General features: G+C 47.3%; 3 protein-coding genes, 3 non-coding genes and 1 pseudogene across 22 annotated transcripts; 4 read left to right on the top strand and 3 right to left on the bottom strand.

The window, feature by feature from the left end:
• Nucleotides 1-26,792: 26,792 nt before the first annotated feature.
• On the bottom strand, nucleotides 26,793-49,487 carry TMEM130 (transmembrane protein 130). Of its 4 annotated transcripts, none has more exons than XM_055292401.2 (8): nucleotides 49,191-49,487; nucleotides 43,669-43,974; nucleotides 40,667-40,826; nucleotides 36,253-36,419; nucleotides 35,476-35,560; nucleotides 31,654-31,856; nucleotides 28,854-28,966; nucleotides 26,793-28,515 (listed from the first exon to the last, which is right to left on the bottom strand). In XM_055292401.2, exons 1-8 carry the CDS (start codon nucleotides 49,273-49,275, stop codon nucleotides 28,327-28,329), a joined length of 1,308 nt encoding a protein of 435 aa, XP_055148376.1. In that variant the 5' UTR covers nucleotides 49,276-49,487; the 3' UTR covers nucleotides 26,793-28,326. The 4 variants fall into 4 exon arrangements, with proteins under 4 accessions (XP_055148376.1, XP_055148377.1, XP_055148378.1 ...); XM_055292402.2 differs by having other exon boundaries at nucleotides 26,793-28,479; nucleotides 49,191-49,442; XM_055292403.2 differs by lacking the exon at nucleotides 49,191-49,487 and adding an exon at nucleotides 44,153-44,589.
• Nucleotides 49,274-50,358, top strand: LOC129490665 (basic proline-rich protein-like). The gene is made up of 2 exons (XM_063609950.1): nucleotides 49,274-49,944; nucleotides 50,081-50,358. The coding sequence occupies exons 1-2, from the start codon at nucleotides 49,274-49,276 to the stop codon at nucleotides 50,088-50,090; spliced, it is 681 nt and encodes a 226-aa protein (XP_063466020.1). The 3' UTR covers nucleotides 50,091-50,358.
• Nucleotides 50,359-57,625: 7,267 nt separating this feature from the next.
• On the top strand, nucleotides 57,626-192,810 carry TRRAP (transformation/transcription domain associated protein). Of its 14 annotated transcripts, none has more exons than XM_063646109.1 (74): nucleotides 57,626-57,762; nucleotides 60,193-60,353; nucleotides 61,087-61,136; nucleotides 69,201-69,311; nucleotides 71,309-71,413; nucleotides 72,673-72,756; nucleotides 74,964-75,020; nucleotides 76,945-77,070; nucleotides 78,606-78,683; nucleotides 78,863-78,951; nucleotides 79,812-79,908; nucleotides 82,908-83,046; nucleotides 85,681-85,759; nucleotides 88,277-88,511; nucleotides 89,605-89,968; nucleotides 90,057-90,154; nucleotides 90,585-90,779; nucleotides 91,508-91,699; nucleotides 95,170-95,335; nucleotides 96,850-97,106; nucleotides 101,175-101,375; nucleotides 104,493-104,644; nucleotides 106,559-106,758; nucleotides 109,377-109,594; nucleotides 110,005-110,202; nucleotides 110,780-111,040; nucleotides 112,603-112,764; nucleotides 114,939-115,035; nucleotides 116,527-116,648; nucleotides 117,017-117,187; nucleotides 122,665-122,733; nucleotides 125,443-125,496; nucleotides 125,626-125,646; nucleotides 127,782-127,901; nucleotides 128,133-128,252; nucleotides 128,985-129,149; nucleotides 129,228-129,409; nucleotides 129,632-129,830; nucleotides 130,449-130,577; nucleotides 132,693-132,959; nucleotides 134,688-134,894; nucleotides 135,741-135,899; nucleotides 135,994-136,128; nucleotides 137,587-137,697; nucleotides 138,948-139,094; nucleotides 140,836-141,049; nucleotides 141,878-142,003; nucleotides 144,201-144,347; nucleotides 145,263-145,462; nucleotides 146,591-146,712; nucleotides 147,035-147,248; nucleotides 149,664-149,843; nucleotides 151,397-151,543; nucleotides 155,733-155,852; nucleotides 156,072-156,359; nucleotides 156,532-156,669; nucleotides 157,795-157,907; nucleotides 158,352-158,487; nucleotides 161,356-161,547; nucleotides 162,847-163,075; nucleotides 163,669-163,934; nucleotides 164,515-164,615; nucleotides 168,326-168,527; nucleotides 170,012-170,176; nucleotides 171,685-171,775; nucleotides 173,094-173,293; nucleotides 174,144-174,405; nucleotides 178,452-178,598; nucleotides 183,797-184,022; nucleotides 184,703-184,920; nucleotides 188,014-188,198; nucleotides 190,638-190,841; nucleotides 190,927-191,121; nucleotides 191,660-192,810. In XM_063646109.1, exons 2-74 carry the CDS (start codon nucleotides 60,254-60,256, stop codon nucleotides 191,942-191,944), a joined length of 11,802 nt encoding a protein of 3,933 aa, XP_063502179.1. In that variant the 5' UTR covers nucleotides 57,626-57,762; nucleotides 60,193-60,253; the 3' UTR covers nucleotides 191,945-192,810. The 14 variants fall into 14 exon arrangements, with proteins under 14 accessions (XP_063502179.1, XP_063502180.1, XP_063502182.1 ...); XM_063646110.1 differs by having other exon boundaries at nucleotides 162,847-163,042; XM_063646112.1 differs by having other exon boundaries at nucleotides 162,847-163,042; nucleotides 173,148-173,293.
• On the top strand, nucleotides 60,805-61,000 carry LOC129490942 (small nucleolar RNA ZL1). Its single transcript, XR_008660403.1, has one exon. It is a non-coding gene; the product is annotated as a small nucleolar RNA ZL1 (small nucleolar RNA).
• LOC129490923 (small nucleolar RNA U13) lies at nucleotides 64,109-64,212 on the bottom strand. The gene has a single exon (XR_008660392.1). It is a non-coding gene; the product is annotated as a small nucleolar RNA U13 (small nucleolar RNA).
• LOC129489582 (E3 ubiquitin-protein ligase RNF14-like) lies at nucleotides 178,132-179,501 on the bottom strand (annotated as a pseudogene).
• On the top strand, nucleotides 179,551-179,734 carry LOC129490952 (U2 spliceosomal RNA). The gene has a single exon (XR_008660408.1). It is a non-coding gene; the product is annotated as a U2 spliceosomal RNA (small nuclear RNA).
• Nucleotides 192,811-209,534: the final 16,724 nt, after the last annotated feature.

Below are 209,534 nucleotides of genomic sequence, written 5' to 3' on the forward strand. Positions count from 1 at the left end.
TGGTGATCATTGGATCTTCCACTTCCTCTTCCTGTTTCCTGAAACGTCTCCCCATAGGCACCTGTGGACCCGCTGGTCTTCTTCCAGCTTGGTTCCCTCCCACCTCCTCATTCCAGCCTTCCCATCTCCGTTGATGGCAACTCCACTCTTCTGGTGTCTAAGGCCAAACCTCTGGGAGACCTTGGACCTCTCTCATGTTTTCTCAAACCTCACCTTCAGTCTATTGACAAATCCTATTGGCAACCTTCACTTTGTTTTTTTGTTGTTGTTGTTGTTGTTTTTTGAGACAGAGTCTTGCTCTGTCACCCAGGCTGGAATGCAGTGGCACAGTCTGGGCTCACTACAACCTCCACCTCCCGGGCTCAAGCAATTCTTGGGATTAAAGGCACATGCCACCACACCTGGCTAATTTTTGTATTGTTAGTAGAGACGGGGTTCTGCCATGTTGGCCAGGCTGGTCTTGAACTTCTGACCTCAGGTGATCTGCCCACCTCAGCCTCCCAAAGTGCTGGGATTACAGGCATGAGCCACCATGCCCGGCCAGGCATGGACTTTGAGGGTGGGTTGTGGAGGACTGGTCCTCTTGGCTACGGGTCCACTAGAAAGCCCTCCCTGAAGATGCGATAGAGCAGAGGCCCTATTAGGGGCCTGGTGGGCACCCTCCCCTTCCAAGCATGGAAATAAAGGAAAATCTTGAGTTCCTTCAAGGGAAAGTGCAGGCACCAAGCTAGTCCTGAGCAGTAAATGAGCAACTTGATAACCAAAAAGTAATCGTAGCTTAAAGCAATAGCCAAGGAAGCTATAGTCACAAGATGTTTAGTTCCTGATGGAAACTAAAGATGCCCTTGAGTTTTTCAGAAACCTGGTCTCCTGCCAAATGGACCTGCTGGCGGGTAGACCTCAGATAAGGGGGAACTGAGCACTGAACTCTGACAGTTCTTTGTTCTAAATTTCTTCCTGAGGGGCCTAGAGGAGGTCATACCTACCGGCCAGAGCTAACACTCTTTTCTACTCTCCCCAATTTTCTTTTTTGTTGTTGTTGTTGAGATGGAGTCTCGCTCTGTCATCCAGGCTGGAGTACAATGGCGTGATCTCGGCTCACTGCAACCTCTGCCTCCTGGGTTCAAGCAATTCTCCTGCCTCAGCCTCCCGAGTAGTTGGGATTACAGGCACGTGCCACTATGCCCGGCTAATTTTTGTATTTTTAGTAGAGACGGGGTTTCACCACATTGGCTAGGCTGGTCTTGAATTCCTGATCTCAAGTGATCTGCCTGCCTCGGCCTCCCAAAGTGCTGGGATTACGGACATGAGCCACCATGTCAGGCCTTGTCCACAATTTTTTAGACAAAGCCTTGCCTCCTTAACCAATCACAAATAGAAAAACTTTGAATCCTGCTGGGCAAGCTGGCTTACGCCTGTAATCCCAGCACTTTGGGAGGCTGAGGCAGGTGAAGCACCTGAGGTCAGGAGTTCGAGACCAGCCTGGCCAATGTGGCAAAATCCTGTCTCTACTAAAAACACAAAAATTAGCCGGGCGTGGTGGCACATGCCTGTAATCCCAGCTACTCAGGAGGCTGAGGCAGGAGAATCACTTGAACCCGAGAGGCGGAGGTTGCAGTGAGCTGAGATCATGCCACGGCACTCCAGCCTGGGTGACAGAGTGAGACTCCGTCTAGAAAAAAAAAAAAAAAAAAAAAATCCATGCCTGCCAGCACATTTCTCAAGGTAGAAAAAGGAAAAACCAGCTTCGGAGAGGAGCTCAGAGCTGACTTCTCACTGCCAGCAGATGACACAGCCCTGGACTTGTCCCCTAAAAGGCACAGTTGACAGCTGGTCCCACTGCCTTCTCCTTGACGGGGCCCTGACTGTGGCACGGCACCTCTCAGCCCTCAGCCTGCTCAGTCATTCTGCACAAAGTTTATTTCTCCCAGTAAAGCCAGAATTCCTCTCACTTCAGAAATAAAATGTATACATCTGCCAGTGGCCTCACATCCCTTCTCTGCATTCTCAGCATGAGGCTCAGGCTTTTTATAATTCATCAAAAAGGCCACACATAATGAGCTGAGTTCTTACTCTGCAGCTGGGACGTCAGCTCACCTTTTAAGAACCCCACACCCAGCCAAGGCCCCTTAGATCTTGTCCTAAAGCTGGGGATGAGTCACCTGTGAGTCAGGCAGCAGGCTGAGCCAGCACTGCTCTCCGGAGGCGTCCTTCCCTTCCAGAGGACTAGCCCTGTGCAAGGGGCCAGGCTGGGGGCTTCCCTGCCTTCCTTCATTCGTTCATTGAACAGGAGTTTATTGACCGGGTGCGGTGGCTCACGCCTGTAATCCCAGCACTTTGGGAGGCCGAGGCGGGCAGATCACCTTCGGTCAGGAGTTCAAGACCAGCCTGGCCAACATCACAAAAACATGTCTCTACTAAAAATAGAAAAATAAGCCAGGTGTGTTGGTGGGCGCCTGTGATCCCAGCTAGTCAAGAGGCTGAGGCATGAGAATCACTTGAACCCGGGAGGCAGAGGTTGCAGTGAGCCGAGATTACACCACTGCACCCCTGCCTGGGTGACGGAATGAGACACCGTCAAAAAAAACAGTGTATTGAGTGCCTGCTGTATGGTAGGCCCTGGACTGGAAACTTTCCTAGATGTCCTTTTGCATAATCCCCCTCCTGACAATACTAGAAGGAAGGTGCTTGCATGCCCATTTTGCAGATGTGGACACTGAGGTGCTGAGAGGTTTTAGTATCTTGTTTGAGGTCCCTTGGTTTGTGTGTAGTAAAGAATTAACCTTATCCTAGGCCAGGTGCAGTGGCTTATGCCTGTAATTTCAGCACTTTGGGAGGCCAAAGTGGGAGGATTACTTGTGGCCAGGAGTTTGAGAACAGCCTAGGCAACATAGCAAGACATTATCACTACAAAAAAATTTAAAAATCAGTCGGACGAGCCGGGCATGGTGGCTCACACCTGTAATCGCAGCACTTTGGGAGGCCGAGGCGGGTGGATCACGAGGTCAGGAGATCGAGACCATCCTGGCTAACACGGTGAAACCCCGTCTCTACTAAAAACACAAAAAAATTAGCCGGGCGTGGTGGCGGGTGCCTGTAGTCCCAGCTACTCTGGAGGCTGGGGCAGGAGAATGGCGTGAACCCGGGAGGAGGATCTTGCAGTGAGCCGAGACCGAGCCACTGCACTTCAGCCTGGGTGACAGAGCGAGACTCCATCTCAAAAACAAAAAAAAAAAAAAAAAAAAATTCAGTCAGACATGGTAGTGGGCCTGTGGTCCCAGCTACCTAGGAGGCTGAGGCAGGAGGATTGCTTGAGCCCAGGAGTTGGAGGCTGCAGTGAGCTCTGATCACACCACTGTACTCCAGCCTGGGCGACACAGCGAGACTCCATCTCGAAAAATAAATAAATACTTAATTTAAAAATAAAAATAAAAGATGGCCAGGCACGGTGGCTCACGCCTGTAATCCCAGCATTTTGGGAGGCCGAGTCGGGCGGATCACTTGAGGCCAGGAGTTCGAGACCAGCCTGGTCAACAGGGTGAAACCCTGTCTGTACTAAAAATACAAAGATTAGCCGGGCGTGGTCATGGGTGCCTGTAATCCCAGCTACTCAGGAGACTGAGGTGGGAGGATTGCTTGAGCCTGGGAGGTGGAGGCTGCAGTGAGCCAGGACTGCACCACTGCACTCCAACCTGGGTGACAGAGCGAGACTCTGTGTCAAAAATTAATTAATTAATTAAAATAAAAAGTAAAAATAAAAAAAGAATTAACTTTCTCCAAAGAGTGGTATGGCTTTTCCCACCAGCTCCTGGGAGGTGAGCTCTCAGCCCTTAGAATGTCCTGTCTGGTAAGAATGTCTTTGTTTACCTGGGGGCCTGGGGCCGTGCAATCTAACTACGTACATGACTTAATGGTGGAGGCTTTGGGCTACACAGCATCAGCTTGACCTCCAGAGGGGCTGGGGATTGTCAGCCACATGGGGCGTCAGCCATGTCTATATGACCAAGCCCCAGTAAAAACTTGACACCAAGGCTCAGGTGAGCTGCCCTGGTTAGCAATACTCCGTGCACATCGTCACACATCATTGTTGGGAATGCTAGCCATGACTCCAAAGGAGGGGACAACTGGAAACTCCATGTGTGGAATCCTCCTGGACTCTGCCCCCTGCATCCTTTCCCTGGGCTTTTTTTTTTTTTTTTTTTTTTGAGACGGAGTCTCGCTCTGTCCCCCAGGCTGGAGTGCAGTGGCACAATCTCGGCTCACTGCAAGCTCCGCCTCCCGGGTTCATACCATTCTCCTGCCTCAGCCTCCTGAGTAGCTGAGACTACAGGTGCCCGCCACCACGCCCGGCTAATTTTGTTTTTTTGTATTTTTAGTAGAGACGGGATTTCACCGTGTTAGCCAGGATGGTCTCGATCTCCTGACCTGGTGATCCACCCGCCTCGGCCTCCCAAAGTGCTGGGATTACAGGCATGAGCCACCTTGCCTGGCCTGTTTTTAAATTTATTTTATTTTATTTTTTGAGATGGAGTCTCGCTCTGATGTCCAGGCTGGAGTGCAATCTTGGTGTAATCTTGGCTCACTGCAACCTCCGCCTCCCAGGTTCCAGCGATTCTCCTGCCTCAGCCTCCCGAGTAGCTGGGACTACAGGCATGTGCCACCACCATGCCTGGCTGTCTCTTCTAGCTTCTAGTGACTGCTGGCAAATCCTTGGTGTTCCTTGGCTTGTTGACCCATTGCTCCAATCCCTGTCTGTCTTGTCACATGGCTTTGTTCTCTGTGCATGTCAGTGTTCTAGCCTCTTCTTCTAAGGACACCTGTCATTGGTCTTAGAGTCTTCCCTAAATCCAAGATAATTTCACCTTGAGATTCTTAACTAATTATACTTGCACAGACACTTGATATAGTTTGGACGTTTGTCGCCTCCAAATCTCATGTTGAAACATGATTCCCTGTGTTGAAGGTGGGGCCTGGTGGGAGGTGTTTGGGTTGTGGGAGTGGGTTCCTCATGAATGACTTGGTGCCCACCCCATGGTCATGAGTGAATTCTTGCTCTATTAATTACTGAGGAATCTGATTGGTAAAAAGAGCCTGGCACCTCCTCCTCACTCTCTTGCTCCCCCTCTCGCCATGTGACCTGGCTGCTCCCACCTTGCCTTCCACCATGATTGGAGGCTTCCTGAGGTTCTTACGAGAAGCAGACGCCAGTGCTGTGCTTGTGCAACCCACAGAACCGTGAGCCAAATAAACCTCTTTTCTTCATAAATGACCCAGCCTCAAGTATTCCCATATAGCGACACAAAACAGACTAATACAGGCCAGGCGTGGTGGCTCATGCCTGTAATCCCAGCACTTTGGGAGGCCAAGGTGGGTGGATCACGAGGTCAGGAGTTCAAGACCAGCCTGGCCAAGATGATGAAATCCTGTCTCTACTAAAAATACAAAAAACTAGCTGGGAGTGGTGGGGGTGCCTGTAGTCCCAGCTACTTGGGAGGCTGAGGCAGGGAATTGCTTGAACCCAGGAGGCGGGGCTTGCAGTGAGCCGAGATGGCACCATTGCACTCCAGCCTGGGTGACAGAGCAAGACTCTGTCTCAAAAAAAAAAAAAAGGAAAAAAAATGGATTAATACAACCCTGTTTCCAAATAGTTACATTCTGAGGTCTGGGTGAACATAAACCTTTGAAAAGGACACTATTTAATTCACTAAATAGGTGATTCCCCAAATAAAATCCCTCTTGACTTCTGATTGCAAAGGACCTGAATTAACACAACCTGGTGGGCCAGGTTCATTGCTAGGCACTGGAGCTACAAAGGTGGAGCACCCAGTCATGGCCCCTGCCCCCACAGGACAGAAGACATGGGAGTCAGGCAGGTGCTAAGGGCCGGATCTGGGAGGGAGGTGTGCTCCCCTCCACCCAGCTTCCCTGCCTCCCAGCGAGGGGCTCTTGTCCCACCGCTCTTTGGAGCCAGGCCCTGGCTTCCAGGGTGTATGTGCTCAGGAGGCTGCCGTGTTGATGAAAATATCACGGAGACGTCTGCAGGGTTCTTCCTCTTGCTGCTTCTCCTGTGCCCGAAATAAATGGAAAAGAGATGTTCCTGGCAGGGTCTACGGAGAAGCTTCATGGCAGGAATGAAAATCGGCCGCAGCATCCAAGAAATCCTCGAACAGCAAAGGGATTTCTAGGACAACACACCTCTAGGAACAGAGGATGTCGGTGGTGAGAGCTGGAGGGGGAGGCAGGCCTGCCGCCGCAGGTGTCTGCGTGTCTGCGTGTCTGCGGTCGCACCATGGTGTGCACACCTACACAGGTGTGCGTACCTGCTGGCCATGTGCAAGTGCGGGGGCGAGTTTGGGGAACCCAGCTGAAATCACAGCACAGACTTTCTCCCACCATTGGCCCATCTGCCAGCCTCTTCCATCATCCTCAAGCCCGCCGGCCATCTGGGGTCACCTTGTCCTGCCACGTTTCAACAACACTGGGCTTGGTGCCTGTCGGCTCCCCGGGGATTCTCAGCAGGCTGACACGGCTCCAGGCCCGTCTGGCACTCAGTTCTGGCTCTCGCTGAATTCTCCATCTGCCCTGCTACAGGGAGTGCCCTGTGCCAGCCGTCCTTCTCGGCCAGACGTCACATCCACAGAGCTTCAGGGACTCAACGCTGCCTGTAGGCGGCTTTTTCTGGGCTCCAGCACAGCCCTGGACACCTTTAAACTGAAACAAGGCCACCTGGCCCTGGACGTCCCTCAGCCAATCCTGCTTCTGAGAGCTGTCCCTGACCCCCTCTCCTACCCCCTCAGGACCTGGTCTTAAGACTCCACTTTTCATCAGAATGGCCCATCAGGGGGTTGCTAACCCCCTCCCCCACTCCCCACCCTCATCTCTAATGGACTCTGCCCCATCAGCAAGGACTATGCCCCCTTCCAGCCCTGCTCCAGGCGGCCCTCAACTGCCTCCCCCAGGACACTGGATCCCTGCATCCTTCCAGAAACAACCCAGAGGGCCTGGCATAATGGCTCATGCCTATAATCCCAGTGCTTTGGGAGGCCAAGGCAGAAGGATCATTTGAGGCCAAGAGTTCGAGACCAGCCTGGGCAACATAGTGAGACCCTCCCCGACCCATCTCTACAAAAAATAAAAATAAATGTAGCCAGACATGGTTGCATGCACCTGTAGTCCTAGCTACTTGGGAGGCTAAGGCAGGAGGATCCCTTGAGGCTGGAAGTTCAAGGCTGCAGTGAGGTCCTGTCTCTAAAAAAATAAACACACACAACCTGGAGAGACCTGCTGGTGTTTGCCTGTGTGCAAGCCCTGACCCTGAGCCGTAGTGGTGGAAATCCAGGAATCGATGAGCTGGGCATGCTGATCTGAAACTTCTGGTTTTACAGAGGGGAAACTGAGGTCAGAAAGAGAATCGGCTTGCCTAAGCCATGTCGTGGTCCTGGGGAACAGGAGCTCAGGTCTCCTGAGGTCTTCATTCAAGCCCATGAGTACAGTCCCTCTCAGGCACAAGCACAGGGGTCCTTAACACCCCAGAATCCTCCAAAGACAGCTCTCTGTTACAGCTGGGGTTACAGAGAGGGCCTGTTGCCTCCCCTGCCTCCCTCTCCTCCTCTCCAGGAGTACCAGACCTTGGTGAGCAGACCTTAGCACCTTTTTTCTTTTAGAGACAGCGTCTTACTCTGTAGCCCAGGCTGCAGTGCACTGGTGTGATCATAGCTTACTACAGCCTGGAACTCCTGGACTCCAGCGATCCTCCCACCTCAGCCCCCTGAGTAGGTGGGACTACAGGTGCATGCCACTATGCCCGGCTTTTTTTTTTTTTTTTTTTTAGACGGAGTCTTGCTCTGTCGCCAGGCTGGAGTGCAGTGGCACGACGCTTTCGGCAACCTCTGCCTCCTAGTTCAAGCGGTTCTCCTGCCTCAGCCTCCCGAGTAGCTGGGACTACAGGCATGCGCCACCATGACCAGCTAATTTTTGTATTTTTAGTAGAGACCAGGTTTCACCATGTTGGCCAGGATGGTCTCGATCTCTTGACCTCGTGATCCACCCACTTTGGCCTCCCAAAGTGCTGGGATTACAGGTGTGAGCCTGTCCTCGGCTTATTTTTAAACTTTTTGTAGACATGGGGTCTGATTATGTTGCCCAGGCTGGTCTCAGATTCCTTGCTTGAAGCGATCCTCCTACCTCAGCCTCCGAAAGTGCTGGGATTACAGGTATGAGCCACCATGCATGGCCAAACCCTAGCACCTTTCTGTCTGTCCTCTTCACTCCAGCCCTATAAGTACCCGATGTCCCCATCTTCCTCCCCACTGAGGGAGGACATCTTTGCTAAAACTGGTACAGACCGTTATAAGCTGAATGTTTGTGTCCAGACATTCAGTATGTTGAATTCATATGTTGAAGCCCGACCCCCAGTGTGGCTGTATTCGGAGATGAGACCTATAAGGAGGTAATTCAGGTAAATGAGGTCACGAGTGTGGGGTCCTGATCTGATAGGATTGGTGTCCTTATAAAAGGAAGAGGACGCCAGGGTGCCTCTGCACACAGAAAAGTCATGTGAGGACATAGCGAGAAGCGGCCCTTGAGCTTGGGAAGTTGAGGCTGCAGTAGGCTATGATTGTGCCTCTGCACTCCAGCCTGGGCGACAGAGCAAGACCCTGTCTCTTAAAAGAAGGGAGAAAGGGAAGGGGAGGGGAGGGAAGGGGAGGAGGAAGTGGGGAAGGGAAAGAAAAATCAACCCTAGCAGGGCTGGGCTCGGTGGCTCATGCCTGTAATCCCAGCACTTTGGGGAGGGCCAAGGTGGATGGATCACTTGAGGTCAGGAGTTCAAGACCAGCCTGGCCAACATGGCAAAACCCCATTTCTACTAAAAATACAAAAAGCCAGGCATGGTGGCAGGTGCCTGTAATCCCAGCTACTCAGGAGGCTAAGGCAGGAGAATCACTTGAACCCAGGAGGCAGAGGTTGCAGTGAGCCAAGATGGTGCCACTGAACTCCAGCCTGGGCAACAAGAACAAGACTCCATCTCAAAAAAAAAAAAAAGAAAAAAGAAAAAAGAAATCAGTCTTAGCAGAACCTTGATCTTGGACATCCAGCCTCCAGAACTGTGAGAAGATAAGTGTTTGCCTTTTTTTTTTTTTTTTTTGAGATGGAGTCTATTTCTGTCACCCAGGCTGGAGTGCAGTGGTGCAATCTCAGCTCACGGCAACCTCCGCCTCCCAGTTCAAGCAATTCTCCTGCCTCAGCCTCCTGCATAGCTGGGATTGCAGGCGCCCACCACCCCATCCAGCTGATTTTTGTATTTTTAGTAGAGATGAGTTTTCACTGTGTTGGTCAGGCTGGTCTCAAACTTCTGAACTTGTGATCTGCCCGCCTTGGCCTACCAAAGTGCTGGGATTATAAGCATGAGCCACTGCACTTAGCCAAGTGTTTGCCTTTTAAGCTGCCCAGTCTATGGTATTTTGTTACGGCAGCTCCTGCACACTAAGACAAGGATTGAAACATTTACAGATTCAATGATATCAAGTCTGGGAGATGCTGCAAAACTCACAGGTGGGGAAGTGTGCAGGGTTAGCAAGAAACAGGACTGACCACAAGCTGAAAATTGGCAGGGCAAGTTGGCTCACCCCTGTAATCCTAACACTTTGGGAGGCTGAGTCGGGCAGATCACTTGCGGTCAGGAGTTTGAGACCAGCCTAGCCAACATGGTGAAACCCCATCTCTACTAAAAATACAAAAATCAGCCAAGCATGGTGGTGCACACCTGTAATCCCAGCTACTTGGGAGGCTGAGGCAGGAGAATCGCTTGAACCCAGGAGGCGGAGGTTGCAGTGAGCTGAGATCGCACCTTTGCACTCCAGCCTGGGTGACAGAGCAAGACTCCATCTCAGAAAACAAACAAAAAACAAAAACAGGCTGAAAATTGCTGGTGAGTGATGAAGTCACGTGGGAGGAGGCCTCTATTTTCCCTCCACATTTGTGTGTTTGAAACGTTCTCTACTAGAAGGTTTGTAAAAATAGTATAGCGGAATGGGTCATGAAATCACTTTGGTGGGGTCAGAACCAGCATCTTCTTAAATGAGATAGAATAAAATAGAACCATCTAAGTCAGGTGTGGTGACTCATGCCTGTTATCCCAGAACTTTGGGAGGCCAAGGCAGGAGGATCATTTGAGGCCAGAAGTTTGAGACCTGCGTGGGCAACATAGCAAGACCCCCCCATCTCTACAAACAATTTTAAAGATTAGTCGATCATGGTGGCGTGCACCTATAGTCCCAGCTACTCAGGAGGCTGAGGTGGGAGGATGGCTTAAGCCGAGGAGGTTGGGGCTGCAGTGAGCTGTGACCACACCACTGCACTCCAGCCTGGGCCACACAGTGAGATCCCATCTTAAATTTTTTTTTTTTAAAAGAACAGTCTAGAATAGAACACACCAGGATTCTTTCCATGTGATAATGTAAGCAATACTTTACAAACTTTTTTTCAGGCATGGGTGGGGAGGTAATGTGCTGAATGTAAAATGTACTTCTTACTGTATGATCCAAAGAGCTGGAAAATCACTTCTTGTAGTTGGTTTGACCATGGCCTCTGGAGCCAGGTTGCCTGGCTCTGGTTCTGTCGATTATTGAGTGTGTGACCTTGAACAAGTTACTAAACCTCTCTGTGCCTCAGCTCCTTCACCTTTAAAATGCCGTTAATAATCCTACCCTCATTACAGGATTGACATGGGGATGAAATAAGCTAATGGACATCAAGTGTTCTAAACATTGCTCCTAGCACATTCTAAGTGCTCCGTAAATAGCAGCTATCACTATAGTGTTGGGAATTTGATGGCCTGAAAAGGGAGGAAGAAGAGAAAGAAGAGAAATGCAATGCTCAACCACAAAGAGCACTGTCTCACAGCGGGGTCCCAGGCAGTGTGGCACTTCATTCATTCATGAATATTCATTCATTCACATTCATTCATTCACATTCATTCATTCATTCATGATTATTCATTTCTTCATGGATATTCATTTGATCATTCATGAATATGTATTTGTTCATGAATATTCATTTGTCCATTCATGACTATTCACTCATTCATTCATTCAATAAGTCTTCAAGAATGCCCACTATGTACTCCTCCCAAAACACTGGAGAGACAGTGATAAATAAGATGGCCTTGGTCTGTGCCCTCACAGAGCTCACCCTCTACCTGAGAAGATAAACAATTTATTATAATAAACATGTAATTATTGGAATGGGGAACCACAGAGGCAAGCTAGGCCATCCCCTAACAGCTAATTGATGTTTGCGACTCAGCTAAGAGAAAGACTAAGGCGAGGTTCGAATGTTTCTGGCAGAGGCGAGAGGGCCGCTACACGTGTGGGGAATGCCAGAAGCTCAGTATGACAAGGCCTGCTCTCTCCAGTAGGGGGCGCCACTGACCAGATGTGGCTATTTAAGCTGATTTTCATTTTATTTCATTTCATTTCTTTCTTTCTTTTCAGAGGCAGGATCTTGTTCTGTTGCCCAGGCTAGAGTGCAGTGGTGCAATCACAACTCACTGCAGCCTCAACTTCCTGGGCTCAAACAATCCTCCTGCCTCAGCCTCCCGAGTAGCGGGGACTACAGGCGCCCGCCACCACAACCAGCTAAGTTGGTTTTGTTGTTGTTGTTGTTATCGTTGTTGTTGTTGTTGTTGTTTTGTAGAGACAGGGTCTCGCTGTGTTCCCCAGGCTGGTCTCAAACTCCTGGGCTCAGGCTATCCTCCCATCTAGGCCTTGCAAAGTGCCAGGATTAAAGGCATGAGCTACCATACCGAGCCTAAATTTAAATCAGTGAAAAGTAAACAGAATTAAAAATTAAGTTCCTCGGTGCTCAAAAGCCACACTGCATTGCGCGATGCAAACACAGAACACTTTCATCATTGAGGAAAGGTAAGCGTGGTCAGTGCTGGTCAAGATGCCGAGCTGAGCCATCCAATGCCACAGCCACCAGGCACAGGTGGCTGCTGGGCACTTGAAATATGGCTAGTGCCACCAAGGAGCTGAATTTTAAATTTTATTTTATTTTAATTAGTTAAAATTAAAATTTTAACACGGATCTTTAATTCAGTCACTGGAAGACTTTTAATTATGTTTGGTACAACTCGAATATGTATATCTATTTTTTAAACTGTACATTTTACAAAATCTAAACACAGATCATGTTGAAATGCTCTATAAAAGGAAAGTACGCACACCAGACGGTGAAGACGTAGAACGAAAAAAAAGTAGGTAAAATGTTATTACTAAATGTTATATTGATTGCATAGTGAGATGATAATATTTTAGAAGGAGTGTACTAAAAATACATTATTAAAATGTGGGGCCTGGCGTGGTGGCTCACGCCTGTAATCCCAGCACTTTGGGAGGCCAAGGCAGGCAGATCACTTGAGGTCAAGAGGTCGAGACCAGCCTGGCCAACATGGTGAAAGTCCGTCTCTACTAAAAGTACAAAATTAGCTGGATATGATGATGCATGCCTGTAATCCCAGCTTCTCAGGAGGCTGAGGCAGGAAAATCGCTAGAGCCCAGGAGCTGGAGGTTGCAGTGAGCCGAGATCACACCACTGCACTCCAGACTGGGCAACAGAGTGAAGCTCCATCTCAAAAAAAAAAAATTACGTATGTGGTTCACATTATATTTCTATGGAACAGTATGGGGCTAGGGCTTAGATGGGGAGGAAGAGGGCAGAAAGGGAGCTGGAGAGGTCTGGAATTCTCATAAGCTCAATGGGGAGCTTGAACTTCTTCCTGGGTAATGGGGAGCCATAGCAGGTGTTGGAGCACGGCAATGACAGGGTCAGACACTTATGCCTGGAAAGTATTTATGCCTGGATACTTATGCCTGGAAAGTCAGATACTTATGCCTCTGGCAGCTTTGGGGAGGATGGAGGGAGGAGGGAAGCCAGTTGGGAAACCATTGTCATCAAGCTCACCAGACATGAGAGGGGCTTGGGTTAGGATGGTGGCCCCAACATCATTATCATCATTATTATTAAAGACAGGGTCTCACTCTGTTGTCAGGCTGGAGTACAGTGGTGCGACCGTATCTCACTGTAGCCCCCAACTCCTGGGTTCAAGCAGTCTTCCTGCCTCAGCCTCAAGTAGCTGGCCCTACAGGTGCCAGGGATGGAAAAAGCTGCCTGTCTCTCTTTTAAGGAAATTTCATAGAAATTTCACCCAAAAGTTCTGCTTTAATCTCATCAGCCACCCCTAGCCATATGGGGGACTGGAAAATATAGTTTAGTTGGGTCCATGGCTTTCCAGGACAAAATTAGGACCCTATCCTAGGGAGAGTGAATGAGTAAGCTCAGGCATGGCACAGTGGGTTCTGGGTAGGTAGCTCTGAGTCTTGGAGGGACCCACAGCCAAGACATGGACAGGTGCCACCTCAGAGGGCTGCGCTGTGGAGGTGAGAGTTGGCCGCAACTCTCCTGAGCTGCTTACTGGCAAGGTGACCTCCTGGAGAGGGTGAGATCCTTCAGGGACAGGTGACACAGCAGGGTTCCCAGCACTGAGCCCTGATATACAACATTAGAGAGGAAGTCAGGAAAAAGGAGGGAAACCCCGGCTGGCAGGCAGAAGGGAAACCAGGAGAACACAGGGTTTTGTGGGGAAGGGCTGGGGCCCAGGACCTAGCACCCCTCCAAGCTCCAGGCAGCATGAGGCTGGAAGCTGCCTAGGAACAGCCTGGGCAATATAGCGAGACCCCCGTCTCTACAAAAAAGTTTTTGTAGCGATCACTCCCTGGCTCACAGGAGGCGATCAACACGTATGTATTTTCTTTTCTTTTTTTTCTTTTTTTCTTTTTTGATATGGAGTCTCGCTCTGTCACCCAGGCTGGAATGCAATGGCACGATCCCGGCTCACTGCAACCTCTGCCTCCTGGGTTCAAATGATTCTCCTGCCTCAGCCTCCCGAGTAGCTGGGATTACAGGCGCCCGCCACCATGCCCAGCTGATTTTTGTATTTTTAGTAGAGATGGGGTTTCATCATGTTGGCCAGGCTGATCTCAAACTCCTGACCTCAAGTAATCCACCTGCCTCGGCCTCCCAAAATGCTGGGATTCCAGGCGTGAGCCACTGCGCCTGGCCTATTTCTTGAATAAGGTGGATTTGGCCACGTGAACATTCTCGATATCTTTGTTAAGAGCAATTTCCGAGGAGACAGGAGTGAGGAAGCCAGGTCCCATTGAGCAGTGGGCAGACAGGAAGGATCATTCTTTCCAGAAGTTTGCCTGGGGAGGCGAGGGGAAGTGGAAGGAGGAACAGTGCCCTACTCAGCTCTGAATTCCAGCACCCAACGTCATCATCATCATCATCATTATTAGAGACGGGGTCTCCCTCTGTCACCCAGGCTGGAGTGCAGTGGTGCGATCGTAGCTCACTGTAGCCTCCAACTCCTGGACTCAAGTGGTCCTCCTGCCTCAGCCTCCCAAGTAGCTGGCACTACAGGTGTGTGTCACCATACCTGGCTAATTTTTCTTTAAATTTTTTGTAGAGATGGGGGTCTCGCTATGTTGCCCAGGCTGGTCTTGACCTCCTGGGCTCAAGCGATCCTCCTGCCTCAGCTTCCCAAAGTGCTGGGATAACAACCGTCACGCACCTGGCCCCTATCATCATCATCATCATTATCCCCAACATACAGATGAGAAAACTGAGGCCCAAAGAGGTAGAATGATTGTCCCAGATTTGCAGAAGGGACTGGAAGTTTGCGTCTGAGTCTGGCCCTCCAGCCACAGCCCAGCCCAGCCCAGCCCAGCTCCAACACCGTCCCCACCCCTACCCTCTCTTCCTCCTTCCCATCATCCTATTTTTCTTTAATGAGCCATCTCTTTGATAACTGCAGTGTGTTTTTTAGGAACTAAACACACTGAAGCTGCAGGGTATTCTTTCTCTTTTTTTTTTATAACAAAAGAGCTCATTGAATAAGCAATGGGTTTTTCTGCAACTATTTTTAAAGATGGAGCTGCAGGCTAGGCTGTGAGGAAAATCACAGAGAGTGCTCTCCTCAAGGTCAGGGCATTGAGGGAAAAATCCATTGTTGGTGAGGTGCCCCGCAGACAAATATTCTGCTGTCAGAAGACCCAGGCAGTGGAGAAGGCTCCTGGGACAAGCTCTCCTTCCCTGGCTACCCCAGGACACTCAGGACAATGGTGTCCCTCCATCCTCTGCAGTGGCCCTCGCCCGGGCCCTTAGATGGAGACATTTTGTGATCCCTAAGCCTTGGTCCCCTCGTCCCTGTTATCCTCACCGGGACACGGTTGGCCACCGACCCTGCCCTCAAGGGGTTCCAAATTGGGGCCAATGTTCCTGGAAACAAAGCATTTCCACAACATCCCCACATCTAATTTCCAACCACTTCCAAGCATTATCTCTGGGGGAAACTGAGGCTCAGAGAGGTCAGTGTGGCTGCCTGTGGCCAAGCTGGGGCTCAGACCTGGGGCTCAGACCTAGGGCTCTCTCTGTCCCCGTGGTGGTCCCAGCATTATCCACTGCAGGAAGCTACCTATTCCAATAAAAATCTATGTTACAGCTGGGCGCAATGACTCATGCCTGTAATCCCAGCACTTTGGGAGGCAGAGGCAGGTGGATCACTTGAGGCCAGGAGGTCGAGACCAGCCTGGCCAACATGGTGAAACCCCGTCTCTACTAGAAACACAAAAATTAGCCAGGTGTGGTAGCACATGCCTGTAATCCCAGGTACACAGGAGGCTGAGGCACGGGAATCACTTGAACCCAGGAGGTTGAGGTTGCAATGAGCCGAGATCATGCCACTGCACTCCAGCCTGAACAACAGAACAGTCTCTGTCTCAAAACACAAAAACAACAACAAAAATAAAGATCTCTGTTCCAGGGGCACTGGAAGATTCTGGAACCTCGTGCGAAGGCATGCCTGAGCCATGCTGCCAACTTCATTTTTTTTTGAGACGGAGTCTTGCACTGTCTCCCAGGCTGAAGTGCAGTGGCACGCTCTCGGCTCACTGCAGCCTCCACCTCCCAGGTTCAAGCGATTCTCCTGCCTCAGCCTCCCGAGTAGCTGGGATTACAGGTGCACTTCACCATGTCGGCTAATTTTTTGTATTTTTAGTAGAGACAGAGTTTCACCATGTTGGCCAGGCTGATCTTGAACTCCTGGCCTCAAGTGATCTGCCTGCCTTGGCCTCCCAAAGTGCTGGGATTACAGGCATGAGCCACCACACCCAGCCTCAACTGGATTTTTATTAAGAACTGGGTGGGGCCAGGCGCGGTGGCTCACGCTTGTAATCCCAGCACTTTGGGAGGCCGAGGCGGGCGGATCACAAGGTCAGGAGATCGAGACCACGGTGAAACCCCGTCTCTACTAAAAAAAATACAAAAAATTAGCCGGGCGTGGTGGTGGGTGCCTGTAGTCCCAGCTACTCGGAGAGGCTGAGGCAGGAGACTGGCGTGAACCCGGGAGGTGGAGCTTGCAGTGAGCCGAGATTGCGCCACTGCACTCCAGCCTGGGCGACAGAGCGAGACTCCGTCTCAAAAAAAAAAAAATAAAAAGAACTGGGTGGGGACATTTGTCTAGTTTTTATATGCAAGTAACCCCAGCTCTCTGGGCTCCAATTTCTCAGCTGTAGATTGGGGTTGACAGTGGTCGTGTAGTTAATATTTTCTTTCTTTCTTTTTTTTTGGGGGGGGGCGGGGGACAGAATCTCACTGTCGCCCAGGCTGAAGTGCATTGGCGCGATCTCGGCTCACTGCAAGCTCCACCTCCCAGGTTCACATCATTCTCCTGCCTCAGCCTCCCGAGTAGCTGGGACTACAGGCGCCTGCTACCACGCCTGGCTAATTTTTTGTATTTTTAGTAGAGATGGGGTTTCACCGTGTTAGCCAGGATGGTCTCAATCTCGTGACCTCGTGATCCGCCCACCTCGGCCTCCCAGTGTGCTGGGATTACAGGTGTGAGCCACTGTGCCCGGCCCCTGTAGTTAATATTTTCTAAGTCCTCCCTATGCAGCACATGGCACAGGGTTCCCTAGGTGGGTGCTATTATTTCCCTCAATGGAGACAAGGAAAATGAGACTCGGAAAAGCCAGCTTATTTCTTCTGCTTATTTCTATCAAGCAGCTTGCAAGGATTTGAGCCAGACAGGGTCTTGAACCCTCTGAGTTGGGCCCTAAACCCTCCTGTTCCTCTAGGGTGTGGGCGCCCCCTGGTGGTCACAGCAACTCCTGCGGCTCAGCTCTCATCTTCCTGGTCCAACCTTCACCTGGTCACTCCGGGATACGTGGGCCTCGGGCAGGTCGGCCGTCAGAAAGCCTAAGAAGCACCTGCTGAGATGCCCAGGAGGGTGGCGATCCATCCAGCAGCCCAGGACCTCAAATCCCAGTTCTGCGGCCCCCAGCTCTGTGACCTCGGTGAGGTGCTCAGGTAGGAGGAATCACTGAGAGATTAATTTCTGTTTTGTTCTTGGTGCATTTTCCCCTTCCTGGTTCCAAGAAGAGATCAGGTCTCCAGGTCTTTGCGTGAGATCATCTTTTGTTTCCTGGCTTTTACTGTGAATGCTGAACTAGTGGGGGATGACGCTGGGCTGTGTGGGAAGAGGGTGGCTGGGGGAGTCTAACCCTGTCTGTGTGTTGTAATAGACTTGGGGCTAAAATTGTGTGGTTTTGCTCCTTCACACATGAAAGCATTTTCCCCGCCAATTGTGGGGCCCTGTTTAGAGCCTCCGGTAGGGCCCGCACATCCCAGGGAACAGGAAGGCAGGCTTCCTGCTGAGTCTCCAGGAACTCGAGCCCAGTCACTAACAACCACCTCTCAAGAGTGTCAAATAAAAATAAATCCAGGCTTAGTAAGGAGAGACTTTCTTCAAAAGGGCTATTGCAAAGGAGGAAAAGGTGCCGGGCATGGTGGCTCATGCCTGTAATCCCAGTAATTTGGGAGGCCAAGACAGGAAGACCCCTTGAGCCCAAGAGTTCAAGACCAGCCTGGGCAACATAGGGCGACCCCCATCTCTACCAAAAAAAAAAAAAAAAAAGTTTAATTAGCCAGGTGCAGTGGCACACGCCTGTAGTCCTAGCTACTTGGAAGGCTGAAGCAGGAGGATCCCTTGAACCTAAGAAGTCGAGGCTATACTGGGCTATGATTGTGCCACTGTACTCCAGCCTGGTGACAGAGCAAGACCCCATCTCAAAAAAAAAAAAAGGAGGGAAGCATTTATTGCAAGAGAGACAACACTCTGCACTCTGACCTTAAAGTCTGCAAGCTGCTCAATAGTTGGGCAAAAGGCAAAAAAAAAAAAAAATTTTTTTTTTTTTTTTTTTTTTTTTTTTTTTGAGACGGAGTCTCGCTCTGTTGCCCAGGCTGGAGTGCAGTGGTGTAATCTCAGCTCACTGCAAGCTCCACCTCCTGGGTTCATGCCATTCTCCTGCCTCAGCCTCCCGAGTAGCTGGGACTACAGGCACCTGCCACCATGCCCAGTTAATTTTTTGTATTTTTAGTAGAGACGAGGTTTCACTGTGTTAGCCAGGATGGTCTCGATCTCCTGACCTCGTGATCCGCCCGCCTCGGCCTCCCAAAATGCTGGGATTACAGGCGTGAGCCACTGCGCCCAGCAAAAAAAAAAAAAAAATTGTTTTAATAGAAAGGAATAAACAAAGGCAGAAGTGGGGGACCAGATGCCACTGTTGCTCATGCCTGTGAGCCCAGCACTTTGGGAGGCCAAGGCAGGAGGATGACTTGAGGCCAGGAGTTTGAGATCAGCCTGGGCAATGTAGTGAGACCTCATCTCGACAGAAAATTTTTAAACTAGCTGGGGGTGGTGGTGCACGCCTGTGGTCCCAGCTACTTGGGAGGCTGAGGTGGGAAGATCGCTTGAGTCCAGAAGTTGGGGGCTGCAGTGAGCCATGATCATGCCACTGCACTCCAGCCTGGGCAACAAAGCTAGATCTTGTCTCAAAAACAAAAACAAAACAAACAAACAAGCAAAGTATGAAAGATGTAGCAAACGAGCTGGAGGGCAGCAGCTGGGATGATAATCCTTAAGCGTTTGGACCTGGGGCTCAATGTTATGGGGAATCTCTGAGGGTTTGGAGTGGGAGAGTGAGCTGACCCAGCAGCAGTTTGGAAAATAATGCTCCAGTCTGTGGCCCAGAGACACAAGCTGTGGTCTCCGCTTGAGAGAAGCAGTTCCTGCTACACACCCCCAGTCTCCCCCAGGACCAAGCCTGCAGCAGCCCAGTGCCAGGTCAAATGCCCTTTGGGGACCTAGGAGTTGAGGACCTCGTTTCAGCAGGACAACCTTGTCTTAAAGGGAAGCCTGGCCATTGGGCCCTTGCTCCCTGAGGCTTCCTCTCAGAAAAGCTTATAGCATCGCCCCCCGCCCCCCGCCCCCAACACCCAGTGCTTGTTCCTAGGAGCACAAAGGGGCTTTGGGGACAGCTGGAAAAAAATTAAAAGGCGGCAAAAGCCAAACCCCACCAGATAGGGTGTCTGCACTGAGGACTGTTTGCTGATCACGGTCTCCGAAATGTTAACACACACTCTCTCATGACTTTAAAATGCACCCAGCATTGAGCCAGGCACGGTGGCTCACACCTGTGATCCCAGCACTTTAGGAGGCTGTGGTTGGGGGTATCGTTTGATTTCAGGAGTTTGAGGCCAGGCTGGGCAGGGCAGTGAGACTCTGTCTCTACAAAAAAATGCAAAAATGGGCCGGGCACGGTGGCTCATGCCTGTAATCCCAGCATTTTGGGAGGCCAAGGCAGGTGGATCACGAGGTCAGGAGATGGAGACCATCCTGGCTAACACGGTGAAACCCCGTCTCTACTAAAAATACAAAAAATTAGCCGGGCGTGGTGGCGGGCACCTGTAGTCCCAGCTACTCGGGAGGCTGAGGCAGAAGAATGGCGTGAACCCAGGGGGTGGAGCTTGCAGTGAGCCGAGATCGCGCCACTGCACTCCAGCCTGTGCAACAGAGCAAGACTCCGTCTCAAAAAAAAAAAAAAAAAAATACAAAAATGAGCCTGGTGTGGTGGCTCATGCCTATAATCCCAGTATTTTGGGAGGCTGCGGTGGGGAGATTGCTTGGTTTCAGGAGTTTGAGACCAGCCTTGGCAACACAGAGAGACCCTATCTCTATGAAAATACAAAAATTAGCCAGCATGGTCATGCATGCCTATAGTCCCAGCTACTGCAGAGGCTGAGGCGGGAGGATCCCTTGAGCCCATGGGGTTGAGGCTGCAGTGAGCCATGTTGGTGCTACTGCACTCTAATCTGGTCAACAGTGAGACTCTGTCTCAGGAAAAGGAAGAAAGGAAGGAAAGTACCTATCATTCAGATGCCCCCACACATGTACACACACTCATGCACACACGCATGATGCATACATGCACAGTGTGCAATTTACAGAGAAGAGCAGACACAGGGGGATACTAGAAGTGGGAGAAACAGGTGGACTGATCACGCTGTCACGGTGGTGGCAGCCCCAGAATCAGCAGCCGTCCAGAGCCGAGGTGGCGACAGTGGCACCAAGTGGTTAGTGCACCCTGGATCCCCAAAGGCCTCCCTGCTCTCCCCAGGGTCTTGTGCAGGGGGTCCAGCTGGTGGCTTCTGCTCCCTCCCTCCTTCATCTCCCCACCACAGCCCTGCTCTGGGGCCCTGAGACAGCTGATCCCCATCATCTGATGGAAGGGAGTGGCAGCCAGGGCTTGCACGCCTCTGAGCCAGTGTCCCCAACACCCAGGGACAGGTCAGAAAGGTGCCCGTAGAGGGAGGAGTTCGCTTAGGAGCTTCCCCTCCCCAGTGAGAAACTCAGCTCAGGAGACTATAGGGCAAGGGTTGCTGTGGGTCACACGTAGAGCCAGTGAGAAGCTGGAAAATACAGCACAGTCTGGAGAGAGGGTCAGGGAGGAGGTGGGCAGCTCCTTCAGTCTCTCTTCACACTTATTCCTATAGAATCTTCCATTCCCAGTCGACAACAGCCCTCAGAGGTGTGAAGTGTTGTCTCATTGTGGTTTGGATTTGCGTTTCCTTAATGACCAAAGACATCGTGCATCTTTTCATGGGCTTTTTGGCCATTTGTATATTTTCTCTGGCTAGATGTCTATTCAAGTCCTTTGCCCATTTTTTTTTAAATTGGGTTATCTTTCAATTGCTGAGTTTTGTGATTCACTATGGTCAACAAGCTGGGAAAAAATGCGCAGGTATCTAGGCTCTGCTGGTTCCCTGGGGCAGTGAGCTGTGGATGTCTCCACAATGTTTTCTGAATGAATGCCTAGAAAAACACACCAACACACCCATTCCCTCTTTTTTTCTCTCACTCTCTTTTTTTTTTTTTTTTTTTAAGACACAGGGTCTTGCTCTGCCACCTAGGCTAGGGTGCGGTGGCATGATCCTAGGTCACGGCAGCCTCCAACTCCTGGGCTCAAGCAATCCTCCTACCTCATCCTCCATAGTAGCTGCAACTACAGACACCCACCATCATGCCCAGCTAATTTTTTTAATTTTATTTTTTGTAGAGATGGTGTCTCACTGTGCTGCCCAAGCTGGTCTCAAATTCCTGGCCTCAAACGATCCTCCCACTTTGGCCTCTCAAAGTGCCGAGATTACAGTGAGTTCCCTCTTTATCCACGTTGTACAACATGAAAAACCAAAAGCTTGGAGAGATTCAGTGGCTGGCCCAAGGTCACAGAGCCAGGCTGGAACACAGATCTCCATTTCCTCAGCCCACAGTCAAACTATCTTGTGGCTGTAGCTGTTGACTCGTGCCGACCTGTAGATGCCTCGGAAAAGCTACTGGGCAGGAAAAAGAAGAGGCAGAACAAAAGTGACCTCCTCTTCTGAAAAGATTTCTCAAGGGCCAGAGTCCCAGGAATGCCTTCTGTCCTGGAAGGGGCTGAAGGTTCTAGAAGTTGGTTGCCAGCTTGGCTGTTTCACCGATGTGAATGTGAGTGTGTGTGTGTGCATACAGTGTACCTGTGTGCTCATGCAGGTGTGTCGGCAGGTGCTGCAATGCCAGGACCCTGCCCATCCATGCCCCTTTGCCCGCCATGCCCCCCGGTGCACCTGGCAGAGGCTGGGAGACTGCAGAAAGCATAGCCGGGCAGACACTGCCACCTGCTGGACACACTGGGCACAGCATGCAGATGGCTTAGGGCCTGGCGCTTCATCTCTTAGATCTTCTAAGGCCCCCAGAAAGTAGTGTCCTCCATCACCCCTCATTGCCTATGTGGGCCTCTCTAGAAAACACCTACAGGGTGTGATCTCAGCACTTTGGGAGGCCTGTAATCCCAGCACTTTGGGAGGCCAAGGTGGGCGGATGACCCTGAGCTCAGGAGTTTAAGACCAGCCTGGCTAGGTGAAACCCTGTCTCTACTAAAAATATAAAAATTAGCCGGGCGTGGGGCCGGGCGCGGTGGCTCACGCCTGTAATCCCAGCACTTTGGGAGGCCGAGGCGGGTGGATCACGAGGTCAGGAGACCATCCTGGCTAACACAGTGAAACCCCGTCTCTACTAAAAATACAAAAAATTAGCCGGGCGCGGTGGCGGGCGCCTGTAGTCCCAGCTACTCGGGAGGCTGAGGCAGGAGAATGGCGTGAACCCGGGAGGCGGAGCTTGCAGTGAGCCGAAATCTCGCCACTGTGCCCCAGCCTGGGTGACTGAGCAACTCTGTCTCAATAAATAAATAAATAAATAAATAAAATAAATATATAAAAAGGAAAACACCTACTGATGAAATTTTTGGCACCATGAACCCCTTTAAGTCTAGCCAAGCCCTCTTCTCAGAATAATGTTTTCAAAAGCATAATATAAAATAGTGCTGGACACACTGGCTCACACCTGTAATCCCAGCACTTCAGGAGGCTGAGGCGAGAGGATCACCTGAGGCCAGGAGTTTGAGACAAGCCTGGGCAACACAGCAAGACCCCATCTCTACAAAAAAAATTTTTTTTTAATTAGCCAGGTGTGGTGGCTTATACCTGTAATCCTAGCACTTTGGGAGGCCAAGGCAGGAGGATCACTTGAGGCCAGGAGTTCAAGACCAGTCTGGGCAACACAGCAAGACCCCTATCTCTACAAAAACTTTCTTAAAAAATTAGCCAGGTGCGGTGGCTCACACCTATAATCTCAGCACTTTGAGAGGCCAGGGCAGGAGGATTGCTTGAGGCCAAGAGTTTGAGACCAACCTGGGCAACATAGCAAGACCCAGTCTCGACAGAAAATTTAAAAGTCAGCTGGGTGTGGTGATGCACACCTGTAGTACCAGCTATTTGGGAGGCTGAGGTGGGAGGATCACTTGAGCCCAGGAGTTCGAGGCTGCAGTGAGCTATGATCCCACTACTGCACTCCAGCCTGGGGGACAGAGCAAGACCCTGTCTCTAAACAAATACATAAATAAAGATGTAATTTCTCCCATCCAAGTACCTCAGTGCTCTCCATGGATCCCTTGGGGATTAGGGTAGCTCAGTTTAAGAGACACTGACCCATTCCCTGCCTGATGACCCTGGAACCTCCTCAGCCCGTTGGCCCACTACCACATAGGACCCAGCTTAGCTCGCTCCCTCAGCCCCTGCCGCACTGTCCACAGCCCACCTGCTCTCCCAGCCTCCAGCCTCTGACCTTCCCTCCTCAACACAGAACAAGGCACCACCCTCAGAAGCCAGGCCAGTGGCTTTCTGCTCCAAGGACAGATAATTGCCCAATCTGATGTCCGAGAGGCTGCCATGCCGGAAGGGGCCCACACCATAGTCCCTCTCTCCAGGATTCAGGGAGGGAGGCCCCTGCCTCCTGACGCCCGGACATCACCACGTCTCACACCAGGGCTTCTGGGCCATTTGTCCTGACCTATGGGGTCTTCTGGACAGTCTGGACAGACATTGAGTTTGTTCCTTAGAGTCTTGTGTTCCCTCCCCTAATTCCAGTCATTGTGATGTTACAACACAAGTGTGAGGAAGTAACCCTTTCTCCCTTCCTCACGTCATCCCTCTTTCCTTTCAACGATATTTAATGAATACCTACTATGTGCTGGGTAGTATTCTGGGTGTTAGAAGTAGAAATAGTGAACAAAATAGGCAAAATCCTTTCTCTCTTCAAGTTTATATACCATGTAAGGCTCAGATTAAACAAGTTAAGGCCAGCTGCAGTGGGTCATGCCTGTAATCCCAGCACTTTGGGAGGCCGAGGTAGGAGGATCCCTGGAGACCAAGGGTTCCAGACTAGCCTCAGCAACATAGCAAGACCTCATCTCTACGAAAAATTTTTGAAAATTACCTGGGCATTGGGATGTGCTCCTGTGGTCTCAGCTACTTGGGAGGCTGAGATGGGAGAATTGCTTGAGCCAGGGAGGCTGGGGCTGCAGTGAGCTATGATTGCACCACTGCACTCCAGCCTGGGTGACAGAGTAAGACTCTGTCTCTATAAAAAAAAAAAAAAAAGTACAAATAAATTTTAAAATTAATTAATTAATAGTATATTAGGCAAAGCATGGTGGCTCATGCCTGTAATCCCAGCACTTTAGGAGGCCGAGGCGGGCAGATCACTTGAGACCAGCCTGGCCAACATGGCGAAACCCTTTCTCTACTAAAATTACAAAAAAATTAGCCAGGCCTGGTGGTGGGTGCCTGTAATTCCAGCCACTTGGGAGGCTGAGACAGGAGAATCACTTGACTCTAAGAGGCAGAGTTTACAGTGAGTCAAGATCGCACCAATGCACTCCAGCCTGGGCGACAGAGCAAGACTCCATCTCAAAAAAAAAAAAAAAGTGTGTTAGAAGGTGACATATGCCATGGGTATAAGGGCAGGTAGGAAAGGAGAGTGCCAAGGTGACCTCACAGTTGAAGGTGATGTTTGAACAGCCCTGAAGGAGCAGACAGGGAACCCCACACACGTCCAGGAAACAGCGTCCTGCCCGGCAAAGGGAACAACTTGGGAAAGACCCAGCTGGACAAGCAGCAGAGGCTGGGGGTGACAAGGTCACAGGCCAGGTTGGACAGGGACTTGGGGGGCCACCGGAAGGATTTGGGGTTTGCTCTGAGAAGGGAGACACTGAAGGGTTTAGGGCAGAGGAAGATGTGGTCTTGGAGCAGTTTGTGGACAAACTTCTGGCGCAGTGAGGGGTGGGCAGGAGCCGCCAGGCATTGTGAGAGCCCTGCCAGGGACCAGGGTGGTGGCAGCAGGGGAGGAGGGAGCAGCCGCCAGATTCTGGATCTCAGCTGAAGGATTTCCTGTAGGATGGATATGAAATGTGAGAGACGGAGCTGCTGAGAATGACGTGGGGAAGTCTGTTTCCTGGGCCTGCTGAAACAAAGTACCACAAACCAGGTGGCTTAAAACAACAGAAACTGGACCAGGCACGGTGGTTCACATCTGTAATCCCAGCACTTTGGGAGGCCGAGGCGGGTGGATCACGTGAGGTCAGGAGTTCGAGATCAGCCTTGCCAACATGGTGAAACCCCATCTCTACTAAAAATACAAAAATTGGCCAGGTGTGGTGGCGGGTGTCTGTAGTCCCAGCTACTCAAGAGGCTGAGGCAGGAGAATCACTTGAACCCGGGAGGCAGAGGTTGTAGTGAGCCGAGATCGTGCCACTGCACTCCAGCCTGGGAGCAAGACTCTGTCTCAAAAAAACAAAAACTCAGGGCTGGGCACGGTGGCTCATGCCTGTAACTCCAACACTTTGGGAGGCCAAGGCAGGAGGATCACTTGACCTCAGGAGTTCGAGACCAGCCTGGGCAAGATAGTTGAACCTCATTTCTACAAAAAATAAACAGAAAATTAGCCAGGGATGGTGGCATGCACCTATAGTCCCAGCTACTCAGGAGGCTGACGTGGGAGAATCACTTGAGCCCAGGAGGTCAAGGCTACAGTGAGATATGATCGTGCCACTGCACTCCAGCCTGGATGACAGAGAGAGATTCTGTCTAAAATAAATAAATAAATAAATAAATAAATAAATAAATAAATAAAAATAAGTAAGGCCAGGTGCGGTGGCTCACGCCTGTAATCCCAGCACTTTGGGAGGCCGAGGCGGGTGGATCATGAGGTCAGGAGATCAAGACCATCCTGGCCAAAGATGGTGAAACCCTGTCTCTACTAAACATACAAAAATTAGCAGGGCATGGTGGCGCGTGCCTGTAATCCCAGCTACTTGCGAGGCTGAGGCAGGAGAATTGCTTGAACCAGGGAGTCGGAGGTTGCAGTGAGCTGAGATCACACCACTGCACTCCAGCCTGGTGACAGAGTGAGGCTCCATCTCAAAAATAAAATAAAATAAAATAAAATAAAATAAAATAAAATAAAATAAAATAAAATAATTTTAAAAAGAAACGCAGAATCCAGGCCCCACTCCAGACCTCCAAAATGAAAATTCTTGTTTACCAAGATCTCTAGCAATTCTCATGAACTTCAAAGTTTAAGAAGCCTGCTAGAGACTAGTGGTTCTCACACCTGATATGCACCAGAATCACAGAGCGCTTGTGAAAACAGGTGGCTGCCCCCCTCCCCAGGCACTGCTTCAGGTATCAGGTCGAGCCCAAGGGTCTGCATTTCCAACACGTCCCCAGGTGTCGCCCACGTTCCCCCTCTGACTCTAGAATCCCCCTGAGGTTTCAGACTGGGATGCATGTCCAAGTCACCCGGGGACAGCTCTCCCCACCTCCAGGGACCTGAACTGGATCCCTTCAGTTGTCTTCACCACAGAGGACAAGTGGGATGTCCTGCTGCGTCACAGCACTGCCGTTGCTGTCTGCAAGGTTAAAAGGTCCATGCACAAAAGAGAGACTCTGGCCACACCGTCTATGCTTGGCTATATTCAGAGCACACAAGCTTTATTTAGCAACAATGGCAGTATTTCATGAGAATGAGCTGCACAATAGCGTAAATGCCATTTTCCGCACACAGCCTGGGAGCAGATGGTTACAGCGACAGAGCCCAGACCCCACAGTCCTCCCCTGCCCTTCCCAACAGGCTCCGGCTACTTCTGGCCTCATTATTGTCTCTCTCAGCCACAGCCCAGGTCGCTGGGCCAGAGGGGAGGGTGCAGGCTGGTTCCACTGCTCAGGCTCTGTCATCCTGCTTCTTCCTTCTCAAGGCGACCTTGGGAGCAGCTGGCCGGCAAGAATGCCCCCCTCACACACAGGAAACCCAAGTCCCTACTGACTCAACCTCTTTTTTTTTTTTTTTTTGAGACAGAGTCTCACTCTGTCACCCAGGCTGGAGTGCAGTGGCGCCATCTCGGCTCACTGCAAGCTCCGCCTCCTGAGTTCGTGCCATTCTCCTGCCTCAGCCTCCCGAGTAGCTGGGACTACAGGCTCCCACCACCACGCCCGGCTAATTTTTTGTGTTTTTTTAGTAGAGACGGGGTTTCATTGTGTTAGCCAGGATGGTCTCGATCTCCTGACCTCGTGATCCACCCGCCTCGGCCTCCCAAAGTACTGGGATTACAGGCATGAGCCACCGCGCCCGGCCCTGATTCAACCTCTTCTACCGCTGCAATGCCTTTTCCTCAATGAAAGTTTCACATATGGGTTTCAATAAAATACGGTGATATTTACAAAGCACTCTGCACTCACTCAGTGTTAGTCCTGCCCCCCATCCAGCCCCCTGCCAGCAAGCAGGGACTAGGATGGCCTTATAAAGGGCGCAGGAACTGCAGAGACAAAGCACAAAGGGAGGGCCCGGGCCCAGGACCTGTCGGGGCTGCTTGGAGGTCAAATTTCCTTTCAGCTCTAGTGCAGGGCACATCCCAGCAACCCACTTAACCAGATACAGAGCTGATCATCTGAAATGCCCATGTGACACGTGTGTTTATATTTCTCTGTGTGTGTGTGTGTATAATGCACGCTTGTCTCTGTGAGTGTGCCCATCTATGGGTCCAACCTTTAGTTATGGATTTTTAACCCTTGTGACCTTCTTTCTAGCTCTCTGGCACAGGCAGGGCTGTCTGGGGGAGGAAACTGAGAACCCCCAATGGTCAGCAGATGTGCCAATATGAGAGGAATGGGCAGTAGGCAGCCAGGCCCACCTGGGAGTGAACACGGAACACCCCAAGCGTCAAAGTCCACACGAAGCCTCTTCAAAGGTAGGGGTCAAGGGGGTGGTAACCGAGTGGGGCTTACATCAGTGGCTGGACTGTACAGATGGGTGAATGGCTGGGGGCGGGGTGACAGAGAGGGAGGGGCTTGTGGCAGTGGCTGAACTGTACAGATGGATGATCCAGGCCAACAGCCCCACGCAAATGAACCCCTCCTGATCAGTGGTGCGTACCACCCTGCCGGAAACTCCAAGTCAGCAGTCAGTTAACACTGAAATGGGGTGGGGAGGGGCAGTGCTCACACAGTGTAAGTTTTGACAGACTTATAGAGGGGCGGGAGCAGCCCGTGGTTCTCACGAACAATTTCCAGGTACTCAGATGAAGTCTCCAGCAAGAAGGGCCCACAGCACATCTGGCAGCAGCACCTGACCCCAGAGGGTGGCTCCGGGTTCTTGTCAGACATGGGGGAAAAGTCAAAATCAGCCACCTATGATGAACAAAATCCCACGGGTCAATCACCCACCCACCAGGAGCCCCATCAGGTGGCCTTATGAGCTCAGCTGCCTGGCGGCAGAGTGCACAGAAACACCCTTCTGGCACCACACAGATGCAAGAGATGGACATAGGAGATAAATCAGATGGGACACCAACTTAGCAATTTTTCCTGGTCTACAGATGCCTCTTGGGCACATCACCCCAAGTCCCAGAGCCTCGCTGTAATATCAAGACCCCCTCCAGGCATCCTGGCCTGGCCCCCATACCCTCTCTAAACATCCTCTCTAGGCAAGGCCCAGTAGTCCAACCCCTACCCCACTGAGTACCCACCTCCACCATGTCCTTTTGCTGAGTGGCATTCCGCAGGGTCATGTACATGATGAAGGCCAACATCACAGTGATAAGCGTAGCACATGGGAAAGCAAAGACAGCCGGCTGGATTCCTGGGAATGAAAGAAGTAACATTACAGGACTGGGTAGCTGGTGCTACAGTGATGGTTCTTAGGAAGCAAGCACAACAAAGGAGGGAATGGTCAAGCCCCACCAGTGATTTTTTTACCCTCATGTACATGCATCCCAACTGGGCAACCCCAATAGGTAAATCCAGGACTTCACAAAAAATCAACTGGGGTCTGGGCGGGGGGCTTTCAGCATACATCCACAAGTTACTTGGTAGCAACTTCCACGAGGGGCAGCTAAATTCCTCACGCCTTGAGTGAGGGCTGGAGTCAGTGACCAGCTCCTAGTGTACAGCAGATGAAAGGAGCGACAGTGCATGACTCCTGAGTCTAAGCCATAAAGACACCACAGCTCCCTCTTTGCTCTCTTAGATTACACACTTTTGGTAAGGGCAGCCATGTTGTGAGGTCACCCAATCAGCACTGTGTCCTCTTCTTCAGCTTCCCATGCTCTGGCAACTCCAGGCTCACCCACTAAACCTGTTGCTATGAAGTGGTATGGTAGAAAGAGTCCAGTGTCTGAAGTTGAACAGTCCTGGGTTCAAATCCTAGCTCTGAACAGGCTACCTCATGCTAATGCTGACCTGCAACACTGCTAAGGAGATGCAACAAGAGGGGTGTTGATGTGTGTGGCATGTGGTAGGTGATCAGGAAGTGTGGGTTCCCTCTCCCTTTTCCCTCACCCTCTGCCATGAGGGTCTGTTTCCCAAGAAAAGCTGTCATTGATTACCTGTGCTGCTGTCTTCTCTGCAGAATTCAGGGGGTTCCTGATTGGAACTTGGTCCCCAGAGGGTTCTGAGAGACGCAGGGTTCAAGTGACCTGATGATGCCCACAAAGTAAGCCAGGGCCCAGATGGAGTGTAGCATCCTCTCAGGGGCTCAGAGTGGGACTGAGGAGACTGGAGGGGACAGTGACAGCTTCAGGTGCATCCATAGGACCAACCTTGAAGACAAGTGCAGCTGGCAGGGTTTGGCATGAGCTTGGGAGCACTGGGAAGAACTAACTCCTACCCCAGGACTAGGAATCTGAAACCCTGGCTCAGGCTCAGGCTGACCTCCAGTCCTGTTGCCTCCCTGTGCCTTAGTTTCCCCTTTTGTAGCATCAAAGGTAGGAGTAGGTTGGGCATCTGAAAGACGGTGCCTTCAGGACCTGAGATCCTACTCTATGTAAGGAAGTACTTTAAAAATGAAGTGTAGAACCCAATGCTGTCATCAGCAAAGCCCGCAACTGTAAGCCAGGGGCTGGGCCTGATGATGGTTTTGGAAGGGTATTTCGAGATAGAAGGTTGGGCATCCTTTTCTCTGTTTTATTTTTTATTTATTTATTTTTCTGTAGATAGGGTCTCACTCTGTTGCTCAGGCTGGAGTGCCGTGGTGCGATCTTGGCTCACTGCAGCCTCAACCTCCTGGGCTCAAGTGATCCTACCACATCAGCTTCCCGAGTAGCGTAGCAGAGACCTACAGGCACACGCCACTCTCTCTCTCTATCTCTCTCTCTCTCTCTCATATATATATATTTTTTTTTTTTTTTTTTTTTTTTTTTTTGAGACAAGAGCCCCTCTGTGGCCCAGGCTGGAGTGAAGCTGCGCAATCTCAGCTCACTGCAACCTCCACCTCCCAGGTTCAAGGGATTCTTGTGCCTCTGCCTCCTGTGTAGCTGGGATTACAGACGTACACCACCACACCCAGCTAATTTTTTGGTATTTTTAGTAGAGACAGGGTTTCGCCATGTTGGCCAGGCTGGTCTCAAACTCCTGGCCTCAAGTAATCCACCCGCCTTGGCCTCTCAAAGTGCTGGGATTACAGGCACGAGCCATCGCACCTGTCCTATTTTTATATTTTTTGTAGAGACAGAGTTTTGCCATGTTGCCCAGGCTGGTCTCAGACTCCTGGGTTCAATCAATCCACCCGCCTCAGTCTCCCAGAGTCCTGGGAGCCACCATGCCTAGCCCAGGCATCCTTATTAATGATATGCAATGGCTTCTCCCTGGAAGACTCACTACAACACTGTGAGTTGAGTAGAGTTATTGTTGGGGATGCTGGTTTTAGCGGTGGCAACTGCTGGGGCAGGGGTGATGCTGATGAGGGAGGGAACATTGTAATCATGGTAGCTCATTTGGTGCAAAAGTGTTTGCACTGGGGACATGCATGGTCTTGGAAATATGTGGGAGAAGACATTGGCATGGTTGCTTTTGGTCCATGAAGCTGGCATTGGGGCAGGTGGTGGCATGGGCTTATAGATGTGGGTAGGGTCGGGGTCATTGAGGTGACTTGGTGAGAATGCTGATAGAGTCGTTAGTGGTGGCAATGGTGGTCCTGGAAGAGTTGTCAAGACAGCATATGGTAATGGTGGTGGCTGAGTTGGTTACAGTTGTTAGTGGTGCCGGTGTTGATGGTGGTGCTGGTAGAATCGATGGGTGCTGTATTTGGGTTGGCAGAGTTGGTTGCTGGTGGGATTGGAGAGTTTGGTGGTGGTGGTATTGGCAGTTGGCCAATGCTGATGTTGGCGGTCACTGGAGTCAGTGGGGTTATGGATGGTGCTGATGCTGGTGGGCTTCATTGCTGAGGACCTTGGTAAGGCTGGCTGGTAGGAGCGTATTGGTGGTGGTGGCAGGGTGGACAGGCTTGTGCTGCCCATGTGGCACTGGAGCAGAAGGCGAGGTGTCACTTACTGGAGGGCCACACCTGGATCCTGTGGTACTGATGCGTCTTGCTGATGACATTCTCGGCCCGGATGCTGAAGCAGTAGTCCCCAGGGTCCCTGAAGGTGTGGGTCAGGTTGTACGCTGTGCTGGCCACGGACACAGGGTGGCACTCCCCTTCCTCCAACGGGAGGCACTCAGGCTTGAGATGCCAGCACACGGTCAGAGGAGGGCTGCAGGGAAATGGGGGTGGTTTTTAAGAAAAGGCTCAGCAAAGCGTGTCAGCACAGACCAAGTCCAAGACAGGCCGGGTGGGCAGGAACTTCAGTGTCCTTTCCAGGACAGGACATCAAGCTGTCCTGGACTCAGCTTCATGCATTCCAGACCAGGGGACACTATGGTGCGAAAGAGATGGTCCTGGACCCCCAAGAGAATTCCAAGTGAATAAGGCAAACAGAGATACGCACAGACTGCTCACTGGAGGCAGAATGAGGGGTCCGATGGCACACATGGTGTACCATAGAAGCCCAGCGGAATAATAAACACATCCCATTTTTTGTTTTTTGCATTTTATAAGACGGGGACTCACTCTATCACCCAGGCTAAAGTGCAGTGGCTCAATCATAGCTCACTGAAGCCTCCAACCCCTGAGCTCAAGCAATCTTCCTGCCTCAGCCTCCCAAGTAGCTGGGGCTACAGGCACCAGCCACCATGCCCAACTAATTTTTTAATTTAATTTAATTTAATTTTTTATTAATTATTTATTTAGAGATGGAGTCTCACTCTGTTGCCCAGGCTGGAGTACAATGGTGCGATCTTGGCTCACTGCAACCTTCACCTCCCAGGTTCGAGCCTCAGCCTCCCAAGTAACTGGGACTACAGGCACGCACAACCATGCCTGGCTAATTTTTGTATTTTTAGTAAAGACAGGGTTTCACCATGTTGGCCAGGCTGGTCTCAAACTCCTGACCTCAGGTGACCCACCCGCCTTGGCCTCCCAAAGTGCTGGTATTACAGGTGTGAGCCACTGCGCCTGGCCAATTTTTTAATTTTTTTATAGCGATGGAAATATATTGCCCAGGGTGGTCTCCAACGCCTAGCCTCGAGTATTCTCCTGCCCCAGCCTCCCGAAGTGCTGGGATTACAGGCATGAGCCACTGCAACCAGCATGAGAGAGTTGTTTTTGGTTTGTTTGCTGGTTTTGTTTTTGTTTTTGTGGGGTTTTTTTGACAGAGTCTCACTCTGTCACCCAGCCTGGAGTGCAGTGGTGTGATCTCAGCTCATTGCAGCCTTTGCCTCCTGGGTTCAAGTGATTCTTCCACCTCAGCCTCCCAAGTAGCTGGGATTACAGGCATGCACCACCATGCCTGGCTAATTTTTGTATTTTTTGGTAAAGACAGGGTTTCACCATGTTGGCCAGGCTAATCTTGAACTCCTGACCTCAAGTGATCCTCCCACCTCAGCCTCTAAAAGTGCTGGGATTGCAGACATGAGCTACCATCCCTGACCATGAGAGCATTCTTAATGAGGTAGCCAGAGAAGGCTTCCTGGAGGAGGTGGCATTTGAGCAGATCTGAAAGGATAAATGAACCTTTGATGGGTGAGAAAGGATAAGGGCATTCCAAGTTACCCACATTCCACAAGCATAGGCGCAGAAGCTGGAAAATGCAGGTCCATCCAAGGAATGTGAAATGAGCATTCCAATTCCACAAAACACTAGGCCCGCAGGAAAAGCCACGCACTCATGCCACCTCAAAGATCAGGGCTTCTAAACCCACGGGGCTTCCCATTCTCCCCACGCTAAGCTCCTGCCTCCAAAGCCCGTAAAAACTACCTCCAACCCCTAAATTATTCATAGCTCATCTTCCTCTTCCCTTGACCTCCGTTGCTCACTCTGTCTGGCCTAGCATCCCTCTCATGTGCCTCTGTGTGTGGACAAGAGTCCTTCAAGGGTGGGCGGGGCATGGTGGCTCACATCTGTAATCCTAGCACTTTGGGAGGCCAAGGTCGGCGGATCACTTGAGGTCAGGAGTTTGAAACCAGCCTAGCCAACATGATGAAACCCTGTCTTTACAAAAAATACAAAAATTAGCCCGGCATGATGGCATGCACCTGTAATCCCAGCTACTCGGGAGGCTAAGGCAGGAGAATCGCTTGAACCCAAGAGGCAGAGGTTGCAGTGAGCTGAGACTGTGCCACTGCACTCCAGCCTGGGCAACAAAGAGAATCTCTGTCTAAAACAAAAAAAAAAAAAAAAAAAAAGAGTCCTTTAAGGCCTGGGCCCTGACCACTGACGTCTGCCACTCTATCCATCCCAGTGGCCCCAGGGAGGGGCACCCTCATGGACAGAATGCACTCAGCATCTGTGTCTCCTCACTTACTAAAAACTCAGCCTGATGCTGTTCTTGCCAGGAGCCTGGGCCAGGCTGCCCTGATTAGACTGACTGATGAGAATCTCCTGGGATGATCTGCTTCCGTGTCATGCGGGGTGCCCCACCCTGCACACAGAACCCTTGGAAGTCTTGTCTACTCTGGTCTAGAAGCTTCCAGAATAGCACCTTGTCCAAAGCAGATGCTCAACCAACTTTTGCCTGCTGGTGCAAGCTCCCCTGTGCAGGCTGGAGGGCAGAATAGATTTGGTGTTTGTTTGTTTGTTTGTTTTTGGACAGAGTCTTGCTGTGTTGCCCAGGCTGGACTGCAATGGTGGGATCTCAGCTCACTGCAATCTCCATCTCCCAGGTTCAAGCAATTCCCCTGCCTCAGCCTCCCGAGTAGCTGGGATTACAGGCATGAGTCACAGCACCCGGCCTCAGAAAAGGCTTTTGAAGGCAGGCATTCCAAGGGGCTTAGAAGAATAAGAAACATCTGGACATGTAATGGGAGCGAAGAAAACCCTGAAAGACCGCATGGGCAAAGGTCTGGGGGCTGGAAAATAGGCCACGTCATACACAGAGGGGGCTTCTCAACAGGAGGGATCCCTCCCAACCTTTGTTGCCATGCCCATGGTGAATACAGCCCCAAAAGGCAGGTCCTCCCTCCCTGGGACCTCAAGAATTGAGCTGAGGGCTAGGTGTGGTGGCTCACACCTGTAATCCCAGCACTTCGGGAGGCCCAGCTGGGAGGATCGCTTGAGCTCAGGAGACTGAGACCAGCCTGGGCAACATAGTGAGACCCCCATCTCTACAAAAATTAAAAATTGGCCAGGCATGGTGGTGCCCACCTGTAGTTCCAGCCACCCAGGAGGCTGAGGCAGGAGAATCATTTAAGCCTGTGAGGTCAAGGCTGCAGTGAGCTGTGATGGTGCCACTGCACTCCAACCTGGGTGACAGGGCGAAACTCTGTCTCTAAAAAATACAAATAAAGGCGGGATGCAGTGGCTCACGCCTGTAATCTCAGCACTTTAGGAGGCCAAGGCGGGTGGATCACTTGAGGTCAGGAGTTGGAGACCAGCCTGGGCAACATGGTGAAACCCCATCTCTACTAAAAATACAAAAATTAGCCGGGCATCATGGAGTGCACCTGTAATCCCAGCTAGCTGGGAGGCTGAGGCAGGAGAATTGCTTGAACCAGGGAGGCAGAGGTTGCAGTGAGCCAAGATTGCGCCACTGCACCCCAGCCTGGGCGAAAGAGCGAGACTCTGTCTCAGATAAATAAATAAATAAAATAAAATAAAATAAAGACTGGAGCTGAGCCCATGCTCCCCCATGGCCCAGCCTCAAGACAGAGTGGCACTGCCCTTCCACGAGGTCCCAGACCTGGTGCTGTCACAGAGTAGAACAGACTTGGGGTCACTGTGAAAGTGGATGTGCAGTGCCCACGGGGCACCCACAGTGCACTCTGGAGCTCACTTACCTCCCCAGGAAGTTCAAGGTCACGGTCATCTTTTGGAACGTCTGAATTAGGGTGGGCCCCAAGACTTGGATGCCTCGAAGGGTTTCTGTAAGGCAGAGAGAACCCCGTTAGACCTGGTGGCTAAGGATTGCTATCAAGGCTCCCAGGGCACAGGGTGGTGTGACCGCCACCCTGTCCTCCCCTCTGTCCCTCTCCTAAGAGCAGGTCACAGGTCTGTGCGGGGTTCCTCTGGGTCCTGCCCTCCCCTGTCAGTGGCAGGTGCTGAAGCCGGCTCAGAGGGAGGAATGGGAAAAAGGCAGGCAAACAGACGACCGTCCCACCCATTGCCAAGTCATCGTCCATGTCATACAGGAGAGCACCATCCCGACAGCAAGAACCAAGACATCTTCTGCAGCTGCCCAAGGGCTCCCTCTCACCAAAGCCAGGGAGAGATGGAGACCATCCCACCCCGGGGTGAGCCTCGGTGGGAGGCCGATGGGGCCAGGGAACAAGGAATGGCATGGACTGGTCAATTCACAGCAGACACCTGGTCATTGGCTCAGGCTCTGGGAGCAGGCAGCCTGGGGCACAAGGGCCGCTCAGCCACTGCACAGCCACATGATCCCATCCGTGGCCTGCAGCGCCCTGTCTGAAGCAGGGGTAATGATAGACGCTCCTCAGAGGTCTGTGGGGCTCCAGAAGACAGGGTGTGAGTCCAGCCCAGAGCCACTGTGATCTGTGCGTACGGCGACCCCACTCTGGAACGCCCAGACTGCATCACCCTGCCTGGACACCCACCCTGCAGCTTCAGCGAGGCGGAGAAGTCCCCGGTCTTCTGCATCACAGCCTTTGTGGCATCCGGCTTCACCTCTTCCCACTCTGCCACCACTTTGAGCTTCACGGTGAAGGTCCCGATGATGGAATAGTTATAATAGACCACGGAGTCTTCAGTCACCATCTGGGTCCTGTTAGGAGACAGGGAGGAGAGAGGAGGAAGACAGCAGACGGTTGCTTCCCCTTCCTGTAACTCGGAAGTGATTCGTGGGACTTGCCAGAGTCAGGGGAGGCTGTTCAGTGATACTCCCAGCTACCAGTGAGCGCACCTGTCATCACAGCCTAGAGCCAGCCAGGGCTCCAGGTCAGCTGGCCCATTTCCCACATGAGCAAACCGAGGCCAGAGAGGGCCTAAAATTCAGGGAAATTACAAATTTCTCACAGTAGCCAAAGTTCAAGGGCTCAACAGCTCCACGTGGTGAAGACAGAAGAATTTTTTGTCAAAAATGTTTTGTTTTTGTTTTTTGAGACAGGGTCTCACTCTGTCACCCAGTGGCACAATCATGGCTCACTGCAGCCTTGAATTCCTGGGCTTCAGCAGTCCACCCATGTCAGCCTCCCAAGTAGCAGGGATCACAGGCGTGTACCACTGTGCCCGGCTAATATATGATTTTTTGTAGAGACAAGGTCTCACTATGTTGCCCAGGCTGGTCTTGAACTCCTGTGTTCAAGAGATCCTCTGACCTCAGCCTCCCAAAGTGCTGGGATTACAGGCATGAGCCACTGTGCCCAGCCAAGCCGAGGGTTCTTTTGGACAAAGCTGCCATCCAAATTTTTCAAGTAAATGGTCTTTTCTGCAAATTGTCTGCTTTCCAATATTTATACTGTACTTTTTTATCTCTCTCTCTTTTTTTTTTTTTTTCCTTTTTAGAGATAAAGTTCTGCTCTGTTGCCCTGGCTGGAGTGCTGTGGTGCAATCATAGCTCACTGCAGTCTCTGAACTCTTAGGCTCGAGCAGTCCTCCCACCTCAGCCTCCCGAGTAGCTGGGACTACAGGCACGTGCCACCATCCCTGGCTAATTTTTGTATTCTTTGTAGAGACGAGGTCTCACTATGTTACCCACCCTAGTCTCAAATTCCTGGGCTCAAGCTTTCCCCCACCCTCTTGGCCTCTCAAAGCACTGGAATGACAGGTGTGAGCCACCATAGGCCTGTACTTATTTTCTTGACTTTCCTGAGTAAGTTAGAACTTCCAGGATAATATTGATGGACCCTGATAAGGAGCACCCTTGTCTTATTCCTACATCTAGAGCCAGGTTCCCCCAGCATCTCAATGCAATGATTCCCCAAAGGTATTTGACCACAGGTCACTTTTGTCGCCAAGTTAGAGAATCCACATTCCACATTTTACCAGGCACGATGGCTCACCCCTGTAATACCAACACTTTGGGAAGCCAAGGTGGGAGAACTGCTTGAGCCTAGAAGTTTGAGACCAGCCTGCGCAACTTGGCAAAACCCTGTCTCTACAAAAAATACAAAAATTAGCCAGCTGTAATGTTACAGGCCTGTGGTCCCAGCTATTCAAGAGGCTGAGGTGGGAGGATCACTTGAGGCCAGGAGGCGGAGTTGCAGTGAGCTGTGATCACACTACTGCACTCCAGCCTGGGCAACAGAGCGAGACCCTGTCTCAAAAACAAAAACAAAAACACACCTTTTTTTTTTTTTTTTTTTTTTGAGAGAGAGAGTCTTGCTCTGTCACCCAGGCTGAAGTGCAGTGGCATGACCTCGGCTCACTGCAACCTCTTCCCCAGTTCAAACGATTCTCCTGCCTCAGCCTCCCAAGTAGCTGGGAATACAGGCGTGCACCACCATGCCCAGCTAATTTTTTTTTTTTTTTTGTATTTTTAGTAGAGATGGGGTTTTGCCATGTTGGCCAGGCTGGTCTCAAACTCCTGACCTGAAGTGATCCGTCCACCTCAGCCTCCCAAAGTGCTGGGATTACAGAAGTGAGCTACTGCGCCCGGCCAAAAACAAAAACATATTCTAAGCTCTCCACTCAGTATAATGTTAGTTGTTAGTTCCAGCAACTTCTTTTTCTAGTTTATTGATATTACATTGAATGTTTATTTCTGTTCATACTAACACTTTTTTGGCATCTAAAGAGATGATCTGGCCAGGCACGGTGGCTCACACCTGTCATCCCAGTGCTTTGGGATGCTGAGGCGGGAGGATGGCTTGAGGCCAGGAGCTCGAGACCAGCCTGGCCAACATAGCGAGACCCCATCTCTACAAAACATTTAAAAAAATAGTCAGGTATGAGGCTGGGTGCGGTGGCTCATGCCTGTAATCCCAGCACTTCGGGAGGCCGAGGCGGGTGGATCACGAGGTCAGGAGATCGAGACCATCCTGGCTAGCATGGTGAAACCCCATCTCTACTAAAAATACAAAAAATTAGCCACGCACAGTGGCGGGCGCCTGTAGTCCCAGCTACTTGGGAGGCTGAGGCAGGAGAATGGCGAGAACCTGGGAGGTGGAGCTTGCAGTGAGCGGAAATCACGCCACTGCACTCCAGCCTGGGCGACAGAGCCAGACTCCGTCTAAAAAAAAAAAAAAAAAAAAGTCAGTTGTGGTGGTACATGCCTGTGGTCCCAGCTACTCGAGAGGTCGAGGCAAGAGGATTCCTTGAACACAGGAGATTGAGGCTGCAGTGAGTCAGGTTTGTGCCACTGCACTCTAGCCTGGGTGACAGAGCAAGACCTTGTCTCTAAAAAAGGAAGGAGGCGGGAGGAAAGCCAAGCACAGTGGCTCACACCTGTAATCCCAATGCTTTGAGAAGCTGAGATGGGAGGATCTCTTGAACTCAGGAGTTTGAGACCAGCCTGGGCAACATAGTAAGACCCTGTCTCTACAAAAAAAATTTAAAATTAGTTAGGCATAGTGGTACATGCCTGTAATCCCAGCCACTCAAGAGGCAGAGATGGGATGATTGCTTGAGGCTGGAAGGTCAAGGCGGCAGTGATCTATAATCACACCACTGTACTCTAGCCTGAGTGTTTGACCACAGGTTGCTTTTGTCACCAAGAGTTAGGAAATCCACATTCTGAGTTTTGCTGGGCACAGTGGCTCACCCCTGTAATCCCAACACTTTGGGAGGAGGAAGGAAGGAAGGGAGGGAGGGAGAGAAGGAGGGAGGGAGGGAGGGAAGGGGAGGGGAGAGGAGGAAGGAAGAGAGGGAGGGAGAGAGGGAGGGAGGGGAGAGGAGAAGAAGGAGAGGAAGGAAGGAAGGAAGGAAGAAGGAAGGGAGGGAGGGAGGAAGGAAGGGAAAAAGAAGAAAGAAAAAAGAAAAAGGAAAGGAAAGAAAGGAAAGGAAGAAGAAGAAAGGAAGGGAGGGCGGGAAGGAAGGGAGGGCGGGAAGGAAGGGAGGGAGGGAGGAAGGGAGTAGGGCCAAGCACGGTGGAGGCAGCACTCAGGGAGGCAGGGGCAGGAGGATCACTTGAGCCCAGGAGTTCAAGACCAGCCTCAGCAACATAGCAAGACTCTGTTCTCCTCCACCAAAAAGGGGAAAAAAGACAACAAGTTGAAAAGCAGGAATAAAGAGAAATGAAGCCAGAGCACCCGGGTTCTACCTCGTATCTACCAAGGGTTGGCTGGGTACCCTTCGAGGTCAAATGGGAAAAAATCCCATGTACCTTTACCTTCCTTAAATGGCTGTTTTGGGCATCAATGGCCTCCTCTATTAGGTGAAGACACCACAAAGGCAGGGCTGGTGACTGATTCACCGGTGTTCCCCAGGACCCCCCCAGGCGTGGCAGAGAGGAGGTGCTTGAAGGATGTTTGAAGGGAGACAGAGTGAGCAAGGAAAGGAGAGGAGCTTCAGGTGGGTGTAGTCGTTCACACCTGTAATCCCAGCATTTGGGAGGCCAAGGTGGGCGGATCACTTGAGGTCAGGAGTTCGAGACCAGCCTGGCCAAGATGGTGAAACCCCATCTCTACTAAAATAAAAATAATAAAATAAAATAAAGTACAAAAATTAGCTGGGCATGGTGGCTCACACCTGTAATCCCAGCACTTTGAGAGGCCAAGACATCACTTGAGGCCAGGAGTTTGAGACTAGCCTGGCCAACATGGTGAAACCCCATCTCTACTAAAAAAAAAATAAAAATAAAAAAATACAAAAATTAGCCAGGTGTGGTGCAAGCCTGAGGTTCCAGCTACTGGGGAGGCTGAGGCAGGAGAATCACTTGAACCCAGGAGGCAGAGGTTGCAGTGAGCCAAGATGGCGCTACTGCACTCCATCCTGGATGAGAGAGCAAGACTGCATCTCAAAAAAAAAAAAAAATTAAAAGAAAGGTGGGGAGATTCAGAGCACCCTGCACAGTGCGCGGGACAGTGGGGCACCAGTGACAGCCGTAGGGCCTGCAGAGGGGTAAGGACCTACCCGTCCCCGAAGTCCCAGCTGTAGAGAAACAAGGCGGTCTTGAGGAAGTTGCTCGGGTCGTGGAGGAGGAAGGAGACTTTCAGGACGGTCTTAGTGAGATAGGAGCTGGGCCAGGGCAGGGAAGTGTTCTGGGTGACAACAAGGTCCCCCAAGAGGAACTCTGGGAGAGAGAGAGACACGGGAGGGTGAGTCTTGGAGATTCAGGGATCAGGGAACCAGGTAGAGACTTCATGGGTAGCTGTCAAAGCCACCGCTTCCCTGCCCAGACCTTCTGGCTGTCAGAGCTAGGCAGGGAGAGGGGACCCCCCCCCAATCCCCAAAGACCCCCGAACACAGAGGCATCCACACCCTCCCCCCGCTGCATGAACACTGCTGAACACTGGAGGACTCTGTCACATTCACTGTTTTCTCTCCTGTCCCCTCTCACCAGGACCCTGAACTTTCTGGCACGAAAGATGCCCAAGGTCAGAAGGAAATGCATGGCCGGGTGCAGTGGCTCATGCCTGTAATCCCAGCACTTTGGGAGGCTGAGGTGGGTGGATCACAAGGTCAGGAGTTCAAGACCAGCCTGGCCAAGATGGTGAAACCCCCGTCTCTACTAAAAATACAAAAATTAGCCAGGTGTGGTGGCACACACCTGTAGTCACAGCTATTCAGGAGGCTGAGGGAGGAGAATCGCTTGAACCTGGGAGGCGGAGGTTGCAGTGAGCCAAGATCGTGCCACTGCACTCCAGCCTGGGCGACAGAGCGAGACTCTGTCTCGGAAAAAAAAAAAAAAAAAAAAAAAAAAAGAAGGAAATGCATAAGCTTTGAAAGGAACTTTTGAGAAATATTTCAGAATGTCAGGTGACCCTAGAAAAATTAGCAGTTCCAATGGCCAGGCATGGTGGCTCACACCTGTAATCCCAACACTTTGGGAGGCCAAGGAGGGCAGATCACGAGGTCAGGAGATCAAGACCAACCTGACTAACACGGTGAAACCCTGTCTCTATTAAAAATACAAAAACAAAATTAGCCGGGCATGGTGGCGGGCACCTGTAGTCCCAGCTACTTGGGAGGCTGAGGTGGGAGAATGGCGTGAACCCGGGAGGCAGAGCTTGCAGTGAGTCGAGATCGCGCCACTGCACTCCAGCCTGGGTGAGAGAGCAAGACTCCGTCTCAAAAAAAAAAAAAAAAAAAAAAAAGAAACAAGAAAAATTAGCAGTTCCACTGATCACAGCTTCACACGCTGGGACCACTGTCCTGTGTCTACTTCTCTAAAAAGAAAAAAAAATTGGTGGGGCACGGTGGCTCACACCTGTAATCCCAGCACTTTGGGAGACCGAGGTGGGCAGATCACTTGAGGAGTTTGAGACCAGCCTGGCAAACATGGCGAAACCCTGTCTCTACTAAAAATACAAAAATTAGCCGGGTGTGGTGGCCAGCACCTGTAGTCCCAGTTACTTGGGAGGCTGAGGCACGAGAATCGCTTGAACCAGGAGGTGGAAGTTGCAGTGAGCCAAGATCACACCACCACTCCAGCCTGGGCAACAGAAGGAGACTCTGACTCAAAAATAATAATAATAAATTAATTAAAATTAGTAAAAGTGGAAAGGAAGGCATGCTCAATAGAGCTCATTTGGAAAATGTTCAAACATAAGAAGAAAAGAAGCTAACTATCCTTCAACTCAACCCCTGTTGCCATTTTGAAGTATGACAAAGTATTTGCTTGTGTGTTTAATATACACATACATTAAATACAGATTATTGGGTTAGTTAGACAATTCTGTGCTTTGCTTTTTTAATATGTAATTTTACATGCATGTGTATTTACCCATGGCCTTACAAACTCATTGTAAGGGTCACTGTTAATAGTGGTATAAATGATTTCATTATATTTAGCCAGTCTCCTCACGGTTGCTCACTTAGCTTGTTTATCTCTTCTTTTGCTATTATAAACACTATTGCAATGAACATCTTAATGCATAAGGCATGACCCAAATGCAGGTTTATTTCCTGAAGATAAATTCATTATTAGACTGGAAAGTCTAAAGGGGCAAAGGGGCATCTTCTCTTGGAATGAGAGAGAGAGAGAGAGAGACAAAGAGACATAGAGACAGAGATAAAGAGACAGACAGAGACAAAGAGACAGAGACAGAAAGAGACACAGATAGAGAGAGACAAAGACAGAGAACAGAAAGAGCAAGACAAAAAGGGAAAACAGAGAGAAGAGACAGAGAGACAGAGACAGAGACAGAGAGAGAACAGAGAGAAGGACAGAGAGAGACAGAGACAGAAAAGAAAGGTGAGAAAGAGGGGAGAAAGAACCAGTGAATGATTGGCCCCAAGACTACAATAATTTTTTTTTTTTTTTTTTTGAGATGCAGTCTTACCCTGTCCCCCAGGCTGGAGTGCAGTGGCACGTTCTTGGCTCACTGCAACCTCTGCCCCCCAGGTTCAAGCGATTCTCCTGCTTCAGCCTCCTATATAGCTGGGATTATAGGTGCCCACCACCATGCGCCCACTAATTTTTGTATTTTTAGTGGAGACGGGGTTTTGTCATGCTGGCCAGACTGCTCTCAAACTCCTGATCTCAGACGATCCACCTGCCTCGGCCTCCCAAAGTGCTGGGATTACAGGCGTGAGCCACCGCGCCCAGCAAGACTACAATTTCTAACCAACGGTACCTACTGACCAGCCGCTCTCCACAGGGTTGTATTAATGTATACCCCCAGCAGCAATAGGCATCCATTTTAGCACAATACCTGCTGGAGGGAATCACTGACATTTTCAGATCCTTTCTAACTTGAGTGACCCAGGGAAGGAACCTATGGGCCTAATCTGCATTGATCTGATTCCTAGCGAAGCTGGATGTTTTTCTCTGCACCAAGGGTTTGAAGGCAAACTAGCAAATGGGAGCGACCCTCACCTATGATGGGAAGGACCACGAAGCCCCTGGAGCTGGATGTTTTTCTCTGCACCAAGGGTTTGAAGGCAAACTAGCAAATGGGAGCGACCCTCACCTGTGATGGGAAGGACCACGAAGCCCCTGGCCACGGGCTGGCACATCCAGCAGTCAGCGGCAGTGACCCAGACGGAGACCGGGAAGTCCCCAGGCACATGGCCGACAACACGGATGGTGGAGCTGAGATCCTTCTCCGTCTTGCCAGTGAGCACCAGCGGGGTGTGGATCCAGTGGAAGCGGTAGAGGTGGGCGTCGGCGGGCAGGGCCAGGCTGCCATTGTCCTTGGCCACCAGGCTGGCCGAGATAGTCACCTCCGCTCCTGTGGTGGCAGGGCTATCGGTGGTGAGATTGAGTTCATACAGGCCTAGGAGCCCAGAAACAAAGACTGTGTTTCAGAATGGTATGTGGCAAGGAGCCCCACAGCCACCTCTGGGCTGGCATCAACTATTCTATTTCCCAGGTGGAGAAACTGAGGCTCAGGCAGCTCAAGTGACTTGCCCAAGGGTCACTCAGCCAATTCGACATCAAACTGAGGTTCAAACCTGGGTCCCACCACTCGTGGTAGTGCATGACTGTAATCCCATCTACTCAGGAGGCTGAGGCAGGGGAATCGCTGGAACCCAAGAGGCAGAGATTGCAATGAGCCGAGATCGAGCCACTGCATTCCAGCCTGGGCAACAGAGTGAGACTCCGTCTCACAAACAAAAGAAAACAAACAATAAAAACACTTCCCTGTACCTCTCATCCCCTCAGCTCTCTCCCAACAGCCTGAGTCCACTGTTGTCACAACTCCATGTGGGAATGAAGGTTTCTTTGCCTCTCCTGCTATGCTACAAACTCCTTTAGAGCAGGGGTCACTTCCGTCGTCCCTGTGACCAGCACAACGCTTGGCACACAGCAGGTGTTTGGTACTGCTGTTGCCAAGGGGCACCCGGAGAGCAGGTGCAGCAGAGGGACCAGCCCACCTGGCCCTGCCCCAGGAGACTGTTCACCCAGGTGGCACCGACTGAGTCCCTTCCATGGACCTCATCCCCACCGTGTTGGGAGGACCCAGAAATGCAGAACATGCCCCTCCCCCGAGGGACCTCACAGGAGACTGGCTGGGCTTTCAGGCTGGCCAGGTGCGGTGGCTCACACCTGTAATTCCAGCACTTTGGGAGGCCGAGGCGGGCGGATCACCTGAGGTCAGGAGTTCGAGATCAGCCTGACCAACATGGAGAAACCCCGTTTCTACTAAAAATACAAAATTAGCCAGGTGTGGTGGCATGCATCTATAATCACAGCTACTCGGGAGACTGAGGCAGGAGAATTGCTTGAACCCAGAAGGCAGAGGTTGTAGTGAGCCAAGATCGCGCCACTGCACTCCAGCCTGGAGGACAAGAGCGAAACTGTCTCAAAAAAATTAAAAAAAAAAAAAGGCCAACTATTTGACCTTGTAGTTTTCAACTATTTCAACTATTTTACCTTGTTTTTCTTTCACAAATTTTCATTAGATCCCTTACCCTCTCTCTGCCACTCTATTATGAGGGGGGAGGGGGATGAAAACTGTTGGGTAATATTCAACCCCGTTAGCTGCCCACGTCCCACCTGTCCCTCGACAAGTCTCCAATCTGGGTCCTTTTATGGTTCCCAAAATGTGGCAGAAAGGTGGGTGCTGGCCTTCTGGTGATGGCGATGTGGGGACAGTAGATGCACAACCGAGTGGGCACAAGGTCCCCCCACAAGTACCCCCAGGAACCTGTCAGCTTCAGGTCCATTTTGGGAAATCACTCCCGGAAGAAATAGCAGCCTGGCCTCCTGGGCTCTAAAACTGCATCTCGGTCAGGCACGGTGGCTCATGCCTGTAATTCCAGCACTTTGGGAGGCCAAGGTGGGCAGACCACCTGAGGTCAGGAGTTCTCCTGGACAACATGGCGAAACCCCGTTTCTACTAAAAATACAAAATTAGCCGGGCATGGTGGCGAGCGCCTGTAATCCCAGCTACTCGGGAGTCTGAGGCAGGAGAATTACTTGAACCGGGGAGATGGTGGTTGCCCTGAGCTGAGATCGAGCCACTGCACTCCAGACTAGGCAAAAAGAGCGAAACTCCGTCTCAAATAAATAAATAAATACATAAATACATAAATCAAGTAAAATCACATCTCCCCAAGGCCAGCACCAACAGGGTGGAAAACCCTTCTAGATGAGGCAACATTTTAAAGTAAAAATGCTGCCCATTCTATGTTCCCTGGGGGCTGGGGGTTGTGGCGCAATGACTGACCCTGATACATCCCCACCTCCCTGCCTCATCCTCCCCTCCCTTAGCAGGTACATGGCCCCGAGACATCCAACGGATGCACGGGCCACCCTCATGTGGTTTCCAGGGCAGGGCCAACCCAGGGAGTAGAAGCAGGAATCCAGGGGGCAAGGGGAGCCCCTTCTAGTGCCCAGGCAACTCTGAGATTATATTTTTCAGCTGCATCTCATTCACTTCAAAGCAACATCACCTGTCCCCGCGGGGGACTCCAGCTCCAACCTTTCCTCAGGCCCACCTCACACGTTCGCTGCTTTGGCCCACATCACACATTTCCTTGTTTTTTCAGGGCCATTTCTTAAATTATAAAGGCATTTGAGGCCGGGCCCAGTCAGCTCACACCTGTAATCCCAGCACTTTGAGGCCGGAGGGTCACTTGAGCCCAGGAGTTTGAGATCAGCCTGAGCAACACAGTGACACCCATTCTCTACAAAAAAATAATTTTAAAAATTAGCCAGGCATGGTAGCGTGCACCTGTTGCCCCAGCTACTTGGAAGGCTGAGGCAGGAGGATCTCTTGAGCCCAGGAGTTTGAAGTTGCAGTGAGCTATGATGGCACCCCTGCCCTTCAGCCTGGGCAACAAAGTGAGAGACCCTTTCTACAAAAATAAATAAATAAAAATCAAGTCATTTGAGTTAAGATGCCGAGAGCTGGTCACTTCTGAGGGAATGCTGGCATTGAAAAGGGGATCTGCAATGTCTTAACCCCAAAGAGGGAATTCCAGAAGCTGTGGTGGGAGCTTTTCCACGCAAATAGTGTGGGTATATGATATTGAGGGACCTGAAGCTCGCATGGGCCACTGCTGCTGCCTGAGGCCACCCAACCAGTCTGTACCACCCTGGTTGGACTTTGCTGTCCCTCCCCCCTTTGGCTGGGAGGCAGCATTTGGCCAGGCTGTGGACAGAGAAGTGCATGGATGAGAGACCACCTCCTCCCTTATCCCCCTAACTCCTGGCACCCCTCTCCTCCCCATCCCCTCCCTGCCACCCCAGCTGAGGAGCGTGGGCCTGAGCGAGGTTGGCAGGTGGCAGGGACATTCGGCTGCATGCTAATGGCCAAACAGCATCTGCAGTGAGACAGGCGCATGTTATCACGCAGATCGGTTGCCAGGGGAATGGATCAGGAGGGCAGCCGGCTGGGACTGGGAGGGGGATGGGGGGGCGGGGAGGAGCTGTGTCTGCTGCAGACGTTGCTGCAGACACTGGCCCAGCTCATGGGAGCCCGCCGACCCCCCCACCACCTGCCGGCTCCAAGGACACTTTTTCTCAGTCTGTTTTTTCAAAATCAGGTGTGTCACAGCCCCTGGGTGATGCTGCCCCTGTTCCTCAGGGGTCTCAGGGATGGCCAGGACATCCAGGGTGGAAATGGACCAGGAAGCCTTTGCCAAATGTGGCTGAAGGAACCAATCACAGGGCCTGGTGCTCTACCCATCAAATTCATCTTTCCAGGCTGGCGTGGTGGCTCACGCCTGTAATCCCAGCACTTTGGGAGGCTGAGGCGGGTGGATCACCTGAGGCCAGAGGTTCGAGACCAGCCTGGCCAACATGGCGAAGCCCCATCTCTACTACAAATACAAAAATTAGCCAGGTGTGGTGGCAGCGCCTGTAATCCCAGCTACTTGGGAGGCTGAGGCAGGAGAATTGCTTGAACCCAGAAGGTGGAGGTTGCAGTGAGCCAAGATTGTGCCACTGCACTCCAGCCTGGGTGACAGAGCAAGACTGCGTCTCAAACAAACAAACAAAAAAATTCATCTTTCCATGTTTGGGAGTCCAGGTGACATGGACGTGGGGTATGGAGCAGCCAAGGCAGAGGTTTAGGGGACTCCACGGGCCCCCCAAGTCACCCAGAGCTGAAGGGGCAAAAGCAAAAAGAGATGGGGCAATCACCCCGAAGCTTGGCCCATGGAGGAAACACCTACCTTTTCCAGCAACACAGCATATGCAGCCCTGAACATTCTAGAAAATGGCTACACCAGTCCTTTCACACAGAATATGCAGACTACCCAAAACACTTCCAAAGAGTACCTCTAAAGTCTGGATAACACAACCCAGAATTAATTAATAGTCCAGTACATGAACTTCTGACTTACAAATCCCTGATTCATGGACTCCAGAAAGGGGAAGGGTAGAAAAGTCTCCCCCACGGGTGAAGGAGAAGATGTGTTTCCCAACTCCACTCCCAGCCACTGTGATTTTGACCACATCAAGTGTGCAATTGGCTAGAATGGGAACCACACATGATTTCCAAATAATTAATTCACTTTTGTTATTTTCTTTTTTTCTTTTTCTTTTGCAATTTAGGACACATTGAAAATCTCTGACACGAGTAGACGTGATGGACAAGAGACCCCTTTTCTGTATTTCCAGGAGGAAATAGGTAATCTTGTCCAAATGCAATTCCCATAAAATTCGTCTAATTCATCCCTGAGTTGCAGGTTTTCTTTTACCTCGTGGTTTTTCTTTCACAAATTTTCATTAGATCCCTCGCTCTCTCTCTACCGCTCTTTTATGAGGGGGGAGGGGGGTGAAAAGTGTTGGATAGTATTCAACCCTCTTAGCTGCCCACGTCCCACCTGTCCCTCGAATAGTTTTCAGTCTGGGTCCTTTTATGGCTCCCAAAATGTGGCAGAGAGGTGGGCGCTGGCCTTCTGGCGGTGGGGAAGTGGGGGCAGTAGACACACGACCCTGCCCCACCCAGCCCCCACCCCCCTACACACCTCAGGAACCTGTCAGCTCCGGGTCCATTTTGGAAATCACCACCAGAGACGAAATGGCAGCCTGGCCTCCTGGGCTCTAAAATCACATCTCCCCAAAGCCAGCACCAACGGGGTGGAAAACCCCTCTAGATGAGGCGACATTTTAAGGCAAAAACGTTGCCCATCCCGTGCTCCCTGGGGAACTGAGGGATTGTGGCGCGATGACGGACCCTGGCGCATCCCCGCCTCCCTGCCTCGTCCTCCCCTCCCTTAGCGGATGCATGGTCCCCAGGCATCGACGGATGCGCCGGCCACCCCCGCGCGGTTTCCAGGCCAGGGCCAGCCTGGGGACTGGAAGCAGGAATCCAGGGGGTGCGGGGAGCCCCCTCCAGTGCCCAGGCGACTTTGGGGAACAAGGGTGAAAAGAGAGGGGAGAGGGCGCTGCAGTGGCCTCAGCCGAGGAGGGAGATGCGCTCAGGGCGCACGGTGCCACCTCCGCAATCCCCGCTCCCGGGCCCACCCGCCCGCGGAGACGGTTCCAGGCCCCGGGCGGGCTGGGGCTGCAGGGAGGCCGGGTTGCCCAGCGCCTTACCTGCGGCCACCCCTGCCGGGGCCCAGGGCAGGAGGCAGGAGAGCCAGAGGATGCGGCCGATGAGCGACCACACTGCCTGGGCCATGGCGGGGCCCGGAGCGGGAGAAGCGTGGGGCGGACGCGGAGGGAATGCAGCTCGAGCTCGAGAACCGCAGCGGCCACTCCTCGGGGCGAGCAGCGCGGGCGGTGCGGGGAGGGGCGGGCGCCGTGCTCGCTCGTCCTCGCCGGGGGACGCTCTGTCGCTGCGCGCCGCCGCCGCCCACAGCCGGCTGCGCGACCCCGGCCCACGTCAGCCGCGCCGCGCGCCCTCCTCCTCCTCCCGCCGCCCCTTGCCCCCGCGTCCCTCCCCACGGCCGCGTCCTCCCTCCCCGCGTCTCTTCCCACGGCCGCGCCCCCTGCCCTCCTGGAGTCCACGATCGCCCCTCCCAGCTTGCCTCCCCTCTAGGGGTTCCAGAGCTCCCTTCCTGCGCCCTGGCTCCTCCCCGCATCCGTCCCCACCCCAAATCCACCCCCGGCCGCATCCTTCCCCTCCACTCCCCGAAACCACGTCCCCTGCACCCGCATTTTTCCCTTCCTCCGAGCCCCTCCCGGCCCTGGATCCGATGCCGCTGGCTCTGACTCAGCGTCCCCAGGGGCATGCGCTGCGCTGCAAGCCGCCTGCAGGTCCCTTGGGGCTCTCCTCCAGGTGCCTTCTGTCTGCACGCTCGTGGCTGCGAGATGCTGCTCCTCATTCAAGAACTGTTGAGAGCTTAAGGTGCGCCAGGCCCCGGGCAAAAGGCCTCGAAATTCCTCTTGCTGCTGCTGCTTCCTCTTTTCTCTTTTCCTTTCTTTTCTTTTTCTTTCTTTCTTTCTTTTTTTTTTAATCTTGAGACAGTCTGGCTCTGTCCCAGGATGGCGTGATCTCGACTCACTGCAACCTCCACCTCCCGGGTTCAAGCGATTCTCCTGCCTCAGCCTCCCGAGTAAGCTGGCATTTTTGTATTTTTAGTAGAGAGGGGGTTTCACCATGTTGGCCAGGTTGGTCTCCAACTCCTGGCGTCAAGTGATCCTCTAGCCTCAGCCTCCCAAAATGTTGGGATTACAGGCGTGAGCCACTGTGCCCAGCCTCTTACCCCTTCTTGAAAGAGGGTCCTGAGCGCCTGGCCCCTGCGCTGGACTTGATGTCATCCCCCGGTTTACCCTCTCACAGCTGCTGTAAGATGGGGCTCCTGCTCGTATCTGGGCCCAGGGCCACTTCTTTGTCACTGAGGGCCTTGTGGGAGTCAGGCAACTGCAGTGAGGGGTGACTGGCCTACATAGTTACTGCCATTTGCCTTAGAGGAGCAGGGCTGGGCTCTCCTAGAAGCTGGAGGGGCCTGGCTGGCCTTAAAGGCTGGAAGCCCGGTGGGTTCTGGTCCCAGCTATGCTTCTCCTTTGCTAAGTACCTGGGTGAGGGATCCTCCCACACAGTGAGGGCCTTTGACCTCCTCTGTGGCCCGTGGGGCACTGATGGACCATCACTGCACCACCCAGTGCATTGACATCAAGGTGTCTAAAGCAGGGGTCTCCAAGTCCCTGGCCGCCAGTACCAGTCCGTAGCCTGTTAGGAACTGGCTGCACAGCAGGAGGTGAGCAGGGCCTGTGAGCCACGCTGAGCTCCACCTCCTGGCAGATCAGTAGGGCATTAGATTCTCATAGGAGCGCAAACCCTACTGTGAACTGCTCACGTGAGGGATCAAGGTTGTGTGCTCCTTATGAGAATCTAATGCCTGATGTTCTGTCACTGTTTCCCATCATCCCCAGATGGGACCGTCTAGTTGCAGGAAAACAAGCTCAGGGCTCCCACTGATTCTACATGATGGTGAGTATGTAGTCATAATAGAAATGAAGTATACAATAAAAGTAATGCACTTGAATCATGCCGAAATCATCCCTCCAACCCCTCATTTGTGGAAACATCGTCTTTGGTGCCAAAAAGGTTGGGGACTACTGGTCTAAAGGGCCCCTGGCTCTGGGACAGCTGTGAGTTTCCCTAAGAATGGGCCCCACTGGCCCCACTGCTATGTTCAGGGAATGGAGGGAGAATAGATTTGAGTGAGCTCCTATGAAAAGTTAAAAGGGCTAGACAGGGCCAGGCATGGTGACTCACACCTGTAATCCCAGCACTTTGGGAGGCCGAGGCGGGTGGATTACGAGGTCAGGAGTTCGAGACCAGCCTAACGAAGATGGTGAAACCCCGTCTCCACTAAAAATACACAAATTAGCTGGACGCAGTGGCAGGTGCCTGTAATCCCAGCTACTTGGGAGGCTGAGGAAAGAGAATCGCTTGAACCCGGAGGCAGAGTTTGCAGTGAGCCAAGATTGCACCACTGTACTCCAGCCTGGGTGACAGAGCAAGACTCCGTCTCAAAAAAAAAAAAAAAAAATGGGGGGGGGGGCGTTGGTTGCGGTGGCTCATGCCTGTAATCCCAGCACTTTGGGAGGCCAAGGCGGGCAGATCAAGAGGTCAGGAGACAGACCATCCTGGCTAACACGGTGAAACCCCATCTCTACTTAAAAAAAAAATACAAAAAATTAGCAGGGCATGGTGGTGGGCACCTGTAGTCCCAGCTACTCGGGAGGCTAAGGCAGGAGAATGGCATGAACCCGGGAGGCAGAGCTTGCAGTGAGCCGAGATCGCGCCACTGCACTCCAGCCTGGGCGACAGAACGAGACTCCATCTCAAAAAAAAAAAAAAAAAGTGCTAGACAGATGTCACCCCCTAGTGGTATCGACTGCCACAGTGGTGATAAACACCAGGCCTAGGAACAACGGGACTTTGGGTTCTCCCTGAGAGTTACAGGACCCTGGAGAAGCCACTTTCCTCTCTGCTAATTTTTTAAAAATTATTTACAAAGATTGCTAGGTTGCTCAGATTGGTCTCAAACTCCTGAGCTCAAGCGATCCTCCTGCTTCAGCCTCCAGAGTAGCTGGGACTACAGGCATGAGCCACCATGTCAGGCCCCCTTTTTCTTTAAAATGGGCATAATAATAGTCCCAACACCATGAGATTATTATAAGGATAAAAGGAATTAACAAGTAGAACAGAGCTTTGGACATAATAAAGGGTTCAATCAGTGTTGGGTGTCAAATGGGAATTGCTGAAGGACTTGGGAGAAATTAGCTTGTTCAGCAGGACTTTGAAGCGCTTGAGAAGAAAATAGTCAAGGTTGCAGAGTTGCAAATCTTTAAGATGGTTTAACATAATTGGAAGGTCAGGTTGTTCCTGCTTTTTAAAATGTACCAAATAGAATAAGATGTATTGTTTCTAAAATGTGTAATTTATTTCACTGAGTAATAATTTTACAGTAGTCACAGTGTTATGGAAGCCACCTTCAAAGCCACCCTGAAATTGATGCTGATGCCACCCTTTGGCTAATTCCTGTTTGCCACTCAGGATTTTCTTTTCTTTTTTTTTTTTTTTAGACGGAGTCTTGCTCTGTCACTCAGGCTAGAGTGCAATGGTGTGATCTCGGCTCACTGCAACCTCTGGCTCCCAGGTTCAAGCACTTCTTCTGCCTCAGACTCCCAAGCAGCTGGGATTACACACGCCTGCCACCACGCCTGGCGAATTTTTTGTATATATATATATATATATATTTTTTTTTTTTTTTAGTAGGGATGGGGTTTCACCTCATGGCCAAGCTGGTCTTGAACTCCAGACCTCAGGTGATCCACCCGCCTCGGCCTCTCAAAGTGCTGGGATTACAGGCATGAGCCACCGCGTCCAGTCAGGATTTTCCATAGGCATTACTCTTACCCCATCACCACCATCACCACCCTCACGGTACCCATCTCTGCTCCATCCCATAACAGGCTGGGAAGCTTCACTCTTCCAGGGAGTATCCGATAAGGGAGGGGCAGGAAATCCTCTCAGAAGGCTAGGTTTCCTTTTTTTTTCTTTTTATTTTTTGAGATGGAGTCTAGCTCTGTTGCCCAGGCTGGAGTGCAGTGGCGTGATCATGGCTCACTGCAACCTCCGCCTCCTGGATTCAAGTGACTCTCCTGCCTCAGCCTCCTGAGTAGCTGGGATTACAGGCACACGCCACCATGCCCAGCTAATTTTTGTATTTCTTAGTAGAGACGGGGTTTCACCATGTTGGCCAGGCTGGTCTCGAACTCCTGGCCTCAAGTGATCTGCCTGCCTCTGCCTCCCAAAGTGCTAGGATTACAGGTGTGAGCCACCGTGCCCAGTCCAGAGAGCTGTCTTTTCTTTTCTTTTTTCTTTTCTTTCAGAGAGGGGTTTCTTCATGTTGCCCAGGTTAGTCTCTGACTCCTGACCACAAGCGATCCTCCCACCTTGGCCTCCAGAGTAGCAAGGATTACAGGTGTGCACCACCAAGTGGAGCTTGGCTTTCCTAAATTAATGTTGTTGGCTAGAAACAGAATTGGAGCCAGGTATGTAATTTTAAATTTTCAAGTAGCCACAATTCAAAAAAGAAATAAGTGAAATCAATTTTAATGCTGTTACAAAACTCAACATATTCAAAATATCATCTCAACATATAATCAATGTAAAAGTAATCAATAACCCGGGAGCAGTGGCTCACGCCTATAATCTCAACACTGTGAGAGGCTGAGGCAGGGGATCTCTTGACGCCAGGAGTTTGAGATCTGCCTGGCCAACATGGGGAAACCCAGTGGCAGGTGCTGTAATCCCAGCTACTCTGGAGGCTGAGGTACAGGAATCTCTTCAACCTGAGGAGCAGAGGTTTCAGTGAGCCAAGATCGCACCACTGCATTCTAGCCCTTTTTTTTTTTTTTTTTTTGGTCGTAAGGGTTCACCATCTTGTGTGCATTTACGCTGCAATTTCATCTCCATTCAGATGGGCCACACTGCACATGGGGCTAGTGGCTACTGAAGTGGAAAGCACAGCACTAAGTTGTCTGGGTACAAATGTGTCTGACCATCCCAAGAGTCTTCTTGGTCATCTTCCTTTTTTTTTTTTTTGAGACAGGTTCTCTCCCTGTTGCCCAGTCTGGAGTGCAGTAGCACAATTGTGACTCATAGGTCACTGCACCCTCTAACTCTTGGGCTCAAGTGATCCTCCCACCTCAGCCTCCCAAGTAGCTGGGACTACAGGCATGCACTACCATGCCCAGCTAATTTTTGAGATTTTTGGTAGGGATGGGGGTCTCACTATGTTGCCCAGGCTGGTCTTGAGCTCCCAGTCTCAAGTGATCCTCCCGCCTCAGCCTCCCAAAGTACTGGGACTACAGGCATAAGCCTGTGCTGGGCCCCAAGAGTCATTTTTTTTTTTTTTTCCACAAATTCTCCCAGTCTAGCCTATGGGGCCACAAGTACCTCTTACCAGGGTCACTTTGACCCTCCTCCCAGCATCCTTGCCTATGCCATGTGTCTGCGTGCCTGGTACTTAGCATGCAGTTTGGTGCAAAGTAGATGCTTATGGAATGGCTGAAAGAATAAGATGTGGCCTCCCTTTGATAACGCCCCCAAAGCCTTGAACATGACTCGGTGTTGGAAACCATTTGTCCGTGCCTCCTCCGGACTGACCTTGGACTGCTTTTGCAGACACCATCTCATATGATCACAAGGCAGCACAGAGGGGACATTCTCTCCCCTGGCGAGGTGAGCATCGGTCAGAACAGACAACGAGGGCAGCCTTAACAGGGGATGCCTGGGGCCAAACATCCAGAATGGCAGCCACGGGTAAGGGCCGGACCTGGGGACAGATCAGACCCTCATTCGCCTGGCTCTGGGGTGGGGTGGGGGGGCGCGGTGCGGGGGGGGGCGCGGTGGGGGAGGGACAGTGGCCTGTTTTGGTTAAATTTTTCTGGGTAATGGAAAGTTCACACTTCTTTGGTGTCAATTCTTGTTGATGAAAGTCTTTCTAAGGCAAGTTAGTGTTAGTTGGTCTGTTGGCCCTAGCAAGGTGGTATAATCAAATCTTTGATCATTCGAGGGCAGCAGCCTTAGGGTCCGTATCCCTACCACACATCCTCGTTGTCCTGCGTTGGAAATTAACTATGAGAGGTGGGGGGCCACTGGGCAGGTAACAATGACTTGGAATCAGCTCCTGGGAGATGCATTTGGGATTTGGGGCTAAATCCTGGAGTAGCTTGGGGGCGGCAAAATGACTTCAGGGATATCCTTTTTTTTTTTTTTTTTTTCTTTTTTGAGATGGAGTCTTGCTCTGTCGCCCAGTCTGGAATGCAGTGGTGCCATCTTGGCTCACTGCAACCTCTGTCTCCTGGATTCAAGCGATTCTCCTGCCTCAGCCTCCGAAATAGCTGGGATTACAGGCACCCACCACCACGCCTGGCTAATTTTTGTATTTTTAGTAGAGATGGAGTCTCACCATATTGGCCAGGCTGGTCTCAAACTCCTGGCCTCAAGTGATCCGCCTGCCTCAGCCTCCCAAAGTGTTGGGATTACAGGTGTGAGCCACCGCTCCCAGCCTATTCCTTTGCTTTTTAGAGATAGGGCCTCTCTCTGTTGCCTAGGCTGGAGTGCAGTGGCGTGATCATAGCTCACTGCAGACTTGAACTCCTGGGCTTAAGCAATCCTCCTGCCGTAGCCTCCCAAGTAGCTGGGACTTCAGGTGCATGCCACCATGCCCTGCTAATTTTTAAAATATTTTTTAGAGATGGGGTCTCACTATGTTGCCCAAGCTGGTCTCGAATTCCTTGCCTAAAGCAGTCCTCCCACCTCAGCCTCCTGAATAGCTGGGATTCCGAAAAAGTCTCCAAAAATCCTGAAGGATTTTAAGCAGAGGAGTGAATGTGATCTAATTTACCTTATCGGGATGAAGTTGACACTGTCCCTCACGTCTAATTCAGGAGACAGACGAGAAAATGGGCAAAAATCATGAAAGTGTGAATGACTACTTTGATAGACGCTTAGGCCACCTGAAAGTGCAAGGATTTTGCCCATGTTAGTGCCAGGCTTGACTGTAGGTCTTTATCATATGCAATTGAGCCAAAACTTATTTAAAAAAAGCTTCTACAGCTGTTTTCCTAACTCCCCTCAAAAAACAGTATTAAACAATCGTTTAGCACACTAATTTCAGCCCTCAAATATTTCAGTCTTCAACTTTGGACCTCTTATTATTTTTTAATTTTTATTTTCTGAGACAAAGTCTCGCTCCCACCTCAGCCTCCCCAGTAGCTGGGACCACAGGTGCCTGCCACTAAGCCCGACGAATTTTTGTATTTTTTGCAAAGACAAGGTCTCGCTATGTTGCCCAGGCTGGTCATGAACTCCTGAACTCAAACAGTCCTCCCACCTTGGCCTCCTGAAATGCTGGGATTACAGGCATGAGCCACTACAGCCGGCTTGGACCTCCCACTTTTTTGAGGGCAGTGGAGGTAAGACAATAGCAGACTTTGCTTGCAAACAGGCAACCTCTTCCGTGATGGAAGGGCTATTCTGAGCCATTTTGTTTCTCCTGGGGCAGAATTAACTGGTACTAAAAACATCCATTCACAATCCCAACATTTCAGCTGTGGCCTTGTTCTCCAGTGGCAACATTAAACGAGCAAGGAGCTTGTTTCAGAAAAGAGCACCTCCCCTCCAGGGTATCCACGGGCACTGAAACATTTATTTATTGCAGGGTGTGAAATGTGTCTAGGAAGGGAACATAATGATCTTGGTGGGTTAGTGATAAATGGGGTGAGAATGGGGGGTAGGTGAAGGAAGGTGTAGGAGGTGGAACCAGAGCCTGGAGGTGGCCAAGTTCACGTCACGCTTCCACACTTTGTCCCTGTAACATGGTAACCATGGCGCCCGACTGTACCTTTCCCTTGGAGACACACCTTTTGGTCCGGCCCATGCCACCTCCCCTGGCTCCATCCCCACTCTATCCCTTCATTGCTCTGGCCTAGCCTGAAGCCTCTCTCCATCCAGTTTTGATGGAGGTAACTCTGCCTGCCAGGTGGATCCAGCCTCGGAGGTAAAGCAGCTGCAGAACCAATCGAGCCTTTCTGCACCTGGGTGGCCACTTCCAGAAAGCCCACCCGGACTTTCTTTTACGAACAGGGTCTCGGTCCATCTCCAGCCTTCACCTTCCCAAAGACCCTCCTGGCCTCCTCTCCATTATGCGGGCCGAGAAGAACCCCAGGAGGGCAGCGGGGACCGGGAGCGAGGAGTAGGGGTGGCAAACCCTACCCTGCCTGCCACCTTCAGTCCAGTGGTGGACAATACCTGGTCCCCATCGCTGCCAACTCGGGAAGCCCCCCTGTCCCCCAGGTGCCCACCGCCCCCAGAGTCCCCGAGCAATCCCCGCGGCCTGGCTCCTGGGAGGAGACTCAGGGGAAAAGGATCCTCTAGAACCTGGGCGCCGGCCCGGCCCCGTCACCGCCGTCGGGGGTTTAAAGGGCCAGGGCCCACCCGGACGGCGGACGCCCCTCCCAGTGCCCGCGCAGGCCGCACCCACTTGGGGGCGGCGCGCCGGGGCCTGGTGCTCGGTCGGCGGGCGCTGCCGCTTTAAGCGGGGGCGGGACTGCGCGCGGCTGAGCGGCTGCGACGAGGGCTCGGCTGGGGGTCGCAGGGGTCGCGGGCCGGGCCTGCAGGAGCCGGGCCGCCGAGGTCGCGGTAAGTTGGTGGGCGGGCGTCCGAACGGCCCCGGGAGGTGCGCGCGACCCCCAGGCGCGGGGAGGCCTCTGCGGCGCGGCGGCTCCGCGGAGGGATGGAGCGGGGGGCTCCGAGCGACCTGGGATCCCCTAGGCCCCAGCCAGAGCCCACCCGGGGCTGCGGGGCCGACGGCGTTTGCGGCCGAGCTGAGAGGAAGCTGTGGGAGGCGCAGCGCTCGCGGGCGCGGGAATTGGCGCTCGGCGCTTGCCGTAGCTCGGCCTGGGACGCGGTCGCGGAGCGCCCGGGACGGCGACAAAAGGAGGGAACCGGAGGGCTGTTTGTGAGCTGAGAGGTCGGGTGGGACATTGGGGTCCTGTCCCTCCGGAGGCGCCCGCCGGCCAACCTGGCACCTCCAGGCCTCTACGCAGGCACTGGACTCGTTAGGCCCGGCGCGGGGAGCGAAGGTAGCGGCGACCACAGCGCCCCCTCTGGCCCGGCGGCGCCGCCTCAGGCAGGGCTCGGCGGGGTCTGGGGGCGGCGGGGCCGTTTGTCCCCGGGAGTGGGAGCGGGCGCGGCGCCAGCCCGGCCTGGGCCTTCGGCGTCCGGGGTGGTGAAGTTGCTTTCCCTCAGACACGCTGAATGGGGGCGTTTCCCCCCGGCCAGGGCCCCCAGGCTCCGCAGGACCCCGGGAAATGGAAGAGTTGACGACTTCCACGGGAAGGGGGAAGTTTGGACAGGACTAGGGAGGTTTTTAGGCAGGGAGAGGCCGTGACCCCGAGTCTTGGGTCCCCTCGGATGGGGATGGGCAGGGAGAGGCCGTGACTCCTGAGTCTTGGGTATCCTGGGATGGGGATGGGCAAGGAGAGACCGTAAGTAACCCCGAGTCTTGGGTCCCCTCGGATGGGGATGGGTAGGGAGAGACCGTGATCCCGAGTCCTGGGTCCCCTCGGATGGGGATGGGCAGGGAGAGGCCGTGACCCCCATGCCTTGGGCCGATGGAGATGGGGAAGGGGGTGTCACCTGAAACAGGCGGTTGCCAGGTCTCCAAGCAGGGCATGACAGACTGCCCCGCCTTGGTTTCCTTCGTGGCTTTTCCTACCCGGAGCCAGAGGGCTGGGGCTTCTGGTGGGCTTGTTGTGGGACACCTGTGGGCATGCTCGCTGCATGGAAGAAGGGTTTTTGGTGTCTAGGAGAGAGTGGCCGGAAGGAGCTCTCTAGTGTCACCTGTGTCAGCTGCAAAGCAGTGTATCCGGTAGGCCTGCAAAGGAGGTCCTGGTGTGTCTGTTGAAAGAAAAGGAAGCCGTGAAACCACCTGTTAGTGCAGAGCAGGATTATGCAAGGAGGAGGGGTAAAAGCAACTTATTTCACCAGCTTCTCGGGATACTTTGTGACACCTGTTAAAATAGAAACCTAGTCTTCATCTGTGTGTCAGCTGGGAGCAGCCGTTGAGTGCCTACTGCCTGGCAGCTACAAACAGAAATTATAGTTTCCCGTGCCCCTCACGTAACCACAGTCTGGAGGGGTGCTGCTTAGGAGCCCACCTTTGGCACTTGGGGATTTTGGATGCCCGCTGAAGTTTGGGAACCCGTCACACATACGACCAAGGTTGCCCCAATGCAGCCTGCTGCCTGCGTTTTCTTTTTTTTTCCGAGACTGAATCTTGCTCTATTGCCCAGGCTGGAGTGCAGTGGCACAATCTTGGCTCACTGCAATCTCCACCTCCCGGGTTCAAGTGATTCTTCTGCTTCAGCCTCCCGAGTAGCTGGGATTACAGGTGCCCGCTACCACGCCTGGCTAATTTTTGTATTTTTAGTAGAGACGGGGTTTCATCATGTTGGCCAGGCTGGTCTGGAGCTCCTGACCTCGTGATCTCCCTGCCTTCGCCTCCCAAAGTGCTGGGATTCCAGGTGTGAGCCACTGCGCCCGGCCTGCTGTATATTTTTATACTGCCCATGAACTAAAAATGGTTTTATATTTTTAAATGGCTGGGGAAAAGAGGAAGGATATTTCATGGTAAATGAGAGTTATATGAAATTCAGATTTCAGTGTCCATAAATAAAGTTTTATTGGAACACAGCCTCACTCATTTATTTACATGTAGTCTGTCTGTGACTACTTTCTGGTTATAGCAGAGCTGAGTAGTGACAGACTGCGTGGCCACAAAGATTAAAATATCTACTATGTGGTTCTTTACAGAAAATGTTTGCCAACCCCTGACTCAGAGAAAGAGAAAATACCATAGGAAAGAACAGTGTCTGCGTACAGAAATCCTGTTTCAAAATTAATAGACAAAATGGAGTTGGGTAAACTTCATATTAAAAAAACCAGAAGGAATAGTGTTAGATTCTGGATTAAGATGAAAGCATATTATAGGCATTTAGGTAAGATTTTCACAGAGATTGTGATCCTGTGCCCTCCGTAAGTTGACTAACTCTATGCTTCTTTTCGTAGGCTGGTTGAACTCATGGACCTGATACTTTTCTCTTGAGAAGCAAACCAGCCCAAAAGAAAAATGGCGTTTGTTGCAACACAGGGGGCCACGGTGGTTGACCAGACCACTTTGATGAAAAAGTACCTTCAGTTCGTGGCAGCTCTCACAGATGTGAATACACGTGAGTTGATCCTTTTTGTCATTAAGAAATGCATAAATAAGGCCAGACGCGGTGGCTTACATCTGTAATCCCAGCACTTTGGGAGGCCGAGGCGGGTGGATCACCTGATGTCAGGAGTTTGAGACTAGCCTGGCCAATGTGGTGAAACCATGTCTCTATTAAAATACAAAAATTAGCCAGGCGTGATGGCTCACGCCTGTAGTCCCAGCTACTTGGGAGGCTGAGGCAGGAGGATCGCTTGAACCTGGGAGGCAGAGGTTGCAGTGAGCCGAGATCGCACCACTGCACTCCAGCCTGGGTGACAGAGTGAGACTCTCTCTCAAAAAAAAAAAAAAAAAAAAAAAGAAGAAAATGCATAAATATGACACATCTGTCTCAGCTCAAATGTTGTGCACTTTGAGATTAATCGGAACATTAACTTTTATTCTCGTTTTCCTTTTCTCTACCTTGTAGAGAAGCAAAGTGATGAGTAATACTGGCTGGAGCCCCAAAGAGGCACGTGTGTGTGTTTGTGTGTGTGTGTATATGCTTGTCAGTGCATGCACGTGTATGTCTGGGAGTACAAATGTGTGCGACTGGTTATAGGGAACTAGCTATGTGCCTTCTACTAGGCCATGACAGTCAAACTGATAAGATCTGATTGCTTCTCTTAAATTACTAAATCCAAGTTTTGCATTAACATAATTTCCTTAACATAATTTCAATTACCTGATGCTTGTTTTGCCCTTCACAGCTGATGAAACAAAGTTGAAAATGATGCAAGAAGTTAGTGAAAATTTTGAGGTATGAGCATTATATTTTGTATTTTTCATCTTGAGGTCAATATTCTTACGCACTTTCCTGTTCCTGCTTTGTCAGTCTTTTTACTAGCAACTCAAAGATCATTGTCTTTGTTCAAGTAATTTATTATATTTCAAAACTGAAATCTGAAACTTTGTACACAGTGTTTTCCATCTTCACGCTAGTGATAGCAAACCACATACCATGTTGAGGATTGTCAGTTTTGTTTTGGTTGGTTTAACAACATTTTTTCATTTTAAAATACGGTAGGTCTTATAGGCTACCATGCCTGTTGGGATGCACTCAGATTTATTCTTGTATTTTTCTTTCTTTCTTTTTTTTTTTTTGAGATGGAGTTTCGCTCTTGTCGCCCAGGCTGGGGTGCAATGGCGTGATCTTGGCTCACTGCAACCTCTGCCTTCCGGGTTCAAGTGATTCTCCTGACTCAGTCTCCAGAGTAGCTGAGATTATAGGTGCCTGCCACCACGCCTGGGTAATTTTTGTATTTTTAGTGGAGACGGGGTTTCACCATGTTGGTCAGGCTGGCCTTGAACTCCTGACCTCAGGTGATCTGCCTGCCTCAGCCTCTCAAGGTGCTGGCATTACAGGCGTGGGCCACCTCACCTGGCCTGTTTATTGTCTTTTTTGAGGCGGAGTCTGGCTGTGTCGCCCAGGTTGGAGTGCAGTGGCGTGATCTTGGCTCACTGCAACCTCCACCTCCCGGGTTCAAGCGATTCTCCTGCCTTAGCCTCCCAAGTAGTTGGGATTACAGGTGTGTATCACGCCCGGCTGATTTTTGCATTTTTAGTAGAGACGGGGTTTTACCATGTTGGCCAGGCTGGCCTTGAACTCCTGACCTCAGGTGATCCTCCTGTCTTGGCCTCCCAAAGTGCTGGGATTACAGGCATGAGCCACTGTGCCCAGCCGAGATGCACTCAGATTTATGTTGTGAATTTGTTATGTTCAGGTAATTCAATGGTGTATTCTTATGCAATGAGATCTGGATGTCATTTCTGGTTCTGCTAATTAGAGCATCTGTGACCTTGATCAAGAAAGAACTTTCTCTCTTGTGGACCTCACATCCTGCAATTTTATATTGTCCTGCATGCCCCTCAGACACTTTTCGTTTTTCTTCAGTCTTTTTTCTTTTTGTCCTTTAGATTGGATAATTTCTGATTTTCTGAGAATTTTTTTGTTATCTCCACCCTGCTGGGTTTTTCTTAGAATTTCAGTTTATTTTTTGTATTTTTAAAAATTTTAGTTATTGTGGTTTCAGTTCTAGAATTTCCATTTGGTTCTTCATAGATTTCGTTTATCTGCAGATTCCCCATCTTCGTTTATTAAGACCATATTCTTTTATGTTTTGAACATATTTACTGTATGAGGGCTGCTTTAAAGTCTTCAAGTATTAAAGCCAATATTTGGGCTATATGAAGGTCAATTTCTATTGTCCGTGGGCCACGTTATCCTGTTTCTTTGTCTAGTAATTTATATATTTATATATTTGGAGACAAGGTCTTACTGTCACCCAGACTGGAGTGCGGTGGTACAATTTCGGCTCACAGCAACCTCAACCTCTTGGGCTTGGGTGAGCCTCCCACTCAGCCTCTTAAGTAGCTGGGACTACAGGCATGCGCTACCACGCCTGGCTAATTTTTGTATATTTTGTAGAGATGAGGTTTCACCATGTTGCCCAGGCTGGTCTCAAACTCCTGGACTCAAACGATCCACCTGCCTCAGCCTCCCAAAGTTCTGGGATTATGGATGTGAGCCACTGTGCCCAACCGTATAGTAATTTTTTTACTGTGTGGTGGACATTACTTGTGAGACATCGTAGGCTCTCTAGATCCTGTTATCTCCCTCTGAAGAATGTCGACGTTTTGTCGTAGTAGGCAGTTCAGTTACCAGTTGATCCCACTGAATTTGAGTAGGCTTGGTTTTATGCTTTGGGGAGGATCTGTGGATAGCCCAAGGTCTTTCCCAGGTCTCTAACTTGGTGGGATTCAATCTCCAAATTCTGCCTGTGGATCTCATCAGAGGTTGATTTTAGGCTTTGTTGGGGTTGGTCTAGAATAGGCCTTATTCTAGGACATGGTCTAGCTAGATGTGTGAGGTCTGGGATGTTATTAAGATGTTAAGTAGGTCCTTGCGCTCTGGCTAGGCTTGAAATCCAGCATCCTCTAACATTGCTAGATGTATGGTATCTTCATTCATCTTGCAATCTTTTTTTGTTTTTTTTTCTGTTTGTTTTTAAGATAGGGTCTCCTTCTGTTGCCCAGGCTGGAGTACAGTGGTGTGGTCACAGCTCACTGCAGTCTCAACTTCCTGGGCCCACTCAGCCTCTGGAGTAGCTGGGACCACAGATGTGCACCACCATGCCCCACTAATTTTTGTATTTTTAGTAGGGATAAGGTTTCACCATGTTGTCCAGGCTAGTCACGAATTCCTGACCTCCAGTGATCCACCCACCTCAGCCTCCCAAAGTGCTAGGATTACAAACGTGAGCCACAATGCCCGGCCACATCTCTCAGTCTTAAAGCAGGTACACTGTGGTGAGCTTCAGGCAGTGTCACCCTGTGTGTGTGCAGTCCAGCCCTCAGCTGGCCTCACTGGAGACACTCCCCATTCCCCTGCTCTGTGGTTTGCTTTTCTCTGGTGCTGTGCCCTGCAGATTCTAGCCACTTTAGCGCTCCTGAACACTGAGGATTTTACTCCTCAGCTCAGCAGGCCCTGACCCCTGCTTGGACCCAGCTGGCTGAACCCCAGCTGGAAAATTGTACCTGGGCAGAGAGCCATGGTGGTCATGGGGCTCAGCATATAAATTTCCCTTCTCCTTGGAGTCATGCTCCAGTACTGGCCCTAATCCAACACCTGAAAAAAGTTATCTCGTATTTTGCCCAACTTTTTGGTTCATCTGAGTACCAGTTAGTCTCATAGACAGATGAGAAAGTCACATTTGTTACTTATTTTTTTCACATCAGATGAGTAATGTGCTGACATCATAACAAGGTTTGAGGGAGGCACGTCCCACACATGAGCTTGAAATCCCAATCATCATACTTACAAACGACAAAAGGATCATGTTTCCGATTTTTATTGTTTATTTGATTAAAAAAATTTTTAAGAGACAGGGTCTTGCTGTACAGTGGTGCAGTCACAGCTCACTGCAGCCTTGAACTCCTGGGCTTAAGTGGTCCTCCTGAGTAGCTGGGACTACAGGTACGAGACACTATGCTTGGCTAATTTTTCTTTTTCTTTTTTTTTTTTTGAGACAGGGTCTCGCTATGTTGCCCAGTCTGGTCGAGCTCTGGGCTCAAGTGATCCTCCTGCTTTGGCTTCCCAAGGTGCTAGTATTACAGGTGTAACCCACTGCATCCAGCCAACATTTCTGTTTTTTAATAATAATCTAAGAACAATAGAGAAAATATTCCCTATCTTCTGTAAGGTCTTTTGTATTAATAAACATTAAATACATGCTAGTGGGGTTGAATCAAATACCCTACTATCTGTAGTAATGGATAGTATTTTAGCTTTTTTTTAATAGACATTTTTAAGGACTTGTTGCCTTGAGCTGAGCTAGACAAAAAATGAGATATTTAGAGATCTAGCTAAAGAGCTTTCTCTTCTGCCCAAGCTGCTGAAAGAAGCTGTTTAAAATATATATATATATAAAGAGGTGAGAGGCAGAAGAGGATATGCCTGCATTCTGCATTTTATTGGAAGAACTGATCTGAGAGAACCATAGTCCCGGCAGGTTTGTTGGAGAGGCTGAAATCATAGTCTGTGAACTTACAGGAACAAGCCTGTGAGTTAGGGTGCCGAGTGTGGACATACGGCTATCTGGATTAAATATCTGTAAATATCTGACCCTTTTGAGGTTCTGAGACTTTATTCTCCTTTTTAGTATTTGCAATTAGCAGGTTACCTCCTTCCTGGCTTTTGGTCTCAGATGCATTGATTAACAACTAAAAGTTAGTGGGGTAAGTCTGGGTGTGGTGGCTGACGCCTGTAATCCCAGCACTTTGGGAGGCCGAGGCGGGTGGATCACTTGAGGCCAGGAGTTCGAGACCAACCTGGCCAACATGGTGAAACTCTTGTTTCTACTCCAAATACAAAAATCTAGCCGAGCATGGTGGCACATGCCTGGCCTGTAGTCCCAGCTACTCGGAAGGCTGAGGCAGAGAATCACTTGAACCTGGGAGGCAGAGGTTGCGGTGAGTGGAGATCATGCCACTGCACTCCAGCCTGGGCAACAATATATATATATCTATATGTATCTATGCGAGGCAGTATAGTTAGGGCTTTTCCACGTAATGACTCTCACAGTCTGTGTATCAACATTTACCTTAAATGAAATTCAGATGACTGAATTCTTCAAAGAATTAAATACTAGAATGACCATCAAGAAGCAGTTCTCTAAATTACTACCACCCAGAAAAATGTTTAAATGAAGTGAGTGAAATTTAAAAACTTCCAGTGATTTCAGTGGTCTTACAGATTCATTATTAAATGGGCCATCTTTCAAGACAAAAACCCTCAGGTTAGGAGTCACATGAACAATTTATCTGGATCAAAAAGCTGGTGGCTGAGTTGAGATACTTGCAGAATAACCAGGCAGCTTGTTGAATGAATCTTTTTTTAATTATAAAAAAATTTTTTTAGAGACAGGGTCTTGCTATGGAGTATAGTTCCTATTCACAGGTGCCATCATAGCACACCACAGCATTGAACTCCTGGGCTCAAATGATCTTCCTGCTTCAGCCCCCGAGTAGCAGGGACTACAGGCGTGCACCACCATGCCCAGCTTGAGTGAATCTTTTTAACTGGAGAAATTCTTTTTTTTTTTAGACATGGTCTTGCTATGTTGCCCCAGCTGGTCTTGAACTCCTGGGCCCAAGCAATAGTCCCACCTCGTCCTCCTAAATAAAGTGCTAGGATGACAGGCTTGAGTCACTGTGCCCAGCCCTACTGGAGACATTTGAAATGCAGATATTTGAAAGCAGTTAATATGGACTTACATGCAAATATGTTTGACTTCTTGATAACCTGGCAGTTCAGTGTTCCAGCATGAATCTTCTCCCTCTTTTCCTTGAATCCTTGATTGTGGGTGTTTCATAAAAAGTCTTAACCTTTGGGGGGTGAAAGGTGCCAAACACAGTTCTTCTGCACGACAAATTCACTGTCTGCTTGGAGAGAAGCTATTTGATTCCTGCACAGCTCCTGGGGCCGCCTCCCATACAGTGTTCTGTGTGAGTGGAGGTCCCAGAAACCTGCACCGAGTTGACCCAGGAGACAGGTGCTCAGGTGTGTGAGCCGGGCGTGGTGGTAGGCTCTGTAATCCCAGCTACTCCGGAGGCTGAGGCAGGAGAATCACTTGAACCTGGAGGCGGAGGTTGCAGTGAGCCGAGATTGTGCCATCGCACTCCAGCCTGGCAACAAGAGTGAAACTCCGTCTCAAAACAACAACAACAAAAAACAAAAACTGCAGTGGTTTTCTTTCCTTGCTCCATACTGCTTTCTGATTTTTGACTGTTTCACTGTCCTTCCTTTACAGACCCCTCTTCTGAAATTACATTATATGATAGACAACTCCAGATCTTTCTCTTTAGCCCCACATTTAACTGCCCAAGTGTCTGGTCTCACCAGCTTGTCAGACTCCTGACAGTAAAAGTTGAACTCCAGGACAGGCGGGGTGGCTCATGCCTGTAATCCCAGCACTTTGGGAGGCTGAGGCGGGCGGATCATGAGGTCAGGAGATTGAGACCATCCTGGCTAACACCATGAAACCCCGTCTCTATCAAAAATACAAAAAATTAGCTGGGCATGGTGGCGGGTGCCTGTAGTCCCAGCTACTCAGGAGGCTGAGGCAGGAGAATCGCGTGAATGCTGGAGGCAGAGCTTGTAGTGAGCTGAGATTGCGCCACTGCACTCCAGCCTGGGCGACAGAGCGAGACTCCGTCTCAAAAAAAAAAAAAAAAAAAGTTGAACTCTAGGCCAGGTGTGGTGGCTCATGCCTGTAATTCCAGCACTTTGGGAGGCCAAGGCAGGTGGATCACCTGAGATCAGGAGTTCGAGACCAGCCTGACCAACATGGTGAAACCCTATCTCCACTTAAAAAAAAAAAAAAAGTTAGCCAGGTGTGGTGTTGCATGCCTGTAGTCCCAGCTACTCGAGAGGCTGAGGCAGGAGAATCGCTTGGATCCTGGAGGCAGAGATTGCAGTGAGCCAAGATCACGCCATTGCACTCCAGCCTGGGCGACAGAGTGAGACTCTGTCTCAAAAAAAACTTAAAAGTTGAACTCCTTTCTCTTATGCTTCCTTCTCCATCATGCTGAACTCTGTTTATGCGTTTTACACTCGTGCTTTCTCTTGATTTTGTGCCTTTGCATATGCTTTTCTTAGAATCTTCTTTTCTACCTTTTCATGGGTAGCTCCTACTTGCCTTTCAAGTTTTGGTGTAAATGTCACGTCTTCAGGAAGGTGTCCTCCGCCCTTGGTTACATTTAGTAAATGATGTCTCACAGTTATGTGTTCCCTTAGTTGTTGGCATATCACCCCTCATGGTTCTGTATCTTTAGTCTTTTTGTTTGATATCTGTCTTCCTTCTGCTGCTGCCTCCCCCATCTCTGAGGGCATAAATATTATGTGTTCTGTTCATTATTTTATCCCTTTTGAGCACGTGATAGGCGTTCAGTAAATATTTGTTGAATGAATAAGTGAAGCATTAAACAAGAGAAAGGATTTGGGTGTTAGACATACTTGATTTGAATCCACTTCCAAAACTTTACCTTTTCTTTTTTTTTGATGTCTTGCTATATTGCCCAGGCTGGCCTCGAATTCCTGGGCTCCAGTGATCCTCCCACTTCAGCCTCCTGAGTAGCTAGGACTACAGACCAGCCAGTGTGCCCATTTTCAAAACTTTACCTCTTAGATCCTCTTTCCTTATCTGTGAAATGAAGATAATACCTATCTTAGAGATAATACCCATCTCAGACTAAATGAGAAAGACTAAAAGGCACACAACACAGTATTTGACACATAAGTGCTCTGTAAATAACAACACAACACTTCCAAGCATTTCTCGTAGGCAGTGTGAGAAACTTCATAAACTTTGCATATATTAACTCATGCAGTCTTCATAATAGTCCTATAAGGAAGGCGGAAAATAATATCCTCAGAGTTTAGGTAACTGTCCAAAGTTTCTACTTCCTGAGTGGGATCCAGAAACTGCCCTAGTATCTTCATGCTATAGTTTTATTTCCTATTCTCCTTTTTTTTTTTTTTTTAAACAGAGACAGGATCTCATGCTGTTGCCCAGGCTGGAGTGCAGTGGCACCATCATAGCTTACTGCTGCCTTGAACTCCCAGTCTGAAGTGATCCTTTTACTTCAGCCCTCTGAGTAACTAAGACCACAGCACAGGCACGTGCCACAATGCCCAGCTTTTTTAAAAAAAATTTTTGTAGAGATGGAGTCTTGCTATGTTGCCCAGGCTGGTCTTGAACTTCTGGGCTCAAGTGATCCTCCTGCCTCGTCCTCCCAAAGTGGTGGGATTACATGCATGAGCTACAGTGCCCAGCCCTTCCTGTTCTCCTTTTAAAATCAGTACTAGGTTCAATAATGGATTAGATTAGATTATAATGTAATTAGTATACATCTAATTAGTACATAATGAATATACATCTAACTGATACGTTAGTTTGCCCAGGCTCTTCGTTTTCCAGATCAAGAAACTGAGACCTAGAAGCTAAATAACTTCGTAGAGCTTTCATACTTAGATCGTGGCAGAGCCAAGCTAGAACGGGTTCCAGGTTCAGCATTTCCCAAAGGATTGGTATTTCTAATTTTAATAGGAAAAGTTAGCACTTAGTTCTCCTGAATTGGATTTCAGAAATATAATCATCCTAATTTAAAATTATGTTACTACTAAATAATACAAGTAGCACAAATTTGCTTTTGGCTAAAATATTTTATATTCCCTTGCAGTTAGTTATTATAATATGTGAATTTGAAATGAAAATACATACACGTAACTGAATGGGGTCTTCTTTTATTTTTGCACAATTAGAATGTCACGTCATCTCCTCAGTATTCTACATTCCTAGAACATATCATCCCTCGATTCCTTACATTTCTTCAAGATGGAGAAGTTCAGTTTCTTCAGGAGAAACCAGCACAGGTAATGTAAAAAAATACCACTGAGAAGACAAGGGTGCTGTGGGATTGTGACCAGTTACGAATTAACTCAGAAAACTTACCGTTCCACTTAAAAATGAAAGAGGTTTTGTCACATAAGGATAGCTTTGTTCAAGACCGCTGCCTCCTCAGTTACATGTCTTGGTTTGATTTTTGTCTGGGACGTCTCTTTTACAATTTATTCACATTGCCAACTGATGACGTATGTGTGTACGCTGTTTACTATAGACCAGTGCAAATGTATACAGAAGAAGGAATGACTCCCCCCACATACCTGTTGCCCAGCTCCAATCTTATTATCTTATTGTCAGTTTTGTTTGTTTGTTTGTTTGTTTTTTTAAAAGACAAGGTCTCACTCTGTCACCCAGTCTGGAGTGCAGTGGTGCCATCATAGCTCACTGCAGCCTTGACTTCTTGGGCTGAGGTGATCCTCCCACCTCAGTCTCCCCAGTAGCTGGGACTACTGGTGTGCGCCACAATGCCTGGCTAATTTAAAAAAATTTTCTGTAGAGAATGGGGGTCTTGCTGTGTTGCCCAGGCTGGTCTTGAACTCCTGAGCTCAATAGATCCTCCTTCCTCAGCCTCCCAAAATTCTGGTATTACAGGTGTGAGCCACTGCGCCTAGCCTAATGTCAGTTCTTATAGCTCATGGTCAATTTTGTTTTATTGGCATGCCCCCAACACACTGTTCATACCTCCCTACCTTGATCATTTAGAAATAGTCCATATATATATATATATGTATGTATATATATATATATATATTTTTTTTTTTTGTCGGGGGAGACGAAGTCTTGCTCTGTTACCCAGGCTGGAGTGCAGTGGCACGAACTCAGCTCACTGCAACCTCTGCCTCCCAGGTTCAAACAATTCTCCTGCCTCAGCCTCTCAAGTAGCTGGGATTACAGGCACATGCCACCATGCCCTGCTAGTTTTTATATTTTAGTAGAGACCATGTTGACCAGGCTGGTCTCGAACTCCTGACCTCAGGTGATCCGCCCACCTCGGCCTCCCAAAGTGCTGAGACTACAGGTATGAGCCACTGCGTCCGGCCTACCACTTTTTCTATAAATATTTCAGCATGTAGCTCTTTTTTTTTTTTTTTTTGAGACGGAGTCTCGCTCTGTTGCCCAGGCTAAAGTGCAGTGGTGCGATCTCAGCTCACTGCAAGCTCCACCTCCTGGGCTCACGCCATTCTCCTGCCTCAGCCTCCCGAGTAGCTGGGACTACAGGCGCCCGCCACCATGCCCAGCTAATTTTTTGTATTTTTTTTAGTAGAGACAGGGCCTCACCGTGTTAGCCAGGATGGTCTCAATCTCCTGACCTCGTGATCTGCCCATCTCGGCCTCCCAGAGTGCTGGGATTACAGGCATGAGCCACTGCGCCCAGCCCAGCATGTAGCTCTTAAAAATAACTTTTAGATAACATTCCCATAATACCAGCTTATTAGTAAATAAAGCATTTTTATATCATACCAGTGCAAGACCTTACATATTTGACCTTTTAGTTGTCAGTTCCACAGACAGAATCACAGAAGCTTAGTACAGCTCATGTGGTAACTAGTCCTTGGGCCCAAGGTAGTTGGCGATGGCATTATGGGAGCTAACGCGAGATGGTAAGAGGAGATACCAAACTATGTTCAGTTTGTGTTTTGCTCTTTTATCTTCAATGGACTCCATGTTTGTACACCAGTGTCCGTCTGTTGGACTTACTGATAAGCCATGGAAGAGGAGAAATTGGCTTAGTCGGTTTGGTACGGAGTTGCAGAAATACTGAAAATGGTCATCTGCAGTACTTACTTTGGGTTACATTTAAGTAGTTTCTAGGACTGTTTCAAAAATTGGGTCCATTTTGTAGGATGGTGGTTCATTCCTAGTGTTGGGTGTAAACAGCTGTGTGACACTTGCAGAGTGTGAGATAATTAATTTGGAACCCTTGGAAGTATTTTTATCCTTACATTTATTTATTTTTTCTTGCCAGCAACTGCGGAAGCTAGTACTTGAAATAATTCATAGAATACCAACCAATGAACATCTTCGTCCTCACACAAAAAATGTTTTGTCTGTGATGTTTCGCTTTTTAGAGGTAAGCTTTGAGAATTAATTCTTGTCGTATAGCCATATGTAAAACTCACTGATTTTTCTTATGGTAAATTTCAGCATTATACAACTGTTTTATCTTTCGCCCAAATTCCAAGTCACATGAGTAAAAATTTAATGTCCCTTTTCCCCCATTTCCTCCACTCAGAAAGATTACTTAATTGAAAATCATTGTTTGAGTTACTGAGGAATTGGCCAGACATGGTAGCTACCTTTGAAACGGTTGTGGATGGTGAGCCGGGTGCTGGCCCACAGACGTCCAGTGAGTGGCTCACTTGCATTGTTCTTTCCGTGTGTATCTCCAGTGTGGTGCATCATACCTAGTAGATGCTCATAAAGAGTATCTCACATCCTTGGGGTGAATCCATCTGATACCTCCAAAATTGTTTTCTTGCTTCTCTTAGTCTTTTTTTTTTTTTTTGAGATGAAGTCTTGGCCCAGGCTGGAATGCAGTGATGTGATATTGGCTCACTGCATCCACCGCCTTCCGGGTTCAAGTGATTCTCCTGCCTCAACCTCCCAAGTAGCTGGGATTACAGGCCCGTGCCACCATGCCTAGCTGATTTTTGTATTTTTAGTAGAGACGGGGTTTTGCCACGTTGGTCAGGCTTGTCTTGAACTCCTGACCTCGTGATCCACCGGCTTTGGCCTCCCAAAGTGCTCGGATTACAGACGTGAGCCACCTCACTCGGCCCTCTTAATCTTGATGCAGTTATATTTCAGTCGTGTTTCTGGGCCCCTTGGAAAGATGAGCTTGGATTCAGTCTTAGCTGGGATGCTTTGTTGCTGTGTCATGTCAGTCACATTGCTTAACCCCTGAGATTTTGCTCCCTCACAGGTCAAATGTAGACGGAACCCCGTCCTCACAGAGCATTTGTAAGGTGCTTAGCACAGGGTCCAGTCCATGGCGCTTGCCCAATAATTCTTTCCTGGTCTTTTCACAATATTGTCCAACAATGGAAAGTGTCATTTGGGCTGTGAAGTCCTTAGCTCTTGGTACCGCTTGCCATGACGGCCAGTGAAGCCCCTGTCCAGGTTACTCATGCAGAGCTGGCTGGTGGGATTCCCTTCTGGTGGCACACTGAAGCTTTCTGTCTGGGACAGCTGTGTTCTGTGAGCTGATGAATTTTCAGCAAATCCAATAGAAGTTGGTTGATGGAAAGTGTGTGTGCAGAAACTGCTTAGAAAATTCGCCTTTAAAGCAAATCTTCAGAAGTATAACTTTCTTTAAATGCTTTTTTTTAGACGGAAAATGAAGAAAATGTTCTTATTTGTCTAAGAATAATTATTGAGCTACACAAACAGTTCAGGCCACCAATCACACAAGAAGTAAGTTGTTTAAAATCCTGATAGCATTTATAAAGTGTGTCATCATGTTCCTTCTGTGAAATTTTTTGCTCTCAAAGTTGGCTGAACACATACTGCTTTCAAGTGTAGAAATACAGCCTAAGTTTGGGGCAATTCTTTATGAGTTTAACAGTGACTTAAAAAAATGTTTTTATCAGTACTTTGCTAAATTGATTCAGTAGTTGAAATGTATTAAATGACCAAACTGACAGGTTATTTGGGCTGTTCTGTGTTTACTTGTATGATGTACAAGTCATTGTATGTTGTACAGGGATTAAGATGTGGGCTGTGAAGCCAGAGCTGGGTTTGAATCTCACCTCTGCAATTCAGTGGCTGTGTGACATTGGTTAAGTTTGTAACCTTTCGGAGATTTTTCTGTAAAATGACAATAATCATAGTATGTCCTTAAAATGTCATTTGAGGAATTAGACATAAAGTTTAAAGTTCGTAGCACCGTGATTGGCATCTACCTATACATTAAGCAGCAAGTATACATTTACCATAATTATATCTTCTCTGATGATAACCTAAATAAGTGCATGTTATAGATGATTTAAGGTAGAAATTAAATTATTTATTAAAATTAAAAATTATTTATTGAATTAAATTACTTAAAATAGAAATTAAAAGCATAAAGATGAAATAGATTCCTACCATCTCAAAAACAGGATTTTATATCTTGGTGATTTTCTTTCCTTTTCTTTTTCTTTTCTTTTCTTTTCTTTTTTTTTTTTTTTTTTTTTTTTTTTTTTTTTTTTGAGATGAATCTTCCTCTGTCGCTCAGGCTGGAGTGCAGTGGCGCAATCTCGGCTCACTGCAACCTCCGCCTCCCAGATTGAAGCGATTCTCCTGTCTCAGCCTCCCCGAGTAGCTGGGACTACAGGCTCATGCCACCACACCCAGCTAATTTTTTTTTTTTTTTTTTTTTTGTATTTTTAGTAGGGATGGGGTTTCACCATGTTGCCAGGCTGGTCTGTAACTCCTGACCTCATGTGATCTGCCCGCCTCAGCCTCCCAAAGTGCTGGGATTACAGGCATGAACCGCTGCGCCCGGCCTTTTCTTTCCTTTTTCTCACCTTCATGTTTTTGTATATTTTCTACATAATTGTGGTAATACTGTATATAACATCTTATAGCTTGATCATGTTAAGTGTAAGCATTTTCACAGTCATAAAAAATTCTGTATACAATTAATTTTTAAAAAAATTTTTGTAGAGACAGAGTCTGTCTATGTTGCCCAGGCTGGTCTGAAAACTCCTGGCCTCGGCCGGGCGCGGTGGCTCACGCTTGTAATCCCAGCACTTTGGGAGGCCGAGGCGGGCGGATCACGAGGTCAGGAGATCGAGACCACGGTGAAACCCCGTCTCTACTAAAAATACAAAAAAAATTAGCCGGGTGTGGTGGTGGGCGCCTGTAGTCCCAGCTACTCGGAGAGGCTGAGGCAGGAGAATGGCGTGAACCTGGGAGGCGGAGCTTGCAGTGAGCCGAGATTGCGCCACTGCACTCCAGCCTGGGTGACAGAGCGAGACTCCGTCTCAAAAAAAAAAAAAAAAACTTCTGGCCTCAAGTGATCCTCTAGTCTCGGCCTCCCAAAGTGTCAGGTTTGTAGGCATGAGCCACCGTGCCCATCCACAATTATTTTTTAATGGGTACATAATATTCTTTCTTATGGGTGTCCTTATTTCTGGGTATTGAAGGTATTTCAAATTTCTTATTTTAATGGTTATTATGGAATACCTTTGTTTACGGTTCAAATTATTTCATAGACTAGCTTTGTAGGAGAATTACCGAGGCAAAGGCGTTGAAGTTTTAATGCTCCTTGTTAAACTGATTTCTAGAAAGGTTTCAGTAGTTTGTGGTCCCACAGTATATGAGAGTCTTTCTCTCATCCCATCCTGTCAAGCATTGTGTATTACTGTTTTTTGAAAGGCAAAACCTGGCATTTATTTTAATTTTCACCTCTTTGCTCTTCCTGAATCAGAAACTTGTTTTCTGTTTATCAGTCCTTTATATTTACTTATTTTTTCTTGTTTGTTCACATCCATTGCCTGTTTGTATTTGAGCCCACCATTTTCCTTACCTCTCTTGTGAGTTCTTACGCAGTAGGACAATTACAACTTTTCTTATTTATTATAGGTATTTTCTGTTTATGAATATCTTCCTATAATGAAAGTGTCTGCTTTTTTTAGATTCATCATTTCCTGGATTTTGTGAAACAGATTTACAAGGAGCTTCCAAAAGTAGTGGTATGTTTTTACTTTGGTTTTAATTAGTTACATTTGTTTATACTTCCTTATTCCAAAAAGACTTTAGAACAGTTGGGTTGGAGAAATAGTGTGTGAGGAGGGGTTACTATTTTAGAATGGGGAATGTTTAGTAATGGTTAAAAGCTAGGTTGATAAGTCAGCCATTCAAAAAAATAGCTTTTTTAGTTTTTCTGTTTCACTTAAGTACTTTTTTTGTACATAAAGGCAATGTATTTTTATTGTAGAAATTTTGGAAAAATAATTGTCATAATTCATTTACTTGTAAGCAACCATTGACATGGAGGTTTTGCTTTTGTTTTTCACTTTGTGCATTTTAAAGATGGTTGAATTTACAGGCTTGAAGACTTTTTGGGGAGGTGGTGTATATTTTCAAATTTTTAAAAAATTTTACTAACTTTTTGTCGATCTCATTAAGAACTCTTCATAAGCAGTGCCACAATATACAGGTTTGTGGAGTAGAGGAGGAAAATCTCATCTCCTTCTTGCTTATTAGAAGTAAACACTCTTGCCAGTTTGGAATAGCTTCTTCCAGACTCTTCTTCTGGGAATCATAATTCTTTTTTTTTTTTTTTTGGCTGGGGGTGCAGGGGGACAGGGTCTCAGTCTGCCCAGGCTGGAGTATAGTGGCATGATCTCTGCTCACTGCAGCCTCCACCTTCTGAGTTCAAGCAGTTCTCCTGCCTCAGCCTCCCAAGTAGCTGGGATTACAGGCGTGCAGCACCCCACCCAGCTAATTTTTTATTTTTAGTAGAGGCGGGGTTTCACCATGTTGGTCAGGCTGGTCTTGAACTCCTGACCTCAGGTGATCCACCTGCCTCAGCCTCCCAGAGTGCTGGGATTATAGGTGTGAGCCACTGCACCCAGCCTAAAGATTTCTTTTTTAATCTTTAAAAAGTTTTAAAATTGATAGAGGATAAAATTGACTCTTTTTGGCATTTAAAGGATTTCAATCTGGGGAGAATGTATACAACTTAAAATTAGTGACTTCAAGTTGTCAAGTCCTGCCACCTGCCCTCCTGTCAAAGCCCGAGCACTGCTTTTCATAGGCAGCTGCCTTGTTGAACGTGAAACGCCAAATCCACTGAGAGCGAAGGTTGGCAGTGAGGTCCTGGCTTTTAAAAATGTCCTGTGTTTTGGCCAGGTGCAGTGGCTCACCCCAGCAATCCCAGTACTTTGGGAGGCCCAGGTGGGTGGATCACCTGATGCTGGGAGTTCGAGACCAGTTTGGCCAACGTGGTGGAACCCAGTCTCTGCTAAAAATACAAAAATTAGCCAAGCATGGTTGTGCGTGGCAGTAATCCAGCTACATGGGGGGCTGAGGCAGGAGACTCAATTGAACTCAGGAGGTGGAAGTTGCAGTGAGCCAAGATCATACCCCTGCATTCCAGCCGGGGTGACAGAGTGAGACTCTGTCTCAAGAAAAAAAAAATGTCGTGTGTTTTGCTTCTTCCCTCTTTGATCTCTATTTGGAGAGTGAAAAATTAATCAGTGGGGACTGCCAGATTGTAGTTTGTTCCCAAGAGGGATGGAGTGCTTTCTTTCCTGCCTCACTGTGGTAGGAATGTAATATGGTTTGTGTTTAATCATTTATTAGCCAGGGAAAAAAGGGTAGAAAATACTTTCAGGCAAGCTTTTGTCTTCTGTTGTTGAAGATGGAGAACATGGTCCCTGTTGTGTTATCTTTATGGTCCTGTGGGAAGAGTAAACATCTAGTGTGTGTTGGTTTAGGCTTTAAGGGGCATTGGAAAATGAATGGCTGAGCCCAAATACTGTGGAGTTGGTGCAGCATAAAAATGTAGAACATGCTGCTTTTTTCCACCAAAGAGTCAAGTGTTTTTTTGCTTTTTTTGAATGAATACTGGGTTTGACTTTAGCAAAAAATATTTTTATGACTTTCATGTAGAACCGCTACTTTGAGAACCCTCAAGTGATCCCCGAGAACACAGTGCCTCCCCCAGAAATGGTTGGTATGATAACAACGATTGCTGTGAAAGTCAACCCGGAGCGTGAAGACAGTGAGACTCGAACAGTAAGTGTTTCGCTGAGTTATTTCTACCCGTGGCTTCTGTAGTTTCAGATACTGGCCTATTAAACCATTTTTTTTTTTTCTCTTAAATACGTGGAGGCATTTAAGACAAATAAACCTGTGTGCCTGGTGAAGCATCACTGGTCCTTCTCTACAGCCTGGGAGGGGTGAAAGTGACCTGTCGGGTGTCGTTGATGCCAGGCTAGAAAGATAAGGTTGTTGTTGAAACCCAGAATCACCCTGCTGGGAAGAGCAGCAGACCAGGTGTGGGGTGTCTGTTCTGTCCCTTAGCTTTGAGTCTTTTGACATTAATAAAGTCCCTTAAACTACAGATAAAAATATATAGCTCAGTGACTGAGAGTGTGGGCTCTAGGACAGAGAGCTCCAGTACAATGTTCCAGCCCCACTGGGGTTTTCTGACTCCAGGAAAGTTAATGAACCTGTGTTCTGACCTTATTTTTCCTCTCATTATCTGAAAAACCTGTCTCACGGACTTTGTGAAGGTAATGCTGGCATGGTCCGCAGGTAATGTATGGTATATTTGTGGTGTCTGCCACATAGGTAACATGTTTTGAGCATTTACTATGACAATTTTTGTGATTGAATTAATATTATTCATGTTTGTTTTTCTGAAATGGTTGTGCAGAGTGTTTCAGCTTGTGCTAGGATGAACAAGAAACTTTGAATAAAGCTTTCCTCTTTTCGTTGTTCTTAGTTAGAAATTTGTTTTCTCAGTATCATTCCTTTGTATTTTCTTTTCTCCTTGTCTGTTCATATCCATTGCCCATTTGTATTTTGAGCCTGACATTTTCCTTGTTTCATGAGTCCCTTTATATTAGGACTGTTGAACTTTTCTATATTGTAAGCATTTTCTGTTTATAAATATCTTTGAATAAAACTGCTGGGTAAATTGTACTTTGTGCTGTTCTTTTAAGTAAGTGAAGTCACAGGTATTCACTTTAAAAATTTCTCAGGTGATTTGAATCTCCAAGTTTGGACACATTTTCCTGAAGTTTTTACAAATGATTATGTAGAAAAATATGAAAACCTTTAGGCCGGGTACGGTGGCACACACCTGTAATCCCAGAACTTTGGGAGACCGAGGTGGGCAGATCACCTGAGGTCAGGAGTTTGAGACCACCTGGCCAACATGGCAAAACCATGTCTCTACTAAAAAACACAAAAATTAGCTGGACGTGGTGGTTCATGCCTGTAATCCTAGCTACTCGGGAGGCTGAGGCAGGAGAATTGCTTGAACCCAGGAGGTGGAGGCTATAGTGAGCTGAGATCGCACCACTGCACTTCAGCCTGGTGACAAGAGCGAGACTCCATCTCAAAAAAAAAAGAGAGAAAACTTTCATATTAAATTGTATTAAATGATAGTTCTGCATACTTTGTTTTCAACATAGTTTGGATCTTTCATCACAAATATTTACAAAGAGGTGTCACTGTTTTCCGTTCTCTCTCAGTGGGCACTGGTGGGGGCTATTTTAAATGCCACAATGGTAACCCGGGCCCTACCCATTTCTGTCTTCCAGCATTCCATCGTTCCGAGGGGATCACTTTCTCTGAAAGTGTTGGCAGAATTGCCCATTATTGTTGTTTTAATGTATCAGGTATGTGTATTGCTCATTAGTCTCTTGGGTTTTGGGCTTCTTAAAAGAAAATTGACATCTGGGGCAAAAAGATGTGTATAATACACACATGTTAAATAACGTGATGATTCTTTGGTATGCCAAATTTTGTTGCCATAGCAGAGTGTCGATGTATGAAAATCTGGTATGTTTGCTTTTAGCTCTACAAACTGAACATCCACAATGTTGTTGCCGAGTTTGTGCCCTTGATCATGAACACCATTGCCATTCAAGTGTCTGCACAAGCCAGGTGAGGCGCCACTGTAGCCGGCTGCCACAGTGCCTGGATTCCAAGTAAAAATATACTTGCTGTTGTCATTCTTAAGACATGAAAATTAGGAGTGATAAAATTTTGGTAAAATTATATGCACTGTTGACTTTCTGCACCTGTGTTTCAGGGATGACAGTTTTAGCTATTTTCGTTCTTAATTTGGGAAGATGAGATAATAGCTCGTATTCTGGTGTGTGTGTTGTAAATTAAAAACGTCGTCAGGCATTACCGTGCTCAATGACAACTATGGCATGTCCAAGCCTTGCTCACCTTCAAGCCTTTGTTCTTGCTGATTGTTCAGCTTGAGTGCTAGAATGTTCTTTACACCCTCAGTTCCCCATCAGCCTTCATCTCCAGATAGTCTGTGTTCATCCTTTGAAGCCTCTCGGTGAAGCCTTTTCTCAAACCTAAGGACGTTCCTCCTGAGACTGTCTTCATGCACCTTCCCAACTTGGAGCCTGTCTGGCTGTGTCATTTGAGGGCAGGATCTGAGGAGGAATCCTCTTTGGCCATCGCCACGGCCCTAGTCGGGGTCTTGCACTGAGCAGATGTTACACGAATTCTTTCTGCGGATTGAGTAGACCGGCCTGTCACTGGCTTTGTGGGATTCACATTATAACTGCTATGGAATGGGCTGGAGAACTGGTTGGTGTGTTCCCTTAAAACTTTTATGTTATTTGGAATTGCACAAAAAGTGTAGACACCTTTGCTATTGCTGCCGTGTTATTTGGGTCTGTGTGGAAATCAATCTTTTGGGTTTAATAATGGTTACAGGCTTTTAATTAATACTAACATCACTCAAAATTGAGAGGTAATATTTTTATTCTCGTCTTACTCAGGCAACATAAGCTTTACAACAAGGAGTTGTATGCTGACTTCATTGCTGCTCAGATTAAAACATTGTCATTTTTAGCTTACATCATCAGGATTTACCAGGTAAGGTCATTGACTTTTATATCAGGTTTATTGAGATAGTTTACATACAATAAAATTCACATTTTGTGGGTGTACAGTTCTAGGAATTGACAAATGTTGTTAATCATTACTAACACATCAAAATACAGTACATTTCCATCACCCTCCAAAATTCCATTGTTATGCATTTGTTGTCAGTTTCATCCCACCACCTCCATTCCTTGGCATACACACTGATTTATTTGGTCCCCATAGCTCTTTCCTTTCTAGAATGTCTTCTAAATGGAAATGTCCAGTGTCTAGTCTCTGCAGCCTTTTGAGTCTGGCTTCTTTCACTTAGCAGTAATGTTGAGATAGGACCTTGTTTTACTGATTATTTTTTATTGCTGTGTAGTTGTCTTTGCTTGGCAGCCTTAACAAAAATCCCATAGGCTAGGTTGCTTACATGGCAGCAATTGTCTCACAGTTCTGGAGGCTGGAAGTCAGAGATCAAGGTTCTGGTTTCTGGTGAGGGCTTTCTTCCGGCCTTGCAGACAGCTGCCTTCTGCTGTGTCCTCACAATAGCAAACAGAGAGGGAGAGTTCTCTCCTCCTCCTCTTACACAGCCACAGTCCTGCCAGATAATGGCTGCAGCCCTATGACCTCACTGAACTTCATCCCCTTCTGAAGACTCTGTGTCCAGATGCAGTCACATTTGGAGTTAGAGCTTTCACATGGGAATTTTAAGGGGATGCAGCTCAATCCACAGCAGTAGAATCCCATTGTGTGGATGTATCATGGTGTGTGTTTATCCATTCACCAATTGATGAGTAGTCAGATTATTTCTAATGTTTTTGAAAACAGCTTTATTATTTACTTACTATTTTTTGAGACAGAGTCTCAGTCTGTTGCCCAGGCTGGAGTGCAGTGGCACAATCTCAGCTCACTGCAGCCTCTGCCTCACTGGTTCAAGCTATTCTTGTGCCTCAGCCACTCGAGTAGCTGGGATTATAGGCATGCACTCCCACACCTGGCTAATTTTTGTATTTTTTGTAGAGGTGAGGTTTGGCCATGTTGCCCAGGCTGGTCTCGAACCCCTGGCCTCAAGTGATCTGCCCACCTCAGCCTCCCAAGGTGCTGGGATTACAGGCATGAGTCAGGCCTAAAAATAGCTTTATTGAGATATAGTTTATGTATCATAAAATTCCCCCCTTTTAAGTGTGCAATTAAGTGGTTTTTAGTTTAGCCACAGATTTGTACCATTACCACCATCCAATTTTAGAATAATGTCATCACCCCAAAAGAAACCCCATCTCATCAGCAGCCTTCCTTGACTACATGCTTTGGCAACCACGAATGTACTTTGTGTCTTTATGGATTTGCCTGTTTCGTTTTCGGCCATTATTAATAAAGCAACTATACACATTTACATGCAGATTTTTGTATGGACATATTTGGTTCATTGACTTTTGCTGCTGTTAGAAGTTGTGTGTTGTGGCAGCTAGGTGTGAGAGAGATTGGAATTTAAACGGCGTTATCAATAAAACTGACAAAGAAGTTCTGGGTGCTTTTTTGAGGAGCTTGTATGGTGGATTTTTGTTTCATATTTTCGTGCATAGTTGTGTTCTTATTTAAATCATAAGAACTCAAAGGAAAAAATACCTTATCTCCTTTTCATGTTTTTGAAAAGAATTCTTATATGATTGTTCTATAGTATGGAATAAATTCAGTACTGATCTATATCAATTGAATTGGATTATAATTTATGCTTTTTGTAAGGCTTTTAGTTTAGAAAAATAAAAATTAAAACAGGTGCTGAATTGTTTAGAATAAAAACTACGTTTGAAAGCATTTGTAACCTTTTCCCCCTTAATTTTAATGTATATGACTAGATAATGATAGCTTACATGAAGAAAATGGAACATTTGGTGTAAAAAGTCAAGTTAAGGGCCGGGCGTGGTGGCTCACACCTGTAATCCCAGCACTTTGAGAGGCCGAGGCGGGTGGATCACGAGGTCAGGAGATCGAGACCATCCTGGCTAACACAGTGAAACCCCGTCTCTACTAAAAATACAAAAAATTACCCAGGCGTGGTGGTGGGCGCCTATAGTCCCAGCTACTTGGGAGGCTGAGGCAGGAGAATGGCGTGAACCCCGGGGGGGCGGAGCCTGCAGTGAGCCGAGATACTGCCACTGCACTCCAGCCTGGGCAACAGCGAGACTCCGTCTCAAAAAAAATAAAAATAAATAAAAAGTCAAATTAGGTACCCCTTGACATTTTAGTCAGCTTGTATTATCTTGGTGAGTGGCCTCGTGCTGACACCTCAAAAGAAGATTATGATTAGAGCCTGTTCTGAGTTGGCTCAAGTTGGCTCCACTGTTGTTCACAACTTACATTAGTGGGATGACTAAGTAAACAAGTAATTACTTTTTAAAAAATCTTACAAGTCTGGCGTGGTGGCTCATGCCTATAATCCTAGCAGTCTGGGAGGCCAAGGTGAGAGGATCGCTTGAGCCCAGGAGTTGGAGGCCAGCTCGGGCAACATAGCAAGACCCCCATCTCTTAAAAAAAAAAAAAAAAAATGAAAATTAGGCATGGTGGTATGCACCCTTAGTCCTAGCTACTGAGGTGGGAGGAGGATGGCGTGAGCCCAAGAAGTCAAGTGTCACTTGAGTCAAGCTTAGTCTTAATGATTTTTTTTTTTGGAGACAAGAGTCTCACTCTTTCAGGCTGGAGTGCAGTGGCTTGATCTTGCCTCACTGCAACCTTCTTCTCCCAGGTTCAAGCGATTCTTATGCCTCAGCCTCCCAAGTAGCTGGTATTACAGGCGTGTGCCACCACACCCAGCTAATTTTTGTATTTTTAGTAGAGATGGGGTTTTGCCATGTTGGCCAGGCTAGTCTTGAACTCCTGACCTCATGTGACCCACCCACCTTGGCCTCCCAAAGGTCTTACTGAATTTTTAAGAAGCTGGTAACATTTGAATTTTTCTTAACACTCTCCTGTCCGTGTAACTGTGTCATCTCACTCTGTCCTTACAGGAGTTGGTGACTAAGTATTCTCAGCAGATGGTGAAAGGAATGCTCCAGTTACTTTCAAATTGTCCAGCAGAGACTGCACACCTCAGAAAGGAGCTTCTGATTGCTGCCAAACACATCCTCACCACAGAGCTGAGAAACCGTATGTCCAGCCTGTCTTGTCTTAAATGCTGATGCTAGTTCTGTGGCCATCTTTGGGGACTCGGCTGACATTCCATAGTTGTGCTGTGAGGTTTCCACGTATCCTTGCTTCCTTCGTTGCTGTCTTGGGTTCATTTTTTCCCCTCTTTTCTCTCCCTCTCTGCCTCCCTGTATTAGTCTGTTTTCACACTGTTGATAAAGACATACCCGAGACTGGGCAATTTACAAGAAAAAGAGGTTTTATGGACTTACAGTTCCACTTGGCTGGGGAGGCCTCACAGTCATGGCAGAAGGCAAGGAGGAGCAAGTCACATCTTACGTGGATGGTGGCCCGCAAAGAGAGAGCTTGTGCAGGGAAACTACGCTTTTTAAAACCATCAGATCTCAGCCAGGCACGGTTCTCATGCCCCAGCCTCCCAGGTAGCTGGAATTACAGGCACCCGCCACCATGCCTGGTTAATTTTTTTATTTTTAGTAGAGATGGGATTTCACCATGTTGGCCAGGCTGGTCTCAAACTCCTGACCTCAAGTGATGTGCCCGCCTCAGCCTTCCAAAGTGTCAGCCACTGCACCCGACCTCTTTCCAGTACTCCCGCCATGAGTAAGAATTTTGGAGGCGTGTTGGGGACCTTTGTAGCACGAGGATTCTTGTAGATCTGCTAACAGATTTGGCTGGGTGCAGTGGCTCATGTCTGTAATCCCAGCACTTTGGGAGGACGAGGCGGGCGGATCACGAGGTCAGGAGATCGAGACCATCCTGGCTAACACGGTGAAACCCCATCTCTACTAAAAATACAAAAAATTAGCCAGGCATGGTGGTGGGCGCCTGTAGTCCCAGCTGCTCGGGAGGCTGAGGCAGGAGAATGGCGTGAACCCGGGAAGGTAGAGTTTGCAGTGAGCCAAGATCGCGCCACTGTACTCCAGCCTGGGTGACAGAGCAAGACTCCGTCTCAGAAAAAAAAAAAAAGTCCTTTTCATGCTTACCAGGTCACCTCCTTCCCATTACTGTACAAGCTGGCCCCTTCTGAGGGCATAAAGCTTGGTTTTAATCAGTGTTCATGGCTGCTGGCCAGAATTGCTGGCTTCCCAAGCTGCTGCTCTCCAGGGGTTGATCACGTTAGACTTTTGGGGTTCAGCTTTTAGTCTTCCCTTTTTTTGAACTCCATTTACTAGTTGGCTTGATTTTTTTTTTTTTTAACAAGATACTATAGGACGCTTTATTTTGAAGCCCTTTAGTGGTTCCTGAGACTTAAATAGACATTAGCATCACATCTCAAAGTTTTGGTGGAAAGAAACATTTAGAGAATCATGTTAAATGTTAACTGTGTGTTACAGTTAAAACGTCCACTTCCACCAACATTTTCTCTTCACCTTACTTTTTTGGCACCTGCAACATTATCAAATGGTAACTCATTTTCACTCATTCTGAAGAGCCAGTGGTTTGAGAAAACCTGTGATTTTAACAAGTTCAGCATTTTCCTAGAGATTCCAATTCTGGGTCATGGAGAGGATCTGGAAAGTGGTGGTCATGCAATTTCATCTCCTATTAGTCCTCCCGCTGCTGGAGGTGTTCTCACCTCCCCAGCCAGTTCTCCACATCACGGCTGAGCCCTTTGCACCCCTCTGTGCCTCCTTCGTCTTGGCCACTTCACTGCAGCCTGCCTGGCCCGTTGCATTCTCTGACCTCAGAGGGGCCTGCTTGTCGCTGCTTCCGTTGGGCTGCTCTTCCGTGTGCTGCCTGGCTGTGGAGTTACCTAGAGATGTGCATCTTGCACATTTCAGTGTCTGCATTTCTTTTATGCCTTTGACCCTCAATAGCTATGAGCTGGTGGGAAATGTACTTTATTTGACTTACTGCAGCTGGCTTTATGTCAGGCTTATTCCAGAACCTGAACATCCTTTGGGATGATTGTATTAATAGAGCTCCCCAGGGGAAGTGTGGACATGCTGTGCTGCCCCGTCTGTACATCCTCAGAAGCCTGAATTGTCCCTGAGTGGTGACAGGTTGTTTCTATAGAACCCTGGTTAGGTTCAGGCCTGCAAGGGCGCAGAGAGTAAGTTTAGGGGTTGTTCCACCTGCAGGAATAGAGCAAGAGAGGGACCCCGGTGGGGATTCTGATGAGCATCATCCAGGGAATCAGGAACCGTAACCTGGGACTCATGCCTGTGAGAACATTGTAAAAACGCCTGGACCTTTGTAACTTACATAGAGAAACATCCTTAGGTCTTCTCAATATGCTTCAGGGTAGTAAAGGGGCATTTGGGAGATCCCGCTCCCTTCTCCAAACTGGTTGGGAGGGTGGTGACAATGTTTAAGGATGGTGGGATGTGCCCATAATTAAGTATTAGAGGTGGGATCTCTGCCAGGGGACACCTAGCTGATTTATTCTTAATTTGATCTCTGACCCTGAATGTGACCCTGACTGCATCTTTGACAGCAGGTGACTGGTGTGGCCCAGCAGAGCTGCTTTGTTAGACTGAAATAGCACTTGTGCCTTTCTGGTCTCCTCTCTGTCCCCTTTCAGGCCTGGATTGCATATCAGACTGCGGGCTGGCTACTTCAAAAGCACTGTAAAGTAATTTAATGTGTAATTGGTTTTGTTAGTGATCTGTGCAATGGATGTTTGTCTTCTAGAGTTCATTCCTTGCATGGACAAGCTGTTTGATGAATCCATACTAATTGGCTCAGGATATACTGCCAGAGAGACTCTAAGGTACGAGATTAAACCAGTGATATCTGATTGGTTAAATGCCAGGAGCATCAGTTACTGGCTCTTCATGTTACAAGTGTTTCAATGAACACCAGCTATTGGGCCTTGACACACCTGTTAGGTTAACAATTGCAAGATTTTTGTTTTATTTATTTATTTATTTATTTATTTATTTATTTATTTATATATTTTGAGGCTGAGTCTCACTCTGTCACCCAGACTGGAGTATAGTGGCGTAGTCTCGGCTCACTGCAACTCTGCCTCCTGGGTTCAAGCAATTCTCCCTGCCTCAGCTGCCCGAGTAGCTGGGATTACAGGTGCCTACCACCATGCCTAGCTAATTTTTGTGTTTTTAGTAGAGATGGGGTTTCGCCATGTTGGCCAGGCTGGTCTTAAACTCCTGACCTCAGGTGATCTGCCCGCCTCAGCCTCCCAAAGTGCTAGGATTATAGGCATGAGCCACTGTGCCCAGCCAAGAATTGCAGGATTTTTGGAAAGCCCTTAGATTACTTTTTGTGCTTTAGCTTAAAGGAAGAAATCAGAGTAATCATCTTGATTTAAATTTTAGGTAAAACTTCATCTGATGTTATTATTGTTTTTTGCTTTTTGTATAATGCATCTTTTTTTGTTAAAAAGAAATTTTTTTTTGATAACCTACCAGGAAGATATAAGGGAAGAAAACCTTTTGGTCCTGCACAGGGAGATGGAGTAATGTTGCTAATATCTTAATGTATGTCCGTATAATCTTTGTTTCTTACACTTAAAAAAAAAAAAAAGTAGTTGTGGCCAGGCACGGTGGCTCACGCCTGTAATCCCAGCACTTTGGAGGCCGAGGCGGGCAGATCACCTGAGGTCGGGAGTTCGAGACCAGCCTGACCAACATGAAGAAACCCCGTCTCTACTAAAAATACAAAATTAGCCAGGCGTGGTGGTGTATGCCTGTAATCCCAGCTAGTCAGGAGGCTGAGGCAGGGGAATCGCTTGAACCCAGGAGGCGGAGGTTGCAGTGAGCCGAGATCATGCCATTGCAATCCAGCCTGGGCAATAAGAGCGAAACTCTGTCTCAAAAAAAAAAGAAAAAAAAAAAAGTAGTGATAATGGTTACTATTTCTAAAGCAGAAAATTAACATTTAATCATCTTTACATTATAAAATGAATCAATATTTGTCATATTTTGCTTCCAATAAGGAAGGAGTGATGGATCTTTTGAAAAATGTTTAGGATCCTTTGAATATGATACAGTTTCTCACTGTTTTCTATAGACAATGTTATAAAATATTAAGACATTTTTTGTAACTTGGAGTTGAACCTGCCTAGAATTGGACGTTAGATTATGTTACTCCTGCTCGAAGCCCTCCAGTGGCTTTCTGTAGTTCTTAGCGAAAACCCAAACTCTTGACCGTAGCATTTGAGTCTCTGCGTGATTTGGCTCTGTCCACCTGTTCTACATCTTGTGTTGGTCCTTCCTCTCTGACTTGCTGCAGCCACACTGGCCCCTGTAGATCCTGTCTATAACCTGCTGCAGCACGCTGCCCCCTACAGCCCCCCTCCCTGACCTGCTTCAGCCATTCTGGCCCCTACAGCTCCCCTCCCTGACCTGCTTCAGCCATGCTGGCCCCTACAGCTGCCCTCCCTGATGTGCTTCAGCCATGCTGGCCCCTACGGCTCCCCTCTCTGACCTGCTGCAGCCATGCTGGCCCCTACAGCTGCCCTTCCTGATGTGCTGCAGCCACACTGGCCCCTATAGCTTCTTGGCTACTTCAGGCAGTTACCACCTCTGGGCCTTTATCTTTCCTGTTTCTTCCATCTGGAAATTTCCCTGGATTTTTGCCTTATGGCCCCTTTTTGTCCTTAAGATCTCAACTTCAGTGCCACCTCAAAGGAACTGTTCCTGGAACCCTGTTTAAGAATAGCTGCCCCCACTCATCTTTCTCATGTGCCCTTTTCACATCTCCCCCAGCACTTACTAACTTGTGTAGCTTATTTCTTTAATTGTATGTTCTCTGCTGTAAGTAAGCTTCCTGAGGACTGGGGCTCTACTTGGGTCACTGAGGTGTCCCTGGCAGGCCCAGGATCTGGCACATGGCAGGTGTCCATGTGTTTAGCGAGGGAAAAAACTAGTAGCCTGAAAATTCTTACTATGTCTCTGTAAAGTGGTCATCATATATAAAGACTGATTGACCCGTCCTATTTATTTTTGAGCGACAAAACCCATTCAGTGCATGATTAAGCTGGTAATATTCCTCCTCGGGATAGCTGTATGTGCCAGTGTCTATTAGCAACTTTATGACATGCACAAAGTTAAACTTTTAGCTTGGAAGGTAAAGATGGAGGTATCAGTACAAAACTTGAGCCCTCTTCCATCATGTATCTGGGAGAGAGTAATGTGGTGAAAATGGGCCATGTAACTGTGCCGTCCCAGGGGTGGTGTTCCTGGGGCAGATGGTGATATCCCTGGTGGCCTGCCGCAGCAGGCATGGCCACGTGGGAATGAGCACTAGTGGAGGTCTCTGCCCGCAGGCCCCTTGCCTACAGCACGCTGGCCGACCTCGTGCACCATGTCCGCCAGCACCTGCCCCTCAGCGACCTCTCCCTCGCCGTCCAGCTTTTCGCCAAGAACATCGACGACGAGTCCCTGCCCAGCAGCATCCAGACCATGTCCTGCAAGCTCCTGCTGAACCTGGTGGACTGCATCCGTTCCAAGAGCGAGCAGGAGAGCGGCAATGGGAGAGACGTCCTGATGCGGATGCTGGAGGTACCAACTCTTCTGAGAGTATCATCCATCCTGCACTCTATCCTGATTGTGGCTAAACTTTTTTTTTTTTTTTTTGAGACAGAGCCTTGCTCTGTTTCTTAGGCTGGAGTGTAGTGGCGTGATCTCGGCTCACTGCAACCTCTGCCTCCTGGGTTCAAGTGATTCTCATGCCTCAGCCTCCCGAGTAGCTGGGATTATAGGCATGCACCATCATGCCCAACTAACATTTTGTATTTTAGTAGAGACAGGGTTTTCCCATGTTGGCCAGGCTGGTCTTGAACTCCTGGCCTCAAGTGATCCTCCTGCCTCAGCCTCCCAAAGTGCTGGGATTACAGGCGTGAGCCACCATGCTGGACTTGTGGCTAAACTTGAACCAGTGCTGTAGGGGTGGCTCGATCGCTAGGCTTGATCCCAGGAGTTAGACGACCTAGGTTCAGACCCAGGCTCCCCAGATGCTTCACTTCTGTGCACCAGTTTTTTCATCTTTTCACCTGGGGTGATGATATCTGCCTCATAGGATCGCTGTGGGAGTTAAATCAGGCAGCGCTTGAAAGCTCTTAGCACACTTTCTGGCAAGTAATTAGGAGAGTTATTTTCTGGGGGCATAGTACCCAAGTGCTAGACTGGCTGTGGACATCCCTGGGGAGACACCCAGAGTGTGAGGGATGTGATTCCTGAGCCCCACGGGTGGTGGCGCGGCACTGGTGGGACGAGGCCTGCAGTCCTGGATGAAATCCAGGCTCTGCTTGTCAGGCCAGTCACTCAGCCTTCCTGAGCCAGACTCTGCACATGCAAAACGGAGATGGTGTTGGGAGTAAACCGGCACCTTTCTTTTCCTTTACACTTGGCACAAAGGAGGTGCCCAGATGTTACCAGCCTTCCACCAGCTTTGTTGGGTTGGTGCGAAAGTAACTGCAGTTTCATCAGAAGTGATGGCAAAAGCTGCAATTCCTTTGACACCAACCTCATAGAAAAGCAGCATGACTTGAGCAGCTGGTGTCAGTCCCATCTTATTTTACTGTGATCTGAGCAGTATTTAGCCTGTCGAAGAGGAATAATTCCGTCTTCCCCCTTGAATTTCTCTTCCCATTAGGTTTTTGTTCTCAAATTCCACACAATTGCTCGGTACCAGCTCTCTGCCATTTTTAAGAAGTGTAAGCCTCAGTCAGAACTCGGAGCCGTGGAAGCAGCTCTGCCTGGGGTGCCCACTGCCCCTTCAGCTCCTGGCCCTGCTCCCTCCCCAGCACCCATCCCTGCCCCAGCTCCACCCCCGCCCCCACCCCCGCCTGCCACCCCCGTGACCCCGGCCCCCGTGCCTCCCTTCGAGAAGCAAGGAGAAAAGGACAAGGAAGACAAGCAGACATTCCAAGTCACAGACTGTCGAAGTTTGGTCAAAACCTTGGTGTGTGGTGTCAAGACAATCACGTGGGGCATAACATCATGCAAAGCGCCTGGTGGTAATTCTGCTCTTCAGTTATGTAGACAAACAATACTTTTCATAAAGTGAATTTTATTCAAGTTAACAATATGCTTTCTCTTTTCCAGAAGCTCAGTTCATTCCCAACAAGCAGTTACAACCCAAAGAGACACAGATTTACATCAAACTTGTCAAATATGCAATGCAAGCTTTAGATATTTATCAGGTAAGGAAGCTCTTAGTATTAGAGGTGCTAGTGAAGGGGTGGCAGTGAGAGCTGTTAGTATTTGGATGGTCCACAGTATTTGTATACCCAGATGTGCTTTGTTCCACAACATAGCACTGCGTTTATGTGGGAATTCTAAGAGTCTGTGTGCATTTTTGTGGGGCAGATAATGTAAACGGAATGCAATGAAAATATAAGACTTAAGTTTACTAATTTTTTTCATGGTCTGAACACCTAGAGGTTTTTTTTTTTTTAATTCTTTGCCAAAATTAAGGTGAGAAAGGAGAATTTAAAAGGTTTTGGAGGGGGACATTTGTTATCTAATTTAAGTGCTCTATTTTAATTATGCAGCTGATCTGGTTACGTAATGGAACATATTCAGAGAGGTTCAGTTTTAATGCCCGTGGGTGGCTTTTTTCCCCTGTATTAGGTCCAGATAGCAGGAAATGGGCAGACATACATCCGCGTGGCCAACTGCCAGACTGTGAGAATGAAAGAGGAGAAGGAGGTATTGGAGCATTTCGCTGGCGTGTTCACAATGATGAACCCCTTAACGTTCAAAGAAATCTTCCAAACTACGGTCCCTTACATGGTAGAGAGAATCTCAAAAAATTATGCTCTTCAGGTATAAAACTCCTTTTTTTATGTTGTTTGAACATTACAATTCTTCGTTTATGTCTTAAATACTTTTTCATTTATTTCAAGGATTTTAAAAATAATGTAGCTAAGGATGTGCTTATAGCTCAAAATTTAAAGAAATATTAGGCCATAATGTCTTGAAACAATTTTTAAAAGATTCAAATGCTTTGGATCAGTTCCTTTCGTTAGTAGAAATAAATATGTGGGCCGGGTGCGATGGCCCATGCCTGCAATTCCAGCACTTTAAGAGGCCGAGGATTGCTTGAGCCCAGGAGTTTGAGATCAGCCTGAGCAACAATGGTGAAACCTATCTCTAGAAAAAATATAAAAATTAGCTAGGTGTGGTGGCACACACCCTGTAGTCTTAGTTACTCGGGAGGTTGAAACAGGAGGATTGTTTGAGCCCAAGAGGTTGAGGCTGCAGTGAGCTGAGATCGGGTGACAGAGCGAGACCCCCATCTCAAAATCTCAAAAAAAAAAAATGCGTTAAATGTATTTGATGATGAGGATGAAATAACAGATTACATCATTGAAGTGAACTGCCCCGCTCAGTGCTCAGTAAACCCATTTCATTTTTTTCCTTTGGTGGATAATTAAATTTCTTAGAGTGTGTGATACAGGCTTGGTTTTATGTTTTTGGAAAGCTTACTACTTTGTCTTAAAACTGCTTTGGGGAAGGGATTAATTTTTCACATGTGTTTCTTGTTTTGACAGATTGTTGCCAATTCCTTCTTGGCAAATCCTACTACCTCTGCTCTGTTTGCTACGATTCTGGTGGAATATCTCCTTGATCGCCTGCCAGAAATGGGCTCCAACGTGGAGCTCTCCAACCTGTACCTCAAGCTGTTTAAGCTGGTCTTTGGCTCTGTCTCCCTCTTTGCAGCTGAAAATGAACAAATGCTGAAGGTAAAGTCAGTTTAATCTAAGTAGTGCTTCTGTTCAGGGTTTTGTTACTGTTGTTAGAGACAGGATCTCACGGTGGTGCCCAGGCTGGTCAGCCGTCTGGACTCAAGCAATCCACCTGCCTTAATCTCCCCAGTTTTGGGGACTATAGGCACTCACCACTGTGAGTGTGCCTGGCTTGTTTTTTTTTTTAATTCTTATTTTCACTTTAAAACAGAAACTGTAGTGACTATATTTATAAAGTACTCTTTGAAATAGTGAATATTTGAAACAAATAAGGGCCAAGTGTGAAAATCATTCCATATATGTCTAAGCAGTAACTAATTTGTCTATCTAGTAACTTAAAATGAAAAATCCAGAACTCTTATGGCAAGCAAGTGTGGTGTTATTAGTATTGACATCACTGATTTTCTTTTTTAAACCTATTTCCTTTTTTTGGATTACACAAATAGGAGCAGATGGTTCTATTTTTAAAAATTTTAGTGATGCAAACGAACTTATTAGAAGGAAAAAAATGTCTTCACCTACCTCTCAAATATGGTGTGACAGTTCCGATTATGTTACCAAGCAATGGTCTCACTGCTGGATGCACATTGAAGCCAATACGATGGTACCAGCTTTTCAGGGAAAAAAAACATCTTTATTGCAAGGTCGACTGACAAGGAGACAGGAGACCCCGTTCTCCTGGAGCTGGGTCTCGGGGTGGGTTTTATAGGAAGAGTAACTGTGAGGGAGATGGAAAAATGCAGTGAGGCATGATTTGATTGAGCTCTGCAGTGAGGCAGTGCTGGCCCTTTTGCTCTTAAGTTCCTATTGCAACAAAACAGGGCTCCCTTGCTTCTTAATTTGGTCCTCGTTGCTTGGTCCAGCTACTTGGGTTCCATCTGTGGTTAACTTTTCCTTCCAGCCTGCCCCAGAGTCACTAATCCTGCGTGCCTGGTTCACCTGCGCATGTTTGCGACTTGCAGCCTTGGGGTCTGTTGCAACTGAAATCAACTTAGACGAAGCTGAACCAGTTTGAACTGGTTCTGCGGTTACAGTTACATCAACAGTTGTCCACTTCACTCAGGTTTTGTTTTTGTTTTTTTTTTTTTTTTGAGTCTGTCACCCAGGCTGGAGTGCAGTGGAGTGATCTTGGCTCACTGCAACCTCTGCCTCCCCGGTCAAGCAATTCTCCTGCCTCAGCTTCCCCAGTAACTGGGATTATAGGTGCATGCCACCATGTTTGGCTAATTTTTGTATTTTTAGTAGAGATGGGGTTTCACCATGTTGGCCAAGCTCCTGACCTCAGGTGATCTGCCCGCCTTGGCCTCTCAAAGTGCTGGGATTACAAGTGTGAACCACTGCACCTGGCCTTCACTCAGGTTTTGTGTTTTCTCTGTGTTAACAGTCTTGGCAGTATGTAAATGACACATTTCAGGACTATTTCTTTCTTTTTCCCCTTTAAATAAAAAATTCTGATCAGTCTGTGCTTCTTTATTAAGAACATCTTAGAGAAGATGTCCCATCATACATTTTTATAGATGACTAATCCTATGTAATTGGATCTCATCTGTTATTTGAGTCTAGCAAATGGGTAAAACCCATCCGTAGTTATATCACTAAAAGCAGCAGGTGGTAGAATAAAAACCTTATAAAAATGCACTCCGTCTTGTGGCAAAATATCTTAATTTCTATAGAAAATTGAATATGTCAAAAGAGATGCTTTCTCGGGAAAATTTGAAGATGTAAATAAGATCTGTTCATTTGGAGTAATTGCACAGATGGTGACACAGAGCTCTAGTAACCTGTGCTTTCCTTGTTTTCTTTTCACAGTTCTGTAATAATTACTTATCAACAACCTTAACTTTTGTGTTAATATAGGAGAGTAATTGTTAGGCGTGGTAGCTCACACCTATAATCTTATAATTCTAGCACTTTGGGAGGCTGAGGCAGGAGGATTGCTTGAGCCCAAGAGTTCAAGACCAGACTGGGCAGCATAGTGAGACCCTATCTCTACAAAATTAATTTAAAAAAAAATTTAGCTGGATGTGGTAGTGTGCACCTATAGTCCCAGCTACTCAGGAAGCCGAAGAGAGGATCGTTTGAATGAGCTAGGAGGTTGAGGCTGCAGTGCACTTCAGCTTGGGTGACAGAGTGAGATCCTGTCTCCAAAACAAAAGGGAAAATACTTATTTTTAAATTTAAAGATATAAGATAATTATAATCTGTGTCTTCATTATCCTCAAATAATTCATTTTTTGCCAGCATTAGATATGAGTATGCAGAACAACAGCAAAAAAGCCCAGAATAAAACCTATCGGGACAAATCGAATGTTGGAATGTGGCCAGGCGTGGTGGCTCATGCCTGTAATCCCAGCTACTCAGGAGGCTGAGACAGGAGAATTGCTTGAACCTGGGAGGTAGAGGTTGCAGTGAGCCAAGATTGTGCCACTGACTATACTCACTCCAGCCTGGGAGACAGAGTGAGACCCTGTCTCAAAAAAAAAAAAAAAAAAAAAAAAACACGAAAAGAAAAAGAATGTTGGAATGTTTAAGAAAAGTATTCAAGGAACAATTTTCATAGAACTTTTTGTCCAGAATAATACATATAGTTTTGTAAAATAAATATATTCTGCCATATACCATAATAAATTTGGAACCATATCAGTGACTATACCAAGAATTTATAATTGCTTAAATACACATGCAAAAAATTTTCATGTTAAACTTAGCATGTGACATGTCAAAACTAGGATTTGACAAAATAAAAAGTTAATATGGTTTAAAATTTTGATTAAAGCTAGTATGATCTAGTAGAGTGGTTTTTTAAAAGAAAGATTTATACAAAAATATTTTCCAATTAAGTCTTCCAAAACACTATAATCTTCAATGTCTTTTGAGATTTTTTTACACTTTGCATACATCTTATTTGATTGGTAGTACAATTTCAGTTCCTGTAGGTTACTTTTTTTTTTTTTTGAGACAGAGTTTCACTCTTGTTGTCCAGGCTGGAGTGTGATGATGCCATCTTGGCTCACTGCAACCTCTGCCTCCTGGGCTCAAGCAATTCTCTTGCCTCAGCCTCTCTAGTAGCTGGGATTACAGGCGCGCCACCACAGCCGGCTAATTTTGTATTTTTAGTAGAGACAGGGTTTCACCATGCTGGCCAGGCTGATCTCATACTCCTGACCTCAGATAATCTGCCTCCCTTGGCCTCCCAAAGTGCTGGGATTACAGGCTGGAGCCACCTTGCCTGGCCCCTGTAGGTAACTTTTTGCATTTCATTTGTTACAGATACCAACATATACTTTAAGATAAACTATTTTGAGTTAAATAAAGATTGGAATGTGCTTGTTTGGTTTTTTCCCTTTGGAGTAAACACATCAGAATTGCCTTCCATTGCTGTCGGATTGCAGTGACACTTTAGAGTCTGGAGGTTGTAGATCCTCCTCATTTAGATGCCACTAACCTGCGTCTTCTCCACCCTGCAGCCTCACTTGCACAAGATTGTGAACAGCTCTATGGAGCTCGCACAGACTGCCAAAGAACCCTACAACTACTTCTTGCTGCTACGGGCGCTGTTTCGCTCTATTGGTGGAGGCAGCCACGATCTCTTGTATCAGGAGTTCCTGCCTCTCCTTCCAAACCTCCTGCAAGGTCAGAGCAGTGACTTTGGTTGCCTTTTAGTCTTGTGTGTCATTTAGTCATGTGTCTAGCCATTCTGATTGCTGGGTTTCATCCTCTGTAACTGGTGAGGGTCATGGTTGGTGGGATGGGATGTTTCACATCCGCCGCCTCCCTGCTCCTCTTCCCCGGCCCCGGTCCTCTACTGGGACTTTGAAGGGCACTGCCTTCAGGGATGGGCCCTTCTCCTCCCTCCTCAGCATTGAATGGGATTTAGGTTTTAGTTGTCCTGACTAGGGTTTGGTTGCATTTTTATGGTGTTTGGTAAGCAAGTCTGAAAACGATTTCTAGTGGTTTAGTAAGATCAGAGATTCCTAGATTGAAAGAGAATCAGAACAAAAAAAGAAAAAGCAGGTGACAAAGTTGAGACAAAGTTGACTTACAGTTAGTTTATATTTTCATTTAGCTTCTGATTTGCATAGCCAGAATCCTGTAATTCCTGTATAATTAGGAATGCTCTCAAGGTACATAGTTAACAGGGATCTGGGTTCATTGAATGCTGATGGGGTGTGTGCTGATTGGAAACACTGTCCCGGGAATTCATTACACTTCTTGGTAAGGTGAGCTCTTGGCAAGGGATTGACCCTTCTCATGTGTTTCCTTAACTTCCTTAGAGAAGTGACATAGGCTACCCAGGAGGCAGCAGGGACATCCTTTACTGTTGACTGAAATGGCGATGAATCCGCCATGGGAGTGCCCCATAACCTAGCTCCATGTCCGGATTTAACCCTGTCTCTAGTTGATCCCTGCCCGAGCCCCTGTTCGCACAGTCTGATTTCCTCCTGGGCTCTCAGCTGTCCCCAAGGGTGTTCCTCCCTCCCGGTCTCATTCAAGCTGACCCTGTGCTGGGAACTCAGCCCCTTGCCCTCCTCTATCCTCTGGATTTGGGACCTGGTTCTGCTGCCCCGTAAGGCCATCCCTGATGGCTCCTCTTCTCCCTGAGTTCTCATCCTTCATCCTGCCTGCCTGTGCCGCGCAGGACGTGCCTTTTCTCCGGTCCACTGCCACACGCCTTTCTCTTTTTAGCCAGTCTCGGCTCTCAGTGGCACTGTCTCAGGAATGGGGTCAGTAAATCCTTAACTGTCCTCATGAGTGGTGGGGAGGTGGACTTTATCAGAAAGAGGCTCCTCGCCATTTGTAGTACACAAAAATTAGTTTTAAAAACTGTTTAGAGAATAGACCTCAACTGTGGTTTACTGAAAGTCTGATAGTACAACGTAATTAAAAAATAATTTATGATATTAAAAGGATATAGGACTATGATTATAATTTAAATTATAATTTATAACAACTACATGCTGCCACTCAGAAGGGGTCGTGAGTGCAATTATGGGACAGATGTAACGGTGGATTCTAAGGGCACAGAGGTCTTCCTGCAGTTGTGCTGATGTGCAGGAGAGAAGGAGGGGCAGTTCTTTTGTGTGTTTCACCTGGGCCCGAGTCCGGGGAGCATCTTCTCTCTCTGACGGCTGCACCCCCTTCCCTAGGGCTGAACATGCTTCAGAGTGGCCTGCACAAGCAGCATATGAAGGACCTCTTTGTGGAGCTGTGTCTCACCGTCCCCGTGCGGTTGAGCTCGCTCTTGCCGTACCTGCCCATGCTTATGGATCCCTTGGTGTCTGCACTCAATGGGTCTCAGACATTGGTCAGCCAAGGCCTCAGGACGCTGGAGCTGTGTGTAGACAACCTGCAGCCCGACTTCCTCTATGACCACATCCAGCCGGTGCGCGCAGAGCTCATGCAGGTGAGATTTTAGTGAGGTTGTTAGCTGGCTGCTTCCCCGGAAGCAGTGGGCTGTCATTGGGCTCTCTGTACTCAAGAGTGGGCTCTCTGCAAGATGTACCGGTACAGCTCTCTGCTTACTTCATCTTTATGAGTCTTCTGGTGGATTGAAATACGTAAAGAAGGCTGGGCACAGTGTCTCCTGACTGTAATCCCAGCACTTTGGGAGGCCGAAGAGGCTTGAGCCCAGGAGTTGGAGACCAGCCTGGGCAACATGGTGAAAACCCATCTCTACAAAAAATGCAAAAATTAGCCAAGCATGGTGGCCCACACCTGTAATACCAGCTACTTGGGGCTGAGGCAGGGGGATCACCTGAGCCCAGGGAGGTCGAGGCTGCAGCGAGGCAAGATCTCACTGCTGCACTCCAGCCTAGGTGACAAAATCAGACCCTGTCTCAAAAAAAAAAGAGGAAATGTGTAAAGAAATACTGTTGGTACTGAATGGACATTATTTTGCAGCTTTGCCTGTTTTTCAGAGAGCTTTCACAAGGGTTATATTCTTTTTTTTTTTTTTTTTTTTTGTGATAGAGCCTTGCTCTGTCTCCCAGGCTGGAGTGCAGTGGCATGATCTCGGCTCACTGCAACCTCCGCCTCCTGGGTTCAAGCAATTCTTCTGTCTCAGCCTCCTGAGTAGCTGGGACTACAGGCGCACACCACCATGCCCGGCTAATTTTTGTATTTTAGTAGAGATGGGGTTTCACCATATTGGCCAGGCTGGTCTGAAACTCCGGACCTCATGATCCGCCCGCCTCAGCCTCCCAAAGTGCTGGGATTACAGCCGCGAGCCACCGTGCCTGGCGAGGGTTATATTCTTAATAAGTTGATGACTGATTAAGGCAGGTGTTATGGTTACTATATGGCCACCATTGCTTCCAGTTAGAACCTCTCTATCCAGGAAAGATCTTCAGTTACGTAGTAAAGGGATATTGACTCTAAAGGAAAGATATAGGTGTTTGCTCCACCCTACCCAAAGGGAAAAAGAAGTAGATAATAAAGGAGGTTGTTTTGGAAACACTTGTATATTTGTTTATTAAAGTTCATATGTTGGCCAGGCACTGTGGCTCACGCCTGTAATCCCAGCACTTTGGGAGGCTGAGGCAGGCAGATCACTTGAGTCCTGGAGTTCGAAACCAGCCTGGCCAACATGGCGAAACCCTGTCTCTACCAAAAATACAGAAGTTAGCCGGGCATGGTAGCAAGCCCCTGTAATCCCAGCTACTCGGGAGGCTGAGCAGGAGAATTGCTTGAACTGTCTCAAAAAAAAAAAGAAAAAAAGTTGATATGTTAAAGTTAGTTTTTCCTACATATTTTGCTGTTGTTACTGATTTGTGATCTGGTTGGTAATTGTTGGAGGGTTAGGGTGTGTGTCTCAAAGCATCTGCCCCTTTAGTATCAAGTATTTGGCCCCAGATAGGAGTCAGAGTATGAGCTTTAGATGATAGAGGCTCAGTTACTCCTAGGAGTCTCTGGACAAATTAGATTGGAGACTGCAGCTAGGACTGAGTTTGAGGTTGGGAGATTTTCCCCCCCTGTCCTGAGATTTAGATCTTGGGCTTCATCTAGGCTGGAAGAAGATGGCATAGGGGCCAGGTGTGGTGGCTCACACCTGTAATCCCAGCACTTTGGGAGGCCGAGGCAGGAGCATTGCTTGAGCCTAGGAGTTCCAGATCAGCCTGGGCAACATGGTGAAATCCCATCTCTACTAAAAATATAAAAAATTAGCTGGGTGTGATGGTACATGCCTGTAGTCCCAGCTACTCATGAGTTTGAGGTGGAAGAATCAGTTGAACCCAGGAGGCTGAGGCTACAGTGAGCCATGATTGAACCACTGTACTCCAACCTGAGTGACAGAACAAGACCCTGTTTCAAAAAAAAAAAAGATAAAGATGGCATAGGGCGTGGGTCAGAGTCCCTGCTGGTCACCTGGAGGATTGATGAGAGCCTGCCTTTAGAACAGTAGTATTGGTTCTACAAGGCAAACCGTGCGCCTGACCCAGGGTGCATGAACAGCTTGTGGGAGAGGAGGAGGAGGTGGTTCTTAGGCCTTCTCACCATCCATGAGGCAGATAGCCCAAAAGACACACACAGGGTCAAGGCCACAGGAACCACCACAGGCCTCTAGATGCACGGCACAGGGTCAGCCTCTCCCAGTCCCATCAACCAGCTAAGGCCATGCGAGCACAGCAGGAGGGCATGCTTGTTCCCATGGCTGCCCCCTCCTGAGGACACCCAAGGGTTGGGTGGGCCAGTTGGAGGGTAGATGAGGCGAGAGGTCTTAGAGTACCTTTCTGACAATTATTAAGAAGCCTGTTTGAATCTACAGGAACGTAAGAGAAATTGGAATTTTGCTTGGTTTAGAGAAAAGTACCAAGATTTTATGTTAGGGAGTATCGCTAGACATGAATATTTGGCATCGTTAAGTGGAAGGTGATTTAAGAAAATAGACTTATGGCCGCGTGCAGTGGCTCACGCCTGTAATCCCAGCACTTTGGGAGGCTGAGGCGGGTGGATCACTTGAGGTCAGGAGTTTAAGACCAGCCTGGCCAGCAAGGTGAACCCCTATCTGCACTAAAAAAAATTAGCTGGGCATGGTGGTGCATGCCTGTAATCTTAGCTGCTCAGGAGGCTGAGGTGGGAGGATTGCTTGCTTGGACCTGGGAGGTGGTGGTTGCAGTGAGCTGAGATTGCACCACTGCACTCCAGCCTGGTTGACAGAGCGAGACTCCATCTCCAAAAAAAAAAAAAAAGAAAGAAAATAGACTTACATAGTGACCTGTAGTAATTTTTAGGACCTCTGATAATTCAGACAAAAAAATGAGGGGAAATTTACAGTTTTTTGTGACAGTTGAGTGCGAATGTTTCTTAAATGCAGAGTCCACATTAACTTACTTCTTCTCTGTAGTCCTGTAATGCAGGTATCTTTGTGATCTGTATTTTTCATTTGCCACCCTTTCTAATGTAAGATTTGAAGTGTATGAGACAATTTATGTCATGTTTGTAAGTTATAAAGCCTAATAAATAGACTTAAAAACCTGAGAAGTTGCCATCCCACCCAGGACTGGTACCTCACTGCTAAGTCACATTCACCTGCATGCTCCTCCCCACCCATTTTTTTTTTTTTTTTTTTTTTTTTTTTGAGATGGAGTTTCGCTCTTGTTGCCCAGGTTGGAGTGCAGTGGTGCAATCTCAGCTCACCAAAACCTCTGCCTCCTGGGTTCAAGCGATTCTTCTGCCTCAGCCTCCCCAGTAGCTGGGATTACAGGCATGTGCCACCACGCCCAGCTAATTTTGTATTTATAGTAGACAGGGTTTCTCCATGTTGGTCAGGCTGGTCTCGAACTACTGACTTCAGGTGATCCGCCCACCTCAGCCTCCCAAAGTGCTGGGATTACAGGCGTGAGCAGCATGTACCTAAACAAGATACTGCTTAGTTTTCTTGCTTTGGAGCTCTGCAGCACTTATAGTATGCTGCTATTTATATTCCAGGAGCATGGATGAACATTTATGTTTACACAGGTACTTTCTTTATAAAGACATAAAACTTCCTTGGAAGAACATGGAAGACTAATAACATTGGTTTCTCCAAAGAAGGGAGAACGGTGTGTTTGGGTAACAGAGGTGGGAGGAAGGATTGTCGCCAAGCAGTGTTCCATCACTTTGAGGGTTTTTTTTGACATGGAGTCTCGCTCTGTCGCCCAGGCTGGAGTGCAGTGGTGTGATCTCAGCTCACTACAACCTCTGCCTCCTGGGTTCAAGTGATTCTCCTACCTGAGCATCCCAAATAGCTGGGATTACAACAGTCTGCCACCACGCCTGGCTAATTTTTGTATATTTAGTAGAGGTGGGATTTTGCCCTGTTGACCAGGCTGGTCTCGAACTCCTGACCTCAGGTGATCCACCTGCCTCAGCCTTCCAAAGTTCTGGGATTACAGGCATGAGCCACTATGCCTGGCCTCCCTTTGAGTTTTGATCCGAACCTCATGAAGGCATTACCTTAAGAGGACCTTAATGAAAGCATGCTGATTTTCAGGCTCTGTGGCGCACCTTACGCAACCCTGCCGACAGCATCTCCCACGTGGCCTACCGTGTGCTGGGTAAGTTTGGCGGCAGTAACAGGAAGATGCTGAAGGAGTCGCAGAAGCTGCACTACGTTGTGACTGAGGTTCAGGGCCCTAGCATCACTGTGGAGTTTTCCGACTGCAAAGCCTCTCTCCAGCTCCCCATGGAGAAGGTAAGCTTGGAGCTCTGTGACAATGTTGTTTTGTTTTAAGCCTTGTGAAGATACTATGTTTCAGTCTATGTGAAGTGTTAATTAGACCTGTGCCTTAGGCAATCTCTGAGTAGAACCAGATGTATCAGGTGATCAGCCTGGTTGGCACAGGGGCTTTCCTAAAGCCAGGAGACCAGTGGAGGGGTGTCACCTGAGAACTTGGGACCCTGGAGCAGCCCCCTCTCCTGGTGACCAGGAGGAGATGCCAGCCCATCCTGCCGTGAACTCCTTCCATTCTGATGCCTAGCAGGCTTACTGAGAACCTGAGTAGAGTCCATGCCTGTCTGTCTTCGCAGCCACACTCAGTGCCTCGCTTTCTCCCATTCTGTATCCAAACGCAACTTGTGCTTTCTCATTCCTGTCTCTCATCCCACTGCCGACAGCTCCTGGGTCTCTGTTAGGCCCTTTAGAGATCCTTGTTTTTACCGTGTAAAAAGCAGACAGTGCCCCCGCACCCTGCTGGAGTGTCCTGCCCGCTGCCTTTGCCCTGTCTGTGTTGAACACTCACCATCTCTCCTCCCTGCCCTGCTGACTTTTCTGCTCCCTGTCCTAGTTCTGTGTCAGCATCATCCCATCGTCACGTTGGCTATTCCCCCTGACTCTGTCACCAGTCCTTCCCCACATGGTGGTAGCACTTGTTTCCATGTCTTTGCAGGACATCATCTAGCTGTTGTGTATTGGGTATTTTTTTAAGGATATTATCGTAGTGTTTGAGTGGATCCACGTGAGTTGGGCATTTCAGTAAGCTGGCTGCCTGCTGGGGTCCTGAGCCTCTTGCAGATCTAGTCTTCAGCCATCATTGTGTGGCCTGGAACTGCTCCAGGCCCTCCCTTTGCTCTGTCTAACTCCTCCCTGCCCTGCTGCATCATTGTGTAGTACTGGGTGTGTTTACCTTTGTAGAAGACGTGTGCCCATGTAGTGGCTTCTGCGTCCATGAGTAAACATTGGGGAGGGAGAAGCCAGTACAGATAAGCGTCACTCTGGAGTTGTTTTCTGTCATCATCTCAGTCAGCCTGTCCCCCCCAACTTCCTCAAGCCTGTGCCTCATCCCCAGCCCTCCCCAACTCCCGCCTTATGAAGCACTGTTCCCTCTCCAGCCTCAGGGTGGGTGCAGTCTCACCTTCTAACCCAAACCTTCATCCACATACTTTCCAAATGAATGCTACTGTCCTAAGAGAATTGGATGGCTAAAATTCTGTCTTTTGCGTATTTTATTTGACTCTGTATAGACTAAGAGCACCCCCCCACCCCCCAAAAATTCCTTTTAGAAGTAGTTTTGCCCCAAAGCAGCTGAAGTCTGGAAGAAATCAGGTTTTGCAGAGACAGGATCGTAAAGGTCTGGGCCCCCTTACAGAGGCTCACCATGATGCCTGTCAAGGCATTCTTTCGGAGCAGAACGCCATCCTCCCGGCACTGGCTGCAGCACACCTGGCATAGCTAAGGAGCCCATGAGGTAAAGGGAAAGATGAGCATGGCTAAGCCAAGCGCCGGTGAGTTTCCATTAAACCATTCTGCTTTTGGTGCACTTGGCAGTCCTTGATTATTTTTGGCAGGTAATTGGCTCATATGTTATATTGATTCTGAAAAATAAAATTTTAGAAAGTATCACCATTTATAACTGTTACTGATCAGATCACATGCATTTCTGCAGTACCCCCGAAGAGCACGGACACTCAAGCTGGGGTTCATCTGGGGAGGAGCTGTTGTCATGCTTGTGTGCACTGTGTGTCTCTAAGCCTGACAGGGGCTGGAGAGGGAGGGCCTCTGTCCCTGTCGTCACCCTCTCCTGGTTCCTCACACAGGGCCTGGGTAAATTTTTAACAAAGATTAGTTATTTGATTTATATGTACATAATTATTGTTAAGGTGAATGTCTTGGCTGTTAAAGGCTTCAGATTACTTTTGTGTGTGGTTGTGTCTTCGCCACTATCTCAGTCAACCCCATGGGAATGAATAGAATAAAAATGTGTGCATGTAGCTATGTAGGCTTTCTGAAAAAAATGATGTCAACCTTTTTCTTTCTTAAAGAGTGAGGTTAGTAAAAGCTTAAGAAAGCCATCTTTCAGTTTTCAACCTAGGCACCGGAAAGTCTGCTTTGCAGAAAATTCATTATTATTCTTGTTAGGACCTTGAAGAGTGTGTAGGTGAGGCAGAATCTGGTTTAACCCAGCAAATCTACCACAAGAGGCTCTCCGAGCTCACTTAGTTCCTGTAATCTGCCATCGGCTATTTGAACATGAAATTGTTAAACTCCATCTTGGCATTTTAATTTGAACTGTGCAATTCCTTATTTCATAATACTTCCACCGCCTCTTTTGGAAGCTTCACCAGGTGAATACCTATTAAGCTGTATTGGCCCACTGTGCTCTCTTCAAAAGAAAATATGCATGAGACTGGTGCCATGGCTTAGTTGGTTAAGGCGCCTGTCTAGAAATGTGGATTAAGATTCTTCTGGGTGATCGAGACCATCCTGGCTAACACGGTGAAACCCCGTCTCTACTAAAAATACCAAAAAAATTAGCCGGGTGTAGTGGCGGGTGCCTGTGGTCCCAGCTACTCGGGAGGCTGAGGCAGGAGAATGGCATGAACCCAGGAGGCAGAGCTTGCAGTGAGCGGAGATGGCACCACTGCACTCCAGCCTGGGCAACAGAGCGAGACTCCATCTCAAAAAAAAAAGATTCTTTTGGGTGCGGCCGGGCCCAGTGGCTCACGCCTGTTATCCCAGCACTTTGGGAGGCCGAGGCGGGCAGATCACAAGGTCAGGAGATTGAGACCATCCTGGCTAACACGGTGAAACCCCGACTCTACTAAAAATACAGAAAACTTAGCCGGACATGGTGGCGGGCGCCTGTAGTCCTAGCTACTTGGGAGGCTGAAGCAGGAGAATGGCGTGAACCCGGGAGGCGGAGCTTGCAGTGAGCCGAGATACATGCCACTGCACTCCAGCCTGGGCGACAGAGCGAGACTCCGTCTCAAAAAAAAAAAGATTCTTCTGGGTGCTGCAGATGCTTTCAGTGAAAGCTTTTCACAATCATGTAATTTCAGTACAAACTGTAGTTTCTTTGTGTCTTGGTCGTAGGCCATTGAAACTGCTCTGGACTGCCTGAAAAGCGCCAACACTGAGCCCTACTACCGGAGGCAGGCGTGGGAAGTGATCAAATGCTTCCTGGTGGCCATGATGAGCCTGGAGGACAACAAGCACGCACTCTACCAGCTCCTGGCACACCCCAAGTATGTCGGCCGCTTCCTTCTGTGCGGTTGGGTGGATCCTGTTTTAGGAATTGGGGCTGCAGAGGGCCTCCCAGGTTTCCTAGCGCTAGGAGCAGGCTCCTTTAAGTTCAGCAGATGCCGTATTATCTACCTACTCCTTCTTCTTGGGGCCTTAGAGAAAATGGAAAGGAGAACTGGGTGCTTGAGAATTAGAAGGGATCACAGTTGTCGTCTGCCTTTATTGTGTCTTGTCACCTCCTCCATTAGTTTGTAAGTGTGAAGAAATCAAGGGTCATGTCCCTTCTCCCTCCCTTTGTCTCACCATTCTGTCCACAGCAGCTAGCACCTGACAGGCATGCAGTGGACCCTCTGCATTTTCAGTTCACAGTGATCTTTCTCCAGATATTTCTCATGTGATGTCTGTGTCTTGCTGTTAACTCTTGAGACTGTGCATGACCTTAATGTAATGATCTTTTGAGGTAACACATGCAAACCATTTTTCTGCATTGTAAGTTTCAGGGGATGGATTTTTTCCTATGTATTTTCACATTCTTCACTGCATCAGAAGTGATGCTGAGTATATAGTAGGTGCTCAGTTGTTTAAAGGACATTGAAGAGAGAGGAGTCAAGGTAACCAAATGCACAAGGAAATAAAACAACATGAGTAAGAGCCAGCAGAATCAATGGAAGGCAGAAATATACCCACACAGGCTTCAGGTGTTAGGATTATCAGAACTAGGTTGTAACTATGCTTAGAATGTTTAAATTAATGAAAGACAAACTTGAAAATACCTCCAAGAAACAGAAACCTATAAAAATTGCCCATAAAGTTAAAGAGAGAGAACCTTCAAAAGTTGTCGAATACTTATCCAGAACACATGCAGAGAGAGAAAAGATGAAAAATTCAAGAGAGAGTAAGAGACATGAAGAGTAGAGGGAAGTAGCATCATTTACTTGAAACCCCTCAAAAAGAGCAGAGACATAATGACTGAGAATTTCCCAGAACTGATGAAAAAATTAAACAGTGTGCAGATCCAAGATGTTGAGTGAATCCAAAGCAGGATAAATAAAAAGAAATCCACACAGACAAACTATAGTGAAACAACTACAAATCAGAAACAAAGGGAAAATCTTAAAAGATGGCAGAACAAAAAGGTGACATTCAAATGAATGATCACGTGGAAGCTGTGAAAGCCACTGGACAGTGGAATAAACCTTTAGTTTGAAAAAAGAATTGCCAACTTAGAGTCATATATCTGGTGCAGTATGACCCATGAATAAGGATGAAATAAAGATGTTTTCAGATAAAAACAGAAATCTGCCACCAGCACATCTTCAGCGAAGAACATTCTAAAGGATGTTCATTCAGACAGAAAGTTCCTCCATGGAAGATTGAGGATGGAGGAAGGAAAAAGAGCCAAGAAAATGATAATTCGTGACCAAATGTAAATGGGATGCAGCTAAAGTGATACTCAGAGGGAAACTTACAGCCTGAAAAAACATGCTGTAATCCCAGCACTTTGGAAGGCCGAGGTGAGGGGTGGGGGGGTGGGTCACCTGAGGTCAGGAGTTCAAGACCATCGAGACCAGCCTGGCCAACATGGTGAAATCCCATCTCTACTAAAAATACAAAAAAAATTAGCTGGGCGTGGTGGCAGGCACCTGTAATCTCAGCTACTTGGGAGACTGAGGCAGGAGAATCACATGAACCCAGGAGGCAGAGGTTGCGGTGAGCCAAGATCGCGCCACTGCACTCCAGCCTGGGTGACAGAGCGAAACTCTGTCCAGGTGTTGCTAAAATTAAAGCAGATAAATTACCCAGGCCTGTCTGAATAAGAGGGAAGCAAGCAGATTAAAAATTTAAAAAGAAGTCCTGGTGGAGTCATCAGCTCAGGGGTTGAGTGTCGTGATGCCGGATCTGATTTTGCCTTTCAGCTTTACGGAAAAGACCATCCCCAATGTCATCATCTCACATCGCTACAAAGCCCAGGACACTCCAGCCCGGAAGACTTTTGAGCAGGCCCTGACAGGCGCCTTCATGTCTGCCGTCATTAAGGACCTGCGGCCCAGCGCCCTGCCCTTCGTCGCCAGCTTGATCCGCCACTATACGATGGTGGCAGTCGCCCAGCAGTGTGGTGAGCACGGGGGCACGGGATTGGTTCTTTGACTTCTTTAGGTGCTTTAAAAACTTGCTTAGGACATTTTGTTGTTCTAGAAAAAGCTGAGTTTGGCTGATTGATTTTTGGCTTTTCTAATTTTCCATTTACTACATTGATAATTGGTATTTCAGTAGTGGGCGCTATATCAGCTTGAAAGTTATTACCTGCCAAGTTTTGTTTGTAAGATAGACCCCGTTTAATAATACTTCTGTGTCCAAGTGCTTTGGACAAGCTGCCTGTGAAACAGACAGTTTGTGGTCACACTCACTGCTCGCCTTCCTCTGCCTGGCTGTGTTTTCCAAGGCCAGTCTTGCCCTCCAGAAACTTCGCCATCACCTGCTCCCTGCTCTCCAACCCATGCCTCGCAGTCTCCGCTGCGATGCCGTTTCTGCCCCCAGGATCCTCATTCTGCCATTCCTCCTGCCTGGAATGGCTGCTCACCTCCACTTCAGTGGCTCTCACACTCTTGGTGGTGAAGGGCCACTTGTATTTGTTCACTTTTATTTCCAGTCCATTGTAGGTGATTTGTAAAAGACAATAAAAATGGCCAGGCGCGGTGGCTCACGCCTATAATCCCAGCACTTTGGGAGGCCAAGGTGGGCGTATCACCTGAGGTCGGGAGTTTGAAACCAGCCTGACCAACATGGAGAAACCCTGTCTGTACTAAAAATACAAAATTAGCCGGGCATGGTGGCGCATGCCTGTAATCCCAGTTACTCAGGAGGCTGAGGCAGGAGAATCGCTTGGACCTGGGAGGCGGAGGTTGCGGTGAGCAGAGATCGTGCCATTGCTCCAGCCTGGGCAACGAGAGCGAAACTCCATCTCAAAAAGAAAAAAAAAAAGACAATAAAAATGTCATGCTGCTGCCAGTTGCTACATAAGTTTCTGAAAACTTACTGTCAATTTCAGCATCTCCTCCCAGACCAGTCACAGTTCGTCTGCAGACCGCACTGTAGTAGCACTGCCCAGTTCATGTCCTCAAAGCCCCTCACCCTTAAGATCAACCAGCAGAGCACATAGAATTTTCCCCTTTAACTTTTCTTGGCCTGACCGGTCAATACTGTACAATTTAGCACTTTGATTGTTTCTCAGTGTTTGTTCTATGTTAACATTGTCTTTCTGGCAAAACTAAGCTTCTCAGTAACTTCCACCTTGGACCTGGGTACCTCCGAGGCATTACCTAATAATGCTGTGGACGACTGTTCTCTGCCATAGCTGGATGCCGTTGCTTTTTGTTGTTGTATGTTAGGAATATCCGGAGCATAACCCATGGTCATTCCCATGTTCTGCCCCTTGGCCTATTTAATAATTTTTTAAAAAAATGTTACATCATTGTGGTTTTATTTATTTATTTTTTAATTTTTGTTTTGTTTTGCTTTTTAGAGAGTCTCGCTTTGTTGCCCAGGCTGGAGTGCAGTGGCGTGGTCATGGCTCACTGCAGCCTCTACCTGCTGAGCTCAAGTGATCCTCCTGCCTCATCCTCTTGAGTAGCTGGGACTACAGGCGTATAACAACCATGCCTGGCTAATTTTTTTTTTTTTAGGACGGAGTCTTGCTCTGTTGCCCAGGCTGGAGTGCAGTGGTGCGATCTCAGCTCACTGCAACCTCTGCCTCCCGGGTTGAAGCGCTTCTCTTGCCTCAGCCCTCCTGAGTAGCTGGGATTACAGGCGCACGCCACCATGCCTGGTTAATTTTTTTTGTATTTTTAGTAGAGATGGGGTTTCACCACATTGGTCAGGCTGGTCTCGAACTCCTGACCTCATGATCCACCTGCCTCGGCCTCCCAAAGTGCTGGGATTACAGGCGTGAGCCACTATGTCCAGCCCACGCCCGGCTAATTTTTAAAAAATTTTCTATGAAGATGCATCTCATTATGTTGCTCAGGCTGGTCTTGAACTCCTGGCCTCAAGTGATTTTCCTGCCTTGGCTTCCCAAAGTACTGGGCTTATTTAATTGTAAAAGATTATAAAAGTGTCATGAGCCACTGTGCCTGACCCCTGTGGTTCTCATTTTGAACTAATATATTTTTGAGTTATGGTTGAGAAATATATGAAAATAACACAGTGTATCATAGAAAACATTCAGAAAAATACAGCCTAAAGGCATATCAGAGGACTTAGTTTACACATAATTGCAGTTTAACAGAAGTTGTCTTAAAATCTCAGTGCTGGCTTTTTATGGAGTTTCTTTTTTTTTTTCTTTTTTATTTTTGAGATGGAGTCTCACTGTGTCAGCCAAGCTGGAGTGCAGTGGCGTGATCTGCAACCTCCGTCTCCTGGGTTCAAGTGATTCTCCTGCCTCAGCCTCCTGAGTAGCTGGGATTACAGGCGCCTGCCACCATGCCCGGCTGATTTTGTATTTTTAGTAGAGATGGGGTTTCACCATGTTGGACTAGGCTGGTCTCAAACTTCTGATGTCAAGTGATCCTCCCGCCTTGGCCTCCCAGAGTGCCAGGATTACAGATGTGAGCCACCATGCCCTGCTTTTTATGGAGTTTCTAACTTCAAGGAAAAAATTGGGGAGTTCTGCAGTTTGGGGGACAAGACTGTTCTCATAAATGAACTCTCACGTGCCTTCCCTCTCTCTCCTTTTAGGCCCTTTCTTGCTGCCTTGCTACCAGGTGGGCAGCCAGCCCAGCACAGCCATGTTTCACAGTGAAGAAAATGGCTCGAAAGGAATGGATCCTTTGGTTCTCATTGACGCAATAGCTATTTGTATGGCATATGAAGAAAAGGAGCTTTGCAAAATCGGGGAGGTGGCCCTAGCTGTGATATTTGATGTTGCAAGTATCATCCTGGGCTCCAAGGAGAGGGTAAGGAAGGGTTGAGGAGTGTCTCTGATTTGGAGGGTGTCTGTACCTGAGGGTGGTCCTTCTAGAAACTGATAGTTTAAGAACTGCGGCCGGGCACAGTGGCTAACGCCTGTAATCCCAGCACTTTGGGAGGCCAAGGTGGGCGGATCACCTGAGGTTGGGAGTTCGAGACCAGCCTGACCAACATGGAGAAACCCCATCTCTACTAAAAATAAAAAAATTAGCCAGGCGTGGTGGCACATGCCTGTAATCCCAGCTACTCGGGAGGCTAAGGCAGGAGGTGGAGGTTGCGGTGAGCCGAGATCACGCACGCCATTGCCCTCCAGCCTGGGCAATAAAAGTGAAACTCTGTCTCAAAAAAAAAAATGAATTGCGGTAACGTGTTGTGGTTTGTTCATTTTCGTCTCCAGGCCTGCCAGCTGCCCCTGTTTTCTTACATCGTGGAGCGCCTGTGTGCATGTTGTTATGAACAGGCATGGTATGCAAAGCTGGGGGGTGTGGTGTCTATTAAGTTTCTCATGGAGCGGCTGCCTCTCACTTGGGTTCTCCAGAACCAGCAGACATTCCTGAAAGCACTTCTCTTTGTCATGATGGACTTAACTGGAGAGGTAGGTGACGGGCGGCCCCAATCCTAACCATTGCTGTTTTTGAAATGGTGGTTTCCTGAAGAATACTATAAGATCCTTCTGCAAATATGCTCTTCTAGCAGCGTGGTGACTTTGATACTCAGATTTCATTTCAGCATCTTTACTAAAAGGACAGCTCAGAGCTCCCATAGGCCTTCTGTGGGTATCTAAATACCTGTTTGCTTTGATAAAGAACCGTTACAGGCCACAGTATTTACCACAGTGCGTTTGAAAAGGGAAATTCCGCTTCTCGTGTGCTGTTTCCAGAGGAGCTGCATTCTTAAACCTATGCAGATATGACTCACACCAGTAGAACATGGTGGGCATTGCCAGCTTATCTGGTGAATGCAGGGGTCACATTTGGATCCACGGTTTCTGAGTAGGTGACTTAGGGACTAAAGCACCAAGTGGGTGCTGTGAAGTCACCTCATTAAAGCAGCTGGCAAGAGGGGCATGGACCCGCCAGTGACGGTCTTTATGGCAGACGGGTGTGCAGGAGACGGTGGGCAGAGTGGGTGGCATCGCCCTGCTTTCATTCTAAGGCGTCCCTGACTTGCAGGTTTCCAATGGGGCAGTCGCCATGGCAAAGACCACCCTGGAGCAGCTTCTGATGCGATGCGCAACGCCTTTAAAAGACGAGGAGAGAGCTGAAGAGATCGTGGCCGCCCAGGAAAAGTCTTTCCACCACGTGACACACGACTTGGTTCGAGAAGTCACCTCTCCAAACTCCACTGTGAGGAAGCAGGCCATGCATTCGCTGCAGGTGTTGGCCCAGGTCACTGGGAAGAGTGTGACCGTGATCATGGAACCCCACAAAGAGGTGAGATTTCTGTCACCAGAACCAAGGTAATTTCAACAAAACTTTTGAGACTTTTTTTTTTTTTTTTAATTTGAGTGGAGGTGATACTCTGTTTGTAATTTTGTGTCTTGGTATCTGTGGGGCCTTGGTTCCAGGACCCTGTGTGGGTACCAAAATCTGGGATGCTCAAGTCTCTGATGTAAAATGGTATGATATTTGTATATAACTTAGGCACATATTCCGTGTACTTTATTGATTTGTTTTTTCTTTTTAAATGCTTTTTTATTTTCATTTATTTTTTTGAGACAGTCTCACTCTGTTGCCCAGGCTGGAGTGCGATCCTAGCTCACTGCAGCCTCGAACTCCTGGGCTCAAGTGATCCTCCTGCCTCAGCCTCCTAAGTAGCTGGGACTATAGACGCACACCACCACGCCTGGCTAGTTTATTTTTTATTTTTTTAACTTTTTTTTTTTTTTTTTTTTTTTTTTTTTGAGACAGAGTCTCACTGTCACCCATGATCTTGGCTCACTGCAAGCTCCGCCTCCCAGGTTCATGCCATTCTCCTGCCTCAGCCTCCCGGGTAGCTGGGACTATAGGCACCCGCCACCACACCCGGCTAATTTTTTGTATTTTTAGTAGAGATGGGGTTTCACAGTGTTAGCCAGGATGGTCTTGATCTCCTGACCTCATGATCCGCCCACTTTTGCCTCCCAAAGTGCTGGGATTACAGGCATGAGCCACCGCGCCCAGCCTTTTTTTTTTTTTTTTAACTTTTTAAATTATTTCTTTTCTTTAGGGAAATTATCATCCAGCCCAAAATGTCATTTTCTTCTTTTTAAAAAATTTTTTTCCATCTATTTTTTTATAAAGATGGGCTCTCACTATGTTGCCCAGTCTGGCCTTGAACTCCTGGGGTCGAGCAGTCCTCCCATTTCAGCTTCCCAAGGTGTTGGGATTACAGGCGTGAGCCACCATGCCTATCCTTAAATTTTTATGGGTACATAAAAATTTGTATAATCTCCCATATACTTTAGTTCTAGATTACTTATAATACCTAATACAATGTAAATGCTATGTAAATAGTTACACTTTAATAGTTTGTTTTTTCTTGTCACGTTATTTTTTATTTTTTCCTCAAGTATGTTTTCTCCTTGCCTGGTAGCATCTGAGGATGCGGAACCGCAGACACAGAGGGCTAGCTCTACCATTGTTCCTGCTCTTTATGACTTGAGATTTGCCAAAAAACAGTGTACTTCAAGAGAGTAGAAGGCAGCGTTCCTGAGGCTATAGCACAGTCTGGTAGTTTTATTCTTGTTTTGTTGTGGTTTTGTCTTTTGTTTTGGATTTTTTTTTTTTAATTTTTATTTTTAGAGAGAGAGAGGTTAACCTCTTTCCTTTAGGAACTAACATATCTTACATGTCTCTCCACGACCGAGGTTTTGCACATGAAAAGTATCTCCCCTTCCCTAATGAGAAGATATCTGTAATAACTTTGGATCTCACACATGGTTTTCAAATTTTTAAAAAGTGTTTGTGTCTTAAGGGGTAGCTGGTGAGTGGTGCCTCCTCCTTGGCTTCCCCAGGTCCTGCAGGATATGGTCCCCCCTAAGAAGCACCTGCTCCGACACCAGCCTGCCAACGCGCAGATTGGCTTGATGGAGGGGAACACGTTCTGTACCACGTTGCAGCCCAGGCTCTTTACAATGGACCTTAACGTGGTGGAGCATAAGGTGTTCTACACAGAGGTAGGGGGGTGGTGGTGCGGAGTGGTGTGGATGGTGATGACGTGTGTCTGCTAGCCTGTCTTTGTACGCGAAGACTGGTCAGGCAGCGTTCAGAGAAGGCTCGGGCAGGGACCCGCAGGTAACCCGCTGACACCTGGCATAGCAACCTGAGCAGGTATGTTGCGTCTGGGCTCGGGCGGAAGGGAGGTTTGGCCAGCAGAGACGCTGATGTCTTGTGAGTTCTCAGAACTCTGTTAGCCCCAACAGGAATCTTTGCTTGAATTTAGGGCCTCAAAGTTGTATTTTAAAGGTGAAGCTGCACCCACTTGCTTTAATCACTCTTAGATCAGCTGGCCTGGTGCAAGTGCCAATTTATCGCGTTCATTAATCACTGAAACGTGCCATGCGCTGTTGAGAACATCACACGAGTGCCCTAAGTTCTGACAGCACCCCCTGAAGTGTAGGGGTTGAGCTGTTTGTTCTCACTTTGAAGGTGTGGAAACTGAGGCTTAGAGTTTGCTGATTACCCAAAGCCACAGGGCAGGTGAGCTGGAGAGCTTGAATTTAAGCCAGGACTGTTATTTAGAGCATGGTTCCTAATCACTGCACTGTCCAGCCAGGTTTTTATTTTTTTTAGTGGACTTGATTTGCCCCTTGACCCAAACACGGACCCTGGCAGATGGCATCTGATGAGTATTTGTCACTGTAAACATTCCAGTGTGGGGTGATATTAGTCTGACAAACAGGAAGGAAACTGTGGATGTTGTCAAATTATAAGCAGTGTCCTTAGAATACAGTAATGGTCTGGTGATCAGATAAAATTTAAAATTTTTATGGGACATGCATCATACTTGCAGAGGCATTGTCAGAGTATACCACGGCAAAAATCAGAAGAAAGCAAATTCTTCCAGGTCCATACTGTCTGAATTTCTGATTATGAAAATTTACCTCTTGACGTTTTAAGGTCCTGTTTTTGCTTGGACATAATTGTTATAGGATCATATGATCTGGCTCTGATCTTTATACCTTATCATTTGTAAGGCTTGACAGAAGGTCAAGACCTTTAGGAAATGCGTAACTTCCCTTGGCTGATCTAGAGACAGATGTATTTTAACCTGCATGGAAAACTCCTCACTGCACTTAAGACCAGAGCCTGGCAGTATTGAGGGCATGAAACTGGTTTTCCAGATGTCTGTCAGTGCCTGGCTGCATCAGAACACGTGCGGATCTTTTGAAAAGCATGGACGCGAGTCCTTTCCTTGGAGATTCAGGTTCAGTAGATTTGGGTGAGACCTGGGAATCCACTGTCTGAAAGCTTCCCAGGTGATACTGTGTGGCTGTGTTGGGGTTTTGTTTTGTAGTTGACTTCTCTCTCTCCATACCTGCACGCGTATATACACCCATGCTCTTATATGTGAGGAGAGTATTTTTGAAGGTCATACAAGGCCCTAGCAACGGTGGTTTCCTCTGGGCAGTGGAATGGGGTGGGTGGCTTGAAGTGCTTTTCACTATGTATCCTTTTCTGCTGTTTTAAATCTTTTACCAGGTTGGAATCTTTTAAGGGGGAAAAATGATAAAAGCCTATACTAGTTTTCCAGGATATGAATGAAGAGGAGGGGGAAATAGTGATAGAGCACGATATCTGTTATTTAGATAGCAGATAGAGAAATATCTACTTGTGTGGTAAAATCTCTGGAAGGATAGCCACTGGAATTCCCAGTGATGTTCAACTTCCTACTTTATGCTTTTCTGTACTTAAAAAAAAAGTGTGTTCACTTAAATATTTGAATTATAGCGCATCTGTTTCTTGAACACTTGTCTGAGGCCCTGGGGAGGCTGATCTGAACCAGGAGGCGACGGCCCTGCCATCATGGGATTTGCAGTTAGATAAAGTAACCCCCTGTTTTGAGAAAAAAAAAAACATGATGGTATCAGAGTGGGTGAAAAAAAAACATGACGGTATCAGAGTGGGTGAGAAAGTGTCTAAGAATTCTTTTCACTAATGAAGTAAACTGAGTTTTGCCTTAAAGAGGCTCGGTCATACTTTGATACTTAAAATCTTTAGGATTTGAGCTTAGTTTGTCAGTTGTTAATTGTGTTGCAGTGTGTGTGGGAAGATTGCTGTGTTCTGTTATTTGCAAGGTTATGTCTTCACAGGAAGAGTGGGCTAAATGAAATTGTTTTATCTTTTGCAGCTGCTAAATTTGTGTGAGGCTGAAGATTCAGCTTTAACAAAGCTGCCCTGTTATAAAAGCCTTCCGTCGCTCGTACCTTTACGAATTGCAGCATTAAGTAAGTTAATGAAAATCTACGGAGTATAAAAGTGAAAGGAGACTGACCACAGGAGGTCTATAGAAAAAAAAAAAGTGGGCTTTTGTTGTTGTTGTCTAATTGTTATGACTTTTTGTAGTCTTTTTAAGATGAGATCAAAAAATTATTTTTGTATGTTTATCAAACTGTGTAATGAGATGCCATAAAATTACATGTGTTGTTAGGATTGAAGTAATTTTGTGCTTTATAGTAAAGTCTGTTGTTGTTTTATGAATCAGACCTTTTGGTTTAAAAGGATTGTTGTATCATTCATATGGTGCCATTTCAATCAGAATCAGAGTGTATATATAGTAAGGGGACATGACAGCCTTAGAAGCTTTTTAATGACTCAAGCATTTGTTAATCCTGCAATCTCCAGGTTTTCACTGGGAAACCTCAGGTATCATTGTCAAGCACAGGAATGATGCAAAGTGTAGGAAAATAGACTAGATCTGTGTTGACTGACATAGAAACAGTCATTTTCTCTCTAGTGGGGAGTGAATGTAAATACCCAATACAAACTTTTTGAGTTGACTCTTTCTTGCTTTGTTGATTTTTATGCTCTTAATAAAATATTTCCAGAATCTTTCTTGAGTTAGAGGTGGAGAGCTGAGAGGCAGACCATAATACCTGAGCTAGAAGATGGGGTGGAGTGTTAGACAGTGCAAGCCAAAGCCAACAGGGGGACCAGGGGTGACTGGCAGCTTTCTTCTTCTCTTGGGGTCCCTTCTTTGGGGAACTCTCCTGCGCCTCCTTCCCGTTAGCCATTGTGGGTGCTACTTTTGCTAGAATGAATGTTACGTGTCACCTGACATAGAAGGTTGAGGTGTGTCTCCTTCCCTAAGAATATTTGCCTTTTGAAAGTCTTAAAGCCTTTCACCCTCAAAGCTGGGTAGTGAAGAAAGGCTGGGTTGTGTGTGTCTGTCCCCTGCGTTGCCTGTCGCTGGATGGCCAGAGACTGTGCCATCAGCCTTGTTCAGATGGGACTGCCCTGGGTCCAGCTACCCTATCACCCTATGAAGGTGTCCTGGGATAGGGGTGTCAGTGGAGTCTCTCTTCTTCCCCCTCAAGCCTTTTTCTTATCTGGAGATGTAAGATTTATCATGGCTTTTCTGGCAGGCTGGACTTCACTCTTAGATTATACTCAACATGTGGATGGAAGACCATGTGTACTTTTGTCTTTCTCAGGGCCAACCACTAGGAAAGAGGGCTCGTGGTTCATATTTTTTGCTGGTCGGTAGGAACCTTTAGGAAAGAAAATTCAGCCAGGGGCGGTGGCTCACAGCTGTAATCCTAGCACTTGGGGAGGCCAGGGCAGGAGAATCCCTTGAGGCCAGGAGTTGGAGATGAACCTGGGCAACATAGCAAGACACCTTCTCAACCAAATAATAATAATAAATAAATATAGAGAAGAAAATTATTTGGGCATCTTTCCAGTTAATAATGGAATTGTCTTGATTTCTCTCCCTGAAGATGCACTTGCTGCCTGCAATTACCTTCCTCAGTCCAGGGAGAAAATCATCGCTGCACTCTTCAAAGCCCTGAATTCCACCAATAGTGAGCTCCAAGAGGCCGGAGAAGCCTGCATGAGAAAGGTGAGTGTGTGTGCGTGTATGCACACGCGTGTGTGTGCACACATATGTGTGTACTCTGCATTAAGAGTTCTTTTTATTTATTGCTATATAAACAGTGTTTGCCTAAAAGGCTTTATGCATGTGGTTATTACACACTAAACTGTAATAAGAATATACCTGTTTCACAGTCATACTGAGTTTTTAAAAATATTAAACAGTAAAGATAAGTCTTCCTCATTTCGTCATAAATTTCTGAAATAGTATATGATTAATATTCCATCTTCCTAAGGGAGAACAGAAACTTGCAACTAAGGTTGAAGATGAGTTCTGTTCTATTATGAAGTGTCCTCAGTTGTTTATTTTTCTTTACAACTTATCTTTTTTAATAGTTTTTAGAAGGTGCTACTATAGAAGTCGATCAAATCCACACACATATGCGACCTTTGCTGATGATGCTGGGAGATTACCGGAGCTTGACGCTAAATGTTGTGAATCGCCTGACTTCTGTTACTAGGCTCTTCCCAAATTCCTTCAATGATAAATTTTGTGATCAGATGATGGTAAGCCAAATGCATTTAAACGCTCTATAATAAACTTAAAAAAAATTAAATTATTTAAAAAATAAATAATGCAGCTGGGCACAGTGGCTCATGCCTGTAATCCCAGCACTTTGGGAGGCCGAGGTGGGTGGATCGCCTGCAGTCAGGAGTTCGAGACCAGACTGGCCAACATGGTGAAACCCCTCTCTACTAAAAATAACAAAAATTAGCCTGGTGTGGTGGTGTGCATCTGTAATCCCAGCTACTAGGGAGGCTGAGGCAGGAGAATCGCTTGAATCTGGGAGACAGAGGTTGCAGTAAGCCAAGATTTTGCCAGTGCACTCCAGCCTGGGCAACGAGTGAAACTCCATCTCAAAAAAAAAAAAAAAAAAGAAAATTAGCCAGACCTGGTGGCATGTGCCTGTGGTCGCAGCTTCTTGGCTTGGAGGCTGAGGTGGGAGGATCACCTGAGCATGGGAGGCGAAGGTTGCAGTGAGCCGAGATGGCATCACTGCACCCTAGTCTGGGTGACAGAACAAGACCCTGCCTCAAAAAAATAAAAATAAAAATAATGCATTCAGATGGCTTAAAATTGAAAAGGTGTAAAAGGATGTACTGCAGAAAGCCTCCCTCCCACCCTGTCCTCCAGCTACCCAGTCCCCTCCCTGAGACAGCCAGGGTTAAGAGTTTGTTGTGTATCCTTTTAGAGATGTTTTATATATATAAGAGGACATATGTATATATATATTTTTCTATAAAAGGAGGTACAATATATATATACACAGTCCTTGCTTTTCCCATTTAACAGCCATCATTTCATATCAGTACCTGAAGTACTTCATTCTGCTTTATGGCTGCATAATACCTCATGACATGGACTTGCCATAATTTATTTAACCATGGCCTCACTGGTGAACATTTAGATTGTTCCCAGCCTTTTCATTATGTACCATGATGCACTGAAAAACTTGTTCCTAATTTCACGTTTTTATCTGTAGTGTACGTTTCTAGTTGTAGAATTTCTGGATCAAAAGAATGTATGCATTTTAATATTTCAACACCTTGTCAAATTGCTCTCCAAAGAAATTTTTACCAATATACACTCCTACAAAATAGATAAGTGTGCCTTCTTTCATACAGTCTTGGGTAAGAACATTGGAAGTCCTTTGGGTTTTTAGAATTACCAGAGAAATAATTATGCAGGAAAAAAACCCATTTGACAGTGTTTAAATTGAAATGTAAGCAGATGGAGGATTTCATCTGTTAGCTTTCTTTTGCATTCAATTTTGCTTCTGGTAAATGGATTTATATAAATAATAAACAGGATTTCATGGTCCACCACTGCAAACATGATTGTATTTTTCATGCTTAGGTTTCCTAAGTAGCCTTTGACCATTTGACATTTTAAGATACTGGAGCTACTTTTTTATTTTTGGTATACCTATCCCCCAGCTATAAACAGGAGTTTATATCTACTGATGGACAGATAAGGTAGAGATCGCATTATGTAGCGAGAGAGATTGCAGGCATGGATACATTGTGTGTGATACAGTGTATCACAGTGCATAGATATAATGTATTTATCTACACGCGGAATGTAGAGAAATCTCTCATATATGAAAGACACATAGCTTTTTACCTCATCTATATGCTAGTTTCTTCATATCTACAAGTACCTAAATAATGAATAATGACCCAAATACTAAAATTGTCAGTTATGCCCTAATAATACATTATAATTGAAAACCAAAGTATAATGTGGAAGTGAATTTTCCAAATTGGAGACTTTCGCCTTAAGCTTCCAAGTATATGTAATACACATACATACCTGTCAGTTTCCATATATTCCATATATTCACAAGAGTGGCTAAAATAAATATATAAAGTTACATCACTTCCTAATCAGAGCACATCCAATAAACACTTTATCTTACATCCTGTATTACGGCTGAGGTGCTTTCACACATGAGGCCCGTGAGCTCTGTGCATGTGTCCAAATGTCCTAACGCTTTTGTGTATGTCTGCTCTTGAAAAGTCGTCTGTCATTTTTTGCTGCCTTTGTATGCTTGCTTGAAGCAGCTTTGGTTTGTTTGTTTATTTTTATTTTTGAGACAGGGTATGGCTCTGTTGCCCAGGCTGGAGTGCAGTGGTGTAATCTCGTCTCATTGCTACCTCTGCCTCCTGGGTTCAAGTGATTCTCCTGCCTCAGCCTCCCGAGTAACTGGGATTACAGGTGCCCGCCACCACACCCAGCTAATTTTTTGTATTTTTAACAGAGACTGGGTTTTCACTGTGTTGGCCAGGCTGGTGTTGAACTCCTGACCTCAAGTGATCCACCTGTCTCGACCTCCCAAAGTGCTGGGATTACAGATGTGAGCCACTGCCCTGGCCTGTTTGTTTGTTTGTTTATTTATGAGACAGAGTCTCACTCTGTCACCCAGGCTGCAGTACAGTGGCATGATCTCAGCTCACTGGAACCTCTGCCACCTGGGCTCAAGTGATTCTCCTGCCCCTGCCTCCCGAGTAGCTGGGATTATAGGCATCTGCCACCACACTCAGCTAATTTTTTGTATTTTTAGTACAGACAGGGTTTTGTCATGTTGGCCAGGCTGGTCTTAAACTCCTGACCTCATGTGAACCACTGCGCCTGGCCCAGCCTGTTTATTTCTAATCCCCAGTCTAACCCTTCAGACCTGCTGTGAGCTGGGAATTCATTCAGTGAACATTGTTACCCCGATTTTTTTTTAGTGCAGTGTGAAGACAACTGCCTTAACATCTGTAGTTTCTGGCCAAGGCCAGTGGTCTTTCTGCCTGAAATAAATCACATGGGTTTTGTGTTAATGGTTCATTTAGGTGAATTTTTTCCTCCTTTTTCTGCTCTCTGAGTGGTTCAAACTGGAGGAGTTTCCATCCAGACGTTTTCATCCAGCATCCACCTGGACTGAGTCCAGCCTGGACTTAACGTTGACGGTGCCTTTGCGCTTAGTGGCAGAGGTCTTCCTGAATTACACCTGCCTGCTGTGCTCTGCCAGAGGCAGTGATAAGGGACACACTCGTCCCTACTTAGTCATGTTCTTCAGAACCAAGTTCAGTCACTGCTGGAGCTGTTGTTTTCCCTCATAAGCCTTCGAGTTTAATAGCTCAAGCCATCAGCAGTATTTTAAGAGCCAAGGCACCTTACTTTTAGGGTGGGCATTCATGAAAACAACCCTGAAAATTTACCTTTCTTTAAGAGTTTTAGAGTTTTAGCTCTTACATTTAGGTCTTTGGCCCATTTTGAGTTCATTTTTGTATATGGCATTAGATAAGGGTCCAACTTCACTCTTCTGCATATGATATTCAGTTTCCTTAAGATTGAGTTACCTGCTGGGCGTGGTGGCTCACGCCTGTAATCCCAGCACTTTGGGAGGCCGAGGCGGGCGGATCACGAGGTCAGGAGATCGAGACCATCCTGGCTAACATGGTGAAACCCCGTCTCTACTACAAATACAAAAAATTAGCCGGGCAAGGTGGCGGGCGCCTGTAGTCCCAGCTACACGGGAGGCTGAGGCAGGAGAATGGCGTGAACCCAGGGGGGCGGAGCCTGCAGTGAGCCGAGATTGCGCCACTGCACTCCAGCCTGGGTGAAAGAGCGAGACTCCCTCTCAAAAAAAAAAAAAAAAAAAAATTGAGTTACCTGACATGATTATTAAGTCTTTTATGTGGTTAGTTGGTTTTTCTGTTTGTTTGTTTGTTTGTTTGAGACAGGGACTTGCTCTGTTTCCCAGGCTGGAGTGCAGTGGCGTGATCATAGCTCACTGCAACCTCCACCTCCTGGATTCAAGCAATCCTTCCACCTCAGCCTCCTCAGCAGCTGGGATTACAGGCATGCGCCACCATGCCCGGCTAGTTTTTGCATTTTTTGTAGAGACGGGGTTGCACCATGTTGGCCAGGCTGATCTAAAACTTCTGGCCTCAATTGATCTGCGTACCTCCCAAAGTGCTGGGACTACAGGAGTGAGCTACCGCGCCTGGCCATGTGGTTGGTTGGCTTGAATATTTCCTCATCAAACTAAAGATGAATTTTATATACCCATTAGTGTCATTTTATTCCTTTGGGAAAAAAAGAATGGTGATGTGGCTGGCTGTCGTCTACCCCTTTAATTCTGTAACTCTCATTTATATCTTTGTGTAAGGAGCCATTCTGGTAAGGAGTAGGGTTCATGAATTTCTGTTATGGTGATTAATATCTTTCAGGGAATGTTGTTGGTAAAATGTTGAGTGCTTTGAAGAAATGTGTATTATTGTATGCATTTCTCAATGCCAGTGTTCCCTGGAACACTGACTCTGCACGATGTCGGTGTTTCATGAAGACCAGTTCGTTGGCTACGTAAGGTTGGGAAACACGGCCTCTCAAAGTTTGACATGGACTGTAGGGACATTGAAGACTCAGAGAAGGCTTGTCTTAGAGAAGAGTTTTTAGGTGTCCAAACCATTGTTCCCCATTCCTGTTTTACCATGGAAACCTTTTTAAAGCAACTTGCTAACTTCCTGTAGGACATCGGTGTTCTGAAGGGCAGGTTTGAACAATGCAGGATAATAAAGATGCAACTGTTATTGAATGCTCTTGTTGTGGTTTTAGCTTTAAGGCCTGGGCATTTGTCTGCCTGGTTTTGCTACACACAGGCTGGAGCCTGGCTACCAGGTGCCTGGATTAAGCTAAAGTCGGGGGTCTCTTCCCATACACTTAAATGCAGAGTCTCTTGCTGAAGCATGGCCCTCATTCTGCAGAGGGAATTGCGGCCCTATGGCACTCACTTGCACAGTCCCTGACCAAACGGGGTCCATATCTATCTCACCAGCCCCTTCCCTAGGGTCCCCATTGTGCCCACTGCTCCCCAGCCGCTGTGGCCGCCATTCCTTCTGTGCTGTCAGAGCCTTTGCCCTCCTCTTCTCTCTGCCCCTCTGCTTCTGGCATTCCTGCCTTCTCTGAGTCCCATCCTCAGCAGGAGGACCCCGACCCCCTCCTCTCATCCAGAGCTGGTTCCTGTCTTCCTCTTACAACACCGTAATTGTAGCTACACAGAGCAGTCACCTTTATGTTTACCTTTTTCCCCATCAGACCACGGGCTCCACAAGGAGAGGGACATCAGGACAGGGATCCTGTCGGCCGTTCACATCTCTACTGTGACATCCAGTGTGGGAGCCGACACTTCCAAGCACTCAGTGAACAGCTAGGAAACAAGTTAACAGGAAGTAAAATGGCAGGGCCTGGTATTGGAACACCCGGGAGTCAGGGCGTTTCCTTCTGTGTCAGAGCAAGGCAGCCTTTTTATTTTGAAACATGAACAAATGCCAGTTATTCTCATCACTAGTTAGATGGTTGCGCTGTTTTAATAACGGAAACACTGCAGTTCTCACACTAAACACGATGGAAATGAATGATTACATAGGAGTTTCCACCAGTGGAATGCACCTACTCTGAAGAAGTTGTGTCTCAGGATGTGTTTTTCCAACAGCAACATCTGCGCAAGTGGATGGAAGTGGTGGTGATCACCCACAAAGGGGGCCAGAGGAGCGACGGCAACGTGAGTGACTTGTTTGTTTCTGGGAAGGGCACCAGCCGCCTTGCTGGGTCAGTGCTAATGCTGGGACAGTGCTTTCATTAAAATGCTGGTCAGAAACCTAGTTTGACGTGACTGTAGTCCTTGTAAATTGTTAAACACATTTGATTGGTATTCCGTTTTGCCTATCTTTCTCTTAATTGCTAAACATTCCTTTTTATGTTTCTTTAAAATCTCCCCTTTGGTTCACTTCAATATGACTCTTCTGTTGAGAATTCTGGGGGGCTTGAATGTTAGTATTTCAATTTTACCAGCTCTGCTTTAAACAGTGTATTTTCTGGCCTGTCCTTGGCAGCTGCTGTTTACATGGTGGTGCGTTCCTCAGCTCTTGTTTCCATTGCTTTCCATCACGGGGTGGTCGGTAAATGTGTTTAATCATTACTGCCTGATAAAACCAACTGGAGATTTTTTGGGACTGAAAGCCTTGAGGGGAATGTAAAAAGGAATCCCATAAATACCGGCACGTGTGTTTTCAAGGTCTGCGTCATCCACCCCAATTGTTTGCCCAGCTATATGACTGGCCCTTCAAAGCACATTTGTATGGTTTTAAAGGAAAACCGCTTCAGCTAAATCTTTTAAACTGTCTGATGTGGGTCATTAAAGACTTTGTCTCAAGAATGCATGCTTTCTGCTGTTCTAAATCTAATATTATTTGTATATGTTTATTTTTTACAGTTTTTGTTTTTAACTTGATGTCCTCGCAGTGGAATTGCCTTTTCCATGAGTTTCATAATCCCCAGTGAAACATGACAACAGTATTCCTATTAGGGACTTCCTCATAGTTCTTCAGAGGCATAATTAACATGGCTTTTTGTCCTCGTGTGCCTTTGCTGGATGTGTTCCATCCTAACTTGGCTTTTTCTTTTCTGGCTTTATTATGCTTTGTTTTGACCATTGTGTGTCAAGGTGTTTTGTTTATGTAAGTCTTGTTTCCTACTGCTTCTAAACAGCCAAGTAAGCAAAACGAAACCAGGATTTTTTTAAAAAAGTGATATGCCACGCATGACCCTGTTAAAGGTTTGCTATTTATATATGCAGAAGAGAATCAGGAACTCTTCGTGAAGGAGAGCAGAGTATATTAATGAGCCCAGGCTCCTGGGATGAGGTGCAGGTGTCTCTGTGCTGCTCTCCCTCTCTCATCTGTTAGGTACTTTTGCTTTACATTTTATATTTGTTTTTATAGTAAGCTATTAATTTTCTGGAACTCAGTTCTAGAATAAACATTTAAAAAAACCTAGTGGGTAGATGAACAACTTCATTTGAATCAAAAAGATTTAATATAAAGTCCTTAACGTGGCCTAGTAAAAAAAAAATTAAGATTTCATAAAAGTTTACAGCAGATTATTTGGAGGTGGGGATGCAGTTGTATAGGGGATGGAGTCGAGGATACTGGGAAGTCCTTGAGTTCCTCCTGGAACATTTTTATCCTGTGATTGTATTACCTGACCATCCGGGGAGGGTCCAGCTCCGTGAGGTTGGCTGCTTGTCTGAAACTCAGAGGCCATGGTGTTTGGGGGCCCAGAGACAACCACCATGGCCGTGGCTTTATCACCTAAGCGCGGGGCCAGGCTGCCATTCAGCTCTTGAACTCTGACCATATTTTAATCTTGGAAAGTTCATTCCTGTTTGGTAGAATCCCCAAATGACATTGTTCCATTGAGACACTATAATTGAAGATATGCTAGATCGTTGACTAAAGAAATAAGTCAAAGCTGCCCTTGAGCTTTTTTTTTTTTTTTGAGACGGAGCCTCTGTCACCCAGGCTGGAGTGCAATAGCACAGTCTTGGCTCACTGGAGCCTCCGCCTCCTGGGTTCAAGCAATTCTCCTGCCTCAGCCTCCCAAGTAGCTGGGATTACAGGCACCTGACACCATATCCAGCTCATTTTTGTATTTTTAGTAGAGACGGGGTTTCACTTTGTTGCCCAGGCTGGTCTTAAACTCCTGACCTCAGGTGATCCACCTGCTTTGGCCTCCCAAAGTGCTGGGATTACAGGCGTGAGCCACTGTACCCAGCCTGCCCTGAAACTTTGGATACCCCTGTGATCAGGAGCTCTGCCCCATCACTGTGTTTAGGAAGCTTCCCTTTTTAACTGTGAGCTTGCAGGGGAGAACGCGTGATCACCTGTTATGCCTGTTCTCTGCGTGTGCGCACATACACGCGTGCACACACACACCCACACACAGAGCTAGTTTTGGGAAGACTGCTTACTTTACACGATAACCCAGCTGTCCATTGGGTGCAGTCATGGCCTAAACCACCTGGACCTCTTCTGACTGTAGCCAGGAAAGAGGTTTTTGTTACTTTTTATTATCTTAGCCCTTCATATAAAATTTGTTCACTTTACGAAAGACTTTTTAAAAAGGTGCTTGCATACAACAAGGTCTTCCAGTTTTTCCCCTTTCACAAGAATCCTGAAACCCTATTTTGAAAACGTGCTGTAGGGAAGAATTCCACTGTTAGACACTCTCTGTCAGAAGGTCCGTGTTTTGACATCGAAGGTGAAGGTTTGCTTTTTGCTGTTGAGCATTTGTTAATTACTGTGTGCTTTCTGATAATTTGTGTCTTTACTGTCTTGTTAACCCCAATAACCCTTACTGTGTTTGAGTATATGGGAAGTTTTTGTGTAAATAACATAAATAGAAAAAAGATGATTTTCCTCCCCATCCTCAGGAAAGCATTTCCGAGTGCGGGAGATGTCCCTTGTCTCCATTCTGTCAGTTTGAGGTGAGAACAACCTATTAACAGTCAGTTTCTGACTTGCAATGTGAAGAACAGTTTACCTTTTCTTTTCTTTTCTTTTCTTTTTACCTTTCTGTTGCCTTTTTTCATGCTGTAATTTTTGTTTTGGTTCAGCCTGCCATGGAAGGGGTAGAGGTGAGAACTTGAGCGGAGCTACAGGAGGGGGTTGTTGTCGTTGCTGGTTTTGCTGTGACTCGTTAGCTGTGTCGTGGTTCTGTACTGGACAGAGTGCGTTGTGCCCTTGAGTGCAGTGACCTGTATTGTCTGTCTGTGGCAGAGTTGTATCAGTATCATTGCTGTGAACTGTCCGATGCCAAGCATGTTTTCTATTAGGACTTTTAAGCAAGACTTTTAAGTTCATGTGAGAATTGCAATGTCTCAATTATATTTAAGATTGAATTAGTTTTGTGTTTGTAACCTCTATCTGAATACACATAGCTAGCAATCTCCTGAAACTCACGCAGAGTATATTGTACCTGCTAGAAGTGGGAGGAATTACATGTTATTTCACACTACTGACTGCCCTGAATTTAAAACCTTACAGCTTGTCCCACTCACCCACCTAGTCCCCTTCATCTCCCTCTTGCGTACACACACACTACACATGCACACACACCAATGCACTCACAACACACGTGCACACAGACCACATGCGCACTCACACTACACATGCACACACACCAGTGCACTCACACCACACATGCACACACATGCACTCACAACACATGTACACACATGCACTCACAACCCACATGCACACACACTGATTCACTCACAACACTGTGCAGCGTTGCACACACCCCGAACTTTCCCTCTCGTGTAAAATGGGGATGACGGCATCTGTTACTCCTGCCTCCCAGCGGTGTTGCAAAGACCCAAAGAAGTGGTTTCTGTGACAGTGCTTTGAAAATGAAAAAGCAGATTGTAAAAGTACCATTTTAGAGCATTATAATTTCAGGATGGAACTTACTCTTCCTAAGTCTTGCAGATTCTGGGGAAGAGAATCGTAGGGGGCACGGAGCTGGCCTTGAGCCCATTTTCCTCATTTTGTCTCCATCTCCTGCTTTGCCTTTTGGTATAAAGAGACATTCTGAAAAGTCTCTCAGGTGCTGCTGGGAGTGAGGCCCTTCCTGACCCGTGCTGTCATCCCTGTCTTACCCCGAGGATCACAGCACAGTGCGGCACATTGGAACGTGTCCCTCCCTTGTGGCCATGGAGAATTCCTTTAAATGGCAGGAGCAAAACTGGAAAGTGAGAAAGGAAAGCTGGAGCAACAGCAGCCCACCCCCGAGCTGTGAGACAGTAGAACATGCAGCACCCTTGGCATTTCACACATCTTTGATTTAATTCAGTGGAGCAGTTTGTCAGCTTTATTTTTAGGCCTGGTTGACAAATACTTAGTACCAGTATCAGTTGTTTATATACATTGATATTTAATTTCCAGGGTAAATAGTTATTTTTTTGAAGAACTTTCTCTGCTGGGTTTTTTTTGTTTGTTTGTGTGGTTTTTCTTTTCTTTTTTTTTGAGACCGGGTCTCATTCTGTTGCCCAGGCTGGAGTGCAGTGACATGATCTCAGCTCACTGTAACCTCCGCCTCCTGGGTTCAAGCAGTTCTCCTGCCTCAGCCTCTGGAGTAGCTGGGACTACAGGTGCCCACCACCACGCTCGGCTAATTTTTGTATTTTTAGAGACGGGGTTTCACCATGTTGTCCAGGCTGGTCTCGAACTCCTGACCTCAGGTGATCCACCCGCCTCAGCCTCCCAAAGTGCTGGGATTACAGGCATGAGCTATCACGCTGGCCTCTGCTAGGTTTTGAGGGCAAAAGACATCTGTGCCCTTAGAACTTAAGTGTATTGAGAGGACCTCGTGGTACCTTGGCGAAGTGGGGCATCCTCACACTGCTCTGGCCCCAGGTGGAATCATCCCTGCTTCTGTGAGGGGACTATTATGGCAGCCCGGTAAGGTCACCTTTACCACTCGTGAGCACGCATGACAGCAAATAGCACGATCACATCAGGTGTACACAGTCGGCCCCTCCACACCCCCTACAATGGACAGGAATGCTGAAGGCCATGGGCAGTCAGTTTCCTTAGGACACAGCACAGTTAGAACCTAAGGCTGGTAAGTTGTGGCTTTTACATGTGAACCCTTCGCTTCACTGCCTAGCCTTGCCAACATAGTTAGACTATAGTAGGGTCTGTAGTGATGTTGACCTCTGTCACTTGCAAAATTAATTGACCTATTATAATTTCTGGTTTTCTTGATCAGGAAATGAAGATTTGCTCAGCAATTATAAACCTTTTTCATCTGATCCCGGCGGCTCCTCAGACACTGGTGAAGCCTTTGCTAGAGGTTGTCATGAAAACGGAGCGGGCGATGCTGATCGAGGTAAGGGCCACACTGAAGGCTGCTTCTCGCTCTGCCACCCTCCGGTGCTTATAGCGTCCTCACCTGATCGTATTTTCAGTGGACAGATGGAACAGCATAAAGACATTCGATGTCAACATTTGCTTGTGGGTGTTCGTGTGCTCCAGTAACAAGGGACCTTGTTAGGTAGATAGAGCCTCGAGCTCTGAGAAGAGAAAGATGTGAGATGCAGCATTCCCACATGTTTTGCAGGCGGGGAGTCCGTTCCGAGAGCCCCTGATCAAGTTCCTGACTCGACATCCCTCGCAGACAGTGGAGCTGTTCATGATGGAAGCCACACTGAACGATCCCCAGTGGAGCAGAATGTTTATGGTAAGAGCTGTGAGTGGCTGGAGGCAGGGGTCCCTGCAAATGCTTGTGAGCTGTTGTGCTCGGAAATGTTCAGTTCATGTTTCACTGTTCAGTGTCCTGGCTGCTTTTTTCTCAGATCCATTTGAATATTGGAAACAGCATTGCTGTTTGGTTGTGTCTGTGAAACGTGCAGGTCTAGGAACCACTCTTTGTAGGACTTTGGTGGTGGTAGCAAATAAATGTTCTGCCAGGATTATAAAATCATAAAGTATGATTATTATTTAAAAGTATTTTCTAAGGGCCCACACTGTAATCCCAGCACTTTGGGAAACTGAGGCAGGTGGTTTACTTGAGCCCAGGAGTTTGAGACCAGCATGGGCAACAGAGTGAGACCTTGTCTTTACAAAAAATATGAAAATTAGCCGGGCATGGTGGCGTATGTCTGTAATCCCAGCTCCTCAGGAGCCTGAGGTGGGAGGATTGCTTGAGTTCAGGAGTTGGAGGCTGCAGTGAGCTATGATTTTACCACTGCACTTCAGCCTGGGCAACAGACCCAAGGCTCTGTCTCTTTTTAAAAAGAAAAAAAAAAAAAGCATCTTTTTAAAAAGCATGTGTGTAGTGCTTTTTTGATAAGCCTTCCTTGAGAGATTTAGAAAGATTTTAAAAAGATTTAGGAAGATTTAAAATTCATATCCTCTAACTTTCTATGAGTTTGATTAGCTTAAAACGGCTTTTCTGTTTTTTTGCTTTCAGAGTTTTTTAAAACACAAAGACGCCAGACCTCTGCGGGATGTGCTGGCTGCCAACCCCAACAGGTTCATCACCCTGCTGCTGCCAGGGGGTGCCCAGACGGCCGTGCGCCCCGGCTCGCCCAGCACCAGCACCATGCGCCTGGACCTCCAGTTCCAGGCCATCAAGGTAGCGCCCCTTCCTCCAGCCCCCAATGCCCAGGGGTTTAATCGAGACGCGGTTCCCTAATTATCTCTTCTTTGACAGATCATAAGCATTATAGTGAAAAACGATGACTCCTGGCTGGCCAGCCAGCACTCTCTGGTGAGCCAGTTGCGACGTGTGTGGGTGAGTGAGACCTTCCAAGAAAGGCACCGCAAGGAGAACATGGCAGCCACCAACTGGAAGGAGCCCAAGCTGCTGGCCTACTGCCTGCTGAACTACTGCAAGTGGGTGCCTCCTCCCCCCCTGCCCCGCGGGACCGGCTCTGTCCCAAAAGCTCAGCCGGAGCCGCCTCCTACTCTGTACAAGGCTGTGGTCATTGGATACGTGCAGTTGGATTGGTTGTGGAGAATGGGCTATGTCTCCGAGCTCTTTAAAGGCAAGTCAGAGGCATAGTTGTTAATGAAATTTGCTGTAAGTTAACCTGTCTTCTTCTTTTGACCCTCCAGAAGGAATTACGGAGATATAGAATTGCTGTTCCAGCTGCTCCGAGCCTTTACTGGTCGTTTTCTCTGCAACATGACATTCTTAAAAGAGTATATGGAGGAAGAGATTCCCAAAAATTACAGCATCGCTCAGAAACGTGCCCTGTTTTTTCGCTTTGTAGACTTAAATGACCCCAACTTCGGAGATGAATTAAAAGCTAAAGTGAGTCCCACTCTTATGCTGTAGAAGGCTATGGGTATTTGGTCTGGTTTTCTAGGGAACTTCAGGCCCTTTTCTTTTTTCGCTGTGTCTCCCTTGAATAAATAGTAGAGTGAGCCAGGTGCTGTGGCACGTGCCTATTATCCCAGGTACTCAGGGGGCCACGGTGGGAGGATTGCTTGAGCTTAGGAGTTGGAGGCTGCACTGAGCTATAATCACACCAGTGCATCCCAGCGTGGGTGACACAATGAGACTCTGTCTCAAGAAAAAAATGAAATTAGTGGGCTGGGCTGTAGGTGAGAAAGTGCCATTGCTGAGGAACGTCAGGTTCATGCAGCAGTGACCCAGCGTTGAAGGGTGGTTTGTTAATTACCTTGTTTTTAGAAAATGGCTTGTTTGACGTGAAGAGAATAAACCAGGCTGACATCCCTTTTCCACAAGTTTTTAACCTACCTTTCTAGTTGCTCTTTGCGTAGAAGTCAAGGTTGGTAGTCACACCCTGGGTTGAGTTCCAACTTGATGGTGTGGTATGGCCAAGACTGGCTGTTCTTCCCATCTTACTCAAGAAACAAACAGCATGGCTTTGTTTTTCTCCTTCTTTATTTTAATTTTTTTTTGTAGGTTCTGCAGCATATATTGAATCCTGCTTTCTTGTACAGCTTTGAGAAGGGGGAAGGAGAGCAGCTACTGGGACCTCCCAATCCAGAAGGAGATAACCCAGAAAGCATCACCAGTGTGTTTATTACCAAGGTGGTATCACTACGTGCATGGGCATGAGAAGTAACCTGGCATGAGAATGAACGTCTGTGTGTGTGTGTGTGTGTGTGTTAAGGGGGTTCATTGAAATAAGTTTGTTCCCCCAACACGTTTATTTTTCATGATTGTGTTTGTTTATAGCAGACCGTCACATTACGATTCTTATTAGTGAGTTTTTGAAGGCAGCTTTACTTTGGAATGAATTAACTTTCCCACATTAATAGATTCTAGTCAGAAACAGAATAGATCTCAATGAAAATTCATATAGCAGTTATTTTGTGAAAACCCCTATGTCGGTCAGCAGAGTTTCTGTGTTCTGTTTTCATCTTCAGTTTTACAAAAGACTCTCCTAACAGCCAGTGAGCATGTGAGACTGCGTGCAGTAGCTGCTGTGACTCCTCCTTGTCCAGTGAATGAAACCCTGTGGTGGCCATAGTCCAGTCTGAAATGAGCTCGGTTTTAACATCTCTGTGCTTTACAGTTTGTGTTAGAGAGGGTTTTTTGAATTAAATGCCTGCATCGTGTTATTTCTCCAAGGCTTACTGTATTGATCTTCACTGTTCAAGGCTGTGTTTGCCCTAAGATTCTCACATTGAGTGTTTGTTGGAATGCTGAGTGATGGCATTCCTCATCAGAAGTACAGATTGCTGGTTTTCTTATCCATTTTTTCCTGAGATCAAGGCAGAGGGGACTGTTGTTTCCTTTGGCAGATTCTTGGACCTTACATAGTCTCTGTCCTTTCAGACAGGCCTCCTTCCTGCAGTGTTGACATTCCACCCCGTGATCAGAGTTTATTCTTGGTCCCCGTACTGATATTTGTCTTATTCTGGGCAAGTGTAGGGAGATGGGGTCCAGACAGGACCCCTTCCCCCTTGTTACCTTCTCCAGGCTGTGTCTCCTGGGTCAGATGCTGCTATGGGGATTTTGAACGTCAGGATGAGGAGAAAAGGAGCTGGCAGGCTGGCGGCTGTGGATGCGGGTGTGGGCCTGCCAAGAAGCACTACATCTGGGGAAGAGAAGATCTTGGGGCTAAAAGGGACCTTGATAAAAACATGATTATAGTGGAAGACTTCAGTCTGTCTGTTTTTCAGAATTATTAAGACCTGGTAGACAGACAGTGGTTAGGATACTTAGTTGAATTGAATGATACCGCCATTATACTTGATTTAATAGAGATGTGTAGAATATTCCTCAAAGAAGGCACATTTTTTTCTTATGTCCATGAAACACTTAAAAAATCTGTCAGATGCTTTCAAAACTGCAACAATTTTTTTGTAAGTAGGCATTTTTCCGGGTCACATTTTCTGATCATAATGCAGAAAAATGAGGAGTAGACAAAAGTTGACTGGGAAAAAAACATCTCAACTACTTGGAAATTAAGAAACTCAGTCCTAAATCACCTTGAATCAAAGAGGTCTTCTTTTCCACCTCACCCTCCACCAGCCCCTGCATCGTGACTCTTAAGCCTGCCCTATTTTAAATGTTGAAATGAATTTGGTGAATTTCTAATCCGTATGTAAACCAAAAAGTATCTGAGACGGATCTCAATCAATTTAGAAGTTTATTTTGCCAAAGTTAAGGATGTGTCCGGGAGAGATGTTTGTGCCTTTCTCTAAAAATGGTTTTGAGGGCTTCAGTATTTAAAGGGGAAAAGTGGGCTGAAGGGGAAAGGGGGAGGGTATGGTCATCCACACGTTGCCAAAGAAGGGGAGCAGGTAGGGGAAGAGTCAGTTCTGTGTTCATCTCACGCTCAGTAAGTCAGTAGTTTACGTGAGATAAGGTGAACATGGGGCCATCACCTGTGGAGATGGTTAACCTTTCATCTGTAGCTCTCCTTAGGAACGAAAGGAGCCAGTTTCTTGCATAACTCAGCTTTCAGCTTAATTTTTTCCATTGGGAAGAACAAATTGGAGTCCTGGGGTTTTTTTCTCCTTTCACATATATATGAAGGAAAATGGATAGGATGTTATTGATAACCTCTTTGTAAAACTTCATGTTACATGCTCTGTGTGTGTGTGTGTATTTTTAAGGCTTAAACCTGTTGTATGACCGTCAGTCAGTAACCCAGTTCACAACTGGAAATGAGTCCTTCCCGCTGTCCCTGCACAGGTCCTGGACCCCGAGAAGCAGGCGGACATGCTGGACTCACTGCGGATCTACCTGCTGCAGTACGCCACACTGCTGGTGGAGCACGCCCCCCACCACATCCATGACAACAACAAGAACCGCAACAGCAAGCTGCGCCGCCTCATGACCTTCGCCTGGCCCTGCCTGCTCTCCAAGGCCTGCGTGGACCCGGCCTGCAAGTACAGCGGACACTTGCTCCTGGCGCACATTATCGCCAAATTCGCCATACACAAGAAGATCGTCCTGCAGGTATTTTGCAATTCCCTTCCTGTCCGCCGACATCTGTGTGTATCCCACGTGGTGCACTTGGCTCCCTGGCGCAGTCTCAGCCTCTCCTGTTGTCTTTTCCCAATACCGATAAAAACTATGAAAACACAGACACTGTATGATTCCACTTAGAAGACCCTAGGGCACTCAAATTCAGAGAGACAGAAAGTAGAATAGAGATTGTGGGGGTCGGGGAGAGGGGGTGGGGAGCGAGTATTGAATGGTGCAGAGTTTCAGCCTGGGAAGATGCAAACATTCCAGAGATGGTGGGGCTCATGGCTGCACACAATGTGAAGGTGCCGAGCGCCACTGGGCTGTGCAGCCAAAAATGGGTAAGATGGTACATTCTGTGTTATGTGTGCTTTACCACAATAAAAGGAAATTTGTGGGGAAAACACCCCACACTATGAGCCCTCCCATGACTGTCCATGCTCTCCCTTCCTCCCCCATTCCCACTCTGCTCTCTCGTTCCTCAGCAGCTTTGCTTTTAAAAGGAAAAGTCACCCTTTTCCATCTCAAGCTTCTCTGTCCATTGCATTCTGGCTTCTGACTCTGACATTCCATGGCAGATGTTGTAATATTCAAGGGCCCTAGCCCGCTTCTCTTAGCCAAAGACAATAGGTACTTTTGGATCTGTATCTCATGAGCTTGTTGCTGTGCAGCTGGTATTGAGTGCCTCTTCCTGGAGTCCCTCAGTGGTTTGGGCTCTGAGGTTGGGCACCCCGGGTTTGAGGCTGGTATTGAGCGCCTCTTCCTGGAGTCCCTTGGTAGTTTGGCCTCTGAGGTTGGGCACCCTGGGTTTGAGGCTGGTATTGAGCGCCTCTTCCTGGAGTCCCTCAGTGGTTTGGGCTCTGAGGTTGGGCACCCCGGGTTTGAGTGTTGTTTCTTCCGCTCACACGGTCCGTGCCCTTTGGCAAGTTAATGTCTCTGTGTGAGAATTAAATGTAATACTCCATTCGAGCGTGCAGCATTACTTGATCACTGATAGTTCTTCTGTGAGACCATCTTTGATGACTTTCTCCTGACATCTTTCTCTTGTGAAGCTCTGTGGTGTTGAACTCTACACCCCAGTCAAGCCAGAGGCTTCTCACATCCCCTCCCATGGGTCCTTGAGCTAGAACTCCAGCCTCGGGGCTGCCCTGCCCTCCCCCAGTTGTCTCAGAGACAAACACTCGAGAACTCTGTGACCTTCTCTGCTCCTCCCCACTGCCCAGGCATCAGCAGGTTCTGCAGCTTCTAACACCCACCCTGTCCCCTCCATCCTCAGAACTGGTCTTCTTTGTGTTCCCATGACCTCACATTGGGGCCTCACCTCTCACTTGAGTGACTACAGCTGCCGCTTCTCAGCGCCTCTCCTGTTGGCCCTGTTCACTTTATTTCCCATCCTGCAGCCAGAGGGAGATGAGCCGTGTACCTCCCTAACTCGCTGCTGGTTAGGCGGGACATGGGATCCCTGCAGGGAGCTTGGTCTGCATGCCCTGGCCTAGTTCAGCACGGGCATGTAGTAGGTACATTATAAATACTAGAATGAATGTATTCATTGGTCAAAACTTAACAGAAAGCAACTAAGTTGTTTCCTAATAAGAAACTCCTAAGAAATTTTTAAAAAATTGTTTTGGAAAAGTATCATGTCTTGATACCAGGGGATTGTCTTCTTGTTTTTTAAAGCCTTCCTTCTCATCTTCCATAAGCGTCTCTTCCCTGGTTTAGGTTTTTCATAGTCTCCTCAAGGCTCATGCAATGGAAGCTCGAGCGATCGTCAGACAGGCGATGGCCATTCTGACCCCGGCGGTGCCGGCCAGGATGGAGGACGGGCACCAGATGCTGACCCACTGGACCCGGAAGATCATCGTGGAGGAGGGGCACACCGTCCCGCAGCTGGTCCACATTCTGCACCTGATAGTGCAACACTTCAAGGTGTGTAGGAGGGACGGTGGTTGCAGGGCGTGCGTCTTCAGGCATTCGCTTTGAACCTTTACCTTGTCTTGTTCTGCAATAATCAGGTGGTCATTCATCTTTTAGTAAGGCTACTTCTGGTTCATTGATTAGTTTGTGTATGTGTGTATGGCTTTATCAGCATGGAAATTGCTGCAATATAGAGAATATGTCACAGGTGTGTGTGTCTTTGCGTCTAAGGCTACATTTCTGTCATAAGTACTGTGCTTAGTTAACCCTTGTATGCTGCTAAGTTTGCACCTTAAGGTGGGAGATAGGCCTCATTGACTCTAGATTTCCATCACCTGCCTTGGAAAGTTATTCATGTTGCTGGCACCTCCTTCTCTATGGCCAAATTACCCCTTTTGTGGGATCTATTTATATGTAGATGTTTCTTGTAGATTTGGGGTAGAAGAGAAATGATTGAGTTGAAAGCAAATTGTTTTATAGCCACCTCTTAGAGGAACTTTGCTTTTGGGTATGTCTTAAACTTTTACAATGTCAAGTCTGAAGTTTGATACATGTGATTAGACTCACCTTCCTGTCCGAAGAGAATTTGATTTTTCAAGACTGAAGTATACTATTGTAATGGGATGTAATGGGATGTAGTTGGGGCAGGGGAGGGTGATAAACACACATACATAAGGCAGTGAGAATTTCCTAGGTAAGGTTAGGATTCGGAATTCTTGAGCATCAAGTTGGGCTGTGTGTGTATGTTGGGGCTGAGAGGTACGTCAGAGGGGTGTGTGTATGCACATGCACACATGTGCATGCGCTCTGGGACCAAGGTCCCAAGTTCCCAGCGTGATGCTGGCCCTGTGCCCGCAGGTGTACTACCCGGTACGGCACCACTTGGTTCAGCACATGGTGAGCGCCATGCAAAGGCTGGGCTTCACGCCCAGTGTCACCATCGAGCAGAGGCGGCTGGCCGTGGACCTGTCTGAAGTCGTCATCAAGTGGGAGCTGCAGAGGATCAAGGACCAGCAGGTAGGGGTGTCAGCCTCGGGGGCGCCCCGATCATCTTCCTTCGACTTCTCCCTAGAAATCAGTCAGTAAAGCCAAGCGCCTGTGTGTTTTTAAGCCGGATTCAGATATGGACCCAAATTCCAGTGGAGAAGGAGTCAATTCTGTCTCATCCTCCATTAAGAGAGGCCTGTCCGTGGATTCTGCCCAGGAAGTGAAACGCTTTAGGACGGCCACCGGAGCCATCAGTGCAGTAAGATCATGTGCCTTTGTATGGGTGCTGCGCATTCTGCTGGGAGTTGGTTCGTTTATTCCCTACATTTAGAATGTGAGCTCGGTGCCCAGCTGCATTCAGGAGAGGCAACTGGGAACAGCCACAGTCACCAGATTGAAACTCCAGGACATGTCACTCATGCACGGGGTTCCCAGGTCACCAGACACACTTGCCTCTGTGTTCAGTTCATACCATTAAAGTTCTGTCGATGTTGGTGGATTACTTGCAGAAAGGCGTCTAGAGAAACGCTTTGAAGTAAGGAGTTGATTAAGAACATATGCCTGTGCTGAGATCAGTTTCTGAAAAGGACATGTGTTCTATTTCGCGAGGCAGCCACCAAGAGGGTCCTGGGTATTGCCCCTTGTAGAGTGGTGGCCCTAGGAGCCCTGAGTCTGACCTCAGCTGGTGTCATGGACCTGCTGGCTTGTGGACGCAGGCCTGGCCACCCCACTTCTGGCTTTGTAGGCCTGAGGCTGAGCTCTTTTTCCACCCTCACAGTCCCCCATCTTATGTGGCACCCACGTCTGCCCTTGGCTTCTGTTAGAAACCTGGCACCATCTGCACTTTGTCCATTGGCCTCTCTCTACACATCTGGTCCGGAGCAAGTCTCACTGACTCTGCCGCAAATAACCCATCCCTGCCTTCACACTGTGGTCCCAGCCTCTGTCACCCCTCACAGTAACCAGATGCGAGCTGCTCAACTGCCTCCCTGTTCTCTTTCGCTGTTCCTCGCTCTGCCTCCATTTTTATTCCCTCTTGATTTTTCACAAAGCAGTCAGACTTGCACAAAAGTTTCCTTTTGCAACTTGAATCGGGAAGCTGGGTGAAGGGTACATGAGACCTCCGTAGTGTTTTTGTAAAAATCTCTTGTGGATCTTACAATCCTTTGGAAGTAAAAAGTTGAATCAAGTCAGGTTGCCGTTCCCCTTGCTCGAGCCCTCCCCTTGACTGTGGCCTCCAGGGCCCGGGTGACCAGGCCCTGCTGATGGCTCTTGGCCCCCAGCACCGTCTCGGTGCTCGGCCACATGGGCCATCCCTCTGCTCTAAATGCACCCCTGGTTCTGGCCCTGTGCTCACTCAGGATGCGTCCCCTGGCCTTTTCCCTCCACTGGGAGCTGTCTCTCTTCTTTTTTCTCGTGGCCAGCTTCATCTCAACCTAAAGACCTCCTTTGATGTCGTCTTGGGCCTTGCACTTTTGTTCCCCATCACATGAGCCACTATTTTGCATGGCTGCTCGGTTGACTGGCCATCTGCCCTCCTGCTGGCTGTGTCGACTTCACCAGGGCAGAGACCACAGCTGTCTTTGGTATCCCCAGCGCCCAGAGCTGCCTCTGTTCCCGGGAGGTACCGCATACCCATTAGCTAGGTGAAAGTCAAGCCTGGGTTGGAAATTCATGTTGCGATGCTCTTCCTGCCTGAAAGGAGGTCCTTTTCCAGGTCTTTGGGAGGAGCCAGTCGCTACCTGGAGCGGACTCTCTCCTCGCCAAGCCCATTGACAAGCAGCACACAGACACTGTGGTGAACTTCCTTATCCGTGTGGCCTGTCAGGTACGGGATCCGAGTGCCTTGTGTTAGGGCTTCTGCAGTCCAAAGGCTACTGACTAACACCCCAGGAGGTTATCTGTGACAGTTTTGTCAAAAAAGATACAGACAAACCAAGGTCTGCGAGCTAGTTCTGTCATTTTCATACCAAATGCGCTTGATTTTGTGGCAGGTTAACATTTCCAAAATCTACCTGTGTCTTATAATTGATATAATTTTTTTTTTTTTTTTTTTTGAGATGGAGTCTCGCTTTGTCGCCCAGGCTGGAGTGCAGTGGTGTGATCTTGGCTCACTGCAACTTCGACTCAGGTTCAAGCGATTCTCGTCCCTCAGCCTCCTGAGTTGCTGGGATTACAGGCGTGTGCCACCACGCACAGCTAGTTTTTGTATTTTTGGTAGAGATGGGGTTTCATCATGTTGGCCAGGCTGGTCTCGAGCTCCTGACCTCAAGTGATCCACCCACCTTGGCCTCCCAAAGTGCTGGGATTGCAGGCATGAGTCACTGTGCCCGGCCTGATAGGATTTTTTTAAAAAGTATTTCACTCTTTCAGTGGTAATAAAATAATGATGTGCCTTCTAATTGACGGCATGTTAGCATTGGTGGAATATGGTGGCCATGATCTCGGCTGATCGTTTAACTTCCAGGTGTTCTTTTTGCATCCTTAAGATGGGAATGGTACACAGCTCAGTAATGGGTGAGATGATCCAATCTACAGAAAGAAGGGACATTTAGCAGTTTTAGTGCTTTGATAACTTGGGTTTGTCATTCATATCAATCTATATCTTAATAGAATTTTTGGAAATTCATTTCTGAAAGTTTGTATTTCAAAAAACCATTGTAAATGAAATTTTCCAAAATTTTAAGTTCTTATTCCTGTTAAGCAAAACAGTATGTCTTACAGTTCTGTTGAGAATTTCCAAGTACTGAAAAGGATCTGCTAAATACCTAACCAGTAGATAATTCCTTGCCTCCCTGCAATGTGCAGGGAGGTCCTTTGGGGAGCCAGCAGGACCCACAAGCCATTGCAGGTCACCGCGGATGCGCTGCAGAGGAGGGGGCCGTGAGGGGTCACGAGTCAGGCCAGTCGGGGAAGTGTCCAGCTGTGTGGAGGTCAGGCGGAAGAGAGGTGGCCGTGAGGTGAAGATCTGAGACAGCCAGGTGCAAGGGCCAGGGCACAGTTGAGACGTGCTGTCACTGGAAAGACTGTAAACTCGGATGCAGTGAAATGCCAGCTGTAACTCGGATGAATTCCTAGGTTAATGACAACACCAACACGGCGGGGTCACCTGGGGAGGTGCTCTCTCGCCGGTGTGTGAACCTTCTGAAGACTGCGTTGCGGCCAGACATGTGGCCCAAGTCCGAACTCAAGCTGCAGTGGTTCGACAAGCTGCTGATGACTGTGGTGAGTGCGAGTGTCTGAAGGGCCAGGGCAGGGCCACCAAGGCCACTAGCCGATAGTGTCATCTGGGCAGGGACTGGACATTTGTGGATCACTCTGACCCTGACACATAAGCCCCAAATCTCCTGTCCCCTTTGCCAGTCATGGCCTTTCCCACGTTGGCCTCCACTGCTCTCTCTAGGGAGAGAGTTTGACTAATTGATAATGGCTTTGCTCTTGAGGCTTTAGGAGTTTGAGACCAGTCTGGGCAGCATAGTGAGATCCCAGTTCTACAAAAGAGAAGAGAGAAAATTAGCTGAGCATGATGGTGTGAGCTTGTAGTCCCAGCTACTCAGAAGAGGCTAAAGCAGGAGGGTTGGCTGAAGCTGGGAGGTTGAGGCTGCAGTGAACTATGATTGGTGCCACTGCACTACAGCTTGGGAGACAGAGCAAGCAAGATCTGGTCTCTTAAAAAAAAGAAAAGAAAGAATGGCTTTGGGACTTGAGCTCTCACGCTGCCCCCAACTACACGTTTAACCTTAATACAGTTCTCTTGCATTTTGTGGACTCGTTTCTAAAACTTACCTACCAGTTGGCTTGGGATAAGCATTTTTAATTGACTGTTGCAACAACAGTCAATTAAAAATGCTTTAAGATGAGCTTTGGATTTTTAAAACAGATTTAATGATGGAGCTACAATTTGTTATCAAGTATCATGTAGCACTTAGGTAACAAGGAGCTAGTCCCAAAATGCTAATTATTTTATTTTGGTGGCTGTTTTTTTGCTTATAAAAACCATGATCCTGTACTTTTCTGGTGGCAGCAAAAGCTGTTTTCTTGCCTTATCCAAATTTTGTTTTTTCTAGTTCTTGATAGGATTTGGAAACTTTTACTATTGAGATTATAAAACCTATTGCAAGCACTTGTTATTCTGGACTGCAAAGACCATGTTGCTTCTGTTTGACCTCTGCTATGAACCACGAACTCTGTCTTCTATTTTATTCCATTTCTTTGGTTTGTTTTTATTAATTTTTAGTGCTGCCATCATCTGTTAGTTGATTCCATGATACATAGTTTGAAAGATGCTTCTCTTTAGAGGGATATTCGTTTTTTGTTTTTGTTTCATTTTTTTGAGGCAGTCTTACTCTGTCGCCCAGGCTGGACTGCAGTGGCACAGTCTCGGCTCACTGCAACCTCCACCTCCTGGTTTCAAGCGATTCTCATGCCTCAGCCTCCCAAGTAGCTGAGACTACAGGCATATGCCACCATGCCTGGCTATTTTTTTTTATATTTTTATTTTTTTTTCTAGTAGAGACAGGGTTTCGCCATGTTGACCAGGCCAGCCTCAAATTCCTGGCCTCAAGTGATCCATCCACTTCAGCCTCCCAAAGTGCTGAGATTACAGGCGTAACGACCGCACCTGGCCCGGAAGGATATTTATATTTTTCTATCTTAAGAAAATGGGAAGAGGAAAGCAAAATTCATTGCAGGAACTTTTTTAGAATTTTACCAATTTCAAAATATTAATATTGTTTATTATCGAATATTAATATTTTAATAAGCCTTTTTAAAAGAGTTTAGTTATTTAAAGTGATTTTATAAAGGAATCATTCTTATGAAATCCGGTTGTCATTCTCTAGTGTTTTTTTTTACTTAGTCTCCAAATAATTAATCCAGTGCTAGATTTTGCCAGACTCTTGTTTCTAGAATTTCTTGCCATTGAGTGTTTGTTTCCTCTGTGAGTGGCCTGTGTTCTCCATTCCAGGAGCAGCCAAACCAAGTGAACTATGGGAATATCTGCACGGGCCTAGAAGTGCTGAGCTTCCTGCTAACTGTCCTCCAGTCCCCAGCCATCCTCAGTAGTTTCAAACCTCTGCAGCGTGGAATTGCCGCCTGCATGACATGTGGAAACACCAAGGTGTTGCGAGCTGTCCACAGCCTTCTCTCGCGCCTGATGAGCATTTTCCCAACAGAGCCGAGTATGTGACCTTTCCCACCGGTGCTTTTCTTTCAGAGTGGACGGTGGGCGCAGAACTTGCTATGAGAGCGCTCGTCCTCCAGTTACTGTGTCGAGTGCTTTGTTATCGCTTTCCTTTCTACTCGCAAACTTACTTTTAAAAACCAACATGGAAACATAGAAAGGGCCGGGCGTGGTGGCTCACGCCTGTAATCCCAGCACTTTGGGAGGCCGAGGCAGGCGGATCACCTGAGGTCGGGAGTTCAAGACCAGCCTGACTAACGTGGAGAAACCCCATCTCTGCTAAAAATACAAATTTAGCCGGGTGTGGTGGGGCACACCTGTAATCCCAGCTACTCGGGAGGTTTGAGGCAGGAGAATCGCTTGAACCCAGGAGGCCAGAGGTTGCGGTGAGCCGAGATTGCGCCATTGTAATCCAGCCTGGGCAACAACAGCAAAACTCCATCTCAAAAAAAGCATAAAATGGCAGCTCTCACTGAATGTTGTCTGCTTTGGAAATTCAGTTCTTCATCAGTTGAATATTATTTTTTTAAGCTACTAAAGAGAAGTATTAAAAGTATTCAAATGTTGAACATTTGGCAGGATCAAATTTTAGCATGTTATGAATAAGTATATTTCAAGGAGATTCTGTTAGGTTTTTTGAGTATTCTGCACATAGCTGTGTAGAACGGGAACCAGCCCAGAGGTGAGGCCCACACTGTCCTGCAGGGAGAGAAGTGCCCGTGCCAATCCCTCCTGATACCCAAGCAGCCAGCACTCAGTCCCTGGCATCAGCACTGGTGGGCCCAAGAGCCCTAACCACAGTGCCTGGGTCCCCGCCCTGTTGTAGGTACTTCCAGTGTGGCCTCCAAGTATGAAGAGCTGGAGTGCCTCTACGCAGCCGTCGGAAAGGTCATCTATGAAGGGCTCACCAACTACGAGAAGGCCACCAACGCCAATCCCTCCCAGCTCTTCGGTGAGTGTGCGTCTGTCCTGGTGTTCATGGTGGCTCAGTTTGGCCTCTGTCCCTGCACACTGGACGTGCTTCTGTTTGGGAAAGGGCTCCGGTTGTTGGGCAGAGCTTTGAGCTGCTGCGTTGTTCAGGTGTCTGTTGCCTGGGGCCCTCAAGGCTGCCGTCTCCTTTAGACTGCAGCCCCCTTCGCCGATGCTTGCTCTGTGCTCCCTCCACAGCTTCCAGCACAGGCTTTGGTGTGAGGGATGTTGCCAGGGTGCATGTGTCCTGCCACCCCACCCCAGTGTCACACTAAACAGGCACCGCAAGAGCTACATGACAATGTGTGGACTCTGCCTTTCACCACCAGCCCGCCTGTGAGTCAGCCACTCACAAGATGAGAACTTGTCCCATCTCATTGCTGAGGCTCTGGCTGGCCCAGGTGAGACAGAAACTGCCTCCCTCCTTAGGTGATCAGGGCAGCTGGGTCACTCTGGCCCCAGGTACGCAGGAGTCAGATTCATAGATGTGCCCTCAGCTTTGTGGCAGACACATGTCTTTGATCCTAGACTTTGGGTTAGTGCCTCAAAATTTATTTTCTCCTTTATTACATATTCATTGGGTGAAACTTTGAAAATACAAATGAAGGAATGCTAAGTAGAAGTCACCTCTCCGGGTGTCTTCCCAATAGCAATCAGTCCCAGTATTTTAGAGTGATTATCATATTCTATACACACGTATGCAAATACCTATATAGATAGCCCTTGTCAGGCAAACGCTTGTCTGAATTTGCCAACTGAATAGATTTGGATGAATTCCTTGCTCTCCAAACTTGCCAGGAGCTAGGAGAATCTGGTGAAAATGGTGTCCCTTGCTCTCTTAGCTTGCTGTCTCTGTTCAGGCCAGGTGTGGAGAGTTAGGAGTGCTTCCAGGTCTTTTTTTTTAAGTGGGGTCATGCTGCAGAAGATCCCAGCTTTCATCACAGGGCAGCACAAGTATCTCCTCCTTCTCTGGAGGACTCTTGTTGAGAAGGGCTGACCTCGTGGGCCCTGCCTCCCTCCTCTGTGGGGTGTCAAGGGCCAGGGGCAGCCTCGGGGTGAGGTGGGCCTAGGGAGTTGGCCACACGGTCGTGCCCATGCCAGATCTGGGGAGTAGTCTCAGCCGTCTGCTCCACAGAGGAGAGCACAGCACTCGGGAACCACAGAGCACACCCCATTTCCATCACTGTCATCAAGTGTCATGGGTTGCCTGGGTTACAACCAGACTGGTCTTATGTTGACTGCTCTGTTAAGAATTGGTCTCTTAACAAAGCTAGCCTGAAATCACCTCCTAACTGGCAAACACTCTTTGGTTGATCCGTGAATACAGATTTAAAATTTAATGAGTAGGGCCTGGTGCAGTAGCTCACGCCTATAATCCCAGCACTTTGGGAGGCTGAGGCAGGCAGATTACTTGAGGTCAGGAGTTTGAGACCAGCCTGGCCAACATGGTGAAACCCCGTCTCTACTAAAAATACAAAAATTAGCCGGGCGTGGTGGTGGGTGCCTGTAATCCCACCTACTCGGGAGGCTGAGGCAGGAGAATTGCTTGAATCCTGGAGGCAGAGGTTGCAGTGAGCCGAGATTATGCCACTGCACTCCAGCCTGGGTGACAGAGCAAGACTTGACATCAAAAAAAAAAAAAATATTTAATGTGTAGGTTGAAATCAAGGTGATTGTCACAATGCCAATTATGAAAGATAATTCTTCCTTACACTCAGTGTTTCTGTTCTAGTATTGGCTTTGCTGATTTTTATTGATCTTAGGCCGTTTTTCAGAATGAAGTGCAAGTTGAATTCGAAGATATTTGGCATGTCCTTTAGATAGGTTAGATTTTTCTTCCTCTTTTTCTTATTTTTCCCAAACCTATTATAGGACTAAAAACTTAGGGTAATTTGCCATCACCCAAAAATAAAATCCAGAACTGAAGGTAAGAATGTTGTTTCTTCTGAAGCACAAAAATCAGTTCTCATTCATGATGATTTGATCTAGTTGAGAATTAGGAGTGAAAATACAGTGTTTCATTCAGAATGTAGCATGAGCCGTGTGAAAGCTCACAGTGTTGACGCTGGGATTAACTATGCTTTTGTCAGAATACGTTGTTTTAAATAATGTGTTGCTTTCACTCCATTTTTCGTGGTTGTTACTTTTCTGTAAAACACTTGGCAATTTCTACATTTTAGGGACCCTTATGATCCTCAAGTCTGCCTGCAGCAACAACCCCAGCTACATAGACCGGCTGATCTCCGTCTTTATGCGCTCCCTGCAGAAGATGGTCCGGGAGCATTTAAACCCTCAGGCAGCGTCAGGAAGCACCGAAGCCACCTCAGGTGATGTGCTGGCCACTGGGGGCCTTTCCTCAGACTCTGTTGAATAGAGAACAGACTCTGTTGTGCAGGCTGGGGCTGAACTCTAAAGGGAATGTGCGTTCACCAAGTGCCGTTGTTTGGTCATAATTCGTTACCATTTGCTCTGCAATGTAGAAGTTTAAAAAACAACTCATTGTTAAAAATTGACTGTTACTAAGCTGGGTACGGTGGCACGCCTGTGGTCCCAGCTCCTCAGCGAGCTGAGGCAAGAGGATTGCTTGAGGCCTAGAGTTGGAGGCTGCTGTGAGCTGTGATCACGCCTGTGAATAGTCACTGCACTCAGTCTGCAACAGATTGAGACTCTCTCTCTCTCACGTGTGCGTGCACACACACACACACACACACACCTGCTTTTAAAGTCTGTGAGTGTAAGAATGCAGAAAAAATAGTTGGACTTTTAGATGCTGCATTCACCACTGAGAGTTACCAGTGCTTGCTGTGAAACAGAGACTGCTTAATCAGAGTTGCTATTTCTGAAGAGTTAAGTCACAGGCTCCAGAGCTGAGCAGTGGGCTTCTAGAATCTGGATGCTATGTGGGGGTGTGGGGCTGCCTGGCAGGGGCTGTGGTGGGCACGGCTTTTGGGTGCACCTCAGAGTACAGGGGCCATGATTAGGACTTCAGAGCTGGGTGTGGAGAGGCCGGAGCTGCCTGCACGGGTCCGTCAGCTCCCTCATTCCTCTCCCTATGGAGAGGGCTACACTTCCAAGATGCACGTAAGAACATATGAGTGCTTCAAATCCCAGAGCTCTAGTTGCAGGAAAAAACATGAAGGGGGAAAATGGGCAGAACCCAGCATGCCAGGCAAGGCCGAGTGGCTGCCTGTTTAAATCAGCGTGTAAAGACCCATGGGTTTGTTCTTTCTTGGGGCGAGCAGGTACAAGTGAGCTGGTGATGCTGAGTCTGGAGCTGGTGAAGACACGCCTGGCAGTGATGAGCATGGAGATGCGGAAGAACTTCATCCAGGCCATCCTGACATCCCTCATTGAAAAATCACCAGATGCCAAAATCCTCCGCGCTGTGGTCAAAATCGTGGAAGAATGGGTCAAGAATAACTCTCCGATGGCAGCCAATCAGGTGAGCTGGGACAGTGTGCCGTGTGATCTCCCTTTCAATAAAAGAAAATTCAAGCCTCAACATCTTGGTCTTTCTGAAACTTGAAGCAAAACATTTTTTTCTGCTGTAATTGCACTCACAGCATCTTTTCTTAATTAAGATGGATTTTTGCCTGTAATCTCAGCACTTTGGGAGGCTGAGGCGGACGGATCACGAGGTCAGGAGATTGAGACCATCCTGGCTAACACGGTGAAACCCTGTCTCTACTAAAAATACAAAAAATTAGCCAGGCATGGTGGCGGGCGCCTGCAGTCCCAGCTACTCGGGAGGCTGAGGCAGGAGAATGGCGTGAACCCAGGAGGTGGAGCTTGCAGTGAGCTGAGATCCCGCCATTGCACTCCAGCCTGGGCGACAGAGCAAGACTCCATCTTGGGAAAAAAAAAAAGATGGATTTTTTTCAGTGCACTTAATAGATGTTAAATAGAAACTGAGTTACTCATCTTAATGTGGCTTTGCTCCTCTTAAAATGTTAAATGAAGGCTCACTCCTGTCATCCCAGCACTTTGGGAGGCCGAGGCAGGCGGATTACTTGAGGTCAGGAGTTTGAGACCAGCCTGGCCAACATGGTGAAACCCCGCCTCTGCTAAAAATACAAAAATTTGCCAGGTGTGGTGGCGCATGCCTGTAATCCCAGCTGCTCAGGAGGCTAATCCAGGAGGCAGAGGTTGCAGTGAGCCAAGATCACACCACTGTACTCCAGCCTGGGCATCATGGCAAGAGACTGCCTTAGAAAAAAAAAAAAAGTTGTTAAATGAACCTTGTTAACCTTTTTATGGTGATAAAGATAAGACAAATAATACTAAAAGTAAAAGTAATAATAGAGACTATCATTTCACTTAGTGAGATGCTTGTAAACTTCTGATTTGTTTTATAATTTACGGTTGCTTTCTCTCTAAAATGAGTTGTAGCCCCTACGAAAATTATATTGGCATGTCTTGATTTTAAGCATCCAAAGATAAAGCCATCTTTGCCTTACTGTTTAGGAATGACCTTGTCTTATTGTGCTTGATAAAATTGTAGGAGCTTAAAAAATACTAGAGCAGATGGTTGAAATACTTTTAACTGCGTCTTTTCTCAAATTTCATACAGACACCTACCCTCCGGGAGAAGTCCATTTTGCTTGTGAAGATGATGACCTACATAGAAAAACGCTTTCCGGAAGACCTTGAATTAAATGCCCAGTTTTTAGATCTTGTTAACTATGTCTACAGGTAATTACAGCAATTAATCAAGTATTACATATATTGGTCCTTAATGTGCTCCCCGGCCAGCCAGCCATGCAGCCATGACTTTAATCTTTTACTCATACCGAAGTTTAAAATATTCATTTAAATGCTAAATTGTGTGACCTACTTTGGTGTCATTAAAGGACCTTGTGTTGTAATGCTGCATGAGCCTGCCACGATTTATAACATACTCTTGGTTTTCATAGTGGCATTTCAGCAAGTTCCCTTCTATGTCCACCTGTTTCTGCTTGTTTGCATATGGTTTGGGGAGTCCATCGTCTTGCCTGTCTCTCACTCGGTGTTACAGGGATGAGACCCTCTCTGGCAGCGAGCTGACGGCGAAACTTGAGCCTGCCTTTCTCTCTGGGCTGCGCTGTGCCCAGCCACTCATCAGGGCAAAGTTTTTCGAGGTTTTTGACAACTCCATGAAACGTCGTGTCTACGAGCGCCTGCTATACGTGACCTGTTCACAGAACTGGGAAGCCATGGGGAACCACTTCTGGATCAAGCAGTGCATTGAGGTAGGAAGACTCGGCTCACATCTGTGGCCGGGGGCAGCTGTGGGTTTTCTGAGTGGGGGCTCCAAAGCAGGAGGTGTTCACACACACTGAGATGAATTGGCAATCTCCAGCACAAAGCTGCTTCTGATCTCCAGGAAGAAAATAAAGACATCAGGGCAAGCGTTCATCTAAAGTGTTTTTGGGCTGATTTAAAATCCTGTGTCAGAAAGTTGAATAGTATATTTTTGTAGGTGAAGATTCATTTTTTTTCTTCAAATATAAAAAAGTTTAAATTCTGTCTGCCTGCCCTAGAAAATAAAACTGTGGACTTGTCAACTCCCATTGTTCTTTTTTTTTTTTTTTTTTTTTTGAGACAGAGTCTTGCTCTGTTGCCCAGGCTGGAGTGAAGTGGTATGATCTCAGCTCACTGCAACCTCCGCCTTCCGGGTTTAAGCAGTTCTTCTGCCCCAGCCTCCCCAGTAGCTGGGATTACAGGCCCATGTAACCACACCCAGCTGATTTTTGTATTTTTAGTAGAGATGGGGTTTCACCATATTGCCCAGGCTGGTCACAGACTCCCAAGCTCAAGTGATCTGACTGCCTCGGCCTCCCAAAATGCTGTGATTACAGGCATGAGGCACCATGCCTGGCCCCCATCATTCCTTAAGCAGGAAGATGGAGCAGCCGGGCCAGGGCCTGACCACGCTGTCGGTTTTGGTTCCTTAGCGTGAGGAGTCGGGTGCTGGCAACACTGGCGTGTTTAACATGCTCAGTGTTATATGATGACAGCGAGGTCCAGACCTAGAGTAGGATTGACGTTTCATGGAAGGCAAGTCAGATGTTCTTTTGAGTTTCCAGCAGGATTGTGGTAAGCCTCTAGTTTGCTAGAGTTTCGGCCTGTGGCTCACTCATCAGCTTGGGTTTGCTGTGGCAGGTTACCAGTGCTGTGCAGGTAGTTCTTGTCCATTTACCTAGAGTGAATGAAACCAGGTCACCACGTACTATGTCTCCTGAGACAGCTGGGATAGAAGGTGGATGAGTTCTCTTTGATGAGAAGAAGAGAGTGAGTTGTGGTGCTGGGTCTCAGGAGAGCCTGCTAGCATGTTTCCCGTTCATGCCGGATGGGCGTTCTCTTGGCGCGTGTACAGCGTGCGTTTGGAATTTTGCCTATGGCCACACCTGGGCAGAGTTCCCTGCTCTTCCATCACTCTTTCAGGAGACCTTCCGACTGCTGGTTAGTTGCCAGGCAGTGGGTCACGTGCTAAAAATACAAAGACAGACGAGATATTGGCTGTGGCAGGTCCATGTGAATCGGTCAGGGGAAGGGCACAAGCCAGGAGTCCTCGACTCCCTCCTTGCTTTGCCCCTGAGTATCCTCTCCCTCACTGCGGTGACAGTTCAGGGCCCACTGGCCACCGCCATCTCTCATTAGGGCGATGGGAACCGTTTCCTTAGTGTTCAACCACCTCCCCTCCTACTGATAAGTTTTCTCTGTCGTTACAAAATTATTCTTAATAAAGCAGATAACAATACTCTTTCCATTGTGCGTGGCATAAAATCCAGCCTCCAGGCTGTGGTCCCCAAGTGACTGGCTCGCGCCTCTCTCTGCATCCCCATCTTGTCCCTCTCTCCCTCCAGCATCAGTCTCCAGTGTGCTGGCCTTCCGTATTCTTGAACTTTCCTCACTCTTGCCACTCAAGCTAATGTGCAGCTCCCTTTAATTCTGTCAGTGCACCCTGTTTCCTGGCCACGTTACCACAGTGAGCACGTGCCTGGCTGTGTCCTTCCCTCTGACACTTCAGCTCCTTGAGGCAGGGGATACCATCTCTGTTCAGTCGACAGATGAGCCTGCAGGGCCTCCACGGCACCTAGTGGGTGCTCAGGGAATATTCACCCAAGACGGCAAGAGTGGTGTGGCCAGGCAGCGTGCGCACAGCCTGTGGGGAAGCACAGTGGGGTGGGGAGTGGCCTGACTGCAGAGGCAGGCAGGGGCTTCAGTACATCACGGAGGGGCTCGCGACTCACACGGTGAAGCCTACACTGTTGCCTGAGGCTGCGGGAAGCCTTGGGTGGGTGAGCCGGGGTAAAGGGCCACTGTGTGGAAAGAGATGGGTTCAGGAGGACGAGTCCGGGGGTGAGGTGGGAGGTTCCACCCAGGTGGGGGCGGGCACTGCCTAGGTGTTCAGGAGTTAAGAGTGGCAGGGCCTGGTGTGTGCTATGAGTGAAGCAGAGGTCTTCTGTGTGTGGATGATGCCTTGGAGGGGATGGAGGAGAGGAAGCCTATCTGGTCGGGGAGAGGTGGGAAAAGCTGCTGAGCTCATACTTGGACCTGGGGAGTCAGAGGTGCCTGAGTGAGGGGCTTCTGGGAGAGAAGTCCAGACGCCCCGAATGCCACACGCATGCCTTGGGTCTGTCTCCTTTCCGCACCCCTTGCAGCTGCTCCTGGCCGTGTGTGAGAAGAGCACCCCCATTGGCACCAGCTGCCAAGGAGCCATGCTCCCGTCCATCACCAACGTCATCAACCTGGCCGATAGCCACGACCGTGCCGCCTTCGCCATGGTCACGCACGTCAAGCAGGAGCCCCGGGAGCGTGAGAACAGCGAGTCCAAAGAGGAGGTGAGGCCCCGCACCCCACGAGCAGAATCCCAGAGAGGAGGTGAGGCCCCGCGCCCCACGGGCAGAATCCCAGAGAGGAAGCAGAATTCCAGAGAGGAGGTGAGGCCCCGCGCCCCACGGGCAGAATCCCAGAGAGGAGGTGAGGCCCCATGCCCCACGGGCAGAATCCCAGAGAGGAGGCAGAATCCCAATCCCAGAGGAGTGGAGGTGAGGAGGCCCCGTGTCCCACGGGCAGAATCCTCGGTCCTGCGGAAGTTTTTGTATCAGCTTTAGATTTGTTTCGGGCATGAACAAGGTATAAAAACCTGTCTACCTGAAAGCTCTGAATGTGGTACCTAAGTTCAGCTAAATTTTTTTTTTTTTTGGTTAGAATTGAGAAGCATCTTGCACTGCCATTCGGTTTTGAGATGGATCATGTTACCATGAGCTAGTACTGCTGAGAACAGAACATTTCCCTGTGCCGTGATTTTTCTCTCCTGGTGAGAGAAGCCCGTGTTCATTACAGAAAGCACTGCCTGGGGGAATGCTGCCTGCCACACAGGGGCTGGGGCTCTAGTTGGTTCTTCCAGCAGCCTGCTCAGAACCCATGTCTCTGCCTAGTCCCAGGACGGGCAGCAGGGAGCCTTTGCTCCTCCAAGAACCTGTGCCAAGGCTGATGCCTTAGTCTTGGTGGCTTTCTGTCCTCCATGAAGAAGTGGCTGCCGCTGTTCCTGGCTGGGATTTTTGTAGGCTGTGTCTCCTTAAGGTCGTTGGTTTTTGGAGGCTCAGCCTGTGTGGAGTGTTGCGTCTTAGGAGACAGTCACCCTGTGCTGCAGGCGGGCACGGCACCTTCTTTGTTCTAAAAGGGGTGGTGTGTCCCCTCTTCCATGTGCAGGATGTCTACTCATTAACAATTTCGAATTAAAATTTTTTTCTTTTTTTTTTTTACTGTTGCTAAAACACTAGATTATCTGGTCATTTGGTTTTTTCTTTCTGTAATCTTCCTGTGTGAAATAAATTGCCAAGTCTGAAGTTCTTCATTTTCAAGGGCACACACCAAATTGTTGATACCTGACTTCAAGGAGTAGTTTGATTGTTGACTGACTTCTCCAAACCTTCAGACAGAAGTAAGGTGTATTCCTCTTTGGGAATGGTCATATAAAACATTGCACCAGCACCATGCTCCGCTGTGGCCCTGAGGGGATTCTCAGTCGGAGCAAGCCAGCCAGCTGGGCAACTGTATTGCATTTTGAGAAATGATAGACCATGATTCCATTAATCTTTATTATTTTTACTGTTTAAAGTTTATTCTTTTAAATTGTGCTTTTCACAAAAAACCCAAATGTGAAAGCACAGTGGTGGCTTTCTTTATAGTCATTTTTAAAAAGAGATCTGGTCTTGTTAATCCGGGTTTTGTTTATTTTAGGATTGAAGATTATTTAAATACTTACACACTTCCAGGAAACGAACACGAATTTTACCAAAATTGTAACAAGAAGTCTACAGGAGGTGTGTTTGTTGGGTTTTCTTGAAGCCTTTGACGTTTTGGTTTTGCTTGCTGCTTTGTTTCTTAGGATGTAGAGATAGACATCGAACTAGCTCCTGGGGATCAGACCAGCACGCCCAAAACCAAAGAACTTTCAGAAAAGGACATTGGAAACCAGCTGCACATGCTAACCAACAGGCACGACAAGTTTCTGGACACCCTTCGAGAGGTGAAGGTCTGTATGCAGCTTGGAAAGGATTTGTTGCTTTCCTCCCATGGACAGTTCAAAGCCTAAATCAGGATCATTCCGCAGCAGTGTAACTTTTTCTGTTTCTTTCCTTTTTCTTTTTGAGATGGAATGTTGCTTTGTCACCCAGCCTGGAGTATAGCGGCGCAGTCGCACCACTGCGGCCTCAGTCTCCTGGGCCAAGCGATCCTCCCACCTCAGCCTCCCAGGTAGCTGGGACCACAGACATGAGCTGCCACGCCCAGCTAATTTGTTAATTTTTTAGTAGATACAGGGTCTTGATATGTTGCTCAGACTGGTCTTGGATTCCTGGACTCAAGTGATCCACCCACCTTGGCCTCCCACAGTGCTGGGATTACAGGCGTGAAGCAGAGATTTGGGAGTGTCACAGTGTCTTATAGGAGAAAATAGGAAAAAAGTTAATTTCTCCACCACTGTCTCTTGAAAGAAACGGTAAAACTGTGTACAAAAATGTGTGAGGAGACATAATAATGTTGGATTATTTTTGAAGTGCACTAAAAGAGGAGAAAATGAGAAATGAGTTAATTTGCTAAATCAAGCCCACTTTGTGGAGCTGGGGGCCTCCAGGTGCATTTGTGTTTGAAATTTAGCCAGGTAGAAACTCTCTGGCTTCTGCAAACTCTCAGGTAAATTATAGGTCTGATTGTTTTTATGTCATGACCTTGAAAGACTGGTTGAAGCTCCAAGTACCAGGGAGGTATTTTTCTGTTCTTTCAGGAGCTGGGTGATGATTCTGATTATTCTGTTCATATCAGGAGCTAGGTGGGAAAAAAGCATGAACTACTTCTCACAAGTGATTTTTACATTAAAATCTTTTGGTGACCTATGTTGAGCTTGTGCACTGGATCAGTCTTTGAACTTGTACCCAAGTGACACCATTGTCATCTTGGATAAGGATAAAATGCTTTTCTGTGGGATGGAGCGGGAAGCAGAGCAGCCTGATACATGTGAGTGATAGCTCTCATGTCATGGGCCAGGCACTTCTTTTGTTTGTTTGTTTGTTTGAGACAGGGTCTCACTCTGTTGCTCAGGCTGGAGTATAGTGGCGCGATCTTGGCTCACAGCAACCTCCATCTCCCAGGTTCTAGCGATTCTCCTGCTTCAGCCTCCTGAGTAGCTGAGATTACAGGCACACACCACCACACCTGGCCAATTTTTGTATTTTTAGTGGAAACAGGGTTTCGCCATGTTGGCCAGGCTGATCTTGAACTCCTGACCTCAGGTGATCTGCCTGCCTCGGCCTCCCAAAGTGCTGGGATTACAGGCATCTTAATAGACCCCTGTCCCTACTGCCGTCACCACCAGAAAAAAGGTCTGTAAGTACATGTCCCGAAGCCCAAAGGCCTTCTTTGGCTCATGGTCACCATGACACATCACCACATCATCAGGTGCCTGCGCCTCAGTTTTATCCTCAGCTCCTGGTGGGAGTGCCATCAGGAGAGGAAGTTCTAGCAGTATGTTGTGCGAGGGGTCAGGATATTTGGTTTTACTCATTAAGATTTTTGTCTTGGCTGAATCGGTCACAGCTGTACACCTCCACGTCCTCTGTGGGGCCGGGGCTGCTCTCTGGATGGCGGCTGGGTTAGACCAGACATGGCTGAAAATCTCGGCAAATCTCACCAAGAATCTTGCCCATGGATGTCCCCATGGTCTTCTCTTGATCTGAGGCTTCATAGCTTGAGTCTCAGGGCCCATCTGTGTCACCCTTTATATAAGAGGATTGCTCAGACCGGAGCTGCAGACGTCATCAGCCATACTGTTCCCAGGTGTGTGTCACAGAGGAGACACTCGAACTCAGTGCCCAGCACAGGTGGGCACACCATCGCCCCTGAGCCTGGTGTGCCGCCCACTTGCTGCATGTCCTTGGGCCGCTTTGGCAGACCTGTGCCCGCCTCTTAGCAGGGTGTGGTTCTCAGGGTACTTGGGTGTGACTTAATTCTTCCCCTCTCCTTGGGTTCTTTTGTGTCCCATTTTCCTTGTTCACCTTTTACATTTGATCTCATTTAGTCATTTCAGCATCTTTTTACTGAGAGCCTGCTCTGTGTCAGGTGATGTTCTGGACACTGGAAACACAGTGGTAGCTGGTCCTCAGCAGGGTGTACGTTCTAGTGAGGGGAAATAACAGAAAGAAGTGCTAATCCCTCAGGAGGCGAGATGGGTGCCGGGGTAAAGCAGCCAGGGCTGGTGGGGTTGGAGAGGGTGGTGTCGTGTTATTTCATCTTCTGTGTATTTATGGGAGTTGAGATTTTTCATGGAGCAAGATGGGGTTACAAATCATTGTGTTTGTTGTTTCCACCCTGACGTTTTCCTTCCTGGAGCTCCTCTACCCTGTGAAGTGGTCAGGTGCCACCAGCTCTTCTCAGACTCTTGGATTCTAAATCCGGAGAGGGCGGTCCTCACCCCAGGCACGCAGGCTCTTTCTCCTTCACCTCATTTCCCGGGTCTGGCCATTGTTCCCTGTGCGAAGTCTGTGGAGGCAGCAACCCCTTGCTGGGCTCTTTTGACACTGTGGGGCCACCACAGGGCCCTCACCCCTGCATCTCTTTGGGACAGTGTGTACATCAGAACAAGCCATGGACTTGGGAGCAGGAGCAGACCGTAATCCTGAGACACAAAACCCTGAACATTGTAATCCCAGAAGTTGAAATCCCTAAAGATCAAAATTTCTAACCTCTCAAATCCCGAAAATATAATGCTGGAAAAAACAATTTAAAAATTCTTTAAAACATACACAGACACACCCCAAATAATACTTCACTTGGTAGGTTTCCAGGTATTCCTTAGTCCAGTCAAGTTGATGCTGTAAACATGGCACCCATAGGCGTCTCCTGAAACCATGCAGACAGTAACAGGTAATAGTTTCTAACCTGATGCAGCTGTGCTGTGATGATGATTTTTAGGGATTTTGATCTTTGAGGATTTCAACACTCGGGATTAGGGCGTATAGGATTGTGTCTTTTGGGATTCTGATCCAAACCCCCATGGTTGGAGTTCAGCAGCTTTATCAGCAGGTCAGTGACCTCGCTGGGCTCTTCGATTCTCCCCAGCTCTTGGCCTCCGCTAAACTGACGTGGAGCTGAGAGCCCCCGATGGGCTGGTCAGGGTGAAGTGTGTGGCCATATGAGGGGAACTATGCTTACTTCATCACAGTCCTCCTCACAGGGCAGCCTGATGACAGATACTTAGAAGTGTTCTTTACCTAAATGTTTTCACCCATTTTCCTTCAAAGATTTGTATCCTTGGTGTCTGTTTTTAGTAGAAACGTGAATGTGCCCGTAGTTTCCCCTCTTGGGTTTGCTGCAGGAGAGATGAAAGCATAATCATGTCCCTGGCACTCTGCCACCGTGCCAGGGCAGCAGGGACAGTATGGCTGTCAGCATGTGCCCCAGCCCCCTTGCACCACTGCCTGATGCCATGTAGGGTGTCTCCTGTGGGCTAGAGCAGCCTCAGGCAGACTAGAAACCTGGCTGTTAATAAGGAATATTGGCAGCTAATTCAGATCAGATCTTCAAAAACAAGAGGCCTGGGACGAGATAAACACAACTGTGGATTTGCTGTGCCCTCCAGGCCCTCAGTTTCGACTTTGGGCTCTAGTCGTCCAGGTGTTCTGTTCTAGTCCATTCCGTTCTCTTCTGTTCTGTTTCAGTCTGTCTCGGTCATTTTCTCCTGCCTCTTGTCCACTGCAGATTGCAGAGACTGAACTTTCAGTTCTTGATTTATTCTTCAGAATAATACCCGTTGGCAAGTAGTTTATGTCATATACGTGTGTTTTCACTTTCCTGTTTTCAGTGGCCTGGGCCTCGGTGACATCTGTGTCCCTCTAAGTTACTCTTTCAGTCTTGTCAGTGTTTTTGTCCTTCTTGGATATGATGGGATTGGTAGTGTTAGGAAACCCCTTAAAAACTAAGGACAAATGCAGGCGCCATTGCTGAGCCCCTCGGGATGCCTGGGCTTGGCTGCTAAGTGCACCATGGCTTCCCACCACTCAGGATCCGTGGGCTTTTACTCCAACATGGCATTTTCTCAGATCTTTGAAATTTCTAAAGTGGAGGAGCATCAATAATGTATGAGACAGATGATGGGTGTCTTCTGAGCGTGGGTGTGCGAGGCACCCCCAGCCCGTGGCCATCTCAGCCTGTTGTCTTTCTGTTCATAGACTGGAGCACTGCTCAGCGCTTTTGTTCAGCTGTGCCACATTTCCACGACGCTGGCAGAGAAGACATGGGTCCAGCTTTTCCCCAGATTGTGGAAGATCCTCTCTGACAGACAGCAGCATGTGAGTGTATCTTTAAAATCCTGTTTTGGAAAATTGTAGTTTTAGCTTTTGGTAAGTATTCATAAAAGAACACAGTTTGAACAAGTTTCAGAGAATGAGGGAACCGCTGGCTGTCACTCAAGAGTGAATTAGGAAAGGTATTCTTAGATGCATGGAGAGAGACAGCAAGACTTGCCGATTTTTCAGTGAAGGCCTAAATGAAATGCGCTTTGGTTTCAGGCACTCGCGGGCGAGATAAGTCCGTTCCTGTGCAGCGGCAGTCACCAGGTGCAGCGGGACTGCCAGCCCAGCGCGCTGAACTGCTTTGTGGAAGCCATGTCCCAGTGCGTGCCGCCGATCCCCATCCGACCCTGCGTCCTGAAGTACCTTGGGAAAACACACAACCTCTGGTTCCGGTCCACGCTGATGCTGGAGCACCAGGCTTTTGAAAAGGGTCTGAGTCTTCAGATTAAGCCGAAGCAAACAACCGAGTTTTATGAGCAGGAAAGCATCACCCCGCCACAGCAGGTGAGGGTGCGCCTCAGTTTGTTAATTACCTCTTCCCTGCCAGTGACTTCACACTTTAAATAAATACTGCTCCCAAATGATTTCAAATGACAGCACAGTGAAACTGTATTTTTAGGGGAAAAAAAAAAGGTCTCTGTCCCTAGCACTCAGGAACCTTACTTTGTGTTTTCAGGAGATACTGGATTCTCTTGCGGAGCTTTACTCCCTGTTACAAGAGGAAGATATGTGGGCTGGTCTGTGGCAGAAACGGTGCAAGTACTCGGAGACGGCGACCGCAATTGCTTACGAGCAGCACGGGTTCTTTGAGCAGGTAAACCTCAGACCACTGACCGGCTTGGGTGCGTAATGAGAGGTCATTTATAATGGTTCTTTAATGTCCTCAAGTTGGAGTTCACGTTCTGTTTTTTTGAGATGGAGTCTTGCTCTGTCGCCCAGGCTGGAGTGCAGTGGCACAATCTTGGTTCACTGCAACCTTCACCTCCCAGGTTCAAGCGATTCTCCTGCCTCAGCCTCCCAAGTAGCTGGGATTACAGGCACCCACCACCATGCCCGGCTAATTTTTGTATTTTTAGTAGAGACGGGGTTTCGCCATGTTGGCCGTGCTGGTCTCGAACTCCTGACCTAAGATCCGCCCACCTCGGCCTCCCAAAGTGCTAGGATTACAGGTATGAGCCACCGTGCCTGGCCCAGAGTTCACATTTAAATACATTTTAAAGCATTTCAGTGCCGCACGTAAAGGCCCTATGACTGAAGTTTGCATTTCAGAGACGCCTACATATATGACATGAGCTAAAGCACAGTCCTAATAAGTCCTTTGCATTAGATGCCCACATGGATGCTTTTTCCCTCCCGTTGTTGGTCCTGTTGGAAGCAATAGGTTTTGTTTTTGCTTGCGTCTTACTCCCCATGTCTGCCCTTCAGTGTGGCGCAGGCCACCATTTCAGGGTTCAGTTCCTAGCACTGTGTAGGGTGCCATGCCACGGAAGCTCCAGAAGCAGATGTGGCCTTGCGGCTCCTGCTCCGGTCACTAAAGGATGGAGAAATTAATCCCACGTCTGGACAGCCTCCCCTCCTTCCATTCTGTTCAGGGAATCCCACCCTCTTTTGTCTCTGAACAGAGAGCTGCGGGCGTTTAGTGCTCCTGGAGAAGAGCTCCACATGCTCCCAGGTCTGTGATTCAGCCTGCTCTAGACAACTGGGCCATGGCAGTGAAAAGGTTGTGTTTCTTAGCCAGGTGCAGGCATGCACCTGTAGCCCAGCTACTCAGGGAGTCTGAGGCAGGAGGGTCCCTTGAGCCTAGGAATTAGGAGTTTGAGTACAGCTTTGGCAACATAGCAAAACCTCATCTCAAAAAACTTAGTTCTAAGTTTTAAATTTAAAAAGAAAAGGTGTGTTTTTAGTTAAACAGTGATTTAAATGCATTAACTTTTTTTAGGCACAAGAATCCTATGAAAAGGCAATGGATAAAGCCAAAAAAGAACATGAGAGGAGTAACGCCTCCCCTGCTATTTTCCCCGAATACCAGCTCTGGGAGGACCACTGGATTCGGTAAGCCGAACACAGTGCTTGACCTGTGCATGGATCAGTTAAGGGAACCAGGGAAACATCTCTGACCTTTTCTTGTAATGAGTGTTTTTTAAAGAGAGCTTTGCTACTTTATGGCCACATAAAGAACAAACGGAAACCCAAGACCAGCATTTAAAGCCTTGAGTAATTAAACAAGTCGACTGGAGAAGCAGTAAACTGTCCCTGCATCTCCCCTGTCTCCAGTGCTCTGGGCCCTCTGCTGAATAGCAGGTGGTTTGTGGTGTCCAGGATGGGCAGGGGGCTCACCCCACAAGGGAGCACACCTCCTGTCCCACAGAATTCCACTCTTGCTGTGTTGTTCTTCTGTAGAATGGAAATTTGCTCCTTAAAACCCTGTCCCTGCCTTTGTGAATTCATGAGTGTGCTGGTGACTGAGCTTTTGCTCTCGGATCTGTGGTCTTGTAGATGCTCCAAGGAGTTGAACCAGTGGGAAGCCCTGACGGAGTACGGCCAGTCCAAAGGCCACATCAACCCCTACCTCGTCCTGGAGTGCGCCTGGCGGGTGTCCAACTGGACTGCCATGAAGGAGGCGCTGGTGCAGGTGAGACGCCCCGGGGGCACCCCTACAGCTGCCTGGGTCCCTTTTCCTGAAGCTGCAAGTGTCTCTTGGGCAATTTCCCTTAGAACAAGCATTTTTTGGCAGTGGAAAGATAGCTTTTGGGAAGGAAATGTTCCTTTTGATTGTCTCTAACACCTTTCCTGAATTTGAATAATGACACTTTTTTACAAAATGAGAAATTGAAGATTAGAAATAGTCACAAACTATTAACTAGAGGATGGAATTGAGGCCAGGTGTTGACTTCTGGTTTGGGACCTGGGAAATGACTCATTGGATGCAGGGAGTTTGTGTTCCTTAGAGAAATAACCAGTCATTTATATCAGTAAAAATACATTCTTCCCTCAGTATCCAGGACCCCCAGCGATACCAAAATCCACAGACAAGTCCCTGATATAAAACGGTGTAGTATTTTCATGTAATCTCTGCATAGCCGCCTGGGTTCTTTAAATCCTGTCTAGGTTACTTACGGTACCTAGTACGGTGTAATTGCTACTTACGCAGTTATTTTGTTACACTATAGTTTTTAGGGAATGATAAGAAAAAGCTCTGTACATGCTTAGTACAGATGCAGTTTTTTTTTTTCCTCGAATATTTTCTATCCACAGTTGGTCAAATCCACACATATGGAGGACCAGTTGTATATATTTTGCTGTCAGAATGCATTTACGATTGATTATTCCTTCTTTATTCTGACAAAACATAAAACTGAATAAGTATTTGTAGCTCATCTTAATGTTCCCTTCTTTCTCCTTCCCAAAGTTTCCCTTAGCTGGATATATGCAGTGTCACATGGTCCCGAGGTCTCACAGATGCATTTCTTCTTTCATAGATTCTTGATCATTTTATAAAACTTGTAAATTACTCACTGCTTAGAAAAAAACTCAAATATGTGAGTAAACATCCTGGGTAATCTGCACTAAATTAATTTCAAATAGTCTTGAAAAGGATTCAGCAAATTACTTCTGTCTGTTTCTGTGCTTCCTAGGGTAGTTTCTTGGTTTGATTTCATAAGTGGGTTAGCTTTTTTTCAGTGGGGAAAATAGAAGAGATGCCGTTGTTCTTAGTGTAACTGAGGGTAGTTGTTATGTAATTGGCAAAAATCTATCTCAGCTAGTGTTTGAGTCCAGACCCTGTGACATTGGTGCCAATGTGGAGGGTAATGTTGGAAGCTGCTATAGTCTTGTTTGCCTTCCTGAATTTCTTCATCAGTGGGTTATTGAGAACTAAGAGGTACCGTGAATGTGCTTTGGAAGAGTAAGATGTCAAAAACAAGCTGCAGTGTCATATAATTGTGGGGTGGTGTCATTACTACCATTATTGCATGCAGTCCTTGGGACAGATACCATCATGGCACTAACATGTGTCACTTTTATTGTTACTTTCCAAAGGGGAATGTTTATTGATCTTGCTACAGCAATTCCTGTAAACTTCCCATCATAGAGATGTCCTTCTGTCTTTCTAATCACAAAGAGATTGTTTGAAAACTTTCATGAAAAAAATTTTTTAATATTTTTAAATGAGATTAACAAAATGTGAGGTGTTCCAGTGCTTTCTTCAGAAGGTAATGGGCAAAAAAAGGCCTTTCCGGGCAGAAAGGAACACGTAGTCTCCACCTGGCCGAGGAGCAGTTGGCCCAGGCTCATCCACTGCTCCATGGAACTGACACTGGAGTGCAGGAAATCTGGGGGACATTTTATAGTAGGCGAGAAAGTGTGGCTTTAAAATGACAGTAAAATTTGCACATGTTCCCTCATGTTCATGTAAACCTGAATTAACACCTGAACGGTTTAATTTCCCAGGATAACAATATGAATTGGAAGCAATTCAAAATTACACCCATGTGGCCAGGCATGGTGGCTCACGCCTGTGATCCCAACACTTTGGGAGGCCAAGGCGGGCAGATCACTTGAGCCCAGGAGTTTGAGACCAGCCTGGGTAACAGCAAGACCCCCGTTTCTACAAAAAATAAACAAAAATTAGCCTGGTGTGGGCTACATGCCTGTAGTTCCAGCTGCTTGGGAGACTGAGGCAGGAGGATCACTTGAGCCCTGGAGGGGCTGTAGTGTGCTATGAGCATGACATTGCAGTCTAGCTTGGATGACAGAGTGGGACCCTGTCTCAAAAAAAAAATTACACTGATATTTATCATACTGGAGATTAATATATATTTAACAGCTTAAAATGTGCTGATTGGCCAGGCACGGTGGCTCATGCCTATAATCCCAGCACTTTCAGAGGCTGAGGCAGGCGGATCACCTGAGGTCAGGAGTTCAAGACCAGCCTGACCAACATGGTGAAACATCTCTACTAAAAACACAAAAAATTACCTGGGCGTGGTGGCGCATGCCTGTAATCCCAGCTACTCGGGAGGCTGAGGCAGGAGAATAGCTTGAACCTGGGAGGCAGAGGTTGCAGTGAGCCAAGATCGCACCACTGCTCTCCAGGCTGGGCAACAGAGCAAGATTCCGTCTCAAAAAATAATAATAATAATAATGCCGCCTGACTTTGTAGCAGATTGTGTGATTTTTCATCTGATCTGTCATAACGGGAAGGAAATAATTGATCAGTTTCTTTTCTTTGGAACAACTGATGACCTTAAAGCCAGAAGCCTGTGGTATGCTTTCATAGCTAGAGAGATCGGCCACTCACTGGAATTTAGAAAAGGAGAGTATCCAGAAAAGACCGTGTACACGCATGACTTCTCTAAAGAAAATACATTTCTATAGCCTAATTTCTGTGTATTGCCGTGCATACCTAGTGACCAAAAAAAGTGATGTTTTTCCTGTTTGACCCTTTACACTGAGGGAAAGAAGGCCCCTCACGTCCTGTGTCACGTTCTTTCACTGCCAGGTGGAAGTGAGCTGTCCGAAGGAGATGGCCTGGAAGGTGAACATGTACCGCGGATACCTGGCCATCTGCCACCCCGAGGAGCAACAGCTCAGCTTCATCGAGCGCCTGGTGGAGATGGCCAGCAGCCTGGCCATCCGCGAGTGGCGGCGGCTGCCCCACGTGGTGTCCCACGTGCACACGCCTCTCCTACAGGTGCGTGCAGTGCCCCCACGCGAGCACGGCCGTGGCCTGTTGCAGCCAAGCGCCGGTGTCCAGGCTTAGGTCTGCAGACTGCACTGGATGGCAGAGATGAAACTCCTTCTGCTTGTCTTGTCCTCTCCCACTTACCCTCGTCCTCAGGAAAGGAAGGCCACAGTTAAAACGTTGAGAAAAACATGTCGGCGTTTCTGCAGGATTGAAGGCATCCTCACAGTGATTCTGGTTTTGAATTTTGCCTGAGGGATTGTTTTCAGTGCCCACTGTGCCACCCTCAGTTACAGACCCCATCGCTCTGTTTTCAGCAAGCTTTTTACGAGAGCTGGAGGGACAGGGTTAGGAAATGTTTCCCGAAATCTGAATGTAATGAGTTAAATTTGAAATATAAACAGAAAGCACAGATTCTTCTAGGCAATTTAAAAAATTGCTATCAACCAAGATACAGAGTACTGAACTAAGTGCTATGTTTAGGAGATTAAAAAACATTTTAAAACAATAGATTCTGCCTCAAAGGAGCATTGAACCTGAGACAGCGGGCATAGCCATAGAAGCAAATTTACAGTTGGGGGGAGACTGTGATTCAGAGCCATGCTGATCAGACAGAAAATCAGGATAACAAGGATCGAGAGAAGGGAGATATCGTGTGCACCATAGAAGCCAGGGACAGAATTTGGATAGGCTGAGGATTGTGGCCAGGGCCTTCCAGGTGAGAAGGTGGTATCAGAAGTTTGGTGCCAATGGCGCATCTGGAATTTAAGGGTAGTCTACCTCCCGGGCTCATAGGACAGTGACTCAAAATGTGTTTACATTTTATGGGTCCAAAGAGGTCACGAGAACCACGTTTGGAGGCGCTTAGTATGGCTGTGGGGTTTAGCAGGCACATTGGGAAAAGGCATGCCTGCAGCAGGGATGCCAGGCTGTCCCGACCTTAGGCATTGCTGGACAAAGAGCCGGGCAGGCAGGGTGGCAAAGGGCATGGACAGCAGGAAGAGGAGTTTTGAGGACTGCCCATTAGCAAGGTTTGGTGTCTGTACCATCGTTCTCCCAGTCTTCTGTCTCTCAGGAGCTATAGGCTAAGGTTTTAAAATTGGAGACACCATAAGGAAAGTAGCATTTGGTGTGAACAGTCAATGAAATGTGGCATCTCAGGTGTCTGTGTGTAAACGAGAGTGCTTCCTTTGGTAATCGCACCGTAAGATCTTTGCGATAATCAGGTCCCCGTTGGACTCTGGTGTGTTTTTCCCATTTGATCTTCACTGACATTTACCGCGGAGTCTCTTATGCTGGTCCCATCAGGCAGCCCAGCAAATCATCGAACTCCAGGAAGCTGCACAGATCAACGCAGGCTTACAGCCGACCAACCTGGGGAGGAACAACAGCCTGCACGACATGAAGACGGTGGTGAAGACCTGGAGGAACCGACTGCCCATCGTGTCTGACGACTTGTCCCACTGGAGCAGCATCTTCATGTGGAGGCAGCATCATTACCAGGGTAAACCGACCTGGTCCGGCATGCATTCATCATGTAATTTTCCAGACGCCCCACGGTTCTGGTTTCGTCTCTGTGTTTTGCTTTGGTTTGTTTTTTTTTTCCCCCAGGTTTTCTATTTTGGGGTAGGGATGACAGGTCAGGGTGGTAATGGTGCAGGGAAAGATGAAGGTGGTAGAAGAAGTAAAGTTTTGTTTTTTGTTTCTGTACCTGTTAACAGTTTCCTAGTTGGGGCAGAATCGTACAGGCCGGGGGGATCAACGCTCTGAGCCATGGCACTCTGCGTTGAAGGTCCCGTCCCAGGACGAGCTGTGCTCAGGTGGCTCTGCGTGGCCTTTTCTGGTTTTCCTGGTCCCCCTCTTATCCCCTAAACCTGTCAGGCATCCACGTGTTTAGAGCAGCCTTTGTCATTTTATGATTTGGTTAGCCGAGATGGTAACACTCGACTCAAGAATTAGCACCTTTTAAAAGTTGCTTATGGCATAAAATACAAAGTAACGAGGATTTATCACAGAGCTCCCCATTTTCATAAGCCGTGTGTGTGTGTTTCATTTTTTATTTAAGCCTTGTTGTGAAGTGCTTTGAAAGAGGATCGGTGTGGGCTGATGATTCCTTTCTTTGCCCTCTAGCGATTGTAACTGCCTATGAGAATAGCTCTCAGCATGATCCCAGTTCAAATAACGCTATGCTTGGGGTTCATGCATCAGCTTCAGCGATCATCCAGTATGGAAAAATCGCCCGGAAACAAGGACTGGTCAATGTAGCTCTGGATATATTAAGTCGAATTCATACTATTCCAACTGTTCCTATCGTGGATTGCTTCCAGAAGATTCGACAGCAAGTTAAATGCTACCTCCAGCTGGCAGGCGTCATGGGCAAAAACGAGTGCATGCAGGTGCGGACAGGACGCTTGAAGAATGAGGCCAGGTGGAGAATGAATGAGGCCAGGTGGAGAATGAGGCCATGTGGGGACTCCTGGTTCAGAATATAAGGAAGGCAGATTTGAACTTTCTACAAATACAGCCTCAGTAAGGGGGAAACAGTCCTTCTAAAACACAAAAGGGAGAGGAAGCTACTTGACTGAATTACAGTCCCTTGTGGTCTCTGTCCTACTCTATACTTAGTTAATGTGTTTAAGGAAATAAAAAAATTACACACTACAGAATTGTGAGGATCTAAGATAGATTTTGACTATTTTCAGAGGAATCTTAATAAGAACAATAAAACCGACTAGACCTATAAAGCTTTGGAGAAAATAAGACCGCTAAGTATTTAAGATTAAATACTTAAAGTTTGCTTTAGTAATTCAGTTTAAATTCTGAACGTCAATAAATATTCATGGTAGGCAAATCTTTTGTCAATTTAAAGTACATTGGTCAATGACTCATAGGACTTACTGCCTAGATCAGTATTTTATGAAGTTTTCATGTTTAGAAATTTCAAGAACTTTTTTTCTGCTCATTTTTTTTGAACAGGGCCTTGAAGTTATTGAATCTACGAATTTAAAATACTTCACAAAAGAGATGACAGCCGAATTTTATGCACTGAAGGGAATGTTCTTGGCTCAGATCAACAAGTATGTATGTTATGTTGAAAGAGGATGATAGAAAAAATGCATCAGATTATTTAAAGTTATTTATAACCTGAAGCCAATGTGAAGCTCAAGCTAGAAATGGGTATGATTTGGTGATTAGGATTTTTTAGGTATTGCACCTCTGCAAAAAGAGTAACTTGTGACAAATTGATAAGCCTATTTGATGTGTAGTATTTTAAAAGCTTTTCTCAAATGAGCTACTGGATCACAGAACTGCTGATAACATGGATTCATTTCCCCATTTCCTCAGTCCGCCATTTACAGAGCTGGTTCGTTTTGTGGAGATGATTCCTGCTTTAGACCAGGGGTCACTAAAGAATGGCCTGGGGGCCACATCCAGCCACTGCCCTGTTTTTGTCAATGAAGTGGTATTGGAACACATCCTTCCCCACCGATGTTGCCTGTGACTGCTTTTGCCTTACTGCAGAGTTGAGGAGTTGTGATAGGAATTGTATGGTCTGCAGAGCCTAAACCATTCACTGTACAGCCCGTCACAGGAAAGGTTGCCAAACCCTGGTTTAGAGAAGTAAACGTCAGAGGAGATTTTGTAAACATCATGCAAATGAGGTAGACTCACAAGATGCTGCCTGTTGCCTTGTGTAGGCTCCAGTGCCTGATTTTCACATCTTCAGTCTACGGGGCTTGCATGTTTAGCTTATTTTTAAATTAGGAAGCAGTTTTGTCAACATAAAAAGGTTTTATCTTTTTGTGTAATGTTTTAAATTCATATGACAGACACAACCATTCCAAAGTGTACAATTTAGGGGGTTTTAGTATATTTACAGTGTTATACAACCATTACCACTAGCTAATTATAGAATATTTCCATCATCCCCAAAGTAAACCCTGTGTCTGTTAGTAGTCACTCTCCTTTCTCCCCTTCCCATTTCTCTTGACAACTGCTAATCTACTTTCTGCCTCTATGGATTTGCTTATTCTGAACATTCATGTAAATAGAAGCATACACTATGTGGCCTTCTGTGACTGTCTTCTTTCTCTTAGCAGGATGTTTTCAAGCTTCATCCATGTGCTGTCATGTATCAGTAACCTGTTCTTTTTCATGGCTGAATAATATTCCATTGGATATCCATACATTTTGTTTATCCATTCAGCAGTTGGTGGACATGTGGGTTGTTTCTACTTTTTAGCTACATGAGTAATGCTGGTGTAAACACTGAATACATGTCTTTGTGTGAGCATGTTTGAATTCTCTTGGTTATATACCTGGGGACAGAATATCTGGTTCATATTGTACTTCTCTGTTTATCTTCTTGAGACATTGTCAATCTTCCACAGTTGGCTGTACCATTTTTGCATTCCCACCAGCAATGTTTAAGGTTTCTAATTTCTCCACATCCTCACCAGCACTTGTTATTTTCTTATTATTTATCTGATTATAGCCATCCTAATGAGTATAAAATATATTTCATTGTGGTTTTGAATTGCATTATCCTAATGTCTGATGATGCTGAGCTGCTTTTCTTGGTTTTTATTGTTAGTTTGTAATTCTTTATATGTCTGGATAAAAGTCTCTTTCAGATATATAATTTCCAAGTATTTTGTCACATTCTCTGGCCTGTCTTTTCACTTTTTTGATAGTGTCCTTTAATGTACAAGTTTTTAATTTTGATGAAGTCCAATTCATGTATTTTTTTCTTTCGTTGCTCATACTTTTCACATCTTCTAAGAAACCATACCCTAATCGAGGATCAGAAGCATTTATTCTTACGTTTTCTTCTAAGCGTTTTATAGATTTAGCTCTTACATTTGGGTCTCTGGATCCATTTTGAATAATTTTTTTATGTGGTGTGAGGTAGGGGTCTATATTTATTGTGCTGCATGTGGATATACGGTTGTCCCAGCACCATTTGCTGAAAAGTCTAGTCTTTCTCCATTGAATGGTCTTGACACCCTCATCAAAAATCAGTTGAGGCCAGGCCCAGTGGCTCACAACTGTAATCCTAGCACTTTGGGAGGCTGAGGTGGGAGGATCACTTGAGCCCAGGAGTTTGAGACCAACCTGGACAATATAGTGGAGACGCCCATTTCCAAAACCCAAAAAACAAAAATCAGTTGACCATTTTTTGTGGGCTTATTTCTGGACTCTCACTTCTATTCCATTGATCTGCTATGTAAAGTCTCTTATATTTCCATATGAATTTTAGGTTATTTTCATGTATTTCTGCCAAAACAGTTGAAATTACCATAGAGATTGCATTGAATCTGTAGATCAGTTTGTGAGCATTTTGCCATCTTAAGCAGGTTTTCTAGTTTGTGAACATGCGATGTCTTTCCACTAATTTAGGTCTTCTTTAGTTTAATTCAACAATGTTTTATAGTTTTTAGTGTACAAGTCTTGCACTTATGTTAAATTTATTCCGCAATATTGTCACATGAATGGAGCTGTTTTCTTCATTTTCACATTGCTCATTGCTAACATTTGGAAATACCAGGGTTTTGTATATCAATCTTAGATTTCTCAACCTTGCTGAGTGTATTTGCTCTAATAGCTTTTTGGGGATTCTTCTTTTCCGTGTATAAGATCATGTCAACTGCAGGTAGAGATGGACTTACATCTTCTCTTCCAATAAGGATGCCTTTTATTTCTTTTTCTTCCCAATTGCCCTGACTAGAACCTCAAGTACAGTGCTGAATTAAAGAGACGAGATCCTTGTCTTTTTCTTGGTCTTGGGGAAAGCCATTCAGTCTTGCAGCCTTGAGTATGATGTTAGCTGTGGGTGTTCTGTAGATGTCTTTTATAAGCTTGAGGAACTTCCCTTCTGTTCTAAGTTTGCTGGGTATTTTTATCATGAGAGGTTGTTGGATTTTTTTCAAATGGCTTTTTCTGTGTCCTCTGAGATGATTGTGGTTTTTTTCCTTCATTCTTTTAATGTGGTATATCACATTGATTGGTTTTATTTATATTGACTTTTTTGTTTTCTATGGTGAACCACCCCTATTGCTGGGATAAATCCCACGTGGTCACGATGGATAATCTTTTTAATCCGCTGCCGGAGTTGGGTTGCTCATTTTTGTCGAGGACGTTTGCATCTATATCATAAAGCACATGGGTCTGAAGTTCCCTTGCTGTGTCTGGTACATTGCTGGTGTAATAGTGAAATGGTGTAACTGCCATGGAAACAGTTTGACGGTTCCACAAAAAGTAAGCATAGAGTTCCCACATGACCAGCATTTCCACTCCCTAGTGTACACCCAGAAGTGTTGAAACAAACAGATACCTGTTTGGGAATGTTTGTAGCAGAACTATCTGCAATAACCAAGATGTAGAAACAACACAAATGAACAGATAAACAAAATGTTTATGTTCTATATGTGCAATGGAATGTTATTCACTTGTTAAAGAGAATGAAGTACCGACACAGGCTTCAACATGGATAAACCTCGAAAACGTGCTAGGTGAAAGAAGCCAGATTCAAAAGATCACATGATGTATGATTCAATTTATATGAAATGTACAGAACCGGTCAATCCACAGAAACCGAAGGCAGACTGCAGGTTCCCAGGGGCTGGAGGTGGGAGGGGTTCAGAGCGACTGCTTATGGGGCGGTTGCACAACATTGTGAATGAACCAGATGCCCTGCAGTGTTCATTTTATAATGGTTAATTTCAGGTTACATGAAGCTCGCTTCAATTGAAAACCATACACGTTTTCGTTTTCTGTCTCCTCACAGGTCCGAGGAGGCAAACAAAGCCTTCTCTGCAGCTGTGCAGATGCACGATGTGCTGGTGAAAGCCTGGGCCATGTGGGGCGACTACCTGGAGAACATCTTTGTGAAGGAGCGGCAGCTGCACCTGGGCGTGTCTGCCATCACCTGCTACCTGCACGCCTGCCGGCATCAGAACGAAAGCAAATCGAGGAAATACTTAGCCAAGGTGAGACCGAGAAAAACGAGCTTTGACCAGAGGCCATCAGTCGCCTTCAGATTTGGACAGAAATTTAGCTACAGTTTACTCATCCATGCTGGGTGTGAGGCATGATTTCATGCCTTAACTCTTAATCCTCATCACTCTTCAAAGCATCTTTCACAGTTCCATTTTAAAGCTGAGAAAACTGAGGCCTGGACACTCTTAGGACCCCAGAACTTCCAAGTGGCAACGCCTCGCCTAGAGCCCGAGTCTAGCACTGCCTGTGGGAGCTCACACCGAACAGAGGGCTGAGGAGGGGATGTGGAGCTAGAACTTCCCTCCTGGATGCCCGTTAGGTTGTCATCCCTCCCCTGCAGGGCTGCTGTCAGCACAGCCACAGAGCTGGCGTGCTGGGGTGGTTGTGGGTTTCTCTCTGCACAGTGCCCCCCGGCAGCCCTGAGCTCAGGGTGGGTGTCACCCACGTGCTCACTGAAGGATGTGCACTTGACATTCGGGTTCCTCCTTTGTGTGGCTTCCTGTCTTCCCCCAAGAAGCAGACAAATAAAACCCAGAATTAATTCCAGCAGGAAACCCAAGAATAAATTGTTCCCTTTCCTATTTTGTCCATTAAAGGTTTGGATTTTTTAGAATTCCTTGATTTAACGTAAAAATTTGGAATGTACACCAGCACGTGGCAGCTAAAGCCGACTACAGATACGGCTACATGCACTGCCTCAGTGCCTGGCTCCAGGTTGCTTACACCCAGATGTAATTGTTTCAGTCATCATGGACAGCTGGCTGCCAGCCTGTGGCCTACCTGATGCCAGGGTGACGAGCATCTGAGAGTTTTAGCAAAAGTTCATTTTGTTTGGATGAGATCATTAGTGTAAGTTAACGGGTGGGCAGGCCCCAAGCATCTTCTTGTTGCTGTCTTGCGGTCGGTCACTGGTCACTGCTAGCCAGTGGATTAGATCAGCGAGTAATTGTCATTAAAACTAAATCAAAAGGCCGGGCACGGTGGCTCACGCTTGTAATCCCAGCACTTTGGGACGCCGAGGTGGGTGGATCACTTGTCAGGAGTTCAAGACCAGCCTAGCCAACATGGTGAAACCCCATCTCTACTAACAATACAAAAATTAGCCAGGCGTGGTGGCGTGCACCTGTAGTCCCAGCTACTGGGGAGGCTGAGGCAGGAGAATTGCTTGAACCCGGGAGGTGGAGGTTGCAGTGAGCCAAAATCGCACCACGGCACTCCAGTCCTGGGTGACAAAGCAAGACTGTCTCAAAAACAAAACACAAAAAGTCTAAAGAGAAAATCTATATTTAAATTTTAGGTTATATATACTGTAAGATTTACATTAAGTTTAGCAATAATGTTGGCCTCCTTATAGATATTTTTTTACGTGGCCAGTAAAGCCACTCTATACAGTGTTGTAATGTTGGGGAAAAAGTCTCTTGCTTGAGGGCTTCAGAATTGTCATTCAGCTCTAGAATTTCTCCTTCTGTCTCAGGTGCTGTGGCTTTTGAGTTTTGATGATGACAAAAACACTTTGGCAGATGCCGTCGACAAGTATTGCATTGGTGTGCCACCTATCCAGTGGCTGGCCTGGATCCCACAGCTGCTCACCTGCCTGGTTGGCTCGGAGGGAAAGCTGCTCTTGAACCTCATTAGCCAGGTGGGAAGAGCAGGGTGGCCTTGTTCACGTGCACAAAACATTGTGTCTTCATTTTGCGTTCTTTTTTTTCCCAGAAAGTAAATTTGAGTGCTCAAAGTATTAAAAATAAGTTAAAGAGATGGGAAGATATAATCATCTAGATATTACTTAATATAAAGCATAATTAAAAGTTATTAAAGAATATATCAGAGTTGAAATGAAATAGCTAATGAAGTAGTTCAGTGTTAAAATTCTAATTTCTTAAACATTTTCCCATATAAAAGGCAAGTAAAATAAACTTGTAGTAAAATGTACAATTGCCAGTCGGTACCCTGAGAATGACAGTGATCCCTGAATCTGATTGGTAGTTTTCCTCTGATTTTTTGTCATATGCTGGGAGCTCTTCGGAGCTACCCTTAAACTAAAACTTGACCGATTGTGGCTGTCACCCTTTTGACAATTGAGCTGCATCATAAGGAACTCGAGGGCAGTGGGGCAGGGCCGGGGAAGCGGACAGCCCAGGGCCCTATGGAAAGGCTCTCGTAACCATCTCTTGAGAATGATTCCAGGATGTCCCTCTCCCATGAAAAGACCCAGGCATAGAGGAAGGACCAGAAACGGCAAAGCATGGCTACAGTGAGGTTTGGGACACAGCGCCTTCGTGGTTGCTTTTGTAAAATCATGAAGCGCTGCAGGAGTCCATGAAAGTCTTCAGGAAGTTGCTGGGCCCGCGCGCTCCGCCCACCCATTCCTCTGGCTCCTTCCTGTGCGCAGCACCTGTGCTATGTGGGCCCTGAGCAATGCCCTGGTTTTCCTTGAGGAGGCAGCTGTGATTTTGAGTCCCGGCGTTCTGTGTAGCGCTAATCCTCAGGATGCAGATCCGCCTACTTGGTCTCATCACTTCTGGAACATCTCAGGTTCAAGAGCAGCTGCCTCTGCCTGTGACGGCTTAGATGTTATTCCTTTCTTCCTTTTCATGGGCACATTCTGAAAGATTCAAGTGACGTGGTACTATCCTGTCAGCCACAGAACTCCAGTTCAATAAAATGGGAGTTTCTTAACTGAAACGGACATCCTTCCATCTCCTCCCAGCTGCAGTTAGGCAGAATAAAGTTATTTGATAATGGAATTAGTTCACAATCCACAGTGAATTGTGCCTGACAGATTAGCTGGTATTTATATGTTTTTTTTATTTGCTTCAGTGAGATCTGGGGACACGTGTGTTTTGCCTTCCTCAGATTTACTGCCTGGAAGGAAAGCGTGGTTTCCCTGTCACTCATAGTTCCTGGGTGGAGTTGATGAAATGCATGTGTTGATGTGTCTTGGCTCTTTTAAAGTGAATTAAATATTTTGCCTGCTGTTGAACCTGGCCTTGTGCGTCAGGTCAGTGCTGCAGTATTTGCTTCCTTGGTCCAAAGGCAGATCAGACACCTGTTTCTGACTTGACATTGGTTATTTTCAGTACAAATTATCTTTATCCAGAGCTCAGCAGAGAGCAGCGCTGTTTATAACGTCTTGTCTCTGAGCAGGTTGGACGCGTATATCCCCAAGCGGTCTACTTTCCCATCCGGACCCTGTACCTGACCCTGAAAATAGAACAGCGGGAACGCTACAAGAGCGGTACGTCTCGGATGGGGCCGGCAGGCCAGGCCAGGAAGGGCTCGTTCCAGGGGGTGCCCCACATCCAGACAGACCACTGCAGCCACCCCCTGCCCTGCAGCTCACTCCTAGCCATGGCCAATCTCTCCTCAGTGGGCAGCACCATAGGGCAGGAAGCAAAGCCTGATCTGAGTATAGTCTCTCTTTTGCCAGGATGTAATAGGCGTTCATTTATCCAAGTGATTTGATCTGTAGGTAGAGAAAATATGTGAAATTTTCAGCTTCAGAAAATTGTGAAGTTTACCTTCCTCCTTAGTAGTAAGTGCATCCCAATACACAGCACAGATGCCAGGTGCCGTGTGTGTGTGTGTGTGTGCGTGTGTGTGTGTGTGTAAGTTATGAGGAGTATCTTCAGCTGTGAGAAGAATCAGCATTGAAGTCAGCCTTACCAGATGTTGGTGAAATTTCACTCACAGTGAAGACTTTTAATCTATATTGAATAGCCCTTGTATGCAAAGCAACAACTGATTTGATGGCTTCAGTTACCCACTAGGCACGGTGCTTTAAATAATGAGAGGACTGTTTACTGCCCCTTGTTTTCAATGCTGAGTCTCCTAAGGGCCGGGGACCGTGCGTGGTTGGTGAGAGGCGGTGGATGAGGGCTGCATGGCACATTTCAGCTCTGACCTCTGGAGAGTCGGTCTCCCTAGGTGGCTTCATGTCTTGGTCATTTGAAAATTAAGGTTTTTTAGTTTTAAGACTAAGTGTTGAGAGGTAAATTCAGAAAAATATGGTCATTAAGGGCTCTGCAGTGTATCTCACAGGGAAAAATGACCGTATTTTTCAAAAGCAGTATTTTGCAATTGGCTTGGCTTTCCAAACCAGTTTCCTATTAACTGCTTTTAGATTCTCTGAGTTTATAGTAGCAAGGAACGTGTAACATATTGTGAGATGTTTTTCCAAACTTTTATGTTTAGGATGATCAGACATAACAGAAACGTTAAAAGGAATGCTCAGGGAACCCTTGTGCGCCCTCACCTGGACTCACCAGGCGGCGTGTTGTCACATCTGCATCCTCCTAAAACACATACACAGGTTTATTTAATGGAGTGGATTGAAGCCGCATTGTAGACAACTGCGCTGTCCCTCCCCGCGTCCCTCAGCGCACCTGCGCCTAGAACCAGGGCCTTCTCCCATGCGGTCCCTGGGGAAGCGGTCTTGTGAGGATTCACACGCCGGCAGGAACCAGCGCTCCTTTGGCCCATGGGTCCTGCAGCGCTCCGAGCCCTGGCGTCTGTCGGTTTTGCGCTGACACTGGCGTTGTGTGTGTTGCTCTCAGATTCTGGACAGCAGCAGCCAAGTTCAGTGGGTAACCAGTCCCATTCTGCATCAGATCCAGGGCCCATAAGAGCAACAGCACCCATGTGGCGCTGCAGCCGAATCATGCACATGCAGCGAGAGCTCCACCCCACCCTTCTGTCTTCCCTGGAAGGCATCGTCGATCAGATGGTCTGGTTCAGAGAAAATTGGCATGAAGAGGTATTTGGCTCTGATCTTGCACATGGTGGCTCCTTGTAGAGGGGACGTGGCGTTCTGTATGCTTCTGTGGCTCTTTTCCCTTGTGCTTTAGTTGCTGGTCATTTTATATATTTGTTGTTGAACTTAACCATGGACCAGGCAAATAGCTATCTCTGCACACTAGTACAGCCTTAAAGATTCGCAGCAGAAGACATAAAAGAGGGTGGAATTGAGGAAGCTGCTTCTTGCTGTTAAAATGCTGGCCGTGCTCACGTCCCTGAGCTCAGTGACCTGAGTGCCACTGTTAACCAGGTGTGAGCAGGAGCAGTGGCATGAGTAACAGGGTTATAATTTCCATAGATGGGAAATTGTAGGGATGTGGGGTCTTTTCAGCAGTCAGACCACTTCCTTAATAACATTGGCTTAAGCTGATGACAAAATAGTCCACGCCTCACTGCCCAGATGCTTACCTGGTTGAGCCCCAAGGCCAGCTCCTTACTGCTGTGAAGTCTCGTGTGTGCACGGTGCACGCAGACACGCAGTGGGAATAGTACCGCTGCCTGAAAATGCAGGGGTTTTGTGGCTAATCGCAGACGGGTGTATGAATCCAAAAAAGTGGGGCTTTTCTGTTTTTGCTTTTTGAATGTTCAGGGCCCTTACTCCCCAAGGTCAAAAGTGCCTGCTCCCATGTGGCATGCACAGGCGTCCCGTTTCTTGCACACGCTGATTTCATGCCTGCTGTGTGTGGGTCCTGTCGGGGGGTGCAGAGATGACCCTGGGCTGGGAGAGCCACACTCAACAGGCGCTTTTGGCTGCTGGTTCTGGAGTGGAGGGCTGTGTTTGTCAGTTGTCTCTGGCTCTTTTCTACCAGGTTCTCAGGCAGCTCCAACAGGGCCTGGCGAAATGTTACTCCGTGGCGTTTGAGAAAAGTGGAGCGGTGTCCGATGCTAAAATCACCCCCCACACTCTCAATTTTGTGAAGAAGTTGGTGAGCACGTTTGGGGTGGGCCTGGAGAATGTGTCCAACGTCTCGACCATGTTCTCCAGCGCAGCCTCTGAGTCTCTGGCCCGGCGGGCGCAGGCCACTGCACAAGACCCTGTCTTTCAGAAGCTGAAAGGCCAGTTCACGACGGGTGAGTCCCCATTTTCCTTCCCTTCTGTAGGGAGAATTGGGCACGCTGATTCCCTCCGGCTTTAGTGTCGAAGCTGATTGGATCGTTGGTTTTCTGATCACTGCACGGGGCACACTGGTTACACTGTTTACAGTGCAGACTTCAGAGTGCATAGCTGAGACCACATGTTTCTCTTCCAGCGAGAGGTCAAGGTTTGGAGCAGGAGCTGCCAGGATCCAAGATGGGGTAGAAAATGCATGGTTTCAGGCCACACTGCCCTCCTGCCCTCCTGCCTTCCTGAGACCCTTCCTTCACTTGGTTTTGGTGGGAAACAGTGTAGGGTGGGGTGGTGGGAGACAGTGTTAGTGTGAGCCAGTAAGAGACAGAGTCCTGGTGAGCCTGTGGGAAATGGGGTCGGGTGAGCCAGTGGGAGATGGGGTTGGGTGAGCCAGTGGGAGATGGGGTCGGGTGAGCTGGTGGGAGACGGGGTCGGGTGAGCTGGTGGGAGACGGTGCCGGGTGAGCCTGTGGGAGATGGGGTCGGGTGAGCTGGTGGGAGACGGGGTCGGGTGAGCTGGTGGGAGACGGTGCCGGGTGAGCCTGTGGGAGATGGGGTCGGGTGAGCTGGTGGGAGACGGGGTCGGGTGAGCTGGTGGGAGACGGTGCCGGGTGAGCCTGTGGGAGATGGGGTCGGGTGAGCCAGTGGGAGACAGGGTCGGGTGAGCTGGTGGGAGACGGGGTCAGGTGAGCCGGTGGGAGATGGGGTCGGGTGAGCCGGTAGGAGACGGCACCAGGTGGGATGGTGGGAGACGGTGTTAGTGAGCCAGTAGGAGACAGCGTCTGGCAGGCCGGTGAGAGACAGGGTCCGGTGGGCCCATGGAAGACTGGGTCTGGGTGAGCCAGTGGGAGATGGCGCTGGGTGAGCCAGTAGGATTTATAGGGGCAGGGCCTGCAGTGACGAGCTAAGTGCAAGCTCACTGTGGATTCTGGGCATCGTGTAGGGAGATGTATTTTCAATGCTTGTTTGTAGTTCAGGTTAATGCGTTTTCCTAGACTCACAGCTTAACTCCTGGCTCTGCCTCTTATGTTGTGATGTGAGGCAAAGGAGTCCAATTTCCTTCAGCCCAGGTTTCTTCCTCTGTCAAATAGGGATCCTCCCCCTACAGTATCCCCCCCAACCATCTACACACCCCTGTTCCATCCTTGCACCTTGTCCCATCCATGTACCCCCGTTCCATCATACACACACATCCCATCTATGCACCCACGTCCCGTCCATGCATCCCATCCACTCACCCGTATCCTATCACCTGCATCCCATCACCCCCATGTCCCATCTACACACCCGTGTCCCATCTGCTTACCCTTGTCTCATCGTACACACCCACATCCCATTTACACACGCATGTCCCTGCGTACTCACTGTGTCCCATCTACACACCCACATCACATCTGCGCACCTGCATCCCATTGTACACACTCACGTCCACCGCTGTGCGCACAGGCATAGCTGCTTCTCGTGCTGTCTGGAACACGTTGCTTTTTTACTCCTCATTCAGCCTCCATCCCACTGACCTGCAGGCGCTCCAGCAGAGAAGCGCGTGGTGGGCTCTCTTGCCAGGCTCTCACTGAGAGCTCCTGGTCCCAGGATGTGGCTTCAGCTGCCTGAATAACTTCCCCAAGCCTTCATCTCTCGAGTGTCAGCACATGAGTGATTGTTGTGTGAAAACAAGATTTGTCTGGTACAGTTTCCCAGAGATGAAAGAAACATTGAATCATTCACATTTAAAAGCTTAATTACTGCATTTTTAAAATTGTAGAACAAGTCATTTTAATTTTCATTTCTTCAGCTTATTCTTTAAATTAACTTCAATTTTTATACAAAATGTCCTGAATGGAAGTGCATGAAACTATCTGGTTAAAACAAAATATGGGCCTTCAAACCTAAGCTCTGTCACTAGCCCAGGTAAAAAGAAGAGATGCTATTCTGTGACCTTTTTCCTCTTAATAATATGTTATATGCCAAACAGTTTAAAAATGTGAATAGTTGCCTTGGTGACAGAATAAATAGCAGCAACTCTGTTCTAATTATAAGATGATTTTAAATTTTATTTTTAAGATTAAGCATCCTCTTTGACAATCCAGAAACAATAGTCTTTGCTGACTCTTTGGACAGACACCTAAAACAGTTAAAAATGATTCCTCAATTTTCAATGACAAAGTACAAAAAAAGAGCATGTTCTTGGTGGGCACGGTGGCTCATGTCTATAATCCCAGCACTTTCAGAGGCCGAGGTGGGTGGGTCACTTGAGATCAGGAGTTCGAGACCAGCCTGAGCAACATGGCGAAACCCCATCTCTACTAAAAATACAAAAATTAGCCTGTCATGGTGGCGCACACCTGGAATCCCAGCTACTCAGGAGGCTTAGGTGGGAGGATCGCTTCAACCTGGGAGACGGAGGTTGCAGTGAGCCAAAATCGCGCCACTGCACTCCAGCCTGGGCAACAGAGTGAGACTCTGTCTCAAAAAAGAATATGTTCTCAATCTGCAGTTCAGTTTTTCTGTCCCATTTTCCAAAAAATCTAACTTTACTACCAAGCCACTCACCTAACTATAAGGAAAGACAGTTTTTCAAAAAGGCAACAAAATCCAGAAAAAGGAGTAGGTATCAGTCCAAAATTATCACCCAAAACACTGCTGTTGCAAAAAAAAAAAAGAAAAAAAAAATAGGAAGCCAAATTCCCATAGCTTGTTAGAGAAGATCTTTAAAAAGAATTCAGAAAGTTAAGAGTGGAACTACAGTGGTATAGACAGGCTCAAAATGCAGATAATTCAGGAACATTCAGCTTGGAAATATATTAGGCTTTCTCCTAGTCCAGCAGAGGAAATAAAATCATGTGTTGCTGGAATTAATATTAAAATTGTCCCCACACGCAGAAGGTAAAGAAAGAGAATGTGGAACAAACGTAGCAAAGACAAGTCACCTTAAGTCTAGGCTCTACTGCCCAGGAAAATTGAATCGAACTTAAATTCTTCCTGAGTCGGTATCACTAAATTCTAGATTTGGCCTGAAACCAGTGGACCACATACACCACTAATAAGTGTCAAGTGACCCACAGAGTTTGTGGTATTAAATTTTTTTTTAATTATTATAAGTTTCTATTCTGAAAAGCAGTAGATCGAAATGACACTGGACCATCCAGTCGGTTACAGAGTAAACAGCTCCCTCCAAAGAGGACTGACTTGGCAGAAACCTAGGCTGGAAGGAATGTGAAGTAACATGAAGTACATCAGGATCTCAGTATAATTTCCATAAGGCTTTTCTACCCACCCCAGTTGTAGGGAGAAGTACTGAGGGAGCTCCAACACAGTGTCTTTACAGGGGTGCTTCCGGGAGACAAAAGGGCTCTAAGTTTAACTCTTGACCCCTCTTCTCCTTACCTAAAGCTTGGGGAAGAAAATAAATATTTAATTTTTAACTTCTCAGACCTTTGGGCACATTATAATATTTAATATTCTGTAGTTTCATTTTCTGAACCTTTGGCTTAGAATTTTTTTCTCAACTTACATTTAAAAAAAATGTATGAATGCACCTTCACCAGATGAAAATATAAGCCATGTTCTTCCATCTCTTCTACACAGGAAGAGTGAATGAATAGTACCGTAAGTATCCTGCAAGGTTACTTTGTGTACTTGACAAAAGATTAGGGAAAACCAATCCACTTCCGTAGCTCAAACAGTAGTTAACTAGTCTTCAATCTCATCTTCCCAAATGTCTACATTCACATCCAAGCATGAAACAGCCGGTTACAACACAGTGAAGTAGGGTTGGCGAAATGTTTGTAAGGGGTTGCTAGAGAGAGAACCCATGCCAACCCAGTAGAAATAGTGCCTGCAGCCAGTACATGGCATCCACCTCACTTCTCTATGTGAATTCCACAGCATGGGCATCTCTTCGAGTTCTCTTCTAGCTACTCCTTACTTTCCATCTCTTCCAGTGCCTTCTGAATCACCCTCTTACCTTACCTCTGTTCCAGAAATCTTGTCTTGGCCTCATCTGCTTGCAGGTATTCGTTTTGTAAGTCTGTTAATTTCTCTGGGATCACCTTACATGGAGAGGCCTCATGGTAGGTCAGTCTGCACAAGGTACAGAAGGCAAAGTTGCAGCTGGAGCAGATGCCCGTGGTACAGCCAGGCCCTACAGGCCCCCACAGGTGAGGGCAGCACACCACATCTGCCACCAGCTCCAAGGTGGATGGGAGGAGAAGGCAGCCATGACGGGCAGATAACTGCTTCCACTGGCTCTTTGACCTGGCCAGGAGTGGCCACCGTAGGGCACTTTGGTTCTGAGCAGTTGAGGCATTGAACCTGGCCATCTCTGATCTGGATTTCAAAGCAGTCCTTCAGACAGGCTTTGCAGTACACAGGCCTCACTCCAAGAAGTACATGCATTCACTGCCCAGCTTCTCACAGAAACAGATGTCATACAGGAACAATCTACTATTAAAGCATTTTATCTGCTGAGCTTGATCAAAGTCCAAGATTTCCTGGATCAGACTTGACAGTGATTCCACATCCTGCACAGCTCTCTCATCCACAATTTCCTCTTGGTCTACACGAGATCCAGCAGCTCCTCCGAAATCTAGCTCTGTGATGGGAGAGGCTTGAGCTGTCCTTCTCGGCACTTCTTCCTGAAAACCCATCTTGAGCTCAGAGGGAGAGACAATATTCGGGTGCACCAGGGGCTCTTAAGAAGCTGCATCCAGGCAGACAGGATCCTGCTGCCACTGTGTGCTTCCCATAGGTTGTCTAAGTGCTTGCATAGAGCAGAGAGCTGAGTTGGTGACAGCAATTTGCCACTAAGTGTGAATGAAGGAGGATGGATAATCTGGTGGCAGTTCAGAGTTGAGCACAAGTGGAGGGAGAAAGCAAATGGTATATTCAAAGCCACTATTCTGGGGGCAGTCATCTGAATTGCCACTCACAAATATCTTGAAGTTCTGTGGCAAATCCCAATAGATCCTGATTTCTCTCTGCTTTTCCGAATTTATCTCCATCATAAATACTTGCCAGGGCCAGCAGTTTACCTCCTGAGCTTCTCAGTCTTCTGACAACATTTAATTTTATGAGGAATTGTTAATAACAATCAGAAAAAAGGATATCATTATCGCTTCTCGGCCTTTTGGCTAAGATCAAGTGTAGAAAAAAGGATATCAGCACCGCAGTCTGTATTTCAGTTTATTTATTTATTTATTTTAAGGTGGAGTTTTGCTCTGTCTCCCAGGCTGGAGTGCAGTGGCGTGATCTCGGCTCACCGCCACCTCTGCCTCGCAGGTTCAAGCGATTCTCCTGCCTCAGCCTCCCGAGTAGCTGGGACTATAGGTGCACATGCCACCACACCTGGCTAATTTTTGATTTTTAATAGAGGTGGGGTTTCACTATGTGGCCAGGCTGGTTTTGAACTCTTGACCTCAAATGATCCACCCACTTCAACCTCCCAAAGTGCTGGGATTACAGGTGTGAGCCACTGCCCGGCCATTTCAATATTTCAGTTTAGAGTGGAGTTCAGGTAGATCTCATTTATTCTCCAGGTGGTGGAGATGAGACTGCCAAAGCCAGATAACAGGCCAGGATGTGGAACTCATACTACATATACTGTGGAAATTCTGCCACGTGGGGCAAACTGGAAACCGCTACCCCAGTGAGGGAAGTCCCTCCTCCACAGTGTTTCCCTCCAGCCTGGGAAACTCCTTTTCATTCGTCCAGGCCACGCTGTGCGCACTCCAGCCTTGGGGCCAGCCCTGGTCTGGGTTCAGCATGCCACTGCTGCTGTCTCCGGCACTCGCCACCCGGCGTCACTTGGGCAACTGACCAACAAGTGGGGCAGGCCCCAGCCTAGCTCTGTGCCCCAGCGCTGGGATCAGAGGGTGCTGTGTGGGCCTGTGAGCCATGGGCCACCCTGGGGTGTCCTGAAGGGCAGGGCCCACACGTTTTCCTTCCTCATCAGCCCCCTGAAGGGTCCTGGCCAGGCAGGGCTAAGAGCACCCTGTCTCGAGTTTAGGGGACCGAATCCCACTGGGCAGTCCTGGCCCGGCCCCCTTCTCTGCCTTCCATGCCCAGAGTGTGGTCCCTACCATACCTTCCAGCCGCCCTGCAGTGCCCAACTTAGCACTTTTGTAATGGTCTTTACCACGTTCTTTCTTCAATGATGGGTTAAATCATAGAATAAGTGGTTCACGTTTGTGATATTTAAAGAATCTTCTAAAGACTCGTTGTGTCTTAGATGACACAGTTAATATTAAGTCACATAAAAGAAAATCTTTATCTCCTTAATCGGAAAGGACACTCGACAGCCATAGCCGTGACCAGGGTTGCATCGAGGTTGCATCCAGCTGAAGTGTGGCTGTGCCCTGCAGTCGCTCCAGGCAGTCTGGGGGCGCGGCTGCCCGTTCGTGATGTGTGGGTTGGGCTTGCCTTAGGTGAACCCACAGCTGAGGGAGGTGCTCTTTGAAAAGTAAAGGGCGAGCCCGGTCCTCCCCGTCTTTCACATGAAGCGCTTTCATCTCAGGCTTATCGCGAAGTGTGTGTGATGTGTGGTCTTTCACCCTTCTCTGAGAACGGAAGAGTCTGGGATGAAAGTTTTATGGAAATCATATTTTACTTAAAAGAAATGGTGGTATTCAGCATGCTTTTATCTTAAAATGTCCGCATTATTAAATCAAAAAAGTAGAGAATCAGAAATGGGATAGATCTTCTGGCTTTCGATGTAAAAAAAAAAAATAAAAATAAAAAATCACAAAACCAAAACTGGAAAAAGTCAGCATGAGGCTCCTGACGCATCTCAAAGTGCAGCGAGTCTCAGACACGCACAGCCAGAGCTCATCCACCTTCCACTCTCCTGTACACAGGGGATGCTGTTTCTGTCTCTTTCTTTGTCCGTGTTCCGTTCATGGAATGCAGTCCGATTCTCTAGCAGAGCTGCGTGTGTGGGCTACCAACCACATGTCTGTAAAGAGGTGGAAGAAAGCTCAGAAATGGCACACTCCAATTTATCCTACAGAAACGAAGACTTCCATTCATGTGGGAACTGGTACACAAATATTCAGAGCCTTTGTTACTTTATTTGTAATAGCTCAAAACTGGAAACCATGCAGATGCCCTTTCAAAAGGTATTGAATACATTAGAAACACCTCAGCAATGAGGAGTTAATTATTGATACACAGTAACGTGGGTGAACCTGCAGGAAATCATGCGGAGTGCAAAAAGCCAACTTGGATGTGTACTGCGGGAATCTTATTTGTGAAATACCACAGTGGAGACGGAGAAGGGATTCGTGCTGGCCAGGTGTTCAGGATGCAGGGGAGAGGCGGGGGTGGTTGTGAAGGGCAGCCAAGGGCATCCCGTGCTGATGGTGCAGCTCAGCAACTGATTGTGCTGGTGGCTCTGCAAGGCCACACAGGGACATGACCAGAGGTATGCGCATGCATACACACACGTGCACACACATACGTGCACACGTAACTGGTGAAGTCTGAATCAGCTCTTCAGCTCTTTGGACTGTGCCAATGTCACTTTTTGGTGTTGGCATCGCACTGGGTTGCACAGGACGCTGGTGTGGGAGGAAGAGGGTTAGGAGTACATGGGACTTCCTGTATATTTTGTTTGCATCCTGTTGTGAATCTCTAGGAATTTCAGAATAAAAGTTAAAAAGAGATCAGGCATGAGCTTGGCAGCACCTTCTTGGTCCAGCGTGGAGAGGGAACAGTGAGATGGCCTGCGTCCTTGTGGTGGCCTCTGTCTCTTGCAGCTCTGCTGGGGGATCTCACCTTGGTGCACAGCGGCCTCTCCAGCCACCTGCCTGTGTGGAGTCCTGGCACTGTGAGGAATGCAGAGGAGGGAGGTGCCACAGAGCTTAAAATAAAAGGGAAACCAGACAAGTGCTATGAAAAAAAGCACACACACACACACAAAATACATTGGCTTTCATGAAACTGATGACATTTGTGGACAGCCAAGTTCAGACGTGGGCAGGAATAGGCCACTCGTATAGCTGGGTGTTATCACGCGTGGGCAGGGATGGTTGGGCCACTCGAATAGCTGGGTGTTATGCCAGGTGCCTCATGTGCACTGCCTCGTTTAATTTCATCCTTACGGGGCAGGTGTTAAGTTATTCCCATTCCTGTATGACGGGTTAGAAAAGTGAGGCCCTGAGAGGTTCAGCAGCGTGCTCCAAGCTCTAAGCTGGCATGTCTCCCGCCACGACTCAGCCAGCGTTCCATTTTGGCTCAGGATGCCGGCCCTGGGGACGGTGCCTCCTCATGGCTCCCCCAGGGCCCCCACTTTGCTTCAGAAGCGGCTGGGTTCATCCTGACCTCCAGTCGCCCTGGTGAGTTAGGGTGACAAGGCTCCCTCCAGCACTGGCGCTCGTCTGGGAGGAAGTCGAGGCGTTTTACAGAAAGACATTTTAATATGAGTGACCTGAGAAATATATTAACCAGGGATTTTTGAATTGCTTCAGTGAAAAATGTTTTTGGCTTTTGCCATTTTGGTATCCTGCATTAGTTCCTTCTCATGGCTCATTTAGAATCTGTGTCCTGGGTGGTCACTTCTGTTGCCTTAGGCTCATTTTGATTACAATATCAGCTTTGACACGAGACCTTAGGGCTCCGTGTGACACTTGTGCTCAGAGGCGGGGTTGCCGTTGGATGCTGGTCTTCAGGCCCTGGTGACACGGGCTCCTGGTTGTTGGGATTCACAGGCCGCCCTCAGGCTCCTGTGTCTCCCAGGGCCCCAGCCTCACACACTGAGGTAGACATTGCCTCAACGGCATTGTTCCCGGAAGGGCCTGTGGGGTTGGGGATGGGGTTTCAGGCTGATGGTTCCTGTCTTCCTCTTCCTCTCCATGCAGTGGGAGGTCCCTGATGGGGCTTCTCTTGTTCTGTCATCCTCTTGGGGAGCAAGGGACATAAAATGTTTTGCTCCACACCATGTATAAAACATGTAATTCGGCCGGGTGTAGTGGTTCGTGCTTGTAATCCCAGCACTTTGGGAGGCTGAGGTGGGCGGATCATCTGAGGTCGGGAGTTCAAGACCAGCCTGGCCAACATGGTGAAACCCTGTCTCTACTAAAAATACAAAAAAAAAAAAAAAATTGGCCAAGCCTGGTGGCGGGTGCCTGTAATCCCAGCTACTTGGGAGGCTGAGGCAGGAGAATCACTGAAACCCAGGAGGCGGAGTTTACAGTGAGCCGAGATCGCACCACTGCACTCCAGCAAGGGCGACAAGAGTGAAACTTCATCTCAAAACAAAACGTGTAATTCGTAGCTGGTAGGGGCTTGAGCATTTTTTTTGCAGTGAATTAGAACTGGCTCAGATGACTAAAAACATTTTAAATCATGTTTTATTTTTAAGATTTTGATTTCAGCGTTCCAGGATCCATGAAGCTTCATAATCTTATTTCTAAGTTGAAAAAGTGGATCAAAATCTTGGAGGCCAAGACCAAGCAACTCCCCAAATTCTTCCTCATAGAGGAAAAGTGCCGGTTCTTGAGCAATTTCTCGGCACAGACAGCTGAAGTGGAGATTCCCGGGGAGTTTCTGATGCCAAAGCCGACGCATTATTACATCAAGATTGCGCGGTGAGTGGGCCAGCCTGGGGGGTGGAACTAACCCACGGCGTCCATGGACATGGAGCCCCATGGGAGCTCCAGGGTGGAATGGGAGAACGTAAGATGATTCTGGAATTTAAGTGGTCAGGCACTTTACAAGTTCTGCCCGCACTGGCCGGTTAGCTGTCCTGAGTGCAGTCTGGTTTTGCATTCAGCAGACCTTCTTCTGAGTCACCATAGAACTTGACAAAACAGTGTGTGTCCCCCTCTTTTGTAAATCCTCGAAGCACAGTATTCGGGCAGAATCAGACAGTTGTAGCATTTCCTAGAGCGTGCTGCATCTCATTTGAAATGCAGAAAGGGCTTTGAAGAGGTTTCTCTTAACAAAAAGTGTGTTTCGCCTTTATTTCTGAACCAGACACAGCTCTGCTTTTCCATACGTCCAGAGTTTAGCTGCCCTTTCCTCCAAATCTGGCTCCTGTCCTGGCCAGCTGTCCCTCCTCCTTCACTTCTGTCCAGGGCTGCTGAATTGAAAATATTGTGACTCATTTCCACCGCATCAGGGTGAGGCAGGGTACAAATAAATTGATAAACGACCACTGGCCTACACAGTCCGTTTTCCCGTGACAGTTCGGACATTCCTAGCTTCTCAAGACAAGGACTGGTAGCACAGATGCAGGGCATGTCCTCATGGCTTCTCGCTCTGGCAGGTTCATGCCCCGGGTAGAGATTGTACAGAAGCACAACACCGCAGCCCGGCGGCTGTACATCCGGGGACACAACGGCAAGATCTACCCCTACCTCGTCATGAACGACGCCTGCCTCACGGAGTCACGGCGAGAGGAGCGTGTGTTGCAGCTGCTGCGTCTGCTGAACCCTTGTTTGGAGAAGAGAAAGGAGACCACCAAGAGGCACTTGTTTTTCACAGGTAGGGATGAGAGCCGCACCTCGCAGGGTGCACAGGCAGCTTCACAGGTAGGGATGAGAGCCACACCTCGCAGGGTGCACAGGCAGCTTCACGGGTAGGGATGAGAGCCACACCTCGTGGGGTGCACAGGCAGCTCACGTTAGCCTTTGAGGGTCCAGCTGCGTCAGCAGAGAATGTTCTAGTCTGTGCTGACCAGGGAAGGCCTCAAGAAGAGGAACAGCTCCGGGCCTTCAGGCTTCTCACTGAGAGATGAGAGCTGTGTCCACCTTTCCTCTAAGGCGAGCTTGTCCAACCTGCGGGCTCCATGTGGCCCAGGATGCCTTTGAATGTGGTTCGACACAAATTCGTCAACTTTCTTAGAACATTATGAGATTTCTTTTGCTTTTTTTGGTCTTTTTTAGCTCATCACCTGTCGCTAGTGTCAGTGTATTTTATGTGTGGCCCGAGACAATTCTTCCAGTGTGGCCCAGGGAAGCCAAAAGATTGGACACCCCTCTTCTAAGGCCTTTTGCACTCTATGGAGTGGGCCGTTGGGAAAGCCGGCGCCTGCCAGTGCGTGCTGCCGGTTTTGCTTCTCCTCCCGGGAACCCAGGCTCCCGGGAGGAGAAGCGAAACCGGCCCAGCCGAGCCTGGGCGCCAGCGGGGCAGCAGCATGCATCAGGTTTCCAGCGCGCCTCGAGCTGCTTCACACACTGCACTCTGGGCCCTCCCTGAGTTTCCTTCCTGGGTGAAACGCAGGACTCGGGAAAGTCTAGCTGCCCTGTTAAGGCCACAGAAATTGCCAGGGGGACACAAATAGCTGATAAGAAGCAACCTCTGAGTGAAATCTTCATCACTGAGTTATCATGAGTGGCCCGATTGTACGGGCACGTAGATGAGATGCTTATAATGTTATCCAGAGAAGAGAGCCACTTTGATGACTTTTTAGCATGTAATCCCTGAAGTCGGGAGCCCGCTGCAATGTATGTTATCTAGTCCTTTATGGAACTTTCTTTTGCCACCTAAGCTGTGATCAGCCCCTTTTGACCTGAAATCTCTGACCCTTAAGTTTTTTATATCTCAAAATAAGATTTTTTAAAAAGCCTAAAGAAAGCTCAGAATGCATCACAGAAAGCTGTGTGTGTTTTAACATGTATATAACATGACCTGTAGTGTTGATTCCAGCTGTGGGTTATTGATTTCTCTACTTCCAAACGCTTGGTCAGCATGGAATGGCGGTCCTGATGTGTGTCCTGGAGTCATTTGGGGATTTCTTTATGGGTAGACGCCAGGACAGCAAGCCATCAGCTGTGGCTTAACTGACGTTAGACAGAATCAGCCACTTGGTTCACAGAAGTCAGAATCATCTGTGTGCACTTCACGTGCCCCTGACTCCACGTCAGGGGTTACAGTGGCTGGGACACAGCTGCCACTGGGACCCTCATCAGGCAGGCTTAATCTGCCATCTTCTGGAAGTCTTTCAGCTCCCTCCAACTTTATTGCAACAAGATATCTGAATATTCCCTGAACCTAGTATCTTCATAAAGTATTATCCATTTAATCCACAAACAACCCTGTAGTACCCGGTAGGTACTATTCCACTTTTGGAACAGAAACTGCACACAAGTCCAGTGCTGCTCCCCAAGGTGACGTCACTGGGGAGGCAGGCTCTGGAGTGGTCGCCCAGCGCTCCTGCCGCCTCTAGCTGACTCAGACCACAGTGGTTTCGGTGCAGGTTAGCATCCTGTCGGGCAGGTCGTAGATTAACTGCATCTCCAATACCGAATGGTGATTGGGAGCAGAGCGCTGGTCACCATGTGTGGACAGGGATTTACACATTAATGGGGCTGGACGATCAGGTTGCTGGTTGCTTTCCTTATGTGGACAGAACACAGAAGATGACCTGAGGGATGATTTTCCTCCTTCTCCAAAGAAGGGACACAGCCGTCCTAGGTGCTGAAAGACAAGTTTGCATCATTAGACAGCAGCTCTCTCAGAGCAGGAAGGCCGGACTCTTCCCATAGACTCTGATTAAGGAAAGCCTTTAAGAGCGAACATTTGGCAGAGTCTGTTTATTCTTTTTTTTTTTTTTTTTTTTTTTTTTTGAGACAGAGTCTCACTCTGTCACTCAGGCTGGAATGCAGTGGCGCAATCTCAGTTCACTACCACCTCCACCTCCTTGGTTCAAGCAATTCTCCTGCCTCAGACTCCCGAGTAGCTGGGACTACAGGTGCGCACCACCACGCCCGGCTAATTTTTGTATTTTTAGTAGAGATGGGGTTTTGCCATGCTGGCCAGGCTGGTCTCAAACTCTTGACCTCATGTGATCCATCCGCCTTGGCCTCCCTAAGTGCTGGGATTACAGGCGTGAGCCACCATGGCCAGCCATGTTTATTCTTATTTTTTAGACAGGGTCCTGCTCTGTCATCCAGGCTGGAGTGCAGTGGCGCAGTCACAGCTCACTGCAGCCTCCAACTGCTGGGCTCAAGCAATTCTCCCACCTCAGCCTCCCGAGTAGCTGGGACTATAGGCTATCCTTTATTTTTTTTTTTTTTAAGATGTCTTTTTTTTTTTTTTCCTTTGAGATGGAGTCTCACTCTGTCGCCAGGCTGGAGTGCTGTGGCGTGATCTCGGCTCACTGCAACCTCTGACTCCCTGGTTCAGGCAGTTCTCCTGCCTCAGCCTCCTGAGTAGCTGGGATTATAGGCACCTGCCACCACGCCCAGCTAATTTTTGTATTTTTAGTAGAGACGAGGTTTCACCATGTTGGCCAAGATGGTCTCGATCTCCTGACCTCGTGATTCACCCACCCTGGCCTCCCAAAGTGCTGGGATTACAGATGTAAGCCAGTGTGTCCGGCCAAGATGTCTTTTTAAGATTGCCTTCTAAAGCATTTCTGTTTGTGGATACAGGGTGACGATCAGCTCGTGCCGGCAGAACCTCGTGCCATCTGTTGAGTAAATGGATGGCGCATGACCACCGGGTTCTTCCAGCCAACCCCCCAAGGCACACAGAACCGGGTCAGCTCTGCCCCCAGTGGCACTCTGACAGTGGAGCTGAGCACTGGCCCGCGGTCACCCTCAGCCTGCCCCGTTTCTCTTCCCTTCTCCCCAGTGCCCCGGGTTGTGGCCGTTTCCCCGCAGATGCGCCTCGTGGAGGACAACCCCTCTTCACTTTCCCTTGTGGAGATCTACAAGCAGCGCTGCGCCAAGAAGGGCATCGAGCACGACAACCCCATCTCCCGTTACTACGACCGGCTGGCTACGGTGCAGGCGCGGGGAACCCAAGCCAGCCACCAGGTAGCAGGGGGGCCGAGCTGCCGCCTGCAGCCCTCCTGTGTGGGGTGGTGCCTGGAGACAGGGGTGCTTAGGAGACGAGCAGGCATTTGTTGGGGGCCACCTCTGTCATTTAAAGTAACTTTATTAGACTCATGAGATGGTGGAAATGAGACAGCTATTGACCTTGGTGAGAGGACAGTTGTAGTGGATGGTTTGTTATTACCGGACAGGGTCAGTCCTCGACCTTGGAGAGGCCCCTTGTCCTCTACCTGTACTTTCAAAGAAGCTCCGAAATTAGAATTTTAAAGTAAGTTTCTGGCAGTCTCACTTGGCAGCCACACCTGATCTGAGGTGATGGGAGGCTGTTTACAGTCTCATTCATCCACTTCATGTTCCCATTCACCTGGTCTGCTGCTGGGGGTGTTAGGCGATGTGCAGCATATGTGCTGTTTTCTAAAATACAAAAAGCAACAGACTCTGGAGTGCGTGGGGCCCAGCTGTTTGGTTGCCTGAGCCCAGAGCATGGTGCCCACAGGAGTCTTGGGTGGCCCTGGCCTGCAGCCCCTTGGAGATGCAGAGGCCCCTCATTCACCTGCACGTTTTTGCCCTTGGTAGGAGGCAGGGCAGGTATGGGCTTTGGGTGAGGAGATTTTTGGGGGATTGTGTGGAGCACCCAGGGGCAGCTGTTTTGGCCTCTCCCTTGGTGCCCCGTGGTCCTTTCTTGGGTGCCAAGAAGGAGAGACCACAGAGGTGGATGCTGGGACCTTGCCCCAAGTCACCCAGGGACTCGTTCCAGTTCTCCTGGCTCCTGGAGGACTTAGTTTGGTTGAGGAAGGTTGAGCCCATGGCGTACTCTGTGGCCCAGGGCACGGCAGGGCCCGAGGTGTTCCAGGCTGCAGGATCAGGTGCAGCCTCCAGCTCTGTGCAGGCAGAGGCATGGATCCCTGTTTCTGATCAGCCTCTGTTGACAGAGTTCATGGCCTATCTTGGGAATTGACGCCAGGGCTTTTTTGTGGCATGGGCCATGGCCTGGTCATTCTGTGGACGATGGGCAGTTCTGAGGTATTTGCAGGAGAGGAATGGATTATATTCTTAAGGCGACATTAACTTTCGACAGTGTGGAAGCCAGTGACAAATACGTGCTGACCTCAGAGTCATCCTGTTTCTAAACAGCGTGAGTGACTGACTAGGCAGTTTGTTCCAGCTTAGCAGCTGCCAGGGACTGTAGGCAGAGGGAGATGCCCACAGCACAGAGGAATCCAGCTTCAGAGCCGCTTCCTCCTCTTGTTTATGTTGTTATTTATTCTACTCCTTCGTTCTTTTTTTTTTTTTTTAGGTGGAGTTTCGCTCTTGTTGCCCAGGCTGGAGTGCAATGGTGTGATCTCGGCTCACCGCAACCTCCGCCTCCTGGGTTCAAGCGATTCTTCTGCCTCAGCCTCCTGAGTAGCTGGGATTATAGGTGCCTGCCACCACGCCTGGCTAATTTTTGTATTTTTAGGAGAGACGGAGTTTCACCATGTTGATCTCGAACTCCTGGCTTCGTGATCCACCCACCTCGGCCTCCCAAAGTGCTGGGATTACAGGTGTGAGCCATTGTGCCCAGCCCAGCCTTTTTTTTTTTTTTTTTTTTTTTTTTAAATAAATAAAAAAGCTCCTCAAGACTGTTGCAAGCCTTTAATTTCTAGAGTTCTGACAAGGTTGATTTTGATGGTTTTGCCAGCATTCTCACTGCTTAAGGAGCAGATTTTGGAAATCCTTTGCAGTCTCAGAAGTGCTTCTTCCCATTGGACGGATGAGGAAACAAACAAACTGTGTGGGTCCCCGGTGGCCTGCCTTGTTCTTGCCGGCAGAAGGGCCTGCTTTCTCACAGCCATTCTCACGGAGCACGTGGGTAGGACTTAGCCAGGAAAAGACCCCGTAGATGCCCTGTACCAGATGGTCGAACAGGAATAACTCAGTAAACTCTTACTGAGTTGGTGATGTCTGCAATAGTCTATGAGTCTCTAGTACAGAGTTCAGTCTCACGTGTGGTGTGTGTGATTAGACCAGCTCCTTCAGTTTGTGAAACATTTGTCATTAGTATAAAGTCTTGGTTGGAAGTGTTGCTGCTGGTGTCCAGCTGTTGTGTTCTGTTAATTGGCCTGATATATTCTGTAGTCAGCAAGGGTGGAAGTGTTCAGATATTTACCTGCATTCTTGTCAGGTATCGTATATCAGGTAACTGCAGCTTTGACGCAGACCAGCCGCATTGGTGCATTAGAGCAGACGGCGGCGAACCCTGAAGGGGAAACAGCCATCTTGTGCCTCCTCGCATTCAGTCTCCTAACAATGTGTGTGTTAAATCTGTCACCAGAATTTACTCTTGGTGCTAAGTTAAAGAGGAATTGCAATTTGAGAGTTTTTCTTTTGCAAAAAAAATCAGTGAATGAGATGGGAGTGTCACGGAGCGCTGTGTTTCAGGTCCTCCGCGACATCCTCAAAGAGGTTCAGAGTAACATGGTGCCGCGCAGCATGCTCAAGGAGTGGGCGCTGCACACCTTCCCCAACGCCACGGACTACTGGACATTCCGGAAGATGTTCACCATCCAGCTGGCTCTGATAGGCTTTGCGGAATTCGTCCTGCATTTAAATAGACTCAACCCCGAGATGTTACAGATCGCTCAGGTAAGCTGGTTTGAACAGCCAGATCCTCTCCTCGTGACGTCGCCTTTCTGCTGAAGTTCCTAAAATGTCTCCTTCTGAAATTTAGGACACTGGCAAACTGAATGTTGCCTACTTTCGATTTGACATAAATGATGCAACTGGAGACTTGGATGCCAACCGTCCTGTCCCATTTCGACTCACGCCCAACATTTCTGAGTTTCTGACCACCATCGGGGTCTCTGGCCCGTTGACAGCATCCATGATTGCGGTCGCCCGGTGCTTCGCCCAGCCAAACTTTAAGGTGGGTCTCCGCGTCGTCCTATCACAGGCGCAGGCTAGAGCCACTCAGAAGCCCGCACGTCACGGCCTCGCAGGAGCTGCTGATCTGCCTCACAGGCTCTGCATTCTCCACACTGGCCAGCACCCCTGTGTGTTATGTCCTTTGCTGTGAGGGCAAGGGATGGTTTTCTCTTTGGTTCATTCTTGTCTGTAGTGCTTGGAAAGGGCCTGCCCGACACTCAGCAGACGCCGGAAGGCGTCAAGTAAACAAATAAACAGATTGGGCCTCAGTTGCAGCATGGCCGCCTTTGTCATCCAGGTCCGCACTGCCCAACACTGAGGCCATCTGGCTGCTGTTGCTGCAAGTGGAGGAAGGGGTTTGTCCCCCAGCGGCTTCCCCAGCCCGTCCTGAGGGCACACAGCCTGGCCTGGTGCTGAGATTCGACTGGCCCTCGGTGGCCCTGGGCGGCCGCTGTGGTTGAGTCCCACCTTGTTAGGAAGCTGCCCCTCTGGGCTGTTCTTGGTTAAACACAAGTCATCTCGTTGTCTCCCTCACGCAGGTGGACGGCATTCTGAAAACGGTTCTCCGGGATGAGATCATTGCTTGGCACAAAAAAACGCAGGAGGACACGTCCTCTCCTCTTTCAGCCGCCGGGCAGCCAGAGAACATGGACAGCCAGCAACTGGTATCCCTGGTTCAGAAAGCCGTCACCGCCATCATGACCCGCCTGCACAACCTCGCCCAGTTCGAAGGCGGGGAAAGCAAGGTGAACACCCTGGTGGCCGCGGCAAACAGCCTGGACAACCTGTGCCGCATGGACCCTGCCTGGCACCCCTGGCTGTGACCACGGCCACCCGGAATGTGAAGGGCGCCCCGGGCTCTGAGCCCGCAGCTTTTACAACTTCTCCCTGCCTCGTTCCTTATATTCATAGAAGCCCCATAGTTTCACTGGGTTGCAGTTATTTTCCTGGTAGTTTGTGTGTTAAGAGAGGGAGAATATAGTTTAGAGGAAGCTGAACTATGGGCGAGGCGGTTGGAAATGGCAGAGCTGAAACTTATTCCAAGCTTTCAAAATAATATTTTAAGAAGCCAGGATTCTCCAGTCTGGAATTTCTGGGTGAGTCCTTTTTTTATGGTGTCCTCCCTCTGTGAATGTACAGGCGGAACTGTACGAACAGCTCCCTACCATCCATTTTTAACTCTTTCGGAAATAACACCTCACAGCAGCTTCGTGCTTTTGTACAGACCTTTGTAACAAGTGTACAGAAAACTCATTTTGTTTGAGAAACAGGAGATGATGAACCCATCATGCTGGTTTTTCTCTGAGCACAAAATTTTAGGCTGTACACAGCCAGCCTTGAGAATCTCGTTGAGCGTTCGGCATGGATCCACAGGGCCAGGTCACCCTGCGGGAGCGCCACACGCATCCACTTCGGATTCAGCGGGTGAAGACAGAACTCTGAGAGTCTGCAGGCGGCTCCTGTGCTTTTTATTTCTGGCTCTTCGGATGTCTTCTAGACATTTACTATCATTGTACCTGAAGAAAAAATCACTTTTACCTTCCTAATTTAAAAAGACAAAACAGAAATGTACGTTCCTTTGCTAGCTTTAGTCTTTCTGTTCACATTTTTATAAATCTGAGCATTGAGAATGTTCTATCTAAATTTGTACAGTGTGATTTTTTTTTAGAATAAATATTTTATAAAAGGGTTTATTGTCCCTTGTTTATGTTAAAATGCTTGTTTCCATGAGGGGTTTCTTCCCTCTCAGTGTCCCTCAGCCCCTTGGGAACCAGAGGCCCCAGAGACAGTGTGGGCTCCTCAGCGTAGCCTCTTGGTGACAGCGTGCGCTGCCTGGGCAGGCACAGTGCTGCTGTGATCACAGGGGAGGCCATGACTTGGCACGTGGGAAGCCAGCTCAGAGCATATTCAGTCAAGGCAATGAGGAATGGCGGTCCGGTCTCAGCAGCGGGTCGGCATGCCAGACTCTCGGAGCCCTCAGGTGTGTTCATGTGTTTCAGGACTGCTGCCATGTAACGTGTATGTGGAGCGTGTGTGGAGTGTGCCTGAAGCATGCCTGGAGGCTCAGCATGAACCACTCTGTGCCCAGCTCTACCTCCTCATTGTCCTTTATCCACAGTGTGTACTGTGGGCCAGGCCTGCCCTCGTGTGGGAGGGACAGTCCCCAAGGAGCACACGCCATGATGTCAGAAACATCTTCTTCGAGGAAGATGGCCCTTTACAGGCCCCAGGGGATGGGGGCAGCACGGAGTCCTCTCTGGGCCTCTGCCCCAGGCCACAGAACCTTCTTCAGCCTTTGACTCTCCTTGCCTTTCATTCACCCTCCATTGTTCCAGGCTACCACGGAATGATGATTACAGCTGAGTTTACCTAAATCCCACCACAGGGTCAAATGAAAGGGCCTTGACAAGATGTCCCTTGGCAGCTTGAGATCGCAGTTGTGTTGCTGGGTTATGGCCTGGGTGCAGGCTGGTTTGCAGTGGGCAGTACTGGCAGCTGCCATCAAGGTCTCTGCTGGGCTCCAGCCCTCAGCCCAGAGGGGTGGTTCCCCACTTTATAGAGAGGGGGTTTCCAGCTCAGAGAAGGTGAGAAGCTTGTCCAAAGCCTGGAGCAGTTGTGGAGAAACTGGGAGGGAAGCCCGTCTAGCCTGATTCCAAGCCCTCATGCTGCTCACAGGTCAAGGCCGAGGGGCTGGTTTTTGCCAGTCTGACTGGACTCAGGTTACTTTCCAGTTCCTTGCAGAGAGCTGTCTTTGTGAGACGGTGTCTTGGCTTCTGGCATGGTGGGAGCCGTGCTTTGCAAATGAGGAGTGATTGCGTGCTCATCTGGCAGCTGGTGGGTGTCCTGCTGGCGTCAGGCCTGAGCAGGGACCGTGCTCCTCTGATTGTCCTCACTGCGTGTGACAAGGCCTAGGCCACTGTATGAGTCATCTTGCGCTCCATGAAGCCTGGTGTCTGCAGATGTGTGGGTGGTGTTAGGGTTGGGGGACATTTGTCTTTCACACTGGAGAATGGGAGTCGGGAGCTGGTGCTACTGGTGAGGAAGAGGCCCGGCCTGCTGCCAGGTTCACCCACACCTTCCCCCTGGTTATTGGGAAAGCCAACCTTGGAATGGCCAAGGCAGGAGACAGCACCTCCCCGGTGAAGATCCAGCATCTCATGAGCTCCATGTGGAAAGATCAACGATCTGGAGTCTGGAGCCCTTCAGGCAGCAACTCAGTGACCAGGAACCTCAGCTCTGTCCACCCTAGTGCAGCGTTGCTGGGAGCTAGACCCGGGAGGCTGCCAGCTCCAGAGTGAGGAGGGTCCAGACCACACAGACAATATGCCCTTTTTCTCCAAACACCATTTCAAGGTAAGTGCTATGATCAGACTTCTTTTTATTCTTGTGGTAAGATCCGTATAACATCAAATTTACCATTTTGATGAATTTTAAGTGCACAGTTGAGTGGCATTATGCATCTTCATTGTTGTGCAGCAATCACCAGCATCCATCTCCAGAACTTTTACGTCTTCCCATCTGGAAAAATCTGTCCTCATTAAACACTCACTCCCCATCAGCCCTCCCCTCTGCTGCTGCCAACTACCATTCTACTTTCTGTCTCTGTGAATTTGATGACTCTGGGGACCTCATATAAGTGGAATCATGCAATATTTGTCCTTTTCTGATTGTTTTTTGTTCTTGTTTTGAGACGGAGTTTCGCTGTTGTTGCCCAGGCTGGAGTGCAGTGGTACGATCTCAGCTCACAGCAACCTCTGCCTCCCGGGTTCAAGCGATTCTCCTGCCTCAGCCTCCTGAGTAGCTGGGATTACAGGCCCCTGCCACCACACCGGGCTAATTTTTGTTTTTTTAGTAGAGACGGGGTTTCACCATGTTAGCCAGGCTGGTCTCAAACTCCTGACCTCAGGCAATCTACCCACTTCAGCCTCCCAAAATGCTGGAATTACAGCCATGAGCCGCGAGCCGCGGCGCCTGGCCTTTTGTGACTGTTTTATTTCTCTTAGCATAATGACCTCAAGGTTCATCCATGCTGCAGCGTGTCAGACTCTCCTTCCTTTTTAAGGCTGAATTGCGTTGCGTTGCCTGTGTAGACATTTTGTTTGTTCATTCATCTGCTGATGGGTACTTGGCTTCTCTGTCTTTTGTCCACTATGAATAATGCTCCTCTGAACATAGGCATACAAATATTTGTTCAATTTCCTACTTTTAGTTTTTTGGTTATCTACCCAGAAGTAGGCTTGCTGGATCATATAGGAATTCTATCTTTAATTATTTGAGGAACTGCCATGCTGTTTTCCATAGCAGCTGTATCATTTTACGTTCCCACCAGCAATAGGTAAGGTTTTTGATGTCTTCACATTCTTGGCAACACTTGCAATGTTCTGTTTTTTTTGTTTTTTTTTTTATTTTACTTTAGGTTTTAGGGTACATGTCCACAATGTGCAGGTTTGTTACATATGTATCCATGTGCCATGTTGATTTCCTGCACCCATTAACTCGTCACTTAGCATTAGGTATATCTCCTAATGCTGTCCCTCCCCCCTCCCCCAACCTCACAACAGTCCCCGGAGTATGATGTTCCCCTTCCTGTGTCCATGAGTTCTCATTGTTCAATTCCCACCTATGAGTGAGAACATGCAGTGTTTGGTTTTTTGTCCTTGCGATAGTTTACTGAGAATGATGTTTTCCAATTTCATCCATGTCCCTACAAAGGACATGAACTCATCATTTTTTATGGCTGCATAGTATTCCATGGTGTATATGTGCCACATTTTCTTAATCCAGTCTATCGTTGTTGGACATTTGGGTTGGTTCCAACTCTTTGCTATTGTGAATAGTGCCACAATAAACATACGTGTGCATGTGTCTTTATAGCAGCATGATTTATAGTCCTTTGGGTATATACCCAGTAATGGGATGGCTGGGTCAAATGGTATTTCTAGTTCTAGATCCCTGAGGAATTGCCACACTGACTTCCACAATGGTTGAACTAGTTTACAGTCCCACCAACAGTGTAAAAGTGTTCCTATTTCTCCACATCCTCTCCAGCACCTGTTGTTTCCTGATTTTTTAATGATGGCCATTCTAACTGGTGTGAGATGGTATCTCACTGTGGTTTTGATTTGCATTTCTCTGATGGCCAGTGATGATGAGCATTTCTTCATGTGTTTTTTGGCTGCATAAATGTCTTCTTTTGAGAAGTGTCTGTTCATGTCCTTTGCCCACTTTTTGATGGGGTTGTTTGTTCTTTTCTTGTAAATTTGTTTGAGTTCATTGTAGATTCTGGATATTAGCCCTTTGTCAGATGAGTAGGTTGCAAAAATTTTCTCCCATTCTGTAGGTTGCCTGTTCACTCTGATGGTAGTTTCTTTTGCTGTGCAGAAGCTCTTTAGTTTAATTAGATCCCATTTGTCAATTTTGGCTTTTGTTGCCATTGCTTTTGGTGTTTTAGACATGAAGTCTTTGCCCACGCCTATGTCCTGAATGGTATTGCCTAGGTTTTCTTGTAGGATTTTAATGGTTTTAGGTCTAACATTTAAGTCTTTAATCCATCTTGAATTAATTTTTGTATAAGGTGTAAGGAAGGGATCCAGTTTCAGCTTTCTACATATGGCTAGCCAGTTTTCCCAGCACCATTTATTAAATAGGGAATCCTTTCCCCATTTCTTGTTTTTGTCAGGTTTGTCAAAGATCAAATAGTTGTAGATATGCGGCATCATTTCTGAGGGCTCTGTTCTGTTCCATTGATCTATGTCTCTATTGTGGTACCAGTACCATGCTGTTTTGGTTACTGTAGCCTTGTAGTATAGTTTGAAGTCAGGTAGTGTGATGCCTCCAGCTTTGTTCTTTTGGCTTAGGATTGACTTGGCAATGCGGGCTCTTTTTTGGTTCCATATGAACTTTAAAGTAGTTTTTTCCAATTCTGTGAAGAAAGTCATTGGTAGCTTGATGGGGATGGCGTTGAATCTATAAATTACCTTGGGCAATATGGCCATTTTCACGATATTGATTCTTCTAACCCATGAGCATGGAATGTTCTTCCATTTGTTTGTATCCTCTTTTATTTCATTGAGCAGTGGTTTGTAGTTCTCCTTGAAGAGGTCCTTCACATCCCTTGTAAGTTGGATTCCTAGGTATTTTATTCTCTTTGAAGCAATTGTGAATGGGAGTTCACTCATGATTTGGCTCTCTGTTTGTCTGTGATTGGTGTACAAGAATGCTTGTGATTTTTGTACATTGATTTTGTATCCTGAGACTTTGCTGAAGTTGCTAATCAGCTTAAGGAGATTTTGGGCTGAGACAATGGGGTTTTCTAGATATACAATCATGTCATCTGCAAACAGGGACAATTTGACTTCCTGTTTTCCTAATTGAATGCCCTTTATTTCTTTCTCCTGCCTGATTGCCCTGGCCAGAACTTCCAGCACTATGTTGAATAGGAGTGGGGAGAGAGGGCATCCCTGTCTTGTGCCAGTTTTCAAAGGGAATGCTTCCAGTTTTTGCCCATTCAGTATGATATTGGCTGTGAGTTTGTCATACATAGCTCTTATTATTTTGAGATACGTCCCATCAATACCTAATTTATTGAGAGTTTTTAGCCTGGCAGAGACATAACCAAAAAAGAGAATTTCAGACCAATATCCTTGATGAACATTGATGCAAAAATCCTCAATAAAATACTGGCAAACCGAATCCAGCAGCACATCAAAAAGCTTATACACCATGATCAAGTGGGCTTCATCCCTGGGATGCAAGGCTGGTTCAACATACGCAAATCAATAAATGTAATCCAGCATATAAACAGAACCTAAGACAAAAACCACATGATTATCTCAATAGATGCAGAAAAGGCCTTTGACAAAATGTTGTTTTTTTGTTTGTTGTTGTTGTTGTTTTGAGATGGAGTCTCACTCTGTTGCCCAGGCTGGAGTGTGGTGCAATCTCGGCTCACTGCAAGCTCTGCCTCCCAGGTTCACGCCATTCTCCTGCCTCAGCCTACCGAGTAGCTGGGACTACAGGCGCCTGCCACCAGGCCCGGCTAATTTTTTTTATTTTTAGTAGAGACGGGGTTTCACCTTGTTAGCCGGGATGGTCTCGATCTGCTGACCTTGTGTGATCCGCCCACCTCAGCCTCCCAAAGTGCTGGGATTACAGGCGTGAGCCACCGTGCCTGGCCTGTTTTTTTTTCTTTTTTACGACATCCATCCTAATGGGCATGAAGTGGTACTTCACTGTGGTTTTGATTTGCATTCCCCTAGTGATGAGTGAAGTTGAGCAGCTTTTCATATGCTTTTGAGCCAGTCGTATATCTTCTTTGGAGATGTGTCAATTCTAGTCTGTTACCCATTTTTCAATTGAGTTGTTTTTGTTGTTGAGTTACAGTTCTTTATATAGTCTGGATAGTAATCCCTTGGAGATAGATGGTTTACAAATAATTTCTCATATTGTGTGAGTTGCCTTTTCACTCTCTTGATAGTGTCATTTGATGCACGGAAGTTTTTAATTTTGATGCAGTTCAATTTATTTTTCCTTTTGTCGCCTGTGCCTTTCATGTAATATCAAAAAATCATTGCCAAATCTAGTCTCATGAAGCTTTTCCCCTATGTAGTCTTCTAAGGGTTTTATAGTTTTAACACTTACTTTAGATCTTTGGTACATTTTGAAGTTAATTTGTGTATATGCTATAAGCTAAGGGCCCAACTGAATTCTTTTGCTTGTGGATATCCTGTTTTCCCAACATAATTTTGTTGAGAAGACGATCCTGTTGGAAAGGGTGTTGGCACCCCAAAATCAGTTGACACATACAGTGTGGAGAGTTGATTTCTGGGCTCTCTGTTCTGTTCAGTTGGTCTCTGTGTCTGTCTTTATGCCACCACTGCAGTGTTTTGCTTACTGTAGCTTTTTAGTAAGGTTTGAAACCAGGAAGTGTAAATTCTCTTAGTTTGTGCTTCTGTTTCAAGATTGTTCTGGATTTGGGGTCCCCTGCAATTTCATACAAATTTGAGGATGTATTTTTCTGTTTCTGCTAAAATGTTGGGATTTTTTTTTTTTTTTTTTTTTTTTGAGACGGAGTCTTGCCCTGTCGCCCAGGCTGGAGTGCAGTGGCACCATCTTGGCTCAGTGCAGCCTCCACCTCTGGGGTTCAAGCGATTCTCCTGCCTCAGCCTCCAAAGTAGCTAGGATTACAGGCGCATGCCACCACACCCAGCTAGTTTTTGTATTTTTAGTAGAGATGGAGTTTCACCATGTTGGCCAGGCTGGTCTCGAACTCCTGACCTCAGGTGACCCATCCACCTTGGCCTCCCAAAGTGCTGGGATTGCAGGTGTGAGCCACTGTGCCTGGCCCAATGTTGGGATTTTGATAGTGATTGTATTGCATCTATAGATCACTTAGAGTAGTAATGACATCTTTTTTTTGAGATGGAGTCTCGCTCTGTCGCCCAGGCTGGAGTGCAGTGACGCAATCTCGGCTCACTGCAAGCTCCGCCTCCCGGGTTCACGCCATTCTCCTGCCTCAGCCTCTCCGAGTAGCTGGGACTACAGGCGCCCGCCACCTCGCCCGGCTAATTTTTTGTATTTTTAGTAGAGACGGGGTTTCACCGTGGTCTCGATCTCCTGACCCCGTGATCCGCCCGCCTCGGCCTCCCAAAGTGCTGGGATTACAGGCGTGAGCCATCACGCCCGGCCAGTAATGACATCTTAACAATATTTTGGCCCCCCGGTGTGTTGGCTCACACCTGTAATCTCAGCACTTTGAGTGGCTGAGGCAGGAGGATTGCTTGAGGACAGGAGCTTGAGACTAGCCTGGGCAACATAGCGAGAGCTCATCTCTACCAAAAATATAAAAATTAGCTGGGTGTGTTGGTGTGTGCTTGTAGTCGCAGCTACGTGGTAGGCTGAGCCAGGAGGCTCATTTGAGCCCAGAAGTTGGAGGCTGCAGTGAGCTGTGATTGTAGCACTGTACTCCAGCCTGGGAGAGCATCTCAAAAAAAATGAAAAATTAAAAATACAATATAGTATGTCTTTTATTCCATAAGCTTGGAATGTCTATTTATTTGTCTTCTACAATTTCTTTTTTTTTTTTTGAAACAGAGTTTTGCTCTGTTGCCCAGGCTGGACTGCAGTCGTGCCATCTCGACTCACTGGAAGCTCCGCCTCCTGGGTTCACGCTATTCTCCTGCCTCAGCCTCCCGAGTAGCTGGGACTGCAGGCGCCCGCCACCACGCCAGGCTAATTTTTTGTATTTTTAGTAGAGATGAGGTTTCACCCTGTTAGCCAGGATGGCCTCTATCTCCTGACCTCGTGATCCACCCACCTTGGCCTCCGAAAGTGCTGGGATTATAGGCGTGAGTCATCACACCCAGCCCGTCTTCTGTAATTTCTTTAATGAATGATTTACGGTTTTCAGTATACAAGTATTTGACTTTGTTGGTTAAGTGTGTACCTGTTTATTCTTTTTAATGCCGCTGTAAATGGAATTGTTTTCTTAAGTTCCTCTTTGGATTGTTTATTGTTAGTGTATAGAAACACAGCTGATTTTTGTATGTTGATTTTTGTATCCTACAATTTTGCTGAATGTTTATTCTAATAGTTTGTTTTCTTTAGGCTTTTCTATAATCATGTCATCTGTAAACAGATAATTTTACCTCTTCCTTTCCAATTTGGATTTTTTTTCCCCATTTGCCTAATTGTTCTGGCTGGAATTTCCACTACTGTGTTGAGTACAAGTGGCAAAAAACGGTCACCTTTGTCTCATTCCTTATCTTAGAGGAAGCCCTGTCAGTCTTTCACCATTGAGTATGATCTTAGCTCTGGGTTTTGCATAATGGCCTTTATTATGTTGAGGTGTTTTCCTTCTATTCCTAGTTTGCTGGAAGAAGTTTTTATCTGAAAAGGTGATAAATCTTGTCAAATGCTTTTCTGTATCAGTTAAAATGATTTTGTGATTTTTCCTCTTTATCTTGTTCATTTGTTGAATCATCCTTGCACATCCCAGAAATAAATCCCAATTTATCATGGTATGTAGTCCTTTTAATATGCTGTTGGATTTGGTTTGCTAGTATTTTGTTGAAAATATTTGCATCAGTATTCATAGGGGCCATTAGTTTGTAGTTTTCTCTTGGTGCCTGGCTTTGGTATCAAGGTAATATTCAAGGTCATGTTATAAAGCCTTGATCCTACATCCTAGCTCTGCTCTCAGCAGAGTCATCCTGCTTCTTGAGAGCATAGACATGGGAAAAAAATCAGTACACACAAAAAATATGTACACACATGTATCTGTATATGATCATCAGGTAAAAATCAAAAGACAAGGATGCTATGGCTACCTGAGGGAGCTGCAGGGCTTATGGTGGTGGAAGGGAAGATGAAAGAACAAACGGGAAAGCTTCAAAAGCGCATGTTTTAAAAAAGTCATTGGCCGGGTGCAGTGGCCCATGCCTGTAATCCCAGCACTTTCGGAGGCCAAGGTAGGCAGATCACCTGAGGTCAGGAGTTCCAGACCAGCCTGGCCAACCATGGTGAAACTCCCTCTCTACTAAAAATACAAAAATTAGCCAAGTGTCGTGGCAGGCACCTGTAGTCCCAGCTACTCAGGAGGCTGAGGCAGGACAATCGATTGAACCCGGGAGGCGGAGGTTGCAGTGAGCCAAGACCACGTCATTTGCACTCCAGCCTGGGCGACAAGAACAAAACTCTGTCTCAAAAAAAAAAAAAAAAAAGTGATCAAGATAGTAGACACTGTAGATGTGGGCACACAGATAGGCTTACCAACTTGTTTAAAGCCTCAACTACCTAGTGATGACACTGAGATCAAAACCTGAAAATACTCCGACTTTTGACAGTAGAAAATGCCCCAACAAGCCAGACACACATTCCCTAACCTAGAGTGCCGCATCCTCTCACAGACATCAGAGTGCAGGACTGTGTCTGCTGGCTAAGCTCACAGACACACACTGCGTTCTAGTGACTGTGCCAGGGTGAGAAATAAAAACAGATACAAGAGTGACATCCAGCAAGGGGACGGAAGAAGAAGGAATCTCTCTCCACACCGAGACAAAAATTGGAGTGGCAGAATCTGTCTGAGGTAACTGTTTTGGAACTCTGGAGTCTAATTTGAATGCTTGCAACTTCCAAGGAAAATCTTGGCTGGTAAGTTGCAGTTAATTTTGGTCAATTTGAGCCTTTAAGATATTAGCGTCTCCCCAGCCTGAGTCTTGTGGTAGGCAGCCATGCCAGTGTTCCTGGCATGACTTCCTGGAGCCAGGGTGGAAAGTAAGGATCTGGCCTCCACATATCAAGGTTCAGTGTTTTGATTGCAGAAGTGCAGACATAGAGGTGGACAGCCATTGTTGCATTCCCCACTGGCTGAAGTGGCTTCCAGAGGATTTAAGGGAACAGCCTGAGCTGTTGTTTTTCTTCTTACCTGTTTTTCCATTTGGGGAGCCAGACTTAAGGATTAGGATATTCAAAAGCACATGTGTGGACAACTTACTTGGGCCTCCTGCCAACAGCCAGTAAGATGCCAGGTCCCTCAGTCACAAAGCCACATGAAAATGAATTCTACCAACAACCTGGAGGAGCCTGCAAGAAGATTCTCCCTGGTTGAGCCAAGAGATGAGAATACAGTCTGGCTGACACCTTGATCACAGACTTGTGAGTCCCTGAGCAGAGCATTCAAATCATCTGTGAAATAAATGTGTATACAGGGCAATTTAGAAAGCCACTCCACATACCTAGAGAAATGTGCAGGCTCAGAAAAGACCTGGGAAGACTTTAAGCTTTCACCTCAAGCTGATCCAGAGATACCCTCAACAGTTGGTGTGGGGAGACAAGAGTAAATGCTGGGCGGGGGAGGGGAAAGGAGAATCTGATTTCCAGAGTTGTAAGATTCAAATGTCCAGTTTTGAACAAGAAACAATCACAAGACCCTCAAAGAAATAGAAGAGTATGGCACATTGAAAGAAACAAATCAACAGAAACCATCACTGGGGAAGTGCTGACAGCAGACTTACTAGACAATAACTTTATAACAACTGTTTGAAAGATGCTGGAGGAGCTAAAGGAAAACAAAGACAGGAGAATAGTATATGAACAAAATGAGAATATCAATAAAGAAATAGAAATTTTAAAAAGGAAACAAATTCTGGAACTAAAAAGTACAATAACTGAAATGAAAAATTCCCTAAAGGATTCAAAATATTTAAGCAGGTAGAAGAACTCAATGAACTTGAAGATAGGGCAATTGAAACTATTGAATCTGGGGAATCAAAAGAAAAAAAAGGAAGAAAGTAAATGAAAACCTAAGGAACATACCTATGGAACGCCATAAATGAGACCAGAAGTAGAGAGGCAAGAGCAGAAAGTATATTTAAAGAAAGTTCAACAGAAAACTGCTCATATTTGATAGAAGACATGTATCTACAAACCCAAGAAGCATTAACAAACTCCTGATAGGATAAGCTTAAGGAAACACACACCAAGACACTTCATTGAAGACAAAAGAAAACCTTGAAAGCAGCAAGAGAGAAGAACATAGAAGAGATTCTCAAGATTATCAGCATATTTTTCATCAGAAACTTTGAGAATCAGAAGGGAATGGACTTATATATTAAAACTGCTGAAAGAAAGAAAACCTGTTAGAATTCTATAACAACTGTCCTTCAGAAATGAGGAAGAAATTAATACTTTCCCAGATAAATAAAAGCTGAGGGAGTTCATTATCATTCTTCGTAAGAAATGCTAGAAGGAGTCTTTCAGGTTGAAACACTGAACACTAAACTTCTTTAAAAGAACACTAAGCATCTTACAACTTGAAGTTGTAAGAAGAAATAGAGATCTCCAGTAAAGGTAAATACATGGACAATTATAAAATCTAGTATATTCTAATGGTGGTTTGTAACTCTACTTTTTATTTTCTACGTGATTAAAAAGACAGATCCATTAACAACTGCTAATATTGGGTGCACAATGTATAAGGATATAATTTGTGATGTCAATAACAGTAAGGGAGACAGAGCAGTACAGGAGCAGAGTTTTGTATGTTACCCAAATTAGGTTGACATAAATTCAGTTTAGGTTGTAATGTTAGGATGTCAAGTGTAATCCCCATGTCACTATAAAAAATGAACTAAACACAAAAGGCAGTAATGGAGGAAATGAGAAACCAAAACAAAAAAAACAAATTTTTTTTTGGTAAAGTCCCTTCTTATCAGTAAGTACTTTAAATGTAAAATGGATTGAATTCTGCAATCAAGAGAGTTTGGAGATGGCAGACCAGGAAGCTCCAAGCCCACATTTCCCCGAGGAAACATTGAGGGGGGAAAAAAAAAAAAAAACTAGGCACTCACTAGGAGATCTGGAAACCAGCCAAAGGTCTATAGCAACCAGGTGAACACCCAATCAAGAAAAAGCCACATTCACAATAGTTTTTATGTCATTTTTATTTGCCCTTCCCCCATCCCTCCCTGGCACAACCGTGTGTTTGGGAGGAAGCAGCCCAACTTCCAGTGTCTTCCCTTGCACTGGAGGGAGCAGAGCAGAACTGATTTGCAGGATTCTGCCCTGTCTTTGGGCTGCCTGAAGGACTGGTTTCTATGTCATCTGACTCAGAGGTGAAACAAGGAAGGTGGCATAGTTCAGATTTCAGGCTGGCAAGAGCCATGGAAGGCAGTGGCAGGTGCGACATGTAAAAGCTGCCAGGGGGACCACAGTGGATACCTGGGGCAGAGATTATGGGCAGAAAATATAAGAGAACATCTTATTCCTAAGAAGCAGCTGGGTTAAGACCCTTTGAAAAATTAAGACTTTTTTTTTTTTTTTTTTTTTTTTTAAGACAGAGTCTTGCTCTTTAGCCCAGGCCGGAGTGCAGTGGCACGATCTCGGCTCACTGCAAGCTCCACCTCCTGGGTTTGTGCCATTCTCCTGCCTCAGCCTCCCGAGTAGCTGGGACTACAGGCGCCCGCCACCAGACCCAGTTAATTTTTTGTATTTTTAGTAGAGACGGGGTTGCACTGTGTTAGCCAGGATGGTCTTGATCTCCTGACCTCGTGATCCGCCCGCCTCAGCCTCCCAAAGTGCTGGGATTACAGGCGTGAGCCACCGCGCCTGGCCAAAAATTAAGACTTTTAAAAGCAGCCATGTATATGGTATAAGCCAAAGAAAAACAGAGGCCCCTAAAAGACCTGAGATGACCTTAAGCTGTCACCTCAGGCTGATACCAAGTATTAGGATATACCCTCTGAATTAGTGAAGCTTTTCCCCACCACTCTTCAAAGACTGGAAGAGGTGACTGCTTTTGCGAATGCCCAGTTTAAAAAATATATATATATATATATCACAAGGAATACAAAGAAACAGGAAAACGTCCCATTCAAAGGAACAAAATATATCTCTGAAACCATCCCTGAAGAAACAAAGGCATCAGACTTGTTAGAAGAAAAGACTTTAATAAAAACAGGTGCCTTGAATATGCTCAGAGATCTATGGGAGAACACGACAAAGGCCTAAAGGAGATCAGGATGGTGATGTATGAACAAAATGAGAATATCAATGAAAAATAGAAATTATCTAAAAGAACCAAATTCTGGCGCTGGAAAATACAATAAATGAATTGAAGTATTCAATACAGTGGTCAACACCAGACTCAAACAGGCAAAAGAAAGAATCAGAGACCTTAGAAAACTGATCATTTGGAATCACTGAATTGGAGCAAAGAGAAAAAACGAAGAGAGCTCAAGGGATTTATGGGACACATCAAGGTGTCCGATTTAGGACAGGTGCAATTTAGGAAATTCCAGAAAGAGAAGAGAGACAGGAAGAGGACAGAGCTTATTTGAAAAAATAATGGACAAAACTTTCCCAAATTGGAAGAAAGAAATGGACATACAAATTTAAGAAGCTCGACAAATTTCAACTAGGATAAAACCAGAGAGGCTCACAGCAAAGGTGAAGGGTGAAATAGCTCCATTATAATAGTAGGAAGCTTCAATAACCCCCCCCCCCTTTTTTTTTTTTTTTTTTTGAGATAGAGTCTTGCTCTGTCACCCAGGCTGGAGTGCAGTGGTGCAATCTCGGCTCCCTACAACCTCTGCCTCCCAGGTTCAAGTGATTCTCCTGCCTCAGCCTCCAGAGTAGCTGGGATTGCAGGCATGTGCCACCACACTCAGCTAACTTTTGTATTTTTATTAGAGACAGGGTTTCGCTGGTCTCAAACTCCTGACCTCAAGTGAACGCCTGCCTCAGCCTCCCAAAGTGCTGGGATTACAGGCATGAGCCACTGCACACAGCCCAATACCCGACTTTCAATAAATTATTAATAGAACAACTAGACAGAGGATCAATAAGGAAATATAGGACTTGAACAACACTATAGACCAACTGGACCTAACAGACATACACAAAACACTCCACCCAACAGCAGAGTACACATTCTTCTCAAATACACATGGAACATTCATTCTCCAGAACAGACTGTCTCCAGAGAGGTCATAAAACAAGTCTCAATAAATTTAAGAAGACTGAAGTCACACAAAGTATTTTCTCTGACCACAACAGAATGAAGCTAAAAATCAGTAACAGAAGGAAACTGGGAAATTCACAAATATGTGGAAATGAAACAAGATGCTTTCAAACAACCAGTGGGTCAAACAGTAAATCACAAGGGAAATTAGAAAATATCTTGAGACAAATGAAAACACAACATACCAAAACTTACGGAATGCAGCGAAAGCAATGCTAAGAAGGATTATTCACCATGACCAAGGAAACTTATGGCTGTAAATCTTTATATTAAAAAGAAGGTTAAAAATGAACAACCTACATTATACCTGAAGGAATTAGGAAAAAAAGAACAAACTAAACCCAAAGCTAGCAGAAGTAAGAAAATAAATACTATAGCAGAGGAAATAAAAGATAGACAAATGAGAAAAATCAGTGAAGCTAAGAGTTGGTTCTTCAGAAAGATCAACAAGATTGACAAAACTTTAGATGATTAAGAAGGAAGAATCAACTAAAAGAGGGGACATTATTACCAATTTTACAGAAATATAAAGGATCGTAGAGTATTATGAACAACTGTATGCCAACAAATTGAATAACCTAGATGAAATGGATTCCTAGAACTCTACAACTTACCAAGACCAAATCATGAAGAAACAGAAAATCTGAATGGACTGATAACTAGTAAGAAGACTGAATAAAAAATCCAAAACTTCCCAACAAAGAAAAGCTCAAGACCAGATGGCTTCACTGGTGAATTCTATCAAACATTTAAAGAAGAATTAATGCCAGTCTTTCTCAAACTCTTCCAAATAGTTGAAAAGGAAAGAATGCTTCCTAACTTATTCTATGAGGCTAGCATTACGGTGATTTGAAAACCAGACAAAAACACTACAAGAAAACTACAGACCACTATCTGTTATGAATATAGATGTAAAAATCCTCAACAAAATATTAGCAAATTGAATCCAACAGCATTTTTTTTTTTTTGGAGACGGAGTCTCGCTCTGTCACCCAGGCTGGAGTGCAATGCCGCAATCTTGGCTCACTGCAACCTCCACCTCCCACGTTCAAGCAATTCTCCTGTCTCAGCCTCTTGAGTAGCTGGGACTACAGGTGTGTGCCACTACACCTGGCTAATTTTTGTATTTTTAGTACAGACAAGGTTTCACTGTGTTGGCCAGGCTGGTCTCGAACTCCTGACCTCGGCCTCCCAAAATGCTGGGGTTACAGGCATGAGCCACAATGCCCGGCCCCAAGACCATATTAAAAGAATTATTCACCACAACCAAGTGGAATTTATCCCAGGAAGGGAAGGGTGGCCCAACGTAAGAAAATCAATCAATGTAACACATCACATTAATAGAACAGAGGGAAAAAGCATGTACATCTCAACTGATACAGAAGGCATTTTACTATAAACATTCTCTCTGAGATCAGGAACAAGAAAAAAATTCCCTTTTACCACAGCTATTCAACATTGTACTGGAAAGTATAAGCCAGAGCTAATAGATAAGAAATAAAAGGCATCCAAGTTGGAAGAACAGGTAAAGCTATCTCCTACAGATAGAAAATTGCAAAGAATTCACAAGCCACTAGAGCTAGGAAACGAATTTTTGCAGTTTTAGGGTACAAGATTGACTCAAATGCAGTTATGTTTCCATATACTAGCAATGAATGTCCACAAAAGAACTTAAGAAAGCAATTATGTTTATAATAGCATCTAAAAGAATAAAGCTAACCAAGCAGGTGCAAGACTTGCCAATTGTCTGCCTAAAACAAAATATTGTATAAAGAAGTTAAAGAAAACCTAAGTAAATTGAAAAGACATCCCATGTTCATAGATGGGGGAGACTTAACTTTAAGATGTCAATAATGCCAGGTGCAGTGGCTCATGCCTGTAATCCCAGCACTTTGGAAGGTGGAAGTGGGTGGAGTAGTTTGAGACCAGCCTGGGCAACATGGTAAAACCCCACCTCTACTGAAAATACAAAAATTAGCCGAGCATGGTAGCATATTCCTGTAGTCCCAGCTACTCGGGAGGCTGAGGCAGGAGAATCGCTTGAACCCGGGAGGCGAAGGTTGCAGTGAGCCAAGATTGTGTCACTGCACTCTAACCTGGGTGACAGAGTGAGACTCTGTCAAAAAAAAAAAAAAAAGTCAACCTCCTATATACTTTAAATCATCTCTAGATTGTTTATAATTCCTAATACAATATAAATGCCATGTAAGTAGTTTTTATTCTGTATGGTTTAGGGAATAATTAATGAAAAGAAAAAAATCTATTCATGTTCTGATGCAACCATCCATTTAAAAAAACTTTTTTTTTTTTTTTTTTTTTTTTTTGAGACAGTCTCACCGTGTTGCCTAGGCTGGAGTGCAGTAGTGTGATCTCAGCTCACTGCAAACTCCACCTTCCAGGTTCAAGCAATTCTTATGCCTCAGCCTCCCAAGAAGCTGGAACTGATCTCCAGCTCCTGACCGTGCCCAGCCAAAAAAATATTTTTGATTTCCAGTTGAATCCATATATGTGGAACCCACTGGTATGTAGGGCTGTCAGTATTTTTACTACAGCTTTTAAAAAACGTAAGGGCTGGGCACAGTAGCTCACGCCTGTAATCCCGGCACTTTGGAAGGCCAAGGCAGGTAGATCACCTGAGGTTGGGAGTTTGAGACCAGCTTGACCAACATGGAGAAACCCCATCTCTACTAAAAATACAAAATTAGCCGGGCGTGGTGGTGCAAGCCTGTAATCCCAGCTACTCGGGAGGCTGAGGCAGGAGAATTACTTGAATCTGGGAGGTGGAGGTTGCAGTGAGCCGAGATTGTGCCACTGCACTCCAGCCTGGGCGACAAGAGCAAAACTCCATCTCAAAAAAATAAAAAAAAAAAGAACGAAAAGATAACCAGTGCGCA

This window comes from Symphalangus syndactylus, chromosome 9, assembly GCF_028878055.3.
Source record: "Symphalangus syndactylus isolate Jambi chromosome 9, NHGRI_mSymSyn1-v2.1_pri, whole genome shotgun sequence".
NCBI classification, from domain to species: domain Eukaryota; kingdom Metazoa; phylum Chordata; class Mammalia; order Primates; family Hylobatidae; genus Symphalangus; species Symphalangus syndactylus.

What these genes read in the sequence shown, in the direction of transcription:
- TRRAP (XM_063646108.1), top strand. Translation starts at nt 60,254, where the DNA reads ATGGCGTTTGTTGCAACACAGGGGGCCACGGTGGTTGACCAGACCACT. An exon ending in CCAGTGTGTTTATTACCAAG is followed by an intron (nt 130,578 to 132,692) that starts GTGGTATCACTA and finishes GTCCCTGCACAG; the next exon opens with GTCCTGGACCCCGAGAAGCA. An exon ending in GGATCAAGCAGTGCATTGAG is followed by an intron (nt 147,249 to 149,663) that starts GTAGGAAGACTC and finishes CACCCCTTGCAG; the next exon opens with CTGCTCCTGGCCGTGTGTGA.
- TMEM130 (XM_055292401.2), bottom strand. Translation starts at nt 49,275, where the DNA reads ATGGCCCAGGCAGTGTGGTCGCTCATCGGCCGCATCCTCTGGCTCTCC. An exon ending in AGCTGGGACTTCGGGGACGG is followed by an intron (nt 36,420 to 40,666) that starts GTAGGTCCTTAC and finishes GTCTCCTAACAG; the next exon opens with GACCCAGATGGTGACTGAAG. An exon ending in GATCCAGGTGTGGCCCTCCA is followed by an intron (nt 28,967 to 31,653) that starts GTAAGTGACACC and finishes TTTCATTCCCAG; the next exon opens with GAATCCAGCCGGCTGTCTTT.
- LOC129490665 (XM_063609950.1), top strand. Translation starts at nt 49,274, where the DNA reads ATGGCGGGGCCCGGAGCGGGAGAAGCGTGGGGCGGACGCGGAGGGAAT.